General features: G+C 39.3%; 1 protein-coding gene and 1 long non-coding RNA gene across 5 annotated transcripts, besides 1 other annotated feature; both read right to left on the minus strand.

The window, feature by feature from the left end:
* Window positions 21,828-201,819, minus strand: CDH11 (cadherin 11). 4 transcript variants are annotated; one of them, NM_001308392.2, is made up of 14 exons: window positions 199,955-200,138; window positions 131,879-132,003; window positions 82,717-83,116; window positions 76,637-76,931; window positions 70,990-71,109; window positions 69,843-70,010; window positions 66,232-66,419; window positions 60,123-60,376; window positions 50,979-51,115; window positions 50,006-50,139; window positions 49,654-49,771; window positions 28,842-29,093; window positions 26,684-26,862; window positions 21,828-26,174 (listed from the first exon to the last, which is right to left on the minus strand). In NM_001308392.2, the coding sequence occupies exons 3-14, from the start codon at window positions 82,942-82,944 to the stop codon at window positions 26,166-26,168; spliced, it is 2,082 nt and encodes a 693-aa protein (NP_001295321.1). In that variant the 5' UTR covers window positions 82,945-83,116; window positions 131,879-132,003; window positions 199,955-200,138; the 3' UTR covers window positions 21,828-26,165. The 4 variants fall into 4 exon arrangements, with proteins under 4 accessions (NP_001295321.1, NP_001788.2, XP_047289442.1 ...); NM_001797.4 differs by lacking the exon at window positions 26,684-26,862; XM_047433486.1 differs by lacking the exons at window positions 26,684-26,862; window positions 82,717-83,116; window positions 199,955-200,138 and adding an exon at window positions 201,749-201,819.
* Window positions 149,745-150,663: an enhancer, noted in NCBI's record as "H3K27ac-H3K4me1 hESC enhancer chr16:65105573-65106491 (GRCh37/hg19 assembly coordinates)". NCBI's record gives its function as "activates a minimal SCP1, AML or CMV promoter by ChIP-STARR-seq in naive H9 embryonic stem cells {active_cell/tissue: H9 hESC(naive)}" and the evidence as "EXISTENCE:reporter gene assay evidence [ECO:0000049][PMID:30033119]".
* Window positions 219,831-254,648, minus strand: LINC02126 (long intergenic non-protein coding RNA 2126). Its single transcript, NR_110918.1, has 4 exons — window positions 254,530-254,648; window positions 254,143-254,275; window positions 253,241-253,394; window positions 219,831-220,174 (listed from the first exon to the last, which is right to left on the minus strand). It is a non-coding gene; the product is annotated as a long intergenic non-protein coding RNA 2126 (long non-coding RNA).
* Window positions 254,649-267,944: the final 13,296 nt, after the last annotated feature.

Here is a 267,944-nt window from a genome sequence, read left to right on the forward strand (position 1 = left end):
CTTCTCCTTCTCCTTCTTCTTCTTCTTCTTCTTCTTCTTCTTCTTCTTCTTCTTCTTCTTCTTCTTCTTCTTCTTCCTCTTCTTCTTCTTCTCCTCCTCCTTTCTCTTTCTCCTTTTCCTTCTCTTTCTCCTTCTTCACAGGGTCCCACTCTGTTACCCAGGCTGAGTGCAGTAGTGTGATCATAGTTTACTGCAGCCTCAAATTCCTGGACATACAAAATACTCCCATCTCAGCATGCACAGTAGCTGGGATGATAGCTGTGTGCCACCATGCCTGGCTAGTTTTTATGTTTTCTATAGAGATGGAATCTCACTATGTTGCCCAAGCTGATCTCAAACTTCTGGGGTCAAGTCATGCTCCCACCACAGTCTTTTCAAGTGTCAGGATCACAGGCATGAGGAACCTGCGCCCAGCCTCTAGGAGTTTATCAATCTCGTTTATTCTTTCAAATAATATGCATTCTTTGTATGGACTTTTGGGTCTCAATTTCAGTTAACTCCATGGCGATTTTAGTTATTTCTTTTTTTTCTGATAGCTTTGGTGTTAGTTTGTTCTTGTTTCTCTATTTCATCTATGTGTGATATTAGATAATTAGAGTTCTTCCTAATATTTTGAGGTAGGCATTTAGTGCTATAAACTTTTAGCACTGTTTTTGCTTTTCCAGAGATTTGGGTATTTTGTGAATCTGATTTTATTTATTTCAAAGAAATGTTTATTTATGCCTTTATTTCATTGTTAACCAAAAGTCATTCAGGAGCAAGTTAATTTCCATGTAATTGTGTGGTTTTGAGAGATCTTTTTGGTATTGATTTCTATTTTTATTCCGTTGTGGTCCGAGAGTATGGTTGATATGATTTTGATTTTTTTGAATTTATTGAGATTTGCTCTATGGCTGAGCATGTGGACAATCTTGGAGTAAGTTCTGTGTACAGATGAAAATAATGTGTATTCTGGGGTTGATGGGTGCAGTATCTTCTTAACAATTTCTTTTTAGAAGAAGTTCTTCGTTTTGATGAAGTACAATTGATCTAGTTTTTGCCTTTATAAATCTGGCTAAAAAAATCTCTGTTTAATCCAAGGTGACAAGTATTAATTCTTATATGTTCTTTGCCATATTTTGTAGTTTCAGGTTTTACCTTTATGTTTATTACACCTTTTGAATTAATTTTTGTAACAGTTATGAAGTGTGGTTTGTGGTTTTTGCATTTAGCTATTTTGATCTAGTTTTGATTTCAATTTGTTTACAGCTTTACTTATTCAAAAATATTTATTACTACTTTAATATTTAACATTTGATTTTGTTGTAATTTTTCTTCTAATATTTTCTTCATTTTTCTCTTTTGTTATTTATGATTATTATCATTATTACATTGAAATTGCTAATTCTTGGTTATTTTGACCTATACAACTAGAAATTTTTAAGCTAGGAGGTCCCTTTTTGTTAAATTGGTTTTTAACATTCTTCATGCATGTTGTAAATTGATTTTTTGTTTCATTTTTTTCTTCAATTACTTGTTTGCCTCCGAGTTGTCATTCTAAAACATAAATAGGATTTCAGCATTTAAATGTGAAGACTTGAAGGCATACCTTTTGAACGAATATATGAGAATTACATTCATGAGAAAACTATCATTTAGGTCAATAAAATTACTGTCACTTCTGCCCAAAAATTGTTACAAGATGAAGACATGGAGCAGCTATAGTTCAAGGCCTTATGGCAAAACAATTTAAAATTAGCTTTCAAATTTCCTCCTTTTTTATCAATTTGTAAAAATGAGCACTACCTCTTGAAAATGCAAGGTTGAATAATCAAACGTGTTCTGCAAGAGAAGCAAAAAAGTCAAAGTCTTAAGTATTTTGATATTAAAATCCAACATTTATTTTAGCAGAGAAAATAAGCTGGATTTTTCTAAAATGGGTCCTCATTGACATATCTATTGTTACATTAAGAAATATAAGTACTTATGCCTTCACTATTCCACCCAACCCTAACATTCCTGGGTTTGCTATGAGTATTTAGGACTTGAAAGAAAAAAAATCTAATCATTAGATTCTAGTCTAACTCCCTGTGTTATGTATAAGCAATTTCCCTAATCAGTAATTCTATAGCATCTCCTTAATGTCCCTAAATGTCACCATTAATGGGGAGCTTATTCTCTTCCAAGGGCATACGTTCCATAGTTTTTCTTTACACTCATTTTTTTATTATTATTATTACTCCCACCCCTAGCCATCTGGGACCACTTGGACATAGCCTAACTCCATCCCACAAGAAAGTCTTTGGGATTGTTGTTAGTAGTACATATATCCAGAGAGGTCTATTTTCTAATCTAACAAGACCCTGATGTTTGACTCTTAATCTTGAGAAATGGTTTTAAAACCCTTTACGACTTAGATAGATGTGAATTTGTCAGTGCTGTTGGAAAACAGATGTATTCATATCTACAAACAAATTCTAAAGTTATGGTGCAACCAGGGAAGACAGAAATTATCTCCTCTTTTATTTTTCTGAAGAAATAAAGAACTGTACTTGGAAAATAAAAAAAGATATTACAGTATATTAGTGCAATATTGAAAGTACTGTGCAGGTAGGCTAGGATAATGTCTGCAGGAACACATAGTCAGAACTTCTATCTGCTCAACATTCCTGTTTTATCCTCCGTGTTCTCTATGCCTTTTCTTTAAGAAAGCCATTCTGTTGGCAGAATTTTGGCTGCCCCTTCTACCTCACTCTGTGTGACCTAGGCATGTCAAACACTAATATGCCAATCTCTGCTCATTGGGATTAGAGATTGCCATGTACATCAAGGCAACCCAACCTTCTCTTGGACTTTGTTAGAACCATCAAGGAAGAGGTGCTCTTTTTTTTTTTTTTCATAGCATTATGAGCTTGAAGAATAATGGAAACCTGGAGCAGCTGAAGGCTGTGATCATTGGTTTTATGTGTCAACTGGGCTAAGCCATGAAATCCAGATATTTGATCAAGATTATTCTAAATGTTTCTGAGAAGATATTCTTTAGATGAGGCTAACATTTAATTTTTTCACATGAAACAATCTTTCTGATAAATCAATAGACAATCCTATTTATAATAGCGTCAAAAAGAATGAAATACTTAGGAATAAATTTAAGGAGGTGAAAGATGTATACATTGAAAACTGTAAAACATCAATCAAAGGAATTGAAGATAACAGAAATACATAGAAAAATAGTCACTTTTCATGGATTGGAAGAATTATGTCCACATTATCCAATGTGATATACAAACTTAATTCAGCTTTGTTACATAGGTATACATGTGCCATGGTGGTTTGTAGCACTTCCCATCACCTAGGTTTTAAGCCCCACATCTACTAGCTATTTGTCCTGATGCTCTCCCTCCCCTTCCCCCACACTGTCCCAACAGGCTCTGGTGTGTGTTTTTCCCCTCCCTGTGTCCATGTGTTCTCATTGTGCAACTGACACTTATGAGTGAAAACATGTGGTGTTTGGTTTTCTGTTCCTATGTTACTTTGCTGAGGATGATGACTTCCAGCTTCATCCATGTCCCTGCAAAGGACCTGATCTCATTCCTTTTTGTGACTGCATAGTATCTTTATAATGGAATGATTTATATTCCTTTGAGTATATACCCAGTAACAGAATTGCTGGGTCAAATGTTATTTCTGATTCTAGATCCTTGCTCTTAATACTGTTTTGGCTAAATCTCAGAGATTTTAGAAAGTTGTGTCCCTATTTTGATTAATTTTACAGAACTCTTTATATCTGCTTTAACTTCAGTGTACACCCAGGAGTTATTCAGGAGTAAGTTGTTTAATTTCCTTGTATTTGTGTAGTTTTGAGAGCTTTCTTGGGATCGATTTCTGTTTTTATTGCTCTGTGGTATGAGAGTGTACTTGGTGCAATTTCTTATTTTTAAAATTTGTTGAGTCTCACTTTATGACTTAGAATATATTCTATGTACAGATGAGAAGAATGTACATTTTGTAGTTGTTGGGTGGAGTGTTCTGTAGATGTCTGTTAGGTCCACTTAATCAAGTGTTGAGTTTAAGTCCAGAGTTTCTTTGTTAGATTTTTGCCTGTATAATTTGTCTAAAACTGTCAGTGGAGTGTTTGTCTTCCCCTATTATTGTGTGCTTGTTTAAGTCTTTTTATAGGCCAAGACGGAGCTATTTTATGAATCTGGGTGCTTGAATGTGGGGTGTGTATATATTTAGGATAGTTAAGGCTGCTTGTTGTATTGTACCCCATATCATTATATAGTGCCCTTCATTGTTCTACTTTATTTTTATTGGTTTAAAATCTGTTTTGGCCAGGTGTGGTGGCTCATGCCTATAACCCAAGCACTTTGGGAGGCCAAGATGGGAGTATTGCTTGAGGCCAGGAGCTTGAAACCAGGTTGGGCAACAAAGTGAGACCCTGTCTCTACAAAAAAACAAACAGCAACAAAAACAACAAAAAAATTACCCAGGCATGGTGGCATGGGCTTGTGTTCTCAAGTACACAGGAGGCTGAAGCAGGAGAATCACTTAAGCCCAGGAGGTTGTAGCTGCAATGAGTCATGTGTGTGCCACATGACACTGAACTCAAGCCTGGGTGGCAGAGTAAGATCCTGTGTAAAAAATTAAATAAATGAATAAAGTCTGTTTTATTTGATGTAATAATAACAACTCCTAATCCACTAGGCATTATTCCTGGGAGGCAAGATGGTTTCAACATGGGCAAAACAATGAATGTGATTCATCGCGTACACAGAATCAAAAGCAGAAACCACATGATCATCTCAATAGATGCGGAAAATGCTTTCAATAAATTCCAACATCTCTTCATAACAAAAACCCTCAACAGGCTAGGCCTTGAAGGGACGTATGACAAAATAATAAGAGCCATCTGAGACAAACTCATAGCCAACATCACACTGAATGGGCAAAAGCTCAAATCATTTGCCTTGAGAACTGGAGCAAGACAAAGATGCCAATTTTCACCACTCCTATTCAATATAGTACTGAAAATCCTAGCCAGAGCAATCAGACAAGAAAAAGAAATAAAATGTATCCAAATAAGAAAATGAGAAGTCATGCTTTCTCTTCACTGACGATATGATTCTAGACCTAGAAAATCCTAAAGATTCTGCCAAAAGTCTCCTAGTACTGGTAAAGTTTCAGGACACAAAATCAATGTACAAAATCTGTAGCATTTCTATACACCAATAATGTCCAGGCTGAGAGTGAAATCAAGAACACAATCCTACTTCAATAGTCACAAGAAATGAAATACTTAGAAACACAGCTAACCAAGGAGGTGAAAGATCTCTGCAAAGCAAACTATGAAACAATGCTGAAAGAAATAAGAGATGACACACATAAATGGAAAAAATTCCATGCTCATTGATTGGAAAAATCAATATTGTTAAAATGGTCATACTTCCCAAAGCAAATTACAGATTCAATGCTATTTTTACCAAACTATCAATGTCATTTTAGAATAGCTAAAAACTATTCTAGAATTCATATGGAACAAAAAATCAGTGTGAATAGCCAATCCTAAGCAAAAAGAACAAAGCCAGAAGCATCATACTACCCAACTTCAAACTACACTATAAAGCCACAGTAACCAAAACAGTATGGTACAGGTACAAAAAACAGACACAATGGAACAGAATAGAAAACTCAGAAAGAAAGCTGCATACCTATAGTCATCTAATTTTTGATAAGGCCTACAAAAACAAGCAATGGAGAAAGACTCTATTCAAAAAATGGTGCTGAGATAAGTGACTGGCCATCTGAAGAAGATTGAATTTGGACCCTTACCTTTCACCATATAAAAAAGTTAACTCAAAATGAATTTAAGCTTTAAATGTAATACCTCAAACTATAAAAATCCTGAAAGACAACCTATGAAACACCATTAAGGACATTGGCCTAGGCAATGAAATTTCAACTGAGTTCCCCACAACAATTGCAAGAAAAACAAAAATAGACAAGTAGGACCTAATTAAAGAAGTTCTGCACAGTAAAAGAAACTATGAATAGAGTAAACAGACAACTTACATAATAGAAGAAGATATCTGTAAATTATGCATCTGACAAAGTTCTAATATTCAGAAACTATAGGAAACTTAAATCAACAGGAAAAAAATAACTTCATTAAAAATGAGCAAAAGACATGAACAGACACTTCTGAAGAGACGATGTACAAGTGGCCAACAAATATTTAAAAATGCTGCACAACAACTAATCTTCAGAGAAATGCTAATCGAAACCACAATGAGATACCATCTCACACCAATCAGAATGTCTATTGTTGAAAAGTAAAAATAAAATAACAGAGGCTGGTGAGAATGTGGAGAAAAGGGAATTGCTGATACACTGCTGGTGGGAATATAAGTTAGTTTAGCCACTGTGGAAGGCAGCGTGGAGATTTCTCAAAAAACAGAACTACCATTAGACCTAGCAATTCCATTAATAGGTATATATCCAAAAAAATATAAGTTATTCTACCATGAAGACACATGCACACGTATGTTCATCACATTACTATTCACAATAGCAAAGACATGGAATCAGCCTATATGCCCATCAATGGTGGAGTAAATAGAGAAAATATGGTACACATACCCCATGGAATACTATGGAGTCATAAAAGAGAATGAAATCATGTCCTTTGTAATAACATGGATGGACCCACAATTGTAAGTGAATGAACGCAGAAACAGAAAACCAAATATCACATGTTCTCACTGTAAGTGGGAGCTAAACATTGAGCACAGATGGACATAAATATAGGAACAGTGACAATGTGGACTACTACAGAGTGGACGGGAGTGTAGGATAAAAAACTATTTATTAGGTACTATGCTCACTACCTGGGTGACAGGATCTATACTCCAAACCTTAGCATCACAAAATATTCCCATTTAATAAGCCTGCACATGTACCCTTGTATCTAAAATAAAATTTGAAATAAATAAAATAATGTTGAGCATACTAAATATCTACATGCAAAAAATGAAATGGAACTCTTATCTTACACCACACATAAAAGTCAACACAAAATGGCTAAAAGATCTAAATATATGACCTGAGAATGCAAAACTCTTAGAAGAAAACACAGGAGAAAAACCTCCTTGATATTGACTTTGGCAATAATTTTTAAAAATATTCCATCAACAGTTCAGGCAACAAAAGCAAAAATAAACTAGTGAGACTACATCAACCTAAAAGCTTTTGCACAACAAAGGAAACAATCAACAAAATGTAAAGGGAGCCTATGAATTGGGAGAAATTTGCAAACCTTATATCTGTTAGGAGGTTAATATCCAAAATACATAAAGAACTCAGACAACTCTATAGCAAGAAAACAAATAACCCAATTAAAACATGAACAAATGACCTGAACAGAATTTTCTCAAAAGAAGACATACAAAAGGCCAACAGGTACATTTAAAAAAATGCTCTGCTTAGTATCACTAACCATCAGGGAAATATGAATAGTATGTTAATTTATTGTTACACTGCTATAAAGAAATACTTGATTCTGGGTAATTTATAAAGAAAAGAGGTTTAATCAGTTCACAATTGTGTGGATGCACAAGCTTCTGCCTCTGGTGAGGCCTCAGGAAACTTACAATCATAGTGGAAGACAAAGGGGAAGCAGTCACATCTTTCCATGATGGAGCAGGAGACACAGAGCAAAGGGAGAAGTGCTACACACTTTTAAACAACCAGATCTCATTTAAACACACTCACTATCATAAGAACAGCAAAGGGGAAGTCCACACCATGATCCAATCACCTATAGTCAGACCCCTCCTCTGACACTGAGGATTCGAATTTGACATGAGCTTTGAGGGGAGACACAGAGCCAAACCATATTATTCCACCCCTGGCGCTCCCAAATCTCATGTCCTTCTCACATTTCAAAACACAATCATACCTTCACAACAGTCCCCGAAAGATTTTACTCATTCCAGAATTAACTCAAAAGTCCAAGTCCAAAGTCTCATATGAGAAAAGGCAAGTCTCTTCCACCTATGCGCATGTAAAATCAAAAACAAGTTAGTTACTTCCAAGACACAAATGGGGGTACAGGCATTGGGTAAATGCTCCTATTCTGAAAGGGAGAAATTGGCCAAAACAAAGGGGCTACAGGTCCCATGCAAGTCTGAAGCCCGGTAGGGGAGTCATTAAATCTTAAAGCTTAAAATAATCTCATTTGACTCCATGTCTCACATCCAGGCCACACTGATGTAAGGGGTGGGTTCCCAAGGCCTTGGGCAAATAGTGTATTTTTAAAATGTTAAGCATCACAAATCATTAGGGAAATACAAATTAAAAGCACAATGGGATATCACGTCATACCTTTTAGATTGGTTATCATAAAAAAGATAAAAGGAAAGGGTGTAGAGAAAAGGAAGCTCTTATATGCTGTTGGCGGGAATGTAAATTGATATAGCCATTATGAAAAATATTATGGAGGACCCTCAAATAATTAAAGATAGAACTACCATATGACCCATCAGTCCCTCTGTTAGGTATATACCTAAAGGAATTAAAACCAGCACCTCATAGAGGTGGCCATATCCCCGTATTCATTGCAGTTATTTGCAATAGCCAAAGTACGGAAACAACTGAAGTGTCCACAGACAAATGGATAAAGAAATAATAAAGAAATTGTGGTGTACACACAGACACACACGAAGAAATTTTATTCAGCCTTAAAGGAGATATTGCCATTTGTGGAAAAATGAATGAAACTGGAGAATATTATACTAAGCAAAATAAGCCAGACACAAAGAAAAATACTGCATGATCTTACTTATATGTGGAATTAAAAAAATAGGGAGAATAAATAGAAACAGAGAGTAGAATGATAGTTACGAGGTGTATTAGTCTGATAATACACCTGGGTACCCGAGACTGGGCAATTTACAAAAGAAAGAGGTTTAACCGGACTTACAGTTCCACGTGGCTGGGGAAGCCTCACAATTATGGTGGAAGGCAATAAGGAGCAAGTCCTGTCTTAGGTGGATGACAGCAGGCAAAGAGAGAATGGGGGAGACACAAAAGCAGAAACCCCTGATAAAACCATGAGAACTTGTGAGACTTATTCACTACCATGAGAACAGTATGAGGGAAACTGCCCCCATGATTCAATTATCTCCCACTGGGTCCCTCCCACAACATGTGGGAATTATGGGAGTACAATTCAAGATGGGATTTTGGATGGGAACACAGAGCCAAACCATATCATCATGGGTGGAAATGGGGAGAAGTAGGTCGAGGATACACATTTGCAATAACGTAGGATGAATAAGTTTAGCAATATAAAGTAGAGCCTGAGAGCTATAGTTCATAATATTATATTGTATAGTGAAATTTTGCTGAAAGAATATCTTTGAGGTGCTCTTACCACGTACACACACACACACACACACACACACACGTGGTGTGCGTGTGGAAGATGATGAATTTATAGTAATCATTTCACTGTGTATATGTATATATCAAAATATCATACTGTAAACCTCAAATATGTTCAATAAACATAAATTTTAAAACAAGAAAAAACATTTTAAAACAAGAAAAAAACATCTAAATTAGTAGGCTTTGAGCAAAGCAGATTACTCCATGTTGTGGGTAGGCTTCGTCCAATCAGTTGAAGTCTTTAATAGAAAAAGACTAAGCTTATTGTTAGAAGTAAGAATTCTTCGTGCAGACTGCCTTTGGACTGGCACTGCCATTTTTCCCTTCCAGCTGCCACAATCTGGTGAGTTCTGACTAATGCAGGCCAACCTTTCCTCCACGGGGAGGAAGAATAAACACCCATACAGACATGGGAATGTGCACATGTATACATGTGAAAGCAGTTTATAAACTTAAACTGTAATCAAGATACATACATGATTGCGCTACAGAATTTCACCCACTTCCATTTAAACACGTCACAAACATTTTCTATGTCATCATGTTAGTAAATCATTTTTGAATCATCATTTTGTTTTTTATTTTTGAATTTTTAAAAATCATTGCCTTATTTTTAATTATGATGGGTACCTAAGAGTAGTATATATTTGTGGGGTACATGGGATGTTTTGATACAGGCAAACAATGGGTAACGATCAATTCAGGGCAAATGGAGTATCAATCACTTCATTTATCATTTATTTGTATTAGGAACATTCCAGTTCCACTCTACTAGTTATTATAAAATATGCCATAGATTATTGTTAACTATAGTCACCCTTCTGTGCTACCAAATTCTAGATCTTATTTACCCTTTCTAACTTTGTTTCTGCACCTATTGACCCTCCTCACTTTATTCATCCCTTTCCCAAACTCTAGTAACTATCCTTCTCCTCTATCTCCACGTGATCAATTTTTAAAATTTTCACCTCCCACATCTGAGTGAAAGCATGTAATATTTGTTTTTGTTTTGTTTTTTGTTTTTTTCTTTGAGATGGAGTTTTGCTCTTGTCACCCAGGCTGGAGTGCAATGGTGTGATCTTGGCTCACTGCAACCTCCACCTCCCGGGTTCAAGTGATTCTCCTGCCTCAGCCTCCTGAGTAGCTGGGATTACAGGTGTACGCCACCACACCCGGCTAATTTTTGCATTTTTAGTAGAGATGGGGGTTTCAGCATGATGGCCAGGCTGGTCTCGAACTCCTTACCTCAGGTGATCCGCCCACCTTGGCCTCCCAAAGTGCTGGGATTACAGGCATGAGCCACCGGGCCCGGCTGATATTTGTTTTTCCATGCCTGGCTTGTTTCACTTAACATAATGTCCTCCAGTTCCTCTATGCCGTTGCCAATGAATCATCACTTTTAATAGCTACATATTAATTTACGAGTAAAATTTGCCACATTTACTTAACTCATATCATGTTGCTGGACACTTAATTTGCTTCTGATACCACTGACCACTCTTGTGAATACATATATGCAAGTACTTTTTCCACATTTGGATTATATCCAAATATTTGGATGTATTTCTATATTTGAATGATGTCCAAATATAGGTAGATAAATTCTCAGAGGTAGGATGACTGCTCTTGAGGCCATTGAGCTTAGGATTCACATTTTCAAATTGATTTTCCAAAGAAGAATACCAATTTACACTTCGGCCATCAAAACATTAACGTTTGTTTCTCTGAGTTCTTGCCAGTACTAGTATTATAATTTTAACTGTTTTGTTTGTTTTTATCGTGGTTTCTTTGAAATGTAGCAGTTGAAACACTACCTTAGTCTAGTATACATTTATTTCATTACTCATGGTTGGTAGAGATATAATTTTTCTGGGTTGTTTCTAGTCTGTTGCACTTACTCTTTTGTAGTTTGTTCATAATATTTACTCATTTTTCTGTTAGTGCCTTATTGATTTATGTGAGCCATCTGGACGTTAAAGATATCATCCCCTTTCTTGCTATATTTCACTCAAATATTTTCCCTTCTCTTTATTTTGCCTTTCCAGTTCAGTTTCCTTTGCTCTTGGTATTCCCATTGCTTGAAATGTTCTTGCACCAGATGTCTGTGTGATTAGCTGCTTAACCTCTTCAGGACTTTACTCAAATATCACCTTCTCACAGAGGCCCCTTTTGGCCAGGCTGTATAAAACACGAGCACCTTCTCCCCAAACTAAAGATCTCTTTCCACTCTTTTCTCTCCTTAATATTCATCACTATTTAACTACATATACCTTTAATTATAACTGTAACTATATATGTATGTGTGTGTATGTAGACAGATTTTTTTAACCGATTTGTTGTAAAAGGGGGCCTATTTTCTGACCCTTTTTATGACACCCCCACCAGAATGATATAGCAGAATATTATCATTCAATACTAATTGGAGCTGATTTGCTTTATATTTTCATTTCCACTCTCTCCCATTTTAAAATGGATGCCAGAGTGTTTTATATTTCTTGCCTCAAGGATATTTGCCCTGCAGAAAGCAGACATAGCCTGAAGTCAAATAGCTTTTCAACATATTTTATAAAAGATTAAATCCAATAAGATAATAGCAGTGAGAGGGAAAATGTTTAATGCTCGACCTCCTCTCTCAGCTAAGACAAAGAGATGTAATGTCCATCTGACTGAGCTGACCCATAGTCGGCTCATTGGCAGAACCCCAGGGAATCAGGCATCTGTCAGAGGAGATGGAATGAGGTGGTGTGTAGCCAAGACAGGACTCTGTTCACTGACAGCCAACCCCTGAGAGGAACTACTTCATCTAAATGTGTCAGGCTTGACTGGGGACATGAAGGAAATATTTGAATGGGATAATAAACTAAGGCTCTTTTTGATCATCTCCAAATAAAAAAAGTTTTATCTGTTAACTGTAATAGGCTTATTACTGTTATTTTAAACTGAATTAATAAATACATATTTAATTTTTTCAACCCTAAATGATAAAGGCAAAGACCAATAAATAGATATAACAAACAGATACAAGATCTCTTTGGGGTTCTCATTATTTTTAAGTGTGTAAAGGGATCCTAAGACAAAAAAAAATGAGAATCTTTGTTTTTCATCCTCTGATTAAAAGCTTGAAATTTTTAGATTGGTAAGAAACACAGTAGTTGGCCAGGCATGATGGCTCATGCCTATAATCCTAGCACTTTGGGAGGCTAAAGTGGGCAGATCACTTGAACCTAGGAGCACGAGACTAGCCTAGGCAAAATAATAAGACCTCATCTCTACAAAATATACAAAAATTAGCTCAGTGTGGTGGTGCATGCCTATAGTCCCAACTACTTAGGAGACTGAGGTGGCCTGAGCCTGGGAGGTGAAGGTTACGGTGAACCGCGATTGTACCACAGCACTCCAGCCTGGGCAATGGAGACCCTGTCTCAAAAAAAAAAAAAAAAGAAAAAAGAAATAAAACAAACAAACAAACATTTTTTAAAAACACAGCAATCATGCTATCTACAAATAACCTGTTTTCGAGGAAAAGATATACATAATTTAAAAGTTAAAGAATGGGACATCATGCAAAATAGCATCTCATGTAAATACTAAGAAAAAATTGGCTAAATGAATATCAGATCAAAGAATATTACCAGAGATAAGATATTATGACTGCCTTATGTATATTCACCTTATAAAAGAGTTTCAAAATACATGAAGTAAAAATAAATAGGACTAAAAGAAGAAATGGAGGAATCCACGATTATAGTTAAAAATTTCAACAGTTCTCTCTCAGTCATTCATAGATCATTAAAGAGAAAATTGATAAGAATATAGCAGACTTGAACATTATCTACCAATTTTAACTAATTAACATTTGTAGAAAGTCCATCCAATAAACATACTTCCAAGCACTCATGGAATGTTTAGCAAGATAGGCCAAACTTTGGTCCCATAACACAAGTCACAAAAAAATCACAAACATCAAAATCACAGAGTATTTTCTCTGATCACAATGAAATTAAACTAAAAATAAAAAACAGAAAGGCATATAGAAAATCTTTAAATATTTGACATGAGTCAATAAAGAAATCCCAAGGGAAATTATAAAATATTTGAACTAAATGAAAATGACAAAGCAGCATATCAAAATTGTAGATGCAGGTAAAACAGACCTTGGAAGGAAATTTTTAGCATTAAATGTTTATACTAGTAAGACAGAGAGGTTTAAAATTAATAGTCTAAGCTACTGGTTTAAGAAACTAGACAACAAACACCAAATTAAGGGCAAAGTGGGAAGGAAGAAATCATAAAAATAAAAAGAGAACTCAGGAAAATAAGAAATGGACAAGCAATAATGTCAATGAAATCAAGGGCTGCTCTTTCAAAAATACAATAAAACAAGATACATTTCTAGACAAATGGACAGAGAAAACAAATAAAAAGCACAAAATACTAGCAAAATACAAGACACAAGTCCTTTGGATGCCCTCTAAACACTAAATGGAAAATAAGGGGATATTGTGAACAGCTTCATGCCTTTAATTCAATAATGTGGATAACATAGACAAACTCCTTGAAAGACACACGGTATCAAAACTTACTCAAGAAGAAACAGGTAACCTGAATAGCTTCATATCTAGTAAATAAATTGAATTTGTAGTAAAAAGCCTTCCCATAAAGCAAACTCCAGAACCAGATGGCTTCCTTGGTGAATACTCACACACAGTTTAAGTGGAAAGAATACAAATTCTACATGAGCTCTACCAGAAAATAAAAGAGGAGGGACCACTTCTCAAGTAATCTTAAGAAAACAGAATCAACCTGAATCACACAAGGACTTACAATAAATGAAAAGGACAGTCCAATACACTTCATTAATATAAATGTAAATACCTTCAATGCAATTTTAGCTAATCATGTACAGAAACACATTGTTAAAATGACTAATATACATATTATGACCACATGAGTTTTGTCTCAAGAATGCAAATTTGGTTGAAATTTGAAAATCAAGCAATTAAAACTTGTACTACTTGACTTCAAAATTTTGTATAAAGCTATAGTAATTAAGGAAACATTGTATTGGTGTCAGGATAGGCATATAAATCAAGGAGACAGAAAAGCAAATCAAGAAATAGACCCATGCTTACATGGTTGATTGTTGTTGTTTTTAGCAAAGATACCATGGTAATTCACTAAGAAAAGGATGTTGTTTTTAATGCAATCCTCACTAAGGAGGACTTTTCTGAGGATACATACGAAGAATAGGGTTTTCAATAAAGACTTGTAACAGTTGAATATCTGTATGAACATATTCTGATCCTTATCTCACACTACCTACAGAAATAATTTGAAATTTTTTACATAAAATCAGTGGAAAAAATCAAAAAAGAAAACTATCACACAGGATTCAATGACATAATTTTCTGGTATGTATTATTAAAGCATATAAGTTTAATATCAAATATCAAACAGGAAAAAAATTTCAGCACGTATTAAACATCATGATTCAGAATCTCAACAAAAAAAGAACTCTTGTAAATGCAAAGAAAAAAAACTGACATGCCTCAAAAAAGGATAAAGAATATTACAAGGTAGAAATCTAATAAATGAAAGAAATATGACTTTAAAAATTTGGAATGCCAAAACTGTGATAGTGTCTTGACATATGTAGTCATGTGCATTGCTGGTGAAAGTAAAAATGGGAACAATTTTTCTAGAAAAAATTGAAAGCATGTATTCAAAATCCAAAATTTAGTGTTTATATGCTTTGACTCTCAATTTTGCTTTTCAGAATCTCACTTTTTGGAATCCAGCCAAAGGAAATAATCAGAGCTATACACATTGCTTTATGCACAGGTATGTTAATTTTAAAATGATGTATAACCTTATGAGGAAATAATCTATTTGCCATTATAATTATAACTGCTTGCTTCTATGTCCTTTGTAATTACAGGTTTGAGTTATATACCTGTGTCAGTACTTAATTATCACCTGAACATCCACACTAGAACTTAATTCATATGAAGATAGGGACTTAGTCCATTTTGCTACTGGTGTTTTCTTTGGTCCCTGATGAGTGTCTGGCTTATAATAAGATATTTCTTTAATATTTGGTAATTTAGTGATCAAATAAGTAGTGATTCATCCATATTCCATATGGAATAGCAATTCAAGTAAGGGTTAAAAAATCTGTTTTCATATTGAACATGCTCCTATGTTAAGTGAAACATACAGAACATTAAATTGTACAAACAATATGAATGTACTATGCACTTTTTTTTGTTTTTGATACTGATATATCTTGGGGAAAGGGTTAAGGTTATTTTTAAAAATTGGTCTTAAAATTTAAACCTTCAAAAAGGGTAGAGGTTTGATATGTGGAATATTTATCTCAGATTATTGAGATGGAGAATGACAATTAAGGTTTTCCTTTTCTTTCCCTTTTCCTTCCTTCCTAGAGTAGGTTAATCATCTTTCTGCACTTGTGGGGAAAGTCTCTATGGGCCATTGAAAACCTATTACACTGTTAACACAGTGTGGGATAAAATCTTTTGTAGCATAACCATATACATTTTTATCCATATGAGTCAAATCAGAGGATAAAAAAGTGTGCACTATTAAAAATTACTCTAGAACTACAAACAAAAACTGGGGCTGTCTTGGGGAAAGCTAGGACATGCAGTCACCAAGGTTATCGACCATACCCATGAAAAGTGCCCTGCACCTACTCATTTCTAATAAATAAATAAACAAAAAATATGGCATGGTTATGGGATATTTGGATCCTCAGGACTTCAATCATTTTGACAGAAAAAAAAAATCACAAAAGAAATAATTTCCCCAGAGTCACTTGCATTTTGAATATATTCTTTAAGTTTATCCATAATAGCAAACAATTAAAAGGTAAATCACAACTAATAATAAATGGAGCCAATTTTTGAATAGCATAGAAAATTAATAAATTGTCTACTTCATCTTTTAATGTGGGAATCATGTGAATGTTACAAGGATTACAGAAAAGAGCAGGTGTTTAAGAGCAGCAGAATGACTAGGACTATTTCAGTTCCCTTTCTACCAACTAATCTGAGTTGAATAATCCATTATAGTTAAAACAAAAATATATTATATTAACTAAAACTTCACCTCATGGCAAAGCTGTCCACATCCTGTGGATTATTAGAGTGGGAGTTTGAAGGTTTCTTTCATTTAAACACCCAAGCCCTAAACAAAATGTCTGGAACAGTTCTTCATGCAACTCACCTAAGGTCTGTATTCTGTTAATCTAGAGCCTCTCCTTGAGCACAGAGGATACCTTGTTTTTTATGGTCCTCTAGCTGTTTGCAGGCTGGAAAAGCAAGAGGGAAAATCCTATTACATGGTCAGCAGCTGCCGATCAATCACACACCTGAATCTGAAATGTTTGTGTTCTGGGAGAGAACGTAATAATACTATAGCCTCTGTGATCTTCATTTGGTTCACAATATCATCCCTATTAATGAATAGGACTGAAAGAAAAAACTAAATGAAAATTCTCACTCAAATCCATAAATTAAAAAGTCTAATGTTGATAACACTCATTGCTATTCACTTGTTCGATCAAAAATTGTTTATTGGACCCTAAAATTCTGCAGGCACTGTTCTAGGTTCTGGGTGTATAAAAGTCAACCACAGAAAGCCTCACTGTCCTCATGAATGTTTTGTTATAATATGGAGGGCGTGCATATGATAAACAAATACACAGGTCTCAATTATGATATCAGGTAGAGATAAGTGCATTGAAATAAAATAAATGAGACAAGGGGTTAGAAAGGGACTCAGGAAGAAAGGGTGTTATTGAAGGTGGTCAACAAAGGCCTTTCTGAGGAGGTGACATTTAACTAGAGCAAAGGTACATATGAGGGAAAAGGCACGCCTGTATCCGGGCAGAATAAAGCGCCTGTTAAATAGTTCTAGTGTTCCATGGACCCACAGAGGGGAACAACAGACACTGGAACCTGTCAGAGCATCAGAGCATGGGGGGTGGGAGGAGGGAGAGGATCAGGAAAAATAACTAGTGGGGACTAGGCTAATATCTGGGTGACAATCTGTACAATAAATCCCCGTGACATAAGTTTACCTATATAACAAAGCTGCACATGTACCCCTGAACTTAAAATAAAAGTTAAAAATAAAAAAACCAAAAATTTAAAAAATTTTAAAAATTCTAATGTTCTATGCCACTGTAGGGTGACCATAGTTAACAATAATATTTTATATAGTTTCCAGTGGCTAGAGAGAGAATATTGAATGCTCCCAACACAAAGAATTGAAAAACGTTTGACATGATGAATATGTTAATTACCCTGATCAGATCACTATATATTACATATATGTAAATATCACTATGTACACCCCGCTAACATATACAATTTATGGTCTCTCAATTCAAAAAAATATAATAAAATGAAGAGCTGACTCAATTTCTGGTAACTCCCTTTACAGTTCAGGCTTTGAAACTGACAGCTCACCAGCAGGAGATCCATCTTTTCTTTCCAGATTCTCTTCTTGGTCCTCTGCCTCTGGAAGCAGGTTAGTTTACCTTCTAGAACTTCAGTACTCTCATTCATAAATTAGTTGGGTAGACACCATCGGTTTTGGCTGAGTTCCCAGGGCAGTTCTGAGTTCAATATCACCCTTCTTTCCCACACCAGCATATTCAAGTAACAGACATACTTTTATTTCCTATGTGTGTATCTGTAAATAACTCATGTGTATCTAAACAAATGTATTTAAGAGGAAACATTGTATTATTGTTATGCAAACTTTCTCATGGCATGGAAGATAACTGTACAAATAAATACATGGAAAGAAAATAACTTTATTAAATTCTTACTAGACACATTTGCTGCTGAAGACTTTAAGCTTGAGATCTTATTTCCATTTCAAAAAAGGGGATTTTATAGTGGTTAGACATTTAATCCCAAACTGGGTCTTATCTCATCAGAATGAATAATAAAAATTTTGCCAATACCTCTTGGGGATCCACAATTATTTACCAAGCATCTACAACATATCAGGCTCTGTACTAGGCTCTGGGGTACCTTGTAAAAAGAAATGTCTTTGCTCCTAATGGCCCTCATTCTAAATAGAAAAATAGATTGAAAATAAAACATGGAAAAGAGAAGAAATCACAAACAAAAAAATACATACTTGGCAAATAATAATAGAAGAGCAATATGGCAGACAGGGATTAGGGGGCTGCTTCAAATTGGATGGTCAGAGAAACAGCCAGCTAAGAGGGAAGGAATTTCAAACAGAGGGACAACTCTGCGCACATCACACTCTTAGTATTTCAAAGAGAATGCCTTTGTCCTTTTAAAATGTATTCTTATTTAACATCACTTAAAACTACCTCTTCTAACCACCAGAGATGCAGAAATTTGTATTTCAAACTTGGAAAATACTAGACTACAGGGATCAAGGTTCCTCATAGTCTAGAACTTTGAGGAATGACTGTTTCGAAGCTCCTGATGACAATGTAGTGAAATCCCCTAGGTTAGGCTGGGAGAACCCCTTGGGTCACAGTCCTTACACAACAAAGATGCAATATCTATCTTTTAGATATTATTATATTTTAGATGTAGTTTAAGGCCTATCCTGGGGCTACTAGATAAAAGTCTTCAAAGGAGAAGCCGAAAGGTACCTTAATTTCACTTTTGGATCTGAGGCTCTCTTCTAAGTCATTTGCGGATCCAGTTTACAGTAGGAAAAGTATAAGTAACAGCAAAAACAGCAACAATAAACTCATTCATTTGTGCAGCTAGTTATATATTTACTTTTATTTTCCTATTCTAGGTCAATAATTTCTAGCATTCCAATCAGAGATTACATATGTCCACCATATGGATAAAGAAAATGAGACACACAAAGAAGATGACCTTTCCAATGCTAGCAAGTCATACAGATTATCTGATGCCACTTTCATGATTTGCTTAGTGCATTGGGCCCCGATTTGATCTGAGGGTGTGCTGGGTGACTATCAAGGTAGGATATCTAATCATGTGAAATCTAAATCCGATGCATTATCATGGTCTTATCAAAACATTGGGAGGTGGAGGGAGGGAAGGTGCCCAGGTGAATTCTCACTTATAGATTTCTAGTAGTTTAGAATGCTGTAATGCCTAGGACGTGAATTTCCCTTTACTCATCTGACGCTGTTGTCTTGCCCCTAACATTTACTCAGTACCTATTTTTGGCTGGGAAACTAAAGTTAAAAAAGGGAAGAGATTGGTGTCTTTGGGAAAAGCCCATTTGTAATTCTAGAGACCCTGGACTAGTTTTTAGGTAAGCAGTATCAAATGGACAATGTCTTTACTAATTCTTAAGAGTAAGTCATTTGAAAATTACATTTCTAAACACTACTATTTCTTTAATATCTTACTTAATGTTGGCGGAAAGGGAGAAGGAGGAAGAAAATTATCATAGCATAAAATAATTTCCAATTTCCTGAGTTCTTACTGATTTAAAAATAGTGATTAAACTAAGCTCATTCTAATTGTTATATAAAAAGGAATATTCTAATGAAATTATATGCCTTCAAACATCAATATTTTCAGAGAAGAGATGTGTCTGAAAAAAAGAAGAAGCACCATTGCTTGAACAAATTAGCAAAAATATATCAAACATGAAATTCCTTATATTGGAAGAGTACAAGTTTGTTCAGGTCTTGACACACTCATCCCAATTTCAAATATTATTTCATAATATCTTCTATCCAATTATATATAAAACTCATAATTATGTAAACTTGTCTTCTGAAAAAGAAACATTAAAAGCTATTTTACCTGTTGCTTTGCCAATATTATGCTGCATATTTTAGTCAAATATAAGTAAATTCAATAAATTCACTAGACAGATAATTAATCTTTATTTTTAATATTTGGAGTAGGTAAATTGTCAATCAGTTCTCTTCCTAAACTATAGTGTGTGAAGACATCTATGCTCTACTGTTGGCTCAGGAGAGAGGAAAATCAGAGTAGATTGATTTCTGAAGAAACAAGTCAAATAAAACAGAAGGCATAAGGTGGTAAATTCTTCCCTTCTATTATTCTGAAGCCTGGAATTGAGAAAATAATACAAACAGTAACAATATAATTGCTACCTTCTAGTGTTTTTCCTGTCCTAGGAATGGTTAGTGGCTGCAGAAATGTGAATTCATCTATTCTTCACCACTGCTGGCAATGTAGGAATTATTGCTTCCATTGTACACTTGTGGAAAATGAAGTTCAGTGAGGTCAAGACTCCCCCTTGCTGCCCTATATTTTTAATCCCATGAATAAGGTGAAATATCAAACTTCTCTGTGAAACATAATAAAAATAGCTGCAAAATGCCTAATTGGTTTCTTATATATTTGATTTCCAAAATTCATAGTGTAGAAGGATGTAAACCCCAGCAGAAAATTTTACAATTCTGATCCTTGTGCCATTTTGGACTTGGAAGAGTCTAAGCATTCAGAGATATGATTACATCCTCTCGTCAAACTATGTGGTGAATGGTTGCTCAAAGTAATAACCTGAACACCTGGAGGCTGGGGGTTTCCATCTCCTTCCAAGTTCTCACTGCCAATGGCTTAGCTGAGTTATTGATTGTGAGGGACAGTCCTTGCTGTTGGCTTCTTTATCCTAAGTTTAAAGGGTACATCTCCTGACCCAAAGTGGGAGAAATGGTATTTTCTCCCATCGAGCTTTGACATCATTTCCTGTGTAGCTTTGGAGAGACACTTAACCTCTCTGGTCCACAATTTTCTTCAGTGTAATGAAGGGATTGTAGCATATACTTTGTCTTCTCATAGAAACAGAATGTGTTACACATGTTTAGTACATGACCTCCATACAGTATAAGCTCAAGAAAGGCTAATTAAAGAGAAGAATGATTGAATTAATAACCCCTTCCTATTTTTCAAAGCATTTGACACACAAGGATAAGGTTTATGCTTACTAATTACCCTTATTAATAAAACTAAACTCAGCCTTACTCTTCATACCAGAGGGATTTTACCATTAAAATACCCTTTTAAATTTGAAAGAGAACAGTGAAAACCCAATTAGAAAAATGCTGTCACTCCTAAGGCTTCAGCTCACATTTGATGACTCTTACACTCCATGTCCAGGCCCTACTTCTACAATGAGCGAACTGAAAATCCATACTTCTGATGACTTACTTGAAAGTCCATCCAGTTGTCACACAAACACCTCCCATTTACAATCCCAACCCAAACTCAATTCAATTTATTTTCCCCAAACCCACTTCCTTTCAATTTACCAATCCTAGGTACTAAGATCACAGTTGACACAATTTTTCAGATAAGGATGCTTAAAATCACACTGGCAACCTCTAATCACTCATCAAATCCTGATAAATCTGCCTCATCAGTATATTTGCTTTCATTCAATAGATATTTATTGTGTACCTGTTATGTTTCAGGCACTGTGTAAAGAACTGAGTATACAATGGTAAACAAGAAAGCAAGATTCCCTGCCCTCATGGAGCTTACATTCTAGTGGGGCAGTCAGTCCCACCCACCCACACACATACATAAAGCCAAAAAGCAAAATAAGTTTAAAGAGTTGTCATCGATACAAAATAACAAGGGTGACCTGCTTTCCATGGAAAAGGAACGTGTTTTTTTTTGTATCAGGAACCGAAAGATGGCCAGTGTGGCTGGAGCATCGTGCACTGAAAGGAGGATGGAGTGGAATGACACTGGAGAGGTTCGCAGGGCCCTGTTCATGTAAAGCAATAAAATAAAGGCATCAGAATTCATTTTAAGTCTTTGGGAAGCCAGTGAAGAGGTTTAAGTTACGAAGTCATGTGATCTGGGTTGTGTGTTAAAAGTATCCCTCTGGCTTCTTTGTGAAGAGGAGGTTGGGAGGCAGAGGGTGAGCCAAGAGGTGGGGTCAGTCTTCCGGGTCAGAGATGACCATGGCCCAGACCAGGCTGATGGCAGTGCAAGAGCAGAGAAGTCTTTCCTCTTCTCCATCTCCAAATTACTGAATTATTTCAGGCCCTCATTCTATCTCATATTGACCTTTGCAAAAGCCCTCCTGGGGCACACCTCTGGGTTTATATGCTCCTAATCTGTCCTCCACACTGCCTGCCAAATAAATTTTGCCCCTCTTCTGCTCAGAGACTCCAACTGCCCAGCCCCCATTCACCCCCATTGTCTTATAAAGTTTCTCAAAAAGATGTGAAGGATATGTCACAATGACCCAGGAGCAGTTTCAAATACTCCTGACCTGGTTCCACCTGACATACAGAGCCATGATCTCTATATTTTTAAGCAATTCTCCAAGAGGTGCAAATAAACTACTCTTTTATCTTCCCTGTCACCCCCAGAAACCCAGGCCTAAAAGAAATAACTTAGCTAAACCCAAGATCTGTCCAGAATTGCCACAGCTGGCCTAATTTCCGCTCACACTCTATATCTCACCATCTCCTTCCTGTTATATCTTTTATGTTCTTCCTTCAATTTGGAAGGAGAGAAAATATCTTCTTGCATTTTCTAGGAGGGCAAATAGGTAAATAGGTGATTATAAGACAACAAGGTGGATACTTTGGTACAGGGCTGAATTATCAAAAGATGTCAGAAAAGGTAGTAAGATTCATTCTGAATCCTCCAGTAAGTGGAACAGGGTTTATAAAATAAGATTTTGATGAATTAATGAATGAATCAATGAATGAATGATGACTAGAAACAATAACCATTACTTGAGGAAAAGAACAGAAGCATGTTCCTTCTTTTAGCTGCATAGATGGTATAAAACAGTGATTACTTTAGAATAAGGAAGGACCGTTTAAATTAAGACTTCTTTTAAGGCAATGTGCTCCAAATGAAAAAGGACTCCACTAGTTGGGAAAGACATTTTATTTCCAAGTTTCTAAGAGTGTTCTACAAACAATAGAGGCTTAACGAAAAAATAAAAGGTAAAAAAAAAAAAAAAAAAGAAAAAGAAAAACAAGTATTCTTAACTACTGAAAAGTAAACAGCCTTTTTAAAAAAGACTTCAACATAAAAATGCGAAAATGTAGTTGTCATCTCTAATCCAAATACATTCCTAGAGAAAAGGATCATCCATGGTGACAGGGTTACTTACAGCTGTATACTTATTTAAATGCTATTCATATTCCTTTTGAGTTATTTCTTCATTGCAAATTCAATTGGAGATCTGTGCAAATCTAGCAAAATATTCTTTGGATTACAAAAACTATATAAAAAAATGAACACAACCTGCAATTATGGAAGTATTGAGAATGTGTAATCCTTCACTGAGATGAAAGATTCTAAAGTGACATTGTCCACAAAATGTATTCCATTGAAGTGTTCAGCCCAATTTGATTTCAATGCAAAGTAAAATGGAAGTGAGCACTTCATAAAAAACATTTCTTTGTATGCATGTTGACTAAATCATAAAAATAGTACATAACATGATATCAAGAAATGCTTGAAACAAACTTTCACAATAAAGTCAGAAAAAAACTGTAAAAATTGTCTGCAATCCAAGAAAAAGCACGTGCCCTGTGTGTAGGGGGAAAGAGGGAAAGCACTTGCAGTGTGACTTTATGTGGTCTTTCCCCAAGTATTGCTACGTTTTGACCTTTGGCCCAACTGAACAGGTGAAATGCCCTTCACATAAGTTTCAATCCCCAAGAAACTAGCTGGAATGCAGGGGACTGTAGACACACTCCTGGACCAAATGGCATCGACTCTCAGAATCCAAAATGGTCCCTGCCCTCATTCTGAGCTTACGGCCCCAAGCATATTCTAAACAAAGCTTTTTTAAATGAATCGCCCATTCTCATTAAAACATAAAATGCCACATCATTTTACAATTAGTTAAAATTACAGGAGGAAAAATAAGCAGTTTCAACTATCAAGAGTCTTACAATAGCCTGGTAAGTTCAACAGAAGAAAAAATAGAATAACATTAGAGTCTGGGCAAATTTATATTTTTGACTCTAGTCCCCCAGTTCCCCAGTGCTCAGTGTGGGGCATAGAATGTATACCTGGAACATTAGAGTTCTGATAGCTCCATTCCCTCATGGATTCATCTCTCATAACCATCAAATTACTGATATACAAGATAAATGCATACTATATAACACATATTGCAAAGTCATAGACTGACCTAGTTCTTTCACATCCTTCTTTTTTAGAAGATGTGTGTGAAGAGAAGCCAGGAGGTTAACACCAAGAATGTACAAAAAAGCTTTACATGATGTTACAGAATCTTGTCTGAAAAAACATTTGTAAAACATATTTGATTTTAAATAAACAATAAAAGCAGCAGACAGACAACAACAGATCATAAATAGGGTTATTAAAAGATCACAATTAAATTAGAAATATAAATGGATCATTAGAAATACTTAACGTTTGTTTCAATGTTAAGAATCAAACCCAGAATTAAAAAAAAATCTTTTTTTATTTCAAAGATTGCTTCTTATATTGAAGCTCATATTAAAGCAACAGTACAATGTTCATAAAATATAAGTGTGATGCCGTAACATTTTCTTACATGTCAGAATACTGATATTTATACGTATACTAAAATAAGAACTTTAAAATTGTACAAATAGATACATTAAAAATGACATAGAAATAGGGCGTCTCTCACTGAAACAAGACAGTTATATCTGGCACGTATTAGTTTAAGATGAAAGTAGAAGCAAAAAGATTTACAAGAATCAGCAGTAACAAGATTGATGCTCAAGAGACATAATTGTACATTGTATTGTACATACATTGTATGGGTTTAAGCTGGCTGAATATTATATATTTCAAGTTTAAAAATGCACTACATATAGAGTGTCCAGAGTTTAAGGCGAAATTACAGCTCAGAACTGTTGTCCTTTCTAATTTTGTGGAAGCTTCTTTGACAACTTAAAAAAGAAGAAAGACTTGGATGTTCATAACACATAAACAATTTCCCTTCATTGTCAGTTCAGCGTTAGACTTCTCCTTCACTTAAATATTTTGTATGCCAAGTGTTTTTTTTTTCTAGCGAAGTTGATAAACAACTTCAATATTTGCCTTTTTGTGAGAAAAGGTATTTCACAGTATTTACCACTTTGATGTCCTCGCAGTTTTATTAAATGTATCCTCTCTGTAAAACTTTGCCTGTTTTAAATGAGCCTTTCCTTGATTTAAAAAAATACCTGTTTACACATCTTCTAGATTCTTGAGAACGCCAGACACAGTTCTTAAGGCCAAATTTGTATCGTTATTGTTAAGAATCGTCATCAAAAGTGTCTTTGGAACCATACAAATCTGCTAGTTTCTTAAAACGAGGTCCCCAGTTCTGTAGATAATCATAGTCCAAGTCTGAATCTGTGGTGGCCGACTCTAGGGAGCTCAGGGACCCGGCCACTGAGCCCCTGCCTTCATAACCGTAGATTTGAATGGAGTCATAAGGAGGAGCCGTGGGGTCATTGTCTGCCTCCTGTATTCTCGTGTTGATGAAGTCATCGACATCCACGCTGTTGGGCGCTGGCCGGAGCCCAGGTCTAGGCATGTACTGATACTCAGGTTTGATGTCTTTGCGGGGGATAAATCCATTGATACCATCAGGATTCTGGAGGGTGGCAATATCAAAGGCTTCTGTGTCTTCTTCCCCACCCCCTTCATCATCATAAGTAATGATGTTCTCACGGACATCTTCTTCCTCAAAGACAATGAGTGGTTCTTTCTTTTGCCTTCTCAGGGTCACAAACAATACTACAATGACTGGAGGGAAAGAAAAAGAAGGTAAGCATTCGTTAAGTCCAGTATTCCTGGGTTCTTCTGCCAGAGGAACTCTGATTACCATAAACCATGAGGTATAAATGCTCAGAACAGGAAACAGTATAGGAAATGAGAGCTTTGCCTGGAATCCCTAAGGATGTGTAAAATTGACCCCTGCCTGGCTCTTCCTCTACAAATGCTGCCATGAAAACATTACACCCAACAACTTGGCAGGTTGGGACAATTTTGAACTTTTAACAAATGAATCCAGACACCATTTAGGAGTCATCTTCCTAAGAACTAGGAAGATTCTAAATATGTTGGTCTGTAGTCTCTTAGAAGTGGCTAATGCCAATTTCTCTTTGCAAAGGAAGGTAGCTGTTTTTCCAAGGTTTAAAAATGAGGACATGCAGAGCCCTTAGGGCCTACCATCTTATAGGGGGTGATGGCTAGCTTCTGCCAATGTCTGAGAAAGAGTATTGGTCCTATACTAACTTAATGGGAAGTCTTACCGTAAGTGTGGTTGGACTCTCTGTAGCCACCACATAGAGGAAAGGAAGTTTTATAAAGACCCCCAGAAGACAAAATCTTCTGTTTACTTTAACATAGGAAAATAGCATCAGCTGGAAGCCCAGATAAAGCAATCTCATGTCTTCCCTGGGAGAGGGGGGTTCCATTAAGCTTGGGCAACCTAGGAGGGGTGATCAGAGTCATTTATAAGGAAAGTTCAGGCACAGTTTAATTCTTCATTGATTCCCTCTTTTCCCCAAGAGGCTTCTACAATATTCCATTAGAAGGCTCTCCCATACACCCAGCAAGGCTGAAGAAAATGTTTGTGGCTGAATCTTGCACTCCAGCTGAGCGCCCCTCTGGCTCCACTACTGCTCTGAGAAGAAGGAATGAGAGATTGTACTTGCCCTGGACTTCGTGTGGCTCCCAAAGCTCTGTGCTTTTTTCTTGTGGGCACTTTCACTCACACAGACCACTCCTTTTCACTTTCTCTGCTTAGCGGACTCTTTTTTTCTTTCATCATGGATACACTTCCTGGCCTGCCATCCTGACACCAGACAGGACTACTGGCACCTTTTTCATGCACCAGCCTGGCCCCGTTCTTATCCTTATTATAATATTTATCACATGGTTTACACATCTGTTTCCACTTCTATTAACTTTTTAGGGCTTTTGTATTTTACTTCCTCTGTTTGAAATATTCATTTATCCAAGCCTCTGTCCTCAGCTGGACAACTCTCAGCAGCCAACCTGTATGTCACATCCTCCAGGAAGATTTCTTTGACCTTCCCAGGCAATGTTAGGTGCCTTTTTTTTTTCTTTTTTTTTTTTTTTTTTGAGACAGAGTTTTGCTCTTGTTGCCCAGGCTGAAGTGCAACGGCGCCATCTTGGCTCACCGCAACCTTTGCCTCCTGGGTTCAAGCGATTCTCCTGCCTCAGCCTCCCAAGTAGCTGGGATTACAGGCATGCACCAACACACCTGAATAATTTTGTATTTTTAGTAGAGACGGGGTTTCTCCATGTTGTTCAGGCTGGTCTTGAACTCCCAACTTCAGGTGATCAGCCTGCCTCCGCCTCCCAAAGTGCTGGGATTACAGGCGTGAGCTACTGCGCCTGGCCCATGTCAGGTGCTTTCTACTCTGTCCTCCAACCATCTTGTGTTCATGTCCCTATTACAGCACCCACCGTGTGCCTCTTCATGCATACTTTCCTTGACATTCTGTGAACCTGTCGAGCACAGAGATCTCATAGACTTCTTCTCTTTATCCCCCAGGACCTAACATAGGGCCCGTTGCCCAGAGAATACCCAGTAACTATTTGCTGAATTGAATTCACTGGCTTTTTCCTATGGAGTAAAGCTCCATGAATTCATTCGAGGTAGGACCAAGCATCATGGCAAAAGTGTAGGTTTGGTGTCAGACATGCATAGGTTTGAATCCTGATTTGGTCAGTCACTAGTTCTGAGACTTTGGGATAAAATGATCTTCCTGAGGCCCAGCAATGGCATATGTTCTGAGTACCAGCACATGGCTTTTCTACAGAATAAACCACAGGTAAGACAGAAGTGCAGAAGAAGAGCACCTAAGCAGGGGTAGGTGCAGGAAAAGCTTCCAAGGGGTACCCATGAGCTGAGGTGTTAGAACAGATGTTATATATGATAATTAGTGGAGGGGTTAGAGTCCTGCTTCTTCCTTCTTCCAGTTCCCGAGTCCTTCCTATGCTGTGTTTTGCTCCTTCTTATGGGCCTAATGTCCCTAAGCCTTATTCTTTCTCTTGTGGGACAAAACCATTGCTAATACACCATGTTTCTGCCCAAATTCCTCTTATGCCAAACCTTCTCTGATGTCCCTGAAGCCCCCTAGTGGCTCCTGCTATACAGCCCTGTGATGGCCCGGCAAAATGCTCATCATGACCTTCCCTGTTCTCTGCTGGAACTCAGTTGTCTGCTCCCTGCAATATTCCATCAAATGCAAGAGGCAGACATCCCCCACCTCGCCCCCACAACGCCCACCCCGCCCCCGTACCCCACTTCTTTTCTTGAACTGTGTCGACAGTCATAACAGGGTCCTGGTTACCAGCCTGTATTTGAGAAGCATGTGTTTCAAGGAGGGGCATCCGGTTGCCTGGCCCTTCCTGCAGGGGACCAGGAAGCGCCCTTACCCAGGAGAATGACGATGCAGGCGAGGATGGCGATCAGGGCGCCTGTGCTCAGGCCGGCGTTCAGAATGTAGGCCTCTGCGTTGCAGGAGAGCAGTGCCCCGTTCACGTCGCACCCGCAGACTTTGATGGTGAGGGTGTTGGTGCTACTCATGGGCGGGATGCCGCCATCGCTGATCACTATGGGCAGAAGGTACAAGTCCTGCTTCTGCCGACTGAACCCTCCACGCCGGGCGTACACGCCTGCTGTGTTATCTGCAGAAAGAGGGGAGACAGGCCGTGCGCCCAGTCAAGACCATTGGAATCACAGCGGCTCTCTGCTCGGCAGATTTGAGGGCACTCTCTTATCATAAAGGTTAACCGCCAGAATCGTTCTTACTTGTTCTTTCATCTAAGTATCTGCGGAAGCCACAGCCGTTTGGCATGATCACGAAACAAGCTATCTGCATTTTGGAATAAATCTCAGAAACAGGCTCTTTGGATTTGGTAGGGAATTTCCATTGAAGAATGGGCAAGAGCAAAGCAGAAAATGATGTGGCCGGCTTGCCAGTGAAGGGATTTCCCCCAACACCCTCAGCCACCCGGTTAAACATGTCATTCCTCCTGCTTAGAATGATTTGAAGTTTGTTGCTCACATGACCCAGCGCACTTCTGCCTGCATAGTGGACGATCAGATATTATTTCCCTAACCTAGACTTCACTTTGCTTTCCAGGCTCACACCCTACGTTTTCTCACCGAAAATGGTGCGGCAGGCTTGCCACTGAAGGAAATTCCCTTTAAAGGCAAGCCTGTCACACCATTTTCTGCTGGGCTATTAGCTTCAGCAATCTACTCTATGTTAGCACACGAAATATTAATAATTAAATATTCAAGTGTGTGTGAGAAAAAGTTTTTTCCTATGTGCAGACTTCCTACTTTATGACAAGGGTTTAGCCAATTTTTGTTTGTATATATTTTTAAAAAAGAAATTCCAAGTCCACCTTCAAACCTTATGCAAACTATGAATCCACTCATTAGTCATGTAAATATACATGCTTTAAAGAGAGGAACTATTTTATAACCCTTGCAGGAGATTTATGGTTTCTTTAAAACCCCAACACCATCAGCCACCCAATTAAACATGTCACTCCTCCTGCTTAGAATGATTTGAAGTTTGTTGCTCACATAACAAAACACAGCGCACCTCTGCCAGCATGGTGGAGGATCAGATATTATTTCCCTAACCTAGATTTCACCTTGCTTCCCAGGCTCACCTCCTACTTTTTCCACATGGACCAGTTCAGCCTGACATCAAGAATTCAGTTCTGTCCCCCAAGAATGCCACACTCTTCTGTGTGCCTGGTCTTTTTATCCACTACTGTCTTGCTCAAAATAACTGTTCCTTTTATCATAACAGTTGTACTTCTCAGGCCTCAAAATATAATTCAAAAGTCATCTCTTCAGGGAGACCATCCAAGACCTCTCCCATCATCTCTTGTGTGACCCACCACACTGTATATTTGTATAGAAATACATAACCTACTCTTCTGTCATGATTTGTTGACATAACCACTTTGACCTCTGTGGGACTGTGAACTTCTTGAGAATAGGGGATTTTTGTCTGATTCATCTCAGTCTCTCCAAGGCCAGAAACACAGCAGACATTCAATAAATATTTGTTGAACAAATGGCATAACTGTGTTCTGGGAAGGATTTAACCAAAATTCCAGATGTTGGCTTTTCTGTATTTCCCAATCTTTTGTAGCCTCTGCCCCCAAAATATTTCCTCATCATGTTTTCTCTACCAGCCTCAACTAATTTTCTAAGATTTATTTTCTAGTGGGAAAGCATTGGTATTATAAAACAGTAGAAATTTTTAATATGTTCCATCAAATTACACATACATGCATACACACATACACACACACATACACACACACACTCACACTGAACTTCTGGTATGGTCTGCCTCTGTTTGTGGGTTAAGAATCAGAGTTTATAGCAATATGAATATTATGACTAGCATCATGGCCCAATAGCTGGTAGGCTTTAAATAGGTTGACAGGATTTTGAATTAGCTCCTGTAGTAGGGAAAAAAAATCTCAGAATTTCAAAATTATTTAATATATTTTAGGTTAAAGAAAATGTATAATCTTCCCTTGGTATCTGCCGGGAATTGGTTATAGGACCCTCCCCTGAATACCAAAATCCAAGGATGTTCAAAGTCCTTATATACAATGGCACAGTCTTTGCATATAACCTACACACATTCTCCCATATGTGTTAAATGATCTCTAAATTACTTATAATACCCAATACCATGTAACAGCCATGTAAATAGTTATGATACTGTAGTTTCAAATTTTGTATTATTTTGCATTGTTGTATTACAATTTTTTGTTGTTTTCTGTTTTTCTCCCCAAATATATTTGATGTTTGGTTGGCTGAATTCACAAATGTGGAACCCATGAATATGGAAGGCCTACTACAATTTATTTTCCGTTAGATATCTATATCTATATATAGATATATATATATGTATGTATATACACACACATATATATATATATGGCAGATTCAGTCTTATTTAGGGATGGGCAGAAATTCTGAATATTGCAGATGGTGAGGTTTTGTACTTTCTGGCTCTAGTAGACCTGATATGACCAATTCTCTGTCCTTCACTGCCAACATTTCATCCAAAACAACACAGAACAGCCAGCCCTCAATTCTGTATTTTCTGAATTTTGTATGATTGGCATACATTTCTCTTATCACTGGGGAAAATTATAAAAACATTGCATATACTATGAAATAGGATGAAAAAAATAAAAGTAAGCTAGTCAAGTAAAATAGTAACTGAAAATGCAGTCACCTGACTAGGCTTTACACACCATTGTTCCATACTTAGCAATTACAATAAAAATTACATATCTATAATAAATTAATTCAAAATATATTTTCTCTTCTTGTATATGTTTTCATAGTTAAATTAGACTCTCACAAATTGAAAGTTACAATATCTACTCCATTTTAATGATCTGAAATGTCCATGTCATCATGGATAAAAATGAATGTTAAAAATTTAATTGAATTTCTAGGTCAAAGAAAACTCTTTGATATGGGTGACATGCCCAGCAGATGACTTGCTTGGTTTACACATTTGGTCCTACTCTGTTACCCATAGTGTTATGGCTGGAGGGTATGGGAACAGAATATTTTTATTTTTATAAACTTGTGGAAGTCATAATTTAAAATCTATTCTTCAATGTGCCATCCAGGCAGACCTGCACTTCCAGATCACAGCAGGTTGGGTTATGGAGGAAGGTAATTGAAACTCAAACACCAATGGAAAACATGGATCTGGGCATGACATTGGCACATGAATTCAAGATGTTTCATATTCTGAACAAGTGAGTCCTCTCCGACACACAGAAACCACTACGTAAAAGCTCATCAAAGCACCCAGCTGACCAAACCATTTAAAATCTCTGAGTGATAGATCAGTAGGATCGCAAGAACTTTTCAAACCTCTGCTATTAAAACATGCTTCACATATAGATTTTAAGCAGTTCAAGAAGTGGGAAAGAAATGGACTAAGGCTTTCTTCCTGGGTGAATACTAATTATCTGCTTTCAATTGGGTAACTTTTCCCATCTAGAGCCCCATTTGTTCATCTTTAAAATTAGGAGACTGATTGATAGCAAGCATGCCTCATGGGGTTGTTAAGCAACTAAATAACATGATAGAAATCAGTGTTTATCCTCTGTGCTGTGCTTCCAGAAGGCTCAGGGGATCCTTCTACCAGAAAACTTAACACACATTACTGAGATCCTCCAGGGCTGGTGAGCTGGTAAAGGTGAACACAGTGGGTAGGAGACGTGTCTAGCAGCCTGGTTTGGCATTTAGGTGGTCTGTGTTGCTTGAGTCAATAAAATATTCGCCCTTTAGATCCAGGTTGTTCCAGGACCAATGGGAGTGCGAGCCTTCTCTCAGAAGTGGCATTTCTGAGTGGCATTTCAGTATCACGGCCTGTCCTTCTTGTGATCCACTCTGATCACTGATCAAAAATAAGTCACTATGGCCTGGCATGGTGGCTCATGCCTGTAATCCCAGCACTTGGGAGAACCAGGTGGGCAGATGACTTGAGGCCAGGAGTTCAAGACCAGCCTGGCCAAAATAGTAAAACCCTCTCTCTACTAAAAAATAAAAAAAAAAAAAAAAGGCCAGGCACAGTGGCTTACGCCTGTAATCCCAGCACTTTGGGAGGCCGAGGCAGGCGGATCACGAGGTCAGGAGATCAAGACCATACTGGCTAATGCGGTGAAACACCGTCTCTACTAAAAATACAAAAAATTAGCTGGGCTTGGTGGTGGGTGCCTGTAATCCCAGCTACTCGGGAGGCTGAGGCAGGAGAATGGCATGAACCCGGGAGGCAGAGCTTGCAGTGAGCCGAGATCACGCTACTGTACTCCAGCCTGGGTGACAGAGCAAGACTCTGTCTCAAAAAAACAAAAATAAAAACAACAACAACAAAAAGAAACAAAACAAATTAGCTGGGTGTGGTGGCGCATGCCTATAATTCCAGTTATTCAGGAGGCTGAGACAAAAGAACCTGGGAGGTGGAAGTTGCAGTGAGCCGAGATTGTGCCACTGCACTCCAACCTGGGAGACAGAATGAGACTCTGAATCAAAAAGAAAAAAAAAATCCACTAGGGGTTGGTATGGTGGTTCACACCTGTAATCTCGACACTTTGGGAGGCTGAGGTGGGAGAATTGTTTAAAGCCAGGAGTTCTAGACCAGCCTGGGCAACATAGCGAGACCTTGTCTCTAAAAAAATAAAAAGTTAAACAATTATCCAGGTGGGGTGACCAGCAACTATAGTCCCATCTCCTTAGGAGACTGACACCAGAGGATTGCTTGAGCCCAGGAGTTCAAGGCTACAGTGAGCTATAATAGTACCACTGCACTACACCATGGCTGACAGAATGAGACCCTGTCTCTAAAAAGAAGGAAAAAAAATAGCTACTATGGTCAGGAACTTCATGAAAAACAAATCTGGACACACAAATAGAAATATAAACAAACTAAAAACAATAACGAAACCCCTTTACTAGACACCAATTTTTCACCCTATATTTGACTACATATTAGCTTTCAATCCATCTTTGAGTGGGTCCCCTTGCATTGGACATATGCATTACCAAGGTTTATGGATAACCCAAGAAAAAAAGAGGTTCAGTGAGGACATATTTCCAGGAAAGTGTCAGATTGGCTCCAGGTTACTAAGATGAAACAGAAAAGACAAATATTCCATCAATTTTAAAATTTCCATAGAGACTTCCTAGATCTTTTTCTTATATAAAGATTCTAAGAAGCAAAAAACTCAATCTTTGGGGTCAAACAGACCTGGGTTTGAATCTTGAATCTTGTACATATTAATTGCCTGACTTTAAACATATTATCTAGGTGTCTTGATTTTCCATATTGTCATCTGTGAAACTAATAATTTTAGGTTAAATTTGATTCCATTCATAAAGCTACTTAGCACAGTTGCCAGCCTGTTGGCGATGCTCAGTAAATATTAATTCTTTTCTGGAAGTTCTTCTCTTTGAGCAGTAGACTAATGAGGAAGAGAAACTCATTGGCAAAGGAGGAAAGTGAATTCTTGGAAATGTCATTGTAGCTCTGAATGTAATTGCCTATGCAGAAGGACTCTTCATTCAAAGGTAAGAAAATATTTCATATTCTTCAGTCCTGGACAATATATTTCCCATGACAAGAAAATGTTTTTCAAGCATCTTGGTTTTTGATCTTGACACCAGTGTTCTCATCCTTGGCCACAGATATGTAACCAGTTGCATGTTTTCCCCCACTTAGGCCAAAACTTGCAAATAGGGCCATTAATTACCAGAATATGTCATGCACAAAGTGTAGTGTTTCTATTAATGGAAAAACAAATTCAGGCTTCTAAGTTTTAGTCCAACCTGGACTCCTAATTGCATGCTGCTTTTACTTGTACACTTTTTCATTATACTAATACAATATAAAAGTTCCTAATAATGATGATCTCCATGGTACCAGTTGGGGAATACCAATATAGGGGTTAGATGATGATGTAGCCCAATGAGGAAATATATGAGACTGGCAATCAAGGGGAACATTAAGATGGAGAGAGAAAGAAGACCTTGATAGATAGACTGCACTTGGTGACAACCCTGCATTAGCCAAAAAAATAAAAATAAAAAAGGAAAAAATTAAAAGCAGATCAAAGTGGGCAATATATGGACCAGCTCCTGCATATTGAAAACTTGAAAACAGGAAGCACCAAAGCAAAGGACCAGGACCCTCTGCCCTCATCATGGTGTCAGGAGAGAGGCTTATCCCAGGGCAACGGCATCAGTCACTCAGCAGCTTCCCTAAGGCTCTGCAGATGCTCTTCCTTACCAATCCTTTTCCTCTGTCCATCTCTTCTCTGAAGCTAAACAATCCTCACAGCTTGACCTGATCAGAGACATTCTATCTTATGAAAAAGGCCACAGGGCACTTCAGTCTGAGGATCCTCTCTGCAGACTGTTGGAAAACCGAGAATGTAGGCCAAGACTTGCTCCCAGGGAGGTATTTTGTTCACTGCTGACCCAAATCTGCCTACTCTACGTTTCTTCCCAAACCTCAGAGAGGAAGTAGATCTATCTACCACATGAAAAGCTCCCACACACTTGAAGACAGGTATTCAGTCACTAGCAGAATAAACATTATTTGATTACTTTGCTCTGGCCTACACTGCTTTCCTTAGAAATGTGGCAATAGCTCTGCCAAGATAATGGAAAAAATATTTCTGTGCCCACACATGCCCGTGCACACACACACACACACACACACACACACACACCCATCCATATATATATATATACATATATATACGCATAAATAAGCACATACATAAAATTTATATATAGTGTGTGACTAAAATTTCTTAGTAGAGTTATAAGCTTCAATAATTTCAGAAGTATAGATGACACACAACTACAAAAGGCATCATTTGAGCATTTAGTTATTTCGATTTCTTTACACTCATTTACATTTGTGAATTTTGAAAAATTAATTTTAAGTTTTGATGTCAGTCAATGTTTACCATCTTCAATCCAAGGGACTGAAATAATGGAAATTTCATAGAACATTTTTAGAAGTTTGTGACAATACACTCCTGATGTTACTACTGATCAATGATGAACTTACTAGTCTGTGTGTACACCTCTATTTTCTTGCCTTTCTGAATACCCTGTGAGCTCTCTACCTACCTGTACACATTACTGCATAGTTTGTACATTTCACAGCCCATCGTGACTGAATGTCTGACCTCTTCACCAGACAATAACCTCCTTGAGGGAAGGGGCCTTGTCTTATTTAGCTTTTCAGTCGTCTTTGTGCATTTAGGCATTTAGCACTGTTGTGTGTGTTGACAGAATAAATGGCTGAATGCTGTGCTTTCCAATGAATCTCATATCAGTCTGACTTTTCCACACAGTCAGAGTTTACTGATTCATTATCTCATGGTCCATTTCTAGTTTCCATATTCTCCAACTCCTTCTAATGTTGCTTATATTTATATTGCAGATTTTGCTTTTGCTAAATATCTTCATCTTGCTATCTTATTATTCTGTTATTATTATTTAAATTGAAGCAAATTTAACTAAGCAACATTGATTGAACTGCTAATATGGGCAAACGCTGTTGTTTGTTACTTTTACATACATTATCCCAGACAATTTTTCAAACTGTGCAAAGATTATAATATCCCATATCTTATAAGAAACAAAACTGAGAAACTAAGAGGGAAGCAATTTCTCACAAGCACATGGAAAATAACAGAACTAGAATTTGAAGTCCTCTAGGTTTCATTGAATTTTATAAGCACATAACTGACCCTGGAACACTGACATTATTGCATTCTAATTAAACTAGTTTATTTTAATATCCACAATAGGTTGGTTAATTAGTTGAATTCCATCATAGCCTATAATTAGACAAAAAAAAGAAAAACTCAGTTTCTAGACTCAGTTTCTAGATAAAAGAACAGTTCTTAGAAACCTAAGATTTTTTGTGGCAAAGAGACCCACAAACAATCAGGGGTACTCATTCAACAGCTGTTCCCATAGCATTTCCAGACACAGACATACACACGCAAACATACACCCTTCACAAACAAACCAATGTGAAGGAGGCAAGAAGAAACCTATTACTTTCCCAATATTTTGGAATAAAAGATATGCTACAATGATGCAAATTCTATAAATGATGAGCCTTAACGTACTAATGAAAATAATTTACCAAGACTCTGATGGCTATAATGTCTCCTAACTGAATTAGGGAGCTACACACCACTGTTCTTCCAATTATTGCCTTTTGTACTGAGGAATCTGCAAAACAAGAAGTACAATAAAGAGTAACATGATAGAAATACTTGCCTGTGTGCATGTGAAATTCAAGCATGTGTGTATGAGATATCGAAGTATGCAGTTTGTTAGCATTAAGAGACTTTTCATTGTCACATTTAATCACATTTCTTAAAATCAACTCTGCTTTCACTTATGTTTGATAGTAATTTTCTCCTTGTTGGTAGGGTAAATGGAGAGAAAAGAACATACTGCCCACGTACTTCTTAGTTTAAGACAAAGAAAACTACCAAGAGATTCAGGGGGATATTGACATTTAGGGTCTTTAAGCTAACTAGTTAAGTCAGTGACCACGTGCAACCTTGAAAGAGTGATGTCTGATCTACCAAGAAGATCTATTTATTTTTTTGTTGTTGTTGGATTGAGGAGAGAGCGGGTTCAAAGATAAACTCTGTTCTGTGTGAGACAAACTGCAGCAATGAATTTTAGGCAGAAAAGAAACATGATTATTTACACAAGTGAAAATGGCAGGGCATTAAAAGACATCTGCCATTTTGATCTCCCAACAGAGCATCTTCCATATTGGAGCAATTAAGGGCGAAAAATACATCCTACAGAAATCTGTTTGGCTATCTTTAAATTATGAAAGTGAAAAATCAGAAGCATATTTGCATGCTAGTTTGTGCTGCTCATAAAAAATGTCCTTAGTTCGGGGGGAAAACAGAAAGAAAGGCATTTATTTGCCAATTGATTTAATCTGAGTGAATCTGTCTTGGCTATCCTTACTAAACCAACATTGCTTTCCACGCAAACATTTTGTTGTTTATTTATGTCTTTGCTTGCCTGCTTTCTTATTTTTATTTTTGTTTAAGCAGTGCAAACTCAACTCTGAATGTTTCAGTGCTCATTGATCTGCCACATGGCACAACTTGGATATTACATTTGCAAAACTAATACATTAGAGGGTCATCTCATTCTTCCCCCTAACCCTAGGTCTCCAATATAATTTTGTGGAAAAGTAAATGACTGAATGGATGAAAGAATGCAAGGGCTGGGTGATGGGGTACTGACTTCTTTAGAATATTCTGGCATCAAATGATTTGTTCTCTTTTTCATCCTGGAGCTTATTTCATGACAGATTCATTCTTTCCATAATAATAACTAATTCTTAAAATTTTTGAAGAAGATTATATGTTATGAAGTGTTTTCTCAACCACTCCTTCACTTTTAATTTATGCATTTAGTCAACCCACTTTTCTTAAGTGTTGGGATACTGGCCTCACAGAGCTCAGATTCTAGTGGGAGACAAGGAAATGTGTTATACGGTTAGAATTCAGAGTGATAAGAAAAATTGAGGTTAGGGCAGTATTCCTGGAGCACTAGGACAAGGCAGCCCAAATGTTCTGAGATGTTAGGCCAGATGTCACCTGGGAGATGTCTTTATGTACAGTGAGACTTAAAGGAGGAGGGATAGACAGGGGGAGTAAATTCCCTGCACATGGACATGTGAGAGCATGGCATATTTCAGAAACTTGACATGGTTTCAAGTTTCTGAATCTTAAGATTTAAGGTAGCAAGAGAAAGGACATGGTAGAGGTAAAGTGTACAAGGAGTAAAGCATGGAATGTCTTGCTCACTAAGCTATGGAGTTTCAGTTAAATACATAGGAAATGGAGAGGCAGGAAAGAATTTAAAAAAGAGAGAGAGAGAGGCATTGTCCAGTTTGTTTATTGAGGGCTGAGTGAAGTGGGGGCAAGGATGGAGTCAGACAGACCTGTTTGTAGGTCACCATGTAGTTACAGCTTCTCTGTGGGTAACTCTATTCATGATAACTATCAAAATTAGTTGTGCTTTCACAATATAACTAATTTTGCTGGATGTGCTTTTGGGGATTCCCTGACATCAGATTTATATTCACTGTGAAAGCCTTCTTTTAGGACGCTTCCTGGCACTCATTTTTTCATCTTTTCATGATTACAGAAGGATGGAAAGAAGAGGCTATCATAGGGAATCTAAGAAATATCTAGAATTTGATGAAAGCCACACTGACACTAACTAGAGAAGAAGCATCAAGGACGGAGAAGGCCAAATCAAACAGGGAAGAGGCTTCATGGTTTACAAAAGGCTACTCTTAAAATTGATTTACTTGAAAATCTCGAGTATTTTTGTTGTCGTTATAATAGAAACTCATTGAAAACTCCTAAAATTTTCCTTGGCTGCTCAAGTGACAGAAAAACCTTCTGATAGCCATGTAACCCCATGATCTGATAAACCTTCAATTCTAATTGAGATGGCCCATTGTAAAGCTTGTAGCCCTGGGGTTCTGAGATCCCGGGATGCATTCCAATTTTGATACCAGTTTTTAGTATGTCAGTGCCTTTATCTCTCAAATTGGCAGCTCAATTCATATAGTGTAATAATTTACAACTGTTTTATAAATTATTATTAGGATTATATATCAAATATTCAGATATTAATATTAAAATTGTTCTCCCTTTAGAGATGAAGAGCAAAGCCAAGCCTTTAATCTCTAGGCCTTGCCTTTTCCTCTGTACCTTATCAAATGATTGTTGTTTGGAATAAGAGGGTTGAAAATTAAAATTATGAAGTTAATATTAGAATATTGTATTTATAATTACCAGGTCACTAGGCCAGCAGACAAAACTATATTATCTTCTTGTTAGAATCAAAAAATTGTAATAAAATTAAACATTTATTTTTTAGTAACACAACAATGTAAAGGAAGTTCTGTCTCTCTCACACACACACCCCCCAAAACACAAATCTTAATTTTAATCTAATACCCAGTATGATGTTTAATGATGAAACTCAAGAACTAATTTCCCTATTAAAGTAATAAGTAAACCAAGAATGGCCATTACTGTTGTTATGATATAGCACATATTTGAAAAGTGTAAATCTATGCAATTAGATGAAAAACAAGTATTTTAAAAGGTGAAACAAATTGCCATTAATTTTTATGTAGTTATTGCTCTAGAAAACCCAGGAAAATCAGGTAAGTTATATCACTTTGCAATGCCCAATAGTAAATAAATTAAAACAGTTATAACTTATACTAAAAATAGTGACTAAGAAAATAAAATTAGAACAGATTCAGTCCAGTCTGATACATAAGAAGCTTGGAAGTCACCTCTCCATCCAAATAAAAAAACAAACAAACTAGAATATTAACAACTTTTCCTAGATTCATAAGAGAATTGAGTTTACAGGGCAAAGAGCCGTCCCCAGATTGGAGACAGACAAGTAGATACAGAGAATCGAACTTACTAGATTAGGAACCAACAAGCAAAAACTTCCTCAGGAACCAGTGCTGGGGTAGAAAAACCTGAACTGTAATTGACAAATTGATGGAGGCCCAGTGTGGAGAAGTTAAAATCTCTAGGGGAACCCAGTCACAGGACCTCTCCCGTGACCCCCTACCACACACATGCACATACACACTTGTGTGATTTTTACCTCCAGGAACTCTACCTGGTTCTCACAGTGAATATTAGAGAAAAATTCCCTCATGCTATCAGTAGGAGGAGGGAAAAAGGAACCATTTTGAAATACGCCAGAGCATTCTGTTCTTAACAAGGCCTGATCTTAGAAAAAACTTTTAAAGGAAGCCTAATCTTCTGGGATTTTATCAGAGACTAACTGACCTGGGGAAAAGAAACTTCCAACTCTAGGCCATCCCAGGTATCCTGTCCCAGCAAAGGAGGGAGAAAAAAACAACTAAGGAGCACTTGTGAAGTTTACAGTTCAGAGGCACAAGCTTACTAAAAACTGAGGCCCAGTCATAGGACTATGGAATGCTAGCCCTTCTTTAACTTACTATCCACATTGTTAAAGGCTTATTTATAGCAGTTCCTGTTACCCACAACACCATTTCCGTTATGAAGAAAAAAATTACAAGGCATACTAAAGGCAGAACAAAAAATCCTACAATTTGAAGAGACAGAGAAAATATCAAAACCAGGCACGCATATGACAGAGATGTTGGAATTATCCAGCTGGAAATTTAGAACAACTGTGATTAATATGCTAAGGTCTTTAATGGATAAAGTGGACAACATTCAAGAACAGATGGGCAATGTAAGCAGAGAGATGGAAATTCTAAGAAAGAACCAAAAGAAACACTAGAGATAAAAAACATCAACAGAAATAGAGAATGCCTTCAAAGGGCTCCTTAGTAGACTGGACACAGCTGAGGAAAGAATCTCTGAGCTTGAGAATAGATCAGCAAAAACCTCTAAAACTATAAAGCAAAGAGACAAAAGACTGAAAAAATAATACCCCAGAATATCCAAGAACTGTGAAACTATAAAAGGTGTAATATATATGTGATGATAATACCAGAAACAGAAGAGAGAAAGAAACAGAAGAACTATTTGAAACAGTTATGACAGAATTTCTCCAAATTAATGTCAGATACCAAACCACAGATGCAGAAAGCTCAGAGAACATCAAGCTGTATCAATGCCAAAAAGGAAGTCCCTACACCTAGTCATATCATATTCAAACTACAGAAAAATCAAAGATTTTTTAAAAATGCTGAAAGAGGTCAGGAGAAAAAAACCCACCTTACCCGTAGAGGAATAAAGATAAGAATTACATCCACCTTCTCAGAAATCATGCCAGCAAAAAGAGAATAAAGTGAAATAATTAAAGTATTGAGAGAAAAAAACATACCAACCTAGAATTCTCTAACTACCAGAATTATCCTTTAAAAGTGAAGGAGAAATAGTTTTTCAGACTAGCAAAAATGGAAAAAAAAATTGTTGCCAGTAGGCCTGCCTTGTAAGAAATGTTAGAATAAGTTCTTTAGAGGGAAGAACATGGGTCAGAAATCTGGATATACAGAGAGAAAAGAAGAGCGTGGAAGAAGGAATAAGTGATGAAGAAACAGACACTTTTATTTTTCTTATATTTTAATTGACCTAACACAATAATTTGTTCACAGTAATAATTGCAACAATGTATTTGATTAGGTATGGTTATTCATATATACCGTCATGAGTTGCTTAGTGACAGGGAAGCATCCTGAGAAATGCATTGTTAGGAGATTTCCTCCTGTAAACGTAGTGTATTTAAACAAACACAGATGGTTTAGCTTATTACATCTACCCTATATGGCACAGCCTATTGCTCCTAGGCTACAATCCTATACAGTATGTTACTCTGTTGAATACTGTAGGCAATTATAACACAGGAGCAAATATTTGTGTGTTGAAACATAGAAAAAGTACAGTAAAAATATGGCATAAAAGATAAAAAATGTTATGCCTGTATAGGGTACTTAGCATGAATGGAGTGTTCAGGACAGGAAGTGGGTGAGTCACTGAGTGAGTGAATGTGAAGGCCTAGGACGTTACCTTACACTACTGTAGACTTATTTATTTATTTATTTATTTATTTATTATTTTGAGACGGAGTCTTGCTCTGTCACCCAGGCTGGAGTGCAGTGGCCCCATCTCGGCTCACTGCAAGCTCCGCCTCCCGGGTTCACGTCATTCTCCTGCCTCAGCCTCCCGAGTAGCTGGGACTACAGGCACCCGCCACCACACCCGGATAATTTTTTGTATTTTTAGTAGAGACGGGGTTTCATCATGTTAGCCAGGATGGTCTCGATTTCCTGACCTCGTGATCCACCCGCCTCGGCCTCCCAGAGTGCTGGGATTACAGGCTTGAGCCACTGCGCCCAGCCCTGTAGACTTTATAAACACTGTACATTTAGGCTACACTAAACTTATAAAAATTTATTTTTTTATTATACTTTAAGTTCTAGGGTACATGTGCACAACGTGCAGGTTTGTTACATATGTATACATGTGTCATGTTGGTGTGCTGCACCCATTAACTCATCATTTACGTTAGGCATAAATCAACCTTAATTTTTATTATTATTATTTTTTAACCTTTTAAATATTTTTGTTGGCCAGGCATGGTGGCTCACGTCTGAAATCCTAGCACTTTGGGAGGCTGAGGCAGGTGGATTACCTGAGGTCAGGAGTTCCAGACCAGCCTGGCCAACATGGTGAAACCCCATCTCTACTAAAAATACCAAAAAAAAAAAAAAAAAAAAAAAAAAATTAGCCGGGTGTGCTGGCGGGCGCCTGTAATCCCAGCTACCTGGGAGTCTGAGGCAGGAGAATTGCTAAAATACGCGAGGTGGAGGCTACAGTGAGCCGAGATTGCACCACTGCACTCCAGCCTGGGCAACAGAGCAAGACTCCATCTCGAAAAAAAACCTTTTTGCTAAAAACTAAGATGTAAACCCACACATTAGCCTGTGCCTACACAGGATCAGGATTATCAGTATCACAGTCTTCCACCTCCACATCTTGTCTCACTGTAGGGTTTTTCAGGGGTAGTAACACACATGGAGCTGTTGTCTTCTATGGTAACAATGCCTTCTTCTGGAATACCTCCCAAAGGACCTACCTGAAGCTGTTTTAAAGTGAACTTTATTTTTGATAAATAGAATGAGTACACTCTAAAATAATGTTTAAAAGTGTAGTTATGGTAAATCCTAGGTGATAGGCATTTTTCAGGTCCATTATAATCTTACTGGATCATCTTTTTATATGTGGTCTGCTGCTGTCCAAGACATTGTTATGCGGTGCATGAAACACACACACACACACACACACACACACACACACACACACACACACAAGCTTATTTATAAGTGAAATAAGTGACAGCAATGATATAAGGAACAAGAGGGAGAAATTAGGATTAATTTCTTATTATAAGGTACTTGTACTACCTGTGAAGTGGTATAGTGTTATTTGATAGCAGACTTGGATTAATTGTAAATGTATAGCTCAAACTCTAGGTCAACCCATTAAAAAGTAAAAAGAAAAAAAAAGAAGTACAGTGGCAGTGGTATGCTTAAAAAGGACAGAAAATAGAATCACATAAAATACTGAGTTGAAACCTCAAAAGCCAGAAAAATGATAGAAAATATTATTTAAAAATTACTTTATAATATCTTCCAAAATGTAAAGTAGCTAACCATAAACTTAATAAGAAATGCATGATACAAAAATGAAGAAAACTACAATGACTTCCTGAGGGTAATAAAAGGAGAATTGATTCAATGGAAAGTCAGACCATGGTTTTGGACAGGAAAAGTATTTTTAAAATTTTAGTTCTTCTTAAATTGATCCATAAATTTAAGATAAGCTCAATAAGATTCACAAAAGTACTTGTAGGGCACCTGAAAAATAATTCTAAATTATATCAGAAAGAATAAAAAAAGCAAGATTTGTAAAATAGTAATAAAATAAAAATAATGCGGAGAAAGCATCTGTCAGGTTTCAACATATATATGTATAAAATTATTAAAGAAAAATATGATACCAGTAAATAGACAGAATGGGAAGAATAGAAAGTTAAAAAAATCTAATCATAAAAAATGTAGAAGACAATAAAGATACCCTTACAAAGCAGTGAGACATGACTAAATATTTCATAAATAATATTTTTAAAATGCCCAACAGGTGGGGGAAAAAGATATATAAGAAAGAAGAAAAGATAAGTTAATGTTGATATCAATTTTGGGTGAGGAACATCTTGCTAAGGATAATAGTAAATAGACAAAAACTGATACAAAAAGTGTAACATCTCTACTTAAGACTACAGCAGAGTCAGAATTAAAAGAACATTAAAACATTAGGAAAATCTATGCAGTAGGTATGGTAGGTCAAAGGTGAATAGCATTAATAGATGAACAGACTTTACAAATCAATTGCAAACTGACAAATATATAATTTAAGAGGTGGGCAAAGGACATAAATAGCCAACTTATAAGAACAAAAGAAGAACTGATTAATAATTATTAAAAACACCTGGCTTTAAATGATGAAAGTAACTGGAACTTAAAATGTTACATTTAACTTACCAAATTGCCAATGATTAAAAAGAGTAATACTAACTAGAATTGACCTGGATGTGAGAAAATAAAACCTCACCTGTTTTACCAATGGTATTAAAAATGGTATAACATTTCTGATGATCAGTTTATTAATTAAGTAGCAATAGCTTTTGATCCAGTAATTCCACTCTAGGAGTTTTGTTTGTTTGTTTGTTTGTTGCACTCCAGACTGTTGCCCAGGCTGGAGTGCAGTGGCGTGATCTCAGCTCACTGCAACCTCCACCTCCCGGGTTCAAGCAATTCTCTTGCCTCAGCCTCCCGAGTAGCTGGGGCTGCAGGTGCACACCGGCCAAGCCCAGCTAATTTTTTTGTGTTTTAGTAGAGAAGGGGTTTCACCGTATTGCCCAGGCTGGTCTTGAACTCCTGAGCTCAGGCAATCCATCTGCCTCAGCCTTCCAAAACACTATAGGAATTTATCCTAAAAGAATAATTAGATATTTGGCGAAGGTGTGGAAAACAATGTACGTACTTACAGTCAACTGATATTATATATCCTCATAGTTGAAGGTAGAAAGACAACTTGAAAATATTGACATACATATATTGATTTGTATTACATACTATTAAGTGGGAAAATTAGTGGACATATATTTCACAGTTGCTTTTCTTTTTTTTTTAAGAAAAGAAATGTATGCAAAGAAAGGATACACAAATAGCAGTGACTATTTCTGGGTAGCCTATTATCAAGTTATTTTAATGTTTTAATACCATTTTTGTTGGTTTGTATTTTCCAATTTTCCTTCAAGAAATAGGCATTAATTTTGTAATAGAAGCAAATTATAAACTTCTTTGCAAATATATTTTACTACAATTATTATGGCTGTGATTAAAGTGAAAATTGAAGAACCTTGTCCTGTTCTGTTCACACATTCCCTGGAACCCTAGATTAATCCATAAATTAAATTTCAGAATTTGCCTCTTCTGAGGATTGTTATTATTGACAATAGGATAAACAAAGACTTTTGAAATGAATTAACTAGAAGAGACACGAGCTTTATATTCATTTTACAGTGTGCCATGTACAACCAACAGGGCCCTCCAAATATTTAAATTTAGTTTTTGCACTTATTGCTGTGTGACCTTGGGCAAATCACTGACCCTTCTGATGTCTCATATTCTTTCTTTATCTGAAAATTGGATAAAAATATACCACCTGCCTGCCCTATGCGACTGTTTGAAGAATTAGGTGAAACAATGACATGAGAAGGTTTTATAAACCAGTTAAGAGCTACATAGAGGAGAGATATTATCTCAGTCTTTTTTTTTTCTTTGCACTTTTCTCATCCATTACATATTTCTTGTGATTTAAGAGATGCCACATGCCTGGTATTTTCAAAGTAAATGCATCTCAAAACCTGGGCAGACATGCTCTTCATCTGCCCAAATAGCACCATTCCTGATATTAACAGCCCAAGATGGACTTAAATGTTGAAGAATCATCCAGTGTTCTATTTTCCTGCTGCCTGCTGAGTCGGCTTTGAAGCTCGGGCTGCAGAACGGAATAAGATAAAATGAAATAAAAAGCTTGTGTGTATTAAGATGGCTTTTCCTCTTATATTTCTAAAAACGCTGAATGCTTATGCCGGAGTTTAGGCAAACACAATACTGATTATTTACATGGCATAATGGAAGTAAACACTCAAGGAGAAAGAGACTTGATGCTTTTACTCAGCATGATATAAACCATTATCTCATGTTTTCTATGGAAAGCAGTCTCAGCCGAGAAATTTGGTAACTCAGTAGGCTATTAATAGGATATGGAATGTGATTACTCCTTTTGGATTACTTCAATATGTAATTACTTTTAGGAGCTAGTAGAAAGAAAGTCTATTAAATGATAATTATAGGACTGTATTTGCTTTAAGTTTCTGTAATAGCTTTAAACATGGGAGTTTTCATTAACTGTTTGCCATAGTTAATAAAGTAATTTTTCTTAAAAAGTAGCAATTTCCTGCAAAAATAGTAGCTCAACAGTGGTATTAGTCTCTTATAGGAGAGGGCAGGGGAGATGAATTGTTCAGTAAATTGGCTCATCTAGGGTTATATAATCTCCTTGAAAAATATAGATGGTATCCGCAAAGTATTGTGACAAAGTAAAATACTTATAACTCCCTAGAGAACAATGTGTCTTAGTATAATGTTTTCAGAGGTTAACAGCAACTAAATATGATTGCACATATAAAAAGAAAATGTACAGGGCAGGTGATGGAGGCAAAGTTATCACAGCAGGGAAAGCTTAGTAAAGGTCCTGTTTGTAGGTGTCCCATGATAAACAGTAATATTGCTAGGAATACAGCCCCAGGAGTTAGACCTCCAGTGTAAGTTGAGAATTGCATCAACACAGATAGAAGATTGACCACAAATATTTGAGAAGCTAGACAAAAGATGGTGGCTAATAGTCATATGAGAACATCTGAGTTTTCTGGGCAACCGAATCAATCTCTTCACTATTGTTAAAACTAAATCCATTATGCAATATATTGTTACAAGCATTTCTTTGTCAGAAAACTGATATAAGCCTAAGCTGAAAAAATATAGCAGTCTGTCAATTCAAGGTGAAACTGGAAACAAATTTGAGAATGCAGAAAATTCTAAGAGTGAACACAGGGCTTTTCATAAATTCAAATACAGATGTATACGTATCTTAGAAAGCATTATGCAAACACTATTTGTGCCACCCTGTTCAATTCAGCTCAGTACACATTTTTAAATGTTCACTATGTGCCTGAGTTTCCTTGTTTTGGAGAAAACTATCATTACAAAATGAATTCCTGTATTACATATGTGTGTCCCATGAGGGTTGTGTGTTTCTGGTTGAGAACTATCCATTTACATTAGTGCTTTGCAGAATTATCTCTTTCAGAGACTTACAAGTGCACATTCACCAAAGACAAAAGGTAAAAGAAAAATCCTAGTGTAAATACAAACTTAAAGAGTGTTAAGTAACGTTTTGTTTTAAAATGATGGGAATCATTTACAAATTGAAACAGGGGTTGTTTCGTAGGCTTCTTTAAAAACACGTTTTTCTACATATAACTTCCTTCACACTTCAGTTCTTAAGAGCAAGTTCATTATAGAAAGCAAGGCATTGGGAGAGAAAAGGCTGTCATAACACCTAGGGCATTTTGCCTCATTGTCTCATTTGGCATGTGCTTGATTTATAAGGCCCATAATTAAATACTCACATAAGTTCAAGAAATAATAAGGTAAATCAAATCATAGACCCTCAAAATCCAAGCAGCATGGGGAGCGCCTGTCTGCTTTAATCATCAGCACGAAAGGATTCAGTGGTTAAGGCTATAGCATCTGGCCTCTGAGAGCCTGGGTTTAAACCCAGCCGTAACTTTTATTTGGTTGATTGATTTGAGACGAGTTATTTAATGATTCTGTGCCTCATTTTTCTCATCTGTGGAATAGGGGTGACAATAATGCCTACCTATGGTGGTGTTAAGAAAATTAAGTGGACAGAGTGTGGAAAGGATCTTGGCATGGGTCGTGGAACACAGCAACTGGTATTTATGGTACTGATGATAGTGATAACAGTAATGGGGAAAGTGATAATACTTACTAGAAAGTTTAAGATCCTCTAAGCCTGTTCTCAGTCGCAGGGAAAGCAATCAACCTATGGCCTAGTACCTGGTTAGCATGGATTGCATGAATATAGCAATCTGTATTCCTCCTTTTGCTCCCATGTTAAATGGTGGCATTTGTCTCCCTGTTTTCACAGGCCTGCACCTTCACAAACTTAAATGGGCAATTTCACTACCAAGTAATGGACAGAGAAAAACAGTGTGGATGAGAGTAAAAAATATATACATATATTCATCTTTCCTGGCTCTGCTACCAACTTTATCTAGGGACTGCATCAGGTCTGGGACTACAAAAACAAAAACATCTATTTCTAATAATCTGCAAGTCTAGAACCTCCTTAACTAATGAAAGGGGAAGCAGAAATAGTATTAAATTTTGCCGTTTTTATAATGGACAAACAATGCTTTGTTTCATGCCCTTCAGGCAACAATTCTGCAACTACTTTTAGATATTGAGCTCTGTACCCAGCCACACTGCATTAAAACTGTACTTGGAAAGGAAGGCCAGCTGAAAGATTAAATTGCCTTACAAAGTTGAACTAATCTCTTTTAATGCTTTACTTGATATCAATATTCATAAAGCTATCCTTCCCCCAAGGGTTTATCAACCTCTTGAAAAAAAAGATAAATGGAGTTGTTTGCATATTGACCCTGTAAGCTTCCCCACTTAGTTTTCCCACTGCTTCATGAATATCAAAGCCAAAAAATGTAAATAAAATTAGACTCACTTATTCGCATGCATCAAATGAGCCCATGTTTCAGAACAGAGGTGGCATTATTATTTCCGGTTTCTTCTTCAACAGGAAGACATTATAAAGATTAGTGAAAATACTTGTGCTATGCAATGTAAACGCCATTTGTTTTCCAGTTCTACTTCTCTGAATGCGTAGGAACCTTAGTACAAACCTCGGTTGTCTCTGACTGTGAAATTTGGATTGTGAATGATTTCAGGGGGTAGGCTGAAGATAAATCTTGGTCCATTGGCCGTGTCATCCTTGTCATCTGCACTAATTGTAACAATTGGCTGAAAGAGAAAGGTGGCCCATAAATAAATCATGCTGACATTGGCACATCATTTATTCAAAAATTTCTGGCTGGCTAGAAAGCCTGATTTTAATTAGAGAACATAACTTCAGAACAAAACTATGGCTCTGAAACCTTTTTGGGCAGTGGTTGGTATCTCCAAGTGATGGTTTAAAAAACACACTCTATTTCCAAGTGCATTGTTCCTAGCCAAGAATAGGGAAAGCAGGATTACCTGGTTGGAAAGTGGCTTGGTCTGATCACTCTCACAGATGAAACCTTCATAAGGGGCAGCAAACTTGGGAGCATTATCGTTGACATCAAGGACCCTAATGGCCACTGGGACTTTGGCTTCCTGATGCCGATTGTCTGGGAAGACAGAATGCAGACAGTCAAGAAAGGTCAAGGAGAAATACACATTGGTCCAGGCATATTCTTGGGAAAGAGTAAGCTCCAGCCACCTATCTGGGCAGTGCAGGGAAAGATGTTCTTGTCACAGAATCGATTTAAGAGCTGAAGGGTGCTGTTAGTGGGAGAGGCATATCCTAGAATAAATGTCAATATTAAGACCAGTAAGAACTAAAACACTTTTCCACATCTGCTGACTTTGATGCTGAGCTTTAATTCTAAAGGCCTATCATGGAGCCTGATCCCCAGAGAGATGTCTATCAAAGTGGTTCTTAAATGTGGGAGTCTAGAGAGAAGCATTAAAACCATCTGGGAACTTGTTGGAAGCAAAAATTCTCAGGCCCTATCCCAGACCTACTGAATCAGAGTCTCTGGGGCAGGGTCCAGAAATCAAGCTTGATGACTGATCAACCTGATGCATGATCAAGTTTGAGTTGTTGTCTATAGATAAACAAGAACCCACAAACCTTGGGCCTAAGGACTTTGCTTTTCTGGGTTCAGTGAAGACTAGTGACTGGATGGAGTGGGAAATCTTTCAGTGATGGTTATGAGTTTCAAACTCCTGAGGGCTACTGGCTCTCTTGCCAAGTCTATACCCAGTTCTGTCAGAGAAAACAAGAACATTTCCCTTTGCCTATATGTACTCCTAGAAAGATAACCGAAAACACATTTTAAAGACTGAAAAATCTGTTTAAGACCAAAAAAGTTAGTCTATCTCAGCTATTTTACTTTCCAGAATATAGAGTCTGAAGCGATAATACTTGGTAAAGTAGAATCAAAACCATGAGGAGAATACTTACGGATTTCTGCTGCAAAGACAGTGATGTTGAGCCAGGCTGTTTCCTCTCTATCCAGAGGTTTTGTAGTTTTAATAAAACCATCCTCTGGATTAATAGTGAAAAATCTGTCGAGGTCAGTGTGACGATCGATGGAATACCTAAGCAGAATGCAAATGAGGCAATTAGACCAAGACATTCAGAGCAGCTTAATATTTGAATATTTTCTCCATGCTATATTTAAATCAAGCTTCTCAATGAATTACTTAAGCTAGATTTTCTTTCTAATCAAATTTACTTTTGAAACTTTGTACACGATTCTTTTATAGAAATAACTTTGCCACATTGGAATTCCTTATTCAGTACAATGAATGAAAGAGTTGTTTAGCATATTTGATTGAGAAGTACAATAATGTGGTGCATATTTCTCCATATTTACTACAATCACCCATCCTCTGAATATTTATGAAACTGCATTTGGAAAGTGAGTTTGCCTTGCTCCCAAACTACTCAGAAAGTCACAAATGTATCAAACCTTTGCCAGATTTTTGCATATGAAATTTTAAATCCGTTCAAGTGTATTTAAATTTATCAAGATCATGTATAGACCTAAAAATCAGTTTGTCTTATTTAAAGAAAAATGCAGCCTGGTGCAGTGTCTCACTCCTGTAATCCCAGCACTTTGGGAGGCCAAGGCGGATGGATCATTTGAGGCCAGGAGTTCAGGACCAGCCTGACCAACATGGTGAAATCGCATCTCTACTAAAAAATACAAAAACTAGCTGGGGATGGTGGCACACACCTATAATCCCAGTTACTCGGGAGGCTGAGGCATGAGAATCATTGAATCCGGGAAGCGGAGGCTGCAGTTAGCCAAGATCATGCCACTGCACTCCAGCGTGGGTGACAGAGAAAGACTCTGTCTCAGGAAAAAAAAAAGACAAAAGAAAAATGTTCACTACATTTTAGTAAATCTGTTTAGTTCATTTAGTTTCAGGGGTTCTCAGTTAGCTTGGCTCTGAGTTCCAGCGTGTAATGTACAAAGTAAGCTTGGCCATTTACTTGTAGGGCATTTTCCCATATTTTAATGACTCCAGGCTGTGCAAAACAGCACAGCTTGAAGATTTTAGTTACTCCCACCCACTAAGTTAACTTTTTACTAATAACGGATAAAAAAACCACATAATATTATTGGGCTGTATTTGTGGCAAAGTGAGGTGGGAGATGGCGGAAGAATGGCATTTACTGAGTTGTAGTAAGGTAAAATAACTTGCCCAGGATACAGTCTTGTTTTAATGGGTCTGTTGAACTCCAAACCCCTTCCCTTTCCACTCCCTTATACTAACTCCAAAATAGAAAAGAACAAAAATGGGTTATGTTAATTCAGGTAGTACGCTGAGCTTCATAAGTGTGTGGTTTTCTGCTCTTAGAGGTCTAAGCTATGATTTCCCAAAATTTACAAAATGAGTATGTCAGAAGGCATTCAGTGATGGTCAAAAATCAAAGAATATTAGAGATAGCAGAGGCCATGAATATCGGAAGGTTTAATTGCCTGGATTTACAAAAGATGAAACTTGGCCTATGTCTAGTTTCTGGAAGAGACAATATTGGAAGCCAGATCTTCTAATCCCAGATCATGTTCTTTTCAGGAAAGAGGGACCCCCCACTGAGCGGCACTTCACAGTATACAAACATGAGCTCATTCATGATGTCACTTAACTTCACAGCTCCCCATAGGAATAGAATAATGAGTCCCCTTGCACAGTGACAAAACCAAAGATATTCATACACCTCCTCAATGTCAGGAGAGGCTCAGCAACTGAGCCCTCAGCAGATAACACTATGTGGAAAGGAGTCAAAAAAATAATCAAAGACTTTTTTTCCTTCCATGAAGGAGCTCACTATTTAGTTGACATGACAACACACATGTGGGAAGAAAGATCATTAATAATTCAAGGTATTATTCCACAGAAATGAAGGGCATGAGTTTTGGGTTTTGGAAGTCCTAAGTACAACTTCATAATCTGCTACATATAAGCTAGATGATATTGGAAAAGCCACTTAAGTTCTTTGAGCCTTAGCATATTTATCTTCTAAAATGGAATGCGTATTTTTTTTCCCAAACAGAATCTCACTATGTGGCCCCAGCTTGTCTTGAACAGCTGGGCTCAAGTCATCCTTCTGCCTCAGGCTCCTGGGTAGCTGGGATTGTAGGAACCTGGCTGAACTGGAATATTAATAGTACCTAACTTTTATGTTATCTGTGAGAATTCAATAAAATAATAAATGTTTAAGATACATAATTTAGTGACTCACACATTGCAACCAACAGTAACTGCTATTATTTTTGTTGTTGATGCTGCTGTTACACACTGAGAACAAACTGTGGAAGCTCTCATATGTAAGAGTGTGACCTTCATCCTAGAGCCAGTGAGAAATCATGGAAGGCTTTGAGCAGAGGAGCAAATAAAAGAACGCAAGCTCTCAAGGAGATCAATAACGCATGATGGGCAAGATGGTCTGAGGAAGTGAGAGTAGAAGAAGGAGCAGAGGAAACTTAAGGATTTGATTTTGTTTTTAAATACATGAGGTGATGAGAGTGAAGTACAGGGGTAACAGAGGAAATGGAATCCTAGATGATGATGAAAGCCCAAGTAGGATTTAGTGGATATTTGGGCATCTAGGGGAGGCTGAGAGAGTCCCAGGTAGCTTCTCACCTGAGTGTCTGAGAGAGGGAGATTTAAAGACATTGAAAAAGAACATGCTTGCTATTGTGAATAGTGCTGTGATGAACAGTTGAGTGCTTGTGTGTTTTTATTTTCCTCTGGATATATATTTTTAAATAAATTTTTATAAAGTTGATTTTCCTTTGGATATATGCCCTGTAATGAGACAGGATCAATCATACCCCCAACCTCAGCACTACACAATATAACCATTAACTAACCTACACATGTACCCCCTGAATCAAAAATAACTGTTGAAATTATTTAAAAAATTAAAAAGAAAAAGAGGAAAAATCAATTACCAGGAAGGAAAGGTTGACATTTAATTAAGGATATGTCAAAATGCTCAGAAAGAAAAGACTCAACTCTATTGCAGGCTTCAGGAAGTCAGGGGTGGAAACAGCTGTTTTTGTTTTAAAGTATGTCACAATAATTACAAGATCAAAAATATGTCTTGGATAAATGAGTGAGCCAGTGAAAGAAAAAGCAAATGGGTAAAAATGCACAACAGACAGTATCATAAATGCAGAGTTAGAGTTGGGGAGAAAGATCAGCCTAGGAGCAGGAAATCTGAAGCATCCACTTAGGTCAATTACGGCTTGGGTAAAAGCCCTATAGGTGAGTGGACACAGAGAGAAGGACCAAGTCAATGCCTGGACAGGGATCAAAGACTAGTGAAGACATCAGGTACAGTGTTATCTGAGGCATAACAGGTTAGTGCCAAGAAAACTAAAGGGAGATAATATTTCAGAAAGGAAATTCTGAACAAAAATGTGTCTAATGCTACAGTCTGAGACAAAAAAAAACAAAAACAAAAAACTGCAGAATGTCCAAGAAGTTAAGAGTTATGGTGATATTGCAAGGCCTCCATTATATGTCCAAAGACTCAAATGTCCTCAAAGTTGAAGAGAAACAACCAGGAAATTAGGAAGGGAAGATAAAAGACCCATTAGATAAAAAGTTTGGAGGCCTTGCCTGATGGCTCAAGCCTGTAATCCCAGCACTTTGGGAGGCCAAGGTGGGCGGATCACCAGAGGTCAGGAGTTCAAGATTAGCCTGGTTAACATGGTGAAACCTGTCTCTATTTATACTAAATATACAAAATTAGCTGGGCATGGTGGCACACACCTATAATCCCAGCTACTTGGGAGAGAATTGCTTGAACCCAGGAGGCGGAGGTTGCAGTGAGCTGGGATCACGCCACTGCACTCCAGCCTGGGCAACAGAGTGAGACTCGGTCTCCAAAAACCAACCAACCAACCAACCAACCAACCAACCAACCAACCAACAAAAAAGCTTTGAATAGACTAGGTGCAGTGGTTCATGCCTGAAATCCCAGCATTTTGGGGAGCTGAGCCAGGAGGATCACTTAAGCCCAGGAGTTTGAGACCAGCATGGGCAACATAGTGAGAACCCCCTCTCTACAAAAACAAAACAAAAAAAATTAGGCAGGCACAGTGGCATGCACCTGCAGTCCCAGTTACTTGGGAGGCTGATGTGGGAGGTTCACCTGAGCGCAGGGAGCTCAAGTCTTCAGTGAACCATGATGACACCACTGCACTCCAGGCTGGGTGACAGAGTGAGACCCTGTCTCAAAAACAAATATAAAAGCTTTGAATATTCTCTTAAAATTTGTCTGGTATTTCTAAATAACAAAGACCCAAGTAGGTGGGAGTGGGCGGTTGGTTCAAGTGTGGTATTGAGCATCCTTGGATAATTATAGACATGGAAATTGCCTACATGCACAGAACAGCTACCATTTGAAAACATGACCCAAATAATCAATTGCAGATGTGAATCCTTGGAGACAATGAGGTGCAGAGGAAATGAGTGAGTGTTTTTACGTCACAGTCACTGCTCTTCTAAAAAGTTTCTAATGCACCTCGATATTCTAGGCCAGAGATAACTCATTTAAACTTCACACTGTGAAGATTTTTAAGTCATTTAAAGGTGTTAGAAGGGTCCATAGTCATTATGTAACATATCTTTCTGCACAAAGAGAATATAGTAATCAAACCTTCTTGGGAAATCTTTCCATTAGTGGCTGCTGGGTTAAAGTAAAAAGCTCAAAATGAACTCAAGACAGATCTGGGCTGAAATCCAGTGTTCAATACTGACTGTCCACGTGACTTTAAAGAAGTCTCATCATTGCTCTGAGCCTCACTCTTCCCACCTGTTCAATTCTAGAGCAGTCATAGCCACAAAGGATGTCAGTGAGAACTGACTGAAATAACTTTGTAAAACCTGTTGTATGAGGCTGAAAAGATGCTCAGTAAATGTTAATTATCTCTCTTTTCCTCAGAAGAATCAGTGTTCAAAGATCCAAAAGCAACCCAACACCACTTATAGTTGGGAATTCCTTCTTTCCTGCCACTATTTTCTTTGATATAAATGGACAAATTCCATTGTCCGTGTAATTTCCTTTCATATTTAGATCCATTTACTTTTTCATAAGTAAATTCATTAGTGCCTCCCTAGGTATATTGGGAACCCCCAGTGTGTGCTCAATGAAGGTTTGTCAAATAAATGTGTGAATAAGATGTCATCACTTCTATCACGCCTCCTGTTTTACACTCAAAAACTGTGAGCTTGACCTTCCAAGCCAAATCAGGAGTTATTTTATTTATTTATTCAATAAATATTTGTTAGACATCGAATTTGGGCCATGTACTCTGTTTAGTGGAAGGCGCAGTGATGATCTATAACAGGGGCCAGCAAACTTGTTCTGCAAGGGCCAGCCAGCAAATGTTTAGCTTGTGCAGAAATTAGAATCTCTGTTTCAACTACTCAACTCTGCCCTTGCAGCAGGAAAGAAGACATAGATAATATGCAAACAAATGATGTGACTATCTTCCCATATAACATTATCTACAAAAATAGGTGGTGAGAAAAAAGATGAAGAACTCACAGTTCCTGATTTCAAAACATAGTACAAAGTTATGGTTATGAAGGCTATGTGGTACTGCTGTATGGATAGACATATAATTAATGCAATGTAATCAACAGTACAAAACAATCCTGGTTTCTATGACTATGAATGGTCAATTTTCAACCTGAATGCCAAGATCATTCAATTAAGACAAAATAGTATTTTCAACAAATAGTGCTGGAATAATTGGATATGCACATGCAAAATAATAAAGTTGGACCCCTTCCTGACAACATACATAAAATTATACTCAAAACTGATAAAAATCTAAATGTGAAAGCTAAAAGCATAAAGTTTATTTTTAAAAAATGTGTAAATCATTCATGACTTTAGATTAGACAATTATTTCATCATAGACATTAAAAAAAAAGAATAGACCCACTAGAATTCCTCAAAATTAAAACTTTTATGCCTCAAAGGACACTATTAAGAAACTGAAAAGATATCCCATGGAATGAGAAAAAAATGCAAATCATATACCTGATAAGGCCCTACCATTCAGAATACATAAAGAGCTCTTACAACAACAGTAAAAAGACAAATAATCCACTTATGAAATGGGCAAAATTCTTGAATAGATATTTCTCCCAAGAAGACATACAAATGGCTAATAAGCACATAAAAAGATGCTCAGGCCAGGTGCAGTGGCTCATGCGTGTAATTCCAGCACTTTGGAAGGCAGAAACAGGTGGATCATTTGAGGCCAGGAATTTGAGACCAGCGTGGCCAACATGGCAAAACCCTGTCTCTATTTTTTTAAAAAATAGCTGGGCCTGGTGGTGTGCACCTGTAGTCCCAGCTACTTGGGGGACTGAAGCACAAGACTCGCCCGAGCCTGGGAAGCATAGGTTGGAGTGAGCTGAGATCGTGCCACTGCACTCCAGCCTGGGCGACAGAGTGAAACTATGTCTCAGTAGCAAATAAATAAATAAATAAAAGATGCTTGGTGTCACTAGTCATTATGAAAATACAAATCAAAACTATAATGATATATCATTTCATACCCACTATGATAGCTATAATGAAAAGAGGCAAAAAAGTGTTGGTGAGAATGTGGAGAAACTGGAACTCTCATATATTGTTGATAAGAAAGTAAAATGGTACAGCCACTGTGGAAAACACTTTGGCAGCTCCTCAGAAAGTTAAACATAGAGTTACCATGTAATCCAGCAATTCCACTCCTAGGTATATGCCCAGGAAAGAGGAAAACATGTTTAGGCTAAGACATGTCCAGGAATGTTCAGCATTATCTGTCATAGCCAAGTTTGGAAACAACTCAAACATGTATCCAAATGATAAATGAGCAAATAAAATGTGGTGCACCCATACAATGAAAAATTACTTCAGAGATAAAAAGAAATGAATTAGTGATGCACTCTGCAACATGTATGAACCTCAAAATCATTATGCTACATGCAAAAATTCAGTTACATAAGACCACATGTTGTATTATTCCATTTATATGAAATGTCCAGAATAGGCAAACATACAGACACAAAATAAGTTAATTGTTACAGGAGGCTGGGAAGCAGGAGAAACGGGGAGTGACTGCTAATGGACATAGGATTTCTTTTGTGGGGGGGATCAATAAAAATATTCTGGAATTAGACAGTGGTAATGGTTGAACATCTTCATGAAATATACTAAAAACCAATAAATTGTACAAGTTGAACAGGTAAAGTTCATGCTTCATGATATGTAAATTTTTTTCACAACAGAAAAAAAAAAGAGAGTGAGACAGAAAAGCAAATGGCAGCCAGATTTGGCCTATGGGCTATAGTTTGCCAAGGCCTAAACTAGACAGACATCCAGCTCTTTGAGACTATCCTCTAGTGAGGACCTCACATAACCTAAGTGTCCCTGTGATGTAGCCTGGGGGGTGAGGTAGGGAGGAGCAAGAGGAAGGACATCCGATACATCTCTAGGGAGCCCTGGAAGAATTCCTATAGGAGATAACACCTAAGTGGAGATGGAGAAAATGAGTCCAATGTGGTAACTTGGAAAGGCAAGGGCTACCAGCTAGAAGGAGGAACATGTGAAGTCCAGGGATTAGGAGACAGCAGGAGAGCTTCAAAGAATGAGATGGAGGTAGAGGGGTGCAAAGAAGTTTTTTAAACTAAGTGAATGAGGTTAGATTATTTTGAAGAGGGAGACAACAGGGAACCATTTAATCATTAATTTTTTCTTGTGTTTTAACTAAGGTAAGATGTGATGTTTGGATGTGCATTGTATGAGGGTCACTCTGGCTGCAGAGTCAGGATTCATGCAGAGAGGTAAATGAAAGACTGAGGGTTGGGAGACCCTGTGGAGGCATATAAAGAAATCCAAGCAAGAAGGAAATGAGAGGAGTGGCTGTGGGAAAAGAAACCCCTGCTAGAATCCGGTCCAGGGGAAATTCCAGGGCACTATCAACTTCCACTCTGTAAACGTGTGATTCAAGCCCCTTCTCCACCTCCTTCTTATCACCCTCTCATTTTTGTCATTAGCTTCATCAGTCATTAGCTCAGGATGAAGAGGAAAGTGGAGAAGCAGAGTTTTGGATCACTTTTTCTTTCTTTCTTTCTTTTTTTTTTTTTTTTTTTTTTTTTTGAGACAGGGTCTCACTCTGCCACCCAGGCTAGAATGCAGTGGCTTGATCTCGGCTTACTGCAACCTCTGCCTCTCGGGTTCAAGCGATTGTCCTGCCTCAGCCTCCTGAGGAGCTGGAATTACAGGTGCATGCCACCATGCCCAGCTAAATTTTGTATTTTTAGTAGAGGCAGGGTTTCATTACATTGTAAAGGCTGGGTTCGAACTCCTTACCTTAGGTGATCCACCCGCCTTAGCCTTCCCAAAGTGATGAGATTACAGATGTGAGCCACGGTGCCCAGCCACAGTTCTGGATCACATTTTTTTTGTCACAAAAAAAGGTATTCATAATAATAAAATCACCTGAAATTTATTTGGACACTTTACTACTTTTACAAAGTACTCAGCAGCAGTTAGACAGAGCTGGCTTTCCTTGCCTCCTGCTCGGTGGCTGTATCATTCCAGGCAAGTCACTTTGTCTTGCATTGCCTCCAATTTCCTCTCATTTTAAGGACTAGCAATTTATACATCGATTAAGTTGAGGGGATTGATTAGATCACATACCTAACCTCCTCATAGAGTAACCAGAGAATGGGAAGGTATTTAATAAATTGCAATTACTATAATTATTTCACAATAATTATTTATATTTCCCCACAGTCCCCTGAGGCAGACAGGCCCAGCTCAGGGCTCCGTCACCTAGTATGCCTGGGGGAATCTGCTCCAGAGCAAAGTCATGTAGCTTGAACAATCCTATCCAAAAAGTCAGGAACAGAGGTGAAGGGAAGCTCATGTCTTCTAAATCTTAATCTTGTTTACATTCTATTGAACCTGATAAACTTGAACCCTTTTTGAAATTGAAAAACGTGGTTCCTACAGGGCTTTCCCAGAACCTCTTGACTCTAAAATTCCCCATCCAAGCTCTTAAAATAAATCCGTCTGTACCTTATCGGGCTGTTGGCAGCATCAGGGTCTTTGGCATGCACTCTCCCAACCACGGTGCCAGCAGCTGCATTTTCTTGGACTTCGTGGATGTAACTTGGGGCCAAGAACATAGGGGGCTCATCAGCATCTTCTACTGAGATCTTGACGGTCACAGTGTCCTTGAAAGGGCCATTGCTGATAAACTTCGGGTCGATGTGCACGTTGGCTGCCTCTACCTTCAAGCTATAGGCTCTTTTGGTTTCAAAATCTACAGGCTGGCAAGAATGAAGAGAAGATTGACAACCAATTCCTTGAAAGAATAATGGAAGAGAAAGACCCGATTGTTTTATAGGGACGAGTGAATATTCCTCAAAGAGAGAAAATCAGAGTCTACTCAATTTCCAATTACCTGAGCCATTTGGTCAGAAAATCACACAAATCAATTGCTGAAACCTAGAATGTGCTTAATGGGTCATTCGAAGAGCACAACAGACACAGAAAGACCACGTCATCTAAAATGAAACTTATTCTATATAGCAACACTAATGTTGCCCAAATAAGTCACTAAGAATTACCTAAGGAAGGGAATTAAAACATTGCAAAAATACATTTGGTACCTCATTCTGAAAACTAAGAATCCTGGTAACAAAAATACCACTGAATTTCAGCCAAAAAGCATGTCTTGTTTGATGACTGCTTCATACCTCTCCCACCCGCAACCATCCAGCTTGATCATATTGAAAGCTTCATGTTGAAAGTTTCTGACCACGTTGTTTCCCAATGTCTGGGACTCTTACCAGCAGTGGCCCATAAGATGACATAGGGTGGTTTATAGGTAATTTGATAGGTGAGGTTGTCAAATGATATTAACTCACATAGTGAGATAATTCTTTCTTTTCCAAGTCTTTAAATCCTTGACACACCAAGTAGAACATCTCCGTTTTAACACATCTGCTCTGCTTCACAATCTCTTTTGTGAGATATTATGATACAACTCTAGCTAGAATGTAATGGCATCGTTTTGGTTTGATTGCATTTATTTTTAAGTTACCTTCTATTTTTGGCAAGTGACAAGATAATAAGGGAAATGTTTCCTTTTTTAAAATGCTTCTTTTTTTAAAAAAAAAAAGAATGCATATATATTAAAGATGGTCTATTTAAAGAAAAACAAATGAAAGCAGTAAAATTTTACACAAATATGAAAGAAAAAAAATGAGTAGTAGCATTTGAATGGCTGTAGTTATAGGGAAATTGATAGTAAACACTGCCTAATTTTGAATGAGAGGAGTTACAGTGAATCAGTCAGCAAAGGATGGAAAGTAACATTGTAGCAGAGAAACAAGCCCGGCTGCCTGGGAAACAACTTTCTAATTAGTGCTCTGGATGTTGCTGAACTACCAAATGTTTGGAAAGAGTTTCATCTTTTAAGGCGAGCATCTGCCTGCCATGCTGTTGTCATTTGCCTGGCAAACGCTTATTCTGAATGGGCATATAGTCATGGGGCTTATTCCTGATCTAATTTTGCAGTACTCTACACTAAAGCTGATGATCCCAGTTTCAACAGGGTTAAGCAAGTTCAATATCCTTGATACTTTTTCTATCATCTTCCCACCTCCATCTTCCCAGAGTCAGGAAACACTACCTTTTCCTAAATCTAAATCTGCCCCCAGCCTTTCCATCATCCTGGGACCCAGCAGTTCCTTTATCCTTGGCTAGGTTACTGAGCAGCAGAAAGGAATGATATTTATAGGCTGAACATACAAGATTGCTGCAACTTCTAAAAAATCCTTTCAAATATTAGATAGCATTAAACACTGGAATATGATAGTTCTGAGACTGGGTAATTTATAATCAGAAAAGTGGAAATTTTCTAATATCACATAGTCTGTTGATCTTGCTAGAGCAGAAACTTTTGTACTTGGTTTAGGCATATGCCTGAGAACCTGGAGCTATTTTCCCACTGGGAAGCCCTGTGGGTGTTGAGGATAATATCCTCATGCTGCAGTTTCACATCCCAAGCTAGGCTCTCCAGGCCTTTGCAGAGGTTTATGTGGGATGTACTTTCCCAGTTTGGCGAGATTCCAAGTCTGGTAGTCAGTTCAAGCCTCATTGCCTTGTGAAGTCCTCCTCAACAGCCCCAGATAGATTTGTGTGGCCCCCTAGTGGCCCTTTGGCAGCCCTTCATTTCCCTCCCCAGCGAGGTGGGGGTTGGAGTGGAATGGAGGGGAGCATCCCTTAGAAGTCTACTGAGTCTTACTGCTCTTTGCTGATCTTTGTCCCACAGTAGGCAAGAATGACTGTACCAAGTGATCATATGCATCCATCATTTTGACTGAATGAAGAGTGGGGCTGATAGATGCTTAACATTTAGACATTTGCCTACAATTTATTCCCTTCCTCCCTCCAAAACAAGATGTGAGGTAGTTTCCCATGTGAACATTTATATCCATGTTATGAGTAGTTGAAATAAAGCTAAATGAGGCAACACATTGCATAAGCCATAAAATTCTTAATACCCCGTAGTTTACTAATCCCACCTCTGAAAATCTTCCCTGAGGGATTAATTCAACAGAAAACCAAAACAAACAATATTCAAAAATGCATGATATTTGTTAGATATAATAGAAGGTTATATCTAATCTGTGGAAATGTACACACAAAACACCAAATCCAACTGTGAGATTTTATTAAGGACATAATGATTCGTCAATAGGATGGGATGTTATGTAGTCATTAAAAATGATTATGTACATTATATAACAGCATGTAAAATGTTTATGATGTGACATTAAGTTAACAAATCAGATCACCCTCTGATTGCAACCGTGTTAAATGTTATGTATCCACATCTATATACGTGCGGACAAAGAATATAAAGAAAAATCAAACATAAAAAGAGTTTTATTAAAACAGGGAATATTAAAAATGCCTTATAATTCTGCTCTGACACTGCTTTTCAAGGAGTTTATCTGGTTGAAAATAAATAGCTCAGACACTGTGCGGTGATTTCTCTGAGATAGATGGGATTCCCATTTAGTCAAAGGTGCTGCGTGAACAGATTGGATTTTCCCCTCTAAGTCCACGAAGCCACCTAAAACCTCATCTTTATTTGACCCTGGTTCTTCCTCAGCTAACCACACAGAGATTGTCCAAATACCCCAAGGGTAGTTTCTCTCTTTCCTGTGCACTATTAAACTAAGACACAGTCAGAACTCAAGAGGTATTTATTGTTTTCTAAAATATTCAATAAATGAATGATTCTATCTAGTAATTATTTCTTGAATTCTTCTCCTTCACTACTATCTCACTACCTCTTCTACCTTCTTCAATTCTTTGTAACATCTCCCTTGAATTTTAACAAGTTTGTTTGTTGGTTTTACCGTATATATCTTAAGATTCTCAAGATTGAAGGTATTGCAGTTTCTTAAATGTGTCCTGTTTCCATTGATACTAGCCCATCATGAGTTATTTTTTCTGCCTTTTCTGTCCTTAACTATCCAGCAAATTTCTCCTCATCTATCAAGACTCAGCTTGAGAACTGCCCCCACAAGAAGTCATTCATGTCCCATGTGCATAGGCCTTATCACACTATTGCAGTCAATTTTCAACTGGGGAGTGATTTTGCTCCCAGTTACTCCAGGGCTATTAGGCAATGTCTAGAGTAATTATTTTTATTATTATTATCAGGACTGTTGGGTGGGGTAGAGCACGTGCTTAATGACCTTTAGTGAGGGGAAGCCTGGGATACTAGATACTACCAAATATCCTACAATGCGCAGAACAGCCTCCTACAACAAAGAATTATCCAGCCCTAGACATCAACACTGCTAAGGCTGAGAAAACCCTCTCGGTTTTAATTATTGTATCACTTCACTGTCCTGTTAAATTGTGAACTCCCTGTGGTCAAGACTCTGCCTCTTCAACTTTAGATTTCCAGCCTCTGGCAAAGGGCCTGCCTGACAAATAGTAAGAACTCAATAACTCTTGGTGGAAAAATGGGTGAATAAATTAGGAAATAAATAAAAACACTAAGTTAAAAAATACTTTAAAATGCAGAAATATTGCCATAATGTCTCTATAGACTTTTACAGTATTAAATTGCATGGAATGACTTTCACAAGGAGTCATATTTTTACTCTGTTAAATTCATCTATAATTTTTCTTTTTTTTCCCCCGGTGGACATTTGGAACTTTGTGCTAGAAGTTTGAGCAAATGTTCTTTTACAAATGCAATAACATCTTACACTATTTAAAACCTAAGCATCAGTGCTTTATAGAAGATTATTCCTTTGCCTAGAATAAACACACTGAATTGGAGGCAAATGTGCAAATTAATCATATGCAGAGAGCTCATTTGCGACGTGTGAGTTCCATGGGGGTGATTTAAATGTTTCAGGATTTCAGAGATACAGTGTGTGTTTATGCCCTGAATACACTAAAAACAGGTGACAACCTTAGCATAACCAACTACCCAATTACATGAACAGCAAAGGATGGGAGGCAGGAATTGCTGATGTCAATGTTCATATGTCAGTGTCAAGCAGAAGAGATAGTAATATTAATTAACGAAGTAAGTTGACAGCTCTAGGCAACACACAATTCACACAGCTACTTTTCCAGAGGAGAAACCAGAATTAGTGACTGCCCTAGCTCCCTGTGGTTGATAATTAGGCTTCCTCGGTCCTACCATTCATCCATTAATGTAGACTTTTCCAAGTATCCAAATTTCACCCCAATTTCCATATCCTTCATTTTCTTTCTTTTTTTATAACAATCACCCCCTACCTTTTCTTTGTTTTGTGCTCTATAATATTTTCCCCAACCCCAACATACTTTAAAAGTCTGTGAAAGGTCAGTTTCTTAGCACAGGTCACTCCTTGCTCCCCCACCTGAAAGATTCCTTTCAGGACCTGTCTTCCCCCACTGGTCCTTCCCTCCTCTTTAGCTACTGGCCTCTTTATTGATGCTTCAAATTAATTTTCTATCAGTGTTAGAGTCCAGTCTTTTCCATCGCACCAAGGAGTTTAATATTCATGCTATAAAACTAAGTTGAAAATGAACGCTTGATTAAAACCAAGGTAATCCCATCTTCCAATTCCGATTTAATGCTCCATACACTTTCATGATGGAGAGGTGTTGATTTCTCAAGTGGTAAATCACGGGGGGAAACCTTTTTAGAATGTACGGGAATTATTTCTTCACTTGGAAGTGAATCTTATCTGGCTCTTCTTTACAAACGCTTTCCAGGCCAGCTGTTTTCAAAATGTCTTGAGAGGGAAGTTGTTCTAGAATAACTAAGGTGTGAATTCCAGGTCGGCATGCCTGAGCTATATGACAGTGACTGGGTCAAATGATTTCATCTGTCTGAGCCCCAATCTCCTCAAAATTAAGTTGAGGTCTCTTTGCCCATTGGGATAACACTACCTACTTCATACTTTTGTTTGTTTTTGTGAAAAGTAAATGAAATGATGTTTGTAAGAGGATGGTGCTGTGTCTGGCCAGTAGTCAGTATTGAGCGCATGTAAAAAAGAAGAAACACTAAACTTCTCTTTGTAATAAATTAATTCCAGATACATGTTTTTGGAGACTGACTATGAGGGGAGGTCCACAGGCTCTTTGACTAGGGGAGAAGGTCCATTATTGTTGCTTCTCCAGGTTCACTTGAGATAAAAACAAGTAGAGAAGGCTTCAGTTTCACAGAGGGTCCAGCAATGCAGTGAATCTTGAATGTTGAAACAGTAAGAGTTCTGAACAGCTTATCTAACAGATTCAGTGTGGCAGAGCTAAGGGGGGAATTCCATGCATGCTCAGGGCTGCTTCTTCAAAATCTAGATTTATCTCATTGTCCTTCCCTCCATGGGAGAACTGTGCTTCCCTCCATCGGAAAACATTTAAGAACTAACTAGCAATCTCAGGCAGGTATCACCAGCCCCTTTGTCAGCTTCTCTGCAGTAACAGAAAGGAATACAATTCTGTGATCTTCCAGAGCTCAGAGCTCAACTACAAAGTCAGGTCAGCCCCTGGTTTCGCAAATTCTCATTTCTTAACCGTCGCCTCCCTGTTTCTTGCAGTGTTGCCTTGGCAGAGCAGGCCATACCACTGACACGTCTGATTCCTTACCCTAACTCACCTTTTTCAGCTTTATCACCCCCTCCTGTGTTTCATAGTCCGTTGTGATTTCAAACGATTCCATACCATCTCCATCAACAATATTGTATGTGACTAAGCCATTTTCTCCAATGTCTGGATCTTTAGCTTTCACTCTTCCTACTTCCTCCCCAGGGACGGCTGCTTCTGACACAGACATCTGGTATACGCCTAGAAGAAGAAGACATCTATTTTTATTTTCTCTTTTATTTGGCAGCTGTAAGACTATAGATTTCATTGAATCCCAATAAATTTCTCAAAGGATTTGAAATTGAACTTTCTATTGACTGAAAACATGAAAGAAGTGAGTGGATGTGGGGAGGAGGATCCCACATGGCCTGCTTGTCAAAAGAATGTGTTCTACGAAGGGTGATAAAACAATATCTGGGTCCAGGTGAAATGCTGGGGTCACCTGCCACATGTAAGGGAGAAAAACAATGCTCTGTTACATTTCCCATCAGGTAATGATGGAGAACCATGCATGTCTTCATTTAGCAAAATAGCTGAAGCTTCTTTTCATGTCTTCAGGATGGTCCATGAGTTAACTCCAAGGCTCACTTATGGTATTGCGAAGAGCCCAGAAAAAAAAAATTCTCTGTTTAAAAGCCTTCCTTCAACAGCTCCATAGTTACTTTAAAAATGCAAACTTTAACATCCCTCCCTGTCTAACTCTATATTCGACACTCCCCTTATTTCACCTCCTTCGCAACTTGCCTGCTTCACAAGTTGGTCATGCGTTACCTTCTCCAGAAGGCTTTCCTGCAGTGTGACCCTCCTATATATTTATTTAATGTTTATTGGGAGCCTAATACTGTACATGGAGGTACTGTCCTAGTGCCAGGACACTGTTTTGTTTGCTTGTTTTGTTTACTACTAAACAAAACAGTCAAGATTCCTCTCTTAATGAGGCCGACTAAAGAGAAAAAATAAAAACAAATGTAAACACACTCTGATGTCACTGCAATGAAAAAGGAAAATAAAGTAGGGTAAAAGGGTGAGGGTTCTGAGAGTGGGTGTGTGGTTGTGGGTGTGTAAGTGCATGATTGTGTGTGAGGGTGAGGGGGTAAATGTGTGAGTGGCCATGAGTGATTGTGTGGGCATGAATCTGTTGTGTAAGAGTGTGAGTGTGTGTATGAATGTGAGCTATTTGTGAGTGAGTTTGTGTATGTGTATGAGTGTGATTGAACACGCATGCTTGTGTTAATAATGTGTGGGTGATAAGCAGAAAGAGGGAGAGATTGGTTTTGCGTAGTGTGGTAGGAGAAGACATTCTTTAGAAAAAGGAATCTAAAATGACTGAGGAAGACAATGACGTGCATATCTGCAGGATAAAAACTACCAGCCAGGTGATTAGCAAATGGCAAAAACCCTAAGGTGAGAAGATCCTGAATACTTGCAGAGGAGCAAGAGGAGGAGAGTGACTACAGCCTTCTGGTGAGAGAGAAGGGCTGTAAGGAAGTGGAGGCCAAATTGCGTAAAATAGACCATTGTGGGGAATGGAAAAGACTTCAGGTTTTGTTTAAACTTGGGGAAATCACTGGAAGGTTTGCACTAAGTAGCTAAGATTCAACATTATCTTATTTGCTTTTCACATTTAATACTCTGTGCAACACACAATATAGGGAAGCCAGGGTTGAAAATCTTTCCTCTATCATTTCCAAGCAAAGTGGTCTTGGGCAAGTTACTTCAGCTCATTATGTTTTAATTTCCCCTTACAGAGATTTCATCAGTTCTAATACTTTGTCTATATTTATCAATAGTATTTTGCTTTGCAACTTTCTTTTGGATTCATAATCTATTTAATCTCACCATGCCCTCTATATTAAAGGATGAGTGGGAAGTGGGAGTCCCTTGTAGATAATTACCAATTAATGTGAAGGTTTAAAAAAAAATGTCCTATGTGGATTTTGTCCAAATCTCATTCAAGTTCACGGCAGTGAAACCAGTAAAACCAGTACAGTAGCAATGTAACTTTACTATATGATTGTCTATGACCAAGGGCAGTAAAGGCTGCCTGCTAATAATTCTGCTTGACCTTTCTTTTCCAGCTCACCAGACAATCGTACAGTGTGGATAATGGAGCATGCAGCTCTTTGAATGTTATATGAGCCTCAGGCTTATTGAGGATGCTGAACTTGTGCCCGGCCAGGCAAAAGAGTCTTGTGTAGATTCTTGCTTTTGAATTCCTTTGAGTAACCACAGTGCCTTCCTGGGGCCACATTTAGTAGCCTTCCTTGTTATCTCATTTGCAAAATGTTCCATTTCTCTGATAGTAAGCTCACAGGCTCTAACTGAAAAAGACACTTTCATGATGAACCCCCCCATGCATTAGCAGCACCAGCAGCACCACAGTCATACTGTCCATTCATACACATCTGTACATACATAGACAGACTTGTGTTCAAACTCTGACTTTGCCACATTTCTAGGGCAACTTATGCACTTTTTACGGAAACCAGTTTTATCTGTAAAATGTAGGCTCCTGCAGAGATTTACAATAGTAGTGACTATTCATTAAATGATGGTAGTTGCTATAATTACAATTATTAATAATAACCTTTCAAAATCATTGTTTTTCATTTAATTCCCTCTGCAATTTTATAAATTTTGTAGAACAGCCATAATCCCCCAGATAACAATGGCTAGAATTTGTTGACGACTTATAGACAGTTGTCATTATAAGATTTTACACTAGCTCCTTTAGTTCAAACAGTAATCCTATTAATTAGGTACTGTGGAAGACTGTATTTTCCAAAACATGGCCAAAACAATATCTCCCATCCCACATGCTTTTCCTTCAACATGACTTTGACAGGTCTTCCATTGAAAGGTGGGGTCTACATGAACTCCCCTTAGATTTGTGAGCCTTATGACTCCAGTGGAAACATTTGGTGGCTTATGACTCCAGTTTCCAGTGGAAACTTCTGAAGCTAGTTAACAAAAGGCAAGACAATTTCTGCCTGGTGCCCTTGGGGATCACACTTTCCAAAACCAGCCCACGCAGAAAGGAAGCAGCAATCAACACAAACTTGCCAGCCATGCAAGTAAGCTGGTTTGGAAGTGGATCCTCCAACCCCAGTGGAGCTATCCCCAGTTGTTGCTATGGAGAACAGAGGCATGCTGTCTCCTCCAAGCCTTGCCCAAATTCCAGACACATGATAAAAACAAATTATTGTTATTATTTTTATTGTTTTAAACCACTAAGTTTTCCAGCAATTTGTTACACAGTAATTGATAACTGATTCAGGGACTGTTATATCCAGGTTAGAAATGAGGACACTGAGGCAGAAAAGGGTTAATTAATTACTAGATTGCATCACTACTACCAAGCAAAATACTTAGCAAAAACGATATTTTGTTTCCAGGGTTGTAGAACTTTTTACATCTTTTCATTCTCCTACTACCTCTACTCCCCGACATTGTTGTTGTTGTTGTTGTCTTGTTTTTGTGTTTTGTTTTTGTAAGAATGATATGAATTGCCCTTAGTTTTCTAGATTTTCTTTTTGATACCTCAGTAAAGCAGGAATAGGTTAGAGGAGGGAGAGAGCTGGCTGTGTCACCATGGAAAAGTGAAAGCCAAGTCCACCTACTTACTCTGCGGAAACTTTGGTGGGTTGTCATTGACATCGGTCAGTGTGATCGTCACTTTGGTTGTCCCTGAGAGTCCGCCCATATGTCCACCCATGTCCTTGGCCTGGATCACCACGTGGTACTCCTCCTTGGCCTCCCTGTCCATGTTGGGTAGGGCTGTTCTGATGATACCTGGACAGGTAAGCAGGCAACATCACAGATATTCGTTTATAACATTATGACAACAAGAAAGTTCTGAGCACTGAGGAAGCAATGCTGAATAAAATATCCCATGCCCTCAGCAAGAATCATTTCAACATGGTAATTACAACCAAAGGCAGCCATACTGAAGCATCATTATGTCTTTTCAAGCAAATCATAAAAATTACTATACAGCATTTGTATTTATGTTTTGTTGTACATTCAAGTAATAACCCTATTCTTCTCAGATATAAACACCCTAAAGACTGAAATACTTGAGTGGTCATTGCATGAATATCCATGACTAAACTCATACTTTTTGACTTCCAGCACAATCTTCTGTAAGTCTATTGCTACATACAATTCATGGAAATGTTTTGATGGTGCATATTAAGTTTAAAGCAGGAGGTGCATATTTCATGCAATACATTAAAGTGTAAATATTAATTTTTAAAAGAGTGAACCAAATCGGTTAAAATATATACAATGCTCATATAAGCACATACTGTCTATTATCACCTGTCACGGAAAACAATGATAAATTAATAACTGAATTCTGCATGATTGCTGGATATTGGCACATGAGTGCCATGCTCACTTAAATCTTTAGGAGACCTTTGGAAGCTTTTTCTCTCTGTAGATATGGCAACAGTTATGTGAGGAATATAGAGAGCACTGTGGAAGACTTAGTCCTTATTGCTCTCTTACTTCTGATATTAAAGTTGAGTTTTTAGATTATAGTTGTTATTGGGTCATCGTGAAATATGGGAAAACCAACAATAAATGTTTCATGGTGTACTAACTGTGTGATAGGCACAGGCCAAGTATCTAATCCTCACACTAACCCTATAGGGTAGCCCTCTGTATTCCTTTTTCATATTTGAGAAAACAGAGTATTAAATAAGTTCTGGTCAGGCCTGGGACTTCTTATTCACCATGTGTCACAAATCACAGTGACATTCCACAGTACCTGTCTGTGCTTCCACCGAAAAATAGGGTTGTCCTTCGAGGATACTGTACACTAACTTGGCGCTATTTCCATAAGTGGGGTCATCTGCATCTGAAGCTGTCACCTGGATTACTGACGTTCCTTAAAAGTGAAATAAATTAATTAGCAACATCTCCTCAGATTTTCAAATTATGTTCTTGTTTACAAAGTTTTATTCTAAAATTAACCCTGAAGAAGGCACCACAATTATTCAACATTCTCTCATTTTCCTGGAGTTGAGATGCAAAATAACCAGCCAACCAACCTTCCTTCCTTCCTTCCTTCCTTCCTTCCTTCCTTCCTGCTCTATAAAAATGGCCACAGTTTAAAAATGAACTTTCTGTATTTATAGTACATCCTACATTGGTTGGTGATTAAAATAATATTATAAATATTATTGCAAAAATATCTTACAACTCATGCACTTGAAATGTTCAGTATATCAAATAATTACATTAAAATCTTCCCAGAGTATAATAAATGATAATTAACGATAAATTGCTTTCAGGAAAGGACAGAGTGCAATCTTCCATCTGTAGCAGAACAATAAATACATCATTTTATTGTTGCTTTGCATGTAATAAAATTGCTGCTAATTCTACAATTTAATTAATTTATGGCCATAAATACTGAGCAGAATGCTGTTCCCTACTGGCATGAAAATTGCATCTTCCCACCTGTAGCTGGTCTGGTAGCCATATAACAGAAATCACCAGTAAACATCTGGTGAGAGGTAAGGGAAGCATTCATGGGTCAGAACGAAGGGAAACCAGGAAATTGAAGAAAGATGGGGTTCTGCTTTTCCTAAAAACAACCTTTGTTCCTGGCTGGTCACAAATAGCAAGTATCTGGGGCATGGCATGTTGGGCTTCAGAGTGGGGAGAGAGGAGCTGGAAGAAGAAAACCAGTAATTATCGAATTTCTCTGTGCCAGCATGATCTGGGGGCACATTCCATGTATTTTGCCAGCATTCCTCTGCTGGGCATTTTTTACATCTACTGTATTAGTGAGAAATTGAACTTGAGATATATGAAGCTTTGTAATCTATTTCACAAAGTTGGTAATTGCCAAAGTCTAACCCCAATCCAGCACACAACAAAACTCAAGTTATTTCTGTAACATTTTCAGCAGAGGGGCAAGGTTCTATGTGGGAGGCAAGGGAGCCAGTTTACACAGCCTATCACTACCTTTAATTTATAGGATTGTCAGTGATTTTTGTGTGGTGTACATCTCACTTTTTTCTAGTTACTCTTCTATAATTCATTATTTCATAGAAACAATCTCTTTGGAGCTCTTCCCATTTGTCAGTCACTATTCTAGGCAGGATAGATTTATAAAGGAAAATACCATCATGGTGTGGCTAGGGAAATTATTAATTTTAAATGCTTAATTTCCTTCTAGAACTCTGCTACATCCTTTACAATGGTTTTGTATTTCACATCTATTTCATTTAACCTTCAACATAGTTTATATTATCCTCATTTTATAGATGGCAAAATAAAAACTTAGAAAGGTATAATAGGTTGCCTGGGTTCGTAAGGCTGATTAGGAGTACAGCCATGATTCATAGTACTGTCTGACAACAACGACTGTACTGTCATATGCCATAATACAATGTCTGAGTTCTCAAAATAATAAGAGCAATCCATGACAAAGCCACATCCAGCATCACACTGAATGAGCAAAAGCTGGAAGCATTCTCCTTCAGAGCAGGAATAAGACAAGGATGCCCACTCTCACCAGTCCTATTCAACATAGTACTGGAAGTCCTAATCAGAGCAATGAGGCAAGAGCAAGAAATAAAAGACATCGAAATAGGAAAAGAAGAAGTCAAATTATTTCTCTTCACTAATGATATGATTCTATACCTAGAAAACTCTAAAGACTCTGCCAAAAGGCTCTTAGAACTGATCAACAACTTCAGTGAAGCTTCAGAATACAAAATCAAGGTACAAAAGTCAACGGCATTTCTATACATCAATAACACTCAAGCTGAGGACCAAATCAAGAATACAGTGCGATTCACAAGGGCCACAAAACAATAAAATCCTAGGAATACATCTAACCAAGGAGGTAAATGATCTGTACAAGGAGAATTTCGAAACACTGCTGAAAGAAATCATAGATGACACAAACAAATGGAATATTGATCCTTTCAATGATATTGATTCTTTCAACCCATGAGCATAGAATGTTTTCCCATTTGATATCATTAAAATGGCTACACTGCCCAAAGCAATCTACTGATTCAATGCTATTTCTATCAAACTAGCAACATCATTTTTTCACAGAATTAGAAAAAAAAACTGTTCTAAGACTCATATGGAACCAAAAAAGAGCCCGAATAGTCAAAGCAATCCTAAGCAAAAAGAAAAAAGTTGGAGGAGTCACCTTACCCAACTTCAAGCTATACTACAAGGCTACAGTAACCAAAATAGCATGTTGCTGGTGCAAAAACAGACACATAGACCAGTGGAACAGAATAGAGAACCCAGAAATAAAGCCACACACCTACAGCCATCTGATCATCAACAAAGTTGACAAAATTAAGCAATGAGGAAAGTACTCCTTAATCAATAAATAATGCTGGGATAGCTGGCTAGCCTCATGCAGAAGAGTGAAACTGGACCCCTACCTTTCCCCATATACAAAAATTAACTCAGGATGAATTAAAGATTTAAATGTAAGACCTCAAACTATAAATGCCCTAGAGAAAAAAACCCAGGAAACACCATTCTGGACATTGGCCTTGGGAGAGAATTTATGACTAGGTCCTCAAAAGAAATTGCAACAAAAATAAAAATTGACAAGCAGGACCTAATTACACTAAAGAGCTTCTGCACAACAAAGGGAAACTATAAACAGAGTAAAGAGACAACCTACAGAATGGGAGAAAATATTCACAAACTACACACCCAACAAAGGTCTAGTATCCAGAATCTATAAGGAATTTAAACAATTCAACAAGTAAAAAAACAATGTGGGCAAAAGTGGGCAAAAGACATGGATGGACACTTAGCAAAAGAAGATATGCAAATGGCTTACAAATATAAAAAAATTGGTCGTCATTAAACATCAGAGAAATGTAAATGAAACCCATAATGAGAAACCATCTCCCACTAGTTAGAATAGCTATGATTAAAAAGTCAAAAAATAACATGCTGGTGAGGATGTGGAGAAAAGGGAACACATATACACTGCTGGTTGGAATGTACATTAGGTCACTCTGAAAAGCAATTTGGAGAAGTCTCAAAAAAAACAGAATTACAATTCAAGGCTGGGCACGGTGGCTTATGCCTGTAATCCTAGCACTTTGGGAGGACGAGGTGAGCAGATCACCTGAGGTCTGGAGTTCCAGATCAGCCTGGCCAACATGGCAAAACCCCTGTGTACTAAAAATACAAAAAAATTAGCCAGTGTGGTGGCAGGCGCCTGTAATCCCAGCTACTCAGGAGGCTGAGGCAGGAGAATCGTTTGAACCCAGGAGGCAGAGATTGCAGTGAGCCGAGATCGTGCCACTGCACTGCAGCCTGGGCAACAGAGCGAGACTCTGTCTCAGAAAAAAAAAAAAAAAAGTATTACAATTCAACCCAGCAATCCCATTACTCTTTATAGACCCAAAGGAAAATAAATCGTTCTACAAGAAAAACGCCTGCACTTGTATATTTATTGCAGCACTATTCACAATAGCGAAGACATGGAGTCAACCAAGGTGCCCATCAACAGTGGATTGGATAAAGAATATGTGGTGTATATGTACCATGGAATACTATGCATGGTGGCATGAATAATATCATGCCTTTGCATCAACACGGATGCAGCTGGAGGCCATTATCCTGAGCAAATTGACACAGGAACAGAAAACCAAATACCACATGCTTTCATTTATAACTGGAGGTATAAATGAACCCAATGTTTACCCAGTGGGAATAATAAACACAGGATTACTAGAGTGGAGCCAGAGGACAAGTGCCGAAATCTGTTGGTTACTCTGTTCACTACCTGAGTGATGGGGTCATTCATACCACAAACCTCAGTGTTACACAGTATATTCATGTATATTCACTCAATAAACCTGCACATGGGCCGGGCACGGTGGCTCACGTCTGTAATCTCAGCACTTTGGGAGGCTGAGGTGGGTGGATCACTTGAGGTCAGGAGTTCAAGACCAGCCTGAACAACATGTGAAACCCCGTCCGTAATAAAAATACAAAGAAATTAGCCGGGCGTGGTGGCGCGCTCCTGTAATCCCAGTTACTCAGAAGGCTGAGGCAGGAGAATTGCTTGAAGCCGGGAGACAGAGGTTGTAGTGAGCCAAGATGGCATTACGGCACTCCAGCCTGAGTAACAGAGGGAGACTCTGTCTCAAAATAAATAAATAAATAAATAAATAAATAAATAAATAAACAAACCTGCACATGTACCCCCTGAATCTAAAATAAAAGTTGAAACTAAAAAAAAAAAAAAAGCCTGAATTTTATCCCTAAACATCAATGAGCCCGCAAAGGTGAGAATAATGAAAATTTTCCTGGATTATATATTTTGATGATTTGCCTTTCCACCCCATCCCCACCCTTGACACTCAGTTGCTGACACTGCTGTTTCCTCTGTATGGATTTATTTGATATTTGTTGTTTCTCATTATAATACACAGGCTAAACACCAAGAGGCTGAAGGACTGGGCAGGGAAAATGGAAGAGACAAAGGTGGGAAATGGTTCAGGCTGGCTTTTGATAAGTACTTGACTTTTCCTGGTGGAGAAGGAATATACCATTTTCTGGCATAAAAAGCTCTGTATGCACAGTGGAAGGATCTTAGCGTTCTAGAGTCAAACCTATCTTTCTTAAGTAGGTTGATTCCTATACTTGCTGGATTTTCTCATCTGTAAAATGTTCCTGAATTCATTTGAGCTCTAAAACTCTTTTAAGCAGACTCACTCCCTGATTAGAACAGTTCTACTCACTGTTTGAAAGACAAACCTTTCTTAATATGAGGAATGTTTCTCAAAAGAAACATTATGCAAATGTTTCATTATGTGCATGTTATAAAGAAGGCTATTGCCAGAAGGTGGCTAATTCTTTGAATAAATCCTTTAAAAAATTATCCTTTAGCAACTTAATGTGTCTTCAAGCATGTTGAAAAGATATACGTACTTCTGAACATAGTGACATAGTGCTGTGGTTAAATGTGCATTTTAGATCCATTTAATAGCTCAAATGTCCCTACAGAAATTAGTTAGCTTGTTTCTGGCATGGGTTTCCTATCTGTGAAATACGGTGAGTTGGAATTACCTCATTGTAAAGATTAATCATTGCAAAAGCTAAATAAAATAGTGCATGTAAGTCATTAATTAGCACAATGTCTACAGGCAACAGATATTACCAGTGTCATTACCTATTAGACATCAATACGCACTAGCGACTGGATGTATATTATCTCTATTCCTACAAGACTAGAAATTGTTATTCCCATTTTACAGAGGAACAAAAGAATTTTTGTTCCTTTTGTTATTTTGCCATAAAAGATAAAGAAGAAGCTCTACTTCCTGATTTGGGAGAACGGGCTTCAGCCCACCCACCACAGAGACACCAGGCCTGGAAGCAGAGCAGGCCTCCCACACCGTACGCACCCACATTGGACCTCTCAGGCACGTTGGCATGATAGGTCTCGTGCAGGAACTCCGGAGGGTTGTCATTAATGTCCTGGACCTTGACAATGAATTCCGACGGTGGCTCCAGTGGCCGATTGGTGTCCCTGTCCACCGCCTGAGCCATCAACGTGTACTGGGCTCTCTCTTCTCGATCCAACGTCTTGGTGGCATGAATGTTCCCTGATTTGTCATCAATCACAAAAATGGTTCCAGCTCCTTCCCCTGAGAGAATGTATTTAATGTTCCCATCACCAGAGTCAATATCTGAATGAAGCTGGAAGAAAGAGAAATTGAGATTTTTAATTCCATGAGGAAAGCAGTGGGGAAACTCACTTACAAGTGATTGCAACAATCTGCTGCGCACACACACACGTCATGAAAGGGAGATGTTCTCATCTCCATTTTACAACAGGAGAAAGGCAATCTTAGAGAATATCATAGCCTTGGCCAAGGTCACACTGCAGAACAGTGAAGCCAGAGTTCAAATATATATATTTTTAATTCTAAGATTCATGCTCTCCTTTCACCTCTCTCCATATATATGCGCATATGCAAAATATAAAAACCTAAACGTATCTGTCAATAGTTTGAAATAAATGTATGTTTATTTTTAAAAATATATAAGCAAACATTCATGCAATAAGTAAGTCTTCCTCTCAGCTCTGACTCCCATTCCTTCATTTTCTCCTCTGTTCAGAGACAATCACTGTAACCAGTTTCTTGTGAATCCTATAAGAGATATTCTATTCTATGCATATGCAAGGAAATCTACACAGATACATATGTACCCTAGTTTATTGTTATACAATAAAGTTCCAGAGTACACACATCATTCTTCACTTCATCCTTTTCCTCTAACAATAAATTCAGGTGACTATTCCACATTTATAACTATAGATCTTCCTCATCTACTGTATGGAGGTTATTATTTTTTAAAAAATTTTTTGTTTTGGGTTTTTCTTTTTTTTTGAGGTGGAGTCTCACTCTGTTGCCCAGGCTGGAGCGCAATGGCATGATCTCGGCTCACTGCAGCCTCTGCCTCCCATGTTCAAGCGATTTCTCCTAAATCAGCCTCCCAAGTAGCTGGGATTACAGGCACATGCTACCATACCCAGCTCATTTTTGTATTTTTAGTAGAGACAGGGTTTTACCATGTTTCCCAGGCTGGTCTCGAACCCCTGACCTCAAGTGATCTGCCTGCCTTGGCCTCCCAAAGTGCTGGGATTACACACATGAGCCACCATGCCTGGCCAATGTTTTTGTTTGTTTGTTGTTCGTTTTAGCAGTCCTTTCTAAAGAACACTTAGCTTGTTTCCTGGCTTTTGTTACTACAAACAATTCAACTTATCAGACCTTTCCAGAAGACCTGCTTTGCGGTACACAGGGTATGAGGATCTGGGGATGTGGCCTGCCTGGAAGAAGTGTCCATTCTAATGCTAAAGGTAGGTAGGACTAGTGGCATGGGTTGATATGTATACAATTTCTTAGGTGTCAGAAAGAATCTTAAACATCCCCAAGTTTTTCTTCTTTGACAGAGCTTAGAGATAAGATGATATTTGCCTAAATTCACACTTGTCAGGTCCAAGAAATCAACTAGGTCTCTTAACTACCAATCATCTTCTGTTCTGCCCTCACTCTGCTCTGTGTTTTCAAACATGAAAGTCTCCCAAAAATCACATCTGGTTTTCCTGTAGCAAAAAACTCCTCACCCCGCCTTGTTGTTCAATCTCAATTTCTGCAGCTGTCTTTTAATCCGAGTTCCTTGGTCCTCATTCTGCCCTTTGTGGGAAAAAGTAAGCATTATTTTTACTGTTCTAGTGGGCTTCAAGAGCAGTCAAGTAGAGAAAAAGACCTTGGTTCTACCTACTAAATAAGAAAACCCTTTGTAAACTAGAGAGCTTTATTCAAATGACATTTAAAATAATAAAAAGAGGCCAGGCACATTGGCTCATGCCTGTAATCTCAGCACTTTGGGACGCTGAGGCAGGCAGATCACTTGAGGTCGGGGGTTCGAGACCAGCCTGGCCAACATGCTGGCCAAGATGCTGAAACCTCATCTCTAGAAGAAATACAAAAATTAACCAGGCATGATAGCTTGCACCTGTAATCCCAGCTACTTGGGAGGCCGAGGCAGGAGAATCGCTTGAAACCAGGAGGTGGAGGTTGCAGCGAGCTGAGATCTTACCACTGTACTCCAGCCTGGCAGACAGAGTGAGACTTTGTCTCAAAAATAAATAAATTAATTAATTAAATAAAATAATAAAAACTATGATTATTATCAATGCCATTTAATATTAACAATATTAATAGTATTATTTATTACTAATGCCATTTTCATATTTTTGTTAAAATTGGTATTTATTATTTTGATTTAAATTATTATTATGAGACTAAGGCCTAGAGACCTTAACTCATGATTATTATTATGAGACTAAGGCCTAGAGACCTTGCTTATAAAGCAAGGTTGAATACATAGATTTTAAAAAATTTTGTATTGTTTCAATATCCCCAAAGATATCTAATTGATTTGCAGCGCTTCAGTGAAACCCCAATTATTTCAGCTCGGGGGTTACCTGTAGGTATGAATTACAAAGACCATTTTGTTTTCAGTCCTCTTTGTTTCTAGGGGGAAAAAATAAACAGACTTTTCTTCAGCATTTGTTATTCATAACAATGTGTTGTCGTGAAATTATGGCTAACACATTTCTGATGAATAAGTCCATTTGACAGTAAAATACAAAGCTGTTTGATGGCCTATGACGGATGAACAGAATTGCCCCAATCTTCATTCAGCCAAGTTTCCTTAATGAAGGCAAAATTTCTGCCCCACACCGCCATCTTAGGGGAGGCTTACCTTTGTTCTTCTATTTACCCTGCTGCACACCTGGCAGAAGTTAAGGGCAAGGACATACGAATGAGGAACAAGAAAGTATAAATAAAATGCTGACTTTAATGGGAATGCCCAGACATTGAATCTTTCTAGAGGCCTTCATATATTACATGTGAATTTGGCAAGTTTCTTGAAAATTAAATGGATCTATTTCATGATCAGCCAAATAACTAAAAATTTAACAAAACATTTCCTATTATTTTTCTACTTTGTTTTCAGGTTGGAAAGTAGGACATAACTTCCCTTTTTTGTGTCTAACAAAGATGATTTATACAACTGACATGGATACTTACTAGGCTCCACACACACACAGACACACACACACATTAAAAAAAAAAACAAAAACCCAGTTTCAGAAACCATTCAGTGCTATCAAGGGATCCAGTTGCTGAGGCATACGCAGCCAATTCCTAACTCCAAAGATGAATGGCTTCCCTCTCTGCATAGCACAGCATGACACAGGCTGTATTTCCACAAGAAATCTGAAAGTCCATGGTTTACCAAATTTCACTTTTTCAGGGCATCTTAAGCACTCAACCTTGAATGTCATCAAATCAAAGGTTGTTAGGAAATAAACCATCTATTCCATCCCTCCTATTTCCAGGGAACTGTCTCAGCACATTTCAAAAGAAAGATTCACAGGACCAACCACTTTATTTATTTTTCCCCTATCCAACCGGACATCAGATTCATTCTCATGTACCTAGCTTTTGAAGGTCACACACCATGAATAATACTAGTTTTCCTTTCCCCTCTTTTTTTTCTATATTTTCTTCTAGTAGGCATGACAATTGCTTACTCCAGAGATGCTGAAATGACTCTCCAGATCCTGTTTCTTCTGCAACCCCCAATCTGAACACACACACTGCTTCCCATTGAGAAAGTCCCCAAAGCAGAAGGTTCTATTCATATCTCAGAATGATTCATGCACAGCCCTTCACAACATTTAAGCTCCACATCCCTTGTCATGGCTGAAATCTCTTTTTCCTCTCTGGCACACAGCCCATCTCCTCTACTTAGGGAATTCCATATGCCAATTATTTCCATTTCCATTTCTCACGTCAACTTCCACATATTTCCATTTGGGATATAAATGAATGAAATTCCTTTGGTACATCTCTTCAAGAAGAAATTTTTCCAAACTTACACAATGTCATTGAGATTCTAACATTAATCTCCTTCAAGTATGTCAATTATGTGAACATGAAGTGCTGTTCTCATGTAAAAGAACAATTAAGATAACTTCGTAGAAATCAGTAGGGTTCAGAAACCCCTCAAACCTATTCTCTTTCCCCTTTACCTTCCACTGGATAATTCCTGTTCATCTTTTAGGTTACAGGTTATTCCCATGTTGTCCTTGAAACCTTCCTTTGACATCCCTCCCAAATATTACCATGTAAATTCATAATCATTTACATTGAATGTCCTCATTATTCTATTATTCATTTTCTTTTTTTCTTTTTTTTTTTTTAATTGCTTAGGTAACTGTCTCTTTTCCACTAGACCTCTTTGAGGTTAGGAGCTATCTTAATCTAGTTTACATTTTGCCTAGCACGGCAGCTGCTCCACATGATAGGATTTCAGTTCTTATGTATCTAAGGATCTATCTTTGTTTTTTTTTTTTTTGAGATGGAGGCCTTTGTCTCATAATAATAATTTAAACTTAAATAATAAAAATACTTTAACAAAAATGAGAAAATGGCATTAGTAATAAATAATACTATTAATATTGTTAATATTAACTGGCATTGTTAATAATCATCTTTTTTATTATTTATTTATTTATTTATTCATTCATTTTTTGAGACAGAGTCTCACTCTGTCTCCCAGGCTGGAGTACAGTGGCACATCTTGGCTTACTGCAACAACTCCTTCCCATGTTCAAGCGATTCCCCTGCCTCAGCCTCTGGAGTAGTTGGGATTACAGGCACTCACCACCACGCCTGGCTAATATTTGTGTTGTTAGTAGAGACGGGGTTTCACCATACTGGGCAGGCTGGTCTTGAACTCCTGACATCCCGTGATTCACCTGCCTCAGCCTCCCAGAGAACTAGGATTACAGGTGTGAGCCACTGTGCTGGCCGCACATATCTTTTTGCAGTTTTAATGTCACTATCATCTGAAAGATAACTGTACATTTTACTCAAATGCTAGTGGGTAGGTAATTTTCCAAACTCTCTTGAATTTGTATTTTGGACCCTCTTTCTACACTTGCACTTTTCTGGAAGGGATACACAGAGACCACAGAGCCTGGAATGGGAAGTCATCTCACTGGGTTTTACCATGCCTGTGGAAACAGGGATAAAACCACACCCAAGCTTCTGGTACATATTCATTCAGCTCTTCAAAGCTGGGTCTAGCATCAGGACATAAGTACACAAGGATGACACTGCCCTTGACACAAAGTAGCTTGAAGTCTAGTGAAGTAGACAGATTAATAAGTAGATACACTGAATACAAAAAGCAAAGCTATGATAAAGGGTCCAAAGGAGGAGCATTCAAGTTGGGATTAGGGTGTGGTCAGGGAAATGCCTCCAGCTGGAAAATGGTTAAATAAATTATGGCTATGTGCATTTAATGGGCTATTATGCAGCCATTCAAAATGGAGTTTGAGCCTGGCGTAGTGGCTCAGGCCTGCAGTCCCAGCACTTTGGGAGGCTGATGAGGGAGGATCACTTAGGTCAGAGGTTTGAAGCCAACCTGGGCAACACAGCAAGACCTTTTCTCTAAAAAAATGAAATAAAATACAGATTAGCCAGGCATGGTGGCATGAACCTGTAGTCCCAGCTACTCAGGAGGCTAAAGCAGGAGGATCCCTTGAGCCCAGGAGTTTGAGATTACAGTGAGCTATGATCACACTACTGCATGCCAGTCTGGGCAACAGAGAGAGACCCCATATCTAAATAATATGGTAAATGAGTTTTATGATATAACTCCCTAAAACTAAATGGAAAAACCTAAGAAGTATTCTCAACATGGATAAGTCTATTATTTTTTTTAAAAGTCTGGAATAACATATTATGTACAATATTTGGGTGGTTTTACTGGCTCTTCAAGCCATTGGTGTTTTCTCTCTTAGATGCCTGTGGGCCTTTTGCTTCTTTCTGGCCACAGACGACTATTCCAATGGTGGGTTGGAAAGCTCAGGATTGAGGGAAGGCAGCCTTACCCTGCCCACAAGCACGGGGTCAGGCCCGGTGTACTCCTCTATCACGAAGAACTGGTTCCAGACCCAGCCACGCTTGGAGCGCTGTAGCACCTGCCCCTCCTTGCCCTTCTCATGGTGCCCATGGAAGGAGGGCCGCAGGTGCCCCCGCCGCTCTGGGGCAAAGGCATGGCTGTGGCACAGCATGCCCAGGCACACCAGGGCGGCTTGTAAACAGTAGTTCTCCTTCATTTTTGGTTACGTGGTAGGCACAGGAGAATGCAGCTGTCACCCCTTCCACCAACTGTACGGTGGTCTTGCTGAGGGTGGCCTCCCGGACGCGTCACGCAGACCTCTCTTGGGATGGAATGTCTCTGCTGGTTGAGCTCATCACGTCAGGGCTGCCCACGTCCCCAGTTAGCTTCTGCAAGCAGAGAGAGGTTGGATTAACTGCAGGCCAAATCCCCACTTCATTTCCATTCCTTTCAGTAAGCCTTCAGGACTGGGCATGAGTTTATCACGTGGGAGCTACGGGCTTTGGGGAAGCTCACTGACTGCTTTGAGCTCAGCTTGCTCATTTATGAAGTGGGGATAAGAGTGTACCCAGTACAAAGCTGTCACTGGGATTCACTGAGTAATGCATATAAGTCTCTTAGCACAATGCCTGGTACATAGTAAGCACTCCATATTTATCTGTTATAATTGATCAAAATTGTGCTTAGATATGATTTTGTAATAAGAAAACGGGGAATTAAAGGAGTCCAGATGAGGAACATATAATCCACACTGGGGTTCAGTTTAGGGAGAGGACAGATGGCTGGACTCAATCCTTTAGTGAGGTTGCTGTAATAAGAAAGGAGAGTGTGGGATTCCATGCAGAAGGAACATCACATCCAAAAGCACAGTGTGCTCCAAGATGTTCAGCATGCCTGGAGGTAGTAACGAAGAAGGCGGGCAGGCAATGGATCCTGTTAGGGAAGGGATGTAGGGGAAGATCCCAAGAAACCATTGATGGTTACTGAAATATTTACAGGAGAAATAATGGATTAAGGTCTCTTTGGTAAATCAGTTAAGGGTATAGTGTCAATTCAAGGAGGAAGATTTGCTTTTGTCTGGCAAAGATCCATCCACGAAGCCAAAGATCCTACCTTGCTTAGCCTGGAAGTCTCAGAAAGGATATTTTACAAGCTTTCACTAACTAGGAGAAGGAAAATAAAACAAAACAGTATATCCAACCAACCAGCCCAAGGTCATGTTCCCAGCACCCAGCCATGACTCAGCTACTCAACACCAGTGAGGATAAGCCAGTAATGCCTTTCACCTTTCTACACTCCTCACAGGTTTCTGAGCCACAGTCACTCTTGTCCTCTCTCCAGCACTCTGGTTCTTATTGCCAGTCCTTAACTTCTGCCTTGGGTTCTGGACTTCTTCATTGGACTTTCTCATGCTGAAAACTTATTCTTCTCTAAGGAATTCCCCTTGCTTGTTCTCCTCTCTTAGAACCATACATTTGTTTTCTGGAGAATCACCTTCTCTCTCTGGAGTGCCACCCAGACTCCAGAGAGAGAATCAGATGAGTTCACCACCAATGTGAGGGAATCTGAGAAAGTTCTTGTGCAGGAGGATGATACATTGATATTGAGGATAACATTCTGTTTCAGCACCTGGGTCTAAATGAAACTGGAAAACTTACTGAGCATTGTAGGAATCACTGTCATCACCTAATTTTTTGTTGTCTTCTTTGGGTGAAATGGTTCAGGGAAGAAGGGAGCAAGAAGGAAACAGCATGAATCTTGGCATAGTGGAAGGTACATAGACTTGGAGATCAGATGCATCTGGATCAGAATACCACTTCCATATTTTACAATCTGGGTTACTCTGGGCATGCCAATCAATCACTCTGAACCTCCATGTTTTCATGTGAATAATGAGGATGACAAGAATTGTTGCACCCATACAGGCCTGAACACAGAGTTGGGAACTGGACATGCAATAGGTTCCTTCTTCTTTTCCCAGAGTGTCACAACATAGGGGAAGATCTCAAGAAACCACTGATGGTTACTGAAATATTTACAGGAAAAATAATGGGTCAAGGTCTGATATGGTTTAGCTGTGTCCCCACCCAAATCTCATCTTGAATTCAACATGTGTTGTGGGAGGGACCCAGCGGGAGGCAATTGAATCATGGTTGCAGGTCTTTGCCATGCTGTTCTCATGATAGTAAATAAGTCTCAGGAGATCTGACAGGTTTATAAAGGGGAGTTTCCCTGCACAAGCTCTCTCTCTTTTCCTGCTGCCATCCACGTAAGATATGACTTGCTCCTCCTCGCCTTCAACTATAATTGTGAGGCTTCCCCAGCCATGTGGAACTCTAAGGGTACCCATGCCTTGAACATGGAGATGCCCCCAAGAGGGTGATGAGGTGCTTTCTCCAAGATGCGAATTGAGAACAAATAAGTTACTTGGGATACCATAGCCATCTGACCTCAGCAACCTAGAAAATAAAAGAATTGGTGAAATTATAATTTGTAGATACAGATCCATTCCATTTTGATGAACTTTGACTTTGCCATCCCAAGTCTTTCTGTTTCCTTTGTAATCTGGCAAAGTGGTATCTGGGAGGCCACAGATGTGCAGTTAAAGCCTGGTGACTGTCACTTTTCTCAATAACACTTTGGGATGGTATTATGTTAGTCTTTATTCAAGGAATAGGGGACTTGAAACTCTTAATATTGGTTGTAAACAGACACTTTGGGATATGTAAAAGGCTACGTGGGAGAGAGAGAAAGATGGAAAAGGCAGCGTCATCATTTAACAACTTCATCCTTACATTCAGGCACTTTAATAATACATCAGATGCTGTTTCTAGAAAGCCAAACCGACTGTTTGGAAAGAGCACAAAGAAGGCCCCAGAGGACGGGTTAGATGCTAAAATGAGGCTGTATGAAACAACAGAAAGATTTCTGAGCAGAAGTCATGAAACTCAAGATTTGGTGGAGAATCTGGCACTAATTTGCCATGGAACTTCATTGATTCTACTCGCAGAGGTTCTGTCTCACTCTGTAAACTGAAGCCTGTGTAAAATTTTCTTCAAGTGGCTTCATATTCATGATTAGAGTTTCAGTGAGCTAGTGAGGGGCATTTCTTCTGATTCATACCTTGTCTCCTTACTAGACTGGAAACTTCTGAATGGATGGGATTATATCTTATTCACATTTATATGTCTGACACCTGAACACAAAGCAGGCCGTCAATACAATTTTAATATATGATTTGAATCTCACATTTCAACTCTAAACTTGACATTGTCTCTGTGGAAACTCAAGAAGAAGAAAGAAAGAAAAAGAAAACAGCATATGGTGAGGCAAGATCCTTGCCCATCTTGCACCATGCCAAGTATTAAATGCTCATTCACAGAGTGATAAATTATTCTTGCATATAAGCCATGAAGTGTATTAGAAAGAAAGGGTTTAATTAAAGTTGATATTTCTTCACCTTTTTCTTCTGGCTGCCATTTTGCTGCAAAGCACAATTATTTCTAACACTAGAAGTGTTGAAACAAGATGACAACTTTTTTCTTTTATAAAAAATGTCTAGCTTAATACTAATGAATTTAAGAGTTTCCACATGATCAATAAACAATAACATTCAATCTGTTAAAAAGGTGAAATTATCTCTTTTCTTCTTTTGGAAAGAATACTGAATCAATTTGCTTTTAAGAGCAATGGTCCACCATTTTAAATGCTTATATGACTATATGTGATACAGAAAGTTATTTTAATGGTTAATCTTAGGTATGTATAAGACTGATTTTAAGACATAATTTAAAAAAAAGATTCACTTTCAGAATGAAAATTTATGTAGCAAGTTCTTTTCCTTAGCTACTGTTCTAAAAGCTTTACAAATAGTAACTCATCTATTAATTTCTATAACAACCTTATGAATAGGAGCCATGAATATTCTTCTCTTAAAGGATGAGGAAACTGAGTTCCAGACACATTAAACAACTTATGCAGACTTACGCTTCTAGTAAATACCAGACCTGAGATTTGAACCCATGGCTTCAGGCCCTAGAATCCATGTTCTTAACCAGTAAACAATCACAACTCTTGCCATTTGTTTGAGTTTGAAGTTCATAAGGAAATTATACGGACGTTGTGATAAAAAGCAGTTACCTAGAAGCCAGCTAAATGTGGGAAGTAAATTACTATTGGAACTCAGTGTATACTAATAACAGGACTAGAATGAAAATACTAATATAGTTAAAATTTACCGGGTGTTATCCGCCTAACATTCTTGGACATGTTTTCCATGAGTTGAGTCATCAAATCTTCACAAAAACCCTAAAACGTAGCATTATTGCTATTCCCATTTTACAGGCAAGTAGTCTGAGGCACATCAAAATTAAGTAATTTGTCCAAGGTTACAGAGCCAGCAAGTAAAGGACCTGGGATTGAACTCTGAATGTTTGGTTTGAGGACTTGTATTCCTACCCTCTACAATTTTACCTAAGAGAAGGCTGCAGGTCAAATTTAGGCACACTAATACAAATACACACAATAGCCTTAACATGATGATAATTTAAATTTTGGTAGCATGGAGAAGTAGACTATAATAAAAAAAAATTATCCAAACCAAAAAGAAAGAAAAAGCATTTTATATCAATGACCAAAGTGAAGATGAACAAGAGGTAATTACATCAGTCCATCAATAACCATCAATAACATAGTATAACCAGGTCTTTAAACAACATATGACACAAAATTTGATCTTTGGTTTTTATTTTAAATACCTGTTTCAGAATTTCTAAATGTGTAGGTTACAAAAGTGTATTCAGAGTTGTTTCAGTTTTTTGTTTTGTTTTGTTTTGTTTTATGAAATATTTCTAGAATTGAGAGAACTGATTGATGTATTCAGTGGTAGGGACTTAGTAGGAATCTCCCATGAAAATTAATAGGAGGCTGCCCTCCTAAGGAGACCTTGATGTTGGTAATAATTAGGGAAATATATCAATGTTCTAATTGGTTTTAATAAAGACCCCCAAGGTAGTTCTTGAACAATCCATTAAAACACTTTTTAGCAGTATGCCAGGATGCCTAAGCATTGGGATTCTACTAAAACATATAGGAGGACTTTATTTTATGATGGGAGCATATTGCTTGGAGGGAAAAATAAATGTTGTTGAAAGTCACAGCAGTAATAACATGACAGGAAAATAGATGTGCAAAGCCACCAGCTCGAAAGGGAAGGATCACCCCTCTATCTTGAGAGCAGATAGCCCGTCAGAAGCCACCGTGCCTTGAGCATAAAACTCTCTTGCTGTGCCTGCTTTTGTCTCCGTTAAAGAAAATGACATATACGGGTGTTTAAGTATATTTGGACTCCTGCTGGAAATTGTTATTGGGTGGAGAATGAAAGACGAAAGCGCTTAGCAGAAAGCAAGCAGATTTGGTTTTTCAGCTGTCCCCTCCCCACAGAGCTGGAAGGATCAGACAGGCTGACCTGTTTTTTCATTTCCAGGTAGCTAATTTATAGTTAGAGACAGGTTATTATTACATTAAGAATATTACCACGGCCCACACCAGAGCTCAAAACCCCATTCTGTATCTGCAAAGTCCCCTTGTTGGTGAGCTAAGGGGCTCTGGTATCCCTTTCAACAAACACAGCTTTGTAACCAATCCAATTCTATTATGCAAATTAATTCAAGCATATTTTATTCCCCGTTCAGATCTCATCACTCAGCACTGAGCTGGTCTCTCATTTCACATCAAATCACAGGAATTATGCCATGTCTGTGGAAATCACAGAGAATAGGGGAGAAGAAGTATTACAAGAATTATTGAGTCACACTTCTCAATAATTCTTCTCCCCTGATTTCTAGACTTGGAGCAAGGCATAAGCTTGGGGTAATCACTTCTTCTCAGGTGCAAAGTACACAGCAGAGACTGCAAAAAGGTTATGGTATATGCTGCTCCAATTTCTAATACCAAATTCAAATGTTAAAGTAGGCAGCAAATAAGGCCCCTTATCAAAGACCCCAGCGCTCTGCAAAGGTGAGTGGAAATTTTAAAACTGCTTCAGTGGAGATCTGAGTCTCTGCTTCTGGAGAAATAGAGAATGACAGAAGTTCTGCTTTGAAAGTGGAAAGATCATTCACTACCTATGTGTCAGGTTCAAATCCTGGTTCCATCACTCATGATTTACATTAAATTGTCATAAAAGTAGATACTATCCTTGGTCAGGTGCTTGATTTTTCTAGTGCTGGACAGTATGCTCAGGGCTTGGTACATATTATTTTATTGCATTTTCACCACAACTGCATATATATGTGTGACATATATATATATATGTGTTTATATATATATATATACACACACATATGTATATGTATATATATGTGTATATATATACACACATATGTATATGTATATATGTATATATATCATGTGTATATATGTATATATACACACACATATTTTTTATATATATATATATACATACACACACACACACACATATATCACTCAGACTTTATCTAGGAGGAAAGTGAGGCTTAGTGTCCTTATGTAACCCACCCAAGTACACCCTGAATCATTGACAATGTTGTAATTCTAATGCAAGTTTACAGGACTGCAGAAGCCAGGCTTGACTTTGGACTATTTTAACTGGCTATCAATGTCTGAAAGTCCAGGTCCCCAATCTTGAATACAAGAAGATTGCATGACCAACTCCAAGGATCATCTCAGCTTCAAAAATTGTATTTGTTATACAAAATAATCTTTGTTAGATGTGACTTCCACTTATTTTTTAAGTAAATACAATCAGACTTTACATTCTTAGGGTCTCATGGCCACAAAATATTACAGGAATCCAATGTAAGGCCCCAGACCTAAAACTTGTATAGTCATTCAGTGATTATTTATCTCTTTAAGTAACTAAATCATCTTCAAATGATAACATGATTAAGTACAATGTGTGCAATGAAGAACTTATTATTTGTACTCTATTCTGTCCTTAAGACAGCCTTTTTATTGGTGTAATATTTTTAAATGTTGATCATTAAGATGAATAACATATATCAACACATAAAGGAAATAACGCTATCTGCAGTGTCATCTCTGACTATGAATAAATACTCTATATGAATGTGTGGAAAGAGAAATAGATTTTATTTTCATTTGTTCTTTTGTATGAGCTAAGATACCTGAGGGAAGATTAGAGCAAAGTGGTGATGATAAACTGATGCTTAACATAATGTAATGTCATTTGTGGTATCAAAGGCCTGTATGTAAACCTCCCTTTGTCTCCAAGCAGTAAATATGCATCAAGCTTTTTTTATTTGTCTGTTCCTTCACTTGGTAATAACTTTTCAATGGCTCTAGGCCTAGGTTGAACTCTGAGGATACACAGGCATCAATATACCTCCAATATGTAGACTGTTCTCAAACAATACTGAGACTGTTGTCTAAGCAGATGAGTGATGGTATGATGTGTTCAGTACAGATAGGACTATGTACAAGAGCACAAAGGAATCAATGACTACACTTCTACAGACAAATTTGTAAAGTATCGGTCCTGTATTTCAATACTTGCCTAGTCAAACCTCTTGTAAATAAACTTCCATATCCACAACTTCCAATGCCTGGAGCTTCCATTCCCACTTTGGGCCATGGCTCATTAAACAACACCCAGTTCAGTGACAACTAAATCATAAACCAACCATTGATTGTTTCAGCCTAGTTCAAAACGAGGAGGTGGGTGAATCAGATTTCTTTGGGAACTTCAATGAAAGAAAACAAGAACCTTCTGCAGTGAGTGAGGGAACTAAAATAGGAAGGTTACAAGGCACTTGAGAAATGGAGTAGCTACCAAGTGACATCTCATGACTAATGTTTCAATGAAATCAAGGCTTAGAGCAAACCAGTCACAAATTAAAGAGAAACAAATGTGACCTCTGTCTCTGAGTCATTTAAATAGCAGAACACAAGGCATCTGAAGATCTTGGCAATTAAGGACTCTCTCAGCAGCTGTCTTCATGGAGCCCACCCTACTGATCTGTTCCTGAATTTCTGTGAGATCACTTGCAATGCTCTTGAATGACAGCAAGCTTCCTGTATGTAAACTCACTTGAGTGATTTCTTTTGTTATCAAAACAGCAAACCTAGTATCAAGAGGAAAAAAGTTTGGTGATTCTTCTAGTCAAAGCTAAAATAATGTAGCTGTATGAATCACTTGTTCAGATATAGACAATGCCTTCTTCTCTGAATTTCTAAGAAGACTGAGACAAGAAAAATAACTCTAGACCAAAAGTCAAGATTCTAGTGATCTAGCTTAGGTTCTGCTATTGAACCATAGTGCAAACTTAGAAAAAATACTTTTCCCTGTGTGTTGACTAAGTATCTCCTTCTATAAAATAGGAGGTTGGAAATAGCCTATAAATGGTCTCCCATGCATATCTGCAGGGGCTTGTGAGTCTGTGCTGAGAATAAGTGACTTTGCCTAGACGGATGTTTTCATCTCATTTTGAAGGTCTAGGTCCTAGCTGGCAGGGATGCTCTGTATACAACTTGAGGCCCCAGTGACCTACAGCATCATGGGAATCGTGCCTTCTGGGGCTAGACAATGCAGAGGCCCTGCTACTGTGACAGGTCTTTAGATTCCAGTATTAGGAATCAGGACTTTACTGGATGGACAATGGGAATCCACTCGGAATTTCTAGTCGGGGTTGACAGGAGCCGAGCTGTCAGAGGTGTGCAGGAGAAATGGAGGTAAGGAGTGTCAGCTCTTACAAAACAGTTAAGAGGATGGGCTCAGGAATCAGAAGGAGTTGGAAGGTTAGAGCTCAAGAGTTACAACTCACTACACTAGAGGTGGAAATCAGCCTCTGCAAGTCTCCACACTGCCCTGTTAAAAATGGGAAAAACCCAGCCGGGCGCAGTGGCTCACACCTGTAATCCAGCACTTTGGAAGGCTGAGGTGGGAAGATCACAGGGTCAGGAGTTTGAGACCAGACTGGCCAACATGGTGAAACCCAGTTTCTACTAAAAAAATATACAAAAATTAGCCTGGCATGGTGGCGTGTGCCTGTAATCCCAGCTACTCGGGAGGCTGAGGCAGAAGAATTGCTTGAACCCAGGAGGTGGAGGTTGCAGTGAGCTAAGATCGCACCACTGCACTTCAGCCTGGGCAACAGAGCAAGACTCCATCTCAAAAAAAAAAAGAAAGAAAAAGGGAAAAACCCTAGGACCAGTCTCAAAGGGAGAGTGCCAAGAGAAAAAGAGACAATGTGTGTACTTTGTACAGTACCTGTCATATGGTAATCATTCACAAAATATAAAGTCTATGAAGGCGGGGACCTTTTCTTTGCTGCTCACTGCTGTAACACAGAACATGGCCTGGTCCACAGCAGGTAATTAAGAAGATGAGTTAAGAGTTTTGTTTATTCAACAAGAATGCGTAAATACATATTTTAACCCCTGGATACCATGCTCTAATCCAATAAAGAATAAGCCTCACGAAGGGGCTCTAGGAGTCCACTGTCTATTAAGGAGAAACAAGAAACCAATAATACAATAGAGATTGCTAAATGCAATAATAGGTATATGTGAGGAGATGAGATAAAGTAGACCAGGGTCGTTCAATAGAAACATAATGTCAGTCACGTGTAATTTTAAATTTTCTAGAAGCCATATATTTAAAAGTTCAAAAAATCAGTGAACTTAATTTTTACAATGTATTTTATTTAACCCAGCATGCCCCAAAATCGTATCATTTTAACATGGAATCAATATATACATTCTCAAGATATTTTATATTTTTTTGTCCTAAGCCTTCAAAACCGAATGTACATTTTATATTTAAAGGACCTCTCTGTTGGGACTAGCCACATTGCAAGAGCTTACTGGCCACGTGGGGCTAGTGGCCACCATCTAGGCAGCACAGGCATAGGGGATTCTTAAAGTTTCTTGAGAGAGGAGGGTGTGTAGTCAAGGAAGACTTTCTGGAGGCATTGCAATAGTTCAGGTGAGAGGTAATATGGTTCCAAACCAGAAAAAATAAGGCTTGAGTTGAGAAAAAGGGGCCATTCTTGAAACGACGCAGATGTAGACGGTTTTAGGAACTGAAAAGATTAGGTTAGAGAATGAAGCAGCAGTGAGGGGAGAGTTTGAAGACAGTGGTGCTATTCCTGGCCTTAACAGGAGAAGAGGCTGTTTGAGGAATAAAGAGCATTTGGTTTAAAACAATTTTTTTTTTTGAGATGGAGTTTCGCTCTTTTTGGCCAGGCTGGAGTGCAATGGCACGATCTCAGCTCACAGCAACCTCCACCTCCTGGGTTCAAGTGATTCTCCTGCCTCAGCCTCCTGAGATTACAGGCATAGGCCACCATGCCTGGCTAATTTATTATTATTATTATTATTATTATTATTATTATTATTGAGAGACTGGGTTTCTCCATGTTGGTCAGGCTGCTCTCGAACTCTTAGCCTCAGGTCATCCACCCGCCTCGGCCTCCCAGAGTGCTTGGATTACAACTGTGAGCCACTGCGCCTGGCCTAAAACATTTTAAGCTTTCAGAAACAGTGGAAAGATGTACAGGGGAAAAGTTCAGAGTAGAATTAGCTACCAATGTTCTTGCAAGAGTAAGTAATATCAATTCTACCATTTCTTTTCAAGTTTGGAGATTTTGCTGTATTATTAAATTCTAGAATCTCAGAGTTGAATGACACTCTAGAGACATTGAGCTATTAGTCCTTTAATTCAATAGACCAATGGGAAAACTGAGATACAGAGATGATAACTAACTTATTCAAAATAAAATAAAGAGTGAAAAAAAAAACAAAACCCAGAACCTAAACTCTTCATTTTATAGAGAAAAAGCAGAGAGGGCAGGGGAAGCATCAAGAGGAAAAAGATAATTTTTGTAGCATCTACCTTGCCCTCTCTTCCCTGATTTAAAAACAGTCCCCCCTTTAAACTATTTCTATGGAAACAACCAGTCCAGGTTCTATAAGGGGGAAAAATAAAGCACTCATAAGTAATGACCTGAGAGAGCTCTTTAAAGATTTGCAGTGGAGAACTGAACTAAGAATAACAATCTGCATATTCTCCCTGGAATCTAATGTCCTGCAGAGAACCACTCCCCATAGTCTGTTTTGTAAGGTATAAACAATGAGAGGAGGAATTGTCCCTAGGTGGCCTTAATAACAGACAAGGGCTTGATGTGGTCTTTTGAAATAATTGCTAAAGCCAGGGAAGAGTGCCTTAAATCACCACTGCCAAGAGCCTTTAGAATTCTGAGAAATCCATCCTGTGCCCATAATCCACCAGGGTCCCCATGTATCCATCCAGCTTAATCAGAGTATGTGGATGGAAGCCACTGAACATGCAGAAAGTCAAGCTGCTTCCAATGATCAGAAACTTGACTTTCACCAGCATGTGGGTGGGCTGTTCTGAAGGACTTCTTTCTAATGTACCTCACCAAACCACTCCATCACACTAAGATTAGACTAAACTCTGCCACATTTTTAAATGGCTTTTTCGTATATCTATATATACCACAGAGTGTTCCCACCCCTCTTCATTTTAAGAAAGCAGACATCAACAATAGCCTCATAATGATCTCATTGTTGTTTCAAATAATCCAATCTTTGAAACCTATTTCTTTCTTTTCAGATGTATTAGTGTCGTTTATCAAAAGTAATGGGATTTTTTTTTAAGTTAAGGGTAAAAGAAAAGTAATGGGATACAGCAAACTAGTCAAGTGCTTAGTACAAACGCAGAGCATTTTCTGAAGCATATGTGGAACACTTCTTAGACAGGCAGGACTTTCAAAGGCAATATTAAGTGTCTTTTGTGGGTCTCAGATAATATAGCTCACTTAATTAGATTTTCCATAATTCCAGGTAATCCTATTGTGAAATTACAGATGTGAATTTTGACTTGCCTGACAGAAATATCTATTGCTCCAAATGCATTTCTGGAAAAAGAATTCTTTATTTTTAAATCATTACCAGAATTTTCACAGGGCAAAACCCAAAAATGGGGTTCAGCCTGGGAGGCCACATGGGTTCTTGGCTTCACACAGGAAGGAATTCAAGAGCAATCCCAGACAGTAAAGTGAAAGTAAGCTTATTAAGAAGTAAATGAATCAAACAGTGGCTACTCCATAGACAGAGTAGCAGCATGGGCTGCTTGACTAAGTACACAAATGGTTATTTCTTGATTATATGCTAAACAAAGGGGGTATCATTCATAAGTTTTCCAGGAAAGGGCTAAGGAGTTCCCAGAACTGAGGGTTATTCCCCTTTATAGACCATATAGGGTAGCTTCCAGATGTTCCCATGGCATTTGTAAACTGTTGTGGCACTGCTGGGAGTGTCTTTAAGCAGAGGAATGCATTATAATTAGCAAATAATGAGCAATGAGGATGATCAGAGGTCTCTTTCATTGCCATCTTGGTTTTGGTGGACTTTGGCCAGCTTCTTTACTGCCTCTCCCTTTATCAGTAGGGTCTTTGTGATCTGTATCTTGTGAAATCAGTCCTGCTAACCTCCTATCTCATCCTGTAGTGAAGAATGCCTAACCTCCTGGCAATGCAGCCTACCATATCTCATTCTCATTTTACCTAGCCCCTACTCAAGATGGAGTCACTCTGGTTTGAATGCCTCTGACATATTTCCTCCATCCTTTTTGCAAGGGAACGCTTGCAACCTAGGGTTTGTAGAGGGATGAAGATCCATCTTTCATAACTTCTTCAGGCTGAATAGAAGCAATGATATTCCTGCCTAACTATTAGGGTCTCTTTTATTCAGAGTAGAGAGTAGCTCAGTCAGTGTCAGTATGGTGAGGGCCACTCATAACTGAATCTTGTAAAAAATGGAAATCTGAAAGATTAACAAGTGCTCAATATAAGAAAATGTTGAGTAAGTGTACCCTGTATTCCTACACAATGAGGACGACAGCAGTATTTTCCACAACAGTAAAGCAAAATAAAATTATCCCAAGTAAACTAAATAAGAAGGCTTTCCATGAACTGGACACTTGTTAGAACTAAGTTAATATGGAGTAGTCAGTTGATTCCAATATGTGCCCAGAATTAGAATACTCAACTAGATCTGTATGTTACCTATTCTTCTTGTTTCTTCTGATCAGCAGCCAGAGATCACTAGTTGGTTCACAAAAATAAGCAGTCAATCTAAATTGCAGAAAAAATCTCCAAAACAATAGACCAGACCAGAAGCTAATTACAGATGTACTATAGTTTTTGAAACAATTTTTCTCTCTGGTCCCCATTTTTATTAAAAACAAATCATGGTAGAACTGATTTGCTTGCAAAATAAGTTTTAGCCTTACTATACTTGGCCTGATTTTCTATATAAAGTGCAGAAAGAATAATTATTTGCCATATAGGCCCATTTTTAAAATTGGCTTTGATGGAACTTTGTTCAGTAAGGAATCTTAGATTAGACTTTTTAAAGCCTTAAGCTCAGTCATGAATTTATCTGTGCCTGCAAGTACTTGAATGAGTTTGGTGACTCCTTCTCCACTCAAGAACCCAAGATAACTTGGGGCTTCTGGTCCTGTCAGAAAGTGACAATCTTTACTTTCCACAGGTTAGGAACCCTGTGCAGGGACTCCATAGAGAAGGTATGAGGCCAATTTTCCCAAGTGGCTTTTATTGGCTCTATAAGTCAACTTTGATTCCTTAAAGCAGTCTGTTTGAATCTGAAAGCACATCATTTTAGTCAAAGCCTTGGAAAAATAAAGAGTTTCTTCAATTTTGTCTGGTTACAAAAAAATTTTAAAAAAAACAGACTCTCACTGCACTTATGGAAATAACTATATTGCCATAAGGTAAGAATACTCACATAGTTTCCAAATTCTGAAGAAATAGGGGAGAGAGAAAGAAACGTGCTCCAAATTTTGCTCACAGTAGTATACTTTTCTCAATTGCTAGAAGCTGTAAATAACTCAAAAGAAAAACATTTTATTGACTCTGAAATAAAAAACAGAAAGGATCAGCAATGTTTTAAGCAAAAAGTCATAAAGAGATTACTTCAGCCTTTTATTAGTTCAGTCTATGCAATTAATTCCTGTTTTGCTCAATATTTATGAACACAGTTTTCCAAGAGTGCTTTGGCAGTATGTTTCCTCTCTATTTTAATGGTACACTTTCCCAAATTATCAGAGACGTGCATTTAAAACTACTCATCAAAATCCTGTATCTGACTATAAACCATCTTTTGAAGAGGATGAAAGCAACACACCATTGTCTGTGGAGGACAAAAAGTCTTACAGCAGCCGCAGTCAAAGATGCAATTGACAAGGAAATCCAGTTACCTCTGTGGTACACAGCAATTTAACATAACAGTTATGGGTATTATTGTTCACATTCACTAATTCATGTCAAAATTATAGGAGTTTCACATAATTTGGAAACACATACAGATAACACATTTATACAAATAAAACCCAAAGAAAGCCAAACACCATTTTATATTTGACAATGTTTCCTCTATGATTTTAATATACCAAGAACCCAAATATGTCATTTTTGGACTTTAGGAGACTTAGTATTTAAAAAGATTAATAGGATAAGAAAACAATTTACAATTTGATTTTGGCAAGTTTGTCAAATATCAAAGGTGTGAAACATTTGAGAATTTAAGACAGAACTCCAGGTTGCCATAAATCATTTATTTATCTAAAACAATAACTCAAAATTTCAAAAATGCAATAACTTATTCATTGATAAAGTGGAGACTTAATTTTCCAAACAATCTGTCTCCTTTCTCTCCTTTCTTTTCCCATTGTTTATTCAAAAGACAAACATAAGTCTCTTATTATCTTTTAATATTACATGAAAATCTTGTTCAAGACAGAAAGCCAAATTTCACTTTTGCATTAGTGCATCGTTAACACTAAAGCTAATTTTAAATATAATATTATAAACACATTTATTCAAGTTTAATTCGTTTGACCATAGGTAAGATTTCCACAAACCTTTTATAACACTTATTAATTTCTATTAAGGAGCATATTAGTGTTCCAAAAAGCCTCATTATTCTGACATATGGGCCCAGATTTTGTATCAGTGTGCTTTTATTTCAATATTTAATTTATAGAAATATTGAATAATATCCTTTTAATTTTAGTCAATTTGCTCACACACAGAATTATTTACAAGGTTAATTTTTTATGAACCTTCCACAACTTGCTCAAGCCTTCAGCTTTAGCCTATCTCACTTAAAACAATTCTTTAACCCTCTAAACTAGGCCAAAAAAAAAAAAGTTTCCCATGCCTTATTATAATCTTTTACCAAAAACACATTCTACTTTCTTTACACACCTTGCATGTAAAACTCTTCCTTCAGTAGTTTCAATTATATATGTTACAATGTTAACTATTAGCAACTTTTATTTTTGGTAAAAAACCTGGTAAGTTATGTTAATTATGTACCAGGTGCAGAGCCTAGAACATCAGATAGAAGTACAAATAAGGTATGACTCTTTCCAGCAAAGCCGGGGACATGGCTAACAACCTATGTCCATCAGTAGGCCTTACATAGAATCTAATTGCTCCAAAGCAGGTAAGTTGAGAAATTATCAAAAGACAATGAAGCAGTTAATGTAGTTTAGTAAACATAGTATCTGACTTGCCTAATTTAGACCAAATGTATAAATGTATAAATTTTGAAGACATTTTTATTTTACCAGAAACTTTTTTTATTAAACATAGTCTCACTCTGTTGCCCAGGCTGAAGTGCAGTGGCATGATCTCAGCTCACTGCAACCTCCGCCTTCTGGGCTCAAGCAATTGTCCTGCCTCAGCCTCCCAAGTAGCTGGAATTACAAGAGCACACAACCACACCCAGCTAATTTTTTGTATTTTTAATAGATATGGGGTTTCACCATGTTGGCCAGGCTGGTCTTGAACTCCCGACCTCAAGTGATCCACCTGCCTTGGCTCTCAAAGTGTTGGGATTACAGGTGTGAGCCATGATGCCGAGCCCCAATAATCTTTAAAACTGTCTTTATTTCCTCAAAATTACTAAAGTCATATGAACTGAAAGGTATTATAATTTCCATTTTTTCCAATAAAGTATTTGATTTAACTGCTTATTTTTCTTTAAGTCAGTTAGATCTCTTTTCTATAAATAACACACACAACAAATACAAATAGACAGAAGAAGATCTAGTAGCTGTAAAATTTTTCATTTGTCAGTTTTTAGGTTTTTCTTACTTGGACTACTGGCTTCAAGATGGAACCCTTTCAGGAACATGGACAGGAAAGCATGCAATTTCTAGGGCTTAATAAGCAGGCACAGTTGGAAGGCAAAACACCAAAAAATCAAGAATTCCATTTTTTTTTTTTACCAAATCCTGGATCCCCAAAAAGGGAATCAGCCCATCCCCCATTGAAGTCTTACCCCTCATTGGGAGGTGGGGACATTTTTATACCTTCTAGATGACCAAGAGCATGCTTCTCTGATCCAAAAGTGCAAAGAGCAGAGTGCTTCCCCATAACTGCCATTAGCCATCACTGAAAGTATATTCCCTACATAGTTATTACACACCAAAGCTCTCTCATAATCCAAAGTAATTTCTGATACCTGCAAAAGTAAAAAACACCAGGTAACTGAATGCAAAACAGAACAGAGGCTTAGATTTTGGGAGGATCTATCCGTTTTCAATTCCTGGGATTCCATAAGGAAAATAGAGGTTTTTCCCAGAATGGGGTCTCTGGCACTTCCTCTGTTTTTCCCAAGGACTTCTAGAATGTTAGAAATTACCTTACATCCTCTCATATGAGTCTCAAGAGTGTTAAGAAGACAAAAGGGAGAAAAACAATTCAGTCATCTGAGAAGAAAAAAGCTTTTCTTATTTCAGAGAAACAAGATTCAAGAAGAGAAAAACAAACATAAAAGCCATTTAAATACACACACACACACATATATATATATATATATATTAGTTATCCATGTTTAATTAAGCTAACTCTCAACAATAGAGCTCTTTAAAAAAAAAAAAAATCCTTTTAGATCTCTTAATACCAGACTCTAGGCAGGACAAATAGCCAACACCTCTGGCTTTTAAGCTACTTTTTTTTGTTAGTTTGTTTTTCTGCAAAAGTATTTTCCCAAGTAAAACCAATAAGCCTTAACTAAGGTTATGGCTTAACCATGGACCCATGAGATGTCTCCAAATAGATGGCAAGCAGTTTTTACAAGATCTAGAATCACCCCTAAAGTAACTCAGAAAAAAAAAAAAAAAAAGAAAGAAAATTCAAGGCAGGAAATCAAAAGCTGTCCATGGAGGGGTAAAGTTTAAGTAAATGGCAAAAGTCCCATAAGAGTCAAACAGGAAAAAACTCATTCTCTAAGACAAAAATTGAATGCAGGCCTCCATCAAGTAAGAGCAAACTTTTACTCACTAAGCTACAGTATGAGGCAAGCACCATAATGCTTTTCCCAGAAGGAGTATAGAGCAGACATTTTTGAGCTTGCAAAGGATATATCTTTTCCAAGGAAAAGGGACAGATATAAATCTGAGAAACCTTAAAAGGAAACATATTTTAGAATTGATAGCCAATATTTCTTGCAATCTTACTGAAAGAAAACCAATTTAAAAAAAAAAAACTTGTTTTAAGATAGGGAACCAAAACTTAGTCCAATAGCTTTTACTTGGAACTCTAACCATGAAATAGTAACACAATTCACTATTTTATAAAAGATAGGTGGATCCAAATTATCTCTCTGACAAAACTGGGACTTGTCCATGTGGCTAAACTTTGCTAATCTGAATTTGCTCCAATTGCTTAAAATACACCATAGCAGTGAGTCCTTCAGTATTCACCATTGTCCTCACGTTTAACAAGGATCTCCACTAAATAGAAGTTTTTCTGAGTCTAGCGAAAGCCCAGTTTTCTTCCCCTGAAAATTCCCACCTTCTGTAGCAAAGTGTTAAAGTTACAATAAGTAAAGAAAATGGTGTTACAGAAAATGATAACTTTAGGACATAACAAGAAAAGGTAAGGCCAAGTTTCACCTTGGGTGGACCTCTAACCCATAATCCTAGAGGGAATGCCAATTCCAAACTCCTCTGAGTATCCCAGGTGGTGCTAGGAATCAGCCAACAATATCAAATGCTGAAAAAAACAGAGTACCCAAGTACTGGCCAGTGAGGGTCCCCACAGCAAACGCTGAAAATCCCAGAGCATCGGGGGGCAGCCAACAGTGAACCCCAAAGGCACAAGACCTAACGCAATTGGGGCCACAGAACAACATGACTCTGGTGTCCCAGGGTCAACACAACAGAGGACCTCATACAGCCAAATGACCTTCCTTAAACAATGGCCCAAAGAGCCAAAGCAAAGACTACAAATGTGACAAAGAAATAAGGATAAGCATGCATTTGGGCATTGAGAGAAAAAAGTAAAATGGTCAGTCATTGGAAACTAAAGCAAAAAAGGCCTGAGAGAAGGGGCAACAACAGGGGTTATAAAGGACTTGGCCAGCCAGGTGTGCTTCTGCCTGTCCAGGACTCCCAGAAAATGGGAGACTGCATCAGGCTACCAAGCCAAAGGCCTCAAAGCCACTTACCCATCTGTCCAAAATAAAGAACATAGGAAAGGACAGATGTGCCCAAATCAAAGGGAAATAAAAGTAGCGAGTTGAATCTGGACAAAGGGAGACTCACCCACCCACCATTCAGGTCTAAATGGTGCCCATGAGTCTTGATTTGGTGTCCCGATGGGAGTCTACATTGCCTCTTCATTGGTGGCCAGAAAAGATGTCACAGGGTGAATCCCAAAATTGAGGTTCAGCCCGGGAAGCCACCTGGGTTCTTGGCTTCTTGTAGGAAGAAGTTTAAGAGCAAGTCCACAGAGTAAAGTGAAAGCAAGTTTATTAAGAAAGTAAAGAAATAAAAGAGTGGCTACTCCATAGGCAGAGCAGTGGCATGGGCTACTTGACTGAGTATGTGTATGTTATTTCTTCATTTTATGCTAGACAAAGGTTTTCTAGGAAAGGGGTGGGGAGTTCCTAAAACTGAGGGTTCCACCCCTTTTTAGACCATATATGGTAGCTTTGGGACATTGCTATGCCATTTGTAAACTGTCATGGCACTGGTGGGAATGTCTTTTAGCATTGGAATGCATTACAATTAGCAAATAATGAGCAGTGAGGATGACCAGAGTTCGCTTTCATTGCCGTCTTGGTTTTGATGGGTTTTGGCCAGCTTCTTTATTCCATATCCCTTCATCAGCAGGGTCTTTGTGAACTGTATCTTGTGAAACGAGTCCTACCCAATCTCCTGTTTCATCCTGGGACTAAGGATGCCTGAACTCCTGGGGATGCAGCCCAGCAGGTTTCAGACTCAGGTTACCCAATCCCATTCAAGGTGGAGTCACTCTGGTTGGAATGCCTCTGACAGAATCATTACAGCAAGAAGACCACGCTGCTCTTTCCTCTCTCAGGTAGAAGTGAATATTGCCTTTCCTTTGGATGACACTGTACTTTTGTGAAATTTGATAAGGGCACTTTCTCAGTACTTTACCCCTGGTTATGTCTTCTGCTTCCTCAGGATATATTAAGTTCCCTGAGATTCTGGACAACAGCTAACTCCTCACTGAATTCCTTGTCACAGGAGTCAATAGAATATAAAGTTGACATGGTTTCTGCCCTCAGGGAGTCTCAAGATTTAGATTAATTTTCTCTCAAACTCAGCTGCACATTAGAATTAACCGGGAAACCTTAAAAATTCCATTACCCAGGCCTTACTCTAAACCAATTTAAACCCAGGAATCAGTATTTTTGAAGTTCTCTGTGTGATTCCATTGTACATCCAAAGTAAATAACCACTGGTTTAGAGCTACACTATCCAATAGGGTAGCAACTAGGCACATGTGGCTTTTAAAATTTAAATTAAATTTAAAAAGCAGTTCTTCAAAGTACTAATCCCATTTCAAATTCTCCAGGGCCATTTCAATCATTACAAAAAGTTCTATTAGTCAATGTTGGTCTCAGGTACTAAAAACCCTCATCTGAAGCATAAAACATCTGTTCAATGAATGACGGTGTGCAAAGAATATAGCGCTGGGCATTCAAAGACCTGCCACTAACTCATTGTGTAATGTCCAGTAATCTAGTTTTCCTGTCTGTGAAATGAAAAGCTGGGTAACATGAGTGGCTCTCCAGACAAGATCTTTGGAATATACTAGAAAACCAAGGGATCAGGGAACACAATGCCAGGAAGAGCTGAACCAACTGGCTCCACACTCCATAGTAAATAGAACAGATAGCTGAATTCCACACAATTTTTCTTTGAAAAGCAGCTCTGCTGCATTACAAAAAAAGAAAAAATGAAACCATGTCTGATATCTTGATAACCAACAGACTCCCTGTCTCAGTCCAGCAGCAGGTTAGTGAATTCCTGCTTCAGTGCTCATAATCTCATGGTACAGGGAGGAGGGCCCTGCTCAGGAGGCTGTGAGGTCACTGACAACTAACAACTCACTTCCCCTCTCTGAGTCTCTGTTTCCTTTTATGAAAAAAACAACAAATGATGCCTGACCTCCCTCATTCCTAAGTTAATTTGAAGGTCGAATGAGATAACAAATGGGGAAACCCTTTGTAAAAGCATAATTTGGGTTACACAGGTGGGCAGAAGGATGATCAAATGCTAACAGCAGTGGCAACTTACATTTATTTGGGTAGGTTTTTTTCCCCCTCTTTATGAGACAGAGTCTCGCTCTGCTGCCCAGGCTGGAGTGCAGTGGCGCGATCTTGGCTTCACTGCAACCTCTGCTCCGCCTCCCGGGTTCAAACGATTCTCCTGCCTCAGCCTCCTGAGTAGCTGGGACTAAAGGCACCCATCACCACACCCAGCTAATTTTTGTATTTTTAATAGAGACGATGTTTCACCATATTGGCCAGACTGGTCTTGAACTCCTGATCTTGTGATCTACCCACCTTGGCCTCCCAAAGTGCTGGGATGATAGGCATGAGCTACCACACCTGGCTGGGTGATTTTTAAAGTTCTGGCTTTTAACCTTTAGAAGTGTGGGTTGCAGATAAATTTAAATTACATTATTATTACAGAAAGGAGATGTGATTTCACTCCTTTTCTCTAATATGGATATAAAATCTGCCAGATCCTGCAGCAGGTTCATTTCAGGTACATAGGCATCCTTGTTTATCCCAGAACCCAAATGGGATTCTGTAGTGTTGACCTGTGAGTATGCTGACCTCAGCTGTAGCTCCTTGGCTAGGGGATGGTGCAGGTAGTGGGGAGAGGAGGGATAGCTGATCCCTGAAAGGAAATGAATGGGGATACAGGCCAGAAGTCTGTCCACAGAAACTCCTGGGCCTCTCAATTATCCATGATATGGGGTGAAAATGGAGCAATCATGGGGTGAACAAAGCTCCAGGGTGGATGGCATGGGTTCTTCTGGTCAGATGAGTCCCAGGAGTTCAGCATGTCAAATCATTTGTTCCATTAAACCCCTGCTTGCAACAGCCCAGCACATGGGTGGGCATGCCTTTTACTGAGTTACCATCTACTAATTAGCTTTTTTAATTGAGTGTCTACTATCTGACAGACACTGTGCTACATGCTTTGCATACATTTTCAGAAAAAAATTTTCTGCAGCATCTTGATGAGGTGGGTATTGCCTCCACTGCCCAGATAAGAAAATAAGGGTTTGGAGCCCTTTGGTCTGTATTTAGTTCATATGCCTAGCTAATGCCCAAAATGGAATTTGAAGCTATATATGACCCATTTGGAAGCTATTGCCCTTCTACCATTTGACATTGAACCAAGATCTACTTTACTATAATTCTTTCAAATTTTGCTTTCTGGAGATGCTCAGAATTCAGCTAGCTCTTCTTCCACATAGCCACCACTCAAGAAATATTTTTGGAGACAAGGATTTCTTCAATAGTTAAGTGATAAGAATTTAGTAAAACATGTTTTTTGCCCTCAAGGAATTCCAAGGTTCCTGGAATTTTTAGAGTAGGCATCTCCCTAAGGGTCTTCCAATTTCCACCTCAAACACCAGGGGTTCCTTTCATACTTCCTTAGGGGAACATCTCCCATTTTTCCCCAGATGTTCTCCAGTCTGCCCACCTCTGCCAAATAGTCCCTGAATGAATGAATCATGATTTTCAAACCTCTCTCCCATAACATTTTCCACATTAGAACAAAATTTTGTTCTACATCCTTCCTTGCCTAAGTCTCCAAAGAAGGTGCTAATGAATAATAAAATGCAAGCCCTGCAGGGAACTGTAGGAAGGCAGCCAGACGATAAATATCTTCTAATAAATGGACCCAGCTCAACAGGAGATAGCTCTGTAAGATCTTATAAGCTAATCATTGTCAAAGGGATTGCTTTGGTGCCCATGGAAAAGGAGTTACGTGGTTGTAGAGGCAAGTGCCATGTTTCTATCAGTATTTCACCCAAGACAATTAAGTCCAGGCCCAGAGTCATTCCCTGATAGAAAGAGCAGCCATTACTTGGCTACCGCTCACAACACCAGCCACTTTAGTACTCACACCATAAAGGAGGGACAATTCTGTTCTGGACAGCAAATGTTAAAAAAGTGACACTAACCTTGTTTTTTATGAAAGCACATAAACAAACCAAATGATACAAAACTTTGCTCCATTTTTAGAGCACCATTGTAACAAAGCCCAGCTGGATGTCTCCCCAGGCCCAAATAACATCTCCGTAGGAGAAGCCTATGCAGCTGGAGATGGGATTGGCCTTTGCGCTCAGGGATCTTACATACCATTGACCAGTTGCATCTTGTTCCAAAGAGATTTACCAGCAGGCTAAATGTACAACTCATACACCATTGGTTGGGCAGAAAGTAAGTGCTTTCCAGCATTACTTTGTAAAGGAAAGTCCCTTTGAACCACAGCTGCCCTGATGAACTAAGGAGCAGATGAAGACGTAACAATACAGCAGAGTTACTGTAAACCATGAACTTGGGCAACAAGGACTTAGTGCCTTCCTGATAAGATGTCCACGACAGAAAGGCTTGCCCTTGTATCTCCAGGATGGCTGCCCATGAAACCACAGAAATATAGTTTGATCTGGTTCAGAGGCTGCTCCTGCTTCTGAATACAACCATGACATTGGCTTGGACTCTCAGCAACCCCAAGGTCTAAGTTTTCATCCTCCATCTCTTCCATGCCTAGAGATTTTTGTATGCCTTTAGGTTTTAAACCTCAGCAATCTAATCTAGCTCACACAGCACCCACAGGGAAGGGACTTGCATTTGAAGGATAGTTGTTTTAACAAATATACACATAGAGAAAATAACAGCTCCACAGCAAGTCAGCTCACTAAAATGAATAACATAATTAAAAATTAAAAGAGGTCAGGATATATTCAGGATTGCAAGGGCACTTCACTAAGAAGGAAGAAAAGACCTACATCATGAAGAATATGTGAAGATTTTTGAAAGGAAGAAACGGAAAGAAGAGCCTCATCCCTCTTCTGTGGCGATGCTTTCCATATCACACGTTTATGCCTTGTTTCCTGGGAAACCCACTGTCTGGGCCTCACCATGACTGACCGCTGCTCTGCTGAGATGCCCAGTTTGATTGCTCGGGGCTTTGAAGTTCCACCTAAGGCACAGCAGGTTTTTCTTCCTGGTGTCTGCCCCTGCCTCTGGCATTTTTACCTCCTGCTTGGGTCCTGTCGGGGCAGAGGAGAGAGTAAATGTTGCTGCCTACTGCCTGTCTCTATGTATCCCTGGTGGCACCTCTGCATCATCCCCAGATGGATATTTTTTGGACTGACACAGATCAAGGACCTTGGGACATTAACAGATCTACACCCTTAGAGTTGTTCTATCTATACTTGCCCTCTCCCCTCCAACACCCACACATAAGAGATACACACACACACGTCTATGCCTCATCTTCCCTCTCTTCCCTTACTCTGCAGCTGAGATATCCCAGCCTGTCCTACGGCTGAGTGCTTACAAGACGCAGCTAAATCCTACTTTACACTACACAGAATAAACTGAACCTGCTACTGATACATAATTCCTTTCTTTTCAATATTTCATGAGCTTGCACAACCCCCTTCCACAGATGCCCAACCCTCCATGCTTGGGTAGCCATTAACATCTTCCTACAGAATATCCCACTACATGGATGAACCTGGAGGACATTATGCTGAGTGAAATGAACCAGTCACAGACAGACAAGTACTGCATGATTCCCTTTACATGAGGTATCTAAAGTAGTCAAATTCATAAAAGCAAAAGGGTAGAAGGGTGGTTGCCAGGACCTAGGGGCAGGGGAAAATAGGGAGTTCTTTATTTATGAACCAGCAGGCATACTTTCAGTTAAACAAGATGGATATGTTCTAGAGATCTGCTGTACAACGTTGTACCTATAGTAAACAATACTGCACTGTACACTTAAACTATATCAAGAATTTGATCTCATGTTAAATATTCTAACCACAATAAAATAAACTTTTTTTTAAGAAGAAAAACACTTTTTAAAAAATCTTCCTTCTGAGAAGAAAAGATTTAAGCATTACACAGGATCCTAATTAAAAAGTACTATTACCATAAAGTAAGCAGAATATTGGCTTTTTGACATGAGGAGAGGATGGAGATGTCACTTAGAGAAAACTCAAAGTGAAACACCAGCAGTATCCAAACCAAAAGCCAGAAGAAATGTTCGCAGGGCCATTAAAAAAAGAAACTACTACATAGTCGTTTTGTCGAACATATTTTAAGAAGAAAAGTCTCTTTCAAATAATTACAAATTAAAAACTTGGCTCTGAGACTGAACTTTGAGCAGACAGATGAGAGAGATAAAATGAAATTTTTTTCTGCCAAGAATAATAAAGGTCTTGATACAAAGATGTGATGTTTTCCCCCCAGTGAAGCAACTCTGGAACAAGAAAAGCATGATGAGGAGGAGAAATTCAGATTACAGAAGAATGGTGGCAATTCTTTCATTTATAACTTGCTAAAGAATGTTGAATCAGTTCCTTAATGAGCATGCAGAACTGAAAGTTTTTATGGGAGAACATTGAACGTTGTTTATACTGGATGAATGAATAGCGTTAGAGTAAATCGCTTGTCCTTATTCTATTGGGCGGCTTTGGTTATTTGAAGTAGATTTTCTTTTATTACCTTTCCAATGTCCTACACAACACAAACCTACAGCATTTTTTAGAGAGAACCTGGCCTCAATGGGAACTCACCTGACATTGGAGGCAGACTTGGGACATATCAAATTGCCTATGTCACGAGTACCTTTGATAAAATGATCTCAGTATAGCTAATTTCTCTTGAGTTATGTCTCATGATAAACCAACTCTAGCAATGCTAAGATGGGACAGATTTCCAGAAATAATCATCACAAATTTTCAAAAGGCACTTTGTGCTGAAGTAGAAAATCTTTTATCCTAATCATAAGACCTTAGGAATGGATACTGGTTTGGGACTCAGGCAGCCTGGATAATGTTACAAACTCTACCGTATCTATGGTATCAAGCATCCTATATCACAATGTGCAAGAAATTAACTTGTGTGGGAACTAGGGGAGCCAGATTTGGCAAACTGAATTACAGGACCCCCAATTAAATTTAGATTCAAATAAACAGCAATAGCTTTCAGTATATCTACAGTTTGGCGGACATACTTATATTAAAACAATTATTTGCTGTTTATCTGAAATTCTAATCTAACTCAAAATCCTATATTTTGTCTGGCAACTCTACTTGAAATGCATCTGTCAAAATAATGAACTGGACTTTGCAAGTCAATCTTCAAGTACCATGTTATTTTTAGTTCAAATCCTATACTCATTTTCTTTTTAACTATCTTCCTATGAACTCAGAGTGCCCATGCGTAGTCCTCACAAAAGCAACGTTGTTGGGCAGAAGAGATCACACTTGGGGAACTGTGGACAGTTTGAGAATTTATTTATTTATTTTAGACAGGGTCTCCTTCTGTCTTCAAGGCTGGAGTGGAGTGGGGCCGTTTCGGCTCACTGCAACCTCTGCCTCCAAGGCTCAAGTGATTCTCCTGGCTCAGCCTCCTGAGTAGCTGGGGCTACAGGAGCATGCCACTGAGCCTGGCTAATTTTTGTATTTTTAGTAGTTTCACCATGTTGCACAGGCTTGTCTCAAACTCCTGAGCTCAGATGATCTGCCTGCTTCAGCCTCCCAAAATGCTGGAATTAGAGGTGTGAGCCACTATGCCTGGCTAGTTTGAGAATTTTTAACATCAATGTAACTGAGATCAGTAAAACTCAAGGAAGGATCTTTCATTCCCCCAGGAGAAGGTAGAATAGGCCCTTCAGTATTGACAGGTGACCTACAATGTAAAAGGCCTAAGGATGAAAGGATTAACTATGGTGCTAATTGATTGAGGAATTAGGAATAATGTTCTCTTTCATCCTCTGAGTTGATACAGTTCTCAGAAAACAACTAATACCCAAGGCCTGGAGTCAGAATAATTTATATTAGGAGCATGTACCACGCTGGATTAGTGGGTAACTTTCAAGCTCTTTTCAGAATGCAGCACTCACAGATAATTGTTCACATGTACCAAAAAATAATAGAAATGCATTCACCAAACATACCTAGAACATGGGCAGAAGCCCGGTGGTGTATTAAGCAGAGGCAATAGCAAACAAATGTTGTTATGGTCCTCAGGTCACTGATAGGCTAATGGTGGTGTTGGCTTGGTGGGAGGTAGCACAGAAAATAGATGAACGTAAAGAAAATGTGAAAAGTTCTTTGATGGGGGACTTAGGGGGCTGAGATAATTCAGCAGAGTCACATAAACCAAGGTATGAGGCAGTTGGTCAAGAAAGACTTAGTGGATAAGCCAGTAGGTATGAGTTTAGTCTTGTAGTATATACATAAGTCAAATGCTCAAGGTGAGGAACAGCAATCCAGGCAGAGGGAACAGCAGGAGCAAATATTTAAGACATGAAATAAGATCCTATGTTCAGGTAACCACAGGATTTTGGAACTGTGAAAACACAGGGCTTGCTCAAGAAAGAGGAAAGGGGTGATGCAGAAAATACAGGCAGGAGGTGGATCACATACACACATGAATAATAAAGAAATGATAACCATAATTATAATAAGTTTTATTCTTTGGCCACTGCAAATGAAGAAAATGCTGAGATTCATGCCTGTGCTGAAGCATACAAAGATGGAAAATCAGCTGGGAGTCAATTAACCATGAAAAAATAGCCAAAAGTCCATAATTTTGGTGTCTGTCCCTTGGTCAAAATAAATGAATGTCTACTTTAATTATTCAGTTTCCATCTGGATATGTCAAGCCCTTAGGACATGGAAGAAGCAGAGTGTCTAAGACTCAGATTTACAAGGATGTGCGATTGTTGTGGGAGAAGGAAAAATAATTCTGTCCCATCATCGAGAGTGAATCAATGGGGGAGGTGATGGAATAAAGGCAAAGGAAAATATCATATTGCAAACCTGTAATGCTAGACCTTGAGTTAGAAACAGGAATGATACTGAATCTTTACAGTCTTGTGAGGCAGGGATAATTCCTAAACTGGCAAACAAAAGAATCAGAGTGGCACCGTGGTTCATGCCTGTAATCTCAGCACTTTGGGAGGCCAAGACAGGCAGATTGCTTGAACTCAGGAGTTCGAGACCAGCCTGGGCAACATGGAGAAACTCTGTCTCTCCCAAAAAAAAAAAAAAAAAAATCCAGGCATGGGGGTGGCATGCCTGTAGTTCAGCTACTCAGGAGACTGAGGTGAGAGGATCACTTGAGCCCAGGAGGCAAAGGTTGCAGTGAGCCAACATTGCGCCACTACACTCCAGCCTAGGTGACAGGATGAGGAAAAAGAGACAGAGAGAGAGAGAGAGAGAATCAGAGAACTTAAGCCCAAGTTCTGGCATCAAACAAAATGATGTAACCTAAATTTGACCCCAGCTATAAGAAATAAACCCAAACACATGTGCCAAGCGTTCTCTAAGTCTGCAGCAAAAACAGTCAAAGAAAAGTGACTCATTATATAACAGAGGTAGTGCCTTTGCAAAAAAAGAAAATTAATTTCATTCTGATTTCCCCTGATTTGTACTGTATGTACCAAATCACAGCCCTCTGTGAAATTAAGGGCATTAGTTATCTTCCCATTCAGTTGCAGTGGCGTTATACTTGCATACAGACATTCCTAACTGAGATGAGAAATATCAAGTTTTTACAAAATCATTCATCAAGAGGTGAGACCTAATCCTGATTAACGTTTCAATAAGAAGCCTGGGACAAAATAGAGAATCAGTACAGGATCACAGCAGCAATTAGGCATCTTCTAGACAGCCACGCTTTTCCTCAGACCAATCAAGTTTGAGCAAATGATAAATTTTTCCTTTCTCTCTTTTTGCCCCCTGCTGTGAAATGAACTACCTTAAATAACTGATGAGGTGACAGCAAGCCTGTTAAAGGAAACGTCTGCCCATTACGTGAAGCTTAATTAAACAGAGCACAGGGTAATCGTTCTTCCATCTAATAAGTGATACACCCTGGTTAACATCATCCTGCTTGCAGGGCTTGGTCTAGAAGGCCTGCGATGACACCCCACAAGTAAACTAGGAAAACACACACACACACACACACACACACACACACACATACAGATTTTGAGAAATCACAAGCCAGTTTGCAAATGGAGTTGTGCATATGCAAATAAAGTTAATCAAATATTAATACTCATCTCCTGGTTATTCTCTCTTTAGATTTATTCAGAATGATGAAGCTACATTCATTTTCCCCCTTAGATGAGCCATTTAAAATTAATGATAAAAATTTAGCACCAGTGGTCGGGTGCGGTGGCTCAAGCCTGTAATCCCAGCACTTTGGGAGGCTGAGACGGGTGGATCACGAGGTCAGGAGACAGGCCATCCTGGCCAATATGGAAAAACCCCATCTCTACTAAAAATACAAGAATTAGCCAGGCATGGTGTTGTGTGCCTGTAGTCCCAGCTACTCGGGAGGCTGAGGCAGGAGAACCGCTTGAAACCGGGAGGTGGAGGTTGCAGTGAGCCCAGATCATGCCACAGCACTCCAGCCTGGGCAACAGAGTGAGACTCCATCTCTAAAATAAAATAAAATAAAATAAAATAAAATAGTTTAGCACCAGTACTGTGAGGGTCTATGGACTTGAAATCCTCCAAGAGTATGTCATTAATGCATGAAGATGGGGATCATAGGTGTTTTGCTCATTTTCTTATCTCCAGGTGGCGGCATGGTATGAAGCACTTAAGCAGTATTCAAAGAATACTTGTGTGAGAAAGACACTTACACTTGGATGCCTTCAAGGAAATGGGTAAATCCTAGAAATGTGTTTATGGGCAGTATTATGGAACAGTATTACGGGTTAAATTGTGTCTCCCAAAAAGATGTTGAAGCCCTAACCGCTAGTTTCAGTAAATCTGACATTATTTGGAATTAGGGTCTGTGCAGATGGCCAAGTTAAGATGCAGTCATTTGAATGGGCCCTAATTCTACGTGGCTGATATCTACAAAAAGAGGAAATGTAGACAAAAGGAGGAGGCCAAGGAATGCCTGAGTTACCAGAAGCTAGGAGGAAGGCATGAAACAGATTGTCCCTCAGAACACTCAAAAAGAACCAACTCTGCCAACACCTTGATTTTGAAATTGTAGCCTCCAGAATTGTAAGACAATAAATGCCTGCTGCTTAAGCCATCAATTTGTGGAACTTTGTTTCAATGGAAACCCCTGAAAACTAATACGGATAGAGTGGACTAAGATAGATGGAAGAACAACCCACTGCCAGGATGCCAGCCACCCCTGTTATCCTGGCCACAGGCCACATGTACCCTGAGAAGTAATGCTGCAGCCATGAGTACTAGGTTCAAAGCCGACCTCTGCCCTTCCTAATCTTGTGGTCTCATTTCAAAACTGTGGGTAATAGTAGAGTACACTTCTCCTTAGGTTGTTGGAAGGATTAAATCAGATAATTCTTGTTGAAGTGCCGAACACTATGTATAGCATGTAGTAAATGCTCAAAAAATACTATTAGCATTAGAGTCCCAGAATTAGAGCCCCGCACCCTAAAGCTTAATGGCATTGGAAACACTTTTACATTCCTCTGGTTAGTCACCATAACAGGGTGCACGTGGCTGTATCTGGACTGCCTACGTGGAATTGGCTGGTAATATAGGGTCCTTGGGGTCCAGATAGGCCCCTCAGCCTCTGAGGGACATGGCCAGGAATTCAGGCTGTTCACACTGGCTTTCACAAATAGCCTTCTGCTCCATCCCATCTCCTCATTTCCTCAAGTCCCCCTCGACCCTCGAGTTATCAAGAGGAGGCTTTGAAATCTGCAAAGACCTAGTTATGTTGGAACTGACCCGAGAGGCCTGAAGGTCAGCAGGGCTCATGAGGTGCTGGGAGGCGGGGCTGGGGAGCTGCACGGGCAGTGACGTTGCAAGGCTGCTGGGAACCCAGCGAGAGGAGGAACCCTGACTTGTTTCAGTGAGAGGCTCAAGGCAAAAGAAGGAACACCTGTCAATCGGAGCATCCAGGGTGCCACACTGAGGTGGCTTCCTAATCCCTTGCATCAGGGAGTGTGCCCAGGGCTTGGTGATCATTATCTTATCTACTCTTCACAGCAACTCAGTCAGGTAGGTATTATTACCTTTATCTTACAAATGAGCGAAGTGAGGTTCAGAAGACCTTTGGTAATTCAGCTCAAAGTAAGTTGCAAAGCACATGAGCAGCTGGTATTCAAGCGCAGTGGAAGTATAGCCTGTCACAGCCAACCATTGTGACTGGCTGCCTGCTGGCACCCACAGCAGTGCCCCTGCTAGAAAGTCACTCTTAATGGGCGCTTGCTAACATTTAAATCTGATTGAAGACTGCATTATCAAACCCATCTGCTGATAGTTTATAGCTATATACTTAAAAAGGCATAAATGCTTTTTGAATGCCAGGAGTGTGCGTTCTTAATTTCCCACAATGTTTATGGAATACCTGGAGTAGAGCAATCACAATAATAATTCATACTTTATAGCACTTTATAATTTACAAAGGGCTTTCATGAACATTAGCTCATTTTACACATCAGCCAACAAAGGTAAGGGTTATTATTATCCTTGTTTTATTGATGAAGAATGAAAGCATTAAGTCATACCTAGTCTTTAGTATTCAGAGATCCGAGTGAAGATGAAGGCTGCTATCTGAGAGTTGGACTGAGGCTGGAAAACCCTGCCTCAAGAAAGAAAATCTGTTCCCTCAGGAAAAATATAGTTTCCACGTGAGAGTGGACAGGTCCAAAGTCAGCCCCAATTTGGCTTTCTGTCTGCTCAGGGCTTCTTGTCCAGGTGGTCACAGCTCACTAACAGCAGCTGATGAGGATAGTGGCTTATAATTAGCAGGGGCTTATTTCATGCTGAACACTATGCTAAGCACTCTACATACTTTCTTTTATTAATTTGCACACAGCCCTGTGTGTTTTTAATTATGTTATTGCCATCTTATAGGTGAAGAAATTGAAGCTCTAAGAGGCTAAATAGCTCACTCAAGGTCATATGACTACTGTGATGATCTTAGAGGTTTCATTTTAACAATTTGACTTTAAGGTGGACTGCATGATTAGTGTAGCCTCTTCAACTATCTTCATTTTTATTTCCTGCTTTACCCCAGAGCCTCTTGACTCTCCCTATGGCTTTATTCAAAGGCTTGGCTTTATTCTGCTTGGGACTCTAGAGGCAATGGATCTGGTACTCTACCTGCTTATATTAATAGGAAGGTGCCTGCCATGTTCCTCTTCCACAGAGACTGTAGTTTGCAAATAAAGAGATTGACTTTGTGAAAATGCCAGAACTCAGGCATTAAAATGTCCTGATGGAGACAGCTTTGAAGTCACAAAAGAAATGCAGACCCAACTACCCTATTAGGGTCATAAATCACTGCTTACCACAACCCATGTAAAGGGGCCTGTTCTTCTTCCATTCTGCAGCCATCCTGCCTGCAGGATGTCGTTTTGGAAACGTCATATGTTCTACTAAGACAGACCTATTGCCATTTCTAAAATGATCCAAAATGCAGACCCCCCTCAAAAGAGTTCCAGAGATATTATTAGCCAAGGTGGTATCATAGGTAATTAGAGTCCAGCTCCCAATGGAAGATACACTTTGAAGGCAAGAAATCATTTGGATACTTGGGTCCCATACTGTTTGCAAACATCTGCCACTTGACTCTCTGCCTGAAATAACTCAGAAAATAAGAAATTTTGAGATGAGAAGACAAAAGGCAGAAAGAAGATGGCAGGGCAGATGGAGATGTTTCATGCAAGAACTTTCGATGAGAAAGGGAACACTGAAACTAAACATATACTCTAGCCTAAGGTTTCTGTCATTCAGTGAGAGAGAGGAGACATTCAAGGGGGCAGACCACACCACATCACTGCAGCCTGCTCTGGGCAACATCACATGAAGGGAAAACCCGATAGCTCAGGCAGAGGAAGAGCTCCCTGAGAGATCTAAGAAGCTAACCTTGGATTTGAAGTTTCAGTTCAATTTCCATCTTCTGATGCCACTTACCAGCTGTGTGGCATCAAGAAAATCATTCAGACTTTCAGCCTCTGTTTTTGCACTGAGAACTGGAGACAAAATTCCCCACCACCCCGATTTCCTCATTGCAGAGGACAGAGTGTTAGGAAGATGGCACTCCAGCACATGTTGTAAAATTCTAGCTGTGACCTGGACTCCATCAGTCACTGTGAACCTCTGTCTACACAGCCCCAAGTTTGGAAACACCTGGATATTTGGAACTGTGTAGACTTGCACCTTGCCATCCCCATCACCCCGACTCCTGTTTAGGGAGCCTTCCTTTGTGACAGTCATTGGTTTAAGTGCATTAGAATTAAAACATTCCTCTATCAACACAAAAATCCTTCTGGTGTAGACACTGATTATTGGATGATTGTAATAACCACCCTCCTCTCTCCCCTAACAACCCTGCTAGAGTAACCCCCATCAAAGACACCTGCTTCTGAACTGTTTACTTGGCCCTTGGGACCGTCCGCATCCCAGCAACAGGGACTCAGGCTGTTCCACTTCCCCGAGAAGACGAGAGTGCCAAGACCTGAGAGAAGAAACCCAAGAGGAGCCTGGGGCTAGGGAGGGATCTGGAAGTCACCAACCACTTGTGACAAAGAAGCAAAGAGAAACACAGAGCAGTCACTTGCCCAGTAGGAGGTAGATAAAAGATGAGAAGCCAGGCATCCCCACTCCTGAGTCAGGCTGAATCCAACCCCTCTGATGAGGGGAGAAAGCAAATGCACTCCAAAACTGGCAGGGATGTATTTCAAGAAGTGTTCATTCTTTTTTTTTCTTTTTTAATAAAAAAAGAATTGTTCTTTTAATTTCTTTAACGCTAACAAAACTCCAAAGAAATGAGGAAAGAAGACATCTGCTGCTTGAGAAAGACTTCCATTTCCTAAGTCCCAGTTCCTTTTTACTCCGGGAAGATCTAATTTTATCTAGGCTTCCCGAATGCAGTCACACAGTGGGGACTGCTGAGATTGGGGCTCTGGCAGGGGGATTACAAGCAGAGCTTTTGTTTTGATCTCACTGCTTAGGTTAATGCATCATGACTCCTCCACGGGCTGTTTCGCGGGACGCTGCTATCCCACTGTCTGCTAGGGAAGAAAATGTCTCGTGAAAATAAATCAAATGCAGCAGTATTTACAAATCCTGAGTCGGATTTCCATCCTGTACAACAGGATGAGAATTTGACCCATTATTTACACCAGTAAGCTGAGAATGACATCAAAAGCTCTCTCATTATCTCCGCAGGGGAGATAATGATTTAAGTGTCTTTAATCTAAACATGCAACTTACAATAGAAATGTGTATCTACTCCTTCCACAAAGGAGAAAAGAAACAGCACTTACTTCTATATTTAACAGACAGGACATCTAATTCTAAGCCTTGCTTCTAAATATCCGTGGATCCCACATCTCTATCGTTTCACTCGGAAATTCCTCTTGCCTTGGGGAAATAGGATGCATATCAAAGTCTAGGTAGAGAAGGAGCCCAAAATAGAGATGAAGGCACAGAGAAAACACCTTGGACACTTGGGAAACAAAACACCTTGGACACTTGGGAAACAAATACAGCATTCTTTATGCAGTCTGTAAAAGCAGACTTGGTCTCCTTTCGCTCCATTCCCTTGTTTCCTACCGCACACCTGCCTCTGATCCTATTTCACAGGGATGCTCTAAGAACAGGTGAGAGAAAAGAAGTGAGGACATTTAACTTTAAAACTCTCTGCAGAGACACATCACTTTATCATTGTTGCCACTCATATTCTTACAACATCTTAGGATCTGTCTTTTTTGGGCACCAGAAGAATGGGGTGGGAAGCATCTGGATGTGAAAGAGATGAAGTCCAGCCCCATTATTTCCCACCTCTGTGGCTTCTTAGGCAAAGCATGAACTGATTTAACTCTTGGTTTTCGCCTCTGTAGAATGCGCACTTGCCTCCTTCCTTGCCATATGAAGCAAGTCCTCAATTAATGTTAGTCTGCCTCATCGATGTGTCTATTCTAATGAATTAATTTTCTCACCTGTAATAAAATTACTTCAATCCTAAGCCAAAAGAACAAAGCTTGAGGTATCACGCTACCTGACTTCAAACTATACTACAAGGCTACAGTAACCAAAACAGCATGGTACTGGTATCAAAACAGAGATATAGACCAATGGAACAGAACAGAGCCCTCAGAAATAATGCTGCATATCTACAACTATCTGATCTTTGACAAACCTGACAAAAACAAGAAATGGGGGAAGGATTCCCTATTTAATAAATGGTGCTGGGAAAACTGGCTAGCCATATGTAGAAAGCTGAAAGTGGATCCCTTCCTTACACCTTCTACAGAAATTAATTCAAATGAATTAAAGACTTAAATATTAGACCTAAAACCATAAAAACCCTAGAAGAAAACCTAGGCAATACCATTCAGGACATAGGCATGGGTAAAGACTTCATGTCTAAAACACCAAAAGCAATGGCAACAAAAGCCAAAATTGACAAATGGGATCTAATTAAACTAAAGAGCTTCTGCACAGCAAAAGAAACTACCATCAGAGTGAACAGGCAACCTACAGAATGGGCGAAAATTTTTGCAGTCTACTCATCTGACAAAGGGCTAATATCCAGAATCTACAATGAACTCAGACAGATTTACAAGAAAAAACAAACAACCCCATCAAAAAGTGGGCGAAGGATATGAACAGACACTTCTCAAAAGAAGACATTTATGCAGCCAAAAGACGTGAAAAAGTTCTCATCATCACTGGCCATCAGAGAAATGCAAATCAAAACCACAATGAGATACCATCTCATACCAGTTAGAATGGCGATCATTAAAAAGTCAGGAAACAGGTGCTGGAGAGGATGTGGAGAAATAGGAACACTTTTACACTGTTGGTGGGACTGTAAACTAGTTCAACCATTGTTGAAGTCAGTGGGGCAATTTCTCAGGGATCTAGAACTAGAAATACCATTTAACCCAGCCATCCCATTACTGGGTATATACCCAAAGGATTATAAAACATGCTTCTATAAAGACACATGCACATGTATGTTTATTGTGGCACTATTCACAATAGCAAAGACTTGGAACCAACCCAAATGTCCAACAATGATAGACGGGATTAAGAAAATGTGACACATATACACCATGGAATACTATGCAGCCATAAAAAATGATGAGTTCATTTCCTTTGTAGCGACGTGGATGAAACTGGAAACCATCATTCTCAGCAAACTATCGCAAGGACAAAAAAACCAAACACCGCGTGTTCTCAGTCATAGGTGGGAATTGAACAATGAGAACACATGGACACAGGAAGGGGAACATCACACCCTGGGGCATGTTGTGGGGTGGGGGGAGGAGGGAGGGATGGCATTAGGAGATATACCTAATGTTAAATGATGAGTTAATGGGTGCAGCACACCAACATGGCACATGTATACATATGTAACAAACCTGCACGTTGTGCACATGTACCCTAAAACGTAAAGTATAATAAAAAAATTACTGTAATTTAGCAGCATTGAGTTTGTAGAGTGCTTGAAAATAATGGCTTACTAATATATAATTCATGTATCATAAAGACCATGCTTTTTATTGACATGTAATATGTTATATATTTATTGGCCACATATGATGTTTTGTTGCATGCATAGAAAATGTAATAAGCCTTTTAAAGGGTACAGTGTTTGCTGGTATGTTGTAAAGTTGTGCACATATCACCAATATCTAATTTCAGAACACTTTCATTACTCCCCAGAAGCAACCTCATAGCCATCAGTAGCTACTATTTTTAGAACATATTTTACTAACCAACATCCTGGTATTCTTCAAGGTCTAAGAACTCTTCTCTAAAGTCCACAGTGAACTTTCTCCTGAACTTACAGCCAGCGCCAAAGTGCTGGGCAATTGTGTAACACTTTGGAGTTCCTGGATTGACACCTGACATCTTCCTGGCCTTCCCAAATAGACAGTATGTTCTTGGAAAGCAACAACCATGTTTTCCGTATTTTCTTTCTCCTCCAGCACCTCAGCTCAGAGCTGAACACACAAGTAGGTGCACACATGGGTACCAACTGATTGACCAATCGCCACCTCTTCCAAAGACCAGCACATTTGTCATCTGTCTGCTACTCTGAATTCTGGTGCTTCCACAAGCTGTGAAGAATAATCATGTTCCATGATTATTCTCTCCATAGTATGTGCTGTTAATTTTTCATCTTAATGAACTGTCCAGTCGAGTGTAGCAATGGGAATAGTGATAAAAGCACAATAAAAAATGTCTTATGCCTTGATACTGTCAGAAACCTTTTCCCTACAACATCCGCACATAATTGAAATAAAATATCTCAATGGCTACAAACACCATTTGTCAAGAATAAAGTGGATTAAGTGCTATTTCAAAAATTCATACTAACAGGCTTCATAAACATGGATTATTGGAATGTTCTTCTGATTGATACCTACTCAAGCATTTTAAGCGCATGGCTTTTATTCTCCGCGTTTGCTTGAGTGAAACCACTTTGGGTACTGAACTACATGTCAGCCCCAATTTTCCAGAGTATTACAGATGCACAGACTTTCCTGCTGGGAGATGGGTCAGGCAAGCCGGAGCAGGCCCAAAAGGCCCATGCTAATGCACGGGCAGGGAAACCATTATGCAGCTGTTGGCTTCCCCAGAGTGGAGTGCTCCAGGCAATGATGCCCCTCAAATCTGAGTAATGGTCCAGGAGGAACTCAGAGAGAGAGAGAGAGATGTCTGAAGATTCTGCTCATCCCAGCAGTGTGGAGGAGCCCAGGCTCCAGGCTTCTGCCCCAAACATACCAACCATCATATTCCTGTCAACTCATTAGGCAAATGCTTAATAATTGGCTATTGGTGTAGTCACATTGGTTTAGTCATTAATTCAAGAAATATTTAGAGTGCTACTAGTATGGATGGCGCTGCCCTTGACATCCAGGACGTAGGGGTGGGCATGGCTGAACAAGTCTCTAAACTTCACAGGGCTTAGAATCCCATGGGGAAAACAGACAATATAAAAATCAGCCATGAAATGAAATAGACATGGTATTTGCTAATTGTGATTGCTGCTGTGAAGAATTAGACACAATGAGGAAGTGTCCAATGACTACAGGGTGGGTGGAGGATATGGCTTCAGAGGTTGTGAAGTCAGGAAAGGCCTCTCAAAAGGGAGCATTTCAGCTGAATCCTGAAAGGTGTGTGAGGAGACTTCCAAGACTGAGAGAATAGAAAATGCAAAGTCCCTGGGGTTAGAAAGGGCTGGGTCTGCTCAAGGGGCAGCAATTGTCAAATGCAGCTGAGCAGATGCGCAAAGAGAGAGGTAGGGAATGACTGTCTCAAGGAGAGCATTGGCAGCAAAATTTGCATCTGGATTTTATTCCAGTTAAAACAGGACGTCAATAAATAGTTTAAAATAAGGACCGTAGAGAATTGCAAGAAAACCCCCACTTCACTCCTCCCTTGGACCTTATTCCATCCTGCTACAAATTAAATCTTGACCTGTCTTCCCTCCATCTGGTATTTTTCATTCAACTTCTGATCCTGACAGTGATTTCCACTGGCTTTTTCATCTGCACCTGAATCCTCCCTCTCCAAATCTATTGTGGACAGACATTCCAGCCCCTGTTCTCCTGCCTATCCTAAGTTCCTTGTAGCCCCAACTTCACTCTGGGTCCTTCTCTAACAGGGTGGGAAAACCTTTCAGACACTGCTACTGATTTCCTGGAAGCAGTGTTTACTCTGCAAAGCAATCAGCAGGGCTCTGGTGATGGGAGGCTTCTCTTGCTACTCCATGTAAATGCTGAGGTGACCAGAATGCTCTGAAAGTTGCATAATTTTAGTGCAGAAACAGGATTAATATCTGCCTTCAGAGTAGAAGTAATTTAAGTTCCTTGTAACCAGAGGTCCTTTTCTGTCTTGTTCACCACAGTATCTTGGTACCTAGTACAGTGTTTAGCATCCCATGAATAAGCATTCAGTGAAAACAATGGAGGAACAAATGAATCTTGTGTATTCATGCACAGACATAGGAAGGCTTGTTGCAAAATATTTAATAGAGTTTGTCACAGGTTGGATTATCTGGGACGCTGACTCTGAGATGGAGTTTAGCATGGGGATGTTTACTAGGGGGTACCCTTTGGAATAACACCTGGAGAAGAAAAGGAAGGGGAATCAGAAACAAACATAAAGAGAAGATGTGTGATGCAGCCCAGCAACAGCCTCAGACCACCCTGCATGGTCATCTGGGCTAAAGATCATCCTTCAAAATAATCCCAAGAAAGCTGAGATGGCCAGACTTTTACTGATCAGCCCTCCAATGTGAGCTGCCCTGGAAAAGAGCATGACTTTGGCTGAGGTGAAAGCTGCAAGTGAAGTCACCTGCCAAGAGCATTCCCAGTAGCTGAGACCACCAGATCTTCAGTGAACTGGGGAACTGGGTGGTGCATTGCAGTGTTCAGTGCAGAAGCAATTCTACCCATGTTGGGATTTCCTGTTTCTTACTGTTCTTGATGCTTCCAAAAAAGTTAAAAGGAATGAAGCGATCTCTGCCTTAATTTAGGTTTCTTGTCCTGTGGTTTGATAGAACATTGGCATTGGTCTTGGGGGGAGGGGAGGAGTAGAATCCTGGCTCTGCCACATATTACGTGTGACTCTGGGCAGGGGACAACTCTGTTTTCTAGGCTCTGCTTCACCTCTTTGGGCCTCGTTTTATTCTTCTATGGAATGGGGCAGCTAATGTTGATCTCAAGAGATCAAAGTGGATAATGCACAAGGAAGGTCTCTGCAGTTTAAAGTGCTGTGCAGAAAAAGGGAGGAGAGGATCTTGTCCCTTTTGAAAATGGATGAGCAGCATTAGCCTAAGAGGGAGTGCCTGCCAAAGCTCTCAGCAGCAGAAGGCAGGTGAATGGAGACCATGCTCTTATTCCTGCGAAAGCCTGTTCACCACACATGAGTATGCATTCCACACACTCCAATAGATGGCATGGTATTACACAGCCAAACTCTATTCTCAAGGATTTAACAAACTTGAAGACAACTAATTGGCGATGTGGTAACCCAGCAACATCAGTGTGACTTCTCCATTAGGAACAGTAGGCACAGTGCCCACAACACATTTAGAGGATGCACAGAAATGTTTTATTTTCTTTTAAAATCAGAAGAAAAAAATGACCTTTTAGGGTAGAACACTATATTCCTCTTTAAACCAAAATGGTCATAAACTGTAATTTTTTTTTAATGGAAAAGGGGGCTCATGAAGATACATGTACCCAGGACCCGTGGAAGTGATAGACACTGAGGAATCAAGGCACTCTCTATACAGAAGGAAAAAGGGACAAACTATCTCACAGGGTCTAGGAGCCCCTGCTGGAGGAGAAGATGCTTCTCTGCTCACTCGGACAAATGGGGGAAGAGAAGAAAAATGTGTGCAAGGGAATTGAGGTGTCAAGCATCACAATGCATTCAGGGGCTACCAGCAGCACAATATGGACAGAGTTAAATGGGAGGGAGGGGAAGGGAGGCTTCTGGGAGTTGGGCCTGGATCAAATCAGTCTTAGAATCCAGGCAAAGGACTTAGCAATTTATCCTGAGAGGGACTGCAAGCTTCTGAAGCTTGGGTTTTATACTGAAGCAACTTGATACAATTTGGATTTAGAGAAATAATGCTGCGGCTCAGTGGAGAAGGACTGGGGAAGAGAGAATAGAGCTGGACATGCTTTCATGAGCCTGAGCTCCAGCCTCCCTGGTGGGGGCTTGTGTGGGCACCGGTTCCATCCCACACTGTGTGGGGGCTGGCACGGCAGGGACGTGTGCTCCGGCTGAAACCACTAGCAAGATAAAACCACACAAAGGCTTTTGCTTTCCTTTCCCAAAGAATGATGTAAATGGTTTGGGGCAATGAATCACCATCCCCCTAGGTCCATCTTTCAAGCAGAAATTCTGAAAAGTGTTTGGGAGTGTTAAGAGGTCCAAAATAGTATGTTATAGACAGAAATATGATACTTCAGGAAACTTGCTAGACATTCATTTAAAGAGGTATCTTCTCACAAGCCCTTGCAAGAATGTGACCAAGTTTTTAAAAATTTGTTTCCCTCAAAAGTATATATATATATATATATATATATATATATATATATATATATGAACTGTTGCTATGGCAGCCTAACAGCTTTTGGAATGGTGCTTAAACTGTAAAAGAGCCCCTAGAAAAGATAAACTCACTAGCCCTGCCACAAATTTTCTAAAGCTTCCAAATGGTGGCATCTGTCAGGTGTCTGGCTACAGTCTTCTAGATCCTCAGCAGACACAATTAATTGGTGGCAGATTTTAGTATAGCTCGTTCCCTTTACTTCCCTGATTTATCTAATTGCCTTGAGCTCTGAGTCCCCCACTGCACAAAGGATAATTTGGGTTAGTAGCCAGGAAAGGAAATGTTAATTCTGTGGCTCAAGAATCACGTAGGGACAGAGAGTACAGGCGGAGTCAGTAAATACGTGTTTAATGCATGAATGAATTAATGAATGGCCAAGAAGTAATTCCTTGGAGATTCCACTCCACCCCTCTCAGGTTCAGCTACTTTCTTTGGCTGAGACTGTCTTATTTGTCTGTCACCCAGTAGATCCTAGGGACCCAGTCTGCAAGGAGCATGCACATGTCTTGGCCCAGAGCATAAAATAGTACCAAGGAGGCTTTCAGGAATTATTTGATGAGTTAGTGAATGAATGAATACCAGAAAACAATCCTCTTAGGCCCAGAGCACATGACTACAAAATCATAAGACACTGCCTTACTAAGTTACTTCCTGCTTGTCATGCTGTTCGAAGTCCCTCTCACTTTGAGTACAAACTATCCCTTTCCATGTAACGCAGGGAGGAAATGCACAGGTAACCTGAGCAATGCTCAGGCGCTTTGATCTTTCAAAGGAGAGAATCCTATACCAGCCTTTGAGATGCCGTGTTGACTCTGACAAGCTGAACAGAAGAGATAATGCTGTCTATATGGCTGGTTGTCGGAAATGAAGTGATTAGATTTCAGTTGGATTGCCTGTTACCACCCTGGACCACAGGGCCCGGAAGGCAAGTGTGGAGAGCATGCTCACCTGCCCAAGAAGCGCTTGCTGAGCACTTGAGGAGGCAGAGAAAATCCTTTCCCAAAGATCAAGTGGCCCAAAGAGGGGCACCTCCAGCCATCTCCATCCTAGGGATGGATCCCCATCCTGGGGGTGGATTTGCTGCTTATGGGCATCTCAGGGAAACTGACAATGAGAGGAACACATTATTGATTTCGAGAACATCTTATGTTATCTCAGTAAATCAATGCTGGGGAGAGGAACTGCACTCTGGTCTCCAGGTAACTGACATCCAAGCTGTACCTTGATTAGGGATTAAATTCATAAAATTGTTGCATAGAACATGGCAAAATGATTTTTTAAAATTCAGTGTCTCCTGATGAAGTGTTCATAAGAATTTATTGTGTTATTTGGGCAACTTTTCTGTAGGTTTGGATAGTTTTAAAACTTAAAAAAGTTTTAAATCAAATGAATACAAGCAAAACAAAGGGAAAAACTTAATACATTTTTCCTTTTAAAATTAAGGTGGCTGGGCGCGGTGACTCAGGCTTGTAATTCCAGCACTTTGGGAGGCCGAGGCGGGCAGATCACTTGAGGCCAGGAGCTCGAGACCAGCCTGGCCGATGTAGCAAAACCCCATCTTTACTAAAAATACAGAAAATTAGCCAGCCGTGGTGGCATATGCCTGTAGTCCCAGTTACTCTGGGACTGAGGCTGAGGCATGAAAATCGCTTGAACCTCGGAGACAGAAGTTGCAGTGAGCCAAGACTGCACCACTGCCCTCCAACCTGGGTGACAAAGTGAGACTCTGCCTCAAAAAATAAATCAAGGTGTAAAACAGGGTTTACAGCTGGATGTGATCTATGTATACAAATGTGGAGGAAGTAGCTATATGGATGTGTGTGTTTGCAACTGCCCAGAAACTGTCTGGAAGTCACACAGAAAACTGACAATAGTGGCTTCCAGGGAATGAGATTGAACGCCTAGAGTATAGGAATTGAAGAAGACTTAATTCTCTGTAGACTCTTTTTCACCTTTTAATTTTTTTTGTTTGTTTTTGGTTTTTTTTTTTAGATGGAGTCTTGCTCTGTCACCAGGTTGGAGTGCAGTTGGTGCAGTCTCAGCTCACTGCAACCTCCGCCTGCTGGGTTCAAGTGATTCTCCTGCCTCAGCCTCCCGAGCAGCTGGGACTACAGGCACGCACCACCATGCTCAGCTGATTTTTGTATTTTTAGTAGAGACGGGATTTCACCATGTTGGCCAGGATGGTCTCGATCTCTTGACCTTGTGATCTGCCCACCTTGGCCTCCCTAAGGGCTGGGATTACAGGCATGAGCCACCATGCCAGGTCTCACCTTTTAAATTTTAACCGTCTTTATCTATTTTAACCATCTTAACTGTTTAAATGTATCTATCTAAGGATACATAAAAATAAAAACAAATATTTCATGGGACATCCCACCTAGTAATGACAAATACTGACTTAACAACTTCTGTACTGTTCCCTTTGCCTGGAAAATCCTTCCCGGTTTCTCCTGATAAATCCCTACTCATGATCAAGTCTAAACCCAGAGGTCACCTCCTCACTGAAGCTCCGCCTGATTTCCTCCAGCAGAAGTCAGCCCCTCTATGTTCTCACAGATCCATGGAGCTGTCTAAAAGGAACTCTGTACCATGGTTATTTGTTTGCCAGCCTGGCTCCATCACAAGAAGAGGGGTTCTTTGGAAGCAACAGTACGGTTCCATTGTTGTATTGATACACATGATTTATTATTGTATCCCCAGCACCTAGTCCAAAGCCTAACATAGGGATGGTTCTCAAGATGACTGATGAGTAAACACATCCAGAGTCTTTTCTCCTCTTGCCATTTTTGCCCCTCACTCACTGGATACATTCAGTCACCTCGCTGCATTAGCCAGAACCCACTATGTCTCCTTTAAAACTCAAGTGGAGAGCAGAATGTGAAGAAAGAGGAATGTGTATACACTGTTAGTATGAATTCAAATTAACACAACCTTCGTGAAAACAGTGTGGAGATTTCTCAAAGAACTGAAAATAGGGCTACCTTTCAGCCCAGCAATCCCACTACTGGGTACCTATCTAAGGGAAAAGAAATCATTATATCAAAACGGAACCTGCACCCATGTGTCTATTACAACACTATTCACAATAGCAAAGTCATGGAATCAACCTCAGTGCCCATCAAAAAATGACAGGATAAAGAAAATGTGGCGTGTGTGTGTGTGTATATACATATATATGTGTGTGTAAAATGTGGTATATATGTGTATATATGTGCACATATACATATATACACATAAAAAAGAATGTAGTGTGTGTATATATACGTGTCTATATCTACATATATATACATATGTATATATGTGTGTGTATATGTAGATATAGACATATATATTTATGTGTGTATATATGTGTATCTATACACACATACATTATCTCTATACACACATATGTATGTAGAATATATATATACACACACACAACGTTCTTTTTTATGGCTGTATGGTATATCACGAAATACTACACAGCCACAGAGAATATTACACAGTCATAAAAAAAGAATGAAATCATATCTTTTGCAACAACATAGATGAAGCTGGAGGCTATTATCCTAAGTGAAAAAACTCACAAACACAAAATCAAATACTGCATATCCTCAGTTATGAGTGGGAACTAAACAATGGGTACACATAGATATAAAGATGGCAATAATAGACACTGGGGACTCCAAAAAGGGAGGAGGAGGGTTGAAAAACTACTTATTGGGTATAATGTTCATTATTTTGGTGATGGGTGTACTAGAAGCCCAAACCTCACCATTATGCAAAATACACATACAATAAGCATGTACATGTACCCCCTGAATCTATTATTAAAAAATAAAAAAACTCAAGTAGAGATTTAGGACATTGCCATACCAAAATAACTGTAATAATAATTGCCCTCCAACTCCCTCCCATCCCAGCTTGGTTAAGACTGGAAGTCAAGGTACAAAAGAATTGGAAGAGACATTATCAATAGGAAGCACTACAGTGCTGTGCTTAGGAATGGAGACCCTGTCTCTACCCATCGCTCATCGGTGGTCCTCAGCAAGTTCTTTAACTTCTCTAAACCTCAGTATCCTCATCTATGAAAGAATCATGACCCCTGCGCATAGCAGCCAAAGTCTTGGTGACGTCAAACAAGATAATAAATGTAAAGCACATATCACAGTACCTGGTACAAGGGCATGCTCAGAAAATATCAATGTCATTGACCTCTTTGCCCATCACTAGCTAAATAAAGCAAGATCAAAGAACACAACTTTGGTTCAGGTTTTTCCTTTAGTTATGATTTTGCACAGGGACTGGATGTTCAGGTGACCTACCACATAAGGGCTTCATGTAATCATTAGTTGATTGTGGTGATGACAGTCACATTGTACACATTGAAGAGCTACAATGTGTAGGCAACAAGTGAACCGAGTGTCTGTTTATGATTCTGATGACACCAGATACAGACAGACACTTGGCCTCCTTCTCCACAGTGGCCTACATCCCAAAATAGGAAATACACATTCACAGACAGACCCAGCAGCACAGAGAGTTAGGAAGCAGGTTGCTAACACTTCAAGCTGTCAGGGACAATGCAGAGCCCGGTGGGTTCTGCAGCACAGGTGAGCTGCCCCAGAAGCAGCTTTCTGGGATTCACTCCTATGCAAATGAAAGATAACTGGGTGACCTGCGACCAGCAATTCCTGCTGGTTATTACTCAGCAGGATGCCAATGTGTGTACACTTCTCTTGAGCAAAGGGCAAATCTCTTCCACTTCTCCAAGATGTTCATTTCTAGGCCCCTGTGCTCTACTGAAAACCCAGCAAGGTCACAGGGCTTAGAAGCCTTATCCTGTAGCTGCCCAGAAAATTCCTCCTCTGTTCCTAAGTAAGACATGTGTGCTAGAAACGGAAGCTCAAGCTCCAGTGGATTTCACTGTAAGTTAACTAGAGTGCCGATCCTGTGAGCCCATGCCACATTTGTTTAAAGCCTCTCTCCGTCTTTCCTTCCCACTTGGATTTTGACTGCTATATGCAGTTACCTGACCATAAACTCCTTGAGGAAAGAGGAAGTGCCCTTTCATCTCTGCCTGCCTTTGTGGCATGTCATAGGTGCCTGTTCAAGAAAGTCTGGCATCTTGACCTGTTTGGGAATCAAGAATCTGAGTCTCAGCTAAAGTCATTGGTTAGTTTTGTTCTTCAAAATCCTTACAGTGCGATCAAGAACAAGTCCTTTCCTCCACCAGGCACAGAATTCTTTTCCATCAAGAAGAAGCTTAACCTGAAAAATCAAAGGATTGTTCCATCTGCATTCCTGCTGTTTTATGTTTTGTTTTGTTTTTTAAAGGTTTCATGCCACCAGCCTTGGAGTAATTTACCTTCCTCTCCTTGGAATAAAAGCTTTGCAGAACTCTTCAAAATAGACTGTTCTTAATTTCCAGGTTAAAAAAAAAAAAACTACCAGATTTCCTAGACATGAAATTAAATTCAAGTACTTTCTATTTAACTTTTGACTCTGATTCATTGACACCTCATTCTAATTGCCCCTATTATCTAGAAAAATAGGAAATGTCACTCGCACATCTTATTGAGGAATTCAAAGGGCCGATGAAATGAAGAGCCCCATTTGGCTCAGCAGAAATGAGATGATCATCATTCACAGACATATCCACAGGAGGGATGCACTTCCTCTGCTGAGCCAGGCTTCGGAGCAAATGAGTGCAAAATAAGCAAATGCAAGAGGAGTCAGTCCTACAATTTCCAAATCATTCTGGTGCGTTTGTAGGGGAGTGCGATTTTGCTTCTAGGATAAGCGTTTTCAATCATTGGTTTATTCCCTTAACAAACATTGACCAGACAATGAGAGAAAGAGGTGGGGACTCCTCACGTTGAAATGTCCTCCCAAAACAGACCCACATTAACACAAGAGTGTAAAACACCTGAGAAATTATCAGAAATGTATAGTTCCCAGTCACAGGGGACTACCATCTATTTAACAATAGCTTGTGTGGGCTGCAGGAAAAGCCCCTGGCCTTATGTGGAGGTAATGTTTTTTGCCCATAATATGGGAGATTCATTCAGGAGAAAGGCAGACAAGGACAGTGGTAAGACACAAACTCTAGCTAAAGTTAGACTTCCCATAAATACAAATTCCAAGGATAAAAGTTATAGCACTATGGCCATAGACAAGTTACTTATCTTCCCTGATATGCTTTGGATCTGTGCGTCCACCCAAATCTCATCTCAATTTGTAATTTCCATGTGTGGAAGGAGGAACCTGTAATCCCCAAGTGTGAAGGGAGGGAGGTGATTGGATCACGAGGGCAGTTTCCTCCATGCTGTTCTTGTGATACTGAGTGAGTTCTCACAAGATCTGATAGTTTTATAAGGGGCTCTCCTCCCTTAACATATGCTTCTCTTCTCTCTTCTGCCACCTTGTGAAGAAGATGCTTACCTCTCCTTCCACCATGATTCTAAGTTTCCTGAGGCTTCCCCAGCCATGCAGAACTGTGAGTCAATTAAACCACTTTCATTTATAAACTACCAGTCTCAGGAAGTTCTTTATGGCAGTGTGAAAACAGACTAATACATTCTCCAAGATTGAGTTTTCTCATTTATAAAATGTTGGATATTAATAATACCTACCACATAAGGCTTTTGGAAGGAGTAAGGGGAGTGATACACTTAACATCCTTAGGAACCTGACATATAGTAAGCATGCAAAACCTGTTAGCTGCTGTTATTATGACTTTTCTCTGTTAGTCACCTTAGTCCACCTTCCTCACATTTAATTAAAAATATACTGAGGGTCCCTATTCATTTGCTTAGTAAGTACTTACTAAGTGCATACTTTGGCCCAGATACAGTACTTGCAACTGGGAGCACAGTGGTCCCAAATAAGTCCTGTCCTCAAAAATCTCTAGGTCTAGCTGGGAAGACAGACAACTAAAAAGGCAATTACAGTCCAATGTAGAAATCACAGTAAATGGTGTAATCCCTGGCTGCTAAAGCATTGTCTAGGTAATCTTAGGCTATTAGAAATAGCTCCTTAGAGATAGTGAAGTCCAAGCTAAGATATAAAATGCCTTAAGAGTGCTTATGAGGTGAGAGAGATTATGAGGCTTTGGGGGAAATAATGGCTGTGCCTTATGAGGAGGTCCTAGAGTGGATGTATATAATACAGGCAGGGTGGAGAGGGAATACCAGCTGAGAGATGAATCTGGACAGCAAAACAGTGGCCCTTCCCATTAAAGGATCCTAGAAGCTTGTTAAGAAAAGCTTATCTCTATCATTGAAAGGAAATAAGTGGGAAAGTACAATATGTACGGATTTAAGAACATTGTTCAGGATATACATAGATAATGGATCACGTTGGAGCTGATAAGGGAGAAATAACCCTGGAAGCAAAAATACGTAATAGGTGACAATTTCAGTAATATTAGAGAAAAAACATTTGACTTGCATTTGAACGGTGGCAATAGGGATAGAGAGAAACAAAACTATTTCAGAGATAGCCAAATGATAGAATGAATAGGAATCAAGAGGAATTAACTGCTATTGGAGGTGAGGGGTTGAGAGGCTTAAAGTATTCCGTCCATGTTTCTATTCTGGGTGAATTTTGATACTATTACAGGAATGTGGGACCCAGGAAAAACCTGGATTTGACGTACATATTTAAGTCACCACTGGACATCTACATGGAGACGAGCCGTAGGCACTTGGATAAGAAGGTCTAGATTCCCCAAGAGTGGAAAGTCACACTGGTAGAATTAATTCTTAAATTTCTATCTGGATATTTAGTTGTCTCCTGTGAATATTGCTCCAGTTACCACCGAGCAGATGGAGAAGGTAAATGGATTCGTAGAATCCTAAAATGTAAGAACTGTTAGAAATCCTAGGTCCAGCCACCCTGGCAGTCCAGTAAATGGCTTATTAATCCCATAGCACAGACAGTGAATGGCAGAGCTAGGTCTGGGTGTAGAAATCAGGCCTCCTGGCTCGTGATCGAGGGCCATGTCATTTGAAGTCTAAAAGGTTCAGCCTCCTAGCAATCTCATTTCCTTGTGGGACATAAGCTACCTTGTTCCCATTTTAAGACTTATTTCAAAAGAAAAGGGGAAAAAAGCAACATGGCAATCATCTCAGTTGGCCTGTTCAGCCGGGTCCTTGCTAAACAATTATAATCCCTTTAGTTCCTTCTTTCTCCTCCAGATCTTACTATTACTAGCACATAATAGGTGTTCAATAAAGAGAATCCAATAACATCAACACTGAATAATCACATTCCTCACTACCGAAAAACGTAGGCCTTTCTCTCCCTCTCAGATTCTACTTTTGGCTTTAGTGAAGGTCCAAATCAAGCCACATTTGAGACACAGACCCAGTGGCATACTTTCCATCTTGACATACATAGTAATATGTGAATTGTTCAGTAATATTAGTCCAACTTACCTTCTTCACCCATTGGATACTTGCTGCCAATTTCTGTAACACACTCCACCCATCTGATTGGTCACTCAACAAATGACAACACGAAGGAATGTCACAGGGCCGCTGAGCTGAAAACACAGTGATTTCTGCAAAAAGTGAAAGGATCATTAGTAACCTAGTGGTGCCATGAATTGACCAAGTGATACAGTATTAAACACAGTTGCATATGACAGACTTTTCTCTTAGAAGATGACAATCCAGGTGTGCAAAGAGAGAGAGAAACAAATTACTAAAATTACGTGAAAAGTGGGAAAAACTTGTCATGGATTTATAAGTACCACCGGATAGTGTGATTAACCATACATGCGTTTCGTACTTTGATGACAATGATAAAAGCAATCCTACACACAACTTCTTATAACATGCTGTGTCATTCACATACATTTGCTCTTGCATGAAGAACAAGCTATTGGGGGAAGGTATGAAAACTTAGAGCCCATTTCTGATAGAACCTATGTTCCAAAGCCAAAGCAATGTCTTCCTTCCTAAAGTGAGAAGCACCGTTCTGGTGTTGACAGATCCTCTTGAACAACAGGCTCAAGGATGAAGAGTAGCAATAGCAGTGGTGGTAATAGGAGATACTATCCCCACTCCAGCAGACCAGAGCATTGGGCTGACAGTGTTGCAGCTCTTCAAGATTGCATTTCCCCTACCCACAACACCACGTTTTAGACTTTCTGTGTCTAAAATGGGGGCTGTGTTCTGCTTGGATTCTGGTCTGATTCATCTTCATATCTCCCAAAATGTCTAACACATTTCCTAGCCCAGAGCATCTGTTCAATGCATATTTGTTGAGTGAATAAAGAAAGGAATATGGAGTGTCTAAACAGCTGTCATCTTTAAAAACTGAGGCACTGAACCAAGAAAGGTGCCAGCTGGCATAGCTTCCATAACACAACAGCATAAAGGAGTTCTTGAATGTCCTTCATCTCTAGGCTTCTACCTTCTAGGATCAACTCAGCCTGCATTAGGGGCTTAAACAGCTTATTTCTTTGACTTGACTTCATTTCTTTCCAAATCTCTTTCCTTGTTTGATATTGCTTCCATCGAACACCATACACAAAGCCTTCTCCAAAACAACAAACAAGCAAACAAAAGCCCTTTTTAGTGAAGGGATGTGGATGGACCTTAGATCTACTAAAATTTGTTCATAGAGCCTGGTTTTGGTGACTGTAGCAAGATGAACAATAAAGCTGTCCTCTTGTGTGCTATTTATCCAAATGTCAGGACAGAGTAACACTGGAGTTATTCCTGGAGATACAGGGAGTCATGGAGGAAATGCTACATGCAGCAGTTCACACAATGCATAACGAATGAGGAAGGACCCTGCTTGTCAACCATGTTACATGCTGTGGCCAGTCTCTAAAATTACCCCACAATAACCCAGACACTCTGATAGGCATGCCCTTGTGCAGTCTCCTTCTATGGGACTATGAGCTGGCTCTGCATAACAATGAAACAGCAGAAGTGACACTCTGAGAACCATGGGAGAGGGACCTCCACCCTGGTCGGTCCAAAAGGCAAAGCATTGAACCAAAGAAAATTACTCTTGAGCCTTAAGATTCAGCGGTATTTGCCTTTTTATGTAAACTTGCTTGGAACACATCACTACTTTCTTTTTTCCAATTTCTCCCTTTCAGAAAGGGAATGCCTATCCTACACCTGTCCCACCACTGTATTTTGGAAGCACATAATTTATCTTATTTCATAGGTTCACAGCTGCAGACAAATGTTGCCCCAGGATGAACAGTACTTTAAATCTCATCCATACTGATTGTGTCTCAGAATGAATAGTATCCTGCGTTTCACCCATACTTATTTAGATGAGAATTTGGACTTTAGACCTCAGAATTTATGCTGAAACAAGTTAAGATTTTGGAGGCTGCTGGTATAGAATGAATGTATTTTGCATGCAAGAAGGACAAGAATTTTGCAGGATCAGCAGTAGAATGTTATGGGCTGAATGGTTTTGTTCCCCAAAATTCACATGTTAAAGCACTAACCCATAATGTGATAGTATTCAGAGGTGGGGCCTATGGGAGGTAATTAGGTTTAGATGATGTCATGAAGGATTGTTCTTCTAAGAAAAGGAAAAGAAAGCAGAGCTCTCTCTTTGTTTCTGCCATGTGAAGACACAGTGAGAGGACTGTTGTCTGCAAGCCATGAAGAAGATCCTCACCCAGAACAGAACCTACTGGTCTCCAGGACTTTGAGAAATTAAGATCTGTGGTTTAAACCACCCAATCTGTGATATTTTGTTATAGCAGTATAAGCAGACTAATACAGAAACCCTGTAGCTTATCTTGTGCTTTTTGAACGCTTGCTCTAGGAGAAGTTGGCTGCCATGTCAAAAGTTCAAATACTCGATATTACTGTGCTGTGAGAAAGCTCCAGACAGCCAGGAGGAGAAGCTGTATGGCTGGAGAGAGAGGTGCCAATCCATTTCCAGCTCTTTCAGCCTTCCAAGCTGAGGTGCCAGACAGGTGACTAAAGATGCCATCTTGGACACCTAATACATAAAAATATTCATGTAACTCCAGCCATCTGACTACATGGCAGGAAAGAACAAGTAAAAATACCTAAATGAATTCAATCAATCCACAAAACTGTAAGAGATAGTAATACGTTGTTGTTATATGCCACTAAATGTTAGGATGTCATGTAACTCAGCAATAGATAACTGGAATGTTATAAACAGGGGTGGAAAAGATATTTGCCATGTATCTCACCAGTGAATTATCCTTAAGCACATATAACCATCCTGGGTATTATGAACGCCATCTCACCCTACAACACAAAAAGGTAAGACTCTTGCTGAAAGTGTACAGCCAATAATGCCCAGGGTATGGTTGGAATCCAGCAGTGCTGACCTCATAGCCCAAGTACCTTCTGTTTTCCTTCTCTAGTCTTCTGTTAATAATGAAGCTGTGACTGGGGCCAGCGTGTTTAAAAAGGGTTGACTTCTCAAATCTGTAAAAGACCGATCGAACTCCCCACTTTGTCTTGCATTCTTTACCTCCCTGCAAAATGTTTCCTATAGAAATCCTTTCACCAAAAGCCTAGGCAGTCAATCAAAAAAGCTTTGGAAGAAAAGCAAAAATAGATGGTGAATTGTCTATGAATTCTAATCACTGCAAACATTTGAGAAAGAGGGACTGTGGATTCTGTGAAAAAAACTGGTATACAATTATATCATGTTTCTTACAAAAAAAAATGAACATACAAAATCCAAGTTGTTCTTTATGCTTTTAGCATAGTTGATGGAGCTAAGATGGCTGTGCGGGCTATAGTGGGTCATCTGTTTCTGCATTCTCTGCACCGGCCTTCATGGCTGGAATGTTCATTTTCCTTCATCTTCCCCACAGCTCATGACTCCCCCAAGACTTGGAATCATGTGTTCCCCTCTCAGCCAGGAAACCACACTCCAGCCTTGCTGCACCCACTTCCTACCTACTCTCGGGACTTCTCTCTGCCATCTTCCCAGCTCTGCACACCATCATGGGCTGTCTTCAAGTACAGCGCCATTGTCATCTATCAGCCCTTCCATCATTGTGCTTGGCTGCCCACAGCACTAAGCCTCTTAGGGGCTCAGACAGTACATGCTATATACTATTTCAGAGAGACTAGAAATCAGGAAAAGGAACACCGTGAAGCCAGAGTGTATAAAGTGGAATGAAGGACATACTCAGTAAGCATACCAAAATCAAGGAAGACAGTCAGTGGAGGATGCAGCTGTGACTGTGGCAGCTCCCTTTTGCTAAGCTCTGATTGTGTGGAAGGCTCAGTACGTGCAGAGCCATATCCTTCCTTTTTCCACTTTCCCTCTCTTAGGCTCTCCATTAAAATGGAAAGAGTTGTCAATGAAGGGAGCAGCATAGCCCGAGGAGATGGAGTTACTCCGTTTTACAGATTGAGAAACTGAGGCTGAATGGCATATGCCCAAGTGCATAGAGCAAGGAAGTAGCATAACTGGGCTGGATCAATAAACCCACTCCTTTTTCCCTAGGTTTAAGAACCCACCAGGAGGCCCACTCCCCAGGCAAATCATGCCTATTCCCATGGTGTGTGACTACAGATAATTTCTACTTTTTGGTAAAAACACACTGGGAAGGCCAGCTGCAGTGGCTCATGCCTGTAATCCCAGCAGTTTGGGAGGCTGAGGCAGGAGGATCACATGAGCTCAGGAGTTCAAGACCAGCCTGGGCAATATGGCGAAACGTGTAAAAAAAAATTAGCTGGGTGTGGTGGCAGGTGCCTGTAGTCCCAGCTACTGAGAAGCTGAGACTTGAGGATCGTTTGAGCCTGGGGGATCGAGGCTGCAGTGAGCCAAAATAGCGCCACGGTACTCCAGCCTGGGTGACAAAGTGAGACCCTGTCTCAAAAACAAAACAACACAAAACAAACAAACAAAAAGCCACCACAATGGGATATTTTGGATATTTTGGAACATAGTTAGTTAAAGCAAACTATAATTAAATGTTTACATGTTACTGTTGTATAAACAAGTGAAATATCAGGTTTTTAAAACTTTTCTTTGGTGAAGAAGTTGAACAACGGCCATCCACTTTTCTGGTGGTCTAGAAATACCAATTTGCTTTGTTGATGTTGCTCTGTGCAGGCAGGAGAAGGGGTCACACATACACAGTCATCCCTGGGGGTCTGCAGATGGGGGCTTCTTCCTTTTTTGAGCATCACATGTTTCTGACATTGTTGAACGGATGATTAAACTCAGTTAATAATCTCCATTGGGTGTTTTTCTTTCCTGTTATTGCAAAGTTCCAAACCCATATGGTAAAGCATATTTCGTAAGCTAGGATTGTAGATCATGATTTTTTTTGTAAAAAATTGGGAGAAACAGGAAGCTGTTGCATGTGAGAGAACAAGACTTAAAATCAAGTTTTTCCTCCTCCAAGCTAGTTTGAGTTGGGGCAAGCAAGAACTTTCTGAGCCTCAGTTTCCTCACTATAAAATGGGGATAATAACAATTATTTTGAAGAATGATTGTGGAGGATAATCACAATACATGGAACACTTCACTTATACACTCAAAAATCAATAGTTGTGATTATGAAAAGATATATTGTGCTTCTATGATTGTGCATGATTAAACATTTTACCTTTTATTGTATATTTGCTATTCAAAAACCCTTTAATAGATGTGTATTTATACAGAACCAATATTGATATGTGCATAAATATTAACATACAATTTTATCACATGTAATTAATAATAATCTATAAGCATTTTGCAAAATTTTTTTTTCAGATGAGGAATCTGAGTCTCAAAGAAATTTAGAGATCCTTCAAAGTTCCTGGACCCAGATTAGACCTCTACTCCCACTGCGTGGTTAGGGGACACCAGCTGTCCTCTGCTCATCCCTTCCTGCAAAATCTTCAAGGCTGGCTCCTTACTGCCTGTACAGAGGATGATGCCCAACGTCTATCTGTAATTAGAAGAAGACATCCATAAAGAGTTTCTGAGCCCCAAATGGATTTGACACAGTGGCCTTTTAAATCAAACTCTTACTACGATTATCTTCATTTCTATTTAGTAGTTTTTCTAAGTAAGCCATGCTTTTAGAGGCACCTAATGCAAAGTGACAACCTTCACCATTTTCCAAAGCGCCGATGGACGGGCGTAGAGAGAGTCCATTGTCACCATGGTAATTACTGCACAATACCTGACGGCCAATGGACGGTCAGGAGGCTCAGGCAGCCGCTGAATCCGGCATTGTCCAGGCCTGATAAAAAGACTAGAGGCCTTGAAAAGCCGGGGAGCAGGATCTCACAGCTCTTTCCCTGAGCCCTGAAAGGCCCATTGTGCTGCCACCATAAATTCTGGGTTCCCCGGGCACTTGACAACTGAAGCCAGGGACAATAGAATTCTTGTGTCCAACAAAACACGCCTTGTCCAATGCCGGTCTTATCAGCCGCATTTACAAATGTCTTTCGTTGTACCCAAATAATTCCCTATTAGAAGGGCTATTGGGAGCAGAACTAAATAAATATTCACGGCCTTTGTCATATCTTTGGGAAATGAATAAACAAACAGTCATCTAGCATATGAGCAAACCTCCTACTACTCACTACATTTTATCTGTATTTCTTGCCCAAATTATGTAGCTTCACTTTCTCCTTTCAACATATTAACAACTGAGGTACTAGAAGCTCCAGTTTTACGTGCCATCTACTACACGCCATCGGTATTATTGCGTTGGTGCTTCTACATGTGTTTTGTAAAAATTACTCTTCCCCACAACACTAGAAATTTTATTTCTGCCTCATGAAAGAGGAAGAAATTAGAACCTAGAGAAGTTAAACAACTTGCCCAAGATAACCAAGCTAATTAGTGGCAGAGTGGGAATTCCAATCTAGATTTCCCTTGCTCCAAAGACTCTTCCCCTCCCACTCAGCAATGATGATTTTGCTACCAAATAAAGAAGAATAAAAGTTAGAATAAGGGGAAATATCTAAGCACACCCACTATAAAATTTGCATATATATATATATATAGAGAGAGAGAGAGAGAGACTATATTATTAACAACTTGAGAACAGCTAGAATAGAAGGAAAATGAAAAGACTTTCTCCAGGAGAGTATATTTTATTTTTGCCTAAAATGCTAGCAATTTTACTTTTTAAACTTTTTTTTAGGGTGGAGGTGAGAAGCAGACAAAAATAAGTACAAGCATGCTGCAGGAAAGTTTTAAGGATGCCCATATGGTCAGTATGTAAAGTTTTCTAAAGAACTACTAGGGTGAACAAAGCAACCAGCATGCACACAATCACATATGCTCCAGAATAACTTTAACCTCTTCTTCTGTAGCTGATTTTATTTTACTTATTTGTCTCCTTGTCATGTATAAATATCTAAACATTTGAATATAATGCACATGATCAAACAGAAATCCCCTTTTCAACAGAAGCCATCAACTAGAAGAATGGTGATTTTTACATTAAAAAAAAAACTTGACAATATTAAAATTCTAAATGGTTTCCCGTCAGGTCAGGAGATGCCCACATTCCACATTTATTAACACAGCTTATGCATCTGACTCCTGTCTGTCCCCAGCCTCACCTGCCCACCTTACCTCCTGCTTCAGTAAGTACTGCTGTTCCTGAGCCTGGCAGGCTGTGCACCTCTGTGCTTCTCTGCATCTGACCTCTTCTTCCATTTACTGTTAGTGTGACTTTGATGGAAATTCTCCTCAGTACCTAGCATAAACTCAGAGGGCCTCAGGATTCCCTTAGTGTAACATAGTGCTTTTTTATTTCTCCCACAATTAGAGATCTTTGTTATTTGTGGCTATTTGGTCCTCCCAACTTTCCATCAAGGAAGCTGTGAGCTATTTGAGGACAGAAATCACATATTATTCTCATTTTTGTTTGTCCCAGGTCAGTACACTGCTAACACTCCACAGAGCTAGACTATTGGAGAAATAAATGAACGGTAGTAATTAGACAAAGAATGGCCACAAAATTATATAATTTTTTAATTTAAAAGATTGAAAATACCTATTGACTTTTATCTACTTGATGTCAAATGACAGGTATAATTTGTAATTTGTTTTCAAGGACTGTAATAATGTACTCATTTGGCACAAATTATTCAGCTTTGATAAATGCAACGTGGCATTATTTGGTTTGTTTTCTATAATATTTAAATATTTAAAATCAGTAAAGTAGGTTATCATTTTGCAAATAATCGGCTATTAACAATAAAATACCAACAGGTATTTTCTGACTGGCATTAAATGCCTGTGTTTGTGCAAGTATTAAGTTTGAAAAAGTGTGGTCAATATTTTCTAAATACTTCACATGCCAAATGAAGCATTTAATCATCTTTGGGGATTTAAGGCATGAATGCCATCATGTACATATGATGCTAACTCTCAGCATTTCTCTATCCCCCAGGAGCTGAATGTTCCGCAGACACAACTTAATCCAAACAGGCAATTATGATGGCTAAAATTTATTGAGAATTTCCAATGGACCAGGTCCTGGGCTAAGTACCTTTCTACAACACACAATTTCATCTTATGACAATCTTATAAGTCAGGTTCTGTGGTTTTTCTTCATTTCACAACTAGGAAATTGGAGCACAAAAAGACGGAGTAAAGTTGCCCTCAATCACAAAGCCACTCACCAGTGAAGCCAAGACTCGGACACAGGCAGTTTGCATCTATAGCAATTCACCCAACAGCTGTACTCTACTCCATTCTTTGGCTATAAAATAGGGCACTAAATTAGGAAAGTAGTCCAATGATTTAAAAGAAACATGACTAAGGACTGCATCACTTTACCAGGCTACCTAACTATCCAGGAAAAGCAGAAACCAACTACGAAGGAGAACCCATGCATGTAATAAAGAAAAACAAAGACCTTTAACCAGACACAAGGCCTGAGACAGTCTCTTACATTTTACCAAATCTGGGCAACTTCCAGACAACCAAGAAATCCGCTTATTTGCAAGTTTCTGGAGTATGCAAATCTCCATATTCACAAAGTCAGAGAAGTACTGCAAACACACACACACACAGAGACACACACACTGCAGTGTTTGTTGTATGCCAAAATAGTCACAGCCTCCCGCTATCTTTCCATAGTAAGAAAAGTAAACTGCATAGTCCATAGCAATACAACTGATTTATGATATAATAGGAGAGAGTTCCCTCTGGGGCCATTATACTCAGAAAGAAACAAAATCAGGTTTCTCAAAATTAAGTGGGACTATCCTTTTGCAATATAAAATTAGGTTAAGAAAAAAATGCCATTTTGTTATTTGCCTTTTCCTAGGCACTTACTCTGAAGACACAAGCTGTACAAACTCTGCTTGTCTATAAACTCCACAGGGATAAGAAGCATATATGTTTCCTTGTCCACTTTATAATCAGGTAGACAAAGGCACAAACTAAATGCTTCAAAAGAGCTTTCAAACCAATGACTTAGTAAATAAAAATCTGAGCCCTGGACATAGTGGTCTCACCTATTTACAAGTGCTTCTGAAGGGCTGCAGTAAGTGGAGACTGATTTTCTTCAGGCACAAATTTGAATTTGGCCACAGAGGGGCTGACGTGAGCCAGGGAGAGAGTCTAGCGGGTGCTCTACATCCTCATCACACCTCATTAAATACACTGGATTCACCCAGGGTCGGCAGGGGAATCAGGCCATTAAAATGTTTCAGTTTCGCGTTTGCTGGACTTTATTGGTGGAAGAACATTCTTCACTGCTATGCACAAATTGTGACATTCTTGAAGAATGCGAAAAATCATTTGTCAATATTGAGAATCTAATATTTTCATAGGAAGCTTTATGTAGGCTATTCTACCTCGATTTGTGAGTCACATGTGTGTGTGCTTTAGATGTAAATGTGACTGCACACACACACACAAACACAAAACACATATTCTCAAGGATGTTTTTTTCTTTTCATTTTTTAAATACTCTTTGGATGGTTACTTTTACTAACTCCATTGTTAAGAACTGAAAATAAAGAGAAAAAACAAACAAACGAACAAAAAAAGCACTGTCAACAGCTATGTGGAGCTGGGTCATCTTACCAGACTGTGCTTGGATCATGAGTGTGGAAATGACAGAAAAATGGCCCTGTTTGTCTGCAAATCAGTGGATCAGAGGTTTCAGGAGGACTTCTTCTACAATATTCATATTCTCTATCATATGGCTTCCATCAAGAAAATGAGGCTGGATACCTACACTTGATCTTAGCCAAAAGGCCAAGAAGCAAGGAGGTTGTCTTTCTAAACAGGCTTTTAAAATGACTCCTTGGCTTTGATATCTGCAAATGTTCTACATACAGAGATATAAAGATATATAATAGTATCTATATGTGTGTCAGTACACACACACACATGCATGTGTATGTTATTCATAACTTGATCATTTATATTTGTAAACATTTCAGTCACATTCCTTATCCAGTAAGTAAATGAATTTTGGCATTGGGTACCAGGGTGGATTTGATGGGCAGTAAGATTGTTTCCTACTTTGAAATGACAGAACTTTGTAATTGGAATAATCAGTTCCCCTGGCTAAAAGCATCCCACCTCCCTTTATGAGTGTTCCAACCACACTTCAGGAAACACAGAGCTAAGAGCTGATACTTCTCTAGTATTCAACATGTGTTGGGGATTTCATGGGCCAAACCCAATACCATGATGTGGCCATCTTCAAGAGGACACTGCATGTGCAGAAGACCTTGGCGGCCAGGGAGGGGTCACCTTTGGCTCTCAGGGTGATGTGTAGGCACAGCCAGGTTTCAGAGTCAAGATGGTCCTCAGAGAAGGCCCAGAGGACCTTATCTAGGAGCCAAACCAAAGGGGCATGTCCCCCAGCAAGCCAAGGGGCCAATTTGTGGAATTAGAAAGACTTTGGCATAAGATGCAGCTGCAAGCTGATTCCTGTTTGGGCCTCCATGACTCTTCAGTTCTGTGGCTTAGGACTCTGTTTCCTTACCTGTAAAATGAGCAACATAACACCTCACATTCCTGTGGCGAGCACAGAGGTGATAATATGTGCACATCACGCTATTGTTTCTGACACAAATTTACTGTTCAGTAAATATAAGTCAATACCATCAGGGTTCTGTTACAAAGACTCAACATAAAGAAATTAATGCAATACCTGACACAACAGGGGCCCCACCAATTGCCAGATTACTGGCCTTCAGAGACAATAAATGGGGGAAATGGAGACATACCTTTTCAATTCTTTCTCAGTCCTGATGTCAGCAAAGAGAAAGTCTCTGTTTGCAGTGATTCCTAAACAAACCTTTTTTTAACAAAGACAAGGCAGTCTCAGGCTCAGAGAGGATTCAATTATGTTGTTTCCTTTTAATTGTATCTGTTTTTTGACTGCCTCATATTTATGACAAGAGATACTGGCTTTCCAGAAATTAGAGCAATATAATTTTCTTCAAAAATATTTTTTTAAATAGCAGAAAGTAGAAGGAGTCAAAAGAAAATATTAAGTAAATAACAATGTGATTGTATCCAGATATTAGGGAAGACAAAACCTGAATGACTGAGAGGTGAGGAACACGGATCCATGGCACCACAATTATTTTATGGACAGGGAGACGGAGGCCCAACGGGGACATGGGTGAGGAGCGGTGCCTACAGCATCTAAACCGCCCCAGACCCTGCCTCCAGCATCCCAGGGTCTCTGCACCGCATTTTCATTAATATCACGGGTCAGGTCAGCTATGCGAGGGGACTGCAAGAAATGATCACAGTTCTCTTCCAAGGACAGAGAAGGAATTACAGGGAGAGACAAATGCCAGTTCCGACATGGTGGTGGAGGAGGGAGCAGAGTCTAAAGCCCTACAGGAAAGTAGGTCTTCACAAAGAAACTAGGTTGAAGACTCACCCGGCCCACTCTCCACCTCATGCCCCTCCCTGTGACGCATGCCGTGCATTTTACCAATATCCTGTTTTATTCCAAAGGGAATTTCAGGCCGCCTACAAAGGTGCATACAGTACAAACACATATAAGACTATTTTGAATACTAAATATGTGAAAAGGAGAAAGAACAGCATGAAATAATTTGAATGAAGGTCATATGCAAAGCTTGGGCTAAAGTCATATTAGTTGCAAGGGCTGCTTCACGAAAGGGACGGGGACACACGACCTGGCACAGGACCGCAGGACCCATGAAGATAAAACTGCTGCTGAGCTGTATTGCAGCCATTCTGGGTACTGATGCCAGCATACTATTTATCCCATTGGTTCCCACAGAGACAACCCTGTGCAAGACACAAAGCAACAATCTTAAACATAGTGGAAAGATAATTATTGGGCTGCTTAGAACAGCATCACTGGCCCACAGAGGTGAAGGAAGGAGATAGAGGAAGATACTCAACAGCATCTTTCTGCCAGAAGGACCTGAGAGCAAGCCCCTCTTTCACACAGCTGCTACAGGCACACCCTAAACCAGGGGCCTGCTCATGCCACTCTCAGTTGCAAAGCCCTCAAGGTCTCCTTGGATTGGTCTCCTCTACTTTTAACAATAGCCAAGCCTGCTATGTTCCAGATACTGTGCTAAAGTGGATTGTTGCATAGATAACCCCTATTTGAAAGTGGAGAAATCTAAGATGGAGAGGGTGAGTTACTGATGCCACCTGCCTTGCTTGTAGGGATTCACATCCATGCAGTCTGACGCCAGAGCGTCCTCTCTTAAGCACCACTCCATTCTGCCCTCAGGGAAAGCCCTTCATTAGTGAGCCTCACTGGTCTTCAGCTTCACCTGGGGAAGCTCCTTCTAGGAACCCATTGCTTTGCCTCAACTTACCATATTGTTTCACTCTGCCTCCTTCATTCCTACTTTTGCCTCTGAACTGAATATCTCTTCCTCTTCCTTTTTCACAAACTTATCCTTGTCTTTTAAGGTCTTGGCCAAATATCACCTCCTGACAGTCCACCTTCCCAACTACACACACGCACAAAGCTTACACTGTGGCATCATCTCCGCCAACCACTGTGATTGGTGGAGATAATGACACAGTGTAATTCTGTGAGCAGATGTTTCTTGAGCATCTATTATGTGCCAGGCATCAGTCAAATCCCTGGATACCAAACAGGTAAGATTGCTCTTTTTACAGAGTGTTCAGCCTCTGGTAGAGTTAAAAAGTAAACAGAAAAATTAGCAGCAAAGAATTAGACAGGGATAACTTACACAAAGAAAATTTTAAAACGTTAATAAAACAGAGAGGGGATCATATCTTCTTAGGACCTCTTTAAAGCAATACACATGTGGCCAGCACATAGCTGATGCTCAGTAACTATTTGATGAAATGAGAGGCAACAACTATGACTTACAACCACCTTTATCAGTCATTCTGTTCTTATGTGTTTGAACATTTTGTTGTTTTAAGAAACCATTTTCCCAACTGTCTGCCTGCTCCTCCAGTCCCTGTGAGGTTATGAAAAGCAGAAACTCTGTCATCTGCATCGTGTTTATAGCTCCTACAGTACCTACTTCAGAATCATCTGCATTTGCTGCAAACCATAAACACAGAGACCTGGACTTAAAGTTTGACATCAGAGACATCACAAATCACAGGATGTAAGAGCCAAATGAAAAGTCAGCAGTGATCTAATCTAGTGATTTTACTAACTGTTCTTGGCAAACAGTGGTATTCCTGGGGTATCCCAAAGGCTGTTGCAGGGGCTGTGGTGTGGTGGGGAGAGCTGGAGGGAGGCTTCTGCAGATTCCTACAACTTTCTCCTTTCTTCTATTTAATCCACAGAAGCTCTACTTTATCCATTCTATATGTTTTAGAGGTTAGGGTAAGAATTTTCCTTACCAAAACCTGCATGAAATACAAAGAGTCAACAGGAAAAAAAAAAAAAGAGAAACGACGAATCCAGGAGTTAAATGAATCCTTTGAATTTTTACAGAACCTCATTCTGAACAGATGTATATGTTTAGATATGGGCAGATGCATACAACCACAGACAGATGACAAGGCATAGATAGAACACATACACAATGTAAGTAGAGCACACATTTGGCAGTGGGGGTACAAGAGTGTGAAAGAAAGAGGTATTAAAATAGTAGCGAAGTATGCTTTCGAGGGAAGCAGAAGTCTTTCTAGCCCCACCATTCTCTCAAGAATTTTCTCTTCTTTGTTGCTCATTCATTCATTCATTGTTTTTCCTTTGAAATTGTGCTCATTGATTTATTGTTTTGTCTTCTTTATTGCTCATTCATTCATTCTTTTTACTTTGAAATGGAGCTCATTCATTGTTTTTACTTTTTAAATAATTGTATATCAAGTATTTCTATGCACACTGACACATAGAATTGGGACCTATGTAAAGGTGAGACAGAGAAAGAGAAGGAGGGAGGGAAGAAGGGAGAAGAGAAGAAGAAGGGAAGAAAGGGAGGAAGGGAGGGAGGAAGAAAGGAAGGGAGGGAAGGGAGGGAGAGAGAGAGGAAGGAAAGAAGGAAGGATGAAGGGAGAGAGAAAGGAACAGAGGGAGGATGAATTGGAGAAAGGGAGGGAGAAAGGAAGGGAGGAAGGGAGGGAGAGAGGAAGGAAGGAAGAAAGGAAGGGAAGGAGGGAGGGAGGGAGAAATGAACGGAGGGAGGGAGGAAGGAAGGGAGGGAGGAAGGAACCAAGGAAGGGAGGGAGGGAAGAAGGGAGGGAGAGAGAGAAGAGGGAAAGCAGGGAGGGAGGGAAGAAGGGAGGAAGGGAGGGAGGGGGCAGGGAGAGAAGGAGAGAGAGAAGAAAGAAAGGCGGGAAGGAGGGATGAAAGGAGGGAGGGAGGGGGCAGGGAGAGAGGGAGAGACAAAGGAAGAGAGAAAAAAGGAAAGGAAGAAAGGAAGGAAATGAGAGAAGAAGGGAAAGAGGAAGGGAAAGAGGGAAGGAGGGAGGAAGGGAAACTGCAAGATAAAGTAATCAGGTGAGTGAGGGGCCTGAAATGCCCTGTCTTTCCTCTCTTCTTCAGCACACAAGGAGGCAGTGTCTTAAACAAAGTAATCACAGGGTTCCAGAGGAGGCAGGTGGGTGAGAAGAATGAAGGGAGCTCCCGAAATAAGATATGACTACAGAAAAAAAAAAAAAAAAAAAAAAAAAAGAGGGAGAGAGATGATGACATGATTGGATCTATGAGACTGTCTATTTTTAGTGGCCTAAAGAAGACTCTCTCCCGTGACCTTGCCAAATTATGATGCAAACACAGTTAATGAAAGCTCTCTCAAGCTTCTCTTCGAAGTCAGCTCATTACCAGATCATTTCTGCACACTCATCGCCCAAAACCCTGTAACCTCATTAAAGAACTAATCCTAACAGGTTTGACCTGAAAGTTAGCAGATGGATTTACTTGAACAGTTTTCTGCTTTTCTAGTGGTTTTTCCCGAAGAAACATTAAAGACCAGGTTAGCACTTCTAAGCCATTCGCTTTAATTTCTTATTGATGTTCTTGTTTTGTCTCTCAGTTAAATGCCACCCATTTTCAGAAATAAGAAAAATGCTCTGAGCAATTAAGAAAGATGCTTGCTTTCAATGTCATCTTAATTATTTAAATTATAAAAAATAGAAAAAGAACAAAAATAATTCTAATATTGACTAATTTGATGTTTCCCTATGCATGTTTTAAGTATTCTCATTTCATTAGGAAAATAGAGCATTAGGCTGACTCCAAACAGAAAAACTCACTTGAAGTAAAGGACCTTGTCGGTATTGCAATTCTTTGCGTAATCTCATTAAGTTTCACCCATATTGCCAACAAGAAACACTCTTTTACATTCCCATAAAGTTACAATTGCCTTGTTGTAATAGGAGAACGTTTAAGTAAAACAGAATACATGCTGTGCATGGAATAGCAGGCTTTCCCCAAAGTCACAATGCTGTGACTTATAAAGAAACATGGGAAAATACTTGGGACTATTTCCACATGGTTCATTATGACGTCAAATCTCGACTCCAATTACAATAATGTAAAAATATTTCTGACTAATTTGAATAGTAGGAGGAAGAAAATAAGGACAATTCGTGAGTCAGAGTGAATGAATTCTGGGTGAATTCTTTCCTCTCTTCTTTATTTCTGATATGATGGTTAAGGTATTGTCTGTTCTGGAAACACTTTTTAATCTTGTAGTCACTTCATGACACATGGAGTACCTCTTTTGCAACATAGACACCTGAGCTGGCCACATCTAAAGTGAGCTTGGGTACAAATACCGATACCTGAGCATCCTCTTTTTTGTACAGCCAGGAAAAACTACTCTGCCCAGAGATGCCCAAAGAACAAGCCAATTTATTCCAAAATAGAAACGGAAAAATAGTTTTACAATACCAAATGACTGAATCATCGAAGTGTCAAATTAAATATTGATACCATCAATTTGAGTCTAAAATACTTTCTTGGGTTAACAGAACCCAGGAAGAAAGGTAAGCAACTACCAATCCCATAGCACAAACCTTAGAAGGTTCTCCCTGGAAGCCCCTTTCATTTCACCCAGTTTATTCCTCCAACACACATCAGTTGACCACCAATTGCACCATAGGACTGTGCTGGGGACCAGGGACACGGTGATGAACAAGATTAGAACCTTGCCCCTCATGAGCTTGCATTGTATCTAATTTTGGCTGCTCTGACCTCAAACCTGGATAGAATTTCCCAGGAGAACTCTTGAGATTTGCCATCTGACTCAGAATAAATTAGCCAATAACCCCATCAGCCTGTAGATCAGAGCTGCTGAGTATAAGTCCAGACCCTGCCACTGTACGATTGTGGCAAATCCCTTTGCACTCAGAGCCTCACTTTCCCCATCTGAACAATCAAGAGGTAAGTAAGTTTAATATCTTAGAAAGCTAGAAGCTCCGTTATTTTATGGGGCAACAAATTCATTTGTCCCCAGGATATTCAGACACCTCACACTAAACCAAAAGCCACGGAACATGGAGAGAACATAGGACACTCCTCATGTCCACAAAAGCAAACACCTATCCAGTAGGAGAGTGAAGGAAGGAATGCAGGGAGCTGGTGACTATAATCTCCATGGGGCAAGTTTTGGAGTCTGACAATCCAGGGTTCAAATCCTGCCTCTACCCTGTAATTGAACGTGTGACTTTGAGTGAATGGCTCGACTCAACTGTACAAGTTTCAGTCTCCACATCTGCAAAGTGGTATCTCTAATGACAAACTCACAGCATTGCCCTGAAGATTAAAGAAGGGGTATACATAAGGCACTTGGCACCACCCCACACATGCCATGGGTGAGCAATAAATTTTACCCAAATTAATGTGAATTAACAGAAATATTATTATGCATTGGAAACCCCTGCTAAGACTGAATCTTGTTCACTTTCCTAGTGCCAGCACCTGGTATAGGTCAGTCACACAGAAGGTGCTCAGTAAATAAATAAATGTTAACTCTGATTAACTCATACTGATTAGAAACTCTGATTGGAAAATAGGTACAAATGAATAACTAAAAATAGGAAAAGGAATTGCTTGTTACTTTATAAACACAATTTGTTCAGGGAGAGTATTTTTCAAAATGCAAGGCAAAATGGTGATGACAAGGTCACAGACTCTGGGAGACGCTGAAAAAAACCAACCTCCCACATGGCTTGTGAGATCAGCAGAGGCAAGAGCCAAATGCATGAGTCATGCCCAGCAATTCTGAGGCAGGGACCAATCAGAGGTATGTGCTGTCCTCGTCACTGTCCGACTGAACTCTTCATTCATTGAACAAACAGTTCAAAAGGTCCTTTGAGGAACTCCCTGGTGCCCTTTGGCAGAAGAGTGGCCACAGAGCTGACACCTCGAGCAGAAAATGTGAGAACCTATGCTCAAGAGAAAGTGGTCCCAGTGGAAAATGAAAGGAGGTCAAGGCAGGGAAACCAGCAAGCCCGTTAACGATTCCATACAATGCCACAGAAGTGTTTTCCAAAAGCAGAGTCCCCACATAGCAACGGAAAATGCCAGCTTAATTTAGGCAGCTGCACAACACACACGCACACACACAAACGCGTGCATACACACATGCATGTATAAATATATGCACATACACCCCCATGCGCAAACTCCAAAAAGGGAGAAACGACTCTAAAATAGCAGAGTCCACTTTGAATCACAGTGAACAAACGGTTATGATCCATTTATGGTGATGAGTAAGGGGTTACGTAGTGGCTCTCTGTAACTAGGTCAGGCACCAATTGGTAGTCAGCTCCACAGACCCAGGAAGATTTAATGAGGAGGGGACCAGACAAAGACAGAAGATGGAAATAGTGCCCCAAGCGCGTGTCCCCAGACACCACAATCTGGCGATGGGATCCAGTCCATGCTATTTCTCTCAAAGATAGACCGGAACAAACTTTTGGAAACTCCTGACATGCGGATCAACAGTCCAGGCCAAGCCGTTGAGCCATGGCTCTGGCAGCAGCAACCAGGCTGGAATAAAAACAAACTCTGAATCAAAGGAAGATCGTGACCCGAGCCGAAAGTACAGAAAGAGCAAAGGCATACAGAGGCGGCAGCTGTTACAGCAGGGACAAGACATAAATAAAACGGCACTGCCAGCCTCAAGCTTGTGTCCACAAAAGCCAATCCCCTTTGCTGGGATCTATGCGCCACCGTTCCCGTCCCTCGTCCCTGCTGGGTAGTAGTAACTGGCACCTGCATTCAGGCTGGCAGATGGAGAGGCCAGGCTTATTGATTCCAGTGCCTACTCACTCCACCATCACGAAGGTCATGGTGCAGCAGCTAGCCGCCGAGGGACTTCCTTGACAGGCAGATTCCAGCCTTGGCAATGCCAGGAGGCACCTTCTCTCTTCAATCTCGGGACACCTCATGTGGGGAGACCAAGGGCCACAGGACCGTGAGAGGGCTCAGCCCAGCTTTGTTCTGGACAGACGGAGAGGCGGCTCCTGATCCCTGGCACTGCCAGCAGCCCTGTGAATGAGCCACTGTGGTAAGACACACACCCACTGCTAATGAGACCCACACAGACACAAGCAAGAAAGACAAGTGCAGTGGTTGCTACAAAACAGGCAGAGAAGAAGCCAAGTCCGGCAGAGGCAGGATCACATTGTGCCCACCAGGCTCATGGTACCCCCAGCCCACGGCAGGGTCCCAATCCAAAAGGGAGGACCTCGAACTATTTGTCTTCCCTTGAACTAACAGCATCTTCTTGTCCAATTTTTTTTTTAAATTGGCAGCCAAAATTTTATGGATATTTTTAAAAAGTAAATGACATCATCTATCTATTACTCTTATTGTTTTAGGGAGCATTTTTAACTTAAAAACCTAAAGGGGTAGATTTTTCAGAATGGAAACACACTTGGCAGTGAAATACTTGTATATTGAAGAAAAGGATGCATGAAATTGCTTTAGAACTTTAAAAACAATTTAAATTTATTTTACACTATTGTATTGTATATTGTAAAGTAGTAAAGAGTGGGCTCTGGGCAAGTTGCCTGATCCAACTTGTTCTAGTCACTAGCTGGATAGCCTTAAACCAGCTACTCAACCTCTGCATACCTCCATCACCTCACTGCTAAAATGGAGATTAGGGTGTGCCTCCCATGTGGGGTTTCCTATAAAAATTAAATAAGTTAATTCATGCAATGCACTCAGCACAGAGCAAGCTCTTAATAAAGGCTACCTACCTTGATCATTATCATCATCATTAGTGTGATCTATGTTGGCCATTTGAACTGACCTTGCAGAATAAATGCTTAGGTTACAATGCTACATTTTTTTGTGTCTAACCACAGTTATTGAAAATCCAATAATATATAAGTATGTGGACCAAAATGGAAACAACTCAATGTAATTTCACTTGCTGAAAATTCAGAATATTTAGAGAAAACAAGAAACCTAGACCCCATAAGCTTCCCCTGCCCTCTCCCCCAAAAATCCAGAAGGGAGAAGACTGCAATTGTCCAGTTCCATTTTTATTTAATTAATTAATTAGTTTATTTTTTTACTTGAGACAGAGTCTCCCTCTTTCACCCAGGCTGGAGTAAAATGGCATGATCTTGGTTCACTACAACCTTTGCCTCTGCATGTGATTCTCATGCCTCAGCCTCCCGAGTAGCTGGGATTACAGGTATGAGCCAACACATCCAGCTAACTTTTTATAATTTTAGTAGAGATGGGGTTTCACCATGTTGGCCAGGCTGGTTTCAAACTCCTGGCCTCAAGTGATCCACCTGCCTTGGCCTCTCGAAGTGCTGGGATGTTATAGGCGTGAGCCACCACACTTGGCCTTCCTTTTTAATATATTGCTTTTGTTGATTACTGCTTTTTTGGGTACCCTCTTAAATTTTGGACCCTGGGCCAGTGACTCACTCATCCCAAACTAGACCTAGCTCTGGGTGGGAGGTAAGTCCTCCTCTTTCTTCAGAGTGTGCTTCTGTCACTGTAATGTACAAGTCACTTGGGGACCTTATTAAAATGCAGACTCTGCTCCAGCAGGTCTGGGAAAAGGGATGAGGTCCAGGTCCTGCCTAACAAGTGCCCAGGTGATGGTGAGGCCACCACTGGTCCACAGACAGCATCAGGAGAAGCAAGGCCTTGCAGAAAGTAGATGCTTGGAGAATGGAGAGGGGAAGCAAACACCTGAGTTTCATTTGGTTGTCTTTTTGATGTCATGGTTGTTTTCAGATAACTTGGAAACTCTTTCATTATTCATGGCTGTTGCTAAAGCTGTGGCTAAGTCCTTGGACCCAGAGGCGGGGAACATTTGTTGTTTTGTTTTGTTCTAAATCAAACAAATAGAATAAAGCAAATACCTATTGACTCCTGGTGACTGCCCTTTGGGGAGTTCATTTAACTTTCATTCCCTTATTCTTTTGAATGGCTACAGAAGCAGGGATAGGAATGCCACAGAGAACAGAGCTGTGCAAAACACCCAGACTCCAAAGGGGACACATTGCTGCTAAAAGTAATAAAACAGTGCCAGCTCGATATACCCAAATTAACTGTCTGTCACTGCCCTTCAGTAAAACTGCAGGAAATAGCAAGAGTTCAGAGTTTTGGATTTAAAAAACTCAGGGTTCACACCCAGCCTCCATCATTTGGTAGCTGTGCAACCCCCCGGCTTAACTTCTCTGAACCTCAGTTTCTCTACATAGAATGTGATCCTAGTAGTGCCTGCCTTATAGGATTGTTGCTATAAGATAATTCATATATATATACACACACACAATATGTGAACAATGGCATGACTTTTTCCAAAGTCCCAAGAAAGCACCCAAGAATTGGAACATTTATGACAAGTTCCTATGGATGTACCCTTGTGTGTAATTTTCCCTATTTCCAAGCCCATATCTTCCCCCAGAATATGTGTGTGTGCACAGAGAGAGACAAACAGACAGACAGAGATAGAGAAGAGGAGGGGAGAGAGAAGAATAATAAATAAAAACAACTTAACTGAAAGAAAAAGAAAGAGTTTGAGTAGTGATAAAGACCCACATTCAAAATAGTATTTTCCTCTTTAACTTGTTCCTAATTATTATACAGAACAATGCAAACATTGTAAAAGAAATATTAAATCATCTTACATCCTTAGGTGGAAGAAATGGTTAATATTCTCTATTAAAGTGTATATACTTGGAAATTACCAAACACACAGGCACACACATGCGCACATACACACACACACTAGTTCCTCCTGCTGTCTCAAATCTTACACTCTCTAGAACATGGCACTGTGTCCTACACATAGTACACCCTGGCAAACATAAGCAGGCTGAATTCATGGAAGGAAAGGCTTGCATGGCTGGTCGTCTGCTCATCAGTCCACCATTTGTGGGTGTGCACTGCCAGCCTGGTCTGTCAGCTAGACTTGGATAGGGAAAAATGGGGGGAAAGTAGGCCTGAAAGGAATGGCTCTCAGTCATGCCTTTAATTGTCACCATGCTGGGGGACAGAATGTCAGACAAGCTTCTTGTCTCTGAAAGAAACAGAGCCACTCAGGCAGAGGATTAGAGGACTCTGCATGTGGCAGTGGCCTTTCAGACAACACTGTCCTAAAGCCCGTTTCCCTGTCTCCAAGTGGGATGAGGGGGCTCTCTTCATCAAATCCTACTTACGGGACCATCTGTGTCCCTGACCATGTAAATAGGCCTCTTGACTCTCACTCAAGCATTGTTGCAAATTGTCCTCTTCTCCACACTAATGCTCAAGGCTGTGGGACACTGCAAAGAACCCTTCTTCCATTAGGGATTTCTCTGTCTAAGCAGGATTTATGATGATCCTTTGGCAAGGATCTTTGAATCACTGGCATTCACAGGACAGCCAAAGCATATTTCAGGAGACTCTATTGCTAACAAGCAATACAGCCCTGAAGATTTATCTCCTCTGATGAAGCAGGCAAATCCTAATGCTCCCAGGATGCCATCCCTAGACAATGTGCTATTGCACAGCCAGCGTAGACAATGTGGTATTGGATACACCAACTCTCTCCCAAATAGCTGTGTGACCTCAGGGAAGTAGTTAAACCTCTCTTACCAAGTTATCTCATCCATAACATATAAATGATTGTGTTTTCTTCTTAGGGCTGTCATCAAGATTAAGATGTTGAATGGAATCAAATGCCTGATTTATCTTACACCTGATTTATGGGCAGAGTCTAATACACAGTACCTATTCTTTTTGAAAAAGGATGTGAGCATGTGTAGGAAGAAGAAGGCAGCACTCACTGACTACCTAGAGCTCTGCCTGTGGGAGGGGCTGTGAGCTGCAGTCCCCGTAGAATGAGATGAGTGCACCTGTGCCTTGAGAGTTTGCCAACAAGCCAGCTCCCTTGAGGTGCAGTAATTGTGTTTCAGCAAGAGGATCCCAAATCCTGCCTCACCACTCCGGCACTTGTTAAACTCAAATTTCATTTGTATCTATTCTAGTCAATTTTCTTTGATTTATCTCCCACAAACTCCTCTTCCAATTCCTGCATCTAAGCTTGAAAGGCATAACTGCCTTTGCTTCTTTGGTTGTTCTTTTCTTTTACAGGGTGATGCCGACAAACCAAAAAAACAAAAACAAAAACAAAAACAAAAAACCTCCCTCCCTCAGGCTCACTGAGCTGCTCCTCCACCAGCAGCATCCATCAATAACCTCATAGATGTCTCATGGCCTGAAGAAAAGGAGACTGGGTGGAGAAAAAGGTGGAAACAAGTGTGGGCTCCCTTTGATCCAGCCCATCCTGGCAGCACATGGTATTTTTTTCAATACTTTAAGTCCTGGGATACACGTGCAGAACATGCAGGTTTCTTACATAGGTATACACGTGCCATGGTGGTTTGCTGCACCCATCAACCTGTCATCTACACTAGGTATTTCGCCTAATCCTATCCCTCCCCTAGCCCCCCACCCCCCGACAAGCCCCAGTGTGTGATGTTCCCCTCCCTGTGTCCATATGTTCTCATTGTTAAACTCCCACTTATGAGTGAGAACATACGGTGCTTGGTTTTCTGTTCCTGTGTTAATTTGCTGAGAATGATGGTTTCCAGCTTAAACCATGTCCCTGCAAGAGACAAGAACTCATCCTTTTTTATGGCTGCCTAGTATTCCATGGTGTATATGTGCCACATTTTCTTAGCACATGGTATTTCTAATCCGAGACACCGAAGCAGGGAGCTTTGATCAACCCCATTTTTCTCAGGGGCAACTGAGGCCCAAGAGACTTAGGTAACTTCCTAAAACCCATTGAGGGCATATCAGGAGTATAAAAGACACCCAGAATGGCCTGACTGGGCATCCCATACACTTTCCACTGCATCTTGTTATTTCCAAGAGAGAAAAAGAAAAATCCTATTAGCTTTCAGTGCTTTTGCAAAGGTCACAAAATAGTAAAGATACCTGCATGTCTAACTTCTGGCTCTGCCATGCTAACATATGAACACCAGAAAATCACTTGATCTCTCTAGATGTCAGTTTCCTTATTGGAGGAAAAAAAAGTGAGTATAAGCATCTTTACTGATGATTACATGTGGATAAAATGAGATAATAGTGCTCTGAGCCTGGCATGAGGTAGAAGCTCCTCAATTGTGTGTAGCTTCTTTTCACAGCTGCGTAAAAACAAATCTTATTGTGAGACACATGTGCAGAAGAGTGAAATTGTGATGTAAAGAGAATAACTAATAACCATGGAGATGAGTGTATTGCCTAGTCTAACTATAAATGTGAACTCAAATGCAAAAATGCAATGGAAACTGAGAAAAGAGAAAGAAGTTAACAAGTGCTGCATCACATCTCACCTGCACAATATCTTACCATGTACCCTGTAGTCAAGACAGTGAAAAGATGAACTATAGGTACCTTATAAGGAAACATACAGGTTTTACAATCAACACAATATGCTTCACAAGGGAAATCCTTTTAAATTAAATATTACGTCATTACGCAGCTATAGGACTCAGAAGTATCAAGTTTCACAAATATTTGGTGGAACATATAAAACAAATTAAACATCCTATATTTTGCTATTCTGTTCATCTCTAAGACTTTGCTGCAGCTTACTTTTTCACATCAAAGATAAAGAAGACTCTTCTCAAATATTTTCCCTTCAATTAATGTTAGCCAGAAATGCATTTGTAGGCTCTCTGTGTCTTAACACCAGAATTGACTTCATTCACAGAAGTGGAAATACAGAGACGGGTAAGTTTTCTGAAGTAGAGGGTAGCAATTAGGTTGATCCTCTGATTTGTGAACTATGATCACTTGCTCTAGCAATCCTTACCCTCCCCTACTATGCCAAGGTACATTGCCACTGAAAGCAAATAATCGCATCCTCTGTTAATTTTGCAGGATATTTCTTTCATATATTTTGACAATATGGAAAAGTCAAAGAAACCTCCCTGACACTGAAAGTGAAATTTCAAGAGCTCAATCTGTGATGGTGTCTGGCTATAAGACTTTACAGTATTTTGCCCTCACGCTGCTATTTCCATGTGTAGAAAAACAGTTTACAAATCCCTGCTAGTGAATGAATGTGAGTGTGTTTACCGAGCTCAAACGTTCTGCCTTTTGCTTGAGACATGTGATACATTCGTGCTTCTGGTGGCATCAGGCATATGTGATATCCCCGTAGTGACAGGAAAGCTTTAGAATTAGCATCAGCGAAGACACTACTTCGTATTATATCATTCCCCCAATAGCAGTATAGAGAGCCCCCAAAGAAAACCATTGTTTCCCCCATTAAATACATCATTGAATACAATCCCCATCACACTGCAAGAAGCTGATATTTGCCAGAACTTTCCAGAAACTTCATAGGACAGTGTAACCCATCTCAAAATATAAAGAATTCTAGTCTAATAGACATTTTTTTGATCAATAAGTCATCAAGCATTTATCAGGTGCTGTTTTCTGCTGAATGAGGCACTAGAAATCACAAGGCAGGTAAGCAATAGAGATTCCTGTGGGAGGCTCCTGGAATCGGGAACCTAGACAGACTCCAGATCCTCATTTCACAGGGGAGAAAACTGAGGGAACCATGTGCAACTAATGCCATTTGGGGTATTTGGCAGAATGTCAACCAGAACCTGGGGCTGCTGACTGCCTGGCTGTAAGCAATGTATAATCCAGCTGTTTTTGTCTCCAAGTTTAAAAATAATTTAAAAATAAACACCAATTTGGATGTGAAAAGTGAAATTACCCCGGCCTAATATGCCTGTGTTGATTCCGAAGCTAAAAGTGGCCTGAGTCATTAGCAAGGTCCACTTCATGAATTTTGACAAAGCCTTTCATATGCAAGGCATTGCAAACCCATTCAGGAAGAAACTATTGATGAGCATGTCCTATGAACCAGGTGTGAGGGACACAATGGCATATACAACAGAGCTCCTCTCTGCACAAAGTTTGCAATCTAAGTAGTGACTACTAGTAGACAGATGGGACGGAACACTTGCTACAGGGCGGCTGACCAAGAAAACCTCTATGACAGATCTATTTAAGGGCAGAAAGCCTTGAAGCACAAAAAGGAGTTGAGGGGAAATATTATTTTTAAATGCATTTTTTTCTATCATGGTTTGCTTTGCATTTTATTATGAAAAAAATTAATGTTTTTTCTCAAGATGTTTTCTAAAAAGTATTTGTACACACATTTAAATGTATGCTTTTACTTTGATTCTTGTGACAAAATTTACCTTACACTATTGTGTATGCATGTGCGTGTGTATGTGTGTGTGTGTGTTTGTGTGTGTGCGTGTTCCAATCAGCATTCTGCTGTGTCTCCAATTCTCTAGGATTAGGTTTTAATGCTTAAACTCTTCAGCATGGCCTGAGAATGAAAAGCTTCTCATAGCCTTGTTCCTCTCTACCTTTCTTGATTCAGTTGACCCCTCTGGACTGCCTGCAGAGTGTGTGCCCCAGTCACACCAGATCAATTTCACTCCTTGAACATGCCAGGTATGTTTATGCTTCTGTCATTCGCATAACCTATGCTCTTGAAACCACCTTGCTTTCTTGTCTAACCGGGCAAATTATGCCTTCATCCTTAAAAATTCATCTCTTTTCTCTAGCTTTCTCTGACTGTTTCATCAAGTGAAATCAACTGATCCATCTCCTGGAAACATCTCTTTTCTTTGCACAGCTCTCAGCTCAAATTGCATTATAATTATCCATATAATTTTTAAGTTTTACTTCTTGATATTTTTCTAATTATCAGATAATGCAGACTTAGTGTCAAAATTTTAGAAAATAAAATGTATAAATGAGAAAATAAACATTGGCTTACACTATTTTTTTTCTATTTTTAAATGCAATTGAGATTTTTCTTCTTCTGTCGTACCTGACTTAATATAAACCCTGAATATTTTCATGCATTTCTACTGAGAAGTCTCTGGGAGCTCTGCCTCTAACAGCTGCATAATTGCTTGTCCGATGTACAGTAAACTATACAACCATTCAACCCCTACTACTGGGCTACTCGGTATTTTAACATTTTCCTATTATAAGTACAAATGCAAAAAAAAAAAAAACCTGTGCATTAATGTCTGTCTTCATTCTTGCTTATTCCTTTAGAATGGGTGCTTAGAAGTGAAATCACTGGGTCAAAAGAGGTAAGACTTTTAAACATCTATGTACATATTTCAGATTATTTTCCAGAAGAGATGTTTTAATTAACAAACACACCAGTATGATTTTTTAAATGCTCATTATAATCCCCCATCCCATCACAATAACAATAACAAAATTTGTAAAGGGATAAATGCATTGCTTGAATATCTTTCTTTGATTAGTAACAAGTTGAATTCTTCATGTGAGCACGTGTACATGTATGTGTATGTGGGTATAGTCATGCATACAATTTTGGTTAATTGTATTGTTAGCTGCTTCCCCTCTTTTCTATGGGAGCAATGGTATTTCTAATTCATTTGCAAGAGCTCTGTATTAAAATATTAAAATACCTCTTCATTTGTTTTGAGTTTTCACAGATTTGTTCTTTAGTCATCATTTTGCTCATGATATTTTTGAGTTGGTAATTTGTCCATTCTTTTCCCTGCTGTTATTTCCCCTTATGGTTGTTTCTTCACATGCTTAGATTATTGATGCATCAAGATCTTCATTAAGAAAGGTTTCTTTCTTTATTCATCTTTGTATCTCTAGCATATTGATGCAATGGTAGTGCCCGAAATATCATCATCATTCAATAAATCCTTGCCAAATTGTATTGTATTTTATTGTATCATACCAGTAAAAGCTATCTCTCAAATCATTTGCTTTCATATATCAAAATTCACATTTTAATAATTTATATATGTTGAATATACAATAATCGTTAATACTATATGCATATGTCTGTCTAAATTCTATACCTCAATATTTCTCTTAAATACCTAAATTGATCTATCAAATTACATGTTCTGAATATCAGTATGAAATAGATAAACATATTCCACAGATAAGCCATTCAGTGCAATGGCCATCAAACAATGACCTGCACAGGGAAGGTAAGGAGCATCTACAGGGCTGGGCGCTGGGGCTCACGCCTGTAATCCCAGCAATTTGGAAGGCCAAGGCGGGCAGATCACGAGGTCAGGAGATCGAGACCATCCTGGCTAACATGGTGAAACTCCCTCTCTACCAAAAATACAAAAAAATTAGCCGGGCATGGTGGCGGGCGCCTGTAGTCCCAGCTACGCGGGAGGCTGAGGCAGGAGAATGGCGTGAACCCGGGAGGCGGAGCTTGCAGTGAGCCGAGATCGGGCCACTGCACTCCAGCCTGGGTGACTGAACGAGACTCTGTCTCAAAAAAAAAAAAAAAAAGCATCTACCATGTAATACAGCCCTATCAAAATGGGGGTCTACTTTGGTTGTCTATCAAAGTATAATGTTATCTGTCAGGATCAATGGCTTGAACACCCCCAAGAGAACCTGAGTTTTGTTTTTGTTTTGTTTTATCTTCCAAACCATAAAGTGATCACATTACTCAAAAACTTTCATTCTGAATACATTCTAAAATAAAATGTATTAATTTCAAACAGCTATATTGTACCTATAACTGTCCTGAATTAATTTTTGTTGGAAACATAGATGTGATTTGTAGTGTGAACACAGAATGAATTCAAGAAAATGTTATGTGAAGTCACATCACATGTCCTTGGGGGAAGGGAAGCAGGGGGAGAAAAGGTGCTGAGGACTGAGTCCTCCAGACCCTGCACAGGGCCACTGCTTCCCCAGTGCTATGGCTTCCCTTTCCAGGAGCTGCCTAACAGGCTCTCATCTTCCCATCTGAATGAATTCCTTCCCAGAGGCCATGGACAGGAGATTCCCAAACCCTGGAGTAAACCACAAAACTGCTTGCCCACCTACATTCTTTTCCAGAAAAGTCTGGCTCCCTGGGTTGAGGCAGTTTAAATTCCTGCCAGTAGCACCCTGACATCTAGCCAGGTCAGGGCTCAGCTGAGCTTGGTCTGCCCAGGTGTCAAATAGAAAGCTCACACTTTAACAGGTAATAGCAGAGGACAGATGAAAAGGCTGGGATCCAGGAAACTGTGCTCACCATTGGACTGGGTGGCCCAGTGAGCCCCTCACCATAGGAAGGTGAACAGCTGGTTAGAAACAAGTGCCAGGTAGTGTCTGAGCATATGTGAGGCTTATACAAACCACACCGCCAACCAGTAGCAGAAGTCAGACTGGGCACCTGGTATTCCTCTTCCCTCAGAAGTCCACACTGAAGTCAGGGCTCTCTCTGACTGGTCATTGTAGCCTCAACCCACGTGTAAAATGTAAGCTCCAGATTCAACTGACTTCCCAGAAAAAAAGAACTGTCTGGGAGGAAATAATTATTTGCTAATAAACTCCTAGTATCATCTTCTTCTATTAATTTAGTCATTCATTCATTTATTCAAGGTGTAATACCCAATTAAAGGCAGGATATATAGTGAATTTTGCCATCAGTAAGGTCTGAGTTTAAGTGCAGAGTCAACTCACATCAGCTTGGAAATTTAGGAAAAGATATTTAACTTCGGTAAGCCTCATTTTCTTTACCTATTTTGATGTTGCTTTTAACAGCCCAAACCATTACCTTCCTGGTAGGACCATTACCTGTTTGAAAGGCATCATTTGCCTATGACATTGATGCTTTACCTGTAATAGGCTGTGGGCACTGCAGGGGGATCACACGAGAAGGCACACAAGGGTTTTATGTAGTAGGGCTTGGCACATGGTGAGTGGGTAAATAGAAGCTACTATTACAATAGGAAAGAATACCTTACGTGTATATTGAGTAGGAATCCCATGAACACTGTTTCCAAATGACTTGACCCTTAAAAGTAACTGAGAGAAATGACTTTTTTTCTATTTTGACAATGAACACACTGAAACACAGAAAGTTTGAGTGCCTCACTTGAATTAGCCACCAGCTCCTTTTCAGATTTGGAATTTGGATCCACGTTTGTCTCCCTGCAAAGCCTGCACTCTTCCCCAGGTATCAGGCTGCCTGGTTCCAATCTATGCAGTGGGGATGCAAAGAAGAGTGAGACAGCCTTGCTTTACTCACTGACTAATGGGAAAGAAGGACGTGAGAGCACATTATTATGCCTGACATGGTAAGTGGCATTGAGCCAGGACAGCATAGGAGTGATTGACTCCAGGCAGAAATGGGCCAGGAGGGCCACACTGGTCCTGTCTCATTTGATAAGCTGCTTCTTCAAAGCTGAGAAGGGTGTGTCCAAATAGCAAAAATGGGGAAGACTGGCTACTAGGTAAAAGACAGCCTGGAAAAACAATGGGCCAACTTACATGGGGCCTTTCCCATTCTAGCCATCCTGGCAAACAAATCATTGCTGAGGCAAGACATATCTTGACACAAATATTCTGACAAAGCAGTGACCAAGGGATGAGAGAATTGGAATGTCAGCATTTTGCAACTCCCTTATAAAGGATCTAATCATCAGACATCAGGGGTGGCTGACATCACAAGAGAAATTACCAACATTATGTGCCTCCAGAGGGAAGTCCCCATGCCACCTAGGAAGTAGTCTTAGCAATAAATAAAATAAATTTAAAAATTGAATCTGAATCAGACTAAGACTCATCCAAGATGCAATTTTCAGAAAATTAACAAGACAGAGGGAAAACACAGCAGAGCTCTTCAATCAGAGCAATTTTATTTTCCAGGAGACATTTGGTAAGTTCTGGAGAGGATTTCCCTTGTCACGACTGAAGAGGAGGTGCTACTGGCATCTGATGAGTAGATACCAGGGATGCTCCTAAACATCCTACAATGTACACGACAGTCCCCCACAGTCAAGAATTGTCCTGTTCAAAATGCCAATAAGTGCTGAAGTTGAGAAACCTTGTATTATGAAATAAATTATTTCATTTATTCAATGAAATAGGATGATAGGATAATTTACAGATGAAAATAAACGTAAAAGGTCTAAGGCCACGTGTGATGGCTCACATCTCTAATCCCTGCACTTTGGGAGGCCACGGTGGGAGGATTGCTTGAGCCCAGGAGTTGGAGACCTGCCTGGGCAAACATTAGTTGCACATGGGGGTACATGCCTGTAGTCCTAGCTACTTGGGAGGCTGAGGTGGGAGGACTGCTTGAGCCCAGGAGGTGGAGGTTGCAGTGAGCCAAAATTGAACCATTGCACTTCAGAAGCCTGGGTGACAGAGCAAGATTCTGTCAAAAAGAAAAAGAAAAAGAAGAAGAAGCCTATCTAAAGATTAAAAAAAAATGTTTAAATGGCAAAATTAAGCTATAGTGTTTCAGAATGCACACACACATTAACAACAAGGAGGGAATCATATAAGTGAGAATAGTCGTCATTTTTGTGCAGAGTGATGGCTTTGGGGAAGCATCCTGAGTATCTGACGAGGTTTAAGATCCTCACAGAGGTGGTTTAAAAGTATTTACCTTGCAATAATGCATTCAGCTACACAAGTGCTTTACATGTGTTTTTGTATAATATCTTACAAGAACATAGTTTAAAATATTAATCACAAAATAAAAAGCCTTCTCTTCCCAATTTGGCTAGGAGTTAATTAGCTTCTAGCTACTGAATTCACAAAAATATATTGCTGATTCAACCTAATGCATAATTTCTTTTACTGTCCTATCCACAGGTGCTTAAAAATTATGATTATTTTTATTTTTTGAGATGGAGCTTCACTCTCATTGTCCAGGCTGGAGTTCAGTGGCACTACCTCAACTCACAGCAACCTCCACCTCCCAGGTTCAAGCAATTCTCCTGTCTCAGCCTCCCGAGTAGTTGGGATTACAGGCACCTGCCACCATGCCTGGCTAATTTTTTGTAATTTTAGTAGAGACAGGGTTTCACCACATTGGGCAGCGTGGTCTCGAACTCCTGACCTCAGGTTATCCATCCGCCTCGGCCTCCCAAAGTGCTGGGATTACAGGCATGAGCCACCACACCTGGCCTTAAAAAATTATTTCTAACCATTCTTGCCCCTGCTGCTTATTGCTAGAGATTACCAGCCAAAGCTGCATAGTGGTTAAAGCATGATAGAAAAGTAATTAAGAACAGGATCCCTGAGTCAGATAACCTGGGTTGCTGCCCCATTCCACCTTAGTCATCTCCACAAGCTTGAGGTTCCTCCTCTGTAAAATGACATCAGTAATTATACCTACCTCGTGGAATCACTGGGAATATTAGCCAAATAATGTATATAACTGAACTCTGAAAAGCACCCCTTTTGTAAAACACAGCTATTGATTAATTATTCACACATCTATTCCTCAAGTACTTAACACGTGTCAAAATTAGTCCTAGAGGCAGGAGATGTAGGTAGATTGATTGGTCTGAATTCTTTCATCTTTCATAGGATAGACTGTAGATTCTATTGCTACAGAGATCCACTCGGTTCTGCTTTTTACTGAAGCTCACTACTTTTAGACACTATAATTACTCAAAATTTAAAATGAGGGAACTAAGAGTGAGGAAACTGCAATTCATATGTGTGGTTACGTGCCTTATAACATTCTTTGGGCATTTTCTTATTACCAGATCCTCAGCAAAGCACTTTCATTCATTGCCTCATGCAATGCTCAAAATTGCCATGTGAAAGGAAGGTACTATCCTTATACTCTTTTTCAGGTATGAAAAGTAATTCTCCCAGATATTCTTTAGCTTTTCAAAAAGCTTCACAGCTGGTAAATGTCAAAACCAAGATTCAACTCAACTAGCTTTAACTTAGAAGTCTGTTATCTAATTTAAAACTTGATGGGTCTTGTGGTGCTATTTTGATGCTGCTTTTAAGAGTCCAGACCATTACCTTCCTGGTAGAACCATTCCCTGTTTCAAAGGCATCATTTGCCAATGGCATTGATTCAAAAATATCTTCTGGAGCTTTCAGTCCTTGATATTCTCTAAAAGAAATTGGGATCTGAAGCTAACAACTGTCTAGCCCTTTACAGAAATTGGTAACGTAGATAATTTAAATACATAGTGGCATGCAGCTAGTACCAGGATGCTGTAAAACCATACACTAGGTATACCAATGGTTCTCAAACTTTATAGATCATCAGAGTCACTTGCACGGCTCTTTAAAGCCACCTCAAGGGTTCCTGATTCAGAAAGTGTGAGGGTGAGCTCAAGAAAATGCATTCTTAACATATCCTCAGATGATACTGAAACTGCTGGCCCAGAAAGCACACTGTGAAAGCTACATCTAGATCCGCCTCTGTTGTCTCTGTGATGTTAGAATGTTTATTCACCCTTTGTGATTATGAAGGCACCTTCCTGTAAAGAAAGCTGTTATGATGTACAGAATGAGATAGCATGGGTGAAAGCTCTCCGAAAACAGAAAATAGTTAATCTGGCACTTCTCAAGCTTTAGGTAGCTTCACAGTCACCTGGAAGCTGGTTACAAATGCAGCGTCTCAGAGTTCACCCCCAGTTACAGAAGGCCAGGGTTAGGGCTCTAGAAACTTCCTTTGAAACGAGTTTCCCAGGTAATGTTGAAGCAGATGATCTGCAGACTACCTTTTATAAAACTCTCATAAAACAAACACAAGTCCCAGAGCACAAAAGGCAATAGGTCCTACAGCCCTCACTCTGAAGGCCAGGGTATGGTATAGAGATTGGACATTATACAAATTATAGACTCTTAGATATTCCAGAACAGACAGTAAAAGAAAGTGTATTTTAAAATTGCTTTCATGGAAACATCTACGTCAAATATTCGACTTTAGGGCCTTCAGAGTGAATTTTAAATGAGAAGAAAAGTGATATCATTTGAGATGAAAGAAAGCCCTAGGCCAGCATGCCCTAGAATCTTTTGATACAGAGCAGACTTCGGAGTTAGGTGTGAATTGGAAATGTCCCAGATGATAGGTAGTAGGTAATCAGAACTATTACATTTTGCACCTGACACAGGTATTGCTTCCTCCAACAATGACAGCAGCAGAGCCTGAGCAATTTCAACATCTTAATCCCTTTCCCTTTCTTTCTGAATCCAGGGAATTTAGTCTAATTCTTCATGCCTTCCCTTAGGAATTATGAAGTGTCAGCTACCACAGAGAATATGCAAGTGGCTCAGTATAAGAAATGTTTGCTGCAATTCAGGGGACTATGTAATTGAGTTAACTTGTAGGAAACATGTTTACTTCCTGGACTAGAACTGAGAGTCTGACCATGGGAAGGTATCAAGCAATAAGTACTAGGTGGACTCTAATGCAAATCATACATCACATGCTGCTGCAGGGAGCAAATTCCTTGCTCTTAATATTTTTATCAGAGTTGATAAAAATAATGGAAATTAAAAACCCTACTGTTGGATAAATGTGGAGAAGGAGATTTATGTAAATCAACTGCATTAGGTAAATTGTTTGCAACACAAGCTGCTCAGAATGATATTCTCGGGGCTGATCGAGAATTGCTATGACTGAGAAAATGAAATGTTAATGAATTTTATCAATGCTATTAACTTGGGTCCTCTTGACCAGGTAAGGGCTATTATCAAACTGTAGTGGAATCTACAAAAAAGTGGGCCACATGTGTGGGCATCCTGTGACACAGGCACATTTAATACAACATGGCCGTATAGCAGGACTCCTCACTTTGACCTTTATTGTTGTCTTTTTCCTTCTTTTTAACAGTAATTAATCATCATGGAAGAATATCGTGGAAATGTAGAGGTGCAAAATAAATTAAATAAAGTTGGCAAAATAAATATACAAATGACTGGTGATATGATCTGAATGTTGATATCTCCTCAAAATTTATTTATGTTGAAACCTAGTACCCAATATGATGGTATTAGAGATGGAGTTTTAGGGAAGTGGTTAAGTCATGAGGGCTCCAAGCTCGGGAATGGCATCAGCGTCCTTACAAACGAAGCTTCAGGGAGCCCCCTTGCCCCTTCAGCCACATGAAGACACAGAAGGTGCCGTCTATTTGGAACGGGCCCTCACCAGACACCGAATCAGCTGGCACCTTGATCTTGAAGTTCCTATCCTCCAGAACTGTCAATAATACATTTTCTGTTGTTTATAAATTTCCCACTCTAAGGTATTTTTTAATAGCAGTCCAAAGGAAATAAGACAACTGAATAATGAATGGATAATCCTGTCACCCAGTGATAACTCATTTTAGTTGTCATGCTAAAATGCTCACTACCTTCTAATAATTTTAACCATGCTTATTGTTTTTAAAATATAGATTGTGATTTACATACAATTTTCATCATGCATCTGTGATAAATACTATACCACAAGTAATTCTCTACATTATTAAAAATATATTCATTATTAAAAACATCTTAAACTTTTCAGTTGTATGAATGAACTGTTACTATTCAAAGAATTCCTCTAAGGGGTAATCATTTAGCACGTTTTCACTTTTGCCTCCTATAAATAAAAATTTGTTGAGCATTTTTTATCAGCTATATTAAGGTAAAATTTACGTACTGTAGAAATCACCTGGATGAACACATTTTTATGAGCTTCTATCTTGCGTGTTTCAGTGTTTCCTAAGGCTAGATATCACAAATTAACCAAGTAAGACAAAGGGCCTGATACATGTTTAGGTTCAAGACAAACTTTGCCAAATGCCTTCTACTATTGATTTATACTTTCGTCAGCAGAGTATTAGAGTGCTCATCTCATTCCACCCAGGTCAGAATGAATAGTATTATTATTCAAGATGCTTTCACTTTTAGGGAAAAAGTCAAGACATCAACATATGTGTTCAAAGAAATGGAAAGTGCATTTGGGAATTTTGTTTTTCACTTTCGATGCACTTTGAGTGTTTTTGTCATTTTCTTCCTTCTTGTTTAGTTGAGGTCATCTTCTTGTCAGCTTCTTGTTTAGTTGGGGTAATATGCTGTTCAAATATATTGCCCTTATTGAACCTGTTATAATAACCAAGGTAGAAAGTGGCAATATGAGTAACTTTCCTGCAACTGAAACAGCAGCCTCACCTAAACCAAGAAACCTCCAACTCTGGGTTCCTAGTCACGAACTACATTACCCTAGACAAGGATTTAAACTTCTCTGAGCATTATTTTTCTCATAGCAAAAAGGAAAAAGAAATAGAAGATGATCAAGTTCTAGGCACTTAACCAGCGATACCAAAAAATTTAATAACATTCTATATTTGAATAATAGAAAACGATTTTTAAAATATTATTCTACCCTCTAATTCAAATCGCCCTTGTGAAAACTTGCTCTTAAAACTATGAAAGAATGGTAAAATAACTAATTATGTGTGACTTACTCTCATGACTTATCCCATTCTTCTAAGTCTTGCAGTGCTTAAAAAAAAATAAAGGATGTGTAACTGCTAGTTATCAGCACTTTATATAACTTTTGATTCAAGTAACAAATAGCATTCCAGTTCTATGTATTAATTATGCCACTAAATTGCAAAGGAAAGAAGCCAATTCTAATGAATTGTAACCATAGTTTCTTTTGCGTGTTACATATTAGAAGTGGGTAGCACTTTAAATTACCATACACAAAACAGCATATAATTAATTCTGAATAAAAGATAATGTATTCTTGCTAAATACGAGTTATTTTAAAATCTCTTAATGAAGAACTAAGCATATGCTGTGTTGCACTGTGAAAATGTTTAGCATATGCCATTAGAGCCAACATTTTGCATTTATTATTGTATTTATTTTCAATAATAATATATTATTTAAGTGAACATACAAAAAATTTAATCACTAACATTCCGAATGTGGAAAATATATGCAAATTACAGGAAACTTTTTGGCTCCCCCTAAGTTGTCACTAAATAACTTTTTGATGACATGGTGTGATTGCAATTTGTAATAAAATGAGAAAAATGGAAAAGATTGTTACTTTTAAGTGGCAGAACATATGCACAATGCATTTTAAAATTCAGATACGGAAATAAACATTTCTATTCTGAAAACTGACATGTTCTAAGTTTTCGCTTAATAGAAAAGCTGAAATCTAGACCTTAAGTGTCACCTGATCTAGTATTGGGTTTATAATTTCCTTTCCAACATTGTGTTCCTGCTTTGAAAAGAATGTATACAGAAGAATGTCATCTTACAACTAACAATATTGTGTCTCTCAGTTGATTATGCTGGATACTTCATTCTGCCCCTTATCACCATTACCACAGATACCACTATCACCACCACCAACAGCAAGAAAATAACAAGTCTTGGTCCAATCCTTTCTTAAGCCTTATTCTCCCCATCTGCATCTTGATGATGCCTAATGTCCCTATAAATCAGCCATGTGACCATGGGCAAACAACTCCCCATCTCTAAGCTTTAGAACCCTCAGTTATGAAATAATTATACTGCGGTCCTTTTTACTTACAACAGTTCTTCCCTCCCGCCAGCCATTCCTGGGGTCCAACAGAAACACACAATAAAATAAGGTTTTCCCAACTCACATATGCTTTCTATTCTTACTTCATTTAATTTGTAGTGAAAAATGTAGATAGTAGAAATGAATTACAATATCCTAAAGGCTCCAAATTAAAAACAAAATGTAAAGTTTATTTTTAAATCCAAAGTTCTGCTTTTGTTCCAAAGGTGTGATGACTAATTCATCAGAAACAGATGGAAACTAGAGGGAACCGCTATTCCATTCTTTTCCAAACACTCCAGGTTTGGAGATATTTTAAGTGTGTTTCCTACTTGAGTACTAATATATAGTAATTAAAAATTGAAAATGAATAAAATTTAAAATTTAAACTTAAATTCCAGCCCTAGGCAACTGCTGCTGGCATTTTGCCATAATTTCTCTACATGCTCTGATATACGCATAAGTGCGTAAGTATGAGTGTAGTAAGTTGAAGTCAGACTGAATACATAATTCAATGGCCTACCTTGTACCTCTTAACATTTTATCCTAAGCATATGTCCATGTAGCTACAACTCCTTTGTAATACTTCTAGTGACTGAATTTAGTCCACCATAAAAATATACCATAATTTATTTAAGAAATCTCCTTTTGTTAGATATTTAAGTTTTGATTTTTGCCATGATAGATATTTTTGTGCATCTAATTTTTAAATATTTCCACCTATTTATTTAGTATTAATTCCAGAAAAGTGAGATGATTATTGTAAAATCTCAGCAGAAGAAATATAATTACTTAAAAATAATGTTGGCGGTTTCTTTTCCATTTGAACACTCATTTTCTATGAATGCTGTTGATCGTACCTCAGCACATCAATGTCCCTGAATCCCACATATGTCTTCTGATTACTGTTGTTACAATAGAAGAAAGATTTATTTCTGTGTGTGTCTTTCCTCTATAGATTAGGCCTTTCCTTTTTTTTTTTTTTTGAGACGGAGTCTCACTCTGTGGCCCGGGCTGGAGTGCAGTGGTGCAATCTTAGCTCACTGCAAGCTCCGCCTCCTGGGTTCACGCCATTCTCCTGCCTCAGCCTCCCGAGTAGCTGAGACTACAGGCGCCCACCACCACGCCCGGCTAATTTTTTGTATTTTTAGTAGAGACAGCGTTTCACCGTGTTAACCAGGATGGTCTCGATCTCCCAACCTCGTGATCCACCCGAGATTAGGCCTTTCTTAAGAAAGATTTCTTAAATACCCTAGCCTCAGTTCCCTATTTAAAGTCAGGCACAGAGTAGGTGCTCAATAAACATTCACTCAATTGGCTAGTGTATCTTTAAAATTATTTATCAAGCTCCCTCCTTTTCCCAGGGATAATAAATAATGTCACCTCCCCAGAGAAGTCTCTCTGGATCTACCTGAACTCATTTCACCTCTCATTTTATTACACGACTCTGTTCATTTCCTTTTGGACAAATACCACAATGTGAGATTGTCCTGTCATAGATGTTGTGCCTCTTCCCATAGAATGCCATAGTCATAGATGGCAGGGTCTGTCCTCATCACTTATCTCCATCCTACAGCACAGTGATTGCTACACTGCAGCCCCTCAAAGCTGAAAAGTCTCTTAGAGGTCACCAAACTTAGCTCCATTATTTAAAAAATATATACACAGATGTCCCATGTGGAAAAATTAGTTACCCAAGTTTTAACTAAAAATGACAGAATCTAGATGAGAATTAAAAATTCTGGACTCCCAGGCCAATGTTCCTTCCACAGCTTTCCAGTGACGGCAACCTCACAGCCCAGAGCAGAAGACAGAAAGATGACCTCAATCCCATTCAGCCCAGGGAGACCAAAGTGCTTTGGGCCAAACTGATAGAAACCTCTATTCTTGGCTGTTAGAGGCACTATCTAACCCATGCCTTAGTACCACTTGCACACCAAGCTTAATAGAGATGGGGTGGCTATTACTATCTTCTGCTTATTGGTGGGGATGCCTGAGACACAAAGGAGCTGAGGAACATGGCCACAGCCAAGTGGCCAAGCCCAGACCAAGTGTCAGGTGTCCATTCACCTAGTCCCCAGATGTCTCCTGTGTCTCTTGCAACTCAGCTCAAATCACAGGTTCCTTGTCTCACCCATGAACAGATCCATCATCTGTTCTTGGGACACTGAGGTTCCTCCTCATCTTGAGGGACATTTTCCAAAAAAAAAAAAAAAGTGCCTTGACCTTTCCTTAAAGGAAAAATAAATAATAAATAAAAAGAACCCTGAAGTCAAGTCACTTATGTAGTGATGTGATGTACTTTTTAACAAATTCATTCAGCTTACAGTATTTACAAAACTACAAGTTTGTCTCCTTTTTTTTTTTTTTTTTGATGGACTCTCACTCTGTTGTCCAGGCTGGAGTGCAGTGGCGTGATCTTGGCCCACTGCAACCTCCGCCTCCCAAGTTCAAGCAATTCTCCTGCCTCAGCCTCCTGAGTAGCAGGGTTTACAGGCATGTGCCACCACACTCAGCTAATTTTATCTATTTTTAGTAGAGATGGGGTTTCACCATGTTGGCCAGGCTGGTCTTGAACTCCTGGCCTCAAGTGACCTGCCTGCCTTGGCCTCCCAGTGTTGGGTTCCTTTTTTTTTTTTTTTTTTTTTTAAGAGTTCAAGGGAGGGTACTAAAGGCAAAAATTCCACCCTGGATGCTGTACCTGTTCACTATTTCTGAGACCCAAAGACTACGAGGAGCACAGTGACCGACTCCTAGGCATGCAAACAATGAGGCTAAAAAGGAAAATTCTTTGTCTGGTGCTGCAAAAGGAGATGGGTGACAGAAGTGCCCAGAACTCAAGGCTCTCAGTGGCTCTGAGCCTAATAAACTTGGAATAGTGGGGTGGTTCTAGAACAATCAGCAGCTCTGGTACACTTCCCAAAACCCACACCTCTTAATACTATTTAATTAGGGATTATTTTTCGACATGAATTTTGAAGGAGACATGATCCTTCAAACCATAGCAGTGTGTATACAGGTACAAATATACACACGCGTACACAGCAGTTATTTTAGCAAGCATCCATTCATCCAACAAAATAATCTACTACGTGATATTCACAGTGGTAGATACTAGGTATACAGAGATAAAATCATTATAGTCCCTACCGTCAAAATGCTAATAATCTGGAGAAGGATATGATTAAATTGGTAATTTCAGTATGTTCTTATACGTACTATAATGCACACATTAAAAACACTAAAAAGGCCTCACTGAATGTCAAAATATGAAAGCAAAATTAATTAGTGAGAAGTCTATCATTTGAATATATGTTCCTTGGATGAATATTAGAACCAACTCTGCCTTAATAAGAAATTACTATTTGATAGGGTTTAACTAAAGCTCTAAGCAAGCCTCCAGGAGAAAGATGGACTCCCAATGATTGGCCTTGTGAAGAGCTCAAATACTAAGGCCCATTTACTAACCCATTTATTTAAGGCCTCTCCTCTTCTTAAGAGAAGTCGAATGGCCTTCATAAATACCAGCAATGCACTAAGATTTAAACAAAGGGAAGTTTTAAAGAAAGTGGGATGAAGGGAAAGTAAAAGTAAGGTTGTTAAGATGGAGCAAAGTACTTCATTCTAAAGCACACCATAATTTATGACACATAGTGTTCTTTCCTAGCAAGCCAAAGCAACTGGAGAAACACCAATAGTTATAAAACTAAACAAAATAAAAATGCATTCTTGTCCAGGTGAAACAAAACATTTCTTGATACTTGATGTCAGTAGAATTTCTCCCACAGAGTCTAATAAAGAAATCAATACCTTAAACAATAACCCAAAAATAAACAGAAAACTACACACACACACACATACACACACACACACACAGTAGATATGTATTTATATATAAATATGCAGGTGTATATATAGACACATCTCTAGGGTTGCTTAATTCAAACGGGGACCCAAGCATAGCAGTCCAGTTCAATAACCACAATCTCAGCCAGTGACTCTTCCATGGAATTTATAAAATCCTGTCTTAGTCTCAGCCTCTCCTTTGTACCCCTCTCTGTGCTTCTTTAACATGGTTTCATGATCTCCTCCCAGAAGGAGACACGATGATACTGACTACAAACAGAGGACTATAAAAGAATAGGATTAATGCCCTTATCAAGGGACTTAAAGGAGGAAATACACCTGTTTTCACCCCTTCCATCTCTTCTGTCAACTGAGGACACTCAGAAGGCATCATCTATGAGGAACAGGCCCTTGCTAGACACCAGACATGTGGCACCTTGATCCCGAGACTTTCCAGCTTGCAGAACTGTGAGAAAAAAAAACATTCTCTTGGTTATAAATTACCCAGGATGTGGAGTTTTATTGTAGCAGCACAAAGAAATTAAGACATACATATCTCTATACAGGTATGTATCTATATTGCCATACACTGCACAAGCATGTTTCAGGTAAATCTCACCAGAACCTGTGAAGTTGTGTGTTACTACCTCTAATGTAGGTAGGTCATAGGCATATTCACATAGCTCCTAAATAGCAGACCCAGGGTTTGGGTCCAGGTCTGCCTCACTCCTCATTCTTTCCAGTCTGCAACATTGTGTCTCTGAATGAATCACAGTGAGTTTCAAGACAGAATTACAAGCATTGGTGGCATACAAAGATATCTCTAATCTGGGAGATTAGAGCTGGATAGGTGGGTATGGCCAACCAACCACATCCTTGCACTGCTGAGAGAAACAATGTGCTTTACGTTACTTAACACTTGCGGCTTTTGATAAACCTACTCCACCATCTAAAGTAACTTCTAAATTAGGAAAAATATATAGTTTACTACATGTAATGATCAGTTTTATGTCTTAATTTGGCTAGGTTATAGTCTGCAGTTATACAATTAAGCAATAATCTAAGCAATCTAGGTGTTATTGTGAAGGTATTCAGTGGATGTAATTCAAGTCTGTAATCAGTTTACTTTAAGTGTGAAAAATCCTCCTAGATTATCTGGAAGGGCCTGATTCAACCAGTTGAAAGGCATTAAGAGCAGAACTGAGACTTCCCTGATGAAGCTACAATCCCATCTGTGGACTGCAATGTCAGCTCTCATCTGAGATGTCTAGTCTGCCCTTCCTGCCTACCTGCCCTATGGATTTTGAATTTTCCCAGCCAACCTCTGTGCTAAGGTCTTAAAATATCTCCCTCAAGTTCATATGTTGAAACATAATCTGTAATGTGATGATACTAAAAGGTTGGGCTTTTTAAAGGTGATTAGGCCAAGGGATCAATGCCCTTATAAAAGTGAATCAAAAGAGCTCCCTGCCTCTTCCACTATTTGAGAAGGCCTTGAGATGGTGCCATCTATGAGGAATATTCAGTAATTACAAATTGAAAATGAATACAATTTAAATTTTAAACTTAAATTCCAGCCATATGCAATTGCTGCTGGCATTTTGCCATAATTTCTCTACATGCTCTGATATATACATAAATGCAGAAGTATGTGTGTAGTAAGTTGAAGTCAGATTGAATACATAATTCGATGACCTATCTTGTACCTCTTAACATTTTATCGCAAGCATACGTCCATGTAGCTACAACTTCTTTGTAATACTTCCAGTGAAGTATTACAAGTATTCTTGTCTCTCCCTCATCAGACACAGAATCTGCTAGCGCCTTGATCTTGGACTTTCCAGCCTCCAGAACTGTAAACAATAAATTTCTGTTCTTTATAAATGATCCAGCCTAAGGTATTTTGTTAAAACAGGCCAAACAGACTACTATATGCTAAAATTGCTTAAGTCAATCTCTTACCATAAATCTTTCGGGGTGTGTGTGTGTGTGTGTGTGTGTGTGTGTGTGTGTGTATATATATGTTTATATATGTGTGTATATATACCTATTTGTACATATATGTTTATATATGTGTATATATGCATATTTGTACATATATGTATATATACACAAACACATGCCAAATATATATACACACATATATTATACATATTATATACATAACATATATAATACACATATATACACCAACTATATAGATTTGGCATATGTATTACATGTATATATACCAAATATATACAGTTTGATATATACAAATATATATGTATATATTTGGGGTGTGTGTGTGTGTATCCTGTTGGTTCTGTTCCCCTGGTTGAACTTCGACTAATACCTTATGTATATATTAATATTTACAAATGGAAGCTTCAGAAAATTTCTGACTCAAGGAACTGGAAGAGGCTATTCAGTCTCCTGACAATAGCCAGAAACATGTTTTAACTCCCTTGAATGACAGTTGTATTCTTACCTGTATCCAAAAGTCAAATTTCAATTCGTTAAATAACTAGAAGACTATGCTTTCAGTTTGATTTTTTTTTGACAAGTTCTTGGCAAAAGCAGTACACAGTAGTCTATTATTATGTTTTGATAAAGGCATCATTGCAGAAGACTATGTGGATAATATCTTTTAAAGCCTCTTCTCGTTATTACCTTTTATCTGGTTGTTTTACATACTGGTTGTTTTACATACACAGAGACAAACACACACAAACTCATTTCAGCTATTGGGAAAAACATATTTGTAAGTTTTCAAAATTGATAGAGAAGTGACAATAGGCAAAATAATATACGTGTTGTAAAGAACAAGGTTGGGACTGCATGGGGACCTGGATTCCCAACTGGGTCATGCTGGACAAATTAGCTTCTGTTAGCCTCGATTTCCTCAAATGCAAAATGAAGATATAGCCAATTTACTTCATAAGTCTCTATAAATGGTAATTGTCATGACTGTTCAATAATGAAACTTTCAGATTGACCCTCATTCTCTAGGGTAGGGCTTGTCAGCCTCAGCACTATTGGCACTTTGGGTCGGATGACTGTTTTTTGCAGAGGGCTGTCCTGTGCACTGCAGGACGTCTAGCGGCATCCCTGGCCCCTATCCACTTGATGCCAGCAGCATTCTCTCCCAAGCTGTGACAAAACAAATGTCTCTAGATCTTGCCAAATGTCCTCTGGGGGCAAAATCATTATTATTATCAGTAGTAGTCACTTTTTATTTTTCTAAAAATGTTAAGTATAACATACACAAAGAAGAGCACAGCTCTATGAATTAGGAAACACACCCCTGTAATCAGTCCTATAACAAAGAACAGAAAAGTAACATCTCTCCCACAACACATGGGATCCTTTCACATTCTCTACTTCCAGTCCACTACTGGGGACTTTTGATCAGAAAAGTTAAGATAAAAAATTTTTAAAAATAAGAGGAAATTCAGCAATTGAATCTGTAAATTGGTTTTCTCTGTGATTTCGCCCAATAACTAAGCTCTGCTATAATGACAATCTAACCAGAAACCACCAAAAAAGAGCAGGTGAGCCACTCAAACTCAGCCTAGGATTGCTTAGATTATTGGAGTAACACAAGGATGGCAACCCTTACTGATTCTTCCTTCCTACCAGAAGACTCACCTTGCTCAACACGATGGAGAAAATCAATTATCAAAATAGATCAACTGTGGAAGAGAAGGCCATGAAATTGGGTAGGGCAGCAGCTGGAAGAACCTACTGACCAATGGGTATCTTCAGGGAAAGAACAGGGGTAATGAGAGGTTCAATATTTACTATTGAACCTCATATTGCTACCACATCCCTCTCCCTGTTAATCCTTAAGTTCCTTGGATACTAAGGGATGACAGAACAACATGCTAGAGTTAACAGCATCAGATACTACTGTAAGATAAACCTAGTAGTCTAGTTACATGATATATTCAAATATTACTCTAGCAGCAAGGAAATATGGGAGCAGCTGGCCAGACTGACCCTCCTTCTCTGGGTATGTAATACATGTGCTGTTGGGAATTTATCAAATTACCCTCATTTGTCTATGAGATGCTGGAGAATCGCAGATTGCAACTGTGTCTTCAAGTGTGTGTGTGTGTGTGTGTGTGCGTGTGTTTTAGAGACAGGGTCTCACTATGTTGCCCAAGCTGATCTCAAACTCCTGGGCTCAAGCAATCCTTCCACCTTGGCCTCACAAGTTGGCTGGATTACAGGCATGAGATACCATGCCCTGCCTCTGTCTTCATTTTTAGTATCACCCGTAGCATCTCCTATTGGGTCTGGAATATCATAGGTGCTTATCAAATGCCTATTACTTAAGATAAGAAATTGTGTAATGAAGGGTGAACCTCACTAGAAATTAAAACTGCTGAAGTCCTGTTCTTGTCTCTGCCACTAGTATGCCATGTGATTTGGTGTGTGTGGGGGAGGTGGGGCGTGTAGTCTTCTAAATTTTTCTAAATATCAGCACCTAAATCTGTTTAAAAAAGGTAAGAATAAAATGACCTTTGAGGTCACTTTCAGATCTCTATTATATTTGATATATTGAGCAGAGAACCTGAAATTACAGATGTGCTTTGTAACCGTCTATTTTCTTAGTCATGCATTCATTCATAATTTCAGTCACTTACTAACCCTTTAATTCACCAATCCAATAAAACTGGGTATGATGACTTGTGAAATGGAATGCCTATCTAAGTCTTCTGGAATCCATTGTTACTGGGAACAGCACATAGACGGCTGTACGATAATAAATTTTATATTACAGGGTGCCATGATCTCCCAAGGAGAGTAGACAATACAAGTGAAAACATGGAATATTTAAAAAAACAGGGAAGGTCTAGGGAAGCCAAATATTAATTCATTCATCCACTCATCTATTCATGTCATCCAACAATTTTGAGGACCTATGTGGTACATGTTGTTTTTCCTTGTCTCAAGTGCACTGTCAATCACAAGGATAAACACAGGACCCCAGCTGTGTCCTTCAGAATATTCACAGGACATAGCAAATGGCCTCAGAGATGGACTGTAACTCAAGGAAGGTAGTCTCAGTTCTTTGCAGTTTCCTGATAGAGTGGCAGAAAGATCATTCTCTCCTGATTTTAATGATCTTAAGACACAAAAGCTATGTTCTGAGACTTCCAGTGGTTATTGTGTCTTTGTTACTGTCACCTAGGAAAAATATCTCAGCATCAATAAAATATGAGTTCAACACTTGATTAGACCCAGAAAAGAGTAGATGGAGATGTGCCCATGTAAATGGAAATGTAGAAATATAAAATTCACAAGATTATTTAAGTCCTTCATCCAGTCTTGACAGAAGCTAGACGACTCCATGAGGGCAAGTCATAACTTGTCCTCATGGCAATGACTTGCCTCCAAGCAGGGGTAATATGAGCTGCCAAGTTCATTGCCCTCATGACAATGAACTCTTCATGCAGTTCACAGTTGTGTGGAAGAGGTAGAGTAAAAGTGAGAGCTGAAGGTCAGAGTGTTCTGCACAAAGGAAGGAGGCAAAGAGGGCAGTTAGGAGATTAAGGACGCATCTCAGAAGAGAAATGATAAGGGCAGAAAACTTTGACAATGGCAAAAGAATTAGAAAAATAGACATTATGAAAGAAATATCAGAAATGAAATCAGTAGTAACTGGCAATGGACTGGGTGTGAGGTCTTAAAGATGGATCCTCCAAAGTTAATGTGTGATCATTTACCGCTGGTTGGAAAAGTGGGTGGATAGTGTTGACATCACAGAAATATAGAATATAGGGAAATTATCATATTTAAGAGTTTGCTAAGTGAAGTTTGGGATGCAGCTTGAGGATTAGTTAGTGACAGGATGTTGAATACTGCCATGAAATTTCATGGATCATCTGAGGCAACAAATGTAATAGGAGAAGAAGACTGGAAGAAAATACTAAGGAAGAAAGCAGTATTTGACTGGAAAGGCTGAGATGAGTGACCAACCAAGAAAATTGAAAAAAAAAATTCCTTTTTCAGAAAAACAAAAGTATCTTAAGAAAAACTGGCTGGACATGGTGGCTCACGCCTGTAATCCCAGCACTTTAGAAGGCCGAGGCAGGCAGATCACGAGGTCAGGAAATCGAGACCATCCTGGTTGACACGGTGAAACTCCGTCTCTACTAAAAATCCAAAAAATTAGCCGGGCGTCGTGGCGGGCGCCTGTGATCCCAGCTACTTGGGAGGCTGAGGCAGGAGAATGACGTGAACCCAGGAGGTGGAGGTTACAGTGAGCTGAGATCGCGCCACTGCACTCCAGCCCGGGTGACAGAGCGAGACTCTGTCTCAAAAAAAAAAAAAAAAGAAAGAAAGAAAAAGAAAAACCAAAAGATAGTGAATTTGAGGAAACTGGAGTAAGGGGGCAGCCAGGGGCATCCCCCACCAGAATGGCAATTCACTGGTGATATCTACAATGAGTAGACAACCACTATGTGTAATGATATCTGAAAAAACAATTCCATGCCCTCTATAGCTAACACCTCTTATCAAGGGAGCAGTTCTGATTAAAATTTAAATTTTTCATCCTAAGATAGACATTTAATTGCTTTTCTAATATTGTCAAAGGTGAAAAATCTGGTAACTTTCTTCCTTAAAGTAATTCCTCAAATATGTGTAGGCTATATTCTTCCAGGCATAGCACCTCAAAGCTTTTATCCATTACTCAGAGGAACTATGTTCTAATAACATTTCCATTCCAACCACTTACACAAACTTGTTCTCCACATTTGTTGGCCTCTCAGAACCCCAAGAGATGCATACCACTCTCCTAATCCATCATTGCTGAGACAAACCTTCCTTGCCAAGAAGACACCAACCAATCATGAGGAGAGACAGGCATGCACAAGCAGAGCACCACAGCCAAAGGCACAGGTTCTTCTCTGGGCATAGCCCTGACCTCACCTGTGATGCTAGTCAAACTCCCTTTCCTCTTTGGAGCTCTCCTTCAACATTAGGGGACCCCACTCCCAGGACAATTGTGGGGATTCCAGGTCATCAGTTTGGGAAAATATGAATTGTGATACTAATATCTTGCCCTACTTTCCTATCTCCATTTATTCATTCTTTCTTCCTCATTTTTATTTTTTCTATTTTCCTTCTTCCTCCCTTCTTCTCTTCCCTCCCTACTCACCACTTTGTAGGCCCCCCTATTATGGTAAATACCAAGACCATCACTACCATCTTCCCATGAGCAGTGCTCCTCAGCCAAGATGATGACTATCTTCCTCAAGTGTCAAGGCCACTTCCCAATACATCACATTGCCGTGTACTATTGATCACATTTATCACTACTAAAAATTATTTTTTTCACTTGTTTGCTTTCTATGGTCCACTCCCACAAACTAAATATAAGATCCATAAGAATAGATACTGTGTCTACCTTGTCAACCCTTATATCCACAGCCTAGCTGATTTTCAGTGTGAATGACTTTCGCTAAATGAATGAATGGATGGATATTCTGATAAATGGGTGGATGGGCAGATGACATATCCTTAGTCTGATGGGTTTTTTGTTGTTGTTTGTTTCAGGGACATCTTTACTCACAGTTATGATGACATATTGCATTCATACAATATAGACATGTATTCTTAAAAGTAAAATTATTCTCAGGTTGCATAGTAGAATTAAAAGTGCCAGATTCTTTGTTTTGCCCAATGATTGCAAGTTCACACCTCCAAAAAATGCCTGCAGACAACAGCTAATACGACTTTTAAGGAAACTTCTGACTCTAAGAACCAAAGATAATGTTTGAATTAAATCCACTCAAAGTCTAAGTTTTAAAAAATTCATGTTGAAAATCCATTTCTGCACTGTTTAGATTTCTGTGTAGCTATAGACCCAAAATCTTACGGCCAATTTGTCTCATTGAGTCAACAGTTGAAGAGAGTATGAGGAAATATTTCTAATAGGATCATGTCTCTTGCAACATCACCATATACCCACTCTCCTAAAAAAAAGTCACTTACCTCCCTCTTGGGAAACCTGTGGAGGAAACTCTTACTTTGGAGAATCCCAATAAATCACCCTTCCTTTACTCATGACTGTAATACATTAACTCTGGACTTGCCCATATGACCCTGGCCTGTAGCCAAAGGGATATAGACAAGCATGATGCAAACAGAACCATAAACACCCTTGCATGTTGCGATTTTTGTCCTTTGGAAACATATGCTCTTGAGATTTATCCTTTCCAAAGCCAACCACCATGCTGTAAGTCAAGTAGCCCCATGAAGGGGCCATGTGTTAGAGACACTGAAGCTTGTGTCAATGATAGCTCACCCACCCTCTGAAAGTCATGATTATCCCTGGGTACAGATAAGAAATACCCTATTCTTGGCCATCCTCTTAATATGGATCCTTCTGTTGAACCCAACTTTGGGGTGGAGACTCAGGACAGGAGCAATGGAGCAAAAAATGCAGGAAGATGGTTTAAAAGTGTGGGGACTGAGATGCAGCAAAAACACTGAAACTGAGCATTATCTGTCAAGGTATTTTGGTTCTCTACTGCTGTCTATCAATTCACCCACAACAACTGCAACCTGGAGCCAGCCCGTCTCTCTGTGCCCTCCTCTTGTCACTCTCCACCCAGTGCCTACACATGCACATTCATGCAGGTGCCTACCACATGGCCCAAGCACCATGGCACACCTCCTGGGTGCTCATATTTTTTGCGTTCCATTGAAACTCTAAACTTCACAGGAATCTGATTTCCTGGATAACCTGGGTGTTGAAAGCAGCTTGGTTTGTTGAGTTATCACATATTCTCGGTTAGCTTTGGATCTTGCAACCTGCTAGATGCTTATTTAGTATATAAATATATGTTTTAAACAATTGTGTATGAAATGAGAATAAGCATGAGACAATGTAAGAGAAAATGTTATAAATTCACTGATGCCAGGTGGTAACAGAATTGTTATATTAATGGTATTATTTTTTCATCATTGTTGTAATAATCGCCATCATTATTAAGGTGTTACAGTATTATGGAAAGATGCCTACATGAGGAAATAAAATATGTTAAATCTGAATTCAAGCTCTACATTTTACTAGCTTATATGATGGCAAGCATGTTATGTAATCCGATTCTAACTTTTTTGTCTGAAAAATAGGGATGGTAGTATAGGATTATTTTGAAGATGAATTAGATAACATGACAATATGCCCAACAGTGTCTTCCTCACCAATAGTAGTTTTTAAAAACTGTGTATAAATATATTCTTCAAAAGTTGAGACCTGCACTATTTGTAAGGTATCCACTAGCTGCATGTACCTACTGAGCACTTAAAATGTGCCTAGTCTCAACTGAGATGCATTAGTATAAAACACACTCCACATTTTAAAGACAGTATAAAAAAGATATGAAATGTCACATTAATAATGTTACATTGATTATAAACCAATAATTTATATTATGTTATAATATGTTGTATTGTGTTATAGTTTTGATATATTGGCTTAAATAAAATAAATTATTAAAATAAATATTCCCTATTTCCCTTTTACTTTTTTAATTTGACTGCTAGAACATTTTAAACTAAATATGTGAATGACGTTTGTGGTTTGTATTATATTTTTATTGGACTGCACTGGGTTAAAGAGTTATCATGAAATTACAATTATAAACATATAAAAGCTCAAAAACAAAGGATTTGGTGGAGAAAATTGAGTTCTTATTTTCAGAGGTATGCAAATATGATTCCTGCTGGGAAGGAAAGTATTATCTATGCCAATTTCCTTTAAAAGTGAAGCATGACACCTTCATAAGCAGAGGAAAGATTCTCTTCCTTATACCCAGGTGAAAGTTAGGTTTGGAAGAGCAGCAATAGATTAGTCAATTTTAGTAAAGGGAATGGAAAGAAACATATGGGTTTGGAAACACGGAACTTGGAGACAAATTCCACATTGTCCCTCACTAGCCATAGAACCCAGAGTAAGATGCATAAACTCTTTGAATCTCTTTCTCTCTATAGAGCAGAAATACTAATATACTTCTAACTTACAAGGTGATAGCTAGCATTTATTAAGTCCCATTATGCACTTGGCTTTTTGTAGGTAGGTGCCACTGTCATCCCAAGGTAGAGAGAAGGAAATTAAAGCAAAAAAACAAAAAACAGAAGCATGTAATATACACATGGACACAACAAAAGACAGGGGGCAGTGGAATCTGTTTTGGTATAAACCCCTTTGGCACTGCGCTTTTAATCACTGCTCTCTATTCAGATTAGTCTTTTATGGCTCTCCTGGGAATGGAAGGAGACAATGAATGTGAAGCATATACCAAGATCATCAAATAATGGTCCCCATTTATATTGCTGTTGTGAAGGCATAGCGAATTATGGAGAGGATGTAAGATTTAAATCACTCTGTGCCCCATTTGTTCATTCAAAAGAAAGACCCCAAAAGACAAGGAAGTACGTAAGCTGACTTTGCAAATTCTGTTGTCTTGGTAGTATTCTCAATTTCATAAGAATTAAATATTTGGGGGAAATACATTCAAAAGTTAATTTACGAAATATAAAGCCAAAAGAATTCTGGCCTCACAGATAACTTAAAAGCTTTAAAATCAGTTCCTGCATGGCCAGTAAAATAAATAAATATCTGAGGTCCTCCCAGTTCTTCCCGAAATGACTTTGAATCTCTCTGTCCACGTTTGCAGCACCAGCATCAAGTTACAATATTTTTTTTAACATAAAGCATACACTTCATAAAGATTGAACTATCTATATGAAGGCTGGGTTTTCTTTTTGTTGTTGCTGTTTGTTTATTTGTTTTTGGAAGAGGTTTTAGTGTTTGTGTTTTTGTGAGGGGCCCAGAAAGCACTGAGAATTAGGAAAAGGCTGAACCGAATATAGAGGGAGACTGGGAAATATTCCCAGCTGGGACAAACCAGCTGCTAGCTATAATCCCTGTGAGTTTCCCAGGGGGAGCACTTGGATCTAGCCTACTGGATAACCTCCATCAACACATTCCCACAACACAAGATACCTCCCAGGGCAACAGTCACATCCCTCTGACTATCCAACCTGACACCTCTGCAACAGACATGATTGTTTCTGACAAACTCATTTCTTGTTCAATTTGATATGAAAATGAAAGTTGGATTAGCACAATTTCTCACATTTGAGAGCATGTGCATGAATAGCATTTTCAATGTTGCCTTATAGTAAACCCAAATGAGCTTTGAAAGGAGATGCAACAATGCAGGTAGAGTTGATATTTTCAAGATCTCTCTGCTTTGCATCCAAATCAGCCCTGCAAGGTGAAAGCATGCTTAGTGGGCCAAGCTGACACAATCAATGTCACTCTCTTAGAAGCAGACCATCTTCAGAAAGAAATGTTAATCGAATTGTTTCCCATGCAAATGTAAAAACAGGGGAAACAATACTATAGATAATATCAATATTTTTCAACGTTAAGCAAAGACAGGCAATTCTTGAAGAGTGATGCTATTACCATGAATTTCATCAATTCAGTCTTACCCACAATGCTTTTCTTACATGCTTTGTTTTCACAACTGTTCCTTGGAGGACAGGTTTGGGGGCCTCTTTGCCAGAACTGAGAACTATGTTCTGAGTTTCCATGAGCCTACTATCAACTTGATTTTCATTGCCCAAATAAAATTTTGAACCCAGGAGCTGTGTTAGGAGAATAATACACATATTCTCTGGGTCAAGTCAGTGTGACCGAAACTTCTTCTTGGACTTTTTTAACAGAGCTCAACTGTTTTTCCCAATCCCTCCTGTAGGGAGGTAATGTTCCATTCTAATCCTCTTATTCTACCAAAGAGGAAACTTGAGTCCACACAAGAGGAGTGAGTTCCTTCTTGTTAACAGTGAGTGGGATGGGTATAGGGTTTGACCTGGTGGTCTACAGATGAAAATGTTACACAAATATAAGAGTTGATCAATACAAAACATAGAAACCTTAGTGGACTGTGTCTCTTTGAACAAAACTTTGCCATCTTGGTCTTTGCTATCACATCTATTCTGAAGACCTGCCTTAGAGTGCCAAATTTCATATCTCTTAATGTCATCCTCAAATTCGGTGTAGATTATTCTTTATCTCTTATAAATCTTGTTTCTTATTAATATGCATTAGAGAAGCTGCAATGGGACTCCCTTTTTGACATGCAACATACAAGACCTTAATGCTGCATAACAGAGAATGGATAGTACCTATTGATGGACAAAAACTGAATGTATACATCTTCTTTCAACAACCCTTCAAAACAAACTGTAAATCCTGGGTGCAAGATAAATGTTCTGACATGACATTCTTGGTAGCATCTTCCCTTCATGTATGCCAGGGCTGGACAGGAGCCAAAATCTCAGGAGAGAACATGGATCTGGGAAACACAACTTCTTTCTGCCTAACACATCTTTTTAAATATTTAAGTTTCATGAGCACATCACAGAAAACATAACACTTGGTGTCATCCTTAAATAATTCTGGGTGGGGAGAGTGCCAAGAATCCATCAATCTTGTATGCCTGAGAAAAGTCATGGGAAAAGGTTTCTGGATCTTTCAGGTCCTGAATTTAAATCATTTGCAGCTGTCTACCATGTGATCTCAGGCTCCCATTTATGGAACTGGAAAGATGAAATGAGATAACCTATGAAAGGCCCAGTCCCAGGCCGTCAGTAAGCACTTCCCGATGACCAGTGGTAAGTCTCACGGACCTACCCTTGAAAGCACCTTAAGTCTGTCTCCCTATAACAGAGCAATGAAGAACACGGGATCTCTTGGCTCAAAGCCCTGCTCATCCACTTATTAGCTGCATAATATTGGGAAAAGTTGCTGAATTATCCTAGGTCTTGATTTGCATATTTTATAAATGGATAATTATAGCTTCTACCTCATTGAGACTGTCCTGAAGATTGACTGAGATAATTCATGGGACATGCTGAACGCAGTGTGTGCATACAGTAAATGCTCAGTCCACATCAGCTATTATAACAATGCTTCCACCCTCGTGCTGGCTTCATCCTCTCTACCAGTGAGGTGACTGCCAGAGGGTACTCACAGGAGTACTCTCCCTGTGAATTTCCCTGTTTAAACTTTCTGTCTCTTTCTATCAGTTCCTTTCAATGTGGTCCAGAAATCATTTAATAAAGCATGCTTCAAATCCTGTAAAATTTCCTTGGGACCTAGGGAATAAAGTCCAAAGCTCTAAATTTGGTATTGAAAGTATCCCATAAAGGGTTTCAGAATGATGTCTCACTATCACCCTCTGCTTATAAACTCTGCTCGGGCAAAGCAAACCTGTGCATTCACATCCAGGTGTGCTTGTCTCCATGATTCCTTCTCCAGAATGCTGAGAAGTGATGGTTAGAAAGTGCCATGCCAAGTGATTTGTGGAGGAAGATTTGAGGGCCAGGCCATTTTCGAGCTGGAAAGGACCCAAAAGGCCACTTTACAGATGAGGAAACTGAGGTTAATTGGCTTTCTCAAGGCCACACAGCTATTTATCAGCAATGCCAGCATTGCAAGGGCTGATCTGCCTAGAGGAAGGGAATCACAGGGCAGCCTATTAGGGAAAATTTGTCAGCAATTGACCACAAACTTGCTGACAGGTGATCTTTCCCCAATCACAAGAAATGAGACAGAAGTTAGGCACCCAATAAGAAAAGGACACTAGGCACGTCTCTCTGTAAGTGAAAACTGTTGCTTTTCTGGCTTGCGATACAGGGCACAGGAGGAGTGGGGGTGATAGAGAGGGGGCAGCTACAACGATGCCTCAGGATCTGATCCGTTCCTCACTTCAAAGATGTGACTTCTCAGGCTGCGTTAGTCTCCTGATTAATGCTCCCAAATGCACTGCTGAGACTTGCTGAAGTTGAAGATTCCCTGCAATGATTGCAGCAGGAATGGTGATGAATAAAACACAAGAATCACCAATGCATTAGTTGGAAGGCAAGCGTCCCCAGCTCTAACTACTAAATTGCAATTTTTACTCTAAGATAATAATACTGATAGTGACACTCCATTTATAAAGTGCTTTGTAAGCTCCCCCAAATAATAACAAAAATGAAAATTGTATCTTATACTATATAGCAGTGTCTATGAAGAAGAAGGTGGAGTGAAGTTGTTCAAGATAGATCTCCCTTTACTACTGGAATATTTTGGCAAAGTATTGAGATTTAGAATTGTTTGCATAAATGAAGCACTTCACCCTGATTTTCAATTTGGCTTTGGATTTAAATGTAGTTTTGCTGCTGCTATCAAATCAATATTTAAAAAAAAAAACTTTTAAACATGTGGCTTTAATGAGTAGACAATTGAAAGTTGATTACTAGTGATATTTTACTAAGCTGCCTATATAGCCTCACCTATGTTTGGTTAGTCCTCTTTGGGTAGTGATCTGGATTTGCGTTCATAGTGACCAGGCAGGGATTACCACATAGAAATTGAAATGAGCTGGGCACAGTGGCTCACACCTATAATCCCAGCACTTTGGGAGGCTGAGGCAGACGGAGCACTTGAGGTCAAGAGTTCGAGACCAGCCTGGCCAACATGGTAAAACCCTGCCTCTACTAAAAATACAAAAATTAGCTGGGTGTGGTGGTGCATGCCTGTAGACCCAGCTACTTGGGAGGTTGAGGCAAGAGAATCGCTTGAACGTGGGAGGCAGAGGTTGTAGTGAGCTGAGACAGCGCCACTCTACTCCAGCCTGGGTGATAGAGTGAGACTCTGTTTCGAAAAAAAAAGAAATTGAAATGAATGGCTCCAAGAGTTCTGTTCAGTTCAGTGATAACTGGGTTAAATTTGGGCAAGGAGCTGTCTCAGCTACAAAATCAAAGCCCTTATGAGGTTGTACTCTCTGACCCATTAGACAGGCTACCATGTCTCAGATGCTCTGAGACCTTGGGCTTCCCCTGCAGACTTCACTCCCTGAAAGAGTAAAGCAAATTCCTTTCAAAGGTGTATCAGAAAAGTTGTTGTGGGATGGTATGAGACTAACTCCAGAGAAAGTTTTTAACTGTGTGTCCTTGCTGCCCAAACTCACCCAACTGTATGCACTGACAACTTCCACTGTTTACCCAATAATTGGGCCAACACAGAGGCTATACAGTTAAGAAGGTGTGCAGACTGTCCCCTCCAGAAGCTAAGATGCGACTTGAGGCCACTTGTCCATTTTATGGGGTGGTCCCCTTTCATGCACCCATCAATGCCGAGAGTTCCTATGTATTCCAGCTTTTGAGATTTTTGCATTGGCTCCTTGGCTAGAGTCCATAGAAAACTTTCCCACAGAACTGGATGTGTCCCTTACAAGAGACCATTTTCCATCCACATGCCAAGCTATTATGCTGCCTGCCATAGCTGCCCTTGGAAATGCCACCTCATCCACTGAGCTATATTACTGGACTTCTACCCAGGTCCTGACACCTGCCCAATATTTGCTCAACACAAATTGGACTATTCAATGTTTGTTTGTTTGTTTGTTTGTTTTAAGACAGGGTCTGGATCTGACACCCAAGCTGGAGTGCAGTGGCGCAATCCCAGCTTACTGCAGCCTCGACCTCTCCGGCTCAAGCAATATCTCCCGAGTAGCTGGGGACTACAGGCACGTGACACCGTGCTCAGCTAATTTTTGTATTTTTTGTAAAGATGAGGTTTCATCGTATTGCCCAAGCTGGTCTCAAACTCCCGGGCTCAAGCAATCTACCTGTCTCAACCTCCCAAAATGTTGAGATTATAGGCATGAGTCATTGCACCCAGCCTATTCAATGTTTACTAAAACCTCCTTCTGCTCCAACCTTACACCCTATCTGACTCTCAACATTCTATATGGCCTTTGAGAAGAACTCAAAAGCCAGATATCTCATTCAATAATGCAGCAGATATTGTTCCTCATAACAGTCCCACAAGGATATGTAGGGAAATGAAAACTTTTGGGTTTCTTAGTTGAAAGCAACAGAAATAGACTCTGGGCAGCACAGTCTTTGCAGGAAAACTGGAGAAAGAGGCTCAGAAAAACCCCAGATACCTAGGAAGGCTGGGCAGTTAGAAGCCCAGGCCAGACTCTGCCATACAACGAGAAGAGTGAAGGCACCACGGTTGTCCCCGCTGGACATGGGTGGCTATGGGTTATTTTACCACCTCTGTGGCCCCTGGAAATCAGATGCTGTACAGCCACTGCTACAGTGACCAGAATGAGTTATCCATGGCCAATGATGTGTGTGTGTGTGTGTGTGTGTGTGTGTGTGTGTGTGTGTGTGTGTGTGTAAGATACTGAATCCAAATTTAAAACACAGGGGATTTGGTGCTGAGTTGGCATTCTAGCTTCCAGGAAAGTTAGGGAATCAACTCTCTGGCCCTTTAAGCCCCTGGAGTAGAAGGAACTCTCTTCCTCCTATAAAGGTGCTTATTGGGGTTATTTCCTAAACATAGGAAGGTGGTTCTGAGGCCACGCAGCCAAACAATTGAACAAGCAAACAAAATGCCAAGCATGAGCTAAATGGAATGAGTAACACATGGAATGTTGTCTTCCATGGTTTTGAATCACTTAAATAGAAGTGTGTATATATATCATATGGTTTAACAAGACTCTGTCCCTGCTCACATCAGGGTATTTTCATTGCCATTGCTTTGTTCTGTTTTTATAAGGCAAGGTTGGAACTGAGGAAACCAACCCATAGCATGAGACTAGGAGGGATGACAGATATGCTGAATAACAGACTCAAGATTTAAATTTTAAAATATTTCAGTAGACTGGATCAATTGACCAAACTCAGCAATATGAAAAGTAACAGCAACAAGAATAACAGCAACTCCATGCCATGAGCTGTTTTAAACAATTTTATAGATTAATATCATTTAATATCAGAGCTACTCTAGAAGGCAGATACTGACATTAACCCCAGTGCGATGGGGAAATTGAGAAGCAGATAAAGAGACTTGCACAGCTGGTTAGTGACATGGTCACGCCTGGAAGCAGGGAAGCCTGACTCCAGAGCCTGTGCTAACACCACTGAAGGTGACTTATCATTTCTTATGTGCACAGGGACAGGTGGGGAAATGCGGCTTAACGGCAGCACATAAGGAAAAAGAAATAAACAAATAAACTGTGGAGCGTAAGTCCTCTGGGTGATGTGGCTGGCAATAAAAGCTAATGTAATGTAGCCTCAGGCTGCAATAAAAGAAGTGTGTAGAAGGGAGTTCATAATCTAGAGTCTAGCTGCCTAGATTTCTGGCTTCAGTCCTTTCCTCTGAGGAAAGCTAGAAACACACACACACACACACACACACACACACACACACACAAATGGGGAGTTCAATCTGGAGATTTTAAGAATGGGGAGAGGGCATCCTGGAAGACAACTTAAAAATGAATAATTGCAACAGGGCGCGGTGGTTCACGCCTGTAATCTCAGCACTTTGGGAGGCCAAGGCGGGTGGATCACAAGGTCAGGAGTTCAAGACCAGTCTGACCAACATGGTGAAACCCCGTCTCTACTAAAAATACAAAAATTAGCCGGGTGTGGTGGCGCACTCCTGTAATCCCAGCTACTCAGGAGGCCGAGGCAGGATAATCACTCGAACCCGGGAAGTGGAGGTTGCAATGAGCCAAGATTGCGCCACTGCACTCCAGCCTGGGCAACAGAGGGAGACTCTGTCTCAAAAAAAAAAAAAAAAAAAGAATAAGTGCAATGTGGAGGAAGAATTACATCTATCCTGCATAGCATCATAGGCTATATCAAAGAACATAACCTTTGGGGAGATAGTTTGGCTCAACTAAAGGAAGCATTTCCAACAGTGAAGGTTCCCAATGTCTCAATGGTTTGCATAAGTAGGTAATGAGTTACATATCACTAGCAATGCTACAACCACCACCAGGACATGGTAGCAATGATTCAAGGACCTGATGGCAGAGTTTGTTGGTCTAGGTGGCCTCTGTAGTCTCTCCCTATCATGTAGGAGTAGAATTCTGTTATTTCTTTCCCAAACCACCATTGATCACTAAACTGGATGTGACTTGTCCTTCCTATGGCCCAATTTAATGCTTCCTTTGGGGCCCTTACAGTATGAAGCCTTGAGTTTTAATCAACAGACCTAGTATTCTCTGTGCTGTTAATATTGTCAGCTCTCTGAAGGGAAGCCCTCGTGATTTGACCACTTCTGTTTGCCCAACCCAGGACCTTGCATTAATGACAAAGAAATGGGTTTGAAATGAATTTCAAATCAAACCCTGCCAAAGTGTCCTCTATAGGCTTGGCAGTGGCAAGGTAAGGACATCATTCTTACTCTGTTCTTTACAGAACCTTGGAATGGAGTTAGTAATAGGAGGTGACTATAAAGTAGGACAGAGCTTAAGGCCAGGGCCAAGTGTTGCATTTTGCAAAGTATTATCAAACAGCGTATGAAATGACACTGGACTGATCACGAACTTCCAAATAAGAGATTCATTTAAAGCCTTATGTTTAGGGCTCACAACTTAACTGCCCAAGGATATCAGAGGGCGCAGCTTTACATAAACAAATGAACTAATGATACGTTTACAAAGAAATCAGACCACAGGTACAACTATTAAAATAATCAATTAAAAAATGACTTTTGGCCAGGCACGCTGGCTCACGCCTGTAATCCCAGCACTTTGGGAAGCTGAGGCGGGCAGATCATAAGGTCAGAATTTCGAGATAAGCTTGACCAACATAGTGAAACCCCATCTCTACTAAAAATACAAAAATTAGCCCGGGGTGGTGGCACGTGCCTATAGTCTCAGCCACTCTGGAAGCTGAGGCAGGAGAATCACTTGAACCCGGGAGATGGAGGTTGCAGTGAGCCATGACCTTACCATTGCACTCCAGCCTGGGCAACAGAGCAAGATTCCATCTCAGAAAAAAAAAAAAAAAGACTTTTGTTTATAGATAGTGAAAAGAGATTGGGTTAAGAGCCTCAAGAGCACAGTTCTGTTCCATTAAACCCTAAATTACCGTGGGATCTTGGGCAAGTCCTGGTTCCTCTCTGGGTTCCTGAACCCTCATCTCTAAATGAAGGTTGACTGGAATAGCTAATGATTCAGTTAATGACTGCATACATCTGATTCCTGAGAATTCTACTTGGTAAAATGGAGTCCTCAGCCCTCCTTAGAGAAAGTAGTGGTTCGAAGTGGTTAGACTGTCTGCAATAGGGAACATGATTTAAGATGCCACGTGGTAAAGCGGGCAGTGACAACATGGAGTGGAAGCAGATGGGAGTGATGAGGATGGTGAGAGGTCTGGAAACTGTATCTCATCAGATTAGCTGACACTGTGAATGGTGGGAGCAGCCTGATATGGTGACTAAGCTTCAGCATCTGATGCTTGGGTTACAATCCCAGCTTTATCAATTACCAGCTGTGGAACACTAGAATGCGTGATTTCCACCGCACCCCTCTGCCCACCCCCCATAAGATGCTGGCGACAATCTTAAGTAGCTCATGAGGGCATTGTGAGTAAATCTCATATTATACAGAATGTTCTTAGTACAGTGTGTGAAACTAACAAAGTGTTCAATAAATGCAAGGTTTTAACTATTATCAAATACCAGGTTCCAAACAATTGCAGAGCCTTCAAGAAAAGGAAAAAGTGAAGGGGGGTCAAAACGTAACTACTGGGAGAAAGTTACCATAAAGGTTATTTCAGCTCCTTCTTCATTAAAATGGAGTGCTTTTAATGACTAGAGTTAATGAATCACCTGTTCACCTCCTGGGTTTCCTGAGAGGTAGTTAGCAGGCTGTCATCAGGACATTTAAGAAGCTGTAGGATTATTGGGAAAACAAAAAACCTACTGATAAGGGAGTTGGATCAGAGGATCTCAGAAGCTCCCATTACAAGTAAAATTTGAGATTTTGTAGGAGCTGAGGATTGAGCAGTCACACCAGCTCTTCTGTGTCCTTCTCCAGAGAGTGAAGGAGGCCCAGGCTTGAGACACGCACCAAAAACAGTGGAAAACTGAGGATTTAGAGTCAGAGCAGGTTTGGGAAGCCAGCTTTCCTTCTCCCCAGACTCATGAGCTTAGATAAGTGTCTTAAATTCCCTCTGAGAGTCATTTTCCTATTTGTAAATAGAGATGAAAGTACCTTCCTCTCGGGGGGTTGTACAGACTAGATGAGGTACCGAGTAGAGCGTCCGGCACACAGTAGGATCTCAAAAAGTTGTCTCTCTCTCCTTCCTTTTCCCCGGCAAACACAGACAGATATTCCCTTTCATTGCAAGGTGCAGGCAGGAGGGAACGCCAGCCTGGAGCAAGAACAGATGACACCGGCGAGCCGCAGATGGGAAACTGCAGGACAACCTGGAAGGTCCAGGAGCCTTGGAAAGCCCAGCCTGGCTGTGATTTTGGGTGAGAAACAGTTGGAAACCATTCAGGGCTTAAGAGAGGGTGAGGACTCCGTTATTTTTAGCATGATGCCAAATCACTGTGCTTTTGCCTGGGCCTGCAAAAGACAGAAACCCACAAGGCAGGTCCAGGACTTTTTCAGCCACAGTCTATTTATGAGTTAAAACTGTCACTGCTCAAACCCCTTACAATCCCAAACTACATTTACCTGAAAAACAAACAGGAACAGTCTTGAAATGGAGACGATTTATCAAGAGACTAATTATCTTTTGAGCTAGTCTGGAATAGTAATGAGCCCCTTTTAAACGAAAGCAAACCTGTGATGAATATCTCAATATGGCATGCTTAGCAAACTTTCCCAGTAAGGTATTACTGCAGGGTAACTTACCACAGCAACCCATACGCAGAACGAACAGAGGGAAAAAATGCAAAGGTAGGAAGGAGGCAGGCAGTGTTCAAAAGCAGTAATTATCTCTCAAATCTCAAATCCCAACTGCCTCTTGAATATTTTAAGTGGAAGAGGGATGGATCACTTAAATTTACGAAATCATTCAAAAAAGGCAGGCACTAATAAACAATTCATTGCTAATTGGGAGAGGCCTCAATCTAAAACAAATGTTCAATGCAAGATTTCTGGCCTTATAATGGATAAGAAAGAACTGCTACCTGTTCTCATTAGTCCATAAAACTGAATCCCAAGTCTATTTCAGACAGGGCAAGCAACCCCAGCACACACTGAAGGCTCATCGTGAGCTAGGCCTTGCACTAAATTCTCATTTTATCTTTACAAGAATCCTAGGATATAGATATTATTATTAGGTCTATCATTACCAAGAAGACACCTGAGTCTTGGGGAGCTTATATAGCTTATTCTTGGTCACATACTTTGTAAGTAATGGAGGCAAAACTCCTCACTCACAAAATATAAGGCTACACCAAAAAAAAAAAAAACAAAAAAACAAAACCTCAGTAATCAAAATAAGTAATACTTTAATGCATTATTTTAAAAATCAAGATTAGTTGGCCAGGTACAGTGGCTCACATCTGTAATCCCAGCACTTTGGGAGGCCAAGGCAGGAAGATTGCTTGAGGCCAGGAGTTTGAGACCAGCCATGAGCTGCGATCACAACACTGCACTCCAGAGTGAGACTCTGTCTCTAAAAAAGTAAATAAATAATGAAGATTAGTGGGGAAAAAATCTATGATGAGCAAAAGACAAAATTTTCAATCAAGACAGAATCCAGCCGTGCACTTACAGGCCTTGGACTTACTCTCTTCACCCTCATCCTGGCCCCGCTGCTGGGCACTATTGCTTCCAAGAATGAATAACTGGTCCAAGCCTCTAGCATGATGAAAACTGAACTTTCCAGAATGAGTTTATGGGTAAAACATTGCCAGCAATCCGAGGCAGGGTAGGTGTGAAGCAATTTGAGCTGCTATGCCTATCCTTGCTTCCTCCACCCTTGCTCTTATTGAGAAGAATAAAGATGCATCGATAGCAGGGACTCTACCCTAAATTCTCACTGTTTGCTCTCACTGATGGAGCCTAATGGAGGCTGAAATGAGATCTCTACGTGTCTTAAACTAAGACCAGGGAGGAGCCTCCCCTACCACACTGGTTGCCATGCGAGGTGATCATCATAGTAAGGACAAAGCCGGGCTCCAGGCCATTTTCTTCAAGAGAGCTGAATGTGGAGAGCTAACTTTAATTTGTGAAAATCATTCCAGTGCAGAGGACCATGTCAGGAGGATTTCTGGCAAATAAGGGGTGTGGAGTTTAGGAAGTGAAAGCTTTTTTTCACCTGCAGCAACCAGGAAATTTTGAGAATAAACCCCTGCTCATTCACAAATATTGTTTGAGGGACACTTGGTGCCAGAAAACACAGAATAAGACCTTGGCTACTGTCTACTGCAGTCTTTAAAGCTGTTTAAAGCTGTTTATATCAACTTCCTAGATTCAGCTCTTCAATTGGCTTAATAAGGATAGAGAGAGAGAGAGAGAGGTACGAAGATCAGAAATTGGCCTCCATAAGAAATAGCATCATTAGTCTCTCTCATACTTTTGAGTTTCTTCCTCCTTTCCCTCTCTTCTCTCTCACATTCCTCTCACTTAATATCCCGATGTACCAGATTTTCTGATTGAGCAGAAACCTCGACCATACAGACTGTGAGAGAAATGCTTTGTCTCAATAAGAATCCCTGAACTCTGCAACCGTCTCATGACTAATTAAACCAAATAACAATGAAATTTTGCCTCCAGTTCAAACAATGTGCATTATTCACAAGAGCTTAGAATTTAAAATTGCCCCTTTTAAAGTTAAATAAACTGTCCAATGGTAAGTGAACGTCAGTTTACAAAACACTTTGTCTTACTTTCCACTGAGTTACTTAATACTCCCTCCCATAATCCATTTGCATTGATTCCTTCTTCATCAACTGTCTACGCATTCCAACACAGCTCAGAGCTGCAAAGAACTTCATTGCTGAATCACCAGGGAGGCAACTGTACTCACTTAAGACAAAAAACACAAATAAGTAGCCACTTAAAACAGTACTTATTTCTTTAATGGAGTTTTCCTCTTAATTATAATATAGCATTAGTTTCTTTTTGCATTCTCCTCCTGAACTTTCATGACACTATCAAACAGGAGCAAATATAAATTTGTGTAGCCTGGAATATGCAATTTAATCATAAGCCATAATTTCCATATCGCTGAGAAGAAAAAAAATCAAATGATTATACTCCAGTGCACGAGGAACAATCTTGAATTAAATTTTACTCTCTGCTAAAGTTAGGTTTTTCACAACAATATCAAGAATGGTTTAAAAGAAACAGTAAAACATTTACTGCTATATTAAAATTCCATGCCCCAAAGTGTTTACCGAAGATCAAACTGCTATTCCTTTTTGCAAATTAGAAGTGTCTTGCAGACATCTTCAAAACCTCATGAAAGAACGGGCAATGGTGTCACGGTAGTCTCACTGATATTTTTCTTCTTTATCCATTCCCTTCCACTTGGAGTCAGAAATGATGCTCTTTTTGCCAGAAAAAAATCCAGAAAATCCTCCCAGATCACTGTCTCAGTGAGAGCTGACCTTGTTTATCCTGCAGCCCAGCCCCCACCCCGGCTGCTGCTCAATGTCAAGTTACAGGATTTCCCAACTTTCTAGTAAACTCCAAGGTGGGAAGAAGATGCTGAAGGTAACAGGATCCACCCACTAGAGAGATGCTAATCCTGACCAACTGCTCGAGCAGTAGCTTGAACCACAGCTAGATTGAATTCGGTCTCTCCTGAGAGGGCCAGACAAGGCTTGTAAGTAACAAAACCGCTTTTCATGATGCCCTCAAAAGCAGATGGGCTCCATGCAGACAGTTGGAGAAGGGTGCCATTGCCCTCTAGTGGCCAGAAGTGCAATCTTCCGCGAAGGAGTCCATTTCCAGAGTTGTACAAGGCTCTCAATGTCAGGGTAAAATTATAGCAGAAAGATGTCTAATTATGCTCCTCGAGTGTTTTCTTTAGTCCTTCCTGCTCATAGGGGAGGCTGCGGATGGCTATCACAGGAATCCTGATGGAACAGCTCATTTTTAACTCCTACCAGTGCACCAGGATGTGTCCAATTTTCTCCAACTTTATTTTTCTTTTTCTTTAGCAGACCTGTTGATGTTTTTCCCCCTAATCAATTAAATCACAAATTTATATAGACCAACTACTTTTATATATTTCAGAGGCAATAACTTTAAATTAAAAAGGCTGAAAACTCACAATTCTTGGTAAGTGCAGAATAGGGATTCTTGACAAATTAGGTAACTTTTTATGAAACAGCAGCCAATTCCATAAGGGAGAAAATCATCCCAAACACATTTCAATCCCTTAAATCATTGGCTAGTGAATTTATACAGTGCTCAAATTTTCTAGGAAAAAAAAACTTGAAAGTTCATAGTCATTCTTCAAATTTGACAATTCAAGAAAAAAAGTTTGATACCTACTTTCAAACTCTATATATTCCACTGTTTTATTATTATTGAATGAGTAAGTATGCCTGTCATCAAAGTGAAAACATCAATATTGAAAGTAAATTCCAATGAAATTGTTATGTTTCTCCAACATCTACCTACATACATGTATTGAGAATGAAGGAAGACTAAAATCAGATTTGAAGATCTTGTTTAGATGGTTCTGAAAACAGATTTGAATATAAGAGATCAAAGTTTACCAACTTCATAAGTTACCACTTCATAAGTCACAGGCATTCACAGGCAAGGTTCCAGGACATGCTATGCTCCTGGGAGCGCAGTACTGGCATTGTAAATCAGACCACGAGGTCAATGTCATGGCGTTTCCCATATGAGGGTCCCCAAACCAGAATCTTTACAAAGCAGCCATGTAATTCTATTCAAAGGAGAAGAAAAACCATGAATTATGAAGACAAGTGCATTAAAAGAGCATGAAATTGATCCGTATTCCCCCAAATCATGGCGTGGCTCTCCAAGTCTGTCCCCTGCCCCCTCCTCCCACAAATAAACAATCAAACATGCACATCCACAGCCACCACTCTACAGAGGGAACATGAGTTCTAAGACATAAAAAAAATTGCGCCATAACTATTTTTTTTAAATTTTCAAATTAACAAAAGATTGCATCTTAATTGAAAATAGAATTTAGGTTTCTAGTAATTTTACTGTCTGGTGTTCTGATAAGAATGCTGAACGTAATGAAAGTTCTGAAGTGCTATCAAGATGGTCCACTGCTTCAGTTAGAACTATTTTAAAAGCTTATTTTCCTAGGCAGCAATAAGCAGCCATTTGAATAAATCTACATGTCTGGGGCTCGCCAGATTATCCAGTCTCAATCCTTCCAAGGCCTGCCTTCATTCCCCCTTTCCCAGGGGTGAGGAGGGTGGTTTATTCTTTCAAACAATGTCATAAAATGCCCAGTTTATGCAGACTCTGAAGTAACAACTAAAATGATAGTAATAATTTTTATTAATAATAGTGCATGCCTGCAAGACATTTTAATGTCTTAATTTACAATGTTTCAAAAGTAAGATGTAAAGATAATCCTTACTCAAGCAAAGTTTCCTGGCCTTTCAGATGCCTTTCCCTGGTCTCTACTGAAAAGCACTCACATTCCTTTTGTACTAGGCTGGATTTCAGTTTTTCACAGAGGTTCGAATTCCAGAGCCCACTGGCCAACTCTAAAACTTGGAATCAGAGATTACATTTAAGGAACTTCAGTAGCTGGAGCCTCAGAGTGCTTCTCGTATTGGCCACAACTCTGTCCCTTTGTTTTGTAACTTTTTTTCCTTTGTCCTATTGGAAGAAGACCAGGCTCCCTGCAGCTAGGGTTGGGCAGTTAATATTTCTGTTCTGGTGTCTGCACCTACGTATTTGTAGGAAAAACAATTCCAGGATTAACGAAAAGAAGGTCAGTCCCTTCTCTTCTCTGCCAACATATTAGGCTCTAGCGCTCAGAGCCCAGCCTGGCAAATGTGCTCATGCGATGCTACAGGATCCTCGCTCCTGAGAACACATCTGCATCCCCATCCCCAGGAAATCCAGACACCCCGCAAAACCATCGACGTCTGCTGCAAGCCCAAGTGATGAGGAAATTGATCCGTCCTCTAGCCAGATTAATTATGGTAGCCTCCCTGTGATTAAAACGAAAACTTACTGCCTCATATTAAACCGATAGCCATGATTAGAAGAAGAAAATAAGAAAAGATTTCAGAGCGATCGTAGCACGATTTCTTTAGGGGGAGACGAAGGGGGAAGACTTTAGTGAAATCTATACCCTCATACAGCCGGGTTTCAAGAACAACCCCCCACTCCCATCCCTTAGGGATAACCCGTCGTCAGGCAGGGATGGTATTAAATAATTAAAAGATGCGATTTCTTAATAGCAGTGTGATGGCCCATGAAATTCCTACTGCATTATCAGCAAAAGCAACAGGGCTTCTTCTAGCACCTAGAAAACCTTTCACCCGGGAGAGGCAGGCGCGGCGAGCCCCGGGCGAAAGCAGGGCCTCGGCAAAAAAACGGACAAGGAAGCCGGACCCGCAAGCCTCCCCCGACCCCACTTTCTCTGGGGACTCCGCTTCACAGCGTGAGGCGGGCCCTCCTACAGTTCCTCTGGGTTGGGGAGGGGGGAGAAGGGAGCTCTCCTCGCCGTCCTCCCCATCTGGCCAGCTTCTCAGTGCTTCCCACCTCCCGGCTCGCGTTCCGGGGCAGAGCGCAGGGAGGGAGGCCGTGCGTGCCGGGAGCTAGAGAGGCTTGGCGCGCTCCGAGAAGCGGCGCAGGTTTCGGGAAGGTGTGGTTCTCAAAGTTAACGTTGACCCTGGCAGCTTTCGCCAATCCCAAGCCAGAGGCGAGCCCGAGTCTGGGCCGCTCATGGACCTACTCCTGCGCTGGTGGGAGCTTACAAACGGGCGCCAGAGCTCCCGCAGAGACTCGGGCTGGAGGGCTGTAGCGCACCGCAGCCTGCTGCCCCAGAACCACAGTCGGCGGCCCCAAACCCACGCTATTAAAGTGCGGGCAATCTCCTTCCGGAGCTGGGGTCTTTCCGTTTTCCCGGGCTTACCCGGCAGTCTCGACTGCAGGGACTAAGCCCCGGGGAGCTTTCGGCAGGGATCCGGGAGGATGGAGTAAGAACCCCGCAGAGCGCGGTCATGTCGCCGCTTTGGGGAAGCGGCGCAGGGCTGGCGGGCACCGCGCCGTGGGCGACTTTCCCCAGAGATATGACCGGGGACAGTCGGCGTGTCCGGAGGTCTGCTCTGCAGTCTCTTGCCCCAGCCAGGTACAAACCCCCTCTGCTGTGGCCTCGGCGCAGACCCCACAGGAGGCCGGAGCCAGGGAGAGTCGTGGAGCGCACATCTGAAGCCTCCGTCCCCTGCTTTGCCCGCGCCCACAGCTGGCTCCCTTCTCCCTTTCTGATTTTTAAACAAATCTCTCCCTCCCTTTTGCTTTGCGTTAGTGAAGCCTTCTCGACTCAGATACCACCGTCCCCCTCACCACCCCGCCCCGCCAAGACATTCTCTTCCTGAGAAAATCCTGCCCCCCATTCCAAGAAGCCCCAACCAGGCGAGAGGAAGGGACTGGCGGCGCACCTCACCTGGGGCCCTTGAGGGTGGACGCAACCTCCGAGCCGCCAGTCCCTGGCGCAGGGCAAGCGCTGCGGTGTCAGTCCCGGCCCCAGTCCCGGTCCCATTCACAAGTCAGCGGCGGCTGCGAGCGGCCCCCGCGGCATCTGCTCCTCGGCCCGCGACGCTCCCCTCAGCTGGCGGCGGCCGCGGAATGAGCCGCCGAGCGCGCTAGTGGCAGGAATGAGAAACCGGGGGGAGGTGGCGGGCGGGCAGGCGGGTGCGGGGCGGGGGGGGCGGGAGGAGGGAGGCTGCCGCTGTGAGGGAAGGAAAGGGCGGGGGCTGAGAGAAGCCGAGGCTGCGAGAGGCAGCGAGATGGGCCTCGCAGAGGCTGCGGGGGCCGACCCCGTCCGCGCCCCTCCCCCCAGGGGCCCAGAGATGCTAACCCCTGGATTCGTGGCCGCCCCTCCCGCCCCGTGGCGCGGCGCTCCGACTCCCTCAGGGCTCAGATGGAGTCTGGAGCGACTGAAGTTGGGCTCCAGGGACGCACAGCCAATCAGGGAGGGCGGCGGAGGGAAGCTGGAGAGGGGTTGGGAGCCCCCATTTTCCTCCTTCCCCCAAATCCGCTCCAGCTGGCCAGGCTGGGCTCTCGCCTGGCGGGCCGGGATGGTGGTTGGGGGAAGGTATCGTCCAAGTGAGGGAAGCAATTGGGAATTCGGGAGCGCGTTCTATTCTTTCTCACTCCACCACCCCACCTTCCAAAAATCCCTCAACGTTGGCGGCTCCTGCCCAGCCCCCACCCCTCTCAATCTCCCATCCCTTGCAAACTCTTCTGGTGGCTCTGGTGGTGAAGTCGGGCGGGGAGGGAGACTTAGGACTTGGGAAGAGCCCAGTCTCCGTTCTCTCTCAGCTCTCCTCTCGTCTAGTGCCCCCCACGCAACGCCTCGGAGAGGGGTGCGCGGGGAGCGCTTCGCCGGGGTCGGCCTCGCTCCAGCTTTTGGGAGGGTGCCTTGGCCCCTACCCCAGCCAGGTATCAGTGGCCCCCGCCGGTAGTGTCACTTGTTGCCACTCCCTCGCTACAGACCCGCCAGGGCCCGGTGGAGTGTGCGTTTCTACGGGAGAAAGGGCCTAATGGGGCGCAGCGCCGGAGTCCTAGCTCCTTCCTCCGCTGTTCCCCTCACTGACGACTCGCTACCGTGAGGGTTCCCCGGGCCTGCTTCCTGCCCTCCCTCCCCGAGTCGCCGGGAGAAAGGGCTGGCAGGGCCGGGGCTTAGGAATCACGCCAAGGACTGGGCGGGGCGCTCGCGGTACCGGGAACGGCGTGGGGATCCGCACACCCAGCAGGGAACAACCATGCCTGTGTGGGGACCCCTGGCTTGAACAAGTTTGCAGGGTGGGAGGTGGAGGCAAGAGAGGAGGCGGAGGAAGGTGGAGACGCCAGTGGGTGAAGGCTAAAAAGGAACCGCCTAGGGGGACGGGGATGAGGCTGGGAAAGGAGAAGAGATGGACCCGCGAAAAAGACGGGGAAGGAGGCTGCGGAGGGAAAGCTGGGCGCCACAGCCAAGCAGTTTGAAAGGGCTAGAGGGGAGGAGACGGGCCCAGGAGTTAACGGAAAAAGAGGCCGAAAACGGAAGAGAAAGCTTGGGATCCTGAGCGCATGGGGAAGGAACCCCAGTGCGGGGCTAAGGCAAGAGCGGCCGAGCCCTGCCCTCCAGCTCCTGGTCACCAGCCCGCGGGTCCCGAGCGCCCGCAGCCGCCCGGGTTTCCACACGGCTTGGGGAGACGCCCGCGGGGGCGGGTGCCGGCGAGGCTGCCCCGGGACCTACCCTCTTCGGCCTGCGCGCCCGCGTTTTTCTTGACGACTCCAGGATCCGGGTGGCGCTGCGTGCCTGCCCCCAGTCCGCGTCCTGCGCGGAGAGGATGCCTCTGTCACCCTCTGTGTGGACGTGGCCTTTGAACTCCTCATTCCTCCACTGCGGGGGAAGAGCTGTAAGTTTCCAGCTGCCCGGTTATCTTACTCCTCAGCCTTCCCCCCACCATAGGTGTCCAAGGTGATAGCCCCCTGGGTCTCCAGTAACCCCCCAACCTCGCACCACACTCTGCGCAAGGGACGCGCGAGGACATTGACTCCCGGTGCTTTCCTGTAGAGCGCCAGAGAGCAGATCGTGGTGCCTGCCACTCCTGCCTCCCCCTGTGGGTCCCTGGCCCTGAACCTTTTCAGAGCTCTACCCTGCTTCCTCTGTCTGCCTTTTTGGCCTCTGCTGTAACCCCTAAAACTTTGGGTACTTCCCAAGCCACCGCCGAAAGTCCCCACTCTAATGAGGCATGGTGATGGTAATAGGATGATCTGGTGGCGTCATTTCAGCTTATAAATGAAGTTACTTACACAGGAGAGGATGGACAAGGGGTCCGGCTTTCCCTCAGAGGTACTCGAGTTTTGCTCTTGTTTGGCTACAAACTATTGCCTGGATTTTCTCAACCCTTCCACGTGGTCCTAGAGGGAGTGTGAAGTCACGATCAATCTGATCATACATATATTATACAAAGATGCCCGGGATCTGTAATGATTAGGACATCTCTTGATCCATGAAGCAAGTTTCATAAACTCCCTTTTGGAAGCGTGTCCAAAGATGAACCTGGCCACATGTCAGCTGACATTAGCTGGACTTTGACCTCTCCTCTCTGTTCAGCATTTATCGAATCACAACAGTTGTTTTTATAGACCATCCCTTTAGTAATGGGTGCATCAGCCGATTTTAAAAAGTAAGTTAAAAACTGCTTGATAAGTTTCCACTGACACTACACACCTGAATCAGATGGAACCTAGTGTATAGCAGCAGTCAATAACCCTTTGCACAACCCAGCAAGTTAGGATTCTACTCAAGAGAACAGGAAACATGTTCACACAAAAACACACACCAGAATGTTCATAGCAGCCTTATTTATAATAGCCAAAATCTGGAAACAACACAAATACCCATCAACTGGTGAGCAGATAAACAAAAGAAACAACATAAATACCCATCAGCTGGTGAGTAGATAAAGAAAACAGGGTGTATCCATACCATGGAATATTGTTCAGCAATAAAAGGGGAAGAAATACTGATGTTTGCTACATCACGAATGAACTTCAAAAACATATGCTGAAAGCCAAATGAAAAACAACATATTGTATGATTTTCATTTATATGAAATGGCCATTTATATGAACTGGAAAGGCAAACTTATAGAAACATAAAGCCGTGGTTGCCCAGGGCTGAGGATTTGAACAGGAATTGACTGCAAATAGAACTTGAGGGAATTCTGTTGGGCAATCAAAATGCTCTAAAACTAGATAGTTGTGATGATTGCACAAATCTATAAATTTACTAAAATCATTGAATTGTAACCAAGAAAGAAAAAAAAATCCTTTCATATCTTTATTCCCAGAATATCTGTGACCTGCAGCTAATCCACAAGAGGAAACTTGGCAAAGCAGTTTCAGAGAAAAATATGTTAAAAAAAGATTTTTAGTTCTTATGGAAAGATAACCATATTTCTATTCAGCAAGTTCTATTTTGGCTGCTGCTTTGGAGAACCTTATAAGTTTTAAAGAAAGTTAATTCCCCCCTTTCACTCTTCTAAGTGATTAATTCCTGGGAACTAGAGTTAGGCATTCCAGTTCGTGACATTTTAAACACACCTACTCATAGACACAGTACAAAGTGCACATTTCAGAGGGGATTTTTTTATGACTGTGTTAGGATCTGTCTTAGAAATCCTTATCAAGCACTTGGGTGGAGTATTGTGTGATTACAGTTTAGATTTAAAAAAGTAAAAGAATAGAAAAAAAAAAAAAAAAGAACCCACTGACAGCTTAAATCGAAAGATTCAGTTCAGCCAGCCAGCCAGAAGTTTGGGTGTTTATCTTAACTTGCCTCACCTTTCCTTCACCTTGTTCTTCTTCAAGGGAGGAAGCCAGCCTTCACGGTTGCTCTGGAGCCAGGATTAAACAGCCCCTTCTGCTTCCTGCGGGTTCCAATCCAGAGAGATATGAGGCCCAAATGGGCCTTTTCTTGTCTTTGTCCTTGCCTGCACGAGGCTGTTAATTTCCTGTCAGTTCCTTCATCAAAGGTACCAGGCTGTCATTCCTTTGATGCGCCTCTCCTCAGACTCTGAAGATAGCCAGACCCTGCTGAGTCAGTTCCTTGTTTAGACTTAGAAGTTCCAGGCTCCCCAGGTCTTCTCAAAGCTTCCTGCTCTAGAGGCATCCTTTGGTAAATGGTGTAAAGAGTGATGCAAGATCCAAGCGGGGCGTTAGTTTCATCACATTGCAGTGGGCTCCAACCACGCCTTCCCCAGGCAGAGGAGGAAGTTAAGAAAGATGGAATGGGAATACCATTTCTGAATCAGACACTTCAGGAAGATATTCCCACAGCTGGATCTTTAGAGCAAGGTGGGAGGACCACAGGCCTTTGATCTGTCTGATTCCTGGCTCTGCCACTCCTTAGCGCCATAACTTTGGCTAAAGACTTTATCTCCTTGAGATATGCTTTCCAAATCTATACAATGGGCATTACTATCTGTGCCTAGATTGTGGTGGGGATTCAACATGCTCACATACCTAGAGCCAAAAGCACTAAGCTTGGAGCATAGGCTTCATAAGTGAAAGTTATTAATTACTATTATTAATTATGAGGCCTGATTATTATCACATTTTAAATGACCTGAGCAAGAAAAGAGACATGCTACAATTGTGAATTATAATAATTATAGAGATTAATCTTATCTTAGAACTGGTTATAAAACTGGCCAAGAATATTATGGCAGTTCAAAATTTCTGACACTGTAAATTGTCTAAATAAGGCTTGATTGAGGTCAGGTAGAATGAGATGTGCCAGGCTTGGGGGCTGAGGCTCTGAGTTCATATCTTAGATCCGCCACAAATTCATTGAGTCACCTTGGGAAAGTCATTTCCTTTCTCTGAGCCTCAGTTTCCCTAACTGCAAATAAGAGCTTACCTGAAATGAGCTCTGAAGAAGGTTTTTTCCAGAGTTTAAATCCTGGGCTTTTTAAGTGCTACTCATCATTTCATGTATTGAGACATCACATTGTACCCTATAAATATGTCCAATTTCTATGTATTGATTTGAAAAAATCAGAACATCTCAGAGATGCAATTCTCCTTTCCAACACTAGGAGCAATCAGCCAATCATCTCAGGCTAAGGTCTGACTCCAGGCAGCCCGTCTCTCAAACATACCCTTTTCAACTCTATCAATAACATCTGTCTTTCTCCTTCACTTAAAGTTCCCCAAGGGCAGGGGTGACACTTTTCTGGTTTATTTATGCATCCCTAACATCTAGCATGGTGCCTAACATGACATAAAGCATAGACATACAATATGCATTTTTGAATGAATTAATGTATTTGGGTGAATTAAAACCAATATATTGATCAAATATCATCATAATAATACTATGTTGCGAATGATCCTAGCACTCCTCACTTAGAAGAGCACGCATTTACTATCATAGATCTATGATTTAGCTGGGGTTGCCTGGTCTAAACTAGGCTGGGCTTGGGCGACTCAGCTTGGTTTTCTGCATGTCTCATCCTCCGCCTGGGACTCTCCTGGACATAATCTCATGGTGATAAAAACTGCAGAAGAGGTGAAGCAGAAATATGCATGACCCCTTGAGGCCTAGGCTCAGGACTGGAAGCTATCTCTTCTACTTTAATCTGTTGGCCAAAGCGGCATGATCAGATGGAAAGTTAAGGAGTGGAGAAATATGATCTGCTTTTATAGGGGGAGAAACTTTAGTTGCCTGACAAACAGTAGGGTTACAGGAAGGGGTGAAGTGTTGGGCCACTAATGCAGTATCACACAGGCAGAAACAGGTTTTCATCATCATTTACTCCAGACCATCTTGGATCTTCAGGTCCCCTAGGTTATATCCTATAGTCATTGTGACTACACAAACACACACACACACACACACACACACACACACACACACACACTATAGTGCCCTATATATTCTCTCTCCCTCTCTCTCTTTCTCTCTATATGTATATACATGTATATATCCATAACATAGAACAATATACAATGAGGAAGCAATCATGGCTTAAGACCCAGAAGTAAAATGACTGTCAAACAGAACACAATGGCTTTTCTGGAATACCCTCTCTCTCTCTCTCTCCACATATATATATTATATAGTTATTTTATATATTATATAGTATACTCTCTCTAGTATATATATACTCTCCCTAGTATAATATATGATATTATATATTATATAGTATATATAATTATTTTATATATTATATAGTATACTCTTTATATATATCTCTCTCCACATATATATATGTAGAGAGACAGAATATATATATATAGAATACTATATAATGTATAAAATAATTAAATATTATATATTTATATATATATAAAATAATTACATATTATATATAAATATAAAATAATTACATATTATATATTTATATATAATATATAAAATAATTACATATTATATATTTATATATAATATATAAAATAATTACATATTATATATTTATATATAATAAATAAAATGATTACATCTTATATATTTATATAATATATAAAATAATTACATCTTATATATTTATATAATATATAAAATAATTACATATTATATATTTACATATAACATATAAAATAATTACATATTACATATTTAAATATCATATATAAAATAATTATATATTACATATTTATATATAATATATAAAATAATTACATATTAAATATTTATATATAATATGTAAAATAATTACATATTACATATTTATATATAATATGTAAAATAATTACATATTACATATTTATATATATGTAAAATAATTACATATTACATATTTATATATAATATGTAAAATAATTACATATTACATATTTATATATAATATGTAAAATAATTACATATTACATATTTATATATAATATGTAAAATAATTACATATTACATATTTATATATAATATGTAAAATAATTACATATTACATATTTATATATAATATGTAAAATAATTACATATTACATATTATATATAATATGTAAAATAATTATATATTACATATTATATATAATATGTAAAATAATTACATATTACATATTTATATATAATATGTAAAAGAATTACATATTACATATTTATATATAATATGTAAAATAATTACATATTACATATTTATATATAATATGTAAAATAATTACATATTTATATATAATATGTAAAATAATTACATATTACATATTTATATATAATATATAAAATAATTACATATTACATATTTATATACAATATATAAAATAATTATATATTACACATTCTTATACAATATATAAAATAATTAGATATTACATATTCTTATACAATATATAAAATAGATATATATTCTTATACAATATATAAAATTAGATATTATATGTTCTTATACAATATATAAAATAATTAGATATTATATATTCTTATGCAATATATAAAATAATTAGATATTATATATTCTTATACAATATATAAACTAATTAGATATTATATATTCTTATGCAATATATAAAATTAGATATTACATATATTTTATATAATATATAAAATAATTATACATTACATATTTTTATATAATATATAAAATAATTATTACATATTTTATATATAATATAATTGTATATGTTATATAATTATACTATATATAATTCTATATATAATTATATTATATATAATTCTATATATAATTATATATAACTATATAATTATATATAATATGTAATATAATATATTATATATGATAATATATTTTATATATATATAATTTTATATATGGTGACCTATATAATATATGAAACCTATATAGTATACAGACGTGTTTAGCTACAGTTTCTGGCTCATAACTGGCATAGCCCTTGTTATAATGTTGTGGCTTTTTAGGCCTAAGAATCAGGCCTCAGAAAACAGTGTCTCTCCCTCTAACCTTCCCCTGTCTCCTTTCATCTGCCCAAGGCTGGACTCTAATCTGACTATGGGTCATAAGACCCTCATACCAGAGGGAGTCCTGACCCATACCCAGGAGAAAGGAATACTGCATAGAAAAGCCAAGAAGAATCTGGACAGGCCTTACTGGGTTTAGATCATAACCTTTCAGTCAAATCACATCTCTATATGGTTGTCAATCATGCGTATCCAATGAGGTCTCAATAAAAGGTCCAAGAGGACAGAATTTGGGGATCTTCCAGATAGGTGAACTTGTGGAGGTTCCTGAAGCATGGGACACCTGGGAGGGACATAGAAGCTCTGTACCCTGTTTCCCATACCTCACCTTATGCATCTCTTCATCTGTATCCCTAGTAATATCCTTTATAACAAATCAGAAAATTTAAGTAAATTTTGCCCCTTGATCACTCAAGCTTTCTTGCTTTTCAGACAAGTTTCCAGGTTCGAGACCTTTGCACTTGCTCTTCCTATTGTCTGGAATACCCTTTCCCTGTTCATTCCTATGGCTTGCTTCTTCATTTTGCCTGTTTAAAGGTGATGTCCCAGGGTGTCTCATGAACAGAAACACCCACTCGGCACTCCAATCCCCTTCCGATCATCTTCAGCCTATCCCTGTAAACTGTGTTATTCTCGTTCATAACACATACACTTGAAATTGTATTGTATGTTTTTATTTACTTATTTTTTGGTTGCCTCACCCGAGTAGAATACAAGCCTCAAGAGAGCAAAGCATAAGATCTCTCTCATACCTTCCTGGATCTCAAGCATCTAACACAGTACCAGGCATTTGGTGGGCACTCAGTAAATATTTATGGATTGAATACATGAAGAATAAATGCATTAATAATGCTAAGTGAATGAATGACTCCCAAAACCAGAAGCAGATGGATCCTCTGCTTGAATCTAAACATGATGCAAGTGTTCCTGTTTACAAAGTGAACTTAGTGATGCCAATTATTCACAATACAAAAATAATTCTTCAGTTTACCAAAGATTTCACTTGGAAGCTAGTTAAAATAACTCGTTCCTTTAGTGCTTTAAAAAATACAATCCAATTTACAAAATGATGGTATATGGGCAACTTTTCTAGACTATATGAATTTCCTAAAAACGAAGTATTCAGCTTTGCCTAATGACAATTCTGCTTCTGATCTCTGATTCCAGTTTGTTTGCTGTATGGACTAAGAGATTGGCTTATTAAAACACCTCACCGAAGGCTATTTCAATGTTCTTATGTGTGGACATTTACATCTTTTATAAACTTGCGAATAGGTGCATTTACATGTGTTGGCTCTCCAGGAGAACCACGGCAAATGTATTCAAGATTCATACTGGCTTGCTTTGCAAATAGTCTACAATTTGGACAACAGGATTTAAGAAAGCCCCAGGTCTGTGTTCCAATTTTCATGTCCATTAACTGTCAGTACTGGGAAGAGGAAGGCAGAAATCACTCCTACTCAATGGAGAAGCCATTTTTTAAATTTTTCCTTCTTCAATGTCCCCAGCTTATGATAGTCCATTTGCCCAGCATAGGCTATTGGTATTTCAGTGCTTTATCTAGTTGTTGTATATGTTTCCCTCTCCTTATTCACTCACCTCTTTCATAGCTAAGAACTGTGACGGTTTCTCTACAACATGAGGTAAGTCAAACCCAATGTATTTTTATACACAGGTGGCTCAAGAGCTTTCTTCTTGGAAACGGTATTCCAGAAAAGCCATTGTGTTCTGGTTGACAGTCATTTTAGCTCTGGATCTTAATCCATGATTGCTTCCCCATTGTACAGAATATTGTTCTGGGTTATGGATAGAGTTAAAGAATAATATTTTTAATAGTTATTCATTGAATGCCTATTAAGGGCTTTCATTGAAATCCTTACAACTATTCTACAGAACAGTATTATGCCTATTTTATAGGTGAGAATGGGAAAGCTCAGAGAATTGAACATTATATTTAAAGTCAAAAGGTTTGCTAATAAATACATGTCATTTTACTGCTCAGAGTTTTAAAGGGAAAAAAACTGGGATTCTAATTTATGTAGTGGAGATGGTAAAGAGAAGTATGCAGAGGCATTAGGATAAGTGAAGTGATAGAACATTTCACATACAAGGAATAGGGCTGTTTTAGGGCTTTGAGGCAAGATTGGCTTTGGAGAGCTTGAGGACCTAAAAAGCAATCTGTAGAGCTAGTGTTTAATAAGTTTTGGGAAAGTATTCAGAGACAGACAATCCAAGTTCATAGAACACAAAAAGAACCCCAAATTGTATCCCAAATGCAATGGGCAGTTTTGAATGAGAGTTTGTTGTTGGTATTGCTGTTGTCTTGTTATTGTTGTTGTTTTAAGCAGGAATGATCAGATCGTATTGGTTGACCAAGAGCACTATGGCTGAGGTTGGATGGCAGCTGAAATGGATTCCTCGAGACTGTTACACTTAACCAGGAGAGAGAATCCACAGCTGGGCAGAAGCAGTGACAGCAGAGAAGGGGACAAGTCCTGGGTGTGGTTTGAAGTGAAATCAGGCCTTTCTGTTGTGGTGGCTAAGAGAGAGAAGGATGTCAAGGATAATTCTCATGTAACTGCCCAAGCAATCTGGCAGATATAGGTGCGTGTTACTGACTCGGAGAAATCTGGAGGTTGACTAGATGTGTGAGTATGGGAGGGTAAGGGGCGTAAGCTTTCCAAACCTGCAGCTTTATCAAACCATTTGGGGCACTTGGGTGCTCTGCTTCCCTGCACTCACAGATATTTCCCAGGGTCAGGGAGGCAGTGTCACCTGATATTTAGTGACTTAAAAGAGAAAGCACTCATGTTTGAGTCAGGAAACTTGGGTTCTGGACTTGGACTTTGGGCTTCTCTTTATTTTTCTCTGAGCCATTTATTCTTGTCCAAAGTGAGGAGTTGGCCCAAAACACTTCTATGTGCCGATTTCCCTCTAAAAGCCTGTGATTACTGATTATGACCACTGCAGGGACAGTTTTTCAAAACTGTGTCCAACGATTACATTTATATTGATTCTGTGTCCGTTGGAGTCTCGTCCTGAGACACAGGTGAAGCAGGACGCAGGGCAGTGATAATGACCAGCAGACACACAGGGTCACTCGGGTTACCCAGAGCTCAGTGCAGAGGTCAGCTCCGTCCTCTCATGTTGCCACTCAGGACCATTTGTCAGTGACTGATTGCTGTTTTCACATCCCAGGATTATCACCTGCTCTCTTTTCTACCTAAAATGTCTACACCATCGCTCTTCTCCAACTTTTCCTTTCTGGTCCTATCAGAGAAGGGAGCAGAATTCCATGGCAGAGACCATGGGCTTAGAAATTGAGCTTCACAAGTTTAAGTCCTGCTTATATCCCTTACTTGCTGTGAGCACCTCATTTCCCTCTGTGAGCTTCCAGTTTCCACATCTGTAGAATGGCCACAGTGTCGGTACCTGCTTCAGATAATTGTGGTGGGTTGGGAAGATGATAATTCACAGTGCCCAGAAGATAGTAAATATAGTAAGTGAATTATTTTCTCCTCCTCCCTGTGTTCTCCCTGCTACCCCTTGTTATCTTTCATCTCTCAAAGTGGAGCTAAGGGATCATACACTTCAGAAAAATATCTCCTGCCCTTGTCCCTTCCCAGAGAATCATGTCTGTAATTTTATCTTGCCTTAGTGTATTCTTCCCTATGCTGTCGTCTCACCCCATCTCTGCAAGAGACATCTAGAGGCCAATCATTATAGACACTTCATTAATGTGTCCCAAGCAAACGGCATACAGCAGGTATTCAATAAATTTCTGCTAGCCTTTACTGCCAAAGGGCATGTTGAAAGGAAGAATGCTGGAAGAGGTAAGGAAGACAGAGGAACAGAAGAAGGAAAAATCCCATATGTCATGCCAGCTCCTCAAAAAAGATATTATTTTAGAATGTAAAGGAAAAATAGAGTTAAAGAAGAAACCATTAAGTGGCCCAAATTGCATTACTAGTTCTCTACTCTGGGATACACAGCCATCGTTCAGTCTTTAGTATAAGCAATTCTTGATTGACTAGAAGTGTTTAGCAAAAGAAGCAAAATTTACCATGTGTATTTACAGTCTGAATGGCTCGGCTCCTCTAGCTTTGCTTACATCAAAGAAAGGGGGAAAATGCACCCAGACAGTCTAATTTCTTTAAGTCAGATGAGTCACAGAAGCAAACATTGGAAGATGTGCTACAAAATAATCAATCATCAGATAAAACTGTTTTGGATGTAGCAGATGTATAAAATAAAGTGGGACTATTTTTTAAGCTAAAAGTTTGCATATTTACAGAAGATTCTGGTAGAATAGAGAAATTTAGCCAGACCATCACTTAAAAGGAGGTGTGGTTTCAAAGCAGAAAGGCAGCTGAAAATAGCAGTCAGTTCTCTTCATCCCTTAACTCCTACCCCTATTCCTCATCCTCATGCCCAGCACCCAGTAATGATTTTTCATGATAAACACCTTTAATTTTTATTTTATTAACAATGTGGTTTCTAGAACACCTGAATATTGTATTTGGCCAATATCTGCTTTAAATATCATGTCATAAATAGAAAACATCAGTAGCAGTAGGATTAGCAGCATGCTGATCAGTTACTAGAAGGGAGGTGCCTCCCCACAGGTGACGGTCCGTATCATTACACCAATTTTGCAAGTGGAGAAATTCCTATGCTAGATGAGAAGCTGTATGGCCACGTTCACACATCTTAGACATTATGAAGTTTAGGTGTCCAGACGGAGCTTTCTCATTTCAGTGTGCTCTGGCATTTCCCAAATGTAAACTGACAAGCATCCAATCTGATGAAATGATGACATCCCATAAAATAGATGTTTAATGTCTTATAATGTATCTATTTCCTGAAGCCAATTGTATGAAAATCTATCAAACTGCCTGTCTCCAAATGTCCACATGCTGGAGCATCACCATCTTCGCATACACTCTTCTCCCTGCTTAAAACAAGCTTCCTCCTTCATGTTCTGTCTATTTCCAGTTTATTTTTCAAAAATGCCATGCTCTTAGGTGAAATACCTAATGTAGATGACAGGTTGATGGGTGCAGCAAACCACCATGGCACATGTATACCTATGTAACAAACCTTCACGTTCTACACATGTACCCCAGAAATTAAAGTATAATAACAAAAATAAAAATTTTAAAAAATCTAATTTTACTTCTTTTGTACATTATTCATATAGTAACTTGTACTAAGGGATTTATTAATGTAACTTCATATGTATGTATTTAGTCATACATGGAAATATAAATACAGATAGGCAACAGCTAAAAAAGAAAAAAACTCCATGCTCACGTGTCCTATCCTCCAGACATATTTTCCTAGCACTCCTTGTTTCTCCCTCCCCTCATCACCAGTAGGGAATTAGTATCCTTGCTTTGTGTCCTGTGCACTCTGTGCCCAATTCTGAGAGCGTACTTGACCCATCTTCATTTTTTTTTCTCAAAGACTCTTATTTCTTTAAGGGTGGAAGCCATATTTTATACGTCATTAAATCCGCAGAACCTATCTGTGATAGTTAATATTGAGTATCAAGTTGATTGAATTGAAAGAAACAAAATATTGATCCTGGGTGTGTCTGTGAGGGTGTTGCCAAAGAAGATGAGCATTTCAGTCAGTGGACTGGGAAAGGCAGACCCACCCTCAATCTGGGTGGGCACAATCTAATCAGCTGCCAGTTCAGTCAGAATAAAAGCAGGCAGAAGAATGCGGAAAGCCTAAACTGGCTAAGTCTTCTGGCCTCCATCTTTTCCCCATGCTGGATGCTTCTTGCCCTTGAACATCAGACTCCAAGTTCTTTAGCTTTTCGACTCTTAGACTTAACACCGGTGATTTGCCCAGGGCTCTTGGCCTTTGTCCACAAACTAAAGGCTGCACTATCGGCTTCATCCCTACTTTTGAGGTTTTGGGACTCGGACTTGCTTCCTGGCTCCTCAGTTTGCAGACGGCCTTTTGTGGGACTTCGTCTTGTGGTCATGTGAGTCAATACTCCTTAATAAACTCTCTTTCATATATACATCACCCTATTAGTCCTGTCGCTCTAGAGAACCCTAATACATTATCACATCCCTTAGCAAATAGACTGTTAGTGCATGTAAGAATAAAATAAGAATAATTGCTAACATTTATTTAGTGCCTACATGGGATAGGCATCATTCTAAGCAGTTTACATGTAGACTTATTTAATTCTCATAATACACATGTTGAATAGAAACTATTGGCCTGGAATGGTGGCTCTCGCCTGTAATACCAGCAGTTTGGGAGGCCGAGACAGGTGGATCACCTGAGGTCAAGAATTCAAGACCAGCCTGGCCATGATGGTGAAACCCCCATCTCTACAAAAATACAAAAATTAGCCAGGCATGAAGGTGGGTGCCTGTAATCCCAGCTACTTGAGAGGCTGAGGTGGAAGAATCATTCGAACCCGGGAAGGGGAGGTTGCAGTGAGCCGAGATCGCCCCACTGCACTCCAGCCTGGGTGATAGAGAGAAACTCCATCTGAAAAAAAAAAAAAAAGAAACTATTGACAAGGATCTTTTTTTTGCAGAGGAAAGAGAGATAAAGAAATACCTACATAAACACATATACATATACAACTTATATGTATAAACACAAATATACATCATGGATCTAGATACTTTATTGATTCATATACTTAATAACTTTCAACACTAATAAATTGGACACTTACGTAGCTGCATTGATAAACACACAATGCAGATCATAGGTGGCTCTATGCTCTCTGTGCCCTGTCATGGTCTATGCGAGAGTTTTTAGTCCTGGTGTCATATTGACATTCAAGACATTTAAGGTCCTGGAATGTGAGCCACATGATGAGATAATTTGAGGATGGACAGTTTGCAGAAGAGAATACCCTTTGTTCAAATATCTAAACAGCTGTCATGAACAAGAGCGATTAGATTCATTTTGCTTGACCCAGGAGGTGCAAAACTGAGACTAATGGATGGGAGCTTCAGGGAGGGAGAATGTTGCTCAGCCCAAGGAAGGATTTCTGGCAAGAAAGGTCTATGCCGCTAGATCTTGTGCTCCTGGGAATAGAAAGCTTTGGCTCCCTTCCAGCATGGAAACTCAGACTATATGTCCATTTACTAGGTAGTATCATATTTCACAGGATACTTCTGCTTTGAGTAAGAGAGGGTATTACAGGACCACCATGATCTCTTTTATGTATACATTTTAGTGGAAATTGTAACAAGTCTAGTTAAAATGACATATGCCTTGGAAAAAAAGTTTATTTCTACTAATGTTAAAACTACTATGACTATCACTGCCAATGCTACTATAATTACTATTAATGGTCATATGATAAATAATGTTTGCAGGGCAGCTACTGTATACTAGGTACATATTCCCTCTGCTAGTTTGCATTTTGCATATACCATGTCATTTAACCTGCACAGCAATTCTGAGTGGTTGGTGTCATCGATCTCTTTTTGCAGTTTCAGGGAACTGAGGCTCTAGGAGGTGAAGCCATCTACTCATGGTTAGCCAGATAGTAACACTCAGATCTATGTGTGTCTGGCCACAAAATCAGTTCTCTTTCTGTTTTACAGAGCCATAGGAAGAGAGGGTAGGAAGAGAGGAGAGGAGAGGAGAGGAGATGAGAGGAGAGGACATATAATAGATAATCCTAGGCTTAAGTCAGATTTATTTTGGGAAAATATGAGACTCAGTTACTGAAATATTCTAATTTTTTATATATCAAGCTATACATTACTGATTATATAGTTTGCAATTATTGATGACAGATTCACTAGTTTGATTCTTTCTTTGTTGATCTCATTCTTCCTGAGGTTGTTTCATCCTTCATAGGAAGAGCTACTACTTCACAATTGCATGAGAAGAGATCAATTTATATGTATGGCTCATACACATCTCAAAAGGAGAAATCAAGAGGGACTTAGGTATGGTAAGTTGAAGAACATGAAAAGGAATTGCAAAATCAAAAATGGTGAGGTGATTTTGGGATATCATCAGGACATCAAGAATAATGAAATTAAACATGTATCTGAAAGCAAATGATTCTAAGCAATTTTGATAGAGATAGTCTCATCCAAGTTGGATGATTTACATAACATGCCAGCCTCAGTAGTAAATAAAAATGTATGGAAAGCATAGTTTTTTATATAAGATGCACCTAGATTTTTTTGTATAAGATGCTTTCTTTACATGACATACTTTCTCCCTCTTTCTTTCTTTAAGACCTACCACTACTATGAAGCCTTTACTGAATTCGCTGGTTCCTGAGGTTTCTTCTCAAGCTTCTGTAGAAGCTATCCTCTGCACCACAACATCAGATCCTGAATCATGTGCTATCAATACTACTGGATTTTCTGTTTTTCTGTGCCTGCTTTTCTTTCCTGTGTAGGTGGACAGAAATGCACATGGGTTGCAGTATCTAGGGAAATGCCAACTGAGGGTTCTTCAGGCCTATTACAGACTAACATAACTTTGAAGAGCATAGTGAATTCCAATATCTAATCTTCATCTTTGCAAGACCAAGAATTCACTCTTGTCTGAGTCCTAGAAATGATTATTGATTCGAACATTAATTATATTTTCCTAACGTTTGAGTCGTCTCAATGTTAAGTGGAGACAATCTGGACAAAACAGAAGCTTTCTGCTCCACCTACTTGTAAGGCAATGAGGGCAATCACTCAACAGAATTCCTCCTAAGAGGAACCCTGAGAGTGTTTGGAAGAAATAAATACTATGCAGAATGGATGGTGACCATCAAGAAAAAACTTCAGCGGAAAAAGATGGCTCCCAGATTTCTTTCTCAAGGAAACCAGAGCTCCAGGAGAATGTTTTGTTTGACTGAGTACTTTGCTGGGCCAGAAGATGAAAAATTGGGACCAGGCATGGTGGCTCACTCCTGTAATCCCAGCACTTTGGGAGGCTGAGGCAGGCGGATCATGAGGTCAGGAGATCGAGACCATCCTGGCTAACACGGTAAAACCGTGTTTCTACTAAAAATACAAAAAATTAGCCAGGCGTGGTGGCGGCGGGCACCTATAGTCCCAGCTACTCAGGAGGCTGAGGCAGGAGAATGGCGTGAACCTGGGAGGCAGAGCTTGCAGTGAGCAGAGATCGCACCACTGCACTCCAGCCTGGGCGACAGAGTGAGACTACATCTCAAAAAATAATAATAATAAAATAAAATTGGAAGTCAGAGTCAAGGTAGAGCTAAACTGTATTAGGCCGTTACAGTGCACAACTCCAGGTGCCGTCACTGGCATTAAAGCCAGGAAGCAATTGTGGAAAAGGGGAATGTCTAATGGTACCTATCTCTATGAGGTAATATAAGATCTCTATTTTTCTGGCATACGCTTTCAGTAATTTTATCATGTTTGATAATTCTTTTGTGACACTGGATTGATTTTGGGTGATAGAATGTTAAAAAAGGGCTGAGTTATGAATCTGAGTTACCACAGGTGAACGCAGGTACTTTTCCTGCAGCTTACCAGCTGAAAGAAAAGAGAATATTTGGGTTTCATATGATTATGGGATACTGATGTCTAATTTGGGGGGGTTGTTAAGATACTTAAACAAAAAGAAATTATAAACTGTATGGAAATTGTAGAAGCTCGACGTGTGTTTACTATCTTCTTACAGGAAAGCCGAGTGATACGGACTACTCATAAGAAACTAAACAAGATCATCAAGTTGGTAACAATGAGGGGTGTGTGTGTGTGTGTGTGTGTGTGTGTGTGTGTGTGTGTGTGTTGGGAATTGCATGAAGAGAGCATGGCAGTTTTGGGGGAATCTCACAAACAAAGAAGGAGAGCTCAGCAGTAATTCAGATGGTCAAGGCTCTAAGCCTGATGACCTCTGTATTATTCCTACAATAGGTCTAGGCCTGTCACAGGAGAGAGGGCCATAGAGCACGTCTAGCCTCTCCTTTCCCCCATACCTTGCTAGGACACTTGTAAATCTGTTTCTCTTATCATCTGCTCCTCTCTTTTGATAGCCACACTTTTCTTCAAATATATTAATGCAAGCGGCATTGCTCTAGCTAAATCTTGCTGTTGCCAAGAAGTCATTTATCTCTTTTAGATGATTTTACGTATTTATCACTTGTTTTATTTTTTTATTTTATTTTATTTTATTTTATTTTATTTTATGGTTTTTAATCTCAGAGCTGCCTCTTCTTATTGTTGTTGCTCTGAGTTCTGGAGTCAAGAGACCAGCAACTTATTAAAACCCCAGTTCTGGACAACATAGCCAACACAAAGTGTAAATCTACTAGAAAAAATATCTTGCTTTTCTCATTGTTTGTATTCCTATAATTTCAGTCACAAAACAAGGGACAAAATAGAAGCTAAATAAACACTTGAATATTTCCTGGGGTCCTTTTGATGAAAGAATCTATATGAACACTTCATGCATTTTTTTTTTAATGACAAAAGCTTTTGCCCTGTTCTTAAAGTCTATTATTGTTGCATGCCTCTTCTTGGGTTCCAGTGAATTAAAATTTGTAGCAACTTAATCTGTCTCTCTCTAAACACATTTGTAATGCTTTGTTTTCTTTATTCAGTTGTGCTTTGTGTGTCATATATCATTACACTATGTTGCATTTCTTACAGAGAAAATCTACTGAAAGTGTCTTTTTTTTTAGAAAAGAAAAATTCTTTATTACTATGGCCTATAGCAATTAAAGCTTGAAATTAGAATTAAGTATTGTGCATTGCGATGCAGACGACCATATAGATATATTAACATTTTGGCAAGGTTTTTCTTTGCAGGCACAAAGTTGTCATTAGGAAATATAATACTCATTTTTTGCTTGATTAATCATAGCAAAAGCATAACAAAGTATATACTGTGTGTTAGAGCATGCAACATTTTGTAAAATTATGAATCATGGGCAAGCTGGGGTATGAATCCACAACATTCTGTAAGAAACTCAGAGTAAGTATGAAATTTGTTCTTTGAAGTTCTTTGACTAAAGAGAATTTATGCACTCCAAACATAAAGAAACACATCTCGAAAACACAACTCACAATCTAAAATAATTTGAGTTCTCTTCCCAGCTTTCCAAATCTACTATGGATTTACTTATATGTAACCTTGGAGGATATTCTGATAATTATATGTAATAAATAATATGTAGTACATAATATAAATATAATAATAGCTACTATTTTCTAAGGGCTTTCTTTGTGTCAGACATCATACAAATGTTCTCCATGGTTACTGATTCAATCCTTACAAGACCTTTGCAAAGTAGGTAATATTTTATTATTAGCTATTATTATAATCATTATTGAGTTAAACTTATATTCAGTGAGACACACATACTCTATCTATATAATTTCATAAATTTCTGCAAATGTATACATTTGTGTATCTGATATCTAATCAAGACAGAGAACAGTCCCATTACCTAGAAGTAGACACTATTTATAGCTCTAATTTCCTAATACATAACAATGGACTAAGAAAGGTTAAATAATTTGCCCAAAGTTACACCAGTAATAAATAGCACAGCTAATTGTCAAACTCACAATCCTCATCATGCTATATTAGGATTCCCAAGGCTTAGCTTCCACATCTATTGGCTTTCTTTTGATTTTTATATGTATAAAAGTAGAGTTTGGAACAGATTGAAAGGCTAAATGGAACTAGCTGACATCTAACAGTGTTTTTCATATTTGCTAATTATTAGACTATCTTAGCTTTGTAAGCATAGAGATATCCTCTCCATGCTTAAAATTTTAAGCTAGTAGACTGAAGTTTTGACCTATAATATGAATTATGTTTGTATGTTCTCTAGTGATTCTGATAGTCACTACATATTCATTAGAATAGGCTATGTAGTACTATGGTCACAAATTAACCACAAAATATCAGAACCTTAACACAAGATTTATTTATTCACAAATCCACTGCTTGGGTGACTCTCCAGAAAAGATGTCTTCTTTGCAGTAACAATTCAAGGTGCTCTATCTTTGTGCCATTGAAATGTTTATGTCCTTGCAGCAGGTGGAGAGAAGAGTTAGCTGAAGGATGGTGCACTGGCTCTTAAATCTTAGCCAAATCCATTGGTCAGAATTCATCCCATGGGCCTGCCTCTTCAAAGGGGCTGAGAAATATGGAGGAGAACAGAGGTATTTGGAGAAGAGTGCCACAGTCAGGTTTTAAGAATCATTGAATCATTTACCTCTAAGTTTCTTTCCTTCTCGGATGTTTGTGGATCACCTGTGACACAGATAGATTTACATTTTCTGGTTTTGTAGAAAGTAATACCGCTCTGACATCTCCAAATCACCATGAAATGCTTTTCTTTGTTTTCTCTTTGACTAGCATGATGTAATATTTCCATGAAAAGCATGAAACTATTATATTGATGAGGATCTGATGGTCCTGCTACCCCTTCTGTTGGTTGTTCTTTAATTCCCTTGAGTTAACATACTGTAAATTAGCCCTAGCCAGAATGCTTTGCATTTCCACCGAATTTACTGTCAATTGGATGCCGCCATAACACCTACTGGTACATTAGAAGGCAAATGTTTTAAGCTTCTAGCCTCTAGTGGTTATGAGTTGACTATGGAGTCAGTTTGCTTGGTCTTAGATCCAAGCTTCGTCATTTACTAGGTATGTGAGTTTGGTAAGTGACTTAACCTCACTGAACTAATCTCCTCTTGAGCAAAATGGGAGTAATTATATCTTCTACCTCATGGGACTGTCATAAGTATTAAAAATGATAATCTACATTAAGTGCTTACCACAGGGTCTTACCTATGGAGAGCAACCAATAAACTTTGTCTGCTTTTTACAAAGGGATGTCTTTAAGTCTGCTGACCTGCCAATAACTAATAAAAAGAAGCTCCTCTGCCTCACCTCTCCCAGAGTAATGGATTTCACCAGTATATGCTGAGAGAGAAGGCTTTTTCTATGCCTTCAAATCAATCAATTTCAATTCATTTCCCCACCTTCTTGTAAAGCCAGTTTTGACCGTATCTTTCAACTCTAAATGATGATTTTATGAAAGTCAAAATGAAATTAGCAAAATGGTATTTTTCTGTCAATGAAAGCATAGAAGCTTTAAAAGACTGGTGAACAATAACTCACATCTCTCCTACTCTATACTACATGAAGCTGTGTGTTGTCTAACAACAGGAGTATGTTAAATCATTAAACGTAAACTTTCTTCCCCCAGAGTGGCAAGTGAGCTATTTTCAACTTTCTGTTGTGACACCATTTTTTTAGGTTGTGTCAGCACACCTATTATTAATTTACCTCTTCACAAGCTGTGTGCATCTTCTCCAAGAACGTTTATTGAGATCTCTTTTCCAACACTGTCTAGGCATTTCTCAGGATGTCTTGCATGGAATGCTAGTCTGGAATAATTATTTAAGGTATATTGCCCTTGAAAAGATACTTTCTTGCTCAAATACGAATATACTTCAGGCTCTACCTATCTTAGACACTGACAACATATATTGGCACCTCACTATACATTAGCACATCCAGAATATGTTTTTAGACATCCTAAAGTAATGTCTGTTTAACTCCGTTCTACTGATTACCTACAAAACTAATTTGGCCATGAACAACTTATTTTCACACAAAAAAGTGTGTTCCAAAGAATGATATATTTGGCAAATCATGTGCAGAATTGATGAGAGAGCTTAAGCTATGGAAGTCTCCTTGCTTCTTAGGTTTAGAAAGATAATAACAAAGAAACAATGTCTTGGTCTGATCTGATTGTATAAAGCCAATGGCCACCATAAGCACAAAACTCTAATTTGTTTGACAGGACTGGAACTGAGGAGAGCAAAGTGAAGCACTTGTAGGAGTTGCACTATTTAAGGAGGCAGCAAAAAGCTCAGTAAACAAGATAAATCATATTTTAATGCAATATTTTAAGATAAGGAAAGTAAAACTATTTTAAAAATAAAAATGCCAAATGCCATGATGAACAAAACAGCAAATTTTAAATAAAGGCAAGATGAGTATTGCTGATTTTTTTTTTGCTCCCATATGGTTCTGAACAATACTGTTACTCTTCCCTTATTTTAAAATCTTGATATTTTGTTCATCATGAATTTTTGCATTAGGTTTTGATATGTTAAAATAAAATGGTGCATTGAAATATCACTTGCCTTGATTTCTGAGTGTTTTGGGGCCCCTTCAATGTTACGACTGAGCGAGCACCTCATCACCTCCCTCCAGTTCCAGATTTGCTACTTGATCCCTGTTCAAATGTAACTGGGGATGGAAGAGCAAACTCATTTTATCTAGGGCTGAGTTCTGCACAAAGTCAGCATAGTATTGGGAGGAAATGGCACAACCATGTTCATAGCAGCCCTATTCACAATAGTTAAAAGGTGGGAGCAACCCAAATGTCTATCCACAGATGAATGAATATACACAACGTGGTGTGTACACACAATGGCATATTGTTCAGCCTTAAAAAGGAAGGAAATTGTGACACGTGCTACAACATGGATGAACCTTGAAGACATTATGCAAAATGAAATAAGCTAGTCACTAAAAAGACAAATACTGTATGATTTCATTTATATGAAGTATCAAGTATAATGAAACTCATAGAAATGACAAATATGCATGGTAGTTGCCAGGGACTGGAAGAAAGGGAAAGAGGGACTTGTTGTTTAAAGGGTATAGAGTTTCAGTTTTCACAACGATACGAACATACTAAATACTACTGATATATACACTTCAAAGTGGTTAAGATGGTAAATGTTCTGTTACGTGTATTTTATCACCATTAATTTTTTAAATTAAAATTTGAGAAAAAGGAGAAATGGCAAGAGTCAAGGACAGAGGTGCACATCATCAAAAGCAGAATTGGAAAAGGGTGCCAAAGAAGCAGAAGGCCAGGAAAGGGAGGGGAGAAAACACAGGTTGGAGGAGTAACCTGGGTGAACTCTGGTCTCCAGGCTTCTACCTGTCCTTGGAACAGGCTGCATTGAAAAGGAGGCTGAAATATGTTCACTCAACTTCAGGTGTCTTTTCTGGCTCTTCTTCTTCTCCTTCGGAGACTTTCTGGGGGAAAGATCTTTAAATGTAAGATATATTTTGGTTAGAAATCCTGTCTGTTAATGTACAGCTTCACAGTGCTGACGGGCTGCCCACGACCTGCAGCACATTTTGGATGCTTTTTTAGAAAAGCTAAGATTATTTTTCTAATAACTCTTTCATCTGCAGCATCTAGTTTTTCCATTAGGAAAACTAAAATAGCTTGTGGAATTGCTTTTTGTCCTTCTACAATAACAGATGCTGCAGCAAGCCCATCACTTTGGGACATATGTAGAATATGATGTGGTTACAATGAGAAAATTCTCTCTTCTCTCCACACCCTTTTTGCAGAAGGACACTTTGTGACATCTCCTTCATGTTTCTGGGTCACAAAATATCTTGCGTGAGTGGAACAGAGATAATATATGTCAACATATGCTGAAATAATAAATAAGATCTCTTTAAGGGCAGATAGCATCCATGAATAATTTTAACAACTCACAAAGATACTTGGCCATAATTAATTCTAGGGAAGATTTTTTTTAATGTTTTCTTTCACTGGGACACACTGGATACTGTTTTCTTGGTGGTGGGAGAGAAGTGGATAGTGAATATCAATCAGGATAGGCTGGATTAAGCAGTGATAATAAACATCCTGCAAATCCTAGTGACTGAAAAAATTGAGTGTTATTGCTCTCTCATGTTACACATCTGCTGCACAGCTATAGCAGTGTGTTCTGTCATCTTCACTCTGGGACTCATGCTAATAGAGTGCCTGTCCTCTGGTTGTCATGACCAAGATTACAAAGACCTGTGATGGACCAGGCTGCTTCTGCTCAGAAGTGACACACCACTTGGCCCACATTTCATTGGCAAATGAAATGGCCCCTTGAGTTCAACAAGGTACATCTGTATAATCTTTCTTCAGGGAGGTTCTGTGAAACAATAATAAAAATGAACTGGAATCGTTAGCAAAGAGGACTCTAATGTACAGGTGGTTGAAGAAGGGAAAGAGAGCTACTATTGCCACAATTTTCCAGGAACATTGTATACTGTTCTTGGTCAGTTGTCACTCAGTCTTGACCACAACCCTATAAAATTCATTACTCTTCTTTCTGTTTTTCTTAGGGATGAACAAGGTAAGTTCAAGCTGATGCAGTGTTATCAGTCAGGGTTCTCTAGAGGGACAGAACTAGTAGGACAGATGAATAAATCAAGGGGAGTTTATTAGGAGAATTGACTCACATGATTAGAAGGTGAAGTTCCACAATAGGCCATCTGCAAGCGGAGGAGCCAAGAAGCCAGTCTGAGTTCCAAAACCTCAGAAGTAGGAAAGCCGATAGTGCAGCCTTCAGTCTGTGGCTGAAGGCCTGAGAGCCCGTGGCAAATCACTGCTGTAAGCCCAAGAGTCCAAAAGCTGAACAACTTGGAATCTGATGTTTGAGGGCAGGAAGCATTCAGCATGGGAGCAAGATGGAGGCCAGAAGACTCAACCAGTCTGCTCTTTCCATGCCTGCTTTTATGCTGGCAGCTGATTAGATGGTGCCCACCCAGACTTAGGCTGGGTCCACTTCTCTCAGTCCACTGACTCAAATGCTAATCTCCTTTGGCAACACCCTCACAGACACACCCCAGGAACAATACTTTGTGTTCTTCAATCCAATCAAGTTCACACTCAATATTAACCATCACCCTCAGTAACCTGCCTAAGGTCATAGAGTTATTATGTTAAAGCTGGTATTTAAATTAATGCTCAATTAACTCAAAGGTCATGTTCTTCCCAAGACAACTTGGTGACTCTTACAATCACATGAGGACAAAGTGAGGCTTAAATCACCTATTATGCAACCCATTTTTTCAATGGTGATACCCAGTATGGACGTCCATGTTAATTGATGAGGTAGATAACAAGCACAGCATGTAAAGATTGATAGAACAGTTATGTTCTTCTGAAGCAGAATGGGCTGGAAAGGCTAGGTTGTTTACCCCGCCTCACGCATTTTCCACATTAAAGAGGACATGAGTCTCACTGACCGTCTTATATAGGTTATAAAACTCCTTCAATAAAAACTTTTTTTTAAATCACTATTTCTGGAGCATCCCAAATAGGACGAAAGCATGTATTTCTAGAAATGGCTGGGAGTGAAGAATTAATAAAAATAAGTTCATGAATAATACAAGAAAAGAGTTTACCAAGGCAATGCATACATATCAAAGGCAAAAGCTGGCTAAGAAACCCAGTGTTGCAATACAAGCAGGTTTAATTTTTCTAGAAGATATATAAACAATTTTAAAACTCTCACTCAGAGAACTCACCACCCGCCTCAGCCCCATTGTTTTACCCTGTCTTCCAAATATTATTTGAAATAGTAAGGCATTATTTGGCACATAAGCTTATCATGCTGTTAATGAGAAGAGTGAATTAAAAATGGAAAGAGACTAACTGTTCAAAAAATGGGCAAATGTGTAAGGAAAGTCTGACTCATCTGTTTGAAGAAAGGCTACCCCACTGTTAAAAGACTCGTTTGTGAATAGTTCAAGATAATGTGTGAGTATGGTTTGGCTTTCGTGTTCAATTAAATAATTAGAATATGAAATGGAATATATTATAAGGTCTCCACTCTGTAGGACAAATGAACAGAAAAATCAAACAATGTATTTGTTTATGTAGAAAAAGATAAGGAAATAGAAATGAATATGAAATCCACCATATGTAGCATTGGTGGTTATAGTCTGTATAACTATAGATGATTATTACATTCATTGTTTATTTATTTATGTATGTAGTAGATATTTATGGAAAGGCTATGACACGGCAGATGCAGTTCTAAGTGTGGCAGTGAATAAAACCAAGCAAACCACTTTCTTGTGCTGCTTATAATATGATGGGGAAGGACCTATGAGAAACAAATAAACATTTTACTTGGTTTAAACTCCTTTGGAGAAAACTAAATAGGATAAGGGAATACAGTGCCATGGAGGAGGAGTTATTTTGTACATGTTGGTCAAGGAAGGCTTCTCTGAAAAGAGGATATTTGAGTAGAGGCCTGACGGAATTGGGGGAGCTGGCAAGGCAGGTTAGTGGGGACAAGCATTCAGGCAGAGAGGAACCAGATGCAAAGGCCTTGGGTGTTTGCATGCTTCAAGGAACAACAGAAGCAAATGTGGCTTGAATGAAAGGAGGAAGGGGAAGGTAGTAGTAGAAGGGGTCAGAGGAGTGGTGGTTGGTGGTGGCACAATCATGTGAGACTTGAAGACAATTTCCAGGACTCTGGCTTTTTTACTGAAAGAGATACAAACTACTGGAGGATTCTGAGCCAAGGTGTGGCATGGTCTATCTTACAAAGGCCATTCTGGCTGCTGGGGGAAAGAGACTGGGAACAGGATAAGCAACTCAGAAACAAGTGAGAAATATCAGTAGCTTACTTAGACTTGGGAAAAAAACAGCAAAATAATAAGAGATGTTTGGATTTTTAATAGTTCACAGATGAATCTGAAAGGATTTGCTTATAAATTAGAGAGGCCGTATGAAAAGAAAACTCAATCACGATTCCCAAGTTTGTGCACTGAGAAACTGATGATGAAGTTGCCATTTACTAAGAGAAGAATGCAGAAGAAATGATTTAGGGGTGGGATGGGAAGAAATCCGGAGTTTGGTTTGGGATGGATTAATTGTGAGATGTTTAGTCAAATAAGCAGATAAACATATGAGTTCCACATTCAGAGGGCTGAATGAAATAACGTAAGGATTAAACGTAGTTGATAAAATGTCCAAGAGTCAGTCCTGGGCATGTCACTATTTTGAGCTGGCAGGACGAGGAGGAACCAGAAAAGGAAAATGAAAAGTGATGGCTATTGATGTAGGAAGAAAACTGAGTATTGTCCCCTAAGCCAAGTATATAAAGATGAAGGGAGTTTATGTCAATTGTTGCTGATACAATAATATCTGCAATGAGAACTAAGTAGTGACCACTGTATTTGGTAACACAGGTAACTGGGAGGGTAGTTTCAGTGGAGAGATCAGACTGAAAGGCTAATTGGAATTGGTACAAGAGAGAATAGAAAGGGGAGAAGTGAAGACATCAAGGAATTTTGCTGAAAAGGGAAACAGAGATATTGGGCAATAGTTTAAAGAAGTTATGGAATAAAGAGAGAGCTTTTGATAAGATAGGAGGTAGGAAATATTGCAATTTCTTTTGAAACAGGGTCTTGCTGTGTCACCCAGGCTGGAGTGCAGTGATGCCATCATGTCTCACTGTGTACTTGGGATAGGCATGAGCCACCACACCCACCTACAATGTCCTTGAATAATAATGGGAATAATAAGTAAGTAGGGGAAACTTGATAATGCAGGAAAGAGAGAAGATAGCAAAAGAGATGTCCTTGGTTAGATGAGAGAGGGCCCAGGGCACATTGCAGAAGTGGGCCTTTGAAGCAATGTGGGTTCATTCATCCTAAGAGAGGAAAAGACACAGCTTGTGGACATGAATGCAGAAACTTTGCTGTATTTGGTGATAGATGCAGGTGGAACTTTTGGTATAGCTTCTATTTTCTCAGTGAATTAAGAGGAATTATGTTCTCTTCCCAAGTTGCATAGAAATAAATCACAGAGCCCTCTGGATTCCAGATTCCAAAGTCTGTTCTTTCCATGACAGCACAATGGTCTAGCCTAGCCTCTGTCAGGGTAAAAACTTAAAATTCATCTAAATTGTAGAAATCCACATTAAGTGTTAATATTCTTAAGAGAGGGCTCACCCTCTATTTAGCAAATCTTATATTGGAACTACTCTATTGGCCAGAGGCATCATTGAACTTTTCCACATAGAACTTTTCCACAATAGAAATCCCTTTGCTGATTTTTTTGTTTCCAAAGTCCAAAGTTAATAATAATAGCAATATCCATATCAAGATTACAAAATCATTATTAGCAGTACAATTTTACAAATAAGTAAATTAAAGTTCAGCCAGATTAAGGAACTTGGTCATCTTTGTACCCTCCACTCCTAGCATGGTTCACTGAGTTTTTGGTAGATCACTTATCTTCCTCATACAGCAGCTTAAATTACATGAATTTTTATTACCTAGCCAGTTTTCAGTTGCAACAAAGGGAAAACCCATCTAAAATGGTTTAAATTGTAATCCTGCTGTTTCAAGTTCAAGACAGGTTAATTCAATGACTCAACACCATCCCAAAGGGCTGTTTCACCAGCTTCACATTTTGCCACCCTAAAATCGTAGCTTGTCCAAATAAGGCAGCCTGACAGATGCCACTGACACTCTTTGGAGGCTGAATCAAGGGAACATTTCTGTTTTGTGTCTCTTTAAAATCAAGGAAAACCTTCCCAGAATCTCTCCCTGATCCCAACTGTAGACTCAGCTAGATTTTTTATCTACATCCTTCTCCTCCTTTTTGTCTCTCTCTTCTCCCCCTTCTCTCTCTCTCTCACTCTCTCTGAGATTCACTTTTTCCTGAGTACCCTAGTAGCTAATGCTAATTATGTAAAGCTTGATTCTCATACAACAGCTTAAATTATCCCGTAAAAAGCTATATTTAAAAATTATAGTCCTGAGTATAGTCCAGGATGATGTTCCTATACTATAGGATTTGTCTGGGGTCAACACTTGTTAAGGACTTTATTGATCTGGGTTGAAAATTAATTGTTTTATCAAGTCATTAAGAAATATATTCTATAATGTTATGAATTTACTTATGAAACTTTAAATCAGCTTTGCAGAAGTTAAGGAATCCATCACCAGCCCTATAATTTACCTAATGATAATTCCACATCAATAGGACAAAGCATGACCTGTTAGAAGTCAAAGTCATGTCTCTCTTTTAAAAAAACATGAAATAAAAAATCTACTGAATGGGAACCATACCAGGTATTGTATTCATAAACCAAAGGTCTTAAAATAGCCTTCAGGCTCTACCTGATGGGAAACCCCCCTGTTCTGCTACTTCTCTGACCTCACCTGCTACAACTGTGCTCACTCACATCTGGCTTCAGCAGCTCTGCTCTTGTTGGTGTTGCTTTCACAAGGGACATCATACACTCATGTTTCATGTCTTTGGCAATCACTGCTCCTTTGTCTGGGATTAGTATCACTTTATTTTGATGCCTTTCTTGACCCACCATTTATGAAATAGCTACCCTGCCTCCTAACCTTTAAGACTTCCTTTTCCACTTCCTGGGTTATTTTTTCCCACAGCACTTAATAGCACCAGGCACATTATATATTTATTTGTAAATCTGTATTTGTCTTTTTCCCTCTACCAGACAGTAAGCTCCAAGAGACCACAGTATTTTTTTTTGTATTTTTTTCCTTGCAATAGTCCAATTACTCCGAACAATGGCTAGCATGTAGTAGGCAATCAGTGCTTCCAGAATAAACAAACATTGTAATTCCTGCATTCAAGAGGCTTCCAACTTATTGGAAAAGTAATGCAAACCCAACAACCAACAACCCAACCAACCCACCCAATAGCCATCTGACCACCCACCAAATGGGTTTCATGGTACTCAGCATGAGACTTGACAACAACACCCAACAGAGTCAGAAAGCCTGAGATCCATGCCTAGATCCACTCACTAGGCCTGATGAGTTTAGAAAGGCTTTTTTTTTTTTTTTTTTTTTTGACAGAGTTTTGCTCTGTCATCCAGGCTGGAGTGCAGCAGTGAGATCTTGGCTTCGCTTCACTGCAACCTCCGCCTCCTGTATTTAAGCGATTTTCCTGCCTCAGCCTCTCAAGTAGCTAGGATTACAGGCACACACCAGCACGCCCAGCTAATTTTTGTACTTTTAGTAGAGATGGATTTTCACCATGTTGGCCAGGCTGGTCTCGAACTCCCAACCTCAGGTGATCCACACACCTTGGCCTCCCAAAGTGCTGGGAGTACAGGCCTGAGCCACTGCGCTTGTATAGAGAATAGTGGTAAATTATCTGCTCCTCTATTTCTTTATCAGTGAGATAGACTTAATACTATCTCAATTGATGGTTTTGAGAGATTAAATAATCTCTGGAAAACACTTTACACTGCGGCAGACATTTAAAGTGCTCATTTGACCCTTGAACAACATAGGGTTTGAACTGTGAGAATCCAGTTAGACGTGGTTTTTCTTCTGTCTCTACCACCTCTGAGACAGCAAGATCATCTCCTCATAATCCTCCTCCTCCTCCTCCTCCTCAGCCTACTCAATGTGAACATAATGAGCATGAAGATCTTCATGATCATTCACTTCCACTTAATGAATAGTAAGTATATTTTATCTTCCTTCTGATTTTCTTAATAATATTTTATTTTCTCTAGCTTGCTTTATTCTCTAGCTTGCTTTATTTCTCTAGCTTGCTATATTGCTATATGTATATAATATATATAACATACAAAATATTTGTTAATTGACTTTTTATGTTATTGGTAAGGCTTCCAGTCAATAGTAGGCTATTAGCAGTTACATTTTGGGAAAGTCAAAAGTTATACATGGATTTTCAACTGTGTGGGGCTCGGCGCCCCAACCCGTTGTGTTGTTCAAGGGTCTACTGTAAATGTACAATTTTATTATATATAAAAAAGGGCGAGATTTGATAAAGGCACAGATGAGCTCTGCCTGGGGAATTCAGGAAAACAAAGATAAGATAAGCCAGAAACCCAGGTGCTCTGTGGAAACTTATTGATAATTGACAAAAGAGTGGGGGTTGTGAATGTTTTAGTTCCTTAAAACTTTTACCTATAGAGAGGCACACCATTGTTCTCCTTTGTCTCTGATCATCAGTCCATATTAAAATTGAAGAGATTGGTGTCGGAATGAAATCAGTACCTGGGTGCTAAAACGCTGACAAGCCGGAGGTGCCTGATGAAATACATGTTGACTTATTTCCTACTACAGTATCTCTCTTGTTTCACAGGCTACTGAGCAAAACCAGGGAAGTTCAAATACATAATTCAACTCAAATATATTATATAATTAAGTATAACAGTTTTGTCATCCTATTTCATATAATTTCCAAAATACCAACATGTCTATATAATTTTAATTTCTTTTGCTTTCAAATTAGAGAATATGATGCCTTCTTCTGCCTAATTGTACATACATAATATGTAAATTATTAGACTATAATTTGCACAGAGTAGGTGCACAGAGAACATTAGGGTTCAAAACTATAAACTGACATGGCAATTTGTTTTTGCAAATAATATACAACTTGTGTCAAAGGAGGAAAAAATACACACAGTATTTCACTAAATAACAATTATCTAGGAAATGTTGAGTTGTTATTATTCTCTATTAGTTCTACTTGCATTCATGTTAAATGAATAAAGCTGAATTAAAAGGTGACATTTGGGCTATTTCCTAAAAAATGTGATTTCTCAGTCTTTAAATACATTTCCTTGGCTCATGTTTTCATCTAGGCAACACTGCTACTTTAATGTTATTTAAAATTAAATTTGTTCTTTGGTTCGTTACAATGCTTAGCAAGTTAATAAGTTTATAAATCATAATTAACTACAACTTTCTGTTCTGTTGCCCTTCTGAATTGCTTTCTTTTTGATTTTTTTTTCCCTATGTAATTTGCTGCATGCATACTTTATTTTAAAATGGGTAGACTTCATTTTTATGGTGTGATGGGCTTGGCTTAACTGGAAATGTGTAACCATGTCATGAGTGAAACACATGTGAGTGTGTGAATGCACATGTTTGCACATGTGTGAACATAAATGTGTACATAAATGCTTAACTGACTTCCAGGGAGCATCATTTTTTTGTACAGGTGCTCCCCCACTTGCTGGGTGCAATTTCTGAAACATGTTGATTCCAGTATTCCATCAGGGACTCCTTATTTCTGTACAATAAAGGGAAGTCAAATAAAGTATAATGAATTTTCAAACACTTCAGAAAAGCTTTAAAATGTTCAAAGAGAGAGTCAAAAAGCCTCACTCATTAGGATTCTACTTGAGGAATGTGGGTGAGCTTCATTAGAGTGTGGAACCACAGGGGGCAGAAAGGATTCCTGCAAATGCCTTTTTCTTCATTGTATCATATCACAGATCTCCCCTAGTGGCTTATTTAGAATGAACTGTGATTTTAGCAACACAGGGTGCAGAGGTAAGTGGTAATAATTAAGAGAGCACAGGCCTAACTGTGAAATCCTTTCCCACCCCTCTGGCCAACTGCATCCTCACAAGCATTCTTGATCACCTGTATGTCAATGTACACACGTGCTTATCCATGTTGTTCTTAAACTTAAGGCATTTATATTTTCCCCTAAACCTCTACCTTTTTCTCAACTAGTTGTTACAGGTTTCTTTGTTGTCTTCTTTTCACTGTCATGCAAATATTGTAAGTTTTATGCCAATGCCAAAAAATGTTAACAGTTTTATATGTTGTCCAATACATGTAGTTGATTTCAGGCTGTCTTTGCTATTCTCTTATATTTTTCACAAGCACTGTTTTCCCCTCTGTAAGATGTGAGGATAGACGCCCCTCCTTCCCTCCAGCCTTTTCTCTAGTTGCTAAGTCTCACATTCAGTTCTTGGTTGATTGAGCAGCCTCGTCTGGGGCATTTCCACAGCATGAGGTCATCCTCTGTAGTGATCTCTTAATTGATGCCACTACAAATCTACAGCCTCCAGCATTCCCTTCGCCCCTGCAGAGCTGAAGGTCACACATCTCCCACCTCTGGATGGCCAGGCCAGGTCAGTACCCAGAACAGCTCCTTGTGTGCCTACATTTACAGATAAAGACCTTTAAAATAAAATGTACTATGCTGACCCTTTTTGGCCCTGAAAGAACTCCACTAGATTTTACCTTCTCCCTATGATCTCTGGTCTGGTAGAGTTGGTTTTCACCCTAATAACTCCACACGTAGATACTCATCTTCGAAACCCTTATAACCGAGAATTCACTCGAATACTCTAACTTTCCCACTCCACACTTTCCTCGTGACATAGAACCCCTTCTTGTCTGCATATTATAAAGTGCGCCTCCAGCTGAATCCCTGATGATACCAATTATAAAACTGGCTCAAAATATTTTTTGTGCAAAGTGGAAACAATTTAACATTGTAGACCCAGGGAAATATCAGATAAATGGTGTTATAGATGAGCAGGCAATAACACAAACCCAACACTTACTTGCCTAGAAAATTATTTCTTCTGAAGTAGTCTATTATGCTAACACTGAGGTAGAGAGTACCTGCATTCTGATGTTAGCTCTCTCTCGAATCTTCAATAAATAATTTTAGATACATCTCTCTTCATTGAAATTTAATTTTCACATTTTTAAAAGAAGGAAACTTTTTTAAAAAAAGAATTTCCTAGCTCTTATATGATATGGAGGACCTGCCATCTTCCATTGCCAAGGCATGGTGCAGAATAGAGAAGAATTCATCACTATTTGTATAACCCACCACATCACATCTCAAGGTTGATGTGACAGTTGGAGATAATGAAGTATAAAGTGCTTACAAACATAATAGATGTTCAATAGATTTTAGTTTTATCACACACGAGCATATAATCTATTTGTATTAATATAGTAAAGCACATCATAAATTAAATGCCTACATAAAGTCATAATAGAATACATTAAATATCTATTTTTTACTATATTTATTTTTAAATAACATTAAACTTTTTCTTCCCTCCAGAGACAGGATGGAGGAGGTAACTTCTTTGAAGCCTGTATTAGGTAGGTTACATTATGTTCTGCTAAGAAAATGCCCCCAAATCTCAATAGTTTGTGATGGCCAAGGATTATTGTCATCCAGTTTACATGACTCTCATGTGTTGGATGTGGCCTGTATCACGTTATTTTTATGCTAGAACTCAAGCTGAGGGAGAAGTTTCTGTTGGGAATATTGTCATGCTTATGCCTGAGGGTCCATGTACCTTGGGACTACACGATGATGAAGTTTCTGCTGAAACGCGCTTATGTCCTTTCAGCTCGTATTTCATTCACCATGCAAGTCACTTGGTTAAACAATGTGCTACATTTCTTGCTGAGAATTCATTATTTATATATATATATTTATGGGATACATCCAAATGTATCAAGAAATGTATTTACATTTATTTATAACAAAATTAATGAAGCATCTGTCAATAAGATTTTAACTTATTGTTACCTGAAACTTGAAAAAAAAACCCTTAAAACCTGATTTATAAATTTATCAAGATGCTAAAATTAGACTTTTTTTCAGAATGGGAGAGAAAAAAAAATGAACAATTTTCTACTTTTTTTTCCTAGCACAAAGCACAATTTACTAAAGACATCAATATAAATTTGACATTGCAGTGACCTACAAAATAAAAGCAGTCAGGATCCAGCCTAGACAACCTACCAGGAAAAATTGTGTGTGTGTGTGTGTGTGTGTGTGTGTGTGCGTGCGTGTGTGTGTGTGTGCATATGTATGTGTTCATTCTATGAAATTGACTATGATAGCTTCAAGGAAACACACAGAGGTGAGACAAAAGAGAGATTACCAGAGAATAAAAACATATAGTACAAAGAATGTTAATTGGAGTGTTATTTAAAACACCATCTTATAAAATCTCAATGAATCCTAATGAATCAGAGGATTTATTTGAGCCTAATAATGACTAAGTACTTTATAGAATAAAATTGAGGGAGATTAGAATACAAAAAAAATTAAAGGGTCCATCTTGAGCTTAAAAGTCAGGAAATAAAGAAGCATTGCATGTCAGGTCAGTGGAGAACTTGAAAATTTGTTCTGATTTCACTAACATATTTAACTCTCTCCAAAGCTGAGTCTTTGTTTCATAGTCAAGTCATTAGATTCCACCTTTGGCAATATTTTCTCTGCTCCCAGCTCTGCATTCTGTTATTTATTTCCCTTTCTGCCACAGAGAAATGGGGACTTAATAAAAGCATATTTTATTTCCAATCTGCTATTTCATGGTTCTTGCCCTGATAATCATTACTTTTCTTTATTGCAAAACAATTTCTTTCTTAAAAGACATGTATCTGGAATGACCATATTTATGTGCTGGCTGTTCCCTAAATGATAGCAAATGTCCCTTTATCTTTACCAGCTCTTCTGTGTGGGCTGGGGACCAGGGTGGATTGAATGATTGATGGGCTTTATTGGTGAGGGAGGCCCCTAGTTTGACTCCCTTAGGCCAGAACTGAACAGCATAAGCAAAGTGGAGGGTTGATAAATACTCAAATATTTTTGCCCAAGTTACCCTTGAAGCTTCACAACTCTAAACAGATCTGAGGACAGAGGAAATATACTGATATGATTCCACAGAACCCAAATCAAGTTCATAGTCCCATTCCCCTCTGAAGCAGCATAAAGCCCTCCTTTGCCATCTCCTATGGAAAACGCTTGTGGTAAATATCAAGAAACTTGGGGTCAAGTCAAGATTCTGCTATAAAACCCCTGTAACATCAGTTTCCCCACGTGTAAAATGTGGCTTCACTTTTTCATCTGATCACTGCCAAATTAATGATGATCATGTCAGCCAGCTTTCATGAATGAATGAATGTATAAGGGAATCGAGAACAGAAAGGTTTAATAATCTGTCCTCAGGTCTATAGATAGCATGTGACTGAGCCAAAGTTCCAAACAATTTTGGGCGCCACCATACACAATGCTGTCTCTCTAGGGATTTTGACAAGAAATGTTGCACCAAAAGGTTGGAAGTGAAAAGAGGAAGACTTCTGCCTGCCCACGTCATGAAATTTTCTTCTCTAAATTTTTGCTTTTTTATTATTCCTTGAACAATCCTTAATTCACCCTGTCTATGCACATAGTATAATAGTTTAACTTATGCTCAACTTCTTTTCCTTTTATTTGTCCTGGTGCACCCTTAGCTGGTCATCCAGTGACATCTTACCTTCATTATCACTGCTGTGTCCTTAAACTTTCCATCCAAGCAGATGGAAATTTCCATCCATGCAGATGGAACATAACAAGAGACAGCCAAAATACAAACAGAATCACATCTCAAGAATTGCCCATGGGAAGAAGATGGAAGTCACATCAGATCATCTTGGACTTACATTTCATTCTCCTATATTTTTTATTCCTATGGACATAGACACACAAATATAGGTTAGGAACCCCACTTAAGAGAAGCCTTGAGTTTTTATATATTTTTTCACACCTCTGGCCAAACCTTCTCCTGATCACCTTACCTTGTGAATCAACCAGGAGTCTCTCTCCCTTTCTACAACATGCAATGAATCCCAAAGCAGGAACAACAACCACAGAAATTAACTGTGAACTGTGCTTCTTTTTATGTTCTGTTGGCAAGGCTAAAGTGCAAAGCTCTATACCTTGCTTAGAGTTATAACAACAAGAAGGCCTAGGAAGCCTGGATCCCTGCTTTGAAAATCAAGACTTATCTACGTCAAGTACTTTATTACATCTAGTTAAGAATACTTCCCTGGCTGGGCACAGTGGCTCACGCCTGTAATCTCAACACTTTGGGAGGCCGAGCCGGCTGGATCACTTGAGGTCAGGGGTTCGTGACCAGCCTGGCCAACAGAGTGAAACCCTGTCTCTTCTAACAATACAAAAATTAGCCAGGTGTGGTGGTGCATGCCTGTAATCCCAGCTACTCAGGAGGCCTAGGCAGGGGAATGGCTTGAACCTGGGAGGCGGAGGTTGCAATAAGCCGAGATCGTGCCACTGCACTCCAGCCTGGGTGACAGAGCAAGACTCCATCTCAAACAAAGAAACAAACAAAAAAAGAATACTTCCCTAATTAATGAAAGTAATTTTGGCTCCTGTGATAATATTGAATTAGCAAACTATCCAGCCCATCAAACTTACTTCTTTCACTGAGTTGCATCTTTCCATGAGTAACCTTGCTCTGCCTCACACCCAGTGCCCTTAGAATTCTAAGAGTCATCTTACCTTTACTGTATCCAGCATATAGCAAATATATTCAACAATAAGGATAAATGGTGAGGGGAGGGGGACCTCAGCACCCTCCTCCCCTCACTATTTATCCTTATTATTTTTCAAACAGCCTCAAGGAGCCTCAAGGAGCCACACACTTTAAGACCCTTACTTGACATATTGTTCTAGTCATCTTCAAGTTGCCATGTTGTCACCAGAATGGTGTCCTTAAAAATATATCTGTAGAATGATACTTTCCAAAGTCTGCAAATGGGTGGAGGGATGAAGAGAGGTAGGTTAATGAGTACAAACATAGAGTTAAATAAAAGGAATAAGTTCTAGTGTTTGATGGCACTGTAGGGTGACTCTAGTTAACAATGTTATGTTATATATTTAAAAATAGCTAGATGTGAAGATTTAAAATGTTCCCAACACCAATAAATGATAAACATTGAAGGTGATAGATGCTCTAAACTTCCTGATTTGATCATTACACATTGTACGCATGTATCAAAATATCACATGTACCCCATACAAATGTATAATTATTATATATATCAATAAATTTGTTTTGAATATGATTATTTTCCTTGTTTTTTGCAAACTCCAAGTGGATAGTTCACCTCCCCAGCCTTATCCTTGTCATTCACCCATTGGTACCCTCCACCCCAAGACCAAGTCCCTGAAAGTAGCCTCTCAGCACAATGCTGCCTTCTACTTGCCAGCCTATGATCTTGCTATTGCAGCAACCTGGCATAGCTTCCCTGCTTTATCTAGCGAGGAGGTCCCTACTTGTCTCCAGCTTTCAGCTCATGCCATCTCCTTTGTGAGGTGAGATATATATATAAAACATCAGATAAAATGGCACACTTGTAACCTTTCCATGTACTCTAACATGGCACCTCTACCATCACATTGAATTTATTTGTACAAGATTTGGTTTCCTCCATTATACTGTGGTTTTCTTGGCATCATGCCTCATCTTAATTTGTATCTTTAGTGTCCAACACAGGGTCTGGTATTTAGAAAGTATCAAATAAATATTTGTGGAATAAATCAACAGAAGCACAACTCATTTTCCTCATTTCCTGTCATCTGCCTCAGAACAACCCTTTCAGATACTCTAAAAAATTATTTCCATTGTCTTAGATTCTGCAATAACTCAGACATCCTGTCTATAACACTTATTAATCATAATAACTTTGAAATAATTTCTCTGTGCAAATATTCAGGGGCTCATCCATAACTAAGTGAAATACAGCCTGAAATAATCAATCATTATTTTCTAAACCAAAGATCCTGTAATTAAGGAGTCTATCAATGTGCCAACAACTTATGGGTCTAGGCATTAATTTTTGTTTGTTAAAGGACCTTAAAGATAATGTAATATGAGCCCATTGTGAAATGGATTAATAAATTGCTTGTCTCATTTCACTTGTTCATTTCTATATAAATTCTGCAAGAAAGAAGGAAAGTTGTGCAGTTTTATTTCTTTAAAAATTTGACATGATGCACACTTTCTTGCAAAATCAGAGGAATCATCATGGTATTTGTCAACTGTGTGGAAGGTGGAAGTGAACACCTGCACACTATGTCACATGATATAGATAATTTCTTTTTATCCTTTGTTGAGTTTATTCTTCAACAAATACGGACTAAATGCCCTCTTTATGGCATGCACACATTGCTATTGCTTTTTTGGAGATGATACAAACTGAAGCCTGGAGGCTGGGTCTGAGTTACCCTAGGCTTCTCATTCAGTAACAGGCAGCATCAGAATCAGAACTCAGGTTTGACTCCAGGGCCCATGTCCATTCTTTCACACCTTCAGTCGTTATGCATTTGATTCTAAGGCCCTATGTGATATATTGCTCGATGCTTTTTCTTTGAAGCAGTTAAAGGCAAGTTGAAGGAAATCCCACAGAGGCCAACACTCTTATGAAAAGATCCACTTGACACATAACTAAAGCATCTGAGCTGAAACAGGACTTGGCAATCATCTGCTTGATCTCTTTCATTTGAAAGATGAATTAAATCCATTTAAAGATGAATGAACAAACATTCAATGTGTATCTTCTATAGCCCATTCATTTATTTTATTTGCTCAACCAATATTCATGGAACACCTACTATATGAGACACAGTGCTAAACAGGGGTTAAAATATTAAACAAGGCCAGGCACTGTGGCTCACGCCTGTAATCCCAGGACTTTGGGAGGCCGAGATGTGCAGATCACCTCAGGTCAGGAGCTCAAGACCAGCCTGGCCAACGTGGTGAAACCTTGTCTCTACAAAAATACAAAAATTAGCTGGGCATGATGGCGGGTTCCTGTAATCCTAGCCACTTGGGAGGCTGAGGCGGGAGAATCGCTTGAACCCGGGAGGCAGAAGTTGCAGGGAGCAGAGATCACACTGTTGCACTCCAGCCCGGGTGACACAGTGAGATTCCATCTCAAAAACAAACAAACAAACATTAAACAAGACAGACTTGCTTTTAAGTGCTCATGGAACTCAAAATTTTCATCAGAGTAATGGGATGAGACAAAGTTACACGGAAACCCCCTGAGTTACTGTAAATGTAGGGCCCTTGCAAGTCCACCCTCACCCACCTTATCTGAGTGACAAGGTCCTTTAGCACATGCATGCATCTATTGTTTGTGGATGTAAGGTTAAACACCCATTGCCTCTCCTAGACTTCAAGCTCCCTGAGGTCAAGAACGTCTTGCTGATGAGGGAACATCAGGAACTCCTTGTGTTCTCAATATGTTGACAAAATGAATGAATAAATGAAAACATTTGCCATTCATTTTGGTGGAAAGCGAGTTTCCTTCTCAATGCTAAGTTACATGAATTGAACATTAATGACAGTATCAGCAAAAATGAGGGATTTTATGCAGAGAGTGACAAGGGCTTTGATATAAGGGACTCACCAGCTGAATGCAGACCAATGTGGAGAGGAACAAATAGAAGCAAATCAGCAGAACTCAGGCAACACAAGAAAAGGTAAGTTCAAAAGAAACTTCAGTGGATACAATTGTCCCTGACAGTGCTGGCTGATGGAGTTGAATAGTTTTCTGATGAATAGGGAGTTAGAAGTTTGTATCAAGAATATAATCAGGATCTCTTTTGGGTTGCTTTACATAATTACACTTGAGATAATGATACAGTAAACTGTATGTAGTTCTCACCCCGACAGTCTTTATCTACTCAATCAACAAATATTTTAAAATTGTTTACTGCCTGTTAAACACTAGTATATATTAACAGCAGTGCTTCTGAGTAATGGATTAAGTAATTTTTGACTGAATATTTTACTGTTGCTGCACATATCTGAATAAAGCAATCTCTCCAGATATTGTTGGAGATGGGCATATGTATTTTGAGGACTTTAGCTGACAACTGGAGCCCAGATTGAACAAAACTAGTTAAGTCACCTTGCTTTCAGAATGTTACCTTTGGACAAACCCTGTATCTTGTGCGGGTGTGCCAGATGTTACCGTTTCTCATTTAATCTTGACATCATTTCTCCCTATGACGGCCAGATTTATCTTCCAAAATTCATTTGCATTTTAAAACCAAGCTTTTATTTCTGAACATAAAAATGAGATGTTCACTACATAAACTTTGGAAAGTACAGAAAACTTCACAAAAAGAGAAAATTGTTGCTTATAGATTACTATATGTCCAGGTGATTTCCTTTTTTTTTTTTAATGTAACAGATTTCTCAAAACAGATCTTAGTATCCTTGTATTAATTTAATTATTTATTTTGGTTCTATAATAACTTCCTTTTATTTATGTTTTTAAATGGACAGTGAAGATTGTATGCATTTACTGTGTACAACATATTGTTTTGAAGTTTACAGACATTGTAGAAAGACTAAATCTAGCTAATTAACATATAATTAATAAGCATTTCTACATGTTCACGTCATTTTTAAAATGACTATACATAATAAAGACACTATACTTATTAAGCACTTCCTACTTGCTAGAAACTATTCTAAGAGGCTGAAATTTGCTAATTTTTCAATCCCTAAGACAAAGCTGTGAAATAGGTTTTTCATTTTATTATGAAATTAGCTTCATTTTACAGATGGAAGAATTAAAGCCATGAAAGTATCAATAAGTTGCTCATTTGGGAGGCTGAGATGGGCGGATCACGTGGTCATGAGTTCCAGTCCCACCTAGCCAATATGGTGAAAAACCCGTCTCTACTAATAATACAAAAATTAGCCAGGCATGGTGTCGTTCGCCTGTAGTCCCAGCTACTCGGGAGGCTGAGGCAGGAGAATCAATTGAACCCAGGAGGTGGAGGTTGCAGTGAGTCGAGATCGCACCGCTGCACTCCGGCCTCGTGACAGAGCGAGACTCCGTCTCAAAAATAAATTAATAAAATAAAATATAAGTTGCTCATGGTCACACAGCTCATTGAAGGTACAGCCAGACTATGAATCCAGATAACACAACTGAGAGTTTACATCTTAACCACTAGGACTCATTGCCTTCTATGTGCACTAGCCTATGACACTGATAAACCCTAATTGTGCAAAATGTGTGCATAGTTTTTTTAAAAGAAATCACATAGGTCTATGAGTAACAAAATTCAGTAAACCTTCCTCAATCTGGCATTTTTCTCCCAGAAACAACTGTTCACAAATCTCTTAATTGTTTTCAATTATTCTATTCACCTTTCTATTTCTAAATAATATGCTAATGCTTATTTTCTTTTTTTATCTTTAGATATCATCTATCAATTTTCTAGCATGAAGATGAGGTTCAGTTCTTTCATACTCACTGTCCCTTGTCAAACATTCTCTCTTTCTCTCTTCTTTCTCTTCCCTCTTCCCGAGCCCTCTCCTTTCTCTCTTTCTCTGATTTCCTAAAAATATAATATTTTGTGTAAGTCAACATTCAGTGTTTATTATGTTTACTTTTGAATGCATATACACAGTGTTTATAACTATCACAATATATGATAAATGTACTTCCTTTCTTGAAAAATACTCTCCCCCCAGAAATAATAGTTGCCTGGTAAAATTTTGAGGGAATTGTCATTTAATTTTTTGCCTCTTTATCAATGATACATCTCCTGAATCTCTGACAAAATGGCAAAATCTCCTCTCGACATGGTCTAGACCATCAGTTCCATTTTCTTTTCTGGAAGACAGCCTCACTGAAGCCTCCATCCTGCTCCAATATGGACTGGTTGCTCTCAAAGTTCTCTATACAACTGTGGTTTGAGACATCTCTTCACCTTCAGACTGGATATTCCCTTTGCCTCTCTCCTGTTAAGTGTCTGTCATCTCCTCTATGTCAAGTCTTCATCTTTCTTGACTCACTCTTTCATGCTGGTGGTATATCTCTTCCAGAGGCTTCATGAGATGGTGCATGGTACATCTAATATTTTAAGATTGCATGTCTAAAAATATCGTCTTAAAACTCTCTCACACTTGGTTGCTGGTTTGCTTGGATATAGGATATTAGGTTGAAAATAATTTTACCTTAAAGTTGTGAAAGTATTTCTTCAGGTCTTAAAGATTTAGCTGCTGCTGAGTTATTATTCCAAATTCCTTCTGTGCTCCTTTTCCCCCTCTCTGTAATCTTTTGGGATTATTTCTTTAGCCTCATATTATGAAATCTCAGGATGACATCTCTTGTATTCATTTCCCATTAAATATGCTGGGCACTCAATATAGCTTTATATCGGAAATAAGTCAGTTAGTCATGAAACATTTTCTTAATAATTTCTTTAATAATTTTTCCATTTCATTTTTACTATTAATTCTTCTTAAAACATCTACACATTAAATATTAAACTGTGGAAAAGAACCTCTATTTGTGTCTTTTCTCCCCCTTTCCTCTGAGGGATCCTTAACTCTTCCAGTCCTTCTAATTTTACTTCTGATGTGGTATTTTTAATACAAGATATTTTTCCCATTTATATATATTCCTTTTCTGTAACATTTATTTCATGAATTCATTATCTGCTCTGATCTCCCTGATGATATAAATAAGGAATTCTTCACTCACAGCATTTTTCTGTTTGCTTCAAGTGCACTATTTTCCCCCTACATATGTCTATTTATCTGGTGTCCGTCATTCTTGTTCGTGATGTCACTAAAGTGGTGATGTTCACTGACAGTCATTCACATCTTAAAATGAGAACCAGAGGGCTGATTAAAAGTTTCACGTACTGGGGGGAGATTAATTTATGAAAGCCATTGTATGGGTGATAAGGTAGAAATACAGCTGTTTCGTTGAGAGGATTTCAAATGTCAAAATCTATTTTTATTGTGTTGTGTTGTGTTGTACTGTATTGTATTGTATAGGATTGGATTGTATCCTATCCTATCTATCCATCTATTCACTCATCTATCCATCTATTTATTTACTTTTTTTCTATTTCTCTTGAGCTGGTCAGTTTTTCTAGTCAAAAAATAAACTCAGCCAGGTGCAGTGACTCACACCTGTAATCCCAATAGTTTGGGAGGCCGAGGCAGGTGCATCACCTGAGGTCAAGAGTTTGAGACCACCCTGGCCAACATGGTGAAACCCTGTCTCTACAAAAAATACAAAAAATTAGCCAGGTGTGGAGGCCTGTGCCTGTAGTCCCAGCTACTCTGGAGGCTGAGACACGAGAATCACTTGAACCTGGGAGGTGGAGGTTGCAGTGAGACAAGATCATGCCATTGCCCTCCAGCCTGGGTGACAGAATGAGACTCTGTCACAAAACAACAACAACAACAAAACAAATAAACAAACAACAACCAAAAAAACCCACCTCATATCTCCAAGAATTCTAAGATTGCTTATCAAAATTATAGGAGCCAAGTGAGGAAAGGGGGTTGGAGGTGGCGTCTCACCTCTCAAGTCTGTAGAGATTCACTTACTCTCTTCCTTTTTGGTATGATGCCTCATTTATATCCTTATCTGTGCCTGGTAGCCCAAGGCTGGAGTTTCTGGTTCATTTTCTCTAGGTATCAAACTTACAGTCTTCCACTGAAGTTGGTAAGTGTTGGTTACCTGGTCTCCCTAAATGGTAGACGTGACTTGAGGATCTGAGCGACTTTACATAAAGTCATATGAAAAACTCCTCTGAGTTTGATTCTGCAACTCATTCTGCCTTCTGAGACAACTGGAGTGTCTAACTTCAGGGGCTTTCTTAAGTTCTCAGATACAAAGGGGCTTGCGCTTCCTGGATTCCCCAGCTGCTTCCATTTTAGGAAGTCAGTTTTCACTCTTTCATCAGTTTTCTATCTTCTAAATCTGTGTTTTCATCACTTTTCTACTTTGATTTTCTGTCTTGTTCTCTTTGACTTTTTAGGCTTTTGCCTCTTTCAGGCTTTTCTTGTCATTTTAGTGAAAAGTTGGGAGGGATCAGTGACAAACCCAGATATTCCTTCACCCATTTTTAGCTGGAAATCCATAACAGCATTTCCAGGTGATTATTGTCCCATTTCACAGATAAGGCAACTGAGGTAAAGAGAATATTTAGCATACTTAAGGTCATAAATTGAGTGAATGAGCCTGTGAATTTGGTGCTCTTTCCCGGGGAGTAGCTGACTCTTGCCTTAATCCTGGGCTCTATCCAGCTAAGCAGTCATTATTCTCCTTAGATCTAACCAACAAGCTCCAGCCCTAGATTTATGAGTCTGCTCTGAACGCTAAAGTCTGAAGAAAGATATATGTGATTTCCAAAGTTTCATGCTCATCCCTTAAATAGATCTTTAATTTATTGCCTTGAAATCCAAATAAATAAAATATTGTATATGAATGATGTAATGGCTTCGGGCCAGAGCTCCCTGTGATCCTGCGACAAATTTTGGATTGGTGTTGCCATAAAACGTCCCTGCCCACACCTCAAAACCACACATAAGCCGTCATTAATCTCTCCGCTTACGAGTTGTGTTGCTATCTCAGATTGATTCAAAAATATTTGGGTGTGGGTGCATACAAAGAGTTCACAACATTGTTATATGAACTGTAGTAGATGTTTAAAAGTTAAGTAAAAGAAAAAAATGAGTTAATGCTGAATATCAGAGTCCAGGGAGATCATACTGATTCCTTTGTTTACATTTAGACATTCTGCGATCAATCTTTACTTTTTACCTTACTTTTTTCTCCTAAACATTTTATTATAATTTTTTTCAAAAATATGGCAAAGTTGAGAGCATTTTACAGTGAGCAATCATCTCTTCCACCTACTTTCTACCATAAATATTTTACTATACTCATTTTTAAAATCACGCATCTATATATCCCTCTGTCCATCCATCAATTCATTTGTAACACATTTCAAAGTAAATCTCAGATACCTGTACACTTTCCCTAACTACTTCAGTGTGCACATTATTAACTAGAGTTGATTATTTATTTACAATATTTTTCTTTCATGTCAAGATTTATACATAACAAAATGCAAAAATCCAGTTTCCATTCATTGAGATTTTACAAAAGCATTTATTTCTTGGTCTTTCATTTTCTCTTGTAGTCTATGCATTTATTTAATTCAATAGATGTTATTAAACACATCCCATGTGCCAAACATTTATAATGACACACATTAATATGATGTATGCTAGACAGAGGAGACAGTGGCTAATTCTCATGTTGGAAGTCAGGGAGTTAAGCAACAGAGAGAGAGAGAGATGTTACAAAAAGCATTTATCACTGAATTAACCCATGAACAAAATTGAAAAGAATGAGAAAATATGGTGTGTTTAGGGCAAAATGCATTGTCTTTTGTAGCCTGAGCCTAATGAGAGTATGCATGTGTAGGAGGGTGGTGAGTAAGAGACGTAATTATTTTAAAAATTCAAAATTCAAAACAACATGTATTAAAAAGTTGGCAATAAATGAAGTGCTTCATACTATAGCACTGAACTTATGAGAAAGCCTGCTCTTCTTCAGCTGTTCCTTCTTGAACCAAAATGACAAACTGACAACTCAGATTTTAGCCTGTTTTATTTCATTGATAAACTGCTAAAATTTAGATTTAATGCATGTTTGATTTCTGACTTTTGAAATTTGTTTGAAATGTTTGAAAATTGACTACACATTTGCTCCCAAATGTCTTAATATAAATGTTTGGAGGAAACAACCAAGTGAGTATTCTAAAGTGTGAAAAGATCACTATGAAAAATGCTTCATTATTTAAATCAAACTATAAATGAGTTTGCCACAAACTGGAAAATAAGGAGAAATATTAAGACTCAAAATAAAGCCTTAAAATAGTAAAAAAAAAAAAAATGAAAAAAAGAAAACTTTTTCTTAAATTTGTGGATTTATGACTATGAACATGACATGGTGCAAACCTTGTCATCATTCATTCATTGACCCAATATGCTCTGATGACAGATGCATAAGAGGGGCTGTGTGTGTGTGTTTCCCTAAAGAGGACACTATTTTTCTGACTCTCCAATTAACTCTCTGACTTCTCTGTACTACTCCTGGTTTAGGATCTCACGTCAGACAACATTCTCTACCTGCATCATTATTTTATCCATCTATCCTGAGTGATTTGCACTTCTGTGATAATGACTACTGTATTGTACTGCTATATAATATGTAAAAATTTAAAAAAAAATTGAGGGAGAAAATGAGCTTTGGTTATTTATTTATTTATTTAGAGACAGAGTCTCGCTCTATCACCCAGGCTGGAGTGCAATGGCACAATCTCGGCTCACTGCAACCTCCACCCCCCGGGTTCAGGCGATTCTCCTGCCTCAACCTCCCGAGTAGTTGGGATTACAGGCATGTGCCACCACACCGAGCTAATTTTGTATTTTTAGTAGAGACGGGGTTTCTCCATGTTGGTCAGGCTAGTCTTGAACTCCTGACCACAGGTGATCCAGCCGCCTTGGCCTCCCAATGTGCTGGGATTACAGGTGTTAGCCACTGCGCCCGGCCTATTTATTTTTAATCTTGAAGTGCTAACACCATCCCTGGTGCAGAATATAAGTATGTGATCAGTAAATCTTTCTTATGCTGATATATATTATTCAGGCAGTGAATATTAAATTAGTTCAGAGAACAATGTATATTATTGAAGAGGGAGTAGTCAGGGGGAGTTTTTTTGGGGGGATAAGGAAGGATGGGTGGAGAGCCAGAGTAGGGGCTAAGAAATCAAAGATGGCTATAACTGCACATGCAAGGGAATAGGGATGTACGTAAACATGGTTCATTTGAGATCAGCAGGAATGTTCCCTTTTGGCACTGATGCAATTTATTTTACTTTATTCCCTCTTTCACGCCAGAATTTCAGTTTTAGCCTCCTTCTTTCTCTTTGACATTGAACAGAAGGGGAAGAGGAAGGAATTCAAGATAACTGGTCAGAAGGTACTGTTTTCCATCAGGCACACTCATCCACTCATCCATAAACCCATTCATTTTTCCCATTTATCTCATCCAGTTGTCTACCTATCAAGTCAAACTTGTACAAGTAAACCTAGTCTCATCCAAAAGAACAATGGATATCTAATTCAAAAAGGAGTAAAAATGATGTCTTCTGGCTGGAAAATGAATTGAAGAGTTAAATTAGCTAGACAACAAAGGGTTGGCAGAAAGAGGTACAGTCACCAGGCAATAAATCACTCTACCAATATCAATAACAATTAATGTATTGAGGAATTTGCAAATAGCTATAACTAGTGCCAGATCATTCTCCATGCAGTGAGAGAGCACAAAGAGTCTAACCACTCCTTAAGACACCTCTGCCAGCCCAAAGCCTTCTGATGTCTCTCTCAAATATTACTGATGTTCAGTCACAAAAATTTACTTGGAAAAATAATCCACCATTATAATGGGCTACACAGACCCACATATGAGTAAAGAGCCTATTTATTCAGCTACTGAAAATGCTGCTGGAAAATACCTTTCAGCAACCAGTTATCTTTGGGAAGAGCCTTGGCGGAAGAGTACTGCCTTGCCCAACTGGTGCAGCATGCATCCAATGTCTCGTTGACACAGGAGTGTGAAGACCTATTTCTTCACTCCAACTCTAAAAGGCCATCCCAGCTTCAGATGTCCTCATGACATCACTCGAATCCTTTGTTAAAACTACCTTGCATCTTCATCACTCCATCTACCCAATTTTTCCTTCCCTATCCTTTTGTAGGTGTTGATTCCAAGAGTACTCTATAATAAAGTAACTGCAGCATTCATCTCCATCTCAGGGAATCAAACCTGCAGTAGAAACGAAGACCTATAGGGGAGCTTTCCAAGGGAGGCTCAGACAGATGCAGATGATCTACTGAGGCCCCGTAGTCACATCCTGCCTATGCAGAAAGTAATTCATAGTTCTCTGAGATCAGCCTAGTGAAAGCCACACTAACAAAACAGCTTCATTCAAAATTACCTTATAAGCAGGAGGCTCAGAGAATCAACACTCCAAGACAAGGGTGATCATACCACATTAATTAATCCAATGTCTTTAATTTACTATGAGGAAATGAAAGTCCATAGGAAATCACTGATGGGGCAGAACAAGGAATTCTGCCATTAGTTTTATGATCCCTCAATATGTCTTCCTGTTTTATGTGTACTAACTAGAAAATTGTTACTCTTAGGATGTCAGGAACAAGGGGGACTATAATAATTAGGGCTTGAGTATCACTTGAGTCTTCACGCCATCATGAGTAGGAGCTCACCAAAGGAAACTGTTTAGTATCTCAGGTCAGGTCATGTAGGAAGTTAGCTAATAAGTTAGCTAATAAGATTTTTCAAATCTTATTCTGTGAGACACACTGTAATCTGGTAACTATTCCCCCATGTGGGCTTCTATCAACACATCTATATTTCCACCCATTCTTTTACAACTCTTTCTAGATATGATTGTGGGCAATCATTTGGATTCACATCAATATTTTCTTGTTACTACACCCATTTTCCCCCTGCTTTCCTCACCACATGTGTTACTGACAGTTCTTTATATTATTTAATGATATTTGTTCAAAGATATTTAACAAGGAAACCTGATCTGGAACTAGGACCCAGAACTTCCAGTCCTGAAATTTTGATTCCAGTAAATTGATGTAGAAACCAAAGGCACAGGTAAAAATAAGAAGTTAGAAAGGTGAGGGTTTGATTAGTAAAAGAAAATAGTGCAGTTTTACATATACAGGTATAAAGGGGGGGACATATTGTAAATTATTTTTAATGCAAGGCTAAAAATTGGAAAGTTAATCGAGTGTTCAATGGGAGCCAATAAGTGTTTTGAAGATCATGAGAATCTGTTGGCTGTATGATTTATTGGAGAAGAGAAAGTTTGGATGTGGAAAGTGAGCTAGGGAGACCGTTGCAAGTTTAGGAATGAAGCTATGGGGATTTGCAGATAAAATTAGAAGGAGAGAATGAATGTTAAATGTGTTTGAAAGATTGATTCTAAAAGAAGTAGAGTGGTTAAGTGAAAAGACTCTGGAATTTGGCATTACTAAGGCATGGATTTGCAACATAGGTCCACCACATTTGTTTTGGTATAAACATCTAAACCTCATTTTCCCTAATAAAGTGGGTATATAAAGCTTACTTCACATGGAAAGTATTGATACCCTACAAATGCTGGTTCTAATACTATGATTTTGAGAGAGGGCAGGTAGGGGATCCAGAATGACCCCCAGGTATCTCACTTAGATGAATGGATTGGTGAAGATGGATTTTCCTGAAATAATAATAATAATAAACTGGGAAGAAGGATTGGAGAGGTTTCAATTCAATTTTGAAGCAGTTGGTTTGGAGGTACTTTCACAACACCAGTTGGAGATGCCCAGGTATTGACTGGATATATGAGTATGAATTAGAGGAGCATCATCTCGCTGAAGAGACAGATTTGGGCAATGACTCATAGAGATAAATAAAAATGGACACCAAGTAGTGACTGGCAGAATAAACGATGTGAATCCTTAAGTCTAAATCTTGTGAAACAATAAGGATTGCAGTTTGGGAAATGGGATGGAAGGTTATACACACACACACACACACACACACACAAACACACACACAAACACACACACAGTGAGAGAGCCTTTAGAAAGATATCAATAGAACCAACAACATGGATTATGAAGAAACACAGAGGTGAAAGAAAGAATGTAAAAACAGAATGATATGTAAGCATGTGTGGGTGCATAGGGGTGTAGTCATCGTATACTCCATAACAAAATTTCTAAAACTGGTCTCTACGGAACACCAGTCCCATGAATTAGCTCCGTGAAAGAAAGTAGAAGGAAACTTTGGGTGTTGCTTTAAGCTCTGACAGTCTCAGAGATTCCTAGAGTAAAACACCTTATTAAAGAATCTCAGAAATTTAGCAGTAAAGCAATTTGCTTAAATCAAGTGATATGGTTTGGCTGAGTCCACCCAAATCTCATCTTGAATTGTAGTTCCCATAATCCCCACGTGTTGTGGGAGGAACCCAGTGGGAGGGAATTGAATCATGGGGGCAGTTATCTCCATGCTGTTCTTGTGATAGTGAGTGAGTTCTCATGCGATCTGATGGTTTTATAAGGGGCTTTTCCCCACCTTCACTCTGTACTTCTCCTGGCTGCCACCATGTGAAGAAGGATGTACTTGCTTTCCCTTTCACCAGAATTGCAAGTTTCTGGAGGCCTCTCCAGCCATGCTGAACTGTGGGTCAATTACACCTCGTTCCTTTATAAATTACCTAGTCTTGGGTATGTCTTTATTAGCAGCATGAGAACAAACTAATGCATCAGTGTTTTAGAAATTGCTTCTCATTTTCCTACTCAAACATCTTTCAACAAATTAGAATTATTCAGGACAGAGTGCAGTGAATATTCACCATATGATCAAATTCCTCTAGAAGGGGCCAAAGAGTCACAGGCCTCACGGAAAATAATTGGAATGAATTGGTAGAAGGGAAATGAGATTGTAAGTGATAGAATTAATGCCTGAGAGAAGCATGGGAGGTAACTGTAGGCTTTATTTCATGGAATAAAATAATGGTGATCATTTGTAGGAGTACTATGCTCAAGGGAATTTTTATTATTTTTTTCTTTTTATTTTGAAATAATGATAGACTCACAGGAAGTTGCCAAAATATGTACCAAGAGGTCCTATATGGCCTTCACCAACTTTTCCCCAATGATGACATCTCACATAACTATGGTACAACAAAAACATCAGAAAATTGACATTGATATAAATCACAAGGCTTATTCAGGTTTCACCAGTTTTATATGAACTTGTGTGTGTGTGTGTGTGTGTGTGTGTGTGTGTGTATAGTTATATACAGTTTTATCACATGCGTGGATTTGGGTAAACACCACCACCACCACATTCAATTCAAGACACAGAATGTTTTCATTGCCACAGACTACTTATTTGTCTTATTCTTTTCATCCTTTATATTATCCCACCAATCCCCTACACCAACCCAAAGGTCTGGCAATGACTAATCTCCATCTCCATAATGATTTTCTATTTCAAAAATGTTATATAAATGGAATCATACAGCATGTAATATTTTGAGACTGGCTTTTTTTCATTCAGCATAATTCCCCTGAGATCAACCCAAGCTTCTGTGTGTAGTCGTAGTCCACTCTGTTTTTACTGCTGCATAGTAATTAATGGTATAGATGTACCACAGTCTGTTGAATTATTCACCTGTTGAAAAACATTTAGGTTGTTTATAGGTTTTCCCTAGTATGAATAAAGCTACTATGAACATTTATGTACAGGTTTTTATATAAACTTAAGTTTTCATTTTTCTAGGATAAATGCCATCTGTGACTCCTGAGTTATAAAGTAGTTGTATATCTAGTTTTATGGGAAACTGCCAAACTGTTACCCAGAGTGGTGGTACCATCTCACATGCCCACTAACAATGGATGAGTGATTCAGTTGCTCCTCCAGATTTTCAGCATTTGGTGTTTTCTCTATTTTTATTATTGCCATTCTAATAGGTATGTAATGATATCTCATCATGGTTTTAATTTGAGTTTCTATAACAGCTAGTGAGGAACATCTTTTCGTGTGCTTATCTGCCATTATTTGCTTATATCTTTGGTGAAATGGCTCTAAATGTATTTTGTCCATTTTCTAATTTGAACGTTTTATTAGTTTTTTGTTCTCTTGAGTTTCAAGAGATTTTTATATATTCTAGATACTAATCCTTTTCCAGATACACGGTTCGCCAATACTTTCTCAGAGTGTGTAGCTTGTTTTTTCATCCTCTTGATAGGGTATTTCAAAGAGCAAATTTTTAAAATTTTGACAACAGCCAATTTATCCTATTTTTCTTTTATGGCTTTTGCCTTTAGTATCAAGTCTAAAACATTTTTGTCTAACTCCAGATTTTAATGATTTTATCTTGTTTTTCCTTTTTTTCCAAAAGTTTTATAGGTTTACATATTTTATTTAAGTTTGTGATCTATTTTAAATTGATAATTGCACAAGTTGTGAGTTTAAAGTCCAGATTTAGTTGATGTTGTTATTGTTTTGCCTGTGGATGTCCAAATGCTACATTTGGACTCTTTTGTTTTTTTTCTTTTTCAGACGGAAACTCGCTCTGTCACCCAGACTGGAGTGCAGTGGCATGATCTCAGCTCACAGCAACCTCTGCCTCCCAGGTTTAAGTGATTCCTCTGTCTCAGCCTCCCGAGTTGCTGGGATTACAGGTGCTCACCACCACACCTGGCTATTTTTGTTTGTTTGCTCGTTTTTTGAGACGGGGTTTCACCATATTGGTCAGGCTGGTCTCGAACTCCTGACCTCAGGTGATCCACCCGCCTCGGGCTCCCAAAGTGCTGGGATTACAGGTGTGAGCCACCGCACCTGGCCCATTTGGACCATTTTTAGGCAAGGCTACCCTTTTGTGCTTTTGTCAAAAATCAGTTGGGTGTATTTGTATAGGTTTATATCTGGGTTCCCCATTCTGTGCTACTGGCCTGTGCCCTTCTCTCTGCCAATACCAGTCTGCCTTGATTATTATTGCCATAGAATAGCCTTAACACCAGACAGGATGACTCCTTTACCCTTTTTTTTTTCACAGTTGCTTTATCTGTTCTATGTCTTTTGCCTTTCCATATGGATTTTAGAATAAGCTTGTCTATGTCTACAAAAAACCTTGCTGAGATTTTAATAGGAATTGTATTAAACCTACAGATTAATTTGGGGGAGAATCAACTTTGTATTCTGTTGATTCTTCAAGGAAATGTTTTAAAATATTTTGTTTTATGAAGAGACTTCAGCAGTTTTAGAAAGTGAGGGATTCAAAGGGGGTATGTGTAATTGAAGTGCGTCACTGAGGAAACTGACAGGGGAGGCTTGAGGGTTCAGGTGGAGGGGCTCAGCTGCAAACTCCAAACACTCAGACCAACATAAACTGAAAGGAAGAGAATCCCAGGGAACTCACTGACCAACAATGAGAAGAAAGAAGCTATACTTGACCTTGAAGCCGGACTTCCAGATTCAAAGGGAAATGTAGACTGTATCTAGAAAACCACATCTAGTTCTCATCTCCAGCGTGGTGAGAAGCGAGAATGAAAATGTCTCTGAGAACCCATGTGAACAGGGCTCTGCAATAAATGAACTGCAGTTTAGACTGCAAGAGAGAGAGAAAAAAAATGAATTAGGAAAGCCTGCTGCTTGCTGCTCCAAGAATAAAAGCTGTAGGTGTGGCCTCAGGGGTCCCAGTCTCGCTTCCCTTCCAGTATTCTGCCTGAATCCATCTCTAATGCAAGAGATCACAACTCTCCATCTTTGGGTTTTGCCCAAAGGAACCTGCTGCCTGCCTTTACCACCTGAGTTCATGTCCTCTAACGCTGTGTGATCACCTGTCCAGAATGACTCTCCTCACTCTTGTACCCATTCTTCCTCACTAACAGCTCCCACCTATACTAACCCTGGCCCTGCATTACACGAGCTGCTTAGCTCACCTGCTGATAACTGGCTAAGAGCATAGTATACCTTCATCCGTCAGAGAAATGACAAGAGTTCTGCAGAGAAATGCCTGAAATAGGACTGGTGAGATACTGATCCACATATGGACGTACATGTAGGCTTTCTGGTGGAAACTCACACTCTTTTTTTGTTTGTTTTTTTATTTATACCCACTGCTCCATTTGCATCAAAGTCATAAACCTCCACCTGCTACCACCCACCCCCCCAACACAACGCTTCCTAATTTACAGATTGCAATCTCCTGGTAGCTTTCTCATTTTTTCTTGGTAGGTTTAAAAGCTTGATGCCACCAACTGTTTCTCCCCCATCTGCTTTTCTGTGTTCCTTCGGAGAAGTAAAGCACAGCCTCTTGTTGCACCTAAGCCCCTCCACATATCAAGAAAGCTTACTGTGAGAAGCCTTCGACGAACAGCCTCAGGAATGTAAGGTTTGAAGTGATGCACTCTGGAATGGAAATGCCAGTCGCACCACTCCACACCTTTGCCACCTTTGTCACTTTTCTCTGATGTGCCATCTCTTCATCTGTAAAATGCAAACAAGAATTCTTACCTCATAGTAGTGTTGATGGGATTCTGTGAGATGATGTGCTGGAAATATTCTGAACATGGATAGTGATGATGGTTGCACATTGTGGTCTGGAAACCACCAAATTGTACTCTTCAAAATAATTAAAATGGTGAATTTTATGTTATGTGAAGTTTGTCTCAAAAAAAAAAAAGATTAAAAAAAGTATTTAACACAGAACCCCATAGCCAGAATTCAGCAAATCTCATTACCTCCTCATCAGATGAAAAGTTGCAGCTCCTGACAGAAAGCCTGGGGCCTTTTGCTTTAGACCAAGTGAAAATTTTAGGAGGTAAGTCCTAAAATCCGAGAGCATTCGCTGGGAAATACACAGGGGTAGAGCTGGAAGGACTTTCCATGTCTGCTGATCATCCCAACAGCCTGCTCCCCTCAGCCACAAGGTTCAAGAGGCACCCTTGGCCTGGACTTTCCTGGCTCTCTCGTCCCTCTTAGCCCTGGCCTTGTCCCCAGGGCTCTTCCCTCTGAGAAATGATTGAAGAGTTGGCTTTCAGACGTTGGTCTCCAAACAGCTCCAGAAGCAGCTGGAAGATTTCATGTGGATGATGATTGTTCACACTTTGACCCATTTAAAAAAAAATAAAACTAAAGCGTGGGAGAGGATGGGTCAGTGAAAATAAACGTCTTCTCTGGAAGACATCCCACAGCTGTGTGCTGAGGCAGCACAGTGTGGAGGTATTGGAGCTTCCAATATGCATAGTTGTGGTTAGGAAGAAGAGAAGACGCCGATTCATAGGTCCCCACAGCTTCATGGTGGCTCCAAACCAGGAATTAGAGGTACCTTTCCTTAACACTCGGATTTGTCAGATGCTGAATGCCCTCAGCATTTCAGAGTCGATTGAATTCCTTTCAAAGGTGGGATGACACCAAGAGCAAGTTTGTGGTTACTCCATGGAAGCCTGAGTTGGATAATGTGTTGGGGTTCTGGGTCAGGAAAGTGCACATCAGAATCATGGTTCCACCAGCCTGGGCAACATATTGAGACCCCCATCTCTACACAAAATAAAAATCTTAGCCAAGTGTGCTGGTACATGCCTGTAGTCCTAGCTTCTCAGGAGGCTGAGGAGGGGGCTGACTTGAGATCAGCTGTTAGAGGTTGCAGTGAGATGTGATCATGCCACTCCACTCCAGCCTGAGTGACAGAGCAAGATCCTGTCTCAAAAAAAAAAAAAAAAAAAAAAAAAAAATCATGGTTCCACCACTTACTGATGACCTTCATCAAATCACATGACCTCTCAGGTCCTTAATGTCATAATCTCTGAAATGGTTTGCCTTGCTGTTTCCTTGGGAAGACAAGAAGTCTTGTCTTAATGCGATGAGCTTATAGTGTCTTTCCCATATAAGACCCTATATTCATGGTAATAATAGCACCAGCAGCAATGCCAATCATGTTGATATAGTTAAATCCCCTGATGTTTCATCATCTTTTACCACTTTGTATCACAGAAATGGTCCAAGCAAGGCAGACTTATTTCCAGGTGATGTTTATAGGCATTGTTAACCAAGACAGAGGGAGGGACACCCGGTATCTGGCAGCAAACCAGATTAAAACTACCTGCCATTTAAAGTTTGCAAATAAACTTCTGGGGAATAATAACAGCTATAATAATAATTATGTTGTTGTCAGTAGGATGGTACTCCAAGATACTTGTCATGCTGCCCAGAGCTTTTGTTTTCAAAGAGAGATTATCAGAATAATTGCCAATAGTTATTACAATTTACTTAAAAATTAGCCAGCTCCAGCCTCAGTGATTTCATCAACAGCTCCCTAGAATATATTTCTGTGCTTCACCTTGAAAAGACAGGTGTGATCCAAAGATTAAAACCATAGGATAAAATCACCTTCAGTCTTACCCATCCTAACTTGGGAACAATTGTTCAGGCTCAGCATTATCATGGAAATAAAAATCCCCGTACCACAAAAGAAAGGGTAAGTTGAGCTTTGATACACAGGCAGCCTTAGGAAAGACTCTAAATCTTAGAAGACATAAAAATCAAACAGAACTGAGGTGAGTTCGGTACAAGAACTGCTCAACTGAGAAGGTCAAGAAGGCAGGAAATGATGAGGAATCATGACTGGGAGCCAGTGACCCAAAATGAGATCAGCAGGAATGTGGCTGTGAAAATACAGTCCTGCAGGGATGAGTTCTTTTGAAAGGTCTTTACGCCTGACATTGGGGCTCTCAGTGTAACACTAGCAACCTGATATTGGACCCAGATCATAAATAGAAATGTCCCCTTGCATGTCTCTACTCCCTAATTAGTGCTTAATGGAATCGATTAGGTAATGAGTGCAGGTCATCAGGGAATCAAGGACCATGTTCCCTGACAGGGACACAGAAATATGCCTTATAACACTTGCTACTTCCTTCCAAGATAAACAGAGTTAACAATTTGATGTATGTTCCTCAAGACCTACTGTATTAATCTGTTTTCATGCTGTTAATAAAGACATACCCAAGACTGGACAATTTATAAAGGAAAGAGGTTTAATGGGCTCACAGTTCCACATGGCTGGGGAGGCCTCACAATCATGGTGGAAGATGAATGAAGAGAAAAGGTACATCTTAATTGGCAGCAGACAGGAGACAGCATGTGCAGGGGAACCATCAGATCTTGTGAGACTTATTCACTATCACAAGAACAGCACAAAAAACCTGCCCCCATGATTCAATCACCTCCCACTGGGTCCCTCCCATGACATGTGGGCATTATTACAATTCAAGGTGGGATTTGGGTGGGGACACAGAACCAAACCACATGATCTACAATGCAGTCTGAAATTTAAAAGCACTATCTAAGGCTCCAGCATTCCTAGGGTTCAATCTTGGCTCTGCCACTAACAGGGTGAGTTTGGTCAAATAACTCTATGTCCTGATTTCTTCATGTGTAATATGGGGTGATACTGCTCTGCTACTCTTTAGCAATTTTATGAAGATTTAATAAATGGATTAAACAATCCAAGTAAAGAAAGAGGAGGGGCTCGGTAAATTGTATAGACACAACGGCTATCTTCCCACATGAGAATATAGATGAGACCATTATTTTTAACCACTCTAGAATATTATATTTTATGGATGAAACATGGTTATTTAGCCAATCCCATATGTAAGCATATTATCATAACTTCCATTTTTTTCCTTTCAAACAATGCTAAAATAATCACTCTTGCACCCATTATCTTTATACCTTTACATAAATATTTTTGATTAATAAATTCTTTGAAGTGTAGTGCATTAAATATCTATCATCGAGTTGTCCTCTAAATATTCTTTGAATCTTGGTGGGTGAAGGGGGTTGTCTAGAAGGACCAAGACATGTTTGTGAAAGGAAGAACTCTCTTGAGGGGATAATTTTACAGAGGGTAGAAACAATGTATATAAAAGTGTGGAGGTATAAGAGAGTACAGGTGTCACCCTGTGTTTGAGTCCTAGAATGAGAAAGATGAGGCAAGGCGGGGTTGATCGGCAGGAAAGGGAGCAGAATACAATCTAAGCTGGCCGGGCGCAGTGGCTCATGCCTGTAATCCCAGCACTTTGGGAGGCCGAGGCGGGCGGATCACCTGAGGCCAGGAGTTCGAGACCAGCCTGGCCAACATGGTGAAACACCTTGTCTACTAAAAGTACAAAAAATTAGCCGGGCATGGTGGTGGGCGCCTGTAACCCCAGCTACTTGGGAGGCTGAGGCATGAGAATTGCTTGAACCCAGGAGGCAGAGGCTGCAGTGAGCCGAGCTCACGCCATTGCACTCCAGCCTAGGCAACAAGAGCAAAACTCCATCTCAAAAATAAATAAATAAATAAAATTTAATTTAAAAAAAGGAATCTAACCTGCACCCCATAGGTGCTGATGACTGATAAGCTCTTAAAATGTTCAGCCTTATCAAGTGATATGGCTTCAATATAAATAGTAACAGCTGTCTACTAAAGAAGGATTTTTCAAAGCCTGGAATACAAAATACCGACAGTATTAAAGAAGAGTGTTCACGGTAGTATGAGCACATGACGTTAAATATTAGATAATGTAAACATGTAATGTTTTTAGTAATCAGTCCAGTTAATATATTTATTGGTAATCTGTCTTTAACATCTATCTAAAACCTTCCAACCTCCCTTTAAACAACAACAGTCACAAAAGAGTAAGCATCAGGCTTAAGAGTCTTTCAGAAGCAGTAATTTCTTGCTTTGTTTTCTGTTCATTGTATGTATTTTAAAATGTATTTCACATTGTATTATATATTATATATACAATTGTATATAAGATGTTTGTTGTATGACATTTTACTTGTGATTGATAATGGTTTTTCACTTATGAGAGACATATGCATTTCCTTTATGAAAAAAATTTAAAATGTAAATTAATTTTAATAATGGAATTTTGGGAAATAACCAGCTAGCGTAAGAGGGAAAATGTAGGAAATTAACCTTGCCTAATTTCTCCAGGATCAGCCAATCCTAATCAATGCGACTTTGGTTTTAGCAGGAAAATCATTGAGTAGAACCAACTCTAGGCCTTGGTCTTGTTCAGGTGATTCTAGAAATTAAATCAACTTAAAGCACGAATGACTCGAGTTGGAGCATAGAGCTCACCGCAGGAAAGTGATTGCCCTCAAACCCTCTCCCATCAAAGTTCCCATGACCGTGACCACAGCAAAGAAGCCAGCCTGAGCTCTGGCCTTTTATTTAAAAATCCATTCCTGGAGTAGAAAGAAAATAACTGAAGATGTTTTGATTATTGGTATACCAAATCCTATTTGGGGATTGGTTTACTAGATTCAAAGAGTCACACCCAACCTCAATAAAAAGTTTTGTAAATCCATGCTTGCTAGCGTCCTTTGAAAAATAAACCCAAGAATAGTTTTATTCCAATACAGCACGCTCTCAGCACAAACATGTGGCAGATGCTAGAAACTTAGGAATCAAATCCAAATTGCAGACACACATGTTATTGTACTCCACAAGGGGGGGAGCAAACCCAGAATTGGCCTAATTTGAATATTTTTTTTTTCTGAATCCCGCAAATGAAACTACATATTTAGGAATTTTTTGCTCACATAGTATTTATAGTTATTTATGATTCCTTGAGATTTTGAAGCATTATAGCTTTGCACTAGGCTTTCCAACTTTTGTTTTTGTTTTCATTTCTCTTCTAAATGCCAAGTAGGCTGAAACCTATGCTGGAAAACCAGTGGGGATTAGATGTTTTTTAGGTCACAAGTTAGAAGATTCCTAATACTCACAGACATTCTACGTCTAGGAATGTTTGTTAATTTGAGCCCCTCTCTCTCCTTGTGTATCTTTAATCTCTCAACCAGCTGTCTCCCATAAAAAGATATTTCTGTTTTTAGTTACAAATCTGTTTACAGATAAAACTCACTCATAAATACACAACCACATGCAGAGGTTGCCTTTTTTTTTCTGCTGATAGTATAGAAATAACTCCAGATGAAAAATATTAAAGTTTGTTTAGAAATATAAAATGCATTCTGCCTTTCTCAGTGGGGGCCCATGTTTTATAGATGTTCAAGGTCTTTTTGTGTCCCTGTGTGAGCCTCTCTTGGGAAGCACAATCTTCTCTTACCTCTGTGATTTAGTTCTTTCTCAAACTGTCAAAATTGTTGGGTTCCTAATTGAGGAATTAACTCCTTGCAAAAGGCAGGTATTGGCCACCTAAGGAAAAGAGGTGAAGCCAAGAAATAGCTTCTCGTGCATCAGGATCAGTATGTTTACTGTTACTCGAATGACCGATTTAACTCCCCACTCTTATTTGCTTGTGGGTTGCTTACACTGGAAACCGTCAGGTAAGAGATTGTGTTTTCTTCTCTTGTCTTCTTCCATTTCTTTTAAGACCTAGTACTGTGTCTGACACATAGAATTCAGTCGATTTTCAAATATATTGTTTGCTGTTAATTGAATTAGTATAATCATGTTAGACAATAAATTATTCAGAAAAGAAAATATTTACACTTGGCTTCTTTCCCAGTTCTTTAGAGTTTAGGATGCCCTCTCTCCCTTGTATTCATCACCAATTAATTAGTCAAGAAGAGACCGTTCTAGTTCCTCCTTCCCTGGATTGGTTGTTGTATTCTGAGCAAACCTCTTATAACCATGCCTTGTTTTTCGTTGAAGCTCATTTTATAAAAGGTGATACAATGTATCATAATCGCCAGGTGTGGTGGCTCACACCTGTAATCCCAGCATTCTGGGAAGCTAAGGTGGGCGGATCACTTGAAATCAGGAGTTTGAGACTAGCCTGGGCAACATGGCAAAAACCCATCTCCTCTAAAAATAAAAAAGTTAGCTGGGCATGGTGGCAGGAGCCTGTAGTCCCAGCTACTTGGGAAACTGAGGCAGGAGAATTGCGTGAACCTGGGAGATGGAGGCTGCAGTGAGCCGAGATCGTGCAACTGCACTCCAGCCTGGGTGACAAGAGTGAGACTCCATTTCAAAGAGAAAACACTAACAACAACAACAACAACAAAAATGTAACATGATCCATCCAATGAACACTAGCAAATGAAGACCGATACTTTGTCAACCATGTAAAATAGCTACTCATTGCTCCATTTTATGGTTGAAAAAATCGAGGTTCCTAGAACACGAATTACTCAGATTCACCAGACAGACTCCAGTATTTGACTTCAAATCATCAAATATTCCATCACTTGAGACTGCATCCTCTAACAAGAAGAATAGAAGGAATAACTTCAAGTAAATACTTCTGTGTGTCAAACTCCATAGTTGTCATTTTATTTGTCTTCCCTTATTGTATCTCACTAAAATCTGAATAGATCGGTATTAGTAACCCCATTTTGGAGCTAGGGAAATGAAGAATGAGATAATTTTTGCAAATTGCCCAAGGACATAGGACTAGCTCATGGATCCATGTTGCAGAGATCTCACCATTTTGGGAAGTGAGTGTCTTTGTTTAAGTACTATTAAATAGCTCAAGCACACTGAGAAGCCAAGGTAGGAACTATTTAATTTAGCATACATTTTCATTATAGTATTCAAAGATGCAACATGCCCTGAAGCATTAACCCTGGTTTTCAAATATTTCTATGTAGAGCTTCATGCTGCAGGTTCAAATCACCAGCTCTCAGCTAAAAATATAGCTGCTGTTTGGTGACTAGAAGGCCACTTTGACAATAATTGTGGTTGCAAGAGGTCACACATTCTCCCTCTATCCCTATAAAGTCCTGTCTTCCAATATTCTAATCTTACTAACAATAAAACCAAGATCCTGGAGGAAAAGGCATTTGTTTAAAGTATCCCTCATGACCATTTATTCACCTGCCCAGATATACAAGTCAGAAAATTAAAAACCTGCTTTTCTATTTTTTCCCACAATCAATTGATTTTTTTTCCATAGGATTGCCTTCCTATGGGATTCCATTCTCAGTTTAATGATTACTCTCCATCCTCACTCTGATTTCTCTGTTTAAACATCGTATGTGTGCCTTGTGTATATATATATATACACACACACGCATAGGTTTTTGTATGTGTGTATATATATAGATATATACATACATACATATATTGTGTATATATATACACACAAACACATACACATATATATTTTTAAATTGTACGTGTATTATATAAGTATATATAGATTATATATATATATATATAATTTAAAAATCTGGACTACTATAACAACTTCTTAACTGGTGTTTTGTTTACTCCTGTCTATAATAACTTCTCTTCATCCTTCACAAAGGCTTCCAGAGTAAGAATGATTTCTTAAATATCATCTGATTGTTCCAGCACCTCCATGTCCATTTCACACATGGTGATTTCTTGTGTCTTAGGAGAGTAAGAAAAACTCTGGAGCAACAAGAGCCTTTTAATGTCATTCTCAACATCCTCACCTGACCTTATTCCCCATCACCACCCCTTATACTCCAAAGACTCCAGCTCTGCTGAATTTCCTAACACTTTCTACACAGCCCAGACCCTGTGGTTGCCTCTTTCACTTTGCACATTCCATTCCCTCTCCTGAATGAATGCCCTTTGAGGGTCAGAATCAGGTGGAAACTATGTCTCCCAATGCCCAGTGACTGCTGTTGGACTATGGTGCTCCAAGCAAAATTAAAAATGGAAGATTCTGTTAAAAAATGCTCTGAATGCTCATCAGAGTTGGGGGCAGCCCAAGACCATTTGCCATTTCCAGAGATAGATGCTGCAAGTGAAAAATGAGCTGACAAACTTAAAACTCTACAGAAACCACTGGGGAGAGGATCTGGCAGCTTAGCAAGCCAGGTTAATACCTGAATTACAAGGAGTTTGTGAGCACCCTCAGTTGCAGGACTCAGCTGTGAACAAAAGTCTCTGAGGTGGGCTTCAGGTGCCTGCCCTGCCACCACATGACTGTGAGCAACGGGCAACCTGGTTCTTTTAGACTCCATCAACCTCCAGGCTCTGGGGAATCACTTTTTTCCTATTTTAGTTTTTCAAAAGCATCCACTGGGTCTTTCCCAAGGCATAAAAGGGAACAAGAACAAAGGCCAGTAGCAATGCTTAGCTTGGCCTCAAGTCTACTTTGTTTCACAAATAAAAATTCCTGTTCTATCATTTTGTAGTAGTATGTCAAGCTTTGGCTTTCTCAAAATAATAGCTGATTAAAATCCTGAGCGATGAATGACAACAAAAACAGCATTTATTATATTTCATAAACTGAATACATCGCATACGTTGTTTTACTTATTCTTAATTTAAAAAAATAGGTAACATTTCCAGTTGAGGAAATGAGTGTTCAGATGGCTTACATAATTTAATCGAGTATATAGCTTGCCAGTTTATATAATTTACTCCAGGGTATACAGAGGCAGGATCTGAAGCCAGGTCACTGTGATCCATGCTCAGCCCACCTTCTCCCAACTATGTTAGTCTTTGTGCCTCCTCTGAAGCTTTCTGTAACAAATTTGGAACCTGAAAGATTTAAGCTAGGAGATAAGAGAGGCCAGAATATGAGTATTAACATTATCGTAGATGAAACCCTGGGCAACCCAGGGGGCCCTAGGCAGCTTGTCTGAGGTTCAGGTATCTCATCCAGGCTAGCTCTTAAAGCACATAGCTTCACTCTTTAATGGAACACACCCAAAATGCCCTTCGGTGACTTTCCAGCGAGTAAAATCTTAAGCACAGTGGGATGTCCAATGTCTTTTGAAGGTTTTGGCTGAGAGAGACAACATTCTTGGAATATGGCCTGGAGTATATTGAGTCCATCTATTCCTCTGAGGACTCTAAGTCAACTCTGGATTAAACCAGAGCATCAGCCATCAGCACTGTACCTGCAGATGATCACATTCTGTCCACCCATACCCACTACATTGTGCTCTGGAAGTCTTCTCCTGGCCTTTACTGGGAGCTGAGACAAGGTCAGGAGCCATGCCAAGAACCTGATTACTGGGTTTTCAGTTGGGATGCCATCAATGCATGTTTTGTTACTTTTGGCTGATGAGCATGTTTGAATCACATGAGACTCTCATTGCATTAAAAATCAGAGCTAGTTTTAATAATTCTGAATAATTAATTTTCTTGAAATTTATGGGTAATAGGAAGACTGAATCACATAGTTGATTCTTTATTTTCCTTTCTTCCTTTCTACCTTTCTTCTTTCTTTCCTTCCTTCCTTCCTTTCTTCTTTCCTTCCTTTCCTCTGTCCTTTCTTTCTTCCTTCCTTCATCCCTCCCTTTCTTTCTTTCCTTCTTTCTCTTTCTTTCTTTCTCTCTCTCTCTCTCTCCTTCCTTACTTCTTTCTTTTCTTTTCTTTCTCTTTCTCTTTCTTCCTCCTTTCTTTTCTTTCTTTGCCTGCCTGCCTTTTAAAATTGTGGCTAGAAACTTCCAGCTAAGTGTGAAATCCAACCTTAGCAAGTGTATGTGACCTTATTCCATTCAAAGTAAATGGGTTCCCTCTGCCCCAAGTCATGTTCTAGGACCTAAGGAAATCAATGAACAAAAACAAATATAGCTCTCACTTTCATGGTGCTTGGAGTCTAGGGGAGGAGAGGCACATTAACCCACATATTACACTCATGAATGTATAATAACCTATTGAGATAAGCACTGTAAAGGAAAGGAATATAGTCCAGGTTAAAACAAAGAGTCCTGATTTAAAGGAAGGGCTTCCCTGTGGAAATGGCACATGATTTAACTGGACAAATAGGGCATTGGAAATGGTGGGGCAGGGGTTGTATGTCATATGTTTCGTGGTGAGAGGGAACTGTAGGTTGGCAAAGGGCTTGTAGCAGAACAGAGTGTGGCTCATTGAGGAACCTGACAAAAGTCTCTGCAGTAAGAACTTGGAGGCTACAGAGTGAATGCTAGTAATTGGGCCTAAAGAAGATGGTGGAAGCCAGTACATGGTCTTCTTGTAAGTCTGGAGAAGCATTATCTTCTGAGGCCCCACCCCAGACCTACTGAGTCAAATCTTCTGCTGGAGGAGCTCAGCAATCTGAGTCTTTACAAGCAAGTTCTCTAACTGATCCTGGTGCCTGCCAAAGTTGGAGAGTCATGGCAGAGAGTGTTAGATAGAGAACAAGGTCCAGTGTGTCTGGGTGGAGTCAACATGGTGTGCAGTCAGCATCCTCAGACGACGACTAAGGCTGATAGAAGTTGGCAGATTGGAGAGGACTTGGGAGCCTCAGGAAGGCCTGTAGAGAGGAGGGTGAATAGTGATGTGGACTGATGTCTGGGTTCATTTTGTGTCTGTCCTTGTTTTCCCTTTGACTTGTCGTCTTTATCTACTTCCAATGTACGTTTATATACACATGTACATGGATAGATGTACATATTGAGTTATATTTAAATATTTCTTAAACCTGTTTTGGAGCAGGTAGGAGATATAGAAAGCACATGTATTTTTTATTTAATTTTTTTTTTAAATTTTTTTGAGAAGGATGCTCTGTCACCCAGGCTGAAGTGCAGTAGCGCCATCTCTGCTCACTGCAACCTCTGCCTCCCAGGTTCAAGCGATTCTCCTGTCTCAGCCTCCCGAGTAGCTCAGACTACAGGCCTATGCCACCTTGCCTGCCTAATTTTTGTACTTTCAGTAGAGATGATTTTTCGCCATGTTGGCCAGGCTGGTCTTGAACTCCTGACCTCAAGTGATCCACCCACCTCGGCCTTGCAAAGTCCTGGGATTATAGGCGTGAGCTCCAGTGCCCGGCCTACACTTTTTAATTAGCAAATGGAGATTATGCATTTGTGAATGCTCCTTACCTATCTGAGAATACTAGTACAGGCAGTGGTGCCACTTCAAGGGCAGGTTAGTAAGACAGCAGTCTCTTCTGCATAAAAACATTTGCAAAACTTTTCCCCTCTCCCAAATCCAAGCTGCATGACAATGGAACATGCTGTGGTCTTGCCAAACTAAATTCTTAAATAAAAGTAAATGGCATGAAACTACAATTTCGAAAATGGATTCTTTCCCAGTTTATTTCTGCTCTGGTTCATTTTTAATGCCGTGGGCTTTTTCTTTGTTTTTAACTAGAATTTATGATATACAATTTTTTTGGAATCTGGCAGGTTTTAGAAAATAAACAACCAATGGAGGAAAAGCAGATATCAAGGGATATTTGAAAATTAATTCAAAATGTTGCAAGTTCAGAGGAGGCAGGTCCTTCACGTTGGTTGTATTGAGGACACCTGTTCTAACCAACACCTTAGCCAATCTCTAGGTTTGTAATTTAGGTGACTTGTGGTATGCTTTGAGCATCATTCTATTTAAAACCCCTCCATCAATATTGATCCAGAGTTGAGAACAGCCATAGTTACAGACATAGAAAAGGGTGAGGCATAAAATCTTCTGAACATAGTGTAGTTTTAACTTGTTTTCAAAAATTTTTACTCAAGCAATGGCCTGGAAAATTTATTATTTCAGAAGGAAAGTCCTGAACTTAAAACCAAAGATCTGGTCCGGTGCGGTGGCTTACGCCTGTAATCCCAGCACTTTGTGAGGCTGAGGCGGGCAGATCACCTGAGGTCGGGAGTTCGAGACCAGCCTGACCAACGTGGAGAAAGCCTATCTCTACTAAAAATACAAAATTATCCGGGTGTGGTGGTGCATAACTATAATCCCAGATACTCAGGAGGCTGAGGCAGGAGAATTACTTGAACCCGGAGGCAGTGGTTGCGGTGAGCCGAGATCATGCCATCGGACTCCAGCCTGGGCAACAAAAGCGAAACTCCATCTCAAAAAAAAAAAAAAAAAAAAAAAAAAAAAGCCAAAAATCTGTTTTCAATATTGAGCTTTAAAACAGCCTGCATCACAATGTCATGAAAGTGGCCCTTTGGAACAACCTGGAAAGAACCTTAGAAAGAATTGATAGAGATTCCTCTCTATGATGCTTACCTGCATCCAAGTCATCCAGGGATATTTATTGAAGAAGTAATATCATGGACTCTTCCCAAACTTTCAGGATCAAAATTTTTGAAAATGGAGCCTCCACATGTACTTCATAAATTATTCTTCTATAACTTTATAGAAGTATTGATACAATTATAATAATTACCTGCTAATTCATTCACTCAACAATATTTATTAAGTGTCTGTTGTGTGCCTAAAAGTATAATTTGTGCTAGATTTATAGTCATATATAAGATAGACTTGGTTTCTGCCCTTATAGATTTTTCAATCTAGTCTTTTGCCATTTTCCTCCTCCTTTTCCAATTTCTAAATCCACATGTAGGTAAATTTGGTTTACCTGCTTTTCTTTAGCTTTATCATTCTGCATGTGCTAGTTAGAAGCTTAGGTTTAATGGAGTTTCTGGCATGTTAGAAATATAATCACATTATTCACAAAATCCCAACTGCTTGAGTCTATCAAATCCTTATTCATTCACACCTTAATTTGTTCACTTATTTATTTCACATTTTAACCCATTAATCTATCCATATGTATATCCATCCACCCATTTATCAGCGCTGGAGAAACCTTTATAATAAAATAATATACTTGATTAACTTCCAGTCAACTAAGTAAATGAAATAAAGTCTGTTTTCCTTATTGCGAGTTTATGCTGGATCTGTCTGAGTTGAATCTATGACTCTTAGATCTCATGTTACTTGACAACTCAATGATCATATCTCAGGGACAGAAATGCAAACTCCAACATGCCTGTTCATTTTGGCGAGAATATTGTCATGGGCTCCTGATTGGAGCATGCTGCTGAGAGCATCCGTTTCTAGGAAAACACAAGGTTTGCCTTCCATCCTCAGCGTGATTGACTTGCTCTTGCTTAATGATGATTCCACCATTCCAAACGACCCATACCCTGCCCAGCTCTACTAAGAATGTCAATTTCCTTGAAAACAAGGCTTAGGTTTTATTGCCACTTATGTCTCCTAACTCTTTCTGTTAATGATATTGGTCCTAATGAGGATTAAACGGTCTGACTCCTGGCAACGAGGACTGTAAGAACCTTAATGGTACCGCAGCCATTTCTTGCATGTCCTAGTGGCTAATGTTGCCATTTTTGTGACTGAGACATTTTTGCAAAAGGTGAAATGTGCAACGTGGGAGGCTTTACCGCAGCAAACTTCCCAATGAGAGAGAGGAAGAAAAAGAGCACGCAAACATACAGAGAACTTCTAGATTCATGA

This window comes from Homo sapiens, chromosome 16 (genome assembly GCF_000001405.40).
Source record: "Homo sapiens chromosome 16, GRCh38.p14 Primary Assembly".
Taxonomy (NCBI): domain Eukaryota; kingdom Metazoa; phylum Chordata; class Mammalia; order Primates; family Hominidae; genus Homo; species Homo sapiens.

Bases quoted from the DNA above. Each gene is read 5' to 3' on its own strand.
- CDH11 (NM_001797.4), bottom strand. From the start codon at position 82,944: ATGAAGGAGAACTACTGTTTACAAGCCGCCCTGGTGTGCCTGGGCATG. The intron at 51,116-60,122 runs GTACAGACGGAT...CATTCTGCTTAG, and splicing joins GCTGCCAACAGCCCGATAAG to GTATTCCATCGATCGTCACA. The intron at 26,175-28,841 runs GTAAGGGCGCTT...CTTTCCCTCCAG, and splicing joins CTGCATCGTCATTCTCCTGG to TCATTGTAGTATTGTTTGTG.